The 242,563-nt window shown below is 45.8% G+C and overlaps 1 protein-coding gene across 2 annotated transcripts; it reads left to right on the top strand.

The window, feature by feature from the left end:
• The first annotated feature begins 4,629 nt into the window (after window positions 1-4,629).
• LOC8039829 lies at window positions 4,630-213,469 on the top strand. 2 transcript variants are annotated; one of them, XM_029984215.4, is made up of 10 exons: window positions 4,630-4,849; window positions 146,513-146,676; window positions 165,126-165,362; window positions 175,927-176,145; window positions 179,726-179,934; window positions 188,149-188,345; window positions 193,018-193,154; window positions 196,801-196,943; window positions 200,336-200,554; window positions 209,646-213,469. In XM_029984215.4, exons 2-10 carry the CDS (start codon window positions 146,578-146,580, stop codon window positions 209,761-209,763), a joined length of 1,578 nt encoding a protein of 525 aa, XP_029840075.3. In that variant the 5' UTR covers window positions 4,630-4,849; window positions 146,513-146,577; the 3' UTR covers window positions 209,764-213,469. The 2 variants fall into 2 exon arrangements, with proteins under 2 accessions (XP_029840075.3, XP_029840076.3); XM_029984216.4 differs by lacking the exon at window positions 4,630-4,849 and having other exon boundaries at window positions 146,520-146,676; window positions 196,804-196,943.
• The last annotated feature ends 29,094 nt before the right edge of the window (window positions 213,470-242,563 follow it).

The following is a 242,563-nucleotide window of genomic DNA, read 5'->3' as shown; positions in this document are numbered from 1 at the left end:
CACATTAATTTTTTCATTCAAAAAATTTACCTTGAGAAACGTAAAGGGGGGGGGGGGGGGGAGGCCCCTAATCCTCAACCATCCATATATTTTGGTGGTACGTGAAGGCTGACGTAGCCGCGAGGGATGTGCTATACGCAATCACGCCCTCACAAATCTCCTTTCACCTTTTTTGTCCCAATTAACTCCACCGGACACAAAAGAGCCCGGACATGTAGCCAGCAAGACGCGAAAGGCTCTCCTGGCTGCACTGCTTCCATGTTTACGACTCGCCCCCCCCCCCCCCCCCCCCCCCCCCCCCCTCTGGGTAGTCTAGATGGGAACGGGTCTGCCTTCGCCGTTTACAAACACAGTCGGCCATCACTCCTGTTTGGCTAGTTAAATTCCATAAACCCACCTTCCCAGGCGACGCTGGCCTTACACTCTAAAAACTGTCACGCTGAACCTCAACGCTAACCGTGAGTTTCAAGCGTGGAACCGACGTCAATACGACGGGAATGACGTTTTAAGCACCACGTGATCGAGAATAAGCGTTTGTTTTCTGTGTCCAAGCGTTAAAGCAGTCCGAGGAATCCCGCTCAGCCCTTTTTTTCGGACGTGATCAACAGCGTTAGCGTGACGACCGCAAAACACACACGCTTAGATTTTCGGAGAAACGCGCGCGCCTCCCATTCATCGTCACGCTAATATATATCCGAATGGGTTGACCCTCCTGAAGATCCACTTGCGCGTGGCTTTTTTTTTTTTTTTTTTTTCCTTTGGAAGCACAGAGGGCGCATGCGTCCTTTTTTTGGCGGGAAAAGCGAGAAAGCCGTTGCGCTGTTTCCGTTGCTCCCTGGCTTGCTCAGTCAGTTCCCGACACGCCTTGTTTGTGGCTGTGGCTGGTGGCTGGACCAGCTTGACTGACTGCGACTTGCGTGATTTCGCGAAAGACGGCGCGTGAGTTCGGGCACAGTGTGCCATGTTTACCGCACTTCACGGGCGTGGAGTACCGCGGGGGTCGCTGCAAACATAGCGAGTGCGAGTGCCCCGAATTCATGTGGGAGACGGACCTGAATGGCCCAGCCAAGGAAAGGGCTTCCCATTTTGGCTGGTGCCTTTACTGCGGCCATTCGCCAGCTATTCATGGAAGACAGCAATATTTGGGTAAGAACCCTGTTTTCGTTTGTCCCCCATGTGTCTTAATCCGCTGTTTTTTTTTTTTTTTTCGTTGTGAAAGCGCAAGTATCAACTAGCACAGTCTTCATCGTGTTTCTTTTCTTGAAGCGTTGTGCTTTTCAACATAACTGCCACATCTAGGAAACAGTTTTTGCTGCTTGGTGATTGAGCGCGTAATTGAAACAAATATTGTTTATTTCGGAAAGGTGAAGGAATGAACCGTGCATGTTGGGGCGTCGTTGAGGTAGTCGGGCGAGTTTGGTCTCGGCTGTAGACACTGCAGTACAGAGGTGAGCTTGTTATTCCAAGTTGTTGCATTGCTGTCGCAAAAACTTCAAAAGCATATTTTGCTTGAAGTCCCGCCTCTGTGTCGGTCTCCCGTGTTGAAAGTTTACGGTTCGGAATCGACGAACAGCCAGAATATGGGTGAAGGACAAAATGGGTACGTGGCAATGTGGCAAGGGAAAAAGGGTGGCAGCAGGAAAGAAGGAAAAGGGTACACAACGTTGCATTGTAGGAGGAAAAGGGGTCGCAGCGGTGAAGGAGACGCAAAGAATCGAAGTAACATCAGAGGCAGCCGCGTGAATCTTTGCATGTTCCGATGCTTGCCGGCATGTTTCATTTTGGTTTTGATCGGTCTCAACGCAATCGTTTTTTTTAGATAAAGCCTTGCAGAAATATCAAGTTAGTTTGAGCGGCGTCGCCGTCGGCATAACCGTACCGCGTCGGCATGACGCTTTTTTTATGACGTTCGCAAAGAAACGCATTGATTTCAGCGGCGAGTAGATCACTTTCGCAATAAAGAGAATACTTCAAGCACGCTCAAAGTGCACTTAATGTTACACAGCTTTACGAACTAAGAACAGTCTGTTATGAGCGTTTCAGTTAGTGCAATGTGAACGTTCAAGTGTTTATACTCATATTTGTAATACTAAGTTTTTTTTTAGGCCATAATATCTTAATATTATTGTCAACAGGTTGCACCGACGGATATTCTGGGACCCTGCATTGTGTGGGGCCAAACGAGACGGGCTAATCTGCGTCAACGAACCACGAAATGAAATCGACCTGCAACCAGACACGTCTCTCGAGAAAAGCGCTGCTGCTATGCCTCTGTGCAGCATTTGGGCAGCTGCTTGGTTTTTCTACAGAGAGTAGTGAAACCAGCAAGCAGGTCTGAGGTAGCGTGGGCGCAGAAAAAGGTTGCGTGATCTTCTCTCAAAGTTGCACTTTTTTGCTCGCACACAGTTTTTTTTTGTTTCTTTCGTACTTGTTTTTGAGGAATGGTTGGAGGGGAGTTATGTACATCAAAATATTAATCGCTCTAGCAAGTGAATGAAAGGGCCGCCCTTAATAATGAAAACTCTATGATATGTAGAAAAAAAATGGCAAGTGCCCACGTGGTCGAATGCTCCAAAAACTAAATCTAGTCATTACGCGCCAATTCAATTTTTGTTAGCAAATGTTGACTTTCGTAACGAAGTCAACACTTTGCTCATTTGAACTCATATAATATTTATGCCAGTTTGACCTTTGTTAGCGAAGTGATGACGTTGTTTAAACTGGTTGTGTTTCGTTACGAACCATTTTTAGAAGGAAAAACCTCCTTCTTATTCTGTGGTTAACTTCTTTTAGAAAATCACAGACTTGCCACAAAGCACAATTTTTCTAATATACCAATTGCTGTATGTTATAGAAAACGAACCGCAAAAAAGTATGACACCACACAATTATCACTGCGTAGCTGCAAAACGTATGGCAATGATTTATATATTGATATTTTTCTAACATTTACTGAAAAAATATATCCTGATTCAAACCCGCTAAAAATGCAAAATATTGACATTCATTCATATTTGTTTCATTATACTCATAGTTGAGGCAGTTCTTAGCAGTTAGTGGGCATTATACTTTTTAGTGGCTTGTTTGTACCAAAAAAAAAAAAGATTTTCAAATAAAGAGTTTAGCCCCGAAGCTGAAATTTGTTTGCCTTTTTCTATTTAGTTCCTTTTGGACTGTTCCTTCTTGTAACTAGAGCCTAACAAGATCCCTCTCTCTCTCTCTTTGTGTTTCTAGACGCCAAAAATAAATTTCCTAAAATCTTTATACAAGATGCACAGCTGTGAACAGCTTGCAGCTACTTAGCGCAATGTACCAGGCGTAACATGATTCACAACTGCCATTCGTATATGTGCGTAATTATACATAAAGCAGCACGTTTATCTTTCTTGCACTACTCAATTCGCCTAAAGGAGTACTTAGAGAGATTTAGTAGATCGTTTCTGAGCTCCTATAACGATATCCGATAACAATGCATGGGGGCCCGTGAGTTCATACGCTTATTACGGCGTGCGTTTTCTCCACTCTCAAATAATGACGCCTTCTAGGCGCGTGAAATGTGCGTCGTGGTTGAAACTTCTGGCCGCTGACATTGGGCTTTCTCGCATTTAGTATGTCGTCCCAATAATCTTAGTTATTGGGACGATATACTAAATGCGGGAAAGTTCAATGCCCACGGCCAGAGGTCTCCACCGCAACGCGCATTTCACACGCCTAGTAGGCGCCATTATCTAAGCGTGGAGAAAACGCACGCTGTAATAAGCGTGTAAACACAAGGGCCCCCTCACGCCTGCGAAGCGTTAAACCATAGCACAGTTCACGCTTAGGGAGCGTGAATTCTAAGCGTTGAAAAACAGCACGCTTAGAACAAGCGTGTAAAAAATCGCTTTGCGTCACGCCTGCAAGCGTTAAACATATGCGCAGTTCACGCTTAGGGAGCGTGAATTCTAAGCGTTGAAAAACACCACGCTTAGAACAAGCGTGCAAAAAATCGCTTTGCGTCACGCTTGCTATGCGTGACCATTTTTAGAGTGTAGTTTAAAATTCACGCAATGTCGAGTGGCAGCCACATGCACCCACTTTACAAGAGACTGCTCAAAATTCCTCCTTGTTTGAAATCTCTACCCTTGTACCACGTATGGCAGTAACACCGTCGAAGTTTCACCGAGTGCATAATCCCCTACTCCACTAAACCTCCCGACCACCGCAAGGAGATCCTGGATTCTGTTTGCTTACTTGCTAGAGGCTAATCTTACTCACTATATAGTCACCCATTCCACATCTCTATCTCTAACCCCTCCCTTTCTGCTCCCCCCATCTCCGGTCCGGATGATTTTAGTCAAGAGAACCGAATTGTATCCATTTTTCATGTAACTAAGGGAAGTTTTCATCATCATCCCCCAATATACAGAAACACTCGACTCGCGGGCACGATCGGTGAAGTGCGGGAGGCACGGTCTCGCATCTCCCTCCACCACCAAGTCTCGTTCGTCCTCCGAGAGGCGGCGCGCGCTTACTTCCTTCTTCCTCCTCTCTCTTTGTTTCTCGCTCCCTTCCCTCCACTACCCGCTGACAATCCCACACCCGCTATCCCGTGGTGCCCCGCGCCCGCGCCGCCGCTCCTCCCGGTTCAACAGAGAGCTTTGCACCGGAGACCGACGGGAGCCCGAACCCTCAGCTCCCCGGCGACGACGTCGACGGTGTTGCACCGGGCTCCGTGCGAAGGCGGTCGCGCCGGCCCGGCCAATGGCAGCTGGGCTCCTACGGACGCTTCCGCAGCGCACGAGCAGCACGTTCAAATGTGAACGAGTGCCCTACGGAGGCTCGGAAGCTGCACTGCCCCGACATGAAGGTGAGAAAACTTCATCACGTTATAACCCGCGGTTAATCGCGAAAAAAAAAAAAAAAAGGCTTTGTGATTACCGCCAACGCGAGCGGGGAAAACCGAGCTGTGTGGGGGGACGAGGGCTATATGGAGATATGTCTGCGAGGTTGTTCGATCGCGAGGCGCGTTGCTGCGTTTCGGATGCAGGAGAAACGGCAACACCTGTTTTGGCGGGTGGGGGCGTTTTGTTGCCCTCCCCTCCCCCTTCCCCTTTCTTAGGCACCTGTAGCGAAGGGGCTTCTCCCATGTGCTTTGGGGTTGTGTCTTCCGCCCCAAGGTTTGGCACCAGCGTAAACGCGTTGTGTGTGTTTTTTTTCTTTTTCTTTCACGTTTGTATGTAAATATGAATGGATGTTCACGTAATAAATTTCTAACAGTCGCGAAACAAAAATATATTAGGACAGGAGGAGAAAACAACGACCTAATCTAATTAGTAGCCATCAAACTGGAAGCAGGATTATGTTGATTTGAATGAACCCACGTGCACGGTAGGTACCTTCGAAGCGTAGCACCCTAGTGAAAGAAAAGAAAATCATTTGTTGAGTCCTCTAAACATTGATGAACGTGTAAGATGGTTCTGTTACAGATTTAGTCCAGAGAGTTGGCCTTCCATCACTGGCGGAAAGAAATCGAGTATGCAGGCTAAAAGTCCTACACCAAATCAATTATGGCCGTTATAAAATTAATCGTGATAGTTATACAGCATTTTTTCTGAGGGCTATCGCACGAGACGAAGGCATAGATTCTTCATAGTCGCACTTAAGTATCGCAAGCATTGCTCTAAATTTTCTTTTGAATTCCACGAACGGTGGTGGAGTGGAACGGGTTTCTTAGTGACACGGTTGAACAGGAGGATCTAGACATGTTTATGGCGCCCCTTGTTTAAACTGTTTGAATTTTTCCCGAATTTCGTACAGAGAGTGTTCCTCTGTCTGCTATCGTTTTTTGTGAATTGATATTATTTTTATGCTGTATAAACCCTCCTAAAATCTTCTTGTGAGATGAGCAGTTTTACTAAAAATAATGTTTGTTAAACAAATTATATACAAAATGTTACTTTTCAATAAGGAGAAATTTCTCCTTTCACTTCAGCTTCTCTCGCGCTGCGAGTGTAGTGGGGTACAACATAGCGGATTATGATGCTCTAACGAGAGATTGAGAATGATGAGCATACTCCAATGGAGAAATTGAGAAGTATGAGACACATTGGCACCTTTAAGTACAAAAATTAGTCTTTATTATTTGTAAAATAAAGACGAGAAGACAACAGTGTTCCTTAAGCACGATGTTCCACCCTACGCCGTCTATTGAAGTGCGCATTTAATCCTGGAATAAATATTTCACGGAATAAGAAATTTCGTTAAAAACCAGCTGTGCACGTGAAAGAGTTGAAAAAAGAGGTTGGGGGGGGGGGGGGGAGGTTAGCTATATATACTATAAAACTAGGTTGATATAAAATCAGAGTTGGATTAAAATGGTAGTTTTTGTTTATTATACTAGAGACAAACATCGTGCTTTTAATTTTCCCCCCGGGTCCACACCTCCGTCTCTCTATTTTTCCGATGGTATGTAATTATTCCGGAGCATAAAGAGGTATCTATGTATACATGTATATCATTACCGCAACAATTTAATATATATATTTCTCTTGCCGGATAACTAGGAAGATAACAACAACACAACAGACTTTTACAGAAGAATAAAAGTTGAAAATGTCGTAAATCGAAAGGTATTTGTCATGCTGCAATGCCTGTGCTTTTTAATATTGTTTTAATCAAGTTCTTGAATAAATTAGATGATAATTTAGGTAAACTTAAGACAGGTCCGTGAAACAACGAGTCTTGTCACGCAAAGAAGTTATCTGTCACGCCTAATATATCCTCACATATTGTTTTCAGTTCAGAGCTGTTTTGCCCCGATCATTTCGAATAAAAATGATTACATTTATTTTTTTATAAACACGAATCATGCACCAAGCGATAATATACGGCTTCAATATTTAAGATACCTAAAAGTCGTTTTACGTTCATAACCATTTCACCATAAGTTCAAACCCAATCTAAGGTCGTCGCCGCTGCTTTTCCGCAGTACACGATGATGATGCGTCGTGCCAGCTTTAAAGGGTGTTGAATTTCTATGCTGTCATAAAGACTGGATGCTCCCACAGATATGTTGCAGTATCAGCGAGGTATTAGAAACACAGAACCAGTCTTCGAGTTTACTATTAGTAAATGACCTGTTATAACAGACATAGAGCGGTTCTAATAATATTGTTTAATTTGAAATTCGGTGCGTGGAAATCTATAATAACGCATTCAGGTAGCCGAACCGTTGCCTTTTCGTTATTATTTTAAACCAACATTTCACAAAAACTACGATTACAGTTTTTTCGTAGAAATTGATTTTATGCTATTTTTTTTACCCTGTGCTTCTATGTAATAGAATATCTGTTTGTGCCTGTTTTACTCAAAATAAAAAGCCAAAAAAAAAAAAAAGAAACCAAATTATATATATATATATTTTTTACCAGATATTTGTTATTTCAGCTGAGTGTGAAAAATATTTTAAGCTCAGTTTCGAGCTATAGATATCCCTCAGTTTCTAAATCTTATTCACTTTTAGAAAATGTATTCTGTTCTTTTTTTTTTTTTTTGCGCGCACACGCACGTTCTTACACACAGTCGCCAACATGTACCCGCGCACATACAAAGACTCATAAAGTTTAAGACATCGAACCCCTTTTTACTCAACATCCAATATGTTGAAGTTAAACTGCTAGAAGTTGGAAAATAATTTTTGATTTGTTGTCTAGAACCGAAAAAGTGGAGGAGCCTCTTACTCTTCCAGTTGTTGGTTACCTGATAAGAAATTAGCTGATTAGAAACAATTACAATAGACGTATGCAAAAGACAAAACTCGTTCTGATTTGATTCGTTTTGATTTAGAAGTCAGACTAGATTAATTATATTTAAAAAATCAATTGACACATATGTATTGTTTAACCAAACTAGCGGAGTATTTTATTTTATTTATTTTTTTTAATTTTTAATACATACGGCACGGTGAACGCCGGTGCTAATAGCCTGCCGTGAAATCGTGAGGTTTTTCACAACACTAACATTCGAGGAAATCGTAAGCCAAAATACGAGGCAAACGTTTAGCCTGTTTGGGCAAACCCTCATACTTGTCTCGCCTTTAGCAGTACAGGTATGATATGTGTGTTTTCCTCCGGTTGCTTCAAAAGGCTCTTGTTGAGAGCCTCTTGAAATACGTAAACCATTCTTTGAAAGGATGGTGTATCCCTGTGTACGTCCCCCCTAAGTGTCTTTTTTTGTCTGTGTATTTGCTACAACACGTTTCATGTAGCTACCTTTAAATGTCATAGTCCTTCTTTGTGTGTGTGTTTGTGAGAGAGAGAGATAGTGGATGTGGCATGTTTTTCTAAGATATGTTTAGACAGACAGACATAGCGCTTTGCCGCATTCAATCAGTCTTAAAAAGCCAACTGCCACAAAGAAGAAAAAAAACAGGTGTACCATTAGTTAAAAAACAAAACAAAGAACGACTCATTCCTATAGGCGCATTCAGGCAGCTGTGCTAGGGCACCGCCATAACCGACCTACAGATCGGGTTCCCCTATTCCGCTAGCTTCACTTCATTATTACTCCAGCAGGACAGGTTATTGGCACTTTAGGTGCTTCTGTGTCCTTCTCCCCAGCATCGGCCTTCGTGAATACTCGTCAGCACCCGCTTCAGTGGCTTGGCATCTCGGCAAGACAAGAGAAGGTCGGCAATGGCGGCTCAATCTGGCGCGTGTTTAAGGCGTCTATTGACAATTGGCCTATTGCTGAATTACCCAAGCATCTAGGGGAATGCAGGGATTCGCGTTTCACGCGTCGAACGTGCTGGCCTCGGCAGTAGTAACTTTTCTAAAGCAAATGCCTAAAACAAATTGCATCCTGCACGCGCATTCGTAAACTCTTTATTTTGGTTATTTACTTGGAATCATTTATACGGGGAAGGCGTGCGCGTACGGCGCGTGGGACACCAATTCCTACATTCTCCTTTACGCTTGGGTAGTTTAGCAATAGATCTATTGTAAGCATGGCGCCTCACTTGTGCCCCAGACGTGCAAGCATGTCCAGCGTGCCCGTTAACGTAGCTTTGTCAAGCTTGTAATAGACCATTTACTATATTACCCAAGTATCAAGGAGAACGCAGGGATTGGTGTTCCACGCGCCACACGCACACGCCTTCCCCGTATAAAAGATTCGAAGTAAATAACCAAAATAAAGCGTTGTCGAACGCGCGTGCAAGGTGCCATTTGTTTTAGGTATTTGCTTTAGAAAAGTTACTACTGCTGGGCCAGCACGTGCGGCGCGTGGAACACCAATACTTGCATTCTCCTTGATGCTTGGGAAATATAGCAATAAGGAGTATTCACTGGACGGAATATTTGTGGGTGCTGTTTAGAGCGCATGCATGCTCAGAACGAACTCACATTAAGAGGTCGCTAAGACCGGCAATCTTGATGGTGTGGAATGCACGTTGCAAAATAACTGTGGAACCTCGCCATCAGCACGCGCTCAGCAGTCGCGCACACGGCTATGGCCGCCAGTGAATACTCCCTATAGGTTTATTGCACCCACTTCCTTGCACGAGCAGAAACATGGTGGCGGCCAAATGCCCTGCTTGCTAGAATCTATTCGCGGCGAGATCTTTTGGTGGAGCCCTCGTATGGTTTCTCCCTTGACGTCATTACCTTGCGAACAACAAATTCGATGGTGCTTGTATTGAGCATGGTGGAAGATTGAAATCATTGCGCTCTGAAACCAACACTGCCAACATCGTCTAAAATGAATTTTTTCTATTACTCTTATTTCCGTCGATGTGAAATCGTTTTCTGACGTCATGGTCAGCATTCGGTTAATTGTGACAGGCCGACCACAGCGACGCTTTCTATAGCTCAAGTCGCCAAGAGTCGGTGACGGGTTTACAATTCAGTAGATGATTCGCCTCCAGCGCGATATTTCGGCATTTAATAGCACTTCGCCGCACGCGCAGTCAAAGCCAAGCGTGAGTCATGGAGCTCTTGCTAGAGGCGAAGCTTCCAATGAACACCGATTACTAAAACAGTGTCTACGAAACTCAGAAACAAATTTTCTGCTTTTCCAACATGGCACAGCTGACAGAAATAGCGTGATGAAGATTGCATGGATGCTGTTTAAAGCGCTTGACCCTACAGCGTAGATTGCAAAGTGGAGCGACATGTTCAGTGCACGATACTGTTGGCGCGAACACGACTTCGGCGTGTTTCTGCATTCTACTCAAACAGAAAGTGACGGGATCCACAGTTTAAAGGCTGGGTTTCTCCCCTGAAGAAAGGCTTTCTACCACGCTAATTGTTTCTACGACACCTGTAAAGTTTAAAAAAAAAGCAAAAACTCGCAATTGTTTGTTCGCGATGTGTATACGCGTGGAATCCATTACGAGACATAACAAAGCGCATGACACAAGTGTGTTTGAAACAGTTACCTTATTTTACGGTCTAGAGCAGTGGTTCTCAACCATGAATGTTTCGCGGACCCCTTGTGAATCAGCAGAGATAATGGAGGACCCCGTTCGCGGTGAGGGAAAGGGAAAGGTATAGGTTAATTATGATAGCGCTTTATTAAATATCTATAACAAACGGCTAGTGTGATGTAGACATCTCTTACTGACATATATACGAAAAAACTCACCCGAAAATTGAAACGCTTCTTCTCAATCTGAGAAAAGACAACTTTTATTGCCGGGCCAGACTAACGAGGCTTGGCTTCGCGGACCCCTAGAATGCCTTCGCGGACCCCCATTTGAGAACCACTGGCCTAGAGACTTCGGACTCTACTTGTATAAGTTGTATATTCTACGCTATGCGGGCTGTCTAAAGGTGAGAACTATAAAAAGATTTGCTTTTCAAAGTTGCTAGTTAACAGTGCGGTCGTCGCCACAGAGCGTTTCTCTAGACTATGCAGTTTGACTACTTCATGCTCGGCATCCGTGAGCAAGAAAAGCTGGGACTCTGGGTTGCTTTCAACCTCATTTCCCCTGACGGTCACGTGCAAGGTAAAGGCGCGCAGGAGCACATTGTGAACCAAGCCTCATCCTGATGGCATAAACACCCTCTCATGCCGTTATAAAATTATCGCAAGTAAAAATGTGACTAGGGGTGTCTTTCCAGGTTCACGTTCGCGATGCCTCCGAAAGAAAGGCGTTTACGCTAATTTTGACTTCTTTTAAAGTAATACAAATTATAACAAAAATAAAAGAACAAGAACCGCGAAAAAAAGGACATTCGTGATTTTAATAGTAAGCACAAATTCTTTATTTGTCGGAGAACGAGCTACTTATCAGTTTTTTCAGGAATAAGAATTGGGTAAAGGAAATACCTAGTGCAAACCACGAAGTGGAAACTGAGTGTCTAAAAATTGTTTTAAAAGTTTTTACTCAAGATTTGCTTCTGCGGTCAATAGTTCAGATAATACAGTATTGCAGCTTTATATCGATATAACAGTGAAGGTAGAAAAGCGTTCTTTTAGCTAATTAACCTAAAATCCAGTTTACAGGCCTGAAAGGATACGATGCCATGTTAGACGCTAATCGGAATAGAATAATTCTGTTATTTTCTTAAATAGACTCTTTAACGGTGCCCTGACACTACTTGTATGAATAGGTAAAAAGAGGTTTTTAACCTATAAACATTATTAATAATTGTGAATAATCAAGTAACTAGAAGCTGAGGATAGTGAGATTGCGTTGAAGTAGATAAAAGCTAGTTCGAAACTAGCCCGGTAGATAAAAATGTGACCTGCTTCAAACTTTGATGACTTTTCTCAAACTAGTTTTTTCGGCTGCCCTGAACATGATTTCATTTCACTGATAGAAGAAACTTGAGCCTTTCCAGTTTGGAGGTATTATACGAAAAGGAAGTCTATATACAGATCCTTTTTTTTTAAGTTTAGAGATTTGATAAAACGGAATGAAAGAATGATTTTATTTCACTGATAGAGGAAACGTGAGCCGGTTAAGTTTGGAGGGATTATAAATACAGAATTTTTTTTTTTAAAGCTTTGCAGACTTTCCAAAAAAGAATAAAACCGTGAAAGGAATACTGCGATTTGTGCATATGAGTTATATGCTCAGAGGGGACATAATATGGGGACAAGCTTTCACGATAAGTAACATAATTAACTAAACGTTATTTTATTAACTTTTTACTTCATGAACAGAAATAAAATCGTGCGTGCGCCTATTCCGATGCGCAAACTTGCTTCTGATGTACGAATGGTAACCTTACCTCACCAATGCATTTCCCACGCGTTTCAAATGTGCCTGAAATTCTCTGATTTAGTTGTTCCATGTGACTCTCAGCAAGTTTGTAGTTGAAACCATACGCTAATTTTCACTAATTACAGTTTTATGAGCTAGTTTTAGTTAATTAGACTACTTACCGTGACAATTATTTCACTATAGTATGTCCTTCCTGGTCATTTAACTCACTTGCACGAGCTGCAATAGTGTAACTTTCACAGCTTTACAAAAAAATCTTCTAAAGCTAAAAAGAAACACCCTGTATATGCATATATTGTTTTGATAGGATTAAGTAGGAGTGTAAGAATATACCTTTCCTCCGCTTAAAGTCACGTGGCAAAAAATGCTGAGTCACGAGCTGCGGACGCCTGCGCAGCGTCTGATATGCCTCACAGCAGAGCAACAGCGCATGCTCATAACGTCCTCCACAGCCCAGCAGACATAGATGGCAGCGCGCAGAAGGCGACTTTGATAAAGGCCTATGGGAAGTAGTCTCTTCGACCCTCGGAGAGACTACTCCCCATAGTACTAATGTACTACTGAAGACTCCGAAATTTAACCTCTCGATCAGTGCTAAAAATTTTCCCTCTTTCCTTCTTTTTTTTTTGCGCGGCGCAAATTAGTTGTGCACAAAAAAAGATTAATTTATGTAGTCGTTTCAAGCGAGGAACATTCAAGAGGACAAATATAAAAAGCCTATATTAATTGGCCTCATTTTTTTTCCAGATAACCCCCATATAAGTCGAGCAAAGGAGCTTTCAGCGTTTTTAAAAAACTAAGAGAACAACAAAATTGACTTAGGCAGAATTAAGCCTTCGATCCAAAATATAGATTTCTATCAGTCTGGAAGAACGTGTCAAACAGCGTGGAATAATAGCGCTAAGATGTCTGTGTTCAGCATAATACGAAACTAAGGGCAGGATTAGTGTGAGAGCGGCGGCTAACAAGCCACTGCGTTTTCACGATAACGACGACTTGAAACGAGACGGCTTAGTTGCCGCGGCGCCGTAAACCTAACATCAAAGATACTGAATCTGAAGGTTTCCAGCGGAACGTAGAGGGAAAAACCAAGGAGTGGAGAAAAAGAGACACTGCTGGACTATCACCCATTTACTGAAACTCTTCCTTCAGAATCATGTCCTACCAACCAGCTCAGCTCCAGGCGATCAAAGATCCACGCTGTTTGAACTTCAACAGTCAAATATACAACACCTTATTAAGGTTAAAAAAATAAGCAAACCCAGAAACAACTGACGACGAATATATGAAGTATTTCAAATAAAATAAAGGAAAAGAAACAAGATGAAAATTGCGACGGAGCGACGGCCGCTTATAGGCTCACTTCCTGTTTACAATGAGTCAACCTTGCCGCGTTACTTTTCAGCGCAGTATGTTTGAACGGGCTAGCCGAACACTTCACGGATGACGGGCGGCAGGACCAGAAAAGAGAACATAGACGGAGAGAGAGAGAAAAAAAAAGAGTCATACATAAACTAGTAAATTATATACACACACAGAAGCAAGACATATGCAGAAAGTTGTCGAGGAGTCGTACAGCGGCCAAGTTGTGACTGGTGTCGGCTTGTCTTACAGGGCCCCCACTGAGTGCTCTGTGCTTAGCAGTTTGTTGTACCTGGGAGATATATTTGTTTTCGTCGCTCGAGAAGACACTCCGACTGCTTCTGAGGAGAAAACGTATTATTAAACTTTGGCTTGCTTCTAGGTTCACAATTAGCGTTCCACAGCAACTAAGTAGGGGCGGGCTGTCGCTGCCACATTCCATGAACGCGGGGTGGTCCGTCATGGCAAGGTCAATATCAGCCGTTTCTAGAACTCCAGTGATCGTTTTAGAACCGTATAGCCTACGCTTTGAGTTCTAGGTGTCGCACGCATGGGTGCTTATCTCTGTCATAAAACAACAACAAACATATTCGAGTTTTTTTTTGTCGTTGTTTTATATACGTTCTCTCTATAGTTCATTTTGTGAAGTGCCAGGCTGGCACTTCCAAAAACTGCTTTAAATTATTTTTAAACCGTCCTTTCTTTAGGTCCTTTCCAGCTTTACCTTTTTCAGACCCTTCTGGAATTCGTCACCTTTTGCTGGCAGTGCTTTCTTGTGTATGTTTTTCTGTATTAGTGTTATTGTCATTACCCCTTCGTATATTGACATTGCTCAGCGCTTGAAGATAAGATCGGTCGATGAAGTGACGAGCGACATTCTATTGTTCATACAACACTTGTTATATCGCTTCCCGCTAAGACATGAAATGAAGCCTTTTAGAGCGCAGGTCTTAGGGGCCCGTTTCCGGCTTGAGCGGCGTCGCCGTCGGCGTAATCGCGAGGTCACGTGATCCCCCCCCCCCCCCCCCCCGAAGAGATTTAAGAATGAAGGGAGGAGGAGGGGTATACCCTCCCCTCAGTACCCTTCCCTCCTCCTCCTCAGGAGTTGCGCTCTAATTCGGCATTACACGGAGTTGTAAACGGCTGACTTTTTTTTATTGAGATGAAAGAATAAATATTGAACGACCAGAAGTGAGCAACCGTTTTCGCTTACTCAATTGCAGAAAGCTTAAGAGCTAGTGTAGTACCTAAAATCAAGTGAAATAAATGTTTCCTGTACTTTATAGGTTGCACCGTTTTCATTAATTTTTACCTACAAAAATTTATTGGGTTGATTAGCCACATCAAATGGTCAGTAGAGAGCAAACCTGTCTCACTTACGGAGGGTATTTCTACGCACGTGTCACTCCCAGGCTCGACACAGGAGCGTACAACCACGCAAGGCTAGAGTCCTAATGGCAGTAACGTGGTCGGAACGAAAAGTGTTTGCTCCACAGCGATATAATGTTTAACTTCTGAGTTTCAACCAGCTCTTCGCGACCATGTTCTAGAGGTTACAGACATGAAGTAATTTAAAACGAGCAATAAAACACACGTTTGGGAGACATGGTGAACTCCAGGAAGTCACGAATCTTGCGAAGTCTGTGTCAATCGCCCGATGATTATACAGCCACAGCAACAGTAGACGTGTTACACACATGGAGCTTTTCTTGGAATATATGAAGCGTGCTTGCGAAAGGAACATTTAAGAGAAGACTTGAAAAATTATATATTTTTTTCGGAGATTGAGAGAGGAATAAAGTAACATGACAAAGGACTGAGACATTGTGATGTTCCAATACAGACAAAGTTTTTCAAATATGCAAAAAAAAAATCAGTCGCAATATTAAAAAAAGAACAGCAAGTAAACAGACTAGCAACCAAACAAAACAATACAAAAACAATCAAACAAATATAATATATCTATACCAGTGTAGCCGGAGGCATCAAGTCATTAAAATGGACGATATACATCAGCTCAGTGTACAGATGCTATACCTACAAAGTATCCATTTTATTCCATCGAATTTAATTAGTTCTTTGTCTGAGGAACGTAAGTGGTATTTCGAAAACTGCAAGTCGCACTCAAGTTGCGTCGCAAGCTCGAGGATTATCCACATTGTAAATAGAAGCTTGCGCAAAGTTCTGATTATTTTAGCAGAAGCATAACAAACTATTTATGGTTGTTTTGATACGGATGGGGCCTTAAAGCAGGGGTTAGTTTGGACCGTTGAATACGAAGACAATTCATGACGCTGGAGTCTCTAATCAATCATGATTGCGTAACTGTACGCTACTTTTATCGTCATGATTGCGTAACTGTACGCTGCTTCTATGTCAGGATTGTGTAATTGTACGATATCTCTATTGTCATGACTGTGTAAACGTACGCAACTTCTATTATCATGTTGCGTTACTGTACGATACCTTTGTTGTCATGATTGCATAAATGCACGCTACTTCTATTGTCACCATTGGTCATGATTGTGTTACTGTACGATACCTCTATTGTCATGGTTCCGTAAATGCACACTACTTTTATTTTCATGATGGCATAACTGTACGATACCTCTATTGTCATGACTGCGTAAACGTACGTTACTTCTATTGTCATGATTGCGTAACTGTACGGTACTTCTATTGTGATGATTGCGTAAATGTACACTACTTTTATTTCCAGGATCGGATAACCGTACGATAACTCTATTGTCATGATTGCATAAATATGCACTACTTTTATGGTCATTATTTCGTTACTATACGATACTCTGTTGTCATGTTTGCGAAAATGTACGGTACTTTTATTTTGATGATGATGGCATAACTGTACAATACCTCTATTTACATGCCTGCCTAAATGTATGCTACTTCTGTCATGATGGCATGACTGAATGCTACCTCTATTTTCATGATTGCGTAACAGTAAAGTACTTCTATTGTCACGATTTTTACTCTTTAAAGCACAATCCCTCAAATGATAAAGTGCGAATTCGTATTGTTTCTGTAGTGATACTACCGTGATCGGTGATTTTCAAAATTGATTTTGATTCATTTAATGGCCAGCTTACGCTAACATTGAAGTCGGGACGGGCGTGCCAATAATAAAAATCACACACCGCGAAAGGTAACCGCAAAGCACGGAGTGACTCACCGTTCAACTTGAAACAACATTCTTTGCTTCCCGTCCACTTCCTTCCTTACTGTGTCACACGCTGAGTGGGAAGAAGGATCGTGCGCCCACACGTTTCACATCCGAAGCAAAAAGGGATGATAAAGTAAACAACAAAAACAAGGCAGGTTGCTTTCTTTCAAGTGATCGATCTTTATTCTCGTTGCAACGTTGCACGTAAACCATTCTATTTCTAATGTTATTGCTTCTTCAAAACCTAGCAAATTAGGTTTTTTTGGTAGAATTGTGGTGTTAGGCGTCAAGAAAGAAAGTCACGCTAAGAAACTAACAAGGATACGTTCGCTCTTGATTGCATTTTGTTTCGGTCACTGACGACTACGAAGGTCGGTCAAAAAGCCGTCTTTGTGCATCTGGCCTAGCGCGAGACATCAGTCTTAAGACGGTTTGAAAGGGTCCAGGAATGTTCTTGTGGCGGTGCGTCCCTGTAGGACCACCAGAGCCTTCCAAGACACCATGCTCTGAAGTGTCTACATTCTTCAAAAAGGAAGAGAAGGACGACGAGGGACCCGAGCTCGAGGCAGCCCTGCGCGAGACATAGAACGACCGGCCTGACGGTGAAGAGACCGCACTGCGAGTTCCGCATGAGTGCCCATGCTCAAGCTCTGGTTCCTTGCAGAGTAAAGTATTTTAGTCAGGTTTCCCGACTCTGTTGGTCCATACCCGACGCGCTCACGAGAGCGGTCGGGAAAGCCATAGTGGTGACCCGGTTTTCGAACTTCAACGCAACCAACGGAACCAGCCTTGTCATGACGGACAACGACGCGACAACTTCCTCTGGCATCTCTACAGTCACCTTGAAGCTGCCTCCTTTCTGGCCGGCGGACCCGGTGCTGTGGTTTGTGCAGGTTGAGTCCCAGTTTGCGACTCGGCGCATCACAGCGGACATGTCGAAATTCCACCATGTCGTGTCAAGCCTATCGCCTGCCATCGCCACAGAGGTGCGGGACCTCCTGATTTCGCCGCCAGCGGAGGACGCATATAACACCCTCAAGGCTCAGCTTATTCGTCGGACAAGCGCTTCCAAGGAAAAGCGGCTCCGGCAACTATTAACAGCCGAGAAACTGGGCGACCGCACCCCCACCCTGCTGCTTCGCCGACTGGAGCAGCTACTAGGAGAAAAGGCGACGACGATTGACCAGTCGCTGCTCCGCGAGTTGTTCCTGCAGCGGTTGCCAAGCAATGTGCGAATGGTCCTCGCGTCCGCAGGGGACATTGGCCTCGCCAAGATCGCCGATCTGGCTGATAAAATCATAGAGGTCTCGGCAGCACCAACAACCATCTCAGCGGTCCAGGGCAGAAGCACTCCGGACGAGCTGGGCGAGCTGCGAGCGGAAGTCCGTCGTCTCGCCGACATGATGGCGAAGCTCCAGGTTCCCGGCAGACGCAGCACGTCACGGGAACGACCACGGCGCAGGCCTCGCTCATCGTCTCGCACCAACTCGGGGGAATGTTGGTACCACCAGCGGTTCGGTCCCGCTGCTCGCAAGTGTGAGCCGCCCTGCTCACGAGCGGAAAACGGCAGGGCAGAGCATTGACGGTGGCCAGTGCTCCCGCCAACGAAGACAGCCGCCGAACTTTGTTCTTTGTGTCTGACCGCATCACTGGTCTTCGTTTCCTGATAGACACCGGAGCAGAAATCAGCGTGATCCCAGCAACCGCGGAAGAGCGCCGGCTCCCCAGCACGTCACAGCTCCGGGCCGTCAACAACACGGCAATTGCAACGCATGGTGAGCGCTCACTGACACTGGACTTAGGATTGCGGCGCACATTTCGCTGGGTCTTCGTATGTGCGGCTGTCCCCCACGCGATTATTGGGGCTGACTTTCTGAAGCATTTTGCACTCCTGATGGACGTCAAAAGCAGACGCCTCCGCGACGAAACAACTAGTCTGACAGTGCAAGGCATTGCCTCGTCCCTAGCTTCCATCAGCCTCACGTTCGCGGTTACAGCGGATGAGACGCCGTACTCCAGTCTCCTCACTGAGTTCCCGGAGTTGACGCGTGTAAACTTGGACGAGCGCCCCGTCAAACACAATGTTACACACCACATTCAGACGACAGGGGCGCCTGTTCACGTGCGCCCACGCCGACTGCCACCGGACAAGCTACGAATCGCCCGACAAGAATTCGAGCACATGCTCGAGCTGGGCATTGTCCGCCAGTCGGAGAGCTCCTGGTCCTCGCCTCTCCACATGGTCCCCAAGTCCACCCCCGGGGACTGGCGCCCATGTGGAGATTACAGAGCCCTCAATCGCATTACATCAGACGACCGTTACCCCATCCCGCACATCCATGATTTCACCGGAGCGCTCCATGGCACTACCATGTTCTCGAAGATCGACTTGGTACGCGCGTACCACCAGATCCCCGTCGAGCCCTCGGACATACCTAAGACAGCCGTTACCACGCCCTTTGGATTGTTCGAGTTCCTCCGGATGCCCTTTGGGTTGAAGAACGCTGCGCAAACGTTCCAGCGATTCATGGACCAGGTGTTGCGGGGCCTGCCTTTTTGTTATGTTTACATTGACGATATACTCGTGGCAAGCACATCTGCCGAAGAGCACGTCGCACCTCAGACTGTTGTTCGCTCGCCTCGTCGAGTACGGGCTTGTCGTCAATGTGAGCAAGTGCGCCCTAGGCAAGACGGAACTCGACTTTTTGGGGCACACGATAAACTCTTCCGGAATCCGTCCACTCTCCATCAAGGTACAAGCCATTCAAGAGTTCCCGGAGCCGTCGACGAAGAAGCAACTCCGGGAGTTTCTTGGTTTGGTAAACTTTTACCGCCGGTTTCTCCCGGGCTGCGCCGCCAAGCTCGCGCCGCTGCACAGCATGCTCTCGGGCAGGAGTAGCTCATCCACCCAGCTCACGTGGGACGAGTGCACCACATCGGCATTTGATAGTGCCCGTCAACTCCTTGCCACTAACACAATGCTTTCACACCCAAAAGAGGGTACTCCACTCTCAGTTGTCACCGACGCATCGGATATCGCTGTTGGTGCGGTGCTGCAGCAGGAAGTGAACGGACATTGGCAGCCACTTTCCTTCTTCTCCCGGAAGTTGACACCGACGGAACAGCGCTATAGTACATTCGGTCGTGAACTTCTTGGTGTGTATCTGGCCCTACGACACTTCCAGCACATGGTGGAAGGACGACATTTTTTTATATTGACGGACCACAAGCCTCTCGTCCACGCGTTCCGGTCTTTGAAACCAGGTGGGGGGAACCATTCACCGAGAGAGCTCCGGCAAATGTCCAGCGTCTCCGAGCTCACGAATGACATCCGACACATCCACGGCGCTGAGAACATCGTAGCGGACGCGCTCTCACGCATAGGTTCCTGCACGGTTGAACCGCCACCCGCCATCGACTTCAACCGACTGGCTGCAGCGCGGGGTGAAGACGCAGAACTACGACAACTCCGTACATCCCCCGGTCGCCTCGTGTTTGATGAGGTCACACTACCCATGTGTACCACCAACGTCATATGCGACACATCAACAGGATCGCCGCGCCCGTACGTGCCGCACCAGTTTCGTCGGCAGATTTTCGACGCCCTTCATGGACTATCCCACCCCGGCATCAAAACCACACAACACCTGCTAACATCCCGGTATGTATGGCCCAATATCAACAAAGATGTACGTCAGTGGGCCCGCGCCTGCGTACAGTGCCAGCGCGCCAAAATTCAGCACCACACAGTAACACCCCTCGGAACCTTCGACCACCCGGACGCGCGGTTCGACAATATCCACATAGATATCGTCGGACCGCTGCCGCCATCACAGGGGCAGACCTACCTGTTGACTTGTGTCGACCGGTTTACACGCTGGCCGGAAGCGATACCGCTGCCCGACATCACCGCGGAGACCGTGGCGCGTGCGCTCGTGGCGCAATGGATCTTGAGGTTCGGCTCGCCGTCAACCATCACCACGGACCGAGGTAGACAGTTCGAGTCTCATCTCTTCGCAGAACTGATGAAGCTCCTGGGATCAAAAAGAATCCGAACCACAGCGTACCACCCCGCGAGTAACGGCATGGTGGAGCGGTTACATCGGCAGTTGAAGGCTGCTCTAAAGGCCCATCACCGACAGGACTGGGTGGAGGTGCTGCCCTTCGTGCTGCTAGGCATACGCACGTCACTCAAGAGGAATGTCGGCTGCAGCGCGGCCGAGTTGGTCTACGGGACCACCCTTCGCCTCCCCGGAGAATTCTTTGCATCACCACCAGCTGACGCCTGTCCCGACCCCGCGGACTACGCCACCAGACTCCGAGAGACGATGAAACAGCTCCGCGCCACAGCACCGCGACTAAGCCGTGGCCCGTCTACCTTTGTGAGGGATGAATTGGCGACGGGTACCCATGTCTTCTTGCGACATGACGCCGTACGGAAGCCACTCCAACCACCCTACGACGGCCCGTACAAGGTGCTGCGCCGAGGGACCAAAACAATGACATTGGACATCCGCGGACGGCAGGAAGTCGTTGCATTGGACCGCGTGAAGCCAGCCCATCTGGACAGTGCTCCGTCAACTACACTACCAAACCTCACTCCCCAGCCGAAAACACCGTCAGCAACAAACCCGATCCCACTAGATCACTTACGCCCTCAACATCCTGTCGATCGTGCTCACCCCTGCTCCTCGAGCACTCAACAGCCGCATACGAGAACACGCTCTGGACGCCATGTAAACTGGCCAGCGCGCCTTGGCATTCCGGATCCTCAAGCACAAGCCGCTACCGGCCGTCTCCCATCACCCACACGATTTCCCCAGGCCACTGTGTGACCCTGCTATTGAAACGTTCGCCTCCTCACTGGAGGGGGAGTAATGTGGCGGTGCGTCCCTGTAGGACCACCAGAGCCTTCCAAGACACCATGCTCTGAAGTGTCTACATTCTTCAAAAAGGAAGAGAAGGCCGACGAGGGACCCGAGCTCGAGGCAGCCCTGCGCGAGACATGGAACGACCGGCCTGACGGTGAAGAGACCGCACTGCGAGTTCCGCATGAGTGCCCATGCTCAAGCTCTGGTTCCTTGCAGAGTAAAGTATTTTTGTTAGGTTTCCCGACTCTGTTGGTCCATACCCGACGCGCTCACGAGAGCGGTCGGGAAAGCCATAGCCTCAAGAGGAACCCTTCCTGTGAGTATATAGACAGCGTAATCGTCATAAACAAGATTATGGGACTTTTTTTTAGGAATAAAAGAGTCTTATAGAAACAATAAAATTTTACATTAGACGTATCTGATCAGCCGGAAAGTATTATTATCTTTTGTCATATTTAGGCTTCTCATTATGGTGGGCTTAAAATCAAGATTTCGTAAAAGTGGTTCATATGACCTAACACGAAAATGGACGTTGGGCACAGGCATAAATATACATTTTCGCGAGGTTTGAATTAGCATTAATTAGTATTGTGGTATGATCGTTTACGTAAACACAACTTAAAAAAAAAAAAGAAAAGGTTCTCGAGGCTTTTAATATCAACCTTGTCAGTGAAACAAAACGCGTCAGTGCTTCGACCTTACACTTATATATTAAAAGGTATTCGTATACATCGCGTCATTATTGCGATAAGAGTGTATAGGCATATGTATGTGTTATATTAAAGCTCCTTTGTTTGTAGCACATAGTTTTTCTCTTTTATATTCCGTGTTTCGTTGCGCTTTTAGTATTCTTCCGATATGCATCTAACTAGCGCATCTTTCAGCCCTGCTATACATCTCCGGAAAAATATAACAACGTCGGCAGTTCGACTGAAATCTACTTCTGGCAGATTTTTTGCGAAATGGCAGAATGTACCAAAATTTCGGAAAAGAGACTGCCGCACAAAAATGAGGTGACTCGTTTCTCTGATGCAGAGAAAAAACTTAGCCAGTATAGTGCGATTTCTTACCTGGATTCTTCGAAGTGTGTCACGCAACCTCGCACTGAAAAAAACAAAAACAAAAAACTGCCTTTCGTGCGGAGAATGGCGGGGGCGAGGACAGAACCCAGGATGTCTGGGGTCACCAGCGTAAGCTTTCCTTGACTGTGTTAGATATTCGTCTCAATGAGTGGAAATGAACATATTGTTTATCATAGCGACAGACAGGGTAACAAATGCAGGGCGTCTCTTTCTGAAGGTAGGATAGTTCGTGCTGGAAGCGGAACAACTGAAAGACCTCCCTGCCGTTCTAGTCTTGTCAGCGACTATGATTGCCATCGTTCTGATCTGAACATCCTCGTGGGCCAGGGAAAGTATCTGCATGTGGTAACCGTAGGGTATACGGCTTAGCTTGTACATGCAGAAAGTCGTCCAGCTGTCGCAGGGGTGGAACATCGGGCTGCGTACCAGGGAGGTTGTGGGTTCGATTGCTGGTAGGGGATGAGTATATTAGTTAAACTCCGAGCGAGTGCTTGTTTGTGTACATCGTTTTATTTATGCACCCATGAGGCGTGCTCAAATACATGGACCGGAAGGACGGCGAACGAACGGAGGAACACATTTCTGGGAGTTTGGAGGATTTGTTATGAAGCCTTAGATTATTTAGTAACAAAACTCGTTCTTGTGGCAGACTGCTCGAGAAAAAGCTTATTCGCTTTGCTTCGTGCCTGAAGCTGGGACAGAAATAATTTTTAGTTAGTGTTTTTAAGGTTTTGATTTCATGTCGTAGTTAACAAAATATGTATTAATAGGCCACAAACTTTTCACATGTTTTACGTGCCCGCTGAGTTAATAAAAATACTCTGCTGAGTTAATAAAAATACTCGGTAATGTGTATCCACACGACGGACCGGGCCGCGGACCGATTGATCACGTGATGCGCGGTCCGCGGGCCGCCCGGCTGCAATGACCATCCACACGGCGGACCAAAAGAGTCGGTCTAACCCTCGACCTCACAGCTCCGCCAAACGCATGCAGTGAGCTGCTTTGAGGCTATTTGTAAGGAGCCAAGATGGAGGTTGACCGAAAGAGGCGTTTGGCCGCGGTGGCCCTGGCGTTGACTATTGAGGACGAGGAAGACTTAAGTGAACCGAAAAGGGCATGCATCTATTGTCCCACAGGGCGGGGAATCGCTCCACGAGCGCGATGAAGTAAAAAGTTGCATCGTCGCACCATGCCGCCATCGTCGTACAACAAAAGGTTCCTCTTCTTCGTCTTCAACAGTTGGCGCCAAAAGAACACGACTTTGGATTTGGATTCCAATCCAAACAACAAAAGTCAGCATGTTGTCAGACTTAGCACTTCAATAATACTAAAAACGCCGCGGTCCGCCGCCAAGGTCCGGGCGAGAAAAGTGCTTGGCATTTCTCACAAGCGCGGACCGCGGACCGCCGGCGGACCTCGAAAACCGGTGACGTAAGGTCACGTGATGCGCGGCCCGCGGACCAAAACAGCAATTTGGTCCGCCGTGTGGATACACCTTTACCGATCCCCCTAAAAGACCTCGCGGTTTTATAAGGGGATAGGTGGCCGAGTGGGCTAGCGCACACCAGCTCGGAGCACGTGAAGCGAAAGCTCGCTCTGCAGAATACAGGGATCCTGGGTTCAATCCCCACCCCTGCCCGTTTTGATCTGGATGAGCATCGTACCGGCGTGCGCTTGTATATCACTACTGCGCGGTGTACGTTAAAGACCCCAGGCTGGCGGTTGAACTGCACTGGCTAAATTGCTCATCTACAGCGAGTGACTCGTCGCAACTTTGATATGGCTGACCAACTACACGCTGTATAATTATCTACACAACCCCTATTATTACTCGCGGTCTTTTGATGGGGTACCACAGGATAGAAAATCCATGAGATACAATTCATTAACGTTCACAGACGACAGAAAATGAAAAAGGCCGAACTCCTTAGAGGAAAGACATAAATAATTCACACGCTCCTTGGAAAATTAAAGACAACAAACAATTCATTAATACATTTTCCCGAACATAAAATCTCTCAGAAGAGATAAATAAATGGCCTATATCGCCACCAAAAGCGTCTTTTGGTGATGACGCCGTCTGATTGGTCCTATGAGGTCGTAGCGTCGGCTGCGTCTGGACTTAAAGGGGCACTCAATTGGATTCTGAGAACGTCTATTTATGCTGGTAACTTCATCTGCATGCTCAAAGTCTCCTAACAAAACAACGAAATTACACTCATGGGCTCCAGACGTTTCTGTTAAAAATCTAATCGAAGATCGTGACACGCCCCTCTCTTAGTGCCTTGGTGCAGACCCCGCGCCGTCAGACGGCGTTTTCAAAGAATAATTGCAGTATTACGTCTTCTATGCCAAAATATTATACGTTTTTGTCAAAATGTATAATCCAAAACGCGTCTAAAAGGAGCAATAATTTTAACGTTCGGAATCTACAGGTAATTAACTATTTTTATGAGTCCAGTTCTATAAACGTGGTAAGGACTCAAAAATGCCCCCCCCCCCCCCCCCCCAAAAAAAAAAAAAAAAGAAAAGAAGTAAAAAAATAGTTTTTGAGTTGCTGTTCTTTACTAGGTCTTCTTGCCATCTAGAACTGTTTTTTTTTACTAAAGCCCAACAAACAATATGCCATCAAAAACAAGCTTCCACAAAAAGCACTTGATTGTCCCTTTAATCAAAATGAAACGAAGTAAAGACGTAGTGTGATTCTTATCACAAGCAGTCACAAGCGGTCTTAATGCCATTGGTGGTAATGAAAACGCCAACGTCTGAACCAGCCTTAATGCCATCATGAAAGGGACGCTAAACCTGAAAAGTCTGTTTTCTACCTAGATAGGAGAGGCATGCCTCAAAATTAATGTTCGTCGAAAAAAAAAAAAAAAAGATGTGTGCCCAAAACTTACGTTTTAATACGATTTTTTGTTTTTTTTTTCAATTTTGGGGCGGAACCGAAATTGTGTTCCTGTGGGATGATGATGACAGCGTTTGTACCCAACTTGTAGTGCGCGCTCCGAGTTCGATGGACCTCAGTGTCGCCTCAGGGCGCACACTAGTTAGGTAAGAGTGCTATCATCATCATCCCATAGGAGTGCAGTTTCGGCTTCGCCCGCAAATCGAGAACTTCGCACTGTAGCATAGATATTGGCCAAAATAATTTATTTTCGACAAAACATTTATTTTGAGACATGCCTCTCCTAACCAGGTTGAATGATTATTTCCCCACTAGGTTCAGTGTCCCTTCAAAGCAGCTACTTTATAACTGAGGTCCAAATGAAGAGATTTTTAGCGTTTATGGAACACCCTTTCGGTACCTTGTTGGCCTAGATTTGTAACGTCTGATAATGTACCGTCTCACACCTAGTTATTTTTTTTTTTTTTTAGAGGGGTTTGAATCGCGCGTTGATAATGAGGTAAGGCTGATAAGACCACATTTTCTCCGGGGTTTAGATGCACTAGAGATAATCTAAATTTTCATCGATCACCTCGACTGCTTACGGGGAGCCCTCGTTGGCGCGGGTCATTACTATCTGGGCTATCATGCTACGATCACAAAGGCGAGAGTGTGTGTTTGAGGATTTGATCTTTAATTGTAGATGAAGCTATTGTTGCATTTCCTACATTGATGATGAATAAAACACACACACACACACATTAGAAAGCTGAACTGAAGATAATCTTAGATACGGTTGCAAAAAACGCAAAAAAAAAAGCACGTTTTTGACACAGATTATTTTTGTGGGCTGAATTTGAAGCGAAGAGCATTGCGCTCAAGTGTAACAAAGGGCCATCACGGGGAAGGCGATGATTAGCATTTTTGGGGGGATTGAAACGATATGCTCCTGACCGATTGTGTCCGTAAGGGTCAAACCGCCAAAGGGAAAGTATACCGGGACCTCCCGACTCCGGAGGCCATCATCCACTGGAGGCCATCATCCGTCTCGGGAAGCTAAGGGAGACAGTTTGCTCCACCACAACGCGCCAGTGACGCATGTGTTTTTTTTTGGGGCCATGAAATTCCGTTTCTCTTCCCTTATTCGCCCGCCCTGGCCCCCGGTTACTTCGTCCTTTTTTTTTTTTTCACGAAGACTGCGTGGCAAATATTTCTAGGATCATGACAAAGTGACTGCAGAGGTAGAACGTTACATCAGACCCAAAATTACGAACTCTACAATCAGGGCATCCGCCAGTTCATCAATCCGTGGGAAGAAGTGCATTGCCTTGTGCGATGCGAGTGTGGAGGTGGACTAACCTTACTAGAGATGCTCGCGAGTAAAGCTCCCTTTATTTGTGTTATTAGCACGGACTTTATGAACGCTCCTTTGTAAGTAAACTGACTAGTTTTGTTAGTAAAAGCCGGGTAAGGCGACAAAGAAAACAGCAACAACACAGCAACACGTAAAGCAATGGACGACAGAAACATTTATGCGCTTGTGTCGTCCCTTGCTTTACGTGTTTATTGTATTTCTCAGTGGAAAAGAGGCTTAAGGTCGTAGCAGACGTGTTCGGTTGTCGCGTGACCTGTGAGTTTGCTATTTCAGGACGTGGCCAAACACTGCTTTTAAGATGGCGTGGAAATAAATTTTGCGAAACGGGGAAAGCGGATTGATATTTGTGTGATAAATGTTTTGTGATTAGGCTTGATTCGAGAGCACAACATTGTTGTTTAAACTATTTTTATATGTTAGAAACAAGAAAGGGGAGCCCGATGTGGATCTCTTTGTTCAGGTCGTTGACAGCAGTTGCGGAGTGCTCCAAGTGCTCGCGGAACTTCCCTAAAACAAAAATCGCTTTCTTACTGTAATCGCTTCAACCACCAATTTAAAGACAGAGAAAAAAAAAAGACTTTTTGAAGAAGGCGTTAACAATTTAAAGCCCTGTTTGCGGTTCAATAATGGCAGTTGAGGCAGAGTTGACCTGCCGCCAAGTTAATTTCGTCTATCAATCCAGCTGTGTCGTGGCGTCTCGTCAAGGCCACGCTTCGCGTCGCGTGTTGACACGCCTCTCGCTCCAGCTGCGTCGAACGCAGCGCCTGGAACGCTCCTGTAACATCTTTCTTGAAAGCCTTTTCATTCGTTCCGTCTAACCTCGACGTCGGAGAAAGGGCTATGGCCTCCATTTCCGCTTATTCCGGCACACTCCAGCCTCCCTGCTTTTCAAACAGACGAGCAGAGAGACACAGCGAACTTCCCAAAGAGGCGAACAGAAATCCGAGCCTGCCTCCTAGTGTACACACACACACACACACACACACACTCGCGTTGTGACACGCGCGAAGGAAACACGTTAACAAGGGACACGATATGCTACTATGCCATCCATCGGAGCAAAACACAGAAAAAGGCGAATCCGACAGCGAGGCAAAACAACCGAGCGGAAACCGGATGCGCTCCGTGGACTACTTACTCTCCGCTCGGATCTAAGCTGACAGTGCCGGGAAAGCTGTCTGTTCGCTAGACCAATCAGACGTCTATATTACGTCACGTGACCTCTCTATCGCCCGCACCGATGCGCGGAGAGCGGTGCCGTGTGATGAAAGGAAGGCGGCTGATCGGTCCGGCGAGAGGGGTAGTTCTCACCGCACTGGCAGCTTAGGGGTGAAACGAAGTACGGAGACGCGTTCACAGATCTCAGTATGGAATGCCCAGGCTATTCCATTATCTGCGTAACGTTATACATATAGCAAAACTGGACGCGCGGAAAACAGACGACACTACTGTCGCGGGGTAGTAGTTCCGTTACTGGAACAAACAAATAAAAAAGTGAATAACGAAGCCGGGGAAAAAATAGACTGCCATGTCAGCTTTCTATTTTGTTGAATCTTGTTATGTTCTTTAGCCCTTTGATTCGGCCATATTTGTTGGTTGCTCAGCGCCCTTTCGTCGGGCTAGTGCTCGTTATCAATCTCCGCGAGACCTTGCTCTCATTCCGTAGCCGGACAGTGAACACAATCGATCCGAGGGATGAAAATGGGGGAGTAAAAGAGAGCAGGGGGGAAGAGGAGGAGGAGAAACGGGGGAGGATGGAGATGCGAACGTGACGTTGTCGGGTAGCAGGGACGGAGAAAAATGAAGAGATGGGTGCAGCTTGGAGAGGGCGCTGGAGGAAAGCGGATGGTCCCTTTGCTGTTTCGTCGTCGTCTTCGTCGTCTCGTCGTCGCCGGTGATCTGTTTTTGTTCCGTCTTGTTTTCTGAAAGCGTTTGGGGGATAAGGATGAAAATATTTTTTTTTTCGTAACAAGAAATACAAAATGCGACGACGCCGAGACTACATGGACGGGCGCACGCTCCGACGTGCTGGCAAGGCGTGAAGTGATAATAGTAAAAGAACGATCGTACAAGCCAGACAATACAAGATTATGATACACAATTTAAGAGACTCTTACAATGGACCTTTTTGGAAACGCCAGCGCCACCAGTGAGCGTTCCGAGGAAGTATGGGAACTGTGACGGTGTTGCGCCCTTTAGCCAAGACAAGTCTAGCCTAATAGAGCTCTTGCATGCTAGGTGGTGCACGTTACCGCCCGAACTGCAGCACAATTCTTAATCAATTCATGCATTCAAGTGTACTAACGGTCTTCAAACGTTGTCGAAATGAGCTGCGGTTTTTCTTTTATTGGCGAAGGAAAATAAAACGTACCAACTATTTCAACTGATTACCGAACGAAAAAAGTTCTCAACCAGTTACATTTTTTTTAAACACAGTTGTAACAAATTCTATTGAGACACGTTGCAAAAATTCCATTGAAACTCAATTGCAATATTTTTATTGAAACTCAATAGCAAAAGTTCTATTGAAACACTATTGCCAAAATTCAATTGAAATGCACTTGCTCAAAGTTCAATTAAGACTCGGTGGCCAATACCATGGTACGGTTCAATAGGGACTCATTAGAAAAAAGTGAAACCGTTTACCACTCCCTGTAACGCCGAATTGGAGCGCAGCTCTTGAGGAGGAGGAGGGGAGGGTACTGAGGGCCACGTGTTCTCGGGGGGGGGGGGGGGGGGTCACGTGACCTCGGGGGTCACGTGCCCCCTCAGAGGTCACGTGACCTCGGGAGGGGGTCACGTGACTCCCCAGGTCACGTGACCCCCGGGTCACGTGACCAAAATTTTTCCGCTAGATTTAGCGGGGAAAGTTTTCCGCTAGATTTAGCGGGGAAATTTTTTCCGCTAGATTTAGCGGGGAAATTTTTTCCGCTAGATTTAGCGGGGAAATTTTCCCGCTAGGTTTAGCGGGGAAATTTTTTCCGCTAGATTTAGCGGGGAAAGTTTTCCGCTAGATTTAGTGGGGAAATTTTTTCCGCTACATTTAGCGGGGAAATTTTTTCCGCTAGGATTTAGCGGGGAAAGTTTTCCGCTAGATTTAGCGGGAAAATTTTTTCCGCTAGATTTGACGGGGAAATTTTTCCGCTAGATTTAGCGGGGAAATTTTTTCCGCTAGATTTAGCGGGGAAAGTTTTCCGCTAGATTTAGCGGGAAAATTTTTTCCGCTAGATATGACGGGGAAATTTTTCCGCTAGATTTAGCGGGGAAATTTTTTCCGCTAGATTTAGCGGGGAAAGTTTTTCCGCTAGATTTAGCGGGGAAATTTTTCCGCTAGATTTAGCGGGGAAATTTACCCATAATGCACCGCGCGGTTACGCCGACGGCGACGGCGACGGCGACGCCGCTCAAGCCGGGAACGGGCCCCTAAGAGCTGCGCTCTAAAAAGAAAAATGACCGCATCTCCACGTGGTGAATGATGTTGAATGGGCCGAAGCTCTGGTGATGCTTGTCTGCGTAGACGCTGAACCGCAGCATGCCGAGCCTTTCGTTCGTTTTCATCCATGTCAGAAATAGAATGTGTGGTATGATTATATACGCATTTGAGCATTTGACCGCAGCGCCCTCTCGTCTATAAACGTTGAGCCAATGCATGCAAAGTTTAACGCGATTATATACGCATATGACCGTAGCGCCCTCTCCTGTATAGACTCATCCCGCAGTCCGACTAGAAATCCATTGGGGCTCCCCGCACAGGTTCGATCTTGTCGACTGCGCAAAAATGCTTTTCCATCTTTTTTTTTTTTTTTTTGCCCTACACGAGTACGTGAGCACGTGCTCACGTGCTCGTGATGGTGCTCACGGGCACGAGCACCAGCAAGATCGATGTGAGCACGGACGCCGGACGGACAAGGCTAGACCCTAAGGAGCTTCGCCCCTAAAACACGTTGAATGCGTGAGTGACACCTCGCTCCTTTAACGCGTGGCTCACGCTCGATGGCTCAGTAAAAAAAAGAAAGGTGGCCCATCCAGGATGACAGCCCATCCAAAAACGGGCGTGGACAGACGTGCTGTGATTGAGGGTTTCTCACCTCTTGTGGGCAATGCAGCGCCGCATAGGGCGCTGCAAATATTTTCGTCTGCCGTGCACACGGACTCAACGAAATAACGTAGGCAACGTGGTTCTCGCGGGCGGTACGACGGTAGTAGCAGAAGACGGAACAGCGACCCTCGCTGTTCCCGTAATGCCTCACGGGCGCCGCTTGAGGGCGCGCGCTACTTTTGAGAAAGGTCCATTGCGACCAAATTAGGACGATCATAAAGAACAGGTTTTGTTCGCAGTGTCCAGTTGAGACAGGGTGACCTGCCATTAAGAGAAGGACTGCGTGCGTATGACATTCTTGCGAACAACAATGAAGATGCAACGAGTTTCTATATCATACCTTTTTTTTTTTTCTGAATTGCTGCAAATTTTACGCGGCGCAAGAACGCACGTACATACTGGCGGGAACTTGCCATATATACCCCAAGCTTGTTTTCCACACTGCTTGGAGTTTAAACAACACAAGGGGGACTAAATTTTCTAACCCATGAAAGGGCAAGTTATATATCAAACTTTGCCATTTTCGGCAGATCTGCTGTTTTCTGGTTCCTGGGCGCGTCACCGTCGTGCCCGCCCTCTTTGATATGGAATGGAACTGACGCAGCCATCATTGACTACTCTAGGGCCACATGGAGGATCGTCATCCGGGCAACCGGAGTTGAAGCTAAAAAAAAGACGGCTTCCGCGGCATCCCTCGGCGCAGTCGGCCAGTCTTCGGCGCGAAAATAACTTTGCCATTTTTGGCAAGATAGCTTTTGGATTCACTATCATGTTTTTATATTCTTGTTACCATTTCCGCCGTCGACTGCAACAAGTGCATTTCGAAAGTTGGTTTTCTTTATTTCTTGTGTACCTTAAAACACGTTGCGTTTTGTATAAGTCATGTCTGGTCCATGCCCCACTAATTGCATTGTGTGCTTTAGGTCTGTACCTTCTGACGGAAAATTGAACAAGTGTGGTTCTTGTAATCATATGTATATCAAGAGGCATGCTCCGGCATATCGGACAAAACATGCAAGTGAATGGGAGCAGCGAAACGCAATAAATGGATCTGCCGCACGTGTAGAACTCGTGAAAGTAGATTAAATGTGCGCGGTGTCACTGAGGCTTCGTCACCCACTGAAGGGGATGTTTCTCTGCAACAGTCTGGTATAAACACCAAGCTAGAGCTGCTTTACTCTCTGAAAGTGAACGTTGACCGGCTATGTGATCCTCTGTAAAAGTAGACGACCTCCCTTCTTTGAAACCGTCAGTAAATACCATGAAAGAGGCAATGAAGAGTCTCCAGGAATCAGTGAAGTATGAATTTGTCATGGAGCTTGCTTAGGTAAATGACAAAGAAGGAATGCTGCTCAAATCCGTGGTAAGAGCATTGCAGAGTACAGCCTCAGAGCGCTGATGATCGAATAAATGCAAACAAACCTAAATTTAACAGAACAGTACAGCCGTAGACATAACATGGAAATTCATGGCATTCCTCATGAGACTGACGAAGACCTGAAGGTCACTATCAATTACCTTGCAGTCAAACGGAAGATCGCGGACTTCGATTCGGCAGATTTGGTATCCTCACGTCACCTTCGCTCTCGGCACGAGGGGTTTCCCCCAATTTTAATCCAGTTCAGCTCAGTATCTCTCAAGAGCTCTGGATGAGCGCACGCAAGAAACTGTCCACACTCGCTAGGTAATCGAACCAACCAAAATCTATTTTAATGTCAACCTAACAAGAACCAAAAAGAACTTGTTCTTGCAGGCGCGAATCAAAGGAATAGAAAAGTCTTGCAGGTCCATGTGGGTTAAGGACGAAACTATACTCTCAAAAAAGTAAAAAAAATCAGCGCCGGTGCGCATCGCTGGAGAAAACATTAGTACTTCCGATTTGCCTTCATTTACTGATCTCCTTCCGCCTAGTGCTAGTGCAATCATGGTGTTGCGTGTTAATATAAGAAGTATGAAGAAATATTGGGATGAATTTAAAATAATCGTGCGATTGGTCGAACATTTTGTCGACCAATCGTAAATACCAGAAATGAACGTTCGGGACGTGGGTGTTTCGCAAGGACTTTTCTCTTTGCTCGGGGTTGGAAATATCTTTTTGACACGTGATACTAGAAGAGGAGGAGGCATTGCCCTATATGCAAATAAAACTTGGTATGTAGTAAACTTAGATGTCTGTATTAAATATACAGAGTGTCTATCAATAAAACTCTCCAGTAACATTTTTGCAATATCCTTTATAGCATTTTATAGGTCTCCCTTAGCAAGGGTATCTGCCTTTTTTAGTTGAGTTAGACTCAATCTCAAAAAGAAAAAAAGACAACATTTTTTTACAGATAAAATTTGCATAGTGGGTGACTTGAATAATGATTTTCTTACGGCTTCAAAATCTATTGTGGGCGATTACTTAAATATTTTTGCTATTTGTGCTATTGAAAGCGTAATTAGTGCACCTATTAGAGAAGAATACCTGTCCAATAACCTGGTTATATTGTGTATCGACCATATTAACATCAGAAACTCAGGTGTACCTGTAATTCCTGTAGTTATTCAACACAAGTTAGCGGATCACTACTTTTTGGCATGTCGAATAAGCTTTGGCATAATTTCAGAGGGTATATTAGAACAACCAAAAAAAGTGAACATCGTGAATATCGATAATATTGATAGATTAATTTCCGCTCATAATTGTGATGAATTCATTGAATATGTAGATTACCAATACGCACATTTCAAGCTAGTCGATACCTTTTCGAAGTTCAGAGTCATTAATACAAAACCACTAACGTTAAAAAAAAAAAAAAAAACGCACGAAAATTAATCTTGGCTCACCCCAGATGTCCTTTGTCTGATAGAAGAAAAGTATGCTTTATGCGCAATATGTAGTCGTTTTTCTGAAAACGAAGAATATAGATTGCAATACTAAAGCCAAAAATCGAGTCAACTTCGTAATTTGTTTCGGGAAAACACAAACACTTTCAGAAAAGTTTTTCGTTTCACGTTTCTATGTTTCGAAGGCTCGGGCTTTGGTAAACGAAGTTGAGGGAGGTTCCGCCGGATCAACTATCGATGAAGTAATACGAAAAAAATTTGGATCTAAATTCCATCAATTGCTGCCACTTTTAATTTCTTCTTTGCATCTGGTTCAGGTACGTCGCAAGATGAATTTATCGTTTCCACTAATTTAGAAAATTATTGATCGGCTTCCGCGTTCTCTAAGAATGTGACTTTAGAAGATTTACGCTTGGTTTTATTTAGCCTTTAGCCAAATAAATCACCCGGATCAGATAATATTTGCCTGAACGATCTACGGCGTAATTATGAAACAAAATACTACCGTACATATTAAATGGGATCCTCAACTCGGGAGTCATGCTACAAGGTTTAAAAATGCAGTAATCAGACCTCTTTAAAAAGGTGGTGCGTGTGATAGTGATGAAAGTTACAGGCCTATATCAATTCTTCCGTATTTAGCCTTAGTACTTGAAAAACATTAAAAACAAATAATAACGCGTTTTTTCGGAAGTTTATTCTTTTATCCCGTTCTCAGCACGGCTTTATCTGGTTCTGTGCTTGAAGAGCTTGTAGACTTCTTACATGCAACATTTGATAGCCAAAAGTATGCGTGCGCGCTGTTTTTAAACGTTTCAAAAGCTCTTGATTCAGTCAGTCGCGTAATACTACTAAGAAAGATTTTGGACTCCGGTTTTAGGAGACCCTTTACAGCGAAGCTGTACATGACTCGTTGGTCGTTTTTTTTTTCGTGTCCGTGGACAGAACGCTAATCTACAAAATAGTCGACCGAAAACCATCGCGTGCGCCTTATACCTTATCATGTGGTTTTGACATTTGTTTCGTTAAGAAAACGACAAAACAAGTGCTAAAAAACGTGGTAAATGATAGGCACGTAGCGCTCCCCGCATACATTTCTCGGTGAGGATTGCGGTTGCTTAAGTTGCCGCGGCAACGGCAGAGCGCGAAGTGTGGAGTAGCGTCACTAGCCCCGCTAACAATGCGAAACGCGTAGCGCTCCCCGCGCATACAGTTCACGGTGAGATTGCGGTTGCTTAAGCAGCGTCGTACGCTGCTAAAGCGGTTGCCTAAGCAGCGTATGAAGTCGAACATATATAAACAAGTTTCGGCATAGTGCTCTTACTTTTTTTCCGTCAATCATTTGGGATAGACCCTTTTGGTACTCACAAACATGAACTGCCGCTTGTGTCCCAAGCGACTTCCGGTCGTACCGTCTCTGCAAGCCTGTTGAGCTTACTTATTTCACCAGTGATTGAAAGGATAAATGCTACAGGGACAACTAAGTTGAAGATTTAACCAGGACCTTAGGCTGTACAATATTACATCTTGGACGTGGCAAGTTCGTTTTCAAGAATACTCGAGACATTTTAACAGATCTCGCATTCCTTCGTTATTTTGGCGTTGACCTATAAAATTGGGGGTTAAACGGTTCATCTACATTTCAAGCAGTGGTGTTAAGGTGGCCTTTTCCGTTTTTTCTATAGACCGGAAGCTTTCTGGGACGTCAAAGACTGGAGCGCTACCTGGTCACGTTTGCCATAAAAAGGGTCTAAAGGGAAATCGTTGAAAGTGATACCACAGCTTCGCTGTCCAACCATTTTCCTTAATGGTTTTCAACATGCTTCAGGATTTCTTAATGAACCGGACTCAGCACGTTTCAGTCTGCGATACCAAGAGTGGCAATCTGTTAACGAAAACTGGCATACATCAGGGTTTTGTACTGTTTCCATATTTATTCAACTTGTATGTGAATGACCTGGCAAAAACTATTTCCGGATGTGAAATATTTAAATATGCCGACGATACTTTGCTGATACCACGACAACTTAATCTGTGCGGTGGACTTGTCTTCTACAAGATAATGCGATATAATGCGATGCATCTGATGGACTGGTTTGATGTTAATCTGAATAAAAATAACATTAATAAAACAATAAAGGATGTGTTTCAGCAGTCCTTTGAAGCACAAAAACCGTGATTTTCCTTTAGTGCTGCATTCACGAAGATGTGCACACTGTAACTGCAATCCCTCGAATGTGATAATGCAACAAAATATTCAGATTTTTTCTTATAGTGATATCTCTTGTGGAATTTTTACTTTAGTCAGGTCGTTAAAGCATTTGGAAGCGTATTATTTTTGTTACATACCGCAAAGACCTTTCTTCCTTGTACAGTTCGAAAAATTATAGTGAATGCTCTCTTTCCGACGGCTTGCTACGCTATGGTACACCTTTGTATGATAATTGTTCTGCGCTTGGCACTATAAGATTGACATTTCAAAAGGAGTAGCATACACATCTAGAAAAATCACCAGTGATGAATTATTTGAATATTTGTGCTTTCCGCGTTGTTTTCTGCACGTTCTCAATGATGCATAATCAGCAGGCATTATTGGCAGAGTACTTTCAAGATCCCTCGCGTCCTTTCCCGCTTCTTGCGAAAAAGTGAGCGTTTGTTCTACCAAGTCTTTATACAAAATATGAAAAACGACTCCGCTCGTTTTATATCCCAGAAATATTTAATGGTTTGCGTTATGCGTCTATCAATATAAATTCGAAAATATAGCTGAAAAGTCTCCTCATGACAATTTGCTGATGTAAGATTACTTAGTGTTATTTCAGTGTATTTTTTGTGTTGTTATCTTCTCCAGTTCTGAACTGGACGCGTATCTTGCTTTCTTGTTTAGGGACCAGCTACCTGCAGCGTTGAGTTATAATTCTGGTGTTTATTCTGTAACATTTGTATCGTAACTTTTACTGCAACACGCGGCTTTTCTTTTTCTTTTTTTTTTCTTCCAGATTTTGTGGTATATTTTTCTCGGAATGGCATGTGATGCTTATGTTTCAATAACCGCTTCTATTTTTGCTTTATGTAGAAATGCTTCTAGCGAAAGTATCTTTCATCGCAAATGTTAATTTTTTTTTCATTCTGTGTATATAGCTTTTTGAATATTTCAATGTCGCCGTCGGGCCCAGTGCCACAATCCATCTTTGACTTTCGACGGGCCCGCGTTTTTATCTACTGATACGAAATATGTGCAGTAAAATGCTTCTTCTTCTTATTATTATGAATAATGTAAAAATTCATAACATTAACTTATAAATGCCCATTTTATTTCACATACGGGGATTTTGTCGAACAACTGGCACAAACTACATGAGCCGAGAAATTGAGGGAGATCAAAGGACGAGAGGACGCGCGGACGTCAGAATGCCGGTCCCTGGTTGGAAGGATTAGTGGATAGACTCAAAGCTGGCTGCCCTTGTCTCCACCGCACTCGTCGAACGCGGAACGCCGGCGCTTGGCTTTCGCGTTCGAATACGTTCGACGGGTGCGGTGCACTGTGCAAACAAAGCTTGAGGTCTACCCACTAATCGTTCCAACCAGAGCTCGGCATTCTGACGTCTCCCTTGCGCTCTTCTGATCCTCTCCCCCAGTTCTCGGCGCATTGCTTCTCGTTCGCGTTTCGCACGCTAAACGATAATCTTAGATATAATATCGTTCGCCTTCGAGAGCTGCAAAAGCAATCCTCTCGGTGTTTGAGCTGACATGTTTCGGTGGCGGCCTCTTATGGCTTCCATCCGTGGCGTCACAACCAGGGGTTGCCCAACGTTTTTAGATTACCTCAATTCTGTAACTCCCGCGCATTAGGTATTTCCTTCACTCCCTTCAGTTCGTCTCCCCTCGTTTGAAGCGCCATCTAGATTTTTGTTTCAAAACTGCGTGCTCCACGGAATATGGCGAAAGGTCTTCTAGACGTTGTGCTTAGAAACATACGTATTCCATAGAGTACGTTGCAGTTACCATAGCAGCCGCCACCCAGAAATGGTGGCGCGTCAAACGACGGGGGGGGGGGGGGGGGGGGGTAAATTCCCTAGATAAGAGCTTCTTACAAGTAGCTACATTCTTTAAAGCGCCGACTGCGTGACGCTGCAGGTTTCAGGGAGCGAATGGCGACGCACAGGAGAGGTTTGAACTCAATTCCGTAATCCTGTTTTAGCCGAATGTGCTTTGGCATTAGTATTGGTTGTTGTTACTTGTAAAAGAACTATAAAGGGACTTTACGGGGAGGGGGGGGGGGGGGGGGTGGCGGGGGGGTGTAGAGAGGGGAGTACTGCTCGTGCAAGCAGCGTCGATAAGCAGTTCCATAATGAGCTAATCTTTTCCCGTTGGCTTTGCTTCGTCGTGACGTCACGTGTTTTGATCATGGCTACTTATCATCAGTTTTGACGGCAAGTTCGACGGCGCGTGTAACTCGCGGTGAAAGTTGGGAGTCGTCACGTTCTTGCGCCAACACCATCAGATTTGACGGTCTGAAGATGCTCTTATACCCGTCGTTTGGTCAATCGTGGAAGGAGGGTGCCTCCGCGTCCGTCTATTGTGAAGACATCCTTTATTGCACTGGGAGGCCCAGCGCGTGACGCGCTTGAGCATTAGCCAAGGCTATGCGCTCGAGCTGAGTCACACCGGATAGCGCGGACGTAAAAAAAAAAAAAAAAAAAAATGATAGGGCGGAAAAATGGCTGAGATGTCACCACTCAAGCAAAAGCACCTGTGTGTAGAAAGCACTCTAGTGGAAATTCGACCAGAGGGATTTTTTTGCTCCGGGAGATCGGGAGATTCCAGAGTTTCGTATACAGAGAGCGTCACCAATAGCATGTGTACCCAATATCTGGAACTCTCTATCGCGAGCAGCTTATATTCTGTTGTATTGGGGATGAGATCTAACCGCCACGGCCCTAGCGACTAAGTTGAGAACTCAACCTCGTGGACACGGCCAGACAGGATCCGCGCGCGCTGTTTTATGGCCTCTCCAGTGAGGCATGACAACACCCATGGTTGCAATAAGGCACTGGCACATGGTACGCGAGCGCGTGCTTGGGAGCCGCTCGGTTCGTCTTGCTCGGTATGTTCACAATCCTCGTGGGGAGGTAACACGTCTACCTTTCGCTTCCCGCTTTTTGGCGCAGACGCCGACTGCTTTGAAACGGGTTCTCTTCGGGCTTCCCTGGGTGAAGGCATTTGGTCCTTCGAAGACCAATGAGAAACCGTGAGTGCGGCTGAAGAGATTAGCTTCTTTATGCGATATCCCGGTACATAATCCCTCGGTTTAAAGTAGCTGCTGCACGCAACCGTAGATGAAGACTTATTGTCCACGACAGGGTGGGACCACGAGAACGGTTAAAATAGGTGGGTCGTAGCGCCCCCCGCCCCCCTCTCCCCTCCCGCAAAAAGATGCGCATGCTTTTTCATACGAAGGATCAGGCCGTATGAAAAAGAAGCTCGCGAATCCTGTCTAGTCCGTTATGGGGACAACGAAAACATCAAATATTTATTTGTGTTTTGACGCATCGCTCAGCTGGCGTTTCTGCTTGATCAGTGAACAACTGACTGAACACGAGTCCGAGACAAATTGTGACACAGTACCCGTGTGCAACCTCTGTCCAGCGCAAAATTGGGAGAAATGACGTAACTGTTACTAAACAATGTAGTCTATAGCTTCTGTATTGTGTGAACACGGAGTTCTGTACACAACAAGTCGTACAAAGTGCCCCCGTAATTTGAACGCGTCTCCACTAGCCGCTTTGACAGCGCAGAACACGTGACTTGTTTGCCCTGTTGGTGTTGATGCGGAGGCACCGCGAGAACACTTGGGAATCCGTAGAAAAGAAGGTGACGGAGAAATATGTACAAATTAGGATTCCGAGAAAATAATTGGACGCACAATCCAGTGCCTGCGAAACACCTAGGCGCCATGGCGCAGCTTCATCACCTGAATGTCGCGGCGTGCGATCACGTGCGTACGGAGCCCAGGCTTTATCTCATCGAGGCGGTGCTGTCCCTGTCGCCCTCTACCCCATTCTCTCATCTATGCGCCCCTACCCACTGAATTATTTCTTTCGTTATACATATTTGTCAGCTTAGCGTTCACACGAGCATGAACCCTTTTATGTTTGTTTGGTCAGTTTTCTTGGAACTTCCCTGAATACGATTTCCGAATCGGTTCTGAACAAAAACCGGCACACACATAAAGCCTTATTAAGTTAACGCTAGCCCTGGGCACCTCCCTTTTATTACCAGAGGTCAAAAGAGGATCAAATCGACTTGGTTCGAAGGATGAAGAGGGAGAGGGAAAGAGAGGGGGTATGAGGAGTGTGAAGTCGATCGAAAGGTGTTGCGCGACAGAACATTGATTGGGGGTTCATCAATAAGCGGCTACGCAAGATACGAAGCGGCTGTATATGGTGCAAGCAAAATGCTGACATTGGTGCGCCCTTGAATTGCAGTGGAAGAATTAGAGTAAATTGAGCGTCTGCCGTAATTTCGGTGGTATAGTCACGGACAAGATGGACAGTCACTGATAGAATAGTCACTGACAAGATAGGGATTGACAGGATGGATAGTCATTGACAAGACAGTCATTGACAGGATAGTCACTGGCAGGATGGATAGCCACTGACGTGATAGCCACTCATAGGATAATGACTAATAGCATGGATAGTCACTGACAAGATAGCAACTGACGGGGTAGCCACTGACAGGATAGACACTGACAAGATAGCAACTGACAGGGTAGCCACTGACAAGATAGTCACTGACAGGATGGATTGTCACTGTCAAGATAGTCACTGATAGGATGGATGATCACTGATATAGTCACTGGCAGGATGGATAGTCACTGTCAAGATAGTCACTGACAGGATGGATAGTCACTGATAGGATGGATAGTCGCTGACATGATACTTACTGACTAAATGGATAGTCAGTGACAATACAGTAATTGACAGGATATATAGTCACTGACAGAATAGTCTCTGACAAGAAGGAAAGTCACTGAAATGAAGTTATTGGCAGGATTGTCACTGATAGGATGGATTGTCACTGTCGAGATAGTCGCTGACAGTATTTATTATTATTGTCAAAATAGTCACTGATAGGATTGTCTGCGACAGGATACATTGTCACTGACATGATATTCACTGACAGAATAGTCACTGACGGGAAGGGTAGTGCCTGACAAGATAGTCACCGACAGGATAATCACAGTCAGTATAATCAATGACAGGATAGTCAGTGAACAAATAGTCACTGACAAGATAGTCACTGACAGGATAGTCACTGAGAGGATAGTCAGTGACACGATCGATAGTCATTGACAAGATAGTCGCTGACAGGATTTCGGCGGGGTATCTCTTTCGCCTGGCCTGCATAAGACGCGTGTTCCCTTCCGGAATACTTTGTCTGCGCCTGCGCGCTTGAGGTTCACGAAAAGCCGAAGCATTACCGAAAGTACGAAGCTCGCGCCGGAGGCGTGACAACTACTGTATACTCCGTACGTTAAAAGAATTTTCATCTTCTACTTTTGACATTGTTTATCTTGTCACAAAGGACAGGAAGGACACCTCCTTCCTTCAAAATGTTGCGATTCCGCCGCGTAATCGCGAGGCCAAAATTATAATATTTCCCGACCTGCTGCCGCGAGCGGTGGCCATGAGAACCACTCGGCGTGACGTCAGTGGGGGACTTGTAAAAAGATTGGAAGTTGTGCAAATACTTGCTCGATAATAGGTAATTTTTCTATAAATCTTGTCGCTCCAACATCAATATAATTGCGTCAAAAACCTGGCATCATCGACAAGACTTTTATTATACAGAGTTTTAGTGGCGCCATCTATCCGAGGTCAACAAAACCGTCAGCTCTATCTGCTACCGCGAAGAGCCGCCAGGAGTCGAAAGGGGACGGGGGCAGAGCCGGATGGGGATGGCCGGACCTGAACGAGACTTTCCTCCTTCGCCATGTTGATCGCGCTGCACAAGCACGTGGTTACGTGGTCGCGAGCGGGTGAGTTCTCGCTGCTCGTTGATGGCTCTAGAGAGAGAGCTCCACAAGAAACCCGCGCGTCCCTCATTGACGTCACAGCGCACGTGACTCGAAAATTGGTGAAGGATTTGAGAGGTGCCGAAATCGTCAATCTTTGTCCAGTTCTAAAATAAAGACTAGGACATGAGGCAAAAGTGATTTTTTGTTCTTTACTTAAAAAAGGTCGAGACACCAACTCCCAAATTATTTAAGCAAAGCACTGAACTTGTTGCACAGCTCATTTAAGGTGAGACTAGAAGTTCCGCCTTCAGCGCGATCTTTCTGCCCTTGCTAACACAAGTGTGAACGCTCAGACAGGCGCAACCAAAACACTGCGGAAGCCAGCGAGCTCGCGCTGAAGGCGGAGTTTTTAGTCTCAGCTTAAGGATGAACGGAGTACAAAGTACTTCTCGGCTGTTCTATTCATGTATTAGCGTCACGTGCTCTTCTCTAACTACGGAGCGCTTATTGCGATGGCGATTATGAGAGCTTTTGCTCCATTGTGGTGTGCCACATCTTCGTGGGGTCCACCGCTTATGCTTATGGTATGTTTGTTCTGCAGTTTTAAAGATTAATCTTTTTTCCACATCTGACGTAACGGCTGCAACTGGAAAACGTCTCGACGTAGTGGCAACGTTCCCATTGTCCATATGTTTTGGAGCACAGCCGCTGGTTCAGTGTGAGAAAATCCAGTTCGATTGCTGATAAAGCCCTGTAGACCGACGATACTAGAGAAGTTTCAGTTGTCTATATGTTGGAGCTTTAGTTGTGGTAGGTGGGGCTCCCTATTGTGGTTACTATCGCGTGAAAACCCAGGCGAGGCATTTTTGAGGGGCTGATAGATTTTTGAACATAGAGGTACTATACCTATATGCTGGGGTGATGCAGAATACATTTTGCAATATGTCCGGTAAAGAAGCCACTGGACACGATAAGCTTGTACGAAGAACTGGGTTTAAATTGGGCTGAACTTGGGGGCCAACTCCTTTGTATTAGGAGATCCCAGAATTCTGTATATAGAAAGCGAGAGAAAAGTGACTAGTTACCAACTTTCGCTCTCAGGTTGTGTCAAGGGTAGCGGCAGCAGTATTTCGTGTGTGAAAAGTGATGCTGGTGTTTTATGTGCGTCCGTTTCACAGAAGACGGAGACGATATTGCCCTTAAAAAAGCGATGCAAAATATGTTTGTACTTTCAGTGTATACGGCTTTGAATTATTCTTTGACATTCGTAACATATAAAACACGCGTTAGTTTGTTCCTCTACTATACGCCATGGCAGTCGCTGAAATATTTCGATAAAAACGAGCAGAGTTCCCCCCCTCAACTCGCAGTCAGAACTAAGCTTGGCCAGAACAAGCGCTCACGGGATCTGGAGCCCATTTACGACGCCAGTCATAGCCACTTGCTGGGATCGGCAAAACACAGGGCATGGGAGGAGTTCCACACGTTATAAATGTTCAGCTGTCGCCGTCATTTCAGCGATTGGGCACGGGCCACTATCCGAACTCATGTCGAGGCATTGATTGCCACGTGACCAAATTGAGTGATCACGAAGTGCTCGCGTCCATTGTATAAGCCTCATTTAAACATCCTAACCATGTGGATCGCAAAGCTTGCTGACGAAATCCTGGGGATCGCATTCTCGACAACTTGAACAATGTGGTCCCCACAATTTTCATTATCAAGTTTTGGGAAGGAAAGACTGAAAAATAACGTCAGTATTTATCCTTGAAATAACGTAGCAACAAAAAAAGCTTCTTAGTCAGTGGTGTTGCGCGAGAGTATACTTGGATCCCACCAGTGCCAGTAATGTTGTGGGAAGTGAGAAACAGTATTATTCAGTATCGTTAAACGGCCCCTTTAAAGTTGAATTAAGAATGCGGCGTAAACCGGAAGTAATCTGCAATAACGCCCCAAGGCCGAAATGTGCTCCTCTGGGGTATAACTTGAAAAACAGCGAAACGTTCTTGACTCTGTGAGCAAACCAAAGTATTGAAGCAGCGCACGTGACAATTTTTTGTCGGTGTGAAGTTCACCAGTGAAGAACTTTCACGTGCTTGGGCAATTGCTTTCGCGTTTGGCCAAATTATTCCGCAACGTAGTGCTTCCAACGTTACCACCAAAAGCGTTGCAGAGGACGGCCTTTCATGATTGCCCAGACACTCACCGTGAGGTCTTGGGTTCAATTAATCTCGCTTCTATCAACGGAAAGAAGAGCAGTATCAGACTCCTCTAAACAGTGTGTTTGTAAGAATGCGGTGACTCCAAGCTTCCACTATTCATTGTACATATTCGCAACTGATCCTATATGGCCGGGATTATAAATCGTGGGGAAGGTCAAGTGAACGTCAGCGCCCCACACCTCACACTCTATATAAACTCCCCCCCCCCCTCCCCCTTTCCGCTCACCGCCAGGCGTTGCCGGCCAAAGGGCGGTTCAATAAAGACGAGCTAAATCAAATCGTGACGTCACGTGGGCAATATTTGTCGAGACGTCACGAATAGAAACCCTGGGGAGGGGGGGGGGGGGGGGGGGGCGACACCGAAGCATTTCGGCGCTCAAAGATGGTGGATATCCTTCACTGAATTGAGAATAAAGGATTTATTTTTTAACAATATAGGGCCGGCTATAATTCCTTCTAAACATTCTTGCGCGCAACAAGCTGACCGCCTGACGAAGCCCAGCTTCTCAGCAAGGACATTCGTGTAGGGGTAAGCCTTTCCGTTGTTTAGCAGGCTACCACTCGCGTTCTCCCCTCTCCAAGGTCGCTCCTTAGGCTGCCTTGTTTATAAACACGATGTTGCTTCTTTAAATAGTACGATGAGGTGGGCCGAAATGTGTTGTTTCGTTTTTTAAAGGCGGGAAATTCCCGACATTACCCCGTTCAACGAAAAACACCTCGAGGCTTTACCCTTAGTTCCTTGGGAGAGGAATTTCTGCATACGAAGTCCTGACCTCTAGACTCGTCAAACGCTCGTTATGTCATCAAAAAGTAACGAAAGCATGTTACTTGTTCCCTCTCCAAAAAATGTTGGTGGCTACTTTGTTACAGATAGAAGTAACCAGTAACGCGTTACTTACGAGTCTAAACCGAAGTTTACGGAGCTTGCCTGTTGGTCACTCGCGACGATGACACCTCGCTTTTTAAACCCAAGTCTAATCTGCGTTTTTTGAAAACTTTCGGCTAATATTTCGTGTTTGAAGAGTCTCGAGTTCCAGCCCTCAGAGACTTTAATTAGTGACATAAATAATAAAAAAATTGAAATCGAATTAAAACCGTGCTGATACATTGTGACTTCTTTTTCGTTCCAAGGGTCCTCAGTTGGGATGTGTTCACAAAGCCGTTCATTACCTAAACAACTCTGCAGAACCTTTTAAATAATAATAATAATAATAAAAAAAAAAAAAACTTCGAGCGCGCCACTCTCCCATGTGCATGGCACGCCAACATGTGCAACAGAAGAACCGTGAATAAAAAAAAAAAAAAGAACTTGCGTGTGTAGTTTTTGATAAAAAGGTGATGGTGAGGAACAAACTTGAGCTTTTCCCAAAAACTTTATAAATCACTTGCTTCAAACATTTTATAGAAGCGACGATGCCGCTTCTTCGAGAGATAATATTAATTAAAAGAAACAAGCAATAGAAGATACAATAATACAAGTAGGCAGAAGCGGATTTGTTTTTCTGTACGTCATGAAGGTAAACTAATGACGTTGCTTTTTTCCATTTTTTATCCTTAAACTGCTTACACCATGGGTAAATGTGATCTAATGACACTATTGCCTTACATTGGTACACCACTCTTCGGTCTGGCCCGTGCACGTTTTACGTGCGAAGTGGCCCATTGAGGACAGCATTTGGGGCATAAAGATTTCGCAATCCTTTCATATTTGATCTAAAAAAACTAGCTTCCTGGTAATCAAAATAAAATAGTCAAAACTTACTAAAAGGGAAGTTAAGAGTGCTTTAAAAAAGAAAATTAAATGCAAATTTAAACGAAAAGTACCTAAACTACTAAATGCGCATAAAAAAACAACGGAGTTAAGAGTAAGGGTTCCACTACGGAATTTCGGGGACGCGGAGTGCGGCAGAAATACGGACCCCCCGGACTCTTTTTTTACCACTTCTCCCAATTTTCTCGCTCCAGTTGATCTTCCGCATTTATCCGAGGAGTTTGCGAAGTCGTGATGCGGGAGTGATTATGTCTCGCTCGCCTCCTGCGCACTTCAAAGCCGAGAAGGCCACTCCGGCCCGGGCCCCGTTGGTGCTGCTCCTGTTCCTCCAGATCTCTGGTCCGGTAATGAGCGAACGAGTGTCAAATTTCGCGTAACGGTGCGATTAAAAAGTAAGAAGAGAGTGTGAACGAGAGAGGTGGATTTTTGACTTTGAAATGTATCAAATGTGTCTGCAGTAAAGCGCGAAACACATGTACGACGAAACCGTCCGATCCGACGTCCGACCGCGCAATACGACGGTCGGAGGCGAGGGTTTTCAACGCTCTCCGATGCTATGAAAACCCTCGCCTCCGACCGTCGTATTGCGCGGTCGGACGTCGGATCGGACGGTTTCGTCGTACATGTGTTTCCCGCTTAAGTGACCGTCAGGTCACGTGAAATTCATTTGTCCTTCAAATGGAGTGGGGGAAACCGACTTGGTGCATAGGTCCCGTGACGTCATTTCACGTCACACCAATTTTTGCGCAACATTATGAGGCCAATTCGCGTTGGTGTAGATCTCATGACGTTCGTTTTTCCACTAAATTTAGCGTGAAGAAGGGGTAGGTGTATAGGTCACGTGATATCAGCCCACGTGACGTCAACGTGAGCATGGAGAAAGAGCCTGCAAAACGTCACGCACACAATCTCTGCGCACATCGCCTTTATTGGTCTAATCGTAATCTGAGATTGGTCATTTGCAGAAATCGTGATTGGGTTCGCCGTGGTTGGTCGTCTAAGTTGCGTAGAAGGGCGAACACACATAGTGTTTTTATAGAATGTGGTGCAGGACGAGCGTATTGGCACCTAAAACCCATCCCCGCTATATGGTTTGACTGCGTCAATCAACTATTGCGATGCTTACCTGCTGTAGTAACTCGCAGTCGTAATTGACCGTAAGCCATAAAAAAAAATATAATTCGGTTGCGTGTATGTTTATACAGCCTAGAATTTGTTCTGCCTCAACGGGCGGCGAGTCTCCCAGCTGTACATGAGAAATTTAGCGAGTGCCGTACAACCGCTAGCTTGGGGTCTTTAACGTGCTTCACGCAGTAGTCATACAGGACCGCACGCCGGTAGGATAGTCATCCAGATCGAATCGGGCAGGGGTGGGGATTGAACCCACGATCCTGGGTTCTGCAGCGCAAGCTGTCGCACCACGTGCTCCGAGCTGGTGTGCGCTATCCCACTCGCCACCGCGTGGACCAGCTTATACATGGTGGATAAAGCCACTATAATTATTATTATTATTAGTCGCAACAAGGTCACCATGGAGCATCATGGTAGTGAAGACGTTATTTGCCAACATAAACGTGTTCTGCACTGTGTATACAATACACTTCTCAATCATGCCTACCTCCACAGACCTCTTATTGTGGTAGTGCTCTTCTTGCGTATTTCAAGACAGGGAAATTAGTTTTCAATGCCTCCAAGCACCGATGCCGCGTGTGGTGGCGGTACGAAGATTAAGGCTTGGTTTGCCGGTGTGTGGATAGCAACATCGCAGTATACTAGAAACGTCCGTATAAATGCTACCCAATGCTACCCGTCACCAGTGAATTTAGATAGGTTCATCAAGAACGAAGAAGTCAAGGAGAAATTCCATACTTTACAAACCAAAATGATGACCATACTTGGAGCTTGGTGTTACTTTGCCAGGATCCAGTCACTTTAACGTGTACTATAAAGTTGTGATACACGTCTACACGCCGGGACGACACTCATAAAAGCGTCGGCACCACTGCGTGTGTATCGAGCCCAAACCGCGTTTTAGGTTCATAGCTGTTGACGACGCTATTTCTTTGCAAAAACAAAACCCTTTGACTGACCACAGAAATAATAAAACAAACTCAGGACGAAGGACGAAGAACATAAAATAAATATTCGTCGTCCTTCGTTCTAAGTTTATTTTATTCTTTCTGTGGTCCGTGAAGATTACCAGCACGCCCTTCAGTTGATTTGAAAGCCTTTTGCGTACGTTGCTCTAAGACTCACTAATAGCGAAGTTTAGTATTGCGCATAGAAGCAAGCGCAAGCGCTGCGCGTTTTCGCTTTGTTAAAAGCTCCACGCATGCGCACGAGCGGTTCGCCCTGCGCCCATCCAAGACGCATTTCGTGCTCCGCGCACGCGCAGTGTGGAACACGCAAGGCCAACGCAAGCGCACAGTGCTTGCATTTTCTCGTATACGGAATTCTAAATCACACTAATATTTCTGGATCAGTGAAAAATTAAGAAACGCAGGGAGGGGCTCATAATGTTCGCGCTTCTTTGATCATAATTCCTAAAGTGTCAGTGACTATAGACGAGGGGGCTAGGTAGCCCAAGGTAGCCTCCTTCCTCGTCTATAGTCACTGACTTACTCACTTCTCGTCTATAGTCAGTGGCTGGATATATGAACATACATCCAGCCACGAGCTGAGATTCGAGCACTTTGTGATAATATAGAAATGAAAGAATATGACAGCTTTGGAAACGTAAATAAATTAAATAAATTGGGCTGGAAAAACCAAACCAACAACCGCAGAGTTGAAGGTCACAGAGGAAAAGGGGAAAGCTGAGAAACTCCTAAGAGATAGAAAAAACGAAGATAAAAAAAAAAGAATTAAGAAAGAGAGAAAAGAGTGGTCAATGGAATCGATGAGATAAATTGGAGTGGAAATAGATTAAAATACTTTCGTTCTATCGGCGAAGTCGGTTTACTTGTCAAAGTCACGCAGCTAGTTCAAAAGGGACCGGGCACGGCAGATTGAGTCAATCGGGGCAGATGATAGACAGTTCTGAGAATTTCCAATTCCACTCGTGGAGAGCCCAGTCAGGGGAGTATGACGAGCATTTGAGTACTTCGTCAGGCAGTGTAGCAGGATTTGGGTAGAAGAATTATTGCTGGATTACGTACGGCAGCAAGGGTTATTGACGACGCATTTCTTTGACAGTGGCGCTCGAGTAAACGCTCTTAGCGAAGGGGTGGGACGGAGCAGAGTTTTTTTTTTGAATCAGGTGTTTTGTCAAAAGTGACTGGTGTGCAGCACGGGTGGTCTATGCCAAATGTCCTACGTTCAGTCTGGTCGCTCGCCGTGGTCTATTCAAATCTACGGAAATCGGGATTGAGCCTGCTAAAATATGTTGTGTGCCCATCCAGTCGATCCGCATCGGTTCTGCAAGAATAACTCCATGGGCAAGAGTACTTACTGAAAGATCGCCTGAAACCCGAGGCTCAATAATTTGTTTATATATATATATATATATATATATATATATATATATATATATATATATATATACCAGCCAACGTTACTATATATATATATATATATATATATATATATATATATATATATATATATATATCTTTAGAAAAAAAAAGTTCGCCTCTAGCAATGAAAAGGGAAGAGAAAAAAAAAAGGGGGGCGGGGGGCCAAATATGCTTGAAATATGCTTGAGGCGAAATATGCTTGAACGCGAGAAACAATTCCTGGACCGAATGCGGAGGGCAAGTTCGTCTGCTTCTTGCGCAGGGGGTAGTGGTGACGTCAGAACGCCGAGCCCTGATTGGCTGATCGCGACCCCCTATCTGAGCGTCGTCTGCTCCTCTGCAACGTCGCCTGCTCGCAACGTCGTCTGCGTCTCTCTTACCTTTCCTGTGACTTTCGGAAGCGCAGAGGCCAGATTCACAAAACGATCTTACGTCAAAAATGTGCGTAAGACAAACGTAAGAACAAAGTCGTATTCACGAAAAGAAATTTTCGTAAGTTTTGCGCAGGTTACGACGAAATCCTACGACAGCTCCGAAGCTGTCTTACGCACTTGTTACGATCAAATCAGCATGGCCGACAGCGTCGCGGTCGCGACGACCCACGGACGTTTATTTTTCTACGTGCGCTTCTCACGCATCCCGACTTCAAGCAGCCAGAAAAAAGTAAAAGTACTTGAAACAGACCACGACGAACAAGAACGCTGGATCCACAAGCACCCGGAAAAAGCTCCAACGGCGACGATTCCACCGAACGCGACCAAGCGAGCTGGGCAGTTAGGCCTAGGAGGCACTCCGCGACTCGGCGACCGTCTGCCCACGACCGGCTAGCGTGCTGAATGGAATCTGCCCGTGCGACCCTTGTGAACCCTTCCCGTATTATACTTTGATCGCTGACCTCAGTTTTAGATTAAGATGGTCAATTTCTTCCTCTTGTTATCTCCTTGTTTCCCGAGGCAGCGGTGACTCTCGCCGGTGAAAAAGCGGTGAATCTCCGAACACGTAGTAAAGGTAAAGCAGCCATCGCTTTGACTAGCAGACGTAAAGCAGACGACGTTAACTGCGCCAACCCGCCTACGCCGTCAAAGAGTGAGGGGTCTCGCCGCACACGAAAGGAGGGAAAAAGTATTTGGGAGGGAACTTGCGGACACTGACACGCTCACTCTCGGTTGTTACCAAACAAACCTCGGCAAACAAACATCGGGACACCTCGCCAGTGCGTCCTTTGACTTCCCTCCTTGATGTGCGTCTGCTAGTTGTTAAAGAAAAACAACGTACCGCTCTAGTTATTTCGTCTGCCCTCTCTGAAAGGCGAAGTCGAGCTCGCTCGTAAAGACCTGCACTTCCGAAAGTCGAGGAAAGGCAAGACAGACGCAGATGATGTTGCGAGCAGACGACGTTTCAAAGGAGCAGACGACGCTGAGATAGGGGGTCGACACCAGCCAACGTTACTAAAACACTCAGTTGGGAGACTCCCTTAGAGACAGCTTTGAAAAAGTGGCCCCAATCTGTCTCCGAACACCGAGCTAATGACGAACACAACACCACCATTTCTCCCGCAGCGGCCACTCGAGGAACTGCACGTGCCTTCTATTTTGGCTTTAAGAACAGATACAGCGGTAGGGGTTACAGGGGTGCCATCCCCGTCTCCCCGGCGGACGCGCCGCGTTCAGCTACCGAAGTTAAAATGCACCTAGGGCGGGACGAGCTACCTGAAAGGCCCGCTGAGGCATGGTTGTATAAAAGCAATATTAATTGTGCCGCAAAATCCTGCAACCTAAAGATTTTAAAAACATCACGCGCCCATCATTTGGTACTAAACTCCAATAAATTTCATACAAAAAGAGTCTTTTCCATTTGTTTTTACCCAAAAAACATGCTTTCTAAAAGCTCAAGGTGACCACACTACAGACAAATGATAAAGAGTGGCGCTGTTGTCGCATTTAGCTCGGTCTCGGTGGACGAAAGCGGCCCAGGTTTCGACGGCGAGTTTCCCAACTGAGTGTTTTAGTAACGTTGACACCAGCCAATCAGGGCTCGGCGTTCTGACGTCACCGCTTCCTTTCTCATGCGCAGAAGACGAAAATGAGCTCACTTGCGAGGCGTATTGATCCCAATTTGATCGTGGCATACAGTCTGAGAAGCTTACGCCTTTGGCAGTCTCGTAATTAGACTCGGGTATGAAAAGTAGGTGCCACTTAAGTGCCGCTCATGGATCGGACGCAATAGACAGTTTCTGGCGCGATTGAGTCGAAATGTGGTTGGGGGCACATGGCAGCTGTAAGTTTAGCGGTGGTTCTACAAACAAACCGACCGTCCAGCTTAAGTCTTTTGCTCGATTCGCGAAAGCTACTTTCCACCTCAGGGTGCCACTCTAGTATACTCACCTATATGTGTGCCTGATAAGGAGTGTACGTGAACTTGGATAAAATGATATCTTCAGCGTCGATACGCAACATCGCGCAGAGCTTTGTTCCAGTGTACACGAAGAAGCAGGACTTTCCATGGAGCGTGGTGCTTCCAAAGTGCACTTTAATTTCGGAGAGAACGCATGTCTGTGAAACAAACCGCATTTCGTTAGTAAATATGGAAGAAACGAATATTTGACCTCAATAAAATTGTATGACAGTTCTGGCCAACCAGGTGCGGGAAAGACTCTTCGAATTGCTTGCGATCGTATTTCTTTGATCTATGTCACCCGACTCTTATTATTAAATTTCAGCGTCCATTTGAATGAACCTATCTGTTAACATGTAAGTGCTGAAAAGTTATTCATAGCAATTGTTAGGAAACGAAAAGAAACACAGTGACAGCCAGAGTTAAGAAGAGTAATACGAATTTTCAATACTTTTAAGGCTGGATGAACTCCATGGTACAAACATGCAGCGACAAAAAAAAAAGGTGACTAATTTCCGGCGGTTTTAGACCTGAGTATTAAGTCAGAACAGTAGCTGCTGATGATCGTAATAAGAGAACAGGTCACCGGACGAACCTCGTCGGTTGTTCGCCACATATTCGCTTCACGAATATGGCCTTTGTATTTGATCACGCCGTTTTCCCTCTGCGAAGCTTCCGAGTTCGACCAAGAAAGGCTTAAAATACCGCTTCGCCTAAAATACTTGCATTATTTTTAGTTAAAAAGTTTTAACACAAAGGGAGCGCGTTTTTGGCTCAGAGTCTACCGCAGTGCAACCATTGTGTGCCCTAATGTGCTTTTAAATTCGTCGGGTCAATAGGGGACTCCACCAAAGGGAGCACTTTGGGGGAATTCGGTTTTACGTTCACCGGCGAGTTTAACATGTTTGAACACGCGGCAGTGCCGTGGAACAAGCTCTGTATAGGTGCAGTGCTGGAATTTGAATGTCCTTTCCAAATGCACTCATGGAAACGGCGTCTTTTTTTGCCTGAGCCTTTATGAAGTTGCGGGATAGGCACATAAAGTGCAACGCACGGGCTCCGGTCTTTGCTTCGACATCGGAAAAATGAGCGATCTGCTCGAAGTGTGTTGCCATGTAAGAGTTTCGGCTTGGCATGTTGCCATGCATACCCAGCTAAAACCAAAAAAATATGAAGAACAAAAACAATTAAAAACGTTTACAAATCTCCAATGCGAAATTAGAGCGCAGTACTTGAGGTATTTTGCTTTTGCGATATACCAATATGAGAAATAAATATATACATATGTACCAATATAGATAACTTTCCTCACATACTGGTTCTGCACCCTCCACCTCTTCCGCGTCCTCTTCCTCCTCCATGCCCTTCTTCCTTTTCTCTACGCTCTCCTTCTCCTCCTGCGTACCTTCTCCACCTCCTCGTTTATACCCTCCCTCCTCCCACAGCTTCCCCGCTAAATTTTTCTGAAAAATTGACGTCACGTGACCTCAACGCCAATTCAGTTTCTCCGCTAAATTTAGCGAGAAAGTGAATTGGTGTGTACGTCTTCGACACTCCATAATGCAACACTACGCATTCAGTTTTCCCGCTAAATTTAGCGGTAAAACTGTCATCACCTGACCCCAACACCAATTCAGTTGCCCGCTAAATTTATCCGAGAAACTGTGAGTTCCCATAGTGCAACGCTCGCGGTTACGCCGATGGCGACGGCGACGCCGCTCAACGCGGAAACGTGCGCCTAAGAGCTGCGCTTTAAGATATATAGCGATTCTAGATGTCAAGTTTATTCCGAAGCAACGATAGCTTATATAAACAGTGAGAAAAGAAGGAGCATAGTAAATATATTTAGTGAAAGAAAGCTTAAGACATGCGGGGCCTGCGAAAGTCCCATGCACCTTGTTATCTCTCCGCGGTTTATGAGACTTCTTAGCAGCCGATAAGAACGCTAAATAATGAATTACGAAGAAACAAGCGCGACCATAAGGGCCAGTTTTAGAAAAGCCTAGGCAAACGTTTTGCGTATGCAAAGAAATAGCGTCAGCACCACTGCGCGTGCGCCGAGCCCAAACTGCGTTTTTGATTGGCCCGCGGCGAAAACGCTATTTTTTTGCCTACGCTATTCTGAAGCTGGCTAGTAAGATACGCCGTGCGATCCTTTAGCGGTCAATGACCCCAGGCCTTTTGCGTTGCCCAGGGGGCGATGCGAAAAGGAACTTGTTAGGACTTGTTTTGGGTAGGACAAACTAGAGCGTGTCAAACTGTCACATGCGTAGAAGCGTGCCTGCTCTGGTGCGGAACGCGATCGCGAGAAAAATGCAAAGAAACACCAAATATTCATGAAAATAATCCCTGGAGAAGGGGAAAAAGAGGGACAAGGGACAAACATAAACCTTCAAACACAGCTAGGTGACTGGTGAGCGACCGAAAAAATCCGCCTGGTCCGGGTATCGAACCCGGGACCTCTCCATTACAAGTGGAAGAAAGCTTAAGACATGTAATGGAGAGGTCCCGGGTTCGATACCCGGACCAAGCGGATTTTTTCGGTCGCTCACCAGTCACCTAGCTGTGTTTGGAGATTTATGTTTGTCCCTTGTCCCTCTTGTTCCCCTTCTCCAGGGATTATTTTCATCATTATTGTCCAGCTCGCTTGCCCCTTTGCATTTAATTGCATTATAACCAAATATTCGAACGCCGTCGAATCAGAGGTGAAAGCTGAGACTGCTGAGCTAAAAAAAGAAAACGGTGCTTCAAGCTATAAGAAAAAAAAAAAAATAGGGAGCGTCGGGACGTTAGGTATAGTGACGTCACCACCTAGAGTTAAGAGACGAGTACCCTAGTGGTAGAGTGGTGATGGCATGACTCTTGCACTTTCGATGGTCTAGAGGCGTTGAATCTAGTCTATTTCGGACGTCGAAAGATGTTTTTTTTCAATTCTTCAACAGTACACAGAAGAAAAAAAAAAATCTAAGCGAAGGTGCCATAACTAGTGCGAAATCCAATCAGGCGAGTTTGTACTACCCAAAAGGAGGGCGCCACAGTTTCTTCAAAGCTTAAGGGCAGGAGGAGCGCAAGTTTATCTGCTTCTTCTGCAGGGGCTGTGGTGACGTCAAAACGTCGAGCTTTGATTGATTCTGAGTGGAAGATAGTCGGTAGACCTCAAAGCAAGCTGCCTTGAGGTCTACCCACTACCCCTCCATTCAGAGCCAATAAGAGCTTGGCGTTCTGACGTCACCCCAACCCCCACAGAAGAAGCAGCCGAACTCGAGTTCCGCATAGAGTTGTTCGCAAACTCGGTGACACCGCTACCCGCAGGACTCATACCAGCCGAAGCAAAATGGCAGTCTGTCTGCCTTGTCGAACGACGTTATAACTTATAAGCCTGCGAAGACAATATAAGGGGAATACTATTGCTTTTCAGCTTTCTTTTAGTGTCCCCATACCCTTCGCCCAATTCAGGGTAGCCGAATGGGCGGGCTGACTCGGCTACCCTCCGTGTTTTTCTGCCGCTCTTGTTATCTTCTTCCGAATGTTCGCTGAGTTGCGTTGTTGTCCCAACATTTCTTTTCGGCTGACATCCCCCCCTTTCGACAGGAGTGTCCCGGTGCCCCGCTGCTCGAAGGTCGACCGGCAGCCCTGGGTCCGCACGCATCGGCGATCAATAGCGTTCCGTTTTCGATCGCGAGAACAATAGCCCTGCCGCCCAACAACGCGGTTCCTCCCCTTCCCCTCCCCATTCCTGCAATTCGCTCCCCCCCTCCCCACGCCCCGCCCATCTGTGGAAACGAGGTAAGCGACATGACAGCAGTGCGGCTGCCTTCTGCAGTAGTGGGCCAACTTTTCTCCCCTTAGGTTATTTGGGACAACACTGGCGACTTTTATCGTAGGTTTTTTTTTTTTTTTTGCGCTGCATCGTCCTTTGTACAGAAATGCCATATATGGCGATATCAAGAACTGGGAAAATGAGGCCATACGTGGCTATGACCTGACTGGCCCAATTTATGATACGGCCTTAGACATTTCTGTATGGACGTTTTTGGAGCTACGCCAGGCCCCCGCGTACATTTCCTGTCTGGAACAGTGTCCCGATGGCCAGAGCATGCGGGCGGTAAAGAGGGGTCATCATGACGAGTGCCGTTCCCGCAGTTCCGAAGTCGCTTTACCCACGCGCCGCTTTTGGCGGACAAAGCCAAGTCGACGGCTCATGCAGCGTTCCTATACTGCATAAACAGGAGACCACAACGCGGCGATCATTGCCGTCTGACACCAGCCCACCGGCTCCATAGCCTTATCAGCCCTACCGTTGATGCTGAAGATGAGGGTCCTCCCTCCTTGCGGCACTAAATGAGCGTTCTATATTGCATCAGGAGTTCTGTACCTGCGTCGTATGTCTCGCGCAGTGTGATACCGTTTAGCGTCCTGGCTGATCTTCTGCATGATGTTTCGCGGGAAAAGCGGTAAGTGCTTCTCTGGCCGTGCCGATGATCAGATTTCGCAAGAATGCAACGTCTGGGAGTGGGATATACTTTCAAAATTTCCAAACCGTTATGTTATTATCTAATGATAAGTAAGATAATCAAAAATGTAACTAAAACAATTGCGCCCGTTATCTACAGCCGATGTTATTCGACACCAGTTCTGTAACTTACCCAGTCGAGGCTTTAAAGGAATATTGAAATAAAAATTGAAATATACCTCACGTTCAGAAATTAGTTAGGACATGATAATCAAAATCTGCCAACGACAATAGCACGTTTGACTTTCCAAACAAAGGGTTATATTTTTTGTTCTAAACGGCCGAATATAGCGAGCGCTTGAAGAAACAGCCATCGGAGAGCGCGATGCGTCTCAGGAGATCTGCCTCCAGCGCCTGCGTGATGGGATGTTTTCCTTCACGGGCAAGGTTATGAGCCTCTCGGAAAAGCTGGCGTGGTTGTGAAGGTTGCAGCTTGGAGGCGTCAACGCGTTACGACTTGGACCTTCGAGATTCCCGCTCTCCGCAGGAGTTGAATTGGCGCCGGGCGGAAGGGTAATCTGGTTCGGGGAAGTTCGACCGTACTTCCGCGGAGCGGCGCTGCTTTTACGGGGAGTGTGTAACGTAATGGTATTCGGTTCATTCGTTTCATAAATGCTTTGGTGTCTTTCGAAGCAAAACAATTGACGTCTCTTTTGGTGCGGCCAAAACGTGACAATAAAAGACGCTCTAGAATTTCGTTGCAGTGCCCCATCAAACGATGCGTTGTTTTGCGTGTGTCTGCGCGCGTATTCGCGCCTGTGGGTGTGCGTGCGTGCGTGCGTGTGTGTGTGTATATGTGTGCGCGTGAACGCGCGTTGTGTGTATGTGTGAGCTTCGGTGTGTGTCCATGTGCTCCCGCCTATGCGTACATCTATGTGTGTATCTCTCCGTGCGTGCGAGGGCTTGGGCGCGCGTGTGTGCTCCTTTGCGTGTGTGTATGCTTGTTTGTGTGTGTGTGTGGGCGTGCATACATCTGTACATGCGTATATGCACGCGTGTTTATCTGCCCGCGTTGCGGGAGGCTGCGAGGTGTTGTTTAGGGTTGTATGCATCTCATTATCAAAAGGGCAGTCAATGAAATCACGGCATTAGTCGATAAGAGCGTCCCGTAATGAATCGTGAAGCATTAACGTTATCAGCCATGTTCTGCGTTTTTTAAACTCTCAGAAACTAAAGAAATTGTCTGTGGCACGTTGACGCTCGGCGTGGTAACTAATATTGATCATCATGGAACATGTTTATTTAGCTGACACGCATTATTATGCAAACGTGCTAGAGGTATGACAGAATAAGTACGCGCTATAAAGAGCATAGTGTACGAGGTGCGACAATTACCAAATTTCCGCCGGAGCGAGAAAATTAACAACAGGAAACCAGGATCCACACGTTTTGACGGAAGCTCGGAATAAGTAATCGCCCGCATTATAAATGCACCGATCGATATATTCCTCGTGCCCCTTCGGCAAGGGTTGCGCAAGGCACGACAGAAGCGATCAAACGTTAGCCGGAAACTGACGGGGAAACAACAACCTTAATGAAGCCGAACGTCAACATGAGAGCACCGCTTACAGCGTCATTGCGTTATTTAACGAGGCGTAAGTTGCGAAGAGTTTCGTTTTTCGAAACCCGCGTGGCTAATGACCGATAACTTTTTTCCTACAATCACAGAGCTTGCAAGGAGCGAAAGCATGCGGGCGACCTGGTAGGGAAACATCGGGATGTAAGCCCTGAAACAAGGAGAAACAAAATAACGGACAAGACGACACAAAATCTCAATTCTTCTTGACCTTTATTGACTCAAAATTTCAAGATGTCTTGTTTGTTATTTTACTTCTCCTCGTGTCAGGGTTCATATTAGGACAGAACTTGAACCGTTACAAAATCAGTTAAGCCAACTTATCCCATGAAAAGAAATAACAAAACACTATACAGACTTCTGCTAAACTTTCAACATGCGACTTCTGTGTCAATTTGTCTCGCCCGACATCGGGTTTCCACGATTTCGCAAGCTCACGCAGTTTTAGAGGATCAAGGCGGCGACCTTTCGCCGAATGAAGGAAAAAGCAAACGGATATTCCGCGAGAGGAAAATTCTGTAATATAAAATATGAAATGAGAAGCACCATATATTTGCAGTACGTGTACGACAGGTGACGATGAAAAGAGCCGCATACTGTTTCAGGCATGAGCTGTCAGCACATATAACTTGGGTTAGACTTCGTTTCACCTTACCCCCAGACGCAACCGACGTTACGATCGGATGGCATTCATCAGGTGGCGTCAAAAGCGCACCCTCATGATGTACGTCATGCTTCTGTACGTGTTATATATCATCGCTGATCCAATTATAAACAGAAAATACCCAGTTACTAGCTCTTTTTATGCTGCTTGAATGGATTTATTAGCTCATAGCCTTAGGCAGCGTCTGGAGTTAACCCAAAACGAAGCATAGACTTGGAGAATAAAATTTAAGTCGTAAATATTTCTTTGGAATGCTTGGAATCAACTATTGTTAAACCCTGGTTATTGGTATTTGTGATATGTGTGAATATATATATATATATATATATATATATATATCAGTGTGTCGAACCGAAAAAAATACGGGTTCGGTTACGGTTCAGGTTCAAGTAAACTTATTTTGTTCCGGTTCAGTTCCGGTTCGATTAATTCGATCCGCGAACCGGTTCGGAAATTATAAATGACAAATTGCAACATCAAAATAAATTACAAATAAAACATCTGAAATCAGCACATACGAAACGAGATACATCGTAGTGTAAGGCTCAGGGATTTCTACCAGGAATGGTTTCTTTATGTGCACTCAAAGGTTACCTCACCGACGTTTACGCATTGGGACTTCATCTAATTGGGTTCGACGCAGTAGCTGTAAAATCCGCGACCTCCTTACAAACCCACTTACAAGTAGAACTCGCTAACTATCCCGCCACCTCGGCGTGTAAGCAATTGAAGGAACAGTGGGGAGAAAATACAGCTTTCTTTATTTGAACTAGCCTTCGGTAACTCAAATTAGACCCTTAAAGAAGTTTTCATTAAACAAGATACGGAATATGAAAAACACTTCACCGAACGCAACGCCAGAAGGACGTAATAGGATAAATATTAAAATAGAAGAGTTCGCTCTCTCACAAATATGTTAGCTCCTAAGTGCCTATACGAAACCGGATGCATTATTATCAAACTCCACAGCATTTTCTTTTCTCATTTCGATGGAAGCAAGCTTCAAGAACTCGCGCGTTCTAGAAACGTGTTATGAAATGAGCATATAGCAGCATTTAGGATTTACGAGATTGTAGGAAAATGAAATCCCGTGACGCGATTTTTTTTTTTGCACAGCCTTCCAATTTTTTTTTTCTTCCGTGCAAGCCGCGACCAGCGCAATACTGGTTCCTATGTCAAGATTCATGGATGCAGCGTTTATATTCCTAAGACTGAGTGGAGAAGAAAAATATGTAAGCGAGGTGTGTGTCAGCTGACGGCACTTAAAAAACAAATGGCATTGATAGCACATTCATTGTCAACAGCGCGTGGCCGAACCGTTTTGACATGAGCCGGTAACCGTTATTTTTTTCCGGTTCGGGTTCATCGCGATAACAATATAACGGTTCGGGTTCGGGTTCAGTTCCGGAAAAAATACCGGTTCCGTTCCGGTTTTCGGTTCGGTTCGGTTCCGGTTCGACACCCTGATATATATGTATATATATATATATATATATATATATATATATTGTAAAAAGGAGGCAAATGCTTTAAAACGTATTTATTATACGACGTTCCGAGTGGGGACCGCTCTTCATTAAGTCCTAATCTTGCAGTAGAATCTCGAAGCTCGCTACCTTGACACAAACTTGGTAAAAGGATAATTTTCTCGGAACCGCATTACTCCTGGTGGCGGACGTCAGAAAATGTGCGATACTTTTACTAATTAGTTCACTACTTATTTAAAATACTCATTAACTTTGTTATTGGTGAAAATTGGCATTTGACTTCAACTAGAAACTTGCTGAGCGTCATCTCCAGGAACGACAAAATCAGTAACATTCAGAAATGCTTTGAGCGCGTAAAAAGCGCAGAAGTGCGTTTAAGTTACCACTCGTGGAGCAGGTACAAGGCTGGGGCTCTCATAAGAGAGAGAAAAATCGCGCGGGCGCCTTACCGAAACCGCTAGTCTGGAGTCCTTAACGTGCACCACGCAGTAGTGGTACACGACCGCACGCCGGAACGATGCTCATCCAGATCGAAACGGGCAGGGGTAGGGATTGAGAACCCAGGATCCCTGGGTTTCTGCAGCGCGAGCTTTCGTTCCACCTGCTTCGAGCTGATGTGCGCTAGCCCACTGATCTCCCAGGCACGTAGTACGTAAAAGTAAACGAGACACGTGAGCTTGCGCGCCGCACACGCGCGACTATACGGTGCCATGAAGGCGTCCCCGACCGGTGTCTTCATTTAAAGTACTATTCCACCCATGCACCGAAAGTGGTGCCAATGTGCACAACAAATGACGTCAGAAATACCCGGAGTGCTATGCTGTCGGATCTCGCGATCCTGGCGCTTGGTGGTATAGAAAGTTTGGCGAAAAGCACGAAAAGCAACTCCTGGGTGCCGAAGCTTCCGTGGGTTGTCCAGCTGGAGAGCTTCCCGCGGCGGCAGACCGGGCGCTTTGCCACATGCACCCCCGCCGCTCTGAGGCCACCGGGATTGGGGCCGGCGACCGCACGACAGCTCTGCGACGTCATGGGGCGGAAATTGAGGAAAAATATCATTTTGTGAGCATTAGACGACGTGTTAGGAGGCTCAAGCGACATCGACTTGCTGTGTCGCGGTCTGTTTTCACGTTGCACGAGGACGGGAAAGCCTTTTCTGCGTTTTCGGGTACAGCTTCATATAACTGGCAACTTTAAGCAACAAGCTGGCTGAAGTGACGCCGTTCTTCTGTGCTGTAGCTTATATCGAGTCACTGAGAGCTTAAGAAAGACAGAACGTCCCTTGCATCTCACTATACGAAGCGCAGGTTTATCTGCTTCTTTTCCAGGCTCTGTGGTGACGTCATATCGCCGAGCTCTGATTGGAGGATAGTGGGTAGACCTCGAGGCAGTTTGGTTTGAGGTCTACCCACTACCCTTCAATCAGAGCCAATCGGAGCTCGACGTCGTTATGACGTCACCGCAACTCCTGCAAAAGAAGCAGACGAACTTTCGCTCCGCGTAGGTCTGTAGCCAATCAGGTTGCGGCAACATCTGATAACAATGCCCAAGAACGAATGACGAAGCAAGAAACGTGATCATATTACTCCAAAGAAAGCGTTCCTCAAGCTGTCAGTGGAAATAGTGGTTCTAGATTAGGATGTATTTAAAACATGAAGCTTGAAGGGAGCTTAAAGTGATGTTGAACCGAAACTTGGATTTCAAAAAACAATGCAGAAGCTGTAGGCGGGACGCTAGAATGCCTAGAACACTACTCGTAAGGCGATATCTCGAATCGACGACCGTATTCTTGGAAAAAAAAAAAAAAAAAGGTCGAGATTGAACCAGGCCGACGGGGCGCGTTACGTCAAGATATCTCGTTTCCTCCTCTCTTCGTTTCGCCCCCTCAAGGCGGCGAGGCGAAAAAGACGCGAGGTCGTTCCCTCTCCTTCTCGGTGAAACAGGACGTAAACATATCTTTCGAATGCGCGTCTTTTAAAAAAAAAAAAAGAAAAAAATACGTTCATCGGTTTGATATATGTGTATGAGTGATGTTTTGATGTTTGTAGCATCCCGTTGCACGCTTTTGCCGCCGTGCTTTGTGGAATTAAGATTTCAGTTCAGCATCCCTTTAAGTAGCATTGGTTCAATTGCTCGTACAAACAGGTATCTCAGCAGTTAAAGCAGAATAAAGAAAGCTGAGTGCACTTTTTGTCAGATCGATGGGGACAAACAAACATTCCCACACGCTCTTCGTTTTTTGGCCCGTCTTCTTTCGCTGGTTGAGCGGAACCTCTAACCGCCAAACACGAGTGCCCTCCAGTGAGCGTTCAAGGGACACTCGAAGATCGACGGAGCGCAATATCGGCGAGGCCGTCGTAAACAGAGGATGAAAGGCCGAAGCATTGGGCTCCATTAGACCCCGCCGTCGTTCGCTGGGAGTGCTACGGTCGCGAACAATGTCCCTCAAGAACAGCTCTCTCCAGTGAATTGAAAGGGGGGGCTCTTTACGGGCGGTCTTTTTCACACAAATGGTTCGGTAACCCTTTCTCTCCTCTATGCTAAGACGATACTCGATCCAGCGTACTGAAATTACATCGCCGGTACGCACTCCATCGACCCATACGCCGTTCACAAGCAATTCCGCGTCTGCCCACGCCGGACGCTGGCGCTGCGCGCGTGCGCAAAAACCAGCATCGCCCGAGGCGAACCATCTCCGCATGCGCAGTGCCGACAGCAGCGCTATCGCGGCGGAGTGACGTCTGAGAATTGAGATCATCTAGCCGACGGTATACGATCCGATTGAGCCAACGAAGAAGCTCTAAAAATGCATCGTCATGACGCTCGTCGTCTGCGTGCGTTCGCCATCGCAGGCTAAGCCAATCACACACGGCGAATGCGGCGTATCCCTGCGTTTGTTCCTGCGCGTGACTGGTTCAGTCGGGGATAACAAACGCAGAGACAGCGGCCGCCATGACGATGCGATTTGATTGGGTCCACGGTATTGTAGCGTCGGCTGACGTCGGACTTGGTGAAATATTTCAGCTCTACTTGTTTTCGCCTCAAGAAAAAAGGGCGTTTTGCCAATTGTTCATGCGCGGCGCCAAGTAGTTCTTACACGATTGGTTTGTCGGAGGAACAAGCGATGCATTTGGCGCTTGAAACGTGTATGTTATGATAAGATAACACATATCTAGTCTAAAATGCACCCGCATATATCTTAATTCTTCACATAAAGGCAACATTAGTAATGCTCCGCGAGAACTAGGACCTTTTTTACTACGGTTCTTGAAGTGAAGACGAGTATAGAGCGTGTACTTTCCCGCCAAGCACTTGAGAAAGCCAATCGCGGCAATTTCCGTAAAAATTTAGCCGAATGATGAGGGCGAAAATAAAAAACAAAGACTGTCTGCGCAGTGGCACTGAGCATTACGTGGGCACGTTAAGCGTTACTCTCGGTTCCGCAGCGCTAACGGTACTAAAAAAAATAATAGATTACAATTAAACTTAGTATTGGTTAAAAAGTATTCAATTAGATTACTCGAATACTTGACGAGAAAAGTAACTGATCGTCATTTGATGATGAAGTAATCGTTAGTTTTCCGATTGCTTGCGATTTTTGAGACGATACATTTTCTGTCCCTTTTGGAAACGGGCCACTTCGTTTTGTTCGTTATTTCATTAGAATCACTCGATTTCCAACTACTCACCTTGCCAAAACACCGATTTCGATAGACCGTCCGACTGTCAAAGACCTTATTTTGAGGACTCCTTCGTAATAAACTTGTGGAAACAAATTGGCGCCCTTAGGAAGGGAAAGCAAAAAATAGTCACAGTTAGAAATACTATGATACATAAAAAAAGAAATCAGATTACTATCATGATAGCTTCCTAATCAAAATAATCATATGATTATGATTACAAATTTATATAAAACAAAGGTATAATCGATTGCCAGTAATTTGACTGCTTGTGATGAGTGCCGTTCAAGTAATCACAGCGCAGACTTGAGCTCCCTTCTTCTCTGGATGGTAACGCTTTTCTTTCCCGAATGTTTTCCCGAAAACTAGACAATCCAGATTTTTCACCAGTCTGGCGCAAGCTCATGTTATAAAGTCGAAGTAAAACATCGATGGAGGAGAGTCGCATTCCTTGACATATTCTTATAGCAGGCGAATGCCAATTGATGTTGGTGGTAAGTTCCACGGAGAATATATTTACCCCCGATACTTTTTCTTAAAAATAAACAAATATTGGGAACATATGCATAGCTTAAATGGTGTAAAGTCGGGATAGTTGGTTCTTCGTAGTTATCAATAAGTAACAGATCCTCATGAAAAAGAAAAAAAATGAAAGACGTTTACAAATTTCTGTATTGCGAAATTAGGGCGCTGCTCCTGAGAAGGAGGGGAAGGTACGGAGGGGAGGGTATGCCCCGCCGTACCCTCCCCTCCTCCTCCTTAACCCGCTAAACTTAGCGGGAAAAATTTCTGCACTCAGTTTAGCAGGGAGATTTCGCCGCTAACTTTTGCGGGGAAATTTTCCCGTTAAACGTAGCCAGAAAACTTTGCCCGCTAAATTGAACGGGGAAATATTCCCGCTAAATTTATCGGGGAAAAAAATTCAATAAAGTTAGCGAGAAAATTTTCTCGATAAATCTAGCAGGGAGATTGTTCTGCTAAATTTAGCGGGTTAAGTTTCCCCGCTAAATTTAGTGGAGATCTTGGCGTCACGTGACCTCAACACAAATTCAGTTTCCCCGCTAAATTTAGCGAAGAAAATAACGTCATATGACTTCGTCTCACGTCACCGATGAACAAATACAGTTTCTCCGCTACATTTAGCGAGAAATCTTACGTCATGTGACCTCAACACTAAATTAATTTCACACTAAATTTAGCAGGGCGTTCACGCCGACGGCGACGCCGACGCCGACGCCGGAGCCGACGCAGACGCCTTTGGCGACGCCGCGAAACGCGAAAACGGGCCCCTAAGAGCTGTACTCTAAAACGAGGGACAAGTAACGAGGTCACGGCCAGGGCGTTCATATGCAGCTAATTTCGCGGGTTTTGTGCAGCGCCACTGTAGACACGAGCGAGCAGGAGTCAAAGTTCACAAAGTTTGGACGACCACTATTTCTTAAGCAACGGGTCCCCACTCGCGCTTCTCTCAGCTCTTGACAAAAATCTTGTTGCCATGGAGTACAGATAAACGTTTGAGTGGAATTTAAGAGGACAGAATTCGTGGCCTGATGTAGAAAAGGCATATCCCCGTTTCGATGAAAGCTTTTTACTGCCGGTAAACGCGACGATATATACTCTAACGGTCAGCGTTTTGAGGGTGGTTAGTGGATACGTCGTTATTAGAAGTGGGCAAGGCTGCTTCGCTTGAAAGTTCCAGTTATCTTGCCCGAAGCGCCGACCCACGGAATGTGCATGTGGCGGAGATGAGAAAAAAGGTAATTAATCTAAGTAAGAGAAAATATAAAGAAGAAAAAATGTGGCGAAGTTGTGTAAGGAAAATTAAGGAGGAGGGATATCACGGGTCATAAATTCAATTAGTTTCCAGGGAATCATTCTAAAGCGCATCTGGTCTATTATTTTTGAGCGTATGTTCCACTGAGAAATGCCGGGACCTCCATGATGCTAAATCACGCCTATCGTAGAGGTGCTACACGAGAGCTCTCCCACTTAGGCAGAACTCTGGCGGCTTGTGTTTTTATGGCGAGTCATCTTGTGTGGCTTGAATCGCCTTTTCTCGCTGATGAGGGTTTCTGCGGTTAGTCAAATTCGAAAGAGAATGGCAATGGTTTTATGCATTTTAAAAGCGCGGCCACTCGCGGATCCAGCTTTGGAGAGACAAAATAACCCGCGAACTCGTCGCAGCAGATACATATCTCGATTCGTTTTTCGCCGCAACAAATCTAATAAAATAAAAAAAAAAGTGTTCGAGCTATTTTTATTGTCGCAGAACGCTGACCGGACCTCGCTCGGTATTTACCCTTACGCTGTAGCTATGCAACATTTTGGTTTTAACAAATGGTTTTCCGCGTCAGCAACGTACGCTTGTCCGCATACGTGATTTCTGTTTCCTTCCTCTTGCTTTCGACCTTCTGCACCAAGGGGTTTTTAAACAGAGGTATTCAGATTGATGAATTTCGTTACGGAATAGCCCGTTCCGGTTCACAATACTCTGTTCACCGCTAAGCTAGCAGGGTGGTAAGTGCTACAGGTTAGCCAGACCATTCAACTGTCTTCCTTTCAACACTTTACTCCGCTCTCTTTGCGTGGACAGGAGCGTGAGCGAAATCACATGGCGAAATATAATTACATTTCACTGGCCCAGAGAGCGCAAAGCTTCCATCGTCGTGGCTACTGAGGGGTGAACGCAGTATAATGCGCGATTGTGTCGTTGGAGAGGCCCACTTGCGCAACTTGCTAGCTTCGAGCCCGACATCAGTGAAACGACGCAACAAAAAGGATACGAACGTATTCATCCGTTAGAACTCGCCTTGCATTCCGAAACAGATTGTGTGACGAGGCTCTGCTGACTCTTTCTATTAGAAGCGACACGCGAAACGAACTCCGCGGTCCGGTTCTTTCGTTGCGAAATTAAGTATACACGGCGAAACACCGGACACATCGCCCGCCGCAGACGGTGCGTGGGCCGGGCTTCGTTGACGGGACGCTCCTGTCATCGCGCAACATCGAGCGAGTCGGGAACCCATCGTGACGACTACAGCACTAGAAACACGATTTGGAGAGGGGAACGTTGGCTGCGCTCATCAAGTAGCGCCCACAACAATGGCGCAACAGCTCTGGGGATTTCGTATCGTCTCATTATGTTACGTAAACGCGAGTCGACGCTCGGAGCACCACCATTACGGGCTAGCCCGACTCGAATCATTCTGACTTGCCGCAACCTAATCTGCTTGGGGCCCACTCGGGTCCGCAGTGCGCTTGTTACTTTCGGGCTTCAAAATGTATATTCACAACTGATTGATTTACGTCGCATTCTTGCAAAGTGCACGAGATTCAGAGCCGTTCAGCTTTGGTTCCGAGGTACAGTAGATGGAGGATTGTGGAAACGAGTGCCCCATGAAACCTCAACAAGTTTTTCTGGGTGCGTCATCAGTTAATAGGAAATGGAACAAAACCTGGGATCTTTGTTCTTACGAGTCATTTTATATTGTTTCTTATCATGGGGATAAGCGGTTTAAAGCAGAAGGACGAAGACATGACACAACCGCGTGTAGTACTCGCCCAGATTTGAACCAATACCGAGAACGTTAAAAGTTGGCGCCAATAATCAATTCGAATGCGTGCACGCTCTCTGACAACATAAAAACTGCAGAAAGCACGCCGAAAAAAAAAAAGAAGCTTATTGTTTATTGTGCACGAATTTGCGCCTAATGTACGTCGGGCTTTGGGCGCAAATTTGTGCATACAGGTACTAATATTGAAGAATATCGTGCTGATGGATGGTCTTCCCTTTCCGTGACGTCAGCAAAAACTTGCGTTCACACTAGGCGGCATACCGCATAGTAATTATACTTTCCCAAGGAATTCGGGCAAGAAGTTTTTTTCTCAGTTCTTACGTTGCAACACACTAAAATCACTGATAGCGTAAAAAGAAATAGTGCAGTGCCGATTTTTTATTAAATTTATACATATATTTTTTATTTATTTGACTTAATCAATTTATTGTTAAAACAGTCGTTCTTTTCTTCTTTTTTATGGCGTAGTTGATGCACGTATTTGTATTTTCTTCCTGGTATGTAAGATTTTTTTTTCTAGAAACGGTGTGCCTTTCGCTGAGACTGTAAATGGGGCAGGCACCTCGTCAGGCATCACGCTTTTATAGTAAAAGTAAAATATATAAATAAACAAAACTAAATATTCACGCTTCTGGCTTCGAGAACCGCTGTTCGGCGTCCTAAGGGCTACTGCGGTTAAGCGATAGTTAAAAGGGCATGGACAGGTCACAACCACTTTTTTTAAAAAATTATAATCAGAAACGATCGAAAACGATGCTTAGTCATTACCCTCAAAATTCGAAACTTGGAAACTGAGTATTTTCGAAGTAAAATAACAATTTCAAAAAGCCGAATTTGACGTTCCCGCGCGATCCGCGCTAGTGCAGTGACGTCAAACATTGAGTTTGTCCTGCACCTCGAGTTTCTCTCGAGGGTCGCCCGCGTCCGGTGATCAACCTCTCCGTGCGTGCCGCCTATCTCTGGGAGCAGACGACGCTTCACTTTGGAGTTTGAAATTCTTTTAGCCCTCTTTCAGCGATCTCACATTTTTTGAACCGGTGTGAGAATGACCAGAACGAGCAGTGGATTTTTGCGAGCGACCTGAGGGACCACGTCGCACCGGTTCTGTGGGAAAGGCTGCCCCAGCGGAGTCATAACCGAAACTACGGTACACAGACACCAAACCCAGTTGTTTTGACCACTTGACGATTTCCTTTTCGAAGTCTGAGAGGTCGTCGGGCTCCTAAAAAAGAGAACTTCGTCCGATTCCCCGATTCACCGATCATCCTCAGTGCTAAATGCGTCGAGTGCTGCCACGTTTTTCGAGGGAGGACAAAAAGCCAGGAAGCGACGTCACTCCGGACTCCCATTTTCGGTATTTGAAAAAGAAGGGCCGCAGTGCGTTAGAAATTCCGTTAAAAAAAAAAAAATATTTCACGAATGCCGTCATAAAATATTATGAAAATGTTGCTTACAAAGTTTCTAAATTTTATAGTCGATTACGTCCCAAATAAAAAGAAGCAAAGAGGTGAGAAGCGGAAGAGAAAAACGCCATAATAAAAAGGCGCGCGTGAGTGCAAAATTTTTTCATCGCGTTTTTTTTTTTTTTTTTTTTTTTGCGTGGTTATGAGCACAATTTGCATCGTTTTAGACAACAAAAACAAATACGACCTTTGGGGTGTCAGTGCCCCTTTAAGGCTTCGGTCCCATGGCGTTCATCTTGAAGGGTCACAAACCGGCTGTTAGTTTAGTACAAGAAGTTTAAACGCTACAATATTCACAGGTAGTTTTGCTAGCATATTATGCCCGTGGTCTTGGGGATTCTCGGGCAAGCTACGAAAGTTATAGGTTAGTTCGTTACTTCGATAGTTAACGAGCAAACGCCGCCTCCCGCTTCTCATTTTTCTACTGAAATATTAGAGATAAGAGGGTAATGCTGTTACACCGCGTGCTTTATAATACTTGTGCATTGAAGAAATTCCCGAGAGAGTTTTAAAAATCTTTGTTTCAAAATTGTTTTTAAAAAAACAACACAAAAAACAACAACAAATTATTTGGTTTGGAAATTATAATGTTTTAAAATCACAATTTAAATAAATTTTTTTAATAAAGCTCTTTTGCATTATTGTGATACTGTGTCCGCCGGTGTAATATTTTCACCCTCTTAAAATTAATATTGGGGGAGACAATTGAGAGGCACCTGGCAATATTTACTCAACTAAATTGGCGAAGCGAGCGAGTTGGTGTATGATGTAGAAAACTAACAGCGCAAACAATCGAGAAGGACAGTAGGGGAGGCGAACAGGACGAGCGCTTGTCGTGTTCGCCTTCCTTGTTGTCCTTCTGTATTCTTAGTGCTTTCGATTTTATGCAATATTTACTCGTTCATTATCTGAATACATAATTTACCTATGAATATAATAGCTCGCGTAGTCAAGACCACGAGGAATATGTTGGCAAAGTTACAATTAAATTTGTATTTTGAGATTTTTTTTAATGAATCAAAAACCGTTTTGTGCTTATTCAAGATGGCCGTCGTGGAACTGGAGTCTTAGATGTTTCAAGTCGCCACGCAGGAATTTTCTTGGGCTGTCGGTGATTATATACGCTTGACATAAGTGGGTACATAACAAGACGGGAGGAGTAGTGGGTAGAAGCTCCACATTCAAGGTAGAATGGTTGAAAGGATCGTATGAGTTGACGATGCACAAATGAGTATGATGCTGTAGAAAAAATAAATTCATTTTGAAAAAAAAACAAAAAAAAAAGTGAAAGTCGTTTACCACTCCCTGTAACGCCGAATTGGAGCGCAGCTCTTGAGGAGGAGGAGGGGAGGGTACTGAGGGCCACGTGTTCTCGGGGGGGGGGTCACGTGACCCCCCCCGAGGGCACGTGACCTTGGTGGGGTCACGTGGGGGCAAACACGTGCCCCCTCAGAGGTCACGTGACCTCGGGAGGGGGGCACGTGACTCCCCAGGTCACGTGACCCCCAGGGTCACGTGACCAAAATTTTTCCGCTAGATTTAGCGGGGAAATTTTTTCCGCTAGATTTAGCGGGGAAATTTTTCCGCTAGATTTAGCGGGGAAATTTTTTCCGCTAGATTTAGCGGGGAAATTTTTTTCCGCTAGATTTAGCGGGGAAATTTTTCCGCTAGATTTAGCGGGGAAATTTTTTCCGCTAGATTTAGCGGGGAAATTTTTTCCGCTAGATTTAGCGGGGAAATTTACCCATAATGCACCGCGCGGTTACGCCGACGGCGACGGCGACGGCGACGGCGACGGCGACGCCGCTCAAGCCGGGAACGGGCCCCTAAGAGCTGCGCTCTAAAACTAGGTTTAGGCACTGCTACTGCAAGGTTGTCTTGGCCGCGAATTATTATATATTTTTTTCTAAACAAACAACCAATTTATTCTTGAATTTTAATTTTTTTTTTGTTCTCACTTAGTCTAGTTCTTCGGCTTCTATTGTTCTGCCTCGTGCTCACACGCACCCTCCTTCCTATTCGTTTTCTCCCTCTTTGAGACAAAGTTGGAACGGTGCCAGCCAGAATCCAAGTATTGGCCCCTGCCTGCCGCCCTTTCAGAAATTGAGAAAAAGAAGAAAAAAACACGTTACAACGACAACGACTGAAATGGCAGATTAGAAAGACAGCTCTCTACCATTCGAGTGTCTCCCAAACGCGTTTCTGTATTTCCTCCTCTTCTGTTGCTCGGCGCATCCAGCTGTATTTCTCAGGAAAAAAAGGAGCTCGAGAAAACGTCCGCCCCCCCTTCCCCCCTCCCCTCACCCGCAACCCTCCCCCACGTTTCCTCACCCCCGGAATAGGAAAAACGGTAAACTGGACGATATAAGACTCATGTACAGAAAACACAAATTACGGAGGTTTCGGGGGAGCGAGCCCGTCGCTGGCAGCTCTCCAAAACTCGTCGTCTCTCGAGTCTGGAAAGGCGGGGGTCCCTGGCGGAATGTAGCTGACACTGAGGGCGCTCGGCTGTAGCCCTAATATGTTAAGGGAGGCCTTTTGTAGAGTCGTGTGCGCCGCTACCGCGGAGAGCGCCTGTCTGGATAGGTCTCGTCGGCCAGCGAAGAACTGGGAAAAGCGCCATGCACCACTCACGATAACAGACTTAGATTCGCGAGAAAAGAATATTACGTTTCATTTGGAGACAAAAATAGAAAAAAGAAAACACGGTGTGTAGTTTTGCTAGCAGACCGAGGAAAAAAAATTGTGCGTCTGCTACAAACCGATTGTCACGGCGAAGTGAGATAGGATCGCAGGCTGGAATTGTGGCCGTCTGCTATTTCACGTTGAAAGTGATTGGCAATCCGTGCATCTCTTGCAACAACGAAAAGGAAACACCATGCGTCGTCTGCTAACAAAAAAAAAAAAAAAAAAGAAGAAGAAGAAATTAAGTGGATTGTTTGCCACGAATTGGGTGCAGCGATACATTGAGATCGGACGCAGGCTCAAAATGTGATCGCCTGCTACTTCATCGTTAGAAGCGATTGGCAATCCTTGCAACCCTCTGCAAGTCTCAAGTTGCTCTGCGGTCGTATACGCCAGCTGACGATGACTGGAGGATGAAGGAGCTTTCGGAACAAGCACATGAGAGGCTGGGAGAGTTTTATCGCTATTTTGTGTGTTGGTGAGTGCCGTGTAACACGAGAGCGCCGCGACACCAGGGCACACGACAGGAGAGTGCCGCGACACGACAGCGCGTGTCATTAGAGCGCGCGTCACGAGAGCGCATGTGCGCTGCATTGGGAACGATCGATATTGCGGTCTTCCAACATGTTTTCACGGAGCTGAAATTTCGAAACGAGAGGGAGTCGCATATTGAACGCTTGGTGTCGTTTAATCGGCTGAGTATGCCGACCTCTGGGAAGTCATCACCGCACAGTTGTGATCGCTGCCGTTTATAAAGTGCTCCTGTTGAAATTGGTTACTACTTTCGCTCTCGAGAAAATTCTACTTGTCATTTTCGTCCCCCAGAAACAAAAATTTGGTTCACATACCAAGAAGAGTGAAAAAAAAAAAAAGGGTTTGGCGATAAGTTTCTTTGGGGGGGATTAAACCTTTTAGTTCTTTACTGAGAGTGAGGCTACAGGTATCTACCGTGCGCGCCGGTGGTACATCACAATCATGTTTAATTCTGGCAAACGTCGGGAAAACGTCGAATTTAGAATGCTCCAAAAATCAATCCGTTCGTTCCTATGTTTAGTTACCAAATATGAAGCTGCACACAGATATTGTGCAGTGCTGGCTGTCGTGTAAGTGTTAATTAAATGTACAACAAGCTCGTTACTAGAGAAGGGACTTGGAGACTTGAGCGTTCTGCCACGGGCGGGGAAAAGCACCTTAGTGACTGCAGCTGTTCTTCAGCGCTCTCGTGGCGCCCTCCCATTGGAGAGGTACTGTCACTAACATGGTGTCGAATAATGAACTCACAAACGGGTTAAAATAGTCCAGTGGTCGATTTCGCGCCCCCAGCAGGAAGTTATGACAACACTTCCATTCAGAAGCCGCCAGCGTTCTCGCACTCGAAATGACCTAAAGGATCCAACCCCAGGCATACTTCATATCACTGTAAGTTAAATAGCTGTCAAGGGATAGAAAGCATACAAAGAAAAACGCATGAACGAAACGTACCAGGACACAATGCATTCGGCGTGCTTGACTTGTTTTGACGGTATTAACATGCTCAAAGAAAGATTACGAAAGCCAAGATGTTGCGCACCTGGGACTACTTTACTGAACTCATTGGCTCAAAGTATCGGCAACGCCCAAACTTACAAAAAAACAAACAAAAAAAAAAAACGAAGTACATGACGAATAGTTTCAAACGCTCCTGCTAACATCAGCGGCAACGACGAAAAGTTGAGAGAAAAGAGGTGTAGAGTGCGCTTTAAATAGGGCGAATGTGGAAAGTAAAAAAAAAAAAAACAACATAAAAAGAACAAAAAAAATATAGAATGAAAATTGTAAATTACTTATGTATACCAAAGGGAATGTCGCGTGTAGAATAGAACATAGTTCCTCTCCAACTTTCATGGACATCAACGCCTTGTGGGATGTCCAACAATAACTGAACAACAACAAACTTTGCTATGTTCCACGGGAACATTTTAGATTGCAGTCAAATATCAACAGCAAGTAAATAAACCTTTGGGCGCATATAGTTTTATTCCTCTGTCCTATAGTTTTTTTTACACTGAATCGTATAGGCCACATTCACGAAATTATAAATTTCTGCTTTTCATGATAAATAATCGTAATGTTTTCAAAGAATGTAATAGCCTGAGTATCGTAGAACGCCATTCAATTAGAATTTTGATGTTTCATTAAAAAACTTTTATTCCACGGAATGACCTAAAATGTTAGTCATATATCGTAGTGAAATATTAGATACGAATTGTGCTGGCCTACGAAAGTAGATCATTTTTGTTTGTATGGCTAGACAAGAAGCAGAAATTCACATAAACACAAGAATATTGTCACGAATGACAACTGATGAGGCGATAATAGCTGAAGAAACTAAACGTTTAATGGGGGCGAACTTGTGCCCAAAAACAAGAAAGGGAACAGAAGAAAGCCGAGCGTCACGGGCGTTGAAGTCGGCGTGACGCAGAGTCGAACGCTGGGGCGAAACTGACTCCGCTGGCCATGCGGAGTCACTTATGTACCCTCGTGGGTTTCGGGATCATTCAGCGTAGAACATTCGGAACTCGAATAGACGAGAATGTTCTCGAACTTACGAAAAGGCCAAATTGGAAGAATAAATGAAAGGGCAGTCCCCTGACTGGAATCGAACCTACACCTTCCGCGCGGCAGTCAAGCGCTGTAACCACTCGGCCACGCACGCGCTTGCTCACCGACGCGCGTGGCAGTACTCCCTCTTTTAAAAGCGCATCGTCTCGATGAGACGTGTCGGAAACAGTATAGCAAAGCAAACAAAAATAATGGCAAACTACGTCGGCTTCTTCAACACAATCCCATCGAGCGTATTACAAAACACAATTCACTGTCCTATCGATCGTAGTACGGCTTGAGGCGCACGACGTGGACGAGAACGGCGTGACGAAGTCCGTGTTCCGTTGGGCATCACCTCCTAGTTCAGATCCCCGAGTCGACGAGGCACTTTCGAGGGTCCAAAGCAGCGCTTCAGGAGTTTCTCGCTGAGACCACGTCGGCGAACCGGTGTCCACACCCACACCCTGTCTCCGGGCTGGAGGTGGACGTCCAGACGACTAAGGTTGTAGCGGCCAGTGTCGACACGTTGTTCGGTTTTAATTCGAAGTCTGGCGAGCTGACGGACTTCTTCTGCCCGTTGGGCGACTGCCTGGGCGTCGTCGCTTCCGTCGACAGCCGGTTCGTGGGGTAACATAGCGTCCAGCATTGTCGTTACCTTGCGCCCATCCACCAGTTGAAAGGGTGTCACCCCGGTGATTTCTTGTACGGCCGTGTTGCAGGCAAATGTGACGTACGGCAACACCTCGTCCCATGTCTTACGCTTTACGACGACGTACATGGAGATCATGCCGGCGATGGTCTTGTTTAGGCGTTCCGTCAACCCATTAGTCTGAGGATTGTACGCTGTGGTTCGCCGGTGGTTGGTGTGGCTGAGGCGGAGCATCTCCTGCATCAGCTGGGCCATGAACGATGAACCACGATCTGTAATGAGGACGTCGGGGGCGCTGTGCCGGAGGACAATGGACTCAATGAAAAACTTGGCGACTTCAACAACGGTGCCTGATGGAAGCGCTTTAGTCTCGGTGTACCGTGTGAGATAATCGGTTGCGACGATTACCCATCGGTTTCCTCGCGTCGATGGGGGGAATGGTCCAAGTAAATCCATTCCGATTTGCTGGAATGGGGCAGATGGCGGCGCAATAGGCTGAAGAAGTCCTGCCGGTCTCGCCGATGGTTTCTTCCGCGGTTGACACTCGTGGCAAGATCGGCTGTAGTGGTGGACTGTTTTCGCAAGCTTGGGCCAGTAGTACTTTTAGCGTATGCTGGCAAGAGTTCTGCTGTAGCCAAGGTGTCCCGCCGTTGGGTCATCGTGGCAGGCTTGAAATATTTCCTCTCGAAGACTGGAAGGGATCACCGAGAGCCACGCCGTGTTGTTGTCACTGAAGTTCTCCTTGTAGAGCACACCTTCTCGAAGGGAAAAGGTTGGCAGTGTTCGTACGAAAACGCGGGGAACGGCGCTTCTTTGTCCCTCTAAGTGCATGTTGAGTGCTCGCAGCTCAGTTTCGTCTCGGTGGAGTGCTGCCATGTCGTTGACATTCAGGACGCCGAGGAAACACTCATCGTCGTCGTCTTTGGTGCAGGCAGGACCGGCCTCGACTGGGGCCCTTGACAGGCGATCGGCGTCATTGTGCTTCCGGCCGGACTTGTGCACCACGGTCATGTCGAACTCCTGCAGCCGTAGGGTCCACCGGGCGAGGCGTCCGGAGGGGTCCTTCAGATTCGCGAGCCAGCAGAGCGAATGGCGGTCTGTGACCACGCGAAAATGACTTCTATATAAATATGGGCGAAACTTTGTTATTGCCCAGACGACAACGATGGCACTCCTTTTCAGCCGGATAGTAGTTAATCTCCGCGTTAGACAGCGTCCGACTTGCGTATGCGATGACTCGCTCTGCCCCGTCCTGCATTATGACTAGTACCGCACCCAGTCCGGTGTTACTGGCGTCGGTGTGGACCTCTGTTTCAGCAAACTGGTCGAAATGTCCAAGAATCGGGGGCGTCGAGAGTCTTCGCTTGAGCTCGTCGAACGACTGCTGGTGTTCTTCTGTCCACTCGAACTTCATGGCGTCCTTCGTAAGGTGCGTCAGCGGTGCGGACAGCTTGGCGAAGTCTCGAACAAAGCGTCTGTAGTAGGCAGAGTCCGAGAAATTTTGTCACGGCCTTTTTGTCAGACGGCGGAGTAAATGCAGCTATGGCGCGGGTCTTCTTGGGGTCATGGAGGAGTCCTTTGTTGTTTACGATGTGGCCAAGGAACTTTAGTTCCCCTTAGGCAAACCGACACTTTGTTGGCTTGAGTGACAGGCCGGCGGTCTTGATGACTTGAAGCACGGCTTGAAGTCGTTTCAGGTGCTCGTCGAAATCTCGTGAGAATACCACGACATCGTCCAGGTAGACGAGGCAGCTCTGCCATTTCAGACCTGCAAGCACGGTGTCCATGACACGCTGGAAGGTGGCTGGTGCGGTACAAAGTTCCAACGGCGTCATTTTGAACTGGTACAGTCCGTCGGGAGTGACGAAGGAAGTTTTCTCGCGGTCGCGTTCGTCGACTTCAATCTGCGAGTAGCCACTCTTCAGGTCCATCGACGAAAAATACCGGGAGTGGCGCAGTCGGTCTAGCGTATCGTAGATGCGAGGCAGCGGATAGACGCCCTTCTTAGTCACTGCGTTCAGTCGACGATAGTCTACGCAGAACTTCAGGGTTCCGGCCTTCTCTGCAAGGACGACTGGAGACGCCCACGGACTCTTTGAGGGCTGAATGATGTCGTCGTTGAGCATTTCCTGGACTTGATCTTGAATCACCTTGCTTTCTTTTAAGGACACTCTGTACGGCGACTGGTGAACAGGGAGCGCGTCGTCGTGGGTAACAATGCAATGCTTCGCCATTGGTGTTTGGCGAACTTTTGACGACGTGACAAAACATTAACTGTATTCGGTGAGGAGATCAACCAGTTGTCGGCGCTTAGGAGCCTTGAGCTCGGGGTCGATGTCGAGCTGCGGCGGCGACGTGCTCTTCTGCCGGGACGACGAGGTTTCGTCAGCGATTGCGGTAACCACGGCTGGCGCCTGAAGCTCCTCGGTGTGGCCCATGGTGGTACCCTTCGTTAGGTGCTGCGGCTCCTCTTGAAAGTTTGTCACGAGAACAGTTGCACGTCCTTCTTGAAGATCCGTTACACCTCGTGCGACGCCAATTCCTTTTTCAAGGAGCTGTTGGACGCTGCCTTCCATAAGAGCTTCAACGTGCATGGCTGCGTCGGTTATGACGGTTACGAAAACACTTGACCGCGGCGGCAGGTTCACATGCTTGGCAATATCTCGGATCGCGGTTGACGTCGTGTTGGTCTCTACCGCCGGCAGAACAGGCTTTCGCAGCGTCAACTGGTTTGCCCTGAGGTCGATGACGGCACCATACTTGCAAAGAAAGTTCATTCCGAGGATAACGTCCCTCGAATAATCTTTCAGAACCACGAACTTGACAGGACACGTTTCACCGTGGATCTCGACGCGAGCAGTGCATCTCCCGACTGGTGTGATGACGTGCCCACCGGCGGTTTGTATCTGAGGCTCTTCCCTCGGCGTTGCCACTTTTGGCAGGCGGCGAGAGAGCCTCGCACCCAAGACTGAGTAGTCTGCTGTGGTTTATACGAGTGCTGATGTGTCGTGGCCGTCGATAATAACGTTTAGGTTGTTGGACACCAAAGCAGGAGCGTCGTTGAGATGCACAGCGTCGGAAGAGTGGAAGCGCTCCGTCGTTCTTGGAGGCTCTTTACTTCGGGCGTCTTCGGCAACGCCACCTCCAGTCGCTGCCGCACTTAGTTCTCCGGCGACGCAGGGGAAACAGGCTCTCTCGGCGGGGTCGTGGCTGTGAAGACGCTGAACGTCTGGGCGACGGTGAGCGGGATTCACGGCGGAGACGCGATGCTGTGGTTGGCGGACGTCGAAGGTATACCTCCTCGATGTCGTGAGGGCGTTCGCCGTCACGTGCCTCAGGCGTACCTCAGGCATGGGTCGTTCGGGTGGAAGCCACGCAGCCCAAGTCGGCGGTAGGTAGGGGCATCCACGATAGATGTGGTTGGCTTCTCGCAGTGGTAGCAGAGCGGGCGTCGGTCGGCCGTTCGCCACCCGTCGGTCTTCCTGGTCGAGGGTCACTCCGGGTGGACGTACCGGGCTTGTTCCTCCTGAAGCTGAGGATACCGCGACATTTGGGCGTCCCTTCGGGGGTGCGCCGGGGCCTGGTGGGGAGCTTGCGGCGGTCGTTTGGCCACGGTGGCGTTGCTCACAGCGGACTCCTCCTGTGCTGCTACGGTGATGGGAGTCTCGAGCTGGAAGGCCCGGTGAGCCTCCTCTCGGACGACCTAGGCGAGTGAGAGTGAGGATGGCGATCTGCAGCAGGTAGGAGCTTGCGGAGCTCTTCCCGGACGATATCCCGGACAATCTCCCGAAGGCTGTCGACATCACTGGTATTCAGGTCCAGTAGGGAAGCTGCGACGGTCGGAGCAGTAGGCGCGCCGCCGTGTCGGTGGTAGTTTCTTGCTCGGGCCGTCAGTGTGCGTTCGATGTTGGTGGCTTCACTGACAAAAGCATCGACGGTCGTCGGTGGATTGCGAACCGGGCCTCCGAAAATTTGTGCCTTGACACCACGCATGAGGACTCGAAGTTTATTTTCCTCGGCGGCCTCCGGATCCGCTGGGGCACTTAGGCGCAGGATATCCTCAACAAAGCTGGTCACGCTTTCGCTGGGGCCCTGCACCCTTGTCTGAAGAAGGTCCTCTACTCGCTGGCGACGGTGGCGGTGAATGAACGTCCGCTTCAGTTCGGCGACGCAGCTTGAAAACCACGAAGGAGGGTTCGTGGTTTTCAAACCAGCGCCTCGCAGTGCCTTCAAGCGAAAAGTAGAGGTTGTGGAGGCACTGCTCAGTCGTCCATCCGTTGTGGCGGGCTACACGTTCGGAGTATCGCAGCCAGTCTTCAATGTCCTCATGAACCTCCCCGTGGAAAGGCGTAGGGGACGGGGGTGCGACGGGCAGGACGACGACGGGCGGGGTTGTCATGGTCGTGATCTTCTTCTTCCGGTTCTCGGGCAAGAGACCCGATTCGGGAGACTGACATCTGGTACGGCTGTTTCTTCGGGCTTCGGCATTTTCAGCGACTTCCATGACTGAGCACGTGGCTTTGCCGGGATGTCTTCGGAGGGGCACGCTGCAAGGACCCATGCGTTACCCCACACCTCTACCGAAATGTCCCGGGTGGTGACCAAAAAAACAATAAATAAACAGGAAGAAATAAACGTTTAATGTGGCGAACTTGTGCCCAAAACAAAAAGGAAATGCAAGGTAACAATAGAGCGTCACGGGCGTCGATGACGGCGTAACAGCAGGATCGTACGCTGGGGCGAGAATGTCCCTTAAGTACACTCGTGGGTTTCTGAATCATTCGGCGTAAAACTTTCGGTGCGTAGAACATTCGGAACTCGATCAGACGAGAATGCTCTCAAACTTACGAGAAGGCCAAGTTGGAAGATTAAATAAAAGGACAGTCCCCCGACTGGAATCGAACCTACACCTTCCGAGCGACAGTCAAGCGTGGTAACCACTCGGCCACGCACGCGCTTGCTCACCGACGCGCTTGCTCACCGACGCGCTTGCTCACCGACGCGCTTGCTCACCGACGCGCATGGCAATATAAAGATGCACGGTTGTCAGCAAGTCGTAAGTAAAAAAAGAAGATAAAAAATACACTGCAATGAACAAAACAAAAGAATTTTGAGTATATATGAAGACATAATTACTCAAGGTGACTATCATTTCTAAAATATAAAATATAATTCGGTGCTATACCACAAAAAACAAAAAACAACAAAAAACAAAGCGAACAAGACAACAATCATAGAAAACAATACCGGGTAAGTATAGTACTGAACACAAACCAGAGCTACAACACTACACGATATAAAGATTAGTGCCAATCTGTGTTGGCGGAAATTGTGTTGCTCAGTCCTCATAGTGCGTTTGTCCTTTTTCAGTTTAGCATTTATTATTAAACATAGCGTTTACAAGTAACTTTGAATTGAATTAGAAACATTTTACATTGGCGCTACATTTTATGTTTTTGTGCACTCCGTACATTCTTCGCGGATCTTAATGACAAATCACGCAAAATTAGGGTCAACCTATCAAGACGGCTCCTCCTTCGAATTTCAAGAGATGCATCGTTAAGCTCGGCTGCGCGAGTACAAAATCGTAGATTTGGAAATGAGATTAATTATTGCAATAAGGGATCGGTTGAATCTCGAGTCCAGAAATAATAATAAAAGTAATAATTGAAACAAACATTTAGAAACGAGCAACGTTGTCCCTGAAGCTTCCTGACGAGGGTAACTCCGTTGGCTTCATGTGGCGAGCTTACCCTCGTTAAGTAATGGAGACGAGAATCGGTGGTTTACGAGGCAAACTGGCGGAAGACATTAGCCAAAACCCAGTAAGGAGTTGATATTTATATTTTGACTACCTGGCATCGTTAAAGGTTCACTACCGGGGTATCTTCTTATGTCAATAACTTTCTATTTGCGCGTTGCAGAAACGTTTTTTTATACTCCTACCCAGGATTGTGTAAAGCTATCACAAACCAACCTTTCATGCTTTGCTTTTGGACGCAAACACCGAGATCAGTGCGTCATTCCTTTGGCATCAATATTTGAGCTCACGATATAAAGAGCCTTCTTCGCTTACCATTTTTTTTTTTTTTGAGGAGTCTCTTTTTGTAGGAAACGTGATACAAATCAGCTCGTTTGAGGAAGCTTTTGACCTAGATCGCGGGGAACCCAACATTTCCGCTTCTTTTTGCGAACCTCCACCGATTCGTTATACTCTTTATCGAGCTCTCGATTTCTTCCCAATCACCACGTCCTCACCTCGTTAATTTGTGTGTTTGTTTTTGTTTCAATCGTCACTCTTCGTCATTCTTTTTTGTTTCTCTTCAAATCTTTGTCTTTCTATTTCATGCGTTACCATTCATTGCCCGTCTTCTTTGCTTTTTCCTGTTTTCTCCTCTTTCCCCTGGGCCTTTTCCCCTGCCTTCGGAAATAATTGCGCCTCCATTGTTCGGTCATCCGCGACGCGATGCAATGGCGCTGAAAGGATCGAAACCGCTCCTGTTTGTTTTTCCTTACATTTTTTTTTCTTTTTTCGTTTTTGTTGATTCTCATTTTCATACTTAAATGGGTCGTTGCTTTTAGCTTAGTTTTGAGCGAAGCGTTTCGTGTTTTTTAAGCAACTCCTCAGGCATATCTTGGAGCCATTCAACGCGAGTGAATACCTTATAAAACAAAAGTATAAAGAAAAAAGTCGCGTAGTTGAAAGGACAGCGTTCTCGTCAGCTGCGGGGATCGAATAAGCGAGTTCAATTGAAGCCCTCGATTAATTCGGAACTCAGAAAATTGGAATTTATAAAGGATCAACGACAATATATGCTTTATTCATTAATTTAATATAAAAAAAATGAAACATAACACAACCAACTATGAATGACTTCTAGCGAAGGTCACGCGTAGTTTTTTTCGATGCAATGAATTAATTATTTTTTACAATATAAATATTCATTAGAATTTTATTGTATTTTTTTACCAAAAAGTAAGAAAAAATTAGCAAAGCAGTCAGGAGCAACAGAAATGGTAACGTGATATATATTCGAATTTCCTGCAAAAAATGAGTATTTAGAAAAAAAATAGGTATGTCAGAGTAATCGTGACTGCAACCTATCTAGGAAAGTGTTCGATCTGCTGTGAGATAAAAATGCCAAAGGACATCAATCATTTGTTTTTATTTAAATAAGTTGCTCATCTATATATGTCAGTGTACAGTGTGGCAGGAGCGGGTGCACCGCATGAGGCTGACCCAGAGGCAGTGCTGCCAAATTTACAGAAATATTTATATTTACCCGTCATATGGGAATATGTACATTTACGGTGGCCTCAATATTTGTTTCGGGAGTGTCATTTGCAACGTTTTATTGACCCATATTGAGTGCTCCCTCCTGCCAGTGGGTGTTGAATTCTCTAATTTCACAGGATCGCCAACGGTAACCAAAGCTGTCACTATCTGACAAAGTATTGTATTTATTTACTAACAGGCAGCAGACATGTGCGTATTACCGGGGAACCGTAGTAATAAATTATGTGTTTTTTTCAATAACTTAAGGTACGACAAGGAAACATTTTTTAAGGAATGTATGGTGTCGTTGAAAAAAGGACATTGAGTTCCCTGAGCATAAAAAGGCATTACTCTAAAACGCCAATGGTCTTCATAAGGCACACCTAACATTTTAATCTTCAAAGGTATTATATGATGAGAAGCGTCTGTTAAAACTAGGTGTACCTGTGCATAAAACTTTTCAGGTTTTCTCTCAAAATTAAAAATAGGTGCACCAAATTATTTTCAGCGGCTTCCATCAGCAGCAGTCGTGTCAACGTTAAAGCAAGGCTTTAGAGCCTGCTCTCTTTGTGGAAATGATAGGCAGTGCTGTTAAGACAAGCGGATGCGATTACCATCAGTGTTCATGACTGCCTCGCGGTTATTTAATTTTGTGTTCAGCAGACCGCGTGATCATTTTGCATAATGTAAACGGACTTCTCCAAACGGGATATCTATGTAATCGAAGCTACCAGTCGAAATATATCTGTTGGCTGTTTCCTGCAACTTGTGGTGTTTGATCAAGATATATAAATTTGTTTCATCTGTACTAGTAACTCAAAATACACATCAACACATCTGCACTAGTAACTCTAAATACAAGTTACAATTTCTTTTTCGCGAATGTATGATTGAACTTTCAATTTGGTGCGGCAGGCGTGGCTGAGAGGCTTTAGTGGCGATTCCAAAAACGTGACGTCAAATGCTGTAATATAGGGGAAATACAGCTTGATCCGAACGGGGTACAGGAAGGTTGATGGCGTGAAATAAATGCTAAACAAATTACACAAGCAAAAAAAAAAAACAATTGTATAATCGTGAAATACTGTTTTTAATTTTTTGACACCGTGTTAAACTTGCAAGTTGTACAACATGTGACGTCACCCTATTGGAGAGCGCGAGAAATGGGATAGCTTTCCTTCGACGTTCGTTAATAGCGAACTTAAATTTAGAGAAAAAAATAGTGTAACGGGAAGACTAAAGCCTGCGTATTCGGCAGATGTGTTCAGCGCGGGTAGCTCACAAATCCGCTGGATCTCGTTCCCGTTAATGTAAGGTTTCGTATGGTCAGCTATAGGCTATAACATATGTTTCGACGGTATACTAACGTTTAGTCAAGACGGCGCTGATACATAACCCCTTTGTTTGGGCAGTCTATTTTATAAGGTTGCAAATGAATATTTAATTACAACTCCAAAAACGCAATGTTGCTATAAAGGACGAACTACGGAGAAAATGAGTAATCCAAACAGACACACGGTAGCAGTGGCATAGGCATCGATTACTACAAGAAAGCAAAACTAATGGAATGGCAGCCAAGCATAAACACGGCAATGACAGTTTCAGGTGAGACAAACTGCATACGATTTCGATATACGAAGCGGGCTAATAAAACGTATAATATTAGCCTAATACACCTTTAATAGCAAACGATTATCCACTAAACAAATACGAGTATTGGTTAGATTAATAATCATTTTATTTTTCTAAACGTTTTCCTAATGTTTACAGCGGGATACTTCACTTCCAGTGTGTCTAAAGTTCTTCCCGCACTATTACATTACGCAACTTATATTTTGTAAAAATACAACTCTATGTATCCCGCGCCTTAAGAGCCTTACACCAATAAAGCTCAGTCAATAAAAGGAAGGCACAAGCTGCACACCGTATGATTCCAAAGAGCCTTACACAAATAAAGCTCAGGCAATAAAAAGAAGGCACAAGCTGCACACCGCATGATTCTAGAAGACGAAGCTAAGGAATCAAGTAATCTACGCTAGGCCGCGGTGAATTAACATTACGAAGAGTCTTTGTTGTACACGTTCCTCAAAATAAGGAACGACACACTGTTCCTCGTTCCTTCTAGTTTTTGGAACGCGCTCTCGTTACGCGCTTTATATGTGGAAAAGGAACTCGTTCCCATTACAGTTAGACTACGGAACGTATTGTTACATATGCGTTACATTTGTATTTTGCTGATTACCATATCTAGTTAAATTAAGCAAAGTGTTTTTCTTTTTTTTTTATCCATCAAAATACGAATTTGAATGCCGTGATGGAAGGGTTTTAGAAAAAGAAAACAAGCGGAAGCAGAGTTTCTCCATTTCTTGATATATTCTCCTTCAAAACTCGCAGCTTTTACAGTTTTTAACAATATTCATGTGTGTGGCAGGCGATTCAGACGAGCCAGATGTACTGTTGGAAGGTCAGTCTTAAAAACTACAAGTCCTTCTTCGTGGAGGTTAGATTCGTTGTTTAGTTTGAAGGTGGGGGACAAGAGGAGAAGGAATAAAGGTTAGTTTTTGTGTACGTTTTAGCTGACCAATGTTCGGCATACAAGGGTGCGTTCGGTGTCTGGTAACCTGTTCTTTTGTTGTAACTATAGGTCTTTTTGTTGAAGTTCAGTGATGTCTGTAGTCAGCCGTAGCTTTCTGGGTGTGTGAGGATTCGTTTAAACAAATACTGAGTCTGAAACGTCCCCTTTTCTGCGCTTTTTCCTTCGACAAAAGTTTTCCGTTTTGTACCGCAGTCTCGGCAGCTGAAGAAAGAATCGATGTTCACTAGCTCTTCTGCACCCGACTGTTACCAAGCCGGGACCACACACAATAAACCCTAAGATAATTAGCCAGCAACTTAATGAGAACCTGCTCTTCGTAAAGAGATTGTTGTTATAGTTTTAGAATTTCCCTTTTAGAAATAACATAAATATTACCCCACTGGACAAAAAAAAAAAAAGAAAAAAAAAGGAACGCCGTTCTTTTTTTTTTAAATCGGAGCGAGTTCCCGTTCCAGATCCACTGATGCAAAAGGGAACGGTGACGTTCCTTCGTTCCTACTAAAAGGAACGCGTTCCAGGAACTCCGTTCCTTGGAATGCCGTTTTGCACAACACTGCCAACAGTAGGTGAAGCCTGTGGGGAAGGGTATCTGATACAGAAGCATGGAAACACTTTGCCATGAACAGTTGCGAGTCCCCCTGTCGATAGCTTTACTCGGTGCGGAACGCATTCGTAGATCAACACCTCTATGAAAACAGGGCGGTAGTGCTGGATCTACTTCGTCACCTTCCAGAGCCTAGTTAGGGTCACCGTTTGGACAGGTTAGCGTACTTAAGCATTCGGCTGAATTCGGTGTTCTCATTGATTAAATACGCATCCCTCATATACTACTCGCAGAAAAAATGTAAATTCACGCTGCTGAGTAAAAAATAAACAGGCACGAGATTTTATGATGCTTTCGGTGGTGCTGGTCCGAGCGCTGAACCTCCAGCCATTACGTCACAGAGCTAGCGCGCAGGCTTTTTATCTTTCAACAATGGCTTGCCCATTTGCCGTTATCTTGGCCGAGTGGGGCGTGCGTGTAAAACAATCTGCGAGCATTAGTTCTGCATTCGTGATAAAGAAACTGACAACGAGACAGATAGTTCCGTCTTACTGTTCTCGTACAAACGAAATATGAATATTCCTGATTAGCACCCGAACAATACGCGATTTCTCAAATTATTAACGGTGACCTGCTTTTTTTTAAGAGAGTGCGTGAATATTTGTGCTCTAAAAAAATCAAACCAGCTGTTCTGTTGCATGATTAAGCACCCTGAGTATTGTTTTGTTTTGAAAAAACAGTTGGTAGTCCAGCGGTCGGTTCGCCACTCTTTTCTCCTGTCACCTTCCTTCCTTTGTTCAGCTGGTTTTACCTAAGATGTTTCAGAACCAACTAGCTCAGCTTTTCCCTTAGTAAGTCACCCTGAGTACTCCTTGCGGACTTTTTTTCTTTGTAATCCAGAAATTTCCAAATATCGGAAAGATTATGCTCCGCTGAGAATGCAGAGGTCGGCTAGAGCGTTTCAGAGGTTGTATAGAGATGTCCCTCGCGTTGAATGGTTAAAAAGGTATTGCATTTTCATTTACTACACTAAGTTCATTGTTTGTTAGCCCATCTCGTCAGAGATTTTGCGGCGCTGTTTAGATTCGCTCAAGGTTGTTATATTGCAAAATTCGTAAAACAACCAAGTCAAGTAAACAAGGTCAAGAATAGTCAGCGTTCGTGCCTGGGTTTGTAAACCGATCACGGCCTCTCCCGTACAGACGCTTGCACCGCAGAAACGGCGTGGTCGTTTACGCACTTGTAAACGCGAAAAAGAAACAAGAACGCAGGTGCACTTGTCGGCAAACGCGGGCGCACAGAAAAAAAAAAAACGCACGCGCACGTTTTCTACCGCACGAGTAGGCAGAAGGAAACGCGTCCTCTAAACGCGTCCATAACTGCATACAGACAATACCACTAAGAAGACGAGGCCTGCGCTTGACATCATCGTTGGATGGATGAATGGATGGATGAAGCCGAGCCCTTCGAATTCGGCGGTGACATGCGCCACCTAGCCCAGTGTTTTTTTTAGGGCACTGACTAGGTACTGGCTGGCTAGTGTATATCGACGCGCCCCCAAGCGGCAAACAGTGCATACTCGACAAGAGACGCCGCAGAGAAGCAGATGCGTCCGTATTGGCGTCGCCGTCTGCTTGTGTCGTGTAGGTTGTAAGACGCCGCAAGATGTGCTGGCGGTGATACTGACATAAGCTATGTAACACTGCGTAGATCCTCTAGTGATAACGCTTGGGGGAGGTGGGGGGGGGGGGGGGGTGGAAAGGTGGAGAAACGTACCTTGCCTTCTAAGTGGTATTGATACAAAACGCGCAGCTCCAGCGCAGAAGAAAGCACGTCAATATAACGTAACACAAAAATTTCAACAAAAAAAAAATACGCGACAAGGAATATTTTGAATCGTGGCAACGTTTTCTTTTCCAAGCACTCAGCTGACTGTTGGATGCTGTCGTTCCTAAAAGCGGGCGCCTTTTACCACCTCCGCCGCTGCCTGCCCTTGAATGTCTTCTGCTCTGCTTGGGTTTCCTTTGAATGGATCTAGAGTTACCGTCTTTACCCGCCTCGCATGCCATATCTTTCGTCTCTATTTACGTGTGGCTGCCTGGGGGATGACTTTGGAAAATGCCTTCGTGCTACATCTACGCAAAGAAAAGTCTTTACCAGCCTGTCGAATCACTGCGCGAGCTGCTGTGTTTCTTTCGTTACATAAAAAAAAAAAAAATTCGTGGGGAGAGTGATATGTTGCGCAGGAATGTCCGCCTTCCAAAGACTTTTTCATGCTGTTAAAATAAAGCAAATTATTACACAAAATATTGGGAGCGCGAGAAAATAGATCGCACCAAGAACGAATGGAAAGTAACTGTAAAAATGACAACGAGAGTTTCAAAAATAATAAATCAAGTTAAAATATATATTAAAAAATCGACGCTTGATAAATTGTGGCGCAACAGACGTCAACACTAGGTGGGGTCGGTCAACCGAAGAAGCGGAAACCCCCTATTTTTATTTGTTGCCATTGGTCCTTATCCCCGCAAAGAAATGCGTAAAAGAAAGAGGTTCGTGGATCCACACGCATCGTCTAAACAACAAAAAAATGTAAGGAAAGTAGCGGCGACGTTGGCTTTAAACTGAAAATAAGCGCACTCCCCCGCAAACGCGCCCAGAAATAAGTATCCTCCCCAAGCTGCGCTCCTTCCACCTTGCGTTTTTTCCCCTCCCCAGCAAACTCTCCTTCTTTTCCTCTCGGTCTTGCACTCGGGTATGAAAATAAACAAATATCTGACGGTTTACGAACTTTGCAAAAAAGGAAAAAAACAACAGCAACGAAACGGAGTTGTTGCTGTTTAGGTTTCTCGCTTCTCCAAGTTACCTTGCTTTTCTGTACCCTTGCCTTTTTGCATCCGTCGGGAGACTACGCCGACCGAAAAAGGCCGGTAAACTTGGCGAAGCGGAACGGACGTCTAGGCAAATAAGAATCGCAAATCGGGCCGGCCAACCGGCGAGACGACCCAAGTCGCAGCACCAGCAGGCCCAGCAGCAGCAGCAGCAGCACAAACCCATTTCCCAGCGGTCCGCAGAGCTGGCTGGCTTTACCGCACACGTCAGGCTAGCGAGGGAAAGCATCGTATTATTTGGCGAGGGAGACTTGGCTTTCTGCCGACCGTGTTGTCTGCGAAGGAGAAAGTACCAACAAAATCAACAAAACAGGTCCCGTATTTACGGAGAAACGCTATATAACTGGCGTCCTTAGTTTTCGTTAAATATGTATAGGTCAAAAATGCACATGCCTGGGAAAACATAAAAATAAAGCAGCCTTGAATTTCTACGAAAAAGCGGAGTCTTCTATGTTTTATAGAATTGAGCTGTAAATACTATTCAGCGGTTACTTTAATCAATTAAGAGATGTTTGCATTACAGGATGCCTACGTTAACAAAATTTATTTTGTGGTATTCTATAAGAAAGCAATACAAACGTCGTCTGCTTCCTTTAGCAAGTGGTCGTATTGCAACATTGAGCCTTTTTTTGGGATAAAAGTTAACGAAATTTTGTGTGCCAAGGAAAAAATTAATAAAAAATCTTACGTGAACAGGAGTAGAAAATCAAATGCACAAAGTGAAGTTCAAACTATGTACTATCATGATCAATACAACGTCAAGATACCCGATCCCGGCGTTCTCTGCGTCGGCGGTCCCTGCAAGCATTCTTATCTCTCCACTTGTCAAATAATCCAAAGTATGGGACATTGACTCCGCCTTTCATTCCTATTTCTTACCACAGCTCTCTTAAAATCAGGCAGTTACAGTCTTCATCAATATCAAAGACCCATTCGACGAGACAGCTTCCCGCGACTGTGCTGAATTTGCTTTGGCAAGGCCCACATTTATTGAGAAGGAAATGAACGAACCTTAGTTCTAATTTCACTCTAAAAATAAAGTGCATCCGACCAAAGTCTGCTCAACACAGACGCGTCAGATGTCAATGTGAATAGATCTGTAGCGTGCGGACTACATAAACATTTTCTATATACATATATACATCTAAAAAGCGTTAAGCGGCCAAGTGGCGAAGCTTTGGAGACGACGTTCATCGTTTCCAAAGCTGGTTTAACCGTTGTAATAAGTTCGTCCCAGCTTCGCCACTTGGCCGCTTAACGCTTTTTAGATGTATATATGTATATATTAAATATTTATTTAGTCCGCACGCTACAGATCTTCCTAATTGTAAAGACTGTACGAAAAAACACAAAAAAAAAACACAAAGAATTGTTTTAGTTAATATTGTCCGCTATAGTATAAAGATACAACTGGAACGCAAAAAAAAAAAAAAAGAAGAAACATGTTTTAAACGCGGTGAAGATTAGGCTTCTTGCTTTCGGTGGTGTGTGCTGTTATCAATGACTGAAAAACTTGGGTTTCCTTGTGTTTCCTTTCATCGTGGGCACGGGAGGCTCACCGAATAGCACAGTGAAAAGAGTAAATGAAGGGCAGCACGTATCCACCAAAACTCATAGATTCACCGCAACGCCCTCTGTATGCGGCAAGTGACGAAGCTTCGAATGGTGGAACATGTTGTTCAGTCGTCTTAAAACTAATCAAGAGCCGTTGAGAGTAAAAACAAAACAAATTTCGACCGTATATATATTTATATATTTTTGCAATGCGATCAGTCCATTTGAGGAACCACAGTAGAGGTGAGCAGCCAAAACACACGCAACACAGACACGCACAAGCACGCGCCCGCGCAAATACACAAACAGACACACACACACACACACGCGCACGCATACGTACACAAACACATACACGCACAATAAAGCACACAAGAAAATTTGTCAAAGCGCCAAGAAGGACAGTTGCTTTATGAAAAGTCTAACAGCCTGTTCTCAAGAACTTCAAGAAGGTGAGTCCGGCACCCCTGACCAAACCTAAGACACTCGCTAAGGAACTTCGTTGTGAAATGAACCTTTCAGGTCTATGAAAGTGTATACAGTCTTGCAAGAAACCCAATTTAGACATTTTCTTTTCTGCCAAGACGCATAAGACAGGTGTTTTTTTAGGACGATTGCAAGGGACAGGGGATCTGGGCAATTCCTCCAGATGTCTGGCTTCCTTGCCAAACATCTCTCAACTTTGGAATTCCAAGACTCTTTTTAAGTTAGAAACTCTGTAACGTTTATTGAATATTTCAAGGGAGACACTCATGAAATGGGTAGTGCTTCTTCTTTAGATGTGGAAGATCCGTTTTACTCTGTTCCGCGCGACAATCTTCTTTCGGCGGTTAGAAAATGCATAAAGCTAAACGGCATAAAGTGTCGTTCGTTAGCTGCAGTGGGATCAGTGCGGAAAGTTTCCTTGAGCTTTTCTCTTTTTATGTATCGCACACCTATGTTTCCTTTCAAGGGGACATGTTCGTCCAAGATAAGGTCATTCACATTGAGTCCTGTGTCGCCTCGTTGCTATGCGATATTCTTTTACGCAAGTGTGACAACGCATTGCTAACAGGTTGGGAAACGGCATCAGAATAAAGATTTTTAAGAATGTTGACGGCTACCTTATGCTTAGCGATATGGCAAACCGATTACTGGACGACGTTGTGCCTGAGATGCTCGATGTGTTTTGCTCATGCTCTGACGGTTTGAGTTTTAATCATGAGAAGCCTGTAGAAGGGACCTCTGCAGTTCCTAGACCTAAAACTAAGCTTTCTAGAGGGCCATATGTGTTGGGCTTACGACCCAAAATCAAAAAGAGGCATCTGCCATTTGAGTCTGCTGACTCAAAAATAGTCAAAAGGGGCATTGATACAACGTGCCTGGAGGCATCTTAAAAAGATCTTGACAACATTTTGTGCAAGACAGTTTTCATTAACAAATTTCACGCCTACAAATGACACGTTCCTCACAAACCTGCCTGGCTGAGGTTGCGGACGGATTGGTGAGGAAATTGAAAGGGGCAAACCAACAAGTGAGAGACAACTCTAGAATGAGACCGACTATTATTCCTTACCTGCATGCAATGTCCTATAATTTAAAGAAGGTTGCACAGTGTTTTAAAGTTCCTGGGGTATTCTCAGCAACCGATAAAATGGCACGTCTGTGCCGCAAAATCAACAGTCTCCTATTAAAGAGCAGTACACCAAAAAGACCGGACCAAATATGCTGAATGTGTTATGGGAGTGGTGTACGGGATACCGATGACTTATGATTCTGTGTGCATTGGTAAGGCGGGTTGCGTGCGTCAATGACAGTGCACACGAACCTGCGGCAGCCATGACAGCATACCCTTCTGGTAATCTCGCCATCCATTGCATTCGTTACCCATGCTCACTCACCAGTTTTGCATGATGTTAGGATTCTAACGAAATATAAAGAAAACATATGCCGATAAGAACATGAGGTGTTTGAGATTAGGGCAAAAAGAAATGAGTGCGACAACGAACCCTCCTCTGCCCTCTCAGGGAAAGAGTTTTATTTTATCAAGGGGTTTCATGGATTGTTGTGACGAATAAGCGCTCTAGTACGGCTTATATCGTGTGTTTGTCTTAAATAAACTTTAGTTGCGAGTGAACCTTGTGTTGTTTTGACCCTTTTTTGTCCCTGTCGTTTTTGGGCGCTTGAATATATCTAAATATGAACCACCTTGCCCAGCTTCGCACTTTGAAGCAAGACGTAAGAAAATGGTCGCTTCTTTAAGATTCCCACAGTCCGGTAGCGGGAAAACTAAATGTCTCTTCGACCACTTCATGCTTCTGATGCATTAGCAGTCAGGATGTCTCTAAAAAATAATCAAAACGGCGACGCCTCTTTTTGGTATCGCGAAGTCGGCTTGTTTTAGCGGACCACAAATCCCGATCATCAGCTAAACTTTCCCCAAGACAAACGGCCTTTCCCGATGCCGTCGTCGTTTATGCTGAGAGTTGAGAGAACGTGATTCAAATTTCCCGCACGACAACAATGAAATGCCATTGACCAACATGGGGTGTGACATTGGTTGCGTTCAAATATGGCGGCCAACCAGGTAAACTGTTTCGCTGCAAAATCTTCACAATAAAAGCAATTGGAACTGCGCTCAAATCGGTAGCGCACACCAGTACGCCGAAGAATAAGTGAACAATGCCGCGTTACAAGTGTTTTAAAACGGTGCATCGGCCACGCTTCATGCTTCGAGCGCCTGTATTAATGCCCCTCATGAATATAATTCGCAAGAAAATTAAATGCTTGCTTCCACTCACTGCCCTGACTTCGGATCATATGACCTCCGCTCTACTCATGATTTATACAACTTGCCGAATTGTCGGGCTAGGAAGATAACAATCGAAATAGAACGGAATACCACGACTGCCGCTAAAACATCTGTGATTACCCTCTTAAATAAAAAAAAAAAAGAAATAAACGGAATGCGGGCAGGTGGAAGTCACAGTCACAAACTACACACCAAAAAAAGCCTGTGCGTTTACTTTCCCGCACAACACTCGTGGAGCCAGTCACCGCAACCTACGGAGGCAGCTCAGCGGATGACGATGCCAAAACATAAGTTTAGAACAAAAAACGCAGCATCAGTTGTAACTTTAAGCAATGCAAGCGTGACGCTCTGCATTGCTTAATGTCACAACTCAGACTGCGTTCTTTTGTCTTAACATATGTTCGGCATCGTCATTCGCTGAGCTGCCTCCGAAAGTTGTGGTGATTGGCTCTCCGAGTGCTTTGCGGGAAATTAGACGGACGGGGTTTTTTTAGAGTCTAACCTAACTTACCCAGCATAAGAAAAATGCGTATGATTTTATTCGAAAATATTTAAACGACAAAAAAAAAATAAACCGCGTCTGACAGTACTCATTTCTGTAACGTCGATAGATGTCCCGCGGCCTTCAAACTATGGGTTCTTTAGAAACGGAAATTCACGGAGCCTCACCACTCCCTTTATTTATTGACCCGTTTGATCGATACTGACCGTATTTCTGGCTCGTATAATGAGGGCGTTATAGTTCACCGCTATGTGCTGCATGCACCCCGTGTGAAGTAGGCAATGCAGAGTAGACAGCCGCCCAAACTGACGAGAATGAGCACCCACAACTGTATCGCAGGTTTGCAGAATACGACATTCAGGCAAAGTACTGTACTATATATAACAACAAAAAATGTTCGTGATTTCATCCCTTTGCGGAATATGGAAGCAGCCAATCAGGTGGAGAAATAGGACCCCAGCGAATGACAAAAGTCGTAATAGGATATCACACACCAAAAAGAAAAGAAAAAGAAGGCGATGTGCGTATAGACAGTGCGCATGATGTTTGACTTGGTCATTGTCGCTGCGTTTATCGCATATTTTTTTTTAAGTCTAATCATATTATAAGTTTTGTCATTCACTGGGATCCTTCAATTCTTCCCCGTGATTGGCTGACCCCGTGTTCTGCAATAAAGTGATCTCGCAGACTTTGTGTCAGGGTGTGTCGTCTTGTGTTTTTCTTTTCTTTTTACCTGGTATTGCGAGAAATGGGAGGCATAAGTAGTTGGGGGGGTGGGGGGGGGGGGGGGGGGGGAGTCTAAAAAATGCACCCAATGTGCAAGAAGAGGGTATTGTTCGCTGCGTCCTATTATTACAAGCACACCTCTCCAGTTTTTATCGCCTGGGTGAAAGTTGCTGTATCATGGGGCAGTCCACTCTTAACATCATCCTATTTAGGTTCCGGTTAGTAACTGGAACTTCTTTACAAAAAACGTTGCGCATAAACGGGCAGGACTGCGTCTTACGCCTCTACCTCTTATACCTCTAAGTTAATAAGGAACAGGGTTCGAGATAAAATGTGAGGGTGGTATATAAAACAGCGCTCCACGTACTGATTTTGATGTTGCTATTTATTGCGTGCCCGAAATTACCCTAATGACTTTGACACTGGTGCATATAGTTCAGATTCCTAAGAATTTCCAACATGCAGGCATATAAGACTACAATAGTTATAATAAAACATTCATCACAGTAAGACAGTCGTAACGCAATATATCATAGACACATCAGGTACTTAGGGTAAAATAAGGCAGGAAAAAAAAATCCTGCTGGACAACGATGTTGCATGATGTAATAATGCGAAAACTTGGCGATTCCTCTATTCCACTGTCTGGATAAAACATCCCGCAGTGTCGCGTGAATTTAGCTGACACACGGAACTTTATGTTGCCCCAAAGATCAGGTACCCTCATTACACCCCGGATAAGCTATTGTAGGAACTCCGCATCTCGACAATGCCTTCGGTCACCCAAAGCGCTAAGTTTCAAAATCTAAAACAGTGAAAGCCGGAACCTCAAAAACACGTGGAAAGCTGGAACTACGTTTTTTTTATTAATTCTTACCTTGAACAGCGTTTCAGATAAAGCATGTCCTGCATGTCTGAAATTCCGCAGACCAGAGTTGCTGCGCGTATTTAGAAGAAATGCATTGTACCGCCCGCAGACGGAGATGCTAGCTGTGCAGAAAGAGATTATTCAAATGGTTTATTCACTAAGAAAGAAAAAAAAAAACTACGACTCCCGAGAGTGTGGCAGCCACAAAACGGCCTCGGGTACTCCATTATTGATGTACATATTCTCATTACTTGAGTAGCTTTGGTTCTCAAGTGTGCGCGTCTTCCATGCTGAAGTATAGGCAATCCAGCATCTATTTACTTAAAACAAGAACTTGCTGCTCTTAAGTTTAGTATCCATGTCCTGTTCTTAAGTACTAGAAACGCAGGGTGTGCTTTGTTATGTTCCCGCTTTTTGCATCGTAATGAATTTTTCGTTTTTTTTTGTTTTTTTTTATTGGTTAACGTCGCAGTCTCATTAGAAAGTTTTCGGGAACCATTTTTGCGCATCCGATGCGGTTCGATGGGCCCTCCGGTACGGACTGCGTGTGTGCGAGTCTTGTGCGGTAGCGCATGCGCAGTTAGTACCGGAGGGCCCATCGTATACCGTATCGGATGCGCAAAAACGGTTCCCGAAAACTCTCTATGACCGCAGTGCAATAGAGAGGTTTAGCACCAGATCGTTTCTCTAACTCCGATAACGATACCCTGTACTCCGCCGATGCTCTTGTGCGTACATCGTATCGATATCGGGTATCGTTCTTTTTAATAGGATTTGTTTACTTATTTATATCTTAGCAGTGCCCACAGGCAGCCAGAGGCCTAGAACGGTGGCGCGCAAGGTCAGTTGACAAACCACATGTCAGAACGATGCCGTTTAAGAACACACACACAAAAAAAGAAGGAAATGCTACTTTTGAAATACATCAGGCCATCGCTAAAAAGGTGGACGAAAAATAAGTTGAAGTTATTAAAACTAATTCGTATGCGAACTAGCGGAGATGAAGACCGATGAGGTTGTAAGTTCCAGATGAATGGAGCTCGCTACCCCAGGTGAATATTGTTAATAACTGAGCTCACTGAGATAATAATAAAAGAAAACATATGTAGGACGAAAAGGTCTTCCATCAAAAAGTATTTAAAATGGTCAGCGGAAAGCCTTAACCCGCAGTTTATCCGGAGAAAAAATACACGTAAAAACAAAAAGAAAATAAATGACTCTCGTCAGATTCGTAAGACTACAAGCTGCCTATTTGACCATTAAACCTATAAAACAAACGACCAAGTTTTGTATCTGAGTACTTCCAAATTCTCATAAAATTATAACAACGTCATTTAAATCGATCGATTAGCAGTTTTTTTTCCCCGCTCCAAGCAATAGCCGTAAAACGACGACGAGAAGCCAGCACGGACCGCCTGTCGAGGTCACTGCAAGTTTTATTTAGGTCCTCGTCACCGACATAAGGTATGGGCGTATACCTCTTTTTACCGGTTAACGCTAATCCCATTTGCATGAGCCGCTCCGCAATTACCATATCGACGGCGAACACGGCGGCGGCCCGTCCCTTCGCCCTCGCTTCTCTTTCCCAGGCTTCTTGGCTCGTCCTCGGAGAGCACTGCCTAGAGATTGCGAGAAGACGAATGGCGGCCATAATTTCTTCGCGCCATCAGACCACGAACTTGCGTTGCCGTTCCGCTGCACACTCGAGTACTCAAGACCTGGATTGGTTTTTTTCCCTCTATCGACCTTTTCATTTATCATATGCGGCCATCAGCCAGCGTCGAACGTCATAAGCTAAAAAAAGAAGGTAAACGAACTTCTCTGACGTGCAGAGCTCGTGTGCTTTGACGCGTTCCATCGTGAAAGTCAAATCGATTTGTAGCAATATGATACTGACGTAAGACAAGTTTTTGTCCCCGTCCGCACACACACACACGCGCACAATAAAGACCAAAAAAAAAAAGAAAAAGACGTAGGCTGGAGCATGCAGGCGAAAATATATTGTTTGATGTATTGCTTCTCAAGTATTTTACTCGCAAGTGACGTTCATCAAATGGGTCAGCCTTTGCCCATACCCTCAGGTGTGAATACATTTTTGTTACGGCTCCCGTTTTAATAAACATAAAAGTTTCGAAACATTTTCTTTTTAATTTTGTTAGAATTATAAACAAGGACGTGCTCGGGGCCTCTGCTACACTGTTTTTTTTTTTGTTTTTTTTGTATTCCAGATTGCTCCGAATTAAGAACGAATTTTTCCCTCGTTAATAGCCGTTCTTTCTACGCTATCTCGCCGCCCATTCCTGCGGGTTTACGAGCTCTGCATTTTAGCGCGACCAAACACGAAAGCGACACGTGTCAGCTGAGAGACACGACTGAAAGCTGTCTGCACTCTAGTGGTTGCGCATCGGTTGACCTGAGAGCGGCCTTCATTTCATTCAGAAAATGGGGTTCGCTCCCGGTAAAAGGCGCTATCGGCCCCCATGACCTCGCGGGCTCCGTTCGCCGCCATTTTCTCATTGAACATTTTCAAAATATCGCTTATAACTAGAATTTTGTGTTTTCGGATAAATCCGAAAAACTCCAAAAAGACACCCGCCGGTAAAAATTTGGTCATTTCGAATTTATCTGATAAACTCTAAATTTTGATGTGCCCATGCCCCCCCCCCCCCCCCTCCCCTTGAAAAGAAATTAAATAAAAACCATGTTTTACAATTAAGTTTGATGAGCGCCCAGGGTCATTTTTCCCGAGAAAATGCCACCACCGTTATCTTTCCAATCTCGGATCATTGACAAAAGGGTTCTAACGCTTGTCTAGTCAAGGTTCAGGACGAGATGTCTTTGCACTTTTGGGTCACGACAAAAGCCTCTGTATTTGTTTCCAGTTTGGGCAACACTATTTGTGTTTTAGGAAGAAGGAGAGGTTGTGTTTTTTTTTCGGAACAAAGAAAGCTATGAACCAAAGTGATTGCATAAAATTATTACATCCTTGACCACTCCACGTCGCGCGGCCGCGGGCTAGCATGGAATAGGTTGGGGTGAACGCATGCCTCCCAGCGACTACCTCCAGGAGTTTATCTTTAAGGTATTGACGTTTATCGAAGTCATACATGTATGCAGCTTTTGCCGAGGGACAAATTAATATTGCCAATGGCAATGGCACCAACACCAAACCCAGCTGAAGAAATATTGATACACACGCTTTTTATTTTTCTTTATAGAGCGTACGTTTAGACCCGGATAATATTTATTCCTTTTTCGTAGGAAACACTATGAATATTTGCTCTGAAGTTCGGAAATTTTGGAATAAAAAAAAAAAAAAAAAAAAAGCTCCTATAAACTCCGAATTTCTAGAAAAAAATAAAATCCGAAAAACACGGAATCCTACTTATAACTTTTCGAATCGAAGGAAAATCGGTCGTTGAAATTCGGCATCCCATCGCAACTACTAATGTTGCATTCGTGTGGAAAGTGAAGCATTCGGGTCGCGTACTTCTTTCCACTGAGAAAAACCCGATATTTATTTTCTAAAGCGATCTGTACAGTGGCTTTGTATGTCCGTAATGTGTCCAAATACATTTGTACTCGTGAGTGCGGCTCTTGTGTGGGAGCTTCGACAGGGCACATTCTGGCGCGCGTTTCTGAGTGCACAATGTCTGCTCGCTTAATCTGCAATACGCGCGTATGAGTCTACTCCGAAATCATTTTGAAGAGAGGCGTCTGCACCTCCCTTGTGTGGTGGTATAATTTGAACTTTTAGTTTTTGCGTAACTGACATGATGAGAAGAAAGCGAGAGTTTAAACGCACAAAGAGCGGGAATATATTGAGACCATTAAATAAAAAAATAACGGCCTGTGAGTTGTATACTGAAATTTAAAATAAACTTCGGTTCAGAAAAACTAGGCAAAGGGTCAAAGTCACAAACCCAGTGAGCCAACCCTTTTGACTGCAGGAGGTTTTGATTTCCCATTAAAGCGCTAAACCTTGATACAGACATAGTTAGGTCACACAAGCACATCGGGAAAACCACCTCAGTCGGTCATACCTATAAGTCGAACTTTCCAGCCGAATCGAGATGATTGAGCCAAACCGTTTTTTGCTGTCAAAATTCCGTCATTTAACGGAATTGAAGTGTTCTGGCGCATTGGGAGATTCTAGCCAAACTGAACCTTTAGCCAAATTAGAGTGTTCACTCGAATTGGTCTGCTCAGCCAAATTGCACCAATTGGCAATATGAACCCCTCTCCCGGAACGGTAGGACACCGAGCCAACTATATTGATGGGGCGAAGCACGCGTGGCAGCTCTCCACAGGACGAGTGCACAATGAGCTCACTCCGAGGGCACGCTGTCACGTGCCAGGTTGTCCATGTTCATGCTGTCCTTGTCCATCTGCGCATGTTCACACGGCAGGCTGTCACATGCCATATGAAACGAAGCGTAAAGCGCTTCTCCACTCGAAGTCAACTTCTTTGTGCTACGCTCTCAGGGCTGGCGTAATTTCCATAGCGCCGCATCCTGGCTCTGGTGCGAGAGTATGTGGCTTTGGGTTGCGTCTCAATCGCACGAAGTCTGATGAGGAGGAGACGACAAACGTAGTTGCGCGCTCGAGCGTGTAGATGTCGACAACTTTGAGCACTCGAGAAACGGTGGAAACTACTCTTAACTTCGAAAACATTGAACAAAAAAATTTGATGCCAAATATGGATAATTTTAACATCTCCTTCTGCTCGACCAGTCTGTGGAACGGGCTCTAAGCATGAACATTAGTTCTTTTCTGCCGAATATCAGACTACACACATGCGTCACCAACCTCGTGACTCAGCATTTTGTCTAGGAATAAGCATCGGAAAAGTGCGTATCTGTGTATATCTTTTGTATTTCTGCAGTAGGCATCTGCCTGCACGAATCCTTCCCACCGAGAATATCTTCGACTTGTTGACAGTTATAACTTATAACCTATACCCCAGCTTTCGCGGGCAGCCTTGGCCGCAGTTAAGCCTTACCTCAGTCACACTTAACTGCGGTTAAGGCTACCCGTGTAGCTAGGGTTTTAAATGCCACGCAGTGAAGCGCGTGTTTTGAGCGAGGTACGACACGTTTTGTTTTTCCCGTCAAGGCCATAGCAGCGTACATATGTTAGGAGGGGGAGAATAAGAGGTCTGAAAAATAATAGTCCTCTGTGGTCCGTAGCAGTGCACAATGGAATTAGGACTGAGACCGTGTATCGGGGCGGGGTCTTCGCAGCTGCGTCGAATGAGGCGCGGTGATATCACACTTCCTGGCCGGGTCATTCCGGAGGGGTGGAGCTGTTGAATATCGACTTTGGCGGCCTCAGCAAAGCCGTTGCGACAATTAAAAGCTCGTTGTCGCCGGGCTAACGAGGGCAAACCACGCGATACCTTGCACCACGGAACAGCGCCAACGCCTGGGGCTGTTGCACGCACAACACACACAAAAAGAGAGTGTATAGGAGCCCCGCTAAAACTTCGAACGATGTATGGGAGCAGATTGACCTCCACGGACGCAATAGGGTGTTTTCACGCGACATCAGTTGGCTTTTTTTTGTTTTTGTGTTAGGTGTCTCACTTTGTTTCAATAAACGATAAGTTTTTGATGGTCTGATGAGAGCACAGGGGAAGCTTGCTCCTGACACACGTGTGTTACAGCCCTTCAGACTGAAACACGTGTGTCAAAACTCAACAGAATAAGGCACGCAAATTCTTGACAAAATAGCTCCGCACTAATTTTAAAGAAACGAACCACTAAAACCTATTCGTGGCGGGAAAGCCATGAATATTCTTTTAACGAGATCCTGTTTGCGGTTATCACGCGCTAAATAGCCCGACTCTCCAAAATAGCCTAAAACAATTTTGACTTCATTCAATTTTCGCCCGATTTTGAAATTATCTTTTCTTTTTCGCAGAGACTTTAGGTTTACCTGACATAGCGCCACTCTGCACTTTTACATCTGCTTCCATGAGCGCCACTCTTTCCACTACTCTTGTTACGTCGGACAAGCAACGTTGATACTAAAAAAATCGCAAGAAAGATCGCACCATGTGTAAATCAGGCGAGCAATGTTAACAACTCTCGCGAGTAAAAAAAAATATCGTGGACAGCAACTAAATCGCGTCATTTGTCCAAGGTTCCTTTACCTCACGAGAGGTGTTGTGTCTTTCGGCGAGAAGACATATGCAAAAAACGACGCAGAAATCGCACAAATTTTGGAAGGTTTTATAAACCGTTTCCAGCTTTTTTCTTTTTTTAGAGAAATCGAACTACGGGCCGGTTATTATCCCATATAAATAGTTATAGGCTTTTAACAAAACCACATCTTCTACAGGGTCTCTCAAATAGCGGCCAGGCTCATTAAACCGACCGAAAAAACTTGGTTTCTTAACCTATCGCGCTACGATTTTGTGCAGCGTTGCCCAAAGGTGGTGCATTTTTTCTATCAAATTTGCAAAAATAAAACTGACCTGAAGCAAATGTTTAAAAAAAATAGGCTTAATTCCTATGGAAACGCACCGAAGCCATCGGTCTTCAAACAAAAGGGCACCGTTTGGCACGGGGAGACAAGAGATGGCGCAAGCGGTCGCGACACCAACTGCCGCCAACGAACGAGCGTACGGCGCCGAGAGCCGGCACCTTTAGCAGACGACCTTTTCGACTCAAAAGCGGCTCGAGCTTTTTCGATGTCAGGTGCCAATGCATGATTTTATCATCCTTACAAATAAAACACATTGAATGAACAGATAGTCGATTAAAAAATTGGTTTGTTGGGTTATTTTGACCGTTTCTTTCGGGGTACTTATGTAATCTGCTTTGGAGTTCCTTGTTCTTTCGCGCCTGTTTTTGGTTCTGCGAGTCGAAAAGATCATCTGCTGATGTCGCCGGCTCTTGGCGCCGCATGCTCGTTCGTTGGCGGCAGTTGGCGTTGCGACCGCTTGCGCCATCTCTTGTCTCCCGTGCCAAACGGAGCCCCTTTGTTTGAAGACCGGTGGCTTCGCTGTGTTTCCATAGAAGTTAAGACTTTTTTTTTTTTTTACATTTTCCTTAGGTAAGTTTGCTCTTTGCAAATTTCATAGAAAAAAATTCACCATCTATGGGCAACGCTGCACGAAATCGTAACGCGATAGGTAAAGAAACCAATTTTTACGGTCAATTTAAAGAGCCTGGACGATATTTGAGACACCATGTATTTTCTCGCAATAAATATCCTGGTTTCTCTAAATTAGCATAAAACCATTTTCATATGTTCCAAATTACGTGCGAGTTTTTGTCGATTATTGGCACACGTGTTTCGGCAATGAAACGGTCATTGCTCGTTGTGTTAGAAAGTAATTGCACATTACCTCACCTAGATCGATATCTCTCAATAAATAATTGCGCACAGAGTTTATGTTTTGTAAGATGTGTATTATAACATTTTCAATTTTCGACATTTACAATGTTATTGTCGTTGTAAAAGGAGCAGTATGTGCAAGCTCCAGAAAAATATATGTGATCTTTAAAATAGAGAACGTAGGAACAAACTAATAATATATGAGTTACAGAAACACACACGTACACAAGCACACACACACAAACGCACACACACACACACACCCCAACACACACACAGATACACACACACGCACACACAGAAATCTAGGTGGCCTAATGTTGCTGAAAAAAAGTATTTGAAAAAAAAACAGGCACCTATTACAGCCCGTATGGGCCGTGTTAATTGGCTGCGGAAAACAAACAATCACTCTCAGCGTGTTTGTAATTTAATATAACTTTCCTTTCATGTACATTGTCCCAGTAAACTGCTTTGAAATAGTTCGGCTTGACGAAAAAAAAAGACAGTTATTGTGTGTCGTGCGATGTGTTAAAATAAAAGGTAATTATATAATCGACGAAAATATAAAAACAAATTCATGTTTAACCCAGCTAACCAGCAGCACAGAACTTCCGCAGTCTGGCATAGTCCCCTGTTGAAAGAAGAAAAAAGCTGACGCTTGTGAACCTAGACGCAAAATATGTTTCTAATAAAAAACAAAACAAGTGATGAACGAGAATCAGTATTATTATATATGTTCCATTACACGATGAAATGTAAAACAAAGAAGTGTACCCCCCCCCCCCCCCCCCCCCCCCACCTGTAACTACAAGTTACTACGAGAAGACTGAGCTGTCGAGGAAACGGAGTTTCTGTTGCAAATAAAGAAAACCTGGCTAACGATTTTATGAATCTAAGAAAACGACAGAATGTTTGGCTTACCATTCTATGAATTTAAGGAAAACACAAAGAGTGTTTCGTGCAAGTTTACCTTTTATGGTAAATTTATACATGGTAAACCTTTATCAGCCATAGGTGATAAAGGTAGCAAGATCGGGGGTGATTTCAATGTCCGTAACGTGAACTAGGGCAAATATGGTGTGACCTTTCAGGAAACAAAATTTTCTAAAACAATTATTGATATAACCTTTTGCCTTTGCCCTAGTTCGTAAAATATAACCAAGAAGTAACCCGCGCTATTTACTGAAACATTCCGTCATTGTTTGACCCGTGTTTTCTCATTAAACAACTTGGTGACTGAAACGTTACTGTTCACGAGGGAATATCGGATTATAAGTTGTTCCTTTTGATGTGCGATGCCAGTATTTTTGAGAGGTTATTCTGAAGTCAATTGATATGTATTTGTTGAGCACATAAGGAGTCAACTATTGGGTGCCTGGAGGAGCACCTAGATGGGTTTGACGATGAAACAGATGTGAATAAATTGTTTGTGTATTGGATTTGGATATATTATTTACCACAAGCACTCAATTTTTCTGCATAGTAAAAACACAACTGACAAAACACCAAAATTTATGGATTGCAAATGGAATATTGCAAGCAAAACGTAAACACAAAAAAATGAAAGACGTTTACAACTCCCTGTAATTCCGAATTAGAGCGCAGCATTTGAGGAGGAGGGGAGGGTACCGAGAGGAGGGTATACCCCTCCTCCTCCTCCGTGCCTTCTCCTCCTCCTCTCCTCCGCTCCACGTCGTCTCCTCCTCCTTCCCCTCTCTTCAACCTCCTATATCCTCCGCTTTTTCTCCTCCTCTCTCTCCCCCTCCTTCACCCTCATCCTCCCTACTCCTCTCATTCTCCTCCCCTCCTCCTGCTCATCTTCCTCCTCCTCCCTGCCTCTCTCTCATGACGTCACTCGTGAAGTGAAGGTCACGTGAAGGTTGTGACCTCAACGCGGCCTTCCCTGTGAAGGTCGTGACCTTCGTTGTGACCTTCACGAGTGGCTGTGACGTCACGTGTGACGTCAATATGAAAAACGTCCCATGATGCAACACGCGGGTCACTCGTGACCCCCGTGCTGCATCACGGGATGTTGTCCCTAATGCAACGCGCGAGGCCCTAGTGACGCCACTCGTGACGTCACGTGTGACGTCATTATGAGAGACGTCTCATAATGCAAGGCGCAGGTCACGAGTGAGATCCGCGCGTTGCATCATGGGATGTTTCCTATAACGAAACGCGCGTTACCCTCGTGACATCACGTGCGACGTCATTATGGGAAACGTCCCATAATGCAACGCGCGGATCACGAGTGAGACCCGCGCGTTGTATCATAGGACGTTTCCCATAATGCAACGCGCAAAACTCTCGTGGCGTCACATGCGACGTCATTATGGGAAACGTCCCATAATGCAACGTGCGGGTTACAAGTGAAACGGACGCGTTGCATTATGGGACGTTTCCTATCATGCAACGGGCGGTTACGCGGACGACGTTGGCGACGCTGACGCCGACGTCGACGCCGCTCAAGCCGGATACGGGAACATGAGAGCTGCGCTCTAGAAACTTTATATCCGTCGGTCATCCGATAATTCCGAAGAGAGCCGTAGGCTGAAGATAATAATAAACCAAGCCAATTAAAGAAACTTACTTCACCCGGTCATTGATTGAATTCAAACCATCGTCTCCTGAGAGGCTCTGGTGATACGTATCCCACTCAGGCACTAGCATTAGTCAGCTACCCATTGATTAGAACATAGTAAGTTACGGTGTGGAAATGTCATCTGAATTTAATCACAATTTGTAGTTGGCACTTTAAGTTGAATCCAACGCGTTGATAAGTACTTCCCGTGACGAGCGAACGTGCGGTAAAATTCATGTGAACTTCTATCTCAACAGGGTATCGTGTTGGAGTTTAACTCACACGATAAAAGTCGACTGGACTAGATTGTGCCAAATGTACTCCTTAAAATATATGTTAAATGGGCTGCAAAATATTCAACGCGCATATTTTCCGAATCACTCCGAGAATTTGTTGTACAGAACGACTGAAGAACTGCAAGAGGTGTGCCCTTGAAAAAAAGCGAGAAAAGTGAATCGATTCACAATTTTGGAATATTTTGTTGACATGTACATCGTGTAAATCATTAGAGCATATTGTGAGTAGGCTTGCTGTCGCTTACAAGAACATGATGTGCTAAGCTCTAATCAACATTGCTTTTGTAAAGGGCTGTCAAGAATAACTCAACTAATTCAAGACAGTCAAGAAATACCTCGGTGCGGCAATGACATACTTGAAGTCAATGCAGTTTTTCTGGGTTTACTAAAAGCGGTTTTTCGGGTACCTTATTGTGAACTAATGAATGTACTACTTAATATCAGGGTTTCTATATTTATAGGTTGGATTAGGGCTTGATTCACAAATCGGCTGCAGTTTGTAGATATTAGCGAAAAAAGTGTCAACGTGCAGGCGAGCTTGTGCGTATTAATCATGAGATTAAACCTCAAGACTGGGAGGGAAACTTGAAGAATAATCTAGACGGGATAGAAGAAAGGTGACAGACAAGCCTCTGTCACCTTTTTTCGGCTCTACCAATTCATTGTTAAATTTTTTTCGCCAGTCTTAGGGTTTAAGCATCATGATCTGTAGATACTAGGAAGTTTAAGAATAACGTGCGCAATTTTAGCGCACGCTAGCGCTAAATTTAGAGCTTGCTTTAGAGCACGCTAAGCAAGTGAGTTTTAGAATAGCGTTTTTCCGCTGCGACGCAAAAGCACAAGCATCTCGCGCTTGCAACGCCACCAAAAAAGTCACAATTTTGATTTCACACACAAAATGCTGTCCCGCGAAAAAACAAAGAACAAACAAGGTTTTTGGTCAGAGTAACATTTGAGATCTGTATAAACATGAGAACGCGTCGCGAGCGGTCGTTTGGTCGTGTCCGCTTGCGTCGCCTCGGCATGAGGAGTCTCGTGTACTGACCTTCGCACACTGCACCTTCGCCGAGAAATATTCGCGCGTGTCAAGCATCAAGTTGCAAGTGATCGTTGCCCACCTTACTGGGGTTTCCGAATCGACCGCAATGTCATCCCGTATTGAAAATCGCTGTCACGAGGATTCTGCCGACGTCACCTTCACGACGTTGCTAACGCCGCTAAAGCGGCCGCAGCCATGGTCCTGCGAGCCGCCATTTTGTAACTGTGCTCGTTTTGGCTTGAGCCAACTTCTCATTAGTGAATCCTCATTGGAGGAGCGCAAAGACTCTTTGCGTACGCACGCAATTTCCGAAAAATAGCGTGCGCCAAAATAGCGCACGCAAGGCGCAAAACGTGGTTAGCGTTCGGCGCATGCCCCATGGCGACGACACTATTTTGCCTACACAAAGCTTTAGCGTGCACCATTCTAAACTCCCTATTAATGGAAGATTTTTACACTTGCTACGCGAGCATATTGGAGTTCCCCAGGGCTCTGTAATGCGACCTCTGCTTTTTTTAATATATGTCAACAGTTTATTTTTTATTGACAGCCACGAGTTTGCCAAAATGAAGATGTTAGCAGATGATTGTACAATTCATGCTCCTGCTTTTTAAGTAGAGGACCAGATCAATTCATACAATATCCTTTCCCGCGTAGCCTCATGGTGCTATATAAACAACATGATAATTAACACAGGAGAACATAATACATGCAATTTGCAACACAGAAAAACACATAAGGCTTTGACTACGAGCTTCAGTTTGTTAAACATACTAAGGTTGATAGTTATAAGCACGTGGATGTGATTATCACGAACGATCTGAAGGGAAATAAACAGATAGACATCATAACAAATGCAACAGAAAGCTTCGGTATCTACGAAAGAATTGCTTAAAACGTCACTGGCGTGAAACTTTTTGCATGTAAAACTCTTGTAAGGTAGATTGTGGAATATTTTATTTATTTAGGTATTTTTTTATTTATTTATTTCAGATACCTGCAGCGCCAGAGGCGTTATACCCGGGGGAGCAAAAAACAACATCATCACAGTAAATGTAAAGCAGTAAAAATATGCTTCCGAGGGTTAAAGCCCGTCACAGACCTCTCTTTTGAAAGGCCTCGAAGGCGTTCAGTCGCTGGCGGCACGCACAATGTTTTTAGGTTTTAATACATCCAATACAGTGACTGAAAAAATAAAAAATAAGACGGCCGGTATTGTTGTTTTCAAAGGACAGAAGAATCTGCTAGCGGCTGAAATCGTATTTTCCCCTTTTAAATCAAACTGCCCGCCGCCATTTATACCCGCACAAACATTTTTAAAGAATCGCTTTTCTTTTTTTTTTTCAGTGGCGATACATTTGTGGAGAAAGCTTTCAAGTCCTGCTGTCGTTTTGCACTCCATCTCCGAGTTTGAGAACGTTTTATGTACTTTGTTCGAAGGGTGAGAATGTCTCTAACAGAGCTAGTAGTTTCGTGGAAAAAAAATGTAAGAAAAATGAACGAAGGTGACATACTTGCTCACCTTAATTGTGTACTGCGCAAAAAAAAAAAAAAAAAAAAGCAAGGGGAAGAACGCGCAGGTTTGAGTGGAACATTGGTGGCGCAGGTTTTCGCGAACATCAAAGTTATCTTGAATTCCCTACTCTCGTAACCATGTCCGTCTCCAAAGTGCACACTCTGTCCCAGGCAATAACGCGAATCAGAGGGTCGGTCTGCGTTTAATCTCTCCATTTGTCCGTTTCGATCGGGATGATCATCATAGGGACGTGCGGTCGTGTTTCGCTGCTCTGTGATGCACGTTAAAGAGCCCAGGCTATCCGCAGCACTGCACTAGCCAAATTTCTCATCAGCAGCGGAGACTCCAAACAAATGCTGGTGTATACTAAACATTTTTTTTTACTTCAGGTGAATTCTAGCGTACTGAACGGCTGCCACCTACCTTTGGGTTTCTGTCGTTCCACATGCAACTTCAATTGCGCAAAAGATCACAATATCGAGTTACCTAAATTTCGCCACCATACCTGTTCCTCACCTGTTGCGTAATTTTTGAATAAAAAAGGCAGCCTCGTCGAAACCCAAGACCCAAGGTCTTGAGAAACGATCGAGGTCTCGTCACACCGTATTTAAGAATTCCTTTTAAAAAGACCTCATGGCTCCCGCGGCGACTCGACGATGGTTGCATCACTTCTCCTAAGGAAACGGTAGCGCAGATTGTCAAAGGAATTCGTCCTGTCTTTTGCTTTTTGAGTCGCGGGATACAAGAAAAAGAGAAAAAGGCTCCATTCTCACTTTGAGCTCGGCCATGGCGGGCGATTAGATTTTTGTTTGCTTTCTTTAGTGATTTTTGGTTTAAGGTTTCGTATGCACGCTCCCTCGAAGAGCTGACCGTCACGCGACGTCGGCAAGGTATAGGGTGGAGCCGGGGCTTCTCGGCACTTGGGGCCAAACCGTTTTAGAAAAATAAAATAAAAAAGGTCCGTCTCACGGCCCAGGTGAGGCGGAATTGTCGAACGCCTCCTGAATATTTTAGGGAACCCTCGCGGCGCTTACGACTTGCTTTCCTTTTATGTTTTTCTTTTTCCCCTGAAAGCCGAGAAGAGCAACAGTGGGTTATCACAACACACACGGTCGGCGCTAGAGGAAAAACAGACAGAAAGGAAAGCGAAACAAAAACCTCATAAAATTAAGCTTGAAGGGTCAAAGGAGGAAAAAGGGAGAAGATACAAGATTAGAGAGTTTTAGCATAGCGTTTCCGTGGGCTACCGCAGGCCCGTCAAGGCTACTGGACCGCGCGGAGAGAGCATGCTTCGAAGTGGCAGCGCGAGCTCCCCGTATTGCAATTAATGCGGCTCTACCGTTGGTGACACAATAAGAACCAAGGAGAGCCATTCAATGAGCTACGCTTCAGGGTAACTACACTTCAGCCATTTTGGTGCTTGTAGTCATGGTCGGCAGTTATCTGGAGCTGTATCTGAAATCGCAGGAAGCGCACGCTTTTCCGTCCTCCAGAAATGTTAAAGAGTTCGCGGCGGGGCCAAACTATATCATCTGAGCTTTCTAAGCACGGTACCTAAAGCTGAGGACGTCACATTTTTTAATTAAGACGATCGACAGTTGCGTTTGCTCTGCACTAAGCACCATGATGGCGGCGCCCACCAGCAGATCGGGGAAGGGAGTGCCGATACTCTAAGCGTAGCTCATTTAGTGGCCCTAGAACCGAGCACATGCTCCGCTTCCAGCACGCGCCCGTTGCGTTGCACTCGGCTTCGGCTACGCGTGCCAAGACATTTTATCAAAGGCCGAAAGCTCGCGCTTGAGGTGGAGCATAAAATGGGTCATAGCCTTCTCTATACTCACGAAGCCTGGCAGTTCGACGACGGAGCCATAGAGTGCCCAATGTTAGATTTAGAGCTTGAGGATCTGGTAGCACAGAGCATCAAAGAGCCATTTCTCGAGGAACCTGGACGCCAGCGCACAGCTTTTACAGCGGCGAGGACCCGAAACACACTTGTTCGCTCTGGAGAAGTGTTTTTCGGCGTCTCACCGCAGCGGGGCGCCAGTCACGTGGCTCTCCTCTGATTGGTTGTGTAGCCCTTGGGAGGGGGGGGGGGGGGGGGGCAAAGCAAATATCACTACGGAGGCGGTTGTCGACGCAGGGATGACCCCGACCGTACCACTGGTGTTGCCCTTGAGTGCCCCTTTGTGGGGTTGGGCTGCTGTCGGGCTCTGCGGGGTCCTTTCTCCATGTCGGTCTTTCCTGGGCTGTTTTTTCGTGTGGCCCAGTTTTTTCTAAGTACAGTCCTCAATTGGCATTTTGGTGAAATTTTCACTTGATTCAAGGATCCAATTAGTTTATATAAAATAGGCTTTAAATCGGGAGTGCTCATTGAGGCGGTACCGATCGAGGCAATTTTAGTTTCAATCTTTTTACGAGCCTCACCCTATCAATCTGATCGGTTGTGTGCCGTTTCACCATTTCCATCTCTGCGGCCGCTTCTCGTTGCGATATACCTGGCTTTGTCAGTATATATGAGGCTAGGACTGGGTTAATCCTGTCAACGACTGTAGGCGTGTAGCCTGGGGTAACGCTATGCTAAAACTCCAAAGACTGAACTTCATGAAGGGAATAGATATGCGGCGAAAAACCGAAGTACATCGGAACGCGGTGAAGCAGCCACTGTATCGAGGTACACGCTCAGCGCGAACGCAACCGTGAAGATTTCGTCGAATGCTTCATTCGATGAAGTGTCGGATTAACGGTTGATACGACGTTTTAGAAACCAAGCCTTACACACAAATACGCACCAGCATAACTCTAGTACCGGTGTCACGTTGGACTTATTATTCGCCACTTCTGTTATATTACTTTCAGTTCACTGTTTTTTTCCTGCGTATAATTGGGAAGACTGCTGTACATCCCGTGAGCGCCTTTTCCCACTTCCCGTGCATGCGCGCTACATTGAAAGGAACGGAGTCGGCGGCGTAGCTTTTTCGCGGTGTGGTGGTGTGGTGGTGGCGTGCGGCCAGTGGCTGGCCTTGTGTTTTGCTTTGGTGCTGTGTCGATCACACGTGCCACCATCGTGCACGAAGGTGAGCCTTCACCCGAAGAAGAAGAAGGAGGAAGATAACACAGATTTACGGACTCTGGCGGCTTGTTGGCGGCGTGGCGGCGGGGATGTACAACAATAAGCGGTGTGCGAGGAAATGCGGGACCACCGCCGGGAGAAACAACCGGAGCCGTCGGTTTCGGTGGAACCCGACACTTGGGCGCCATTTATCCCCGTGCGAGTGAAGTGCTCTGTGCGCCGAACATAATGTGGTCGCCGCGTCGGACAGAGAGTCATCACCTAGATATGTCTTCTACCATAGTCCCAGCTAACGCCTTGAAGCAAACCCTTATTATACCCAAGTGAGGCCCTTAGGATTGCCAAGCTTGGGCCAAGTTAGGCCTCATTCACACAGCCGGCGTTTCTCCCATCCCGCCCGGCGGACCAGCCCGGACCCTAGGATCCAGCAAGACCTGGTGACAAGGGCCCGGATAGCCAGCCGCAGCCAGGGTATCCCGGACTAAGGATGCCCTCCACCGGGCGGGTGTCCTAACATCTTCACCTGATGCTCGATAAATCAAGATTTATTCATCATCATCATCACATCCCGTCACCGTCGCGAGGGGCGCTGCCGGCAAGGGAGAGGATTTTCGGCCCGGTTTTCGCCGGAAAGATGTGTCGCGCCGGGTTCCGGGCGACATCGGCCTCATTCACACAGCCGGCGTTTCGCCCTGTCCCGGCGAAAGCGCCGTGGGCGCCGTGGGCGCCGGAGGAGCGTTCGAACCAGCGGCGGCGGAGCTGCCCGCGCTGGCTATAGCAATAGATGGATGTTGGCGGCTGTGTCCCCTTATCTTGGGCGCTAGCTTGCGCCACCTAGCTTAGAAATCTTTCTGCACCTTTTAAATTCCGCGTCGAACGTTTGTATTCCGTAAAGCTGTATAGCCGGTATAACCTATTATTTTGTGCGTAATTTCACACTTCCCTCGATCTCTACTACCAATCTTGTAATCCCGTATTTGTGGCTGCTTTGCGGCGGCGTCGACCACCAAATGTAGCGGACTATCGGCGTCGATGGGCGCAGCCACAACTGTTTTGTTCCTTGGAGCATGCGTTTGGGTCGCCGATAACGATCTTGAATGTTTCAAGACATTTTATTTGTCTCCACGTTTCGAAACAGAAGCGACAAGACCCACCGCGGGCACGTTTCACATCAGTCACTCCTTACGCCGCATTTCGTCCCCGATGATCGACGACAGTATTTTCTTTCTTCGGCTGTTCCTTAAATTCGCATTTACGCCTATCGCAAAGGAACCGATGTGGTCTCACCATTTCGAGCAACAGCTCAGCGGTAAATCCAAATCTCTGTATGCCTGTTGTTCAAGAGCCGTAAGCATCACACAATGCGCCCGTCGTCTCGCTGGCCTCCCTCCTTCCCGAAACGAGCTTTGTTGGGTTCGTCGTTAGGGCGGTTAGGGCACAGTACGGTCAATTCCCCCTGCCGCGGCCGTGCCCATGGTCACCCAACGTTTGAGAATCCTCCAGACTCAGCAAAAGTTTCCGATTTTGTGATTGGCCGTCCCTCGATGGGGCGGGGCGCCGGCGTTCCCGGTCTCCCGCCGGTGCCGGGAACGTTGAACATCCTCGTTCGGCCCATTTCGGGTCCGGCGGCCCGGTTTCGGGAGAAAACCAGTCCCAACACCCTCTCCCCCGGCGGAATGGACGGCCGGCGCTTTCGCCGGGCCGGGGGAAAAAACGGCTGTGTGAATGAGGCCATAGGGAGCTGCTCTACTGCGCCGGCGTCCCGGCGTCCCGGTGGATGACGGAGTCCCGCCACATCGAAAACCGACCAATCGCAAAATAGAAAAGTTTCGCTAAGCTTGGAAGATTTTTCATCGTACGGTTGCCAACAGTCAGCCAACGCTTGTTGTGTTGTTTTTCTCGTTCCTTTCGGCGGGAATTGCTAATAGCAGACGCATATCCTTAATTTACAAAAAAAAGAAACGTGCGCACTAGTGTTCAGGCACAATTATCTCTTTATTTGGTAATTTAGGCTGAATAAATAAGCAATTCGATCCAATCCAATCCTGCCGTCGCGGCCGCCGTCGCTTTCTTGCGCGGCCTGTTCGGACACCCTGCCGTCGCGTCCCCGCCCCGGTGCCGGGATGGGAGAGGCGCCGACTGTGTGAATGAGGCCTTAGGCTTTTCTGTGACGTGTTGACCGCGGAAGATGACGCGGTGGGCACATGTCTGTGTTCCGCTCTCTTTTAAATAAACAACAAAAAAAAAGAAACACCCAGAGGCGCACACACTCAACATTTTATTTTTTAGCACATGCCCACTTCCTAACTTTTTAAGATGCTTCACGAAGGAGCTATTTTTAGGGAGGAAAGCCGCCAATTCGGTATATGTAACGCCCGGATGGTTGCATTGAGCGCATAAACGCGAAGGGACCGTATATAAGCCTAGAGAGTGAGCCCCCCTTCCCACGGTCAATTTTTTCAACCCATCGTGCCCGTCTTGCATCGTTTAAAAGATACGTGGGAGCAATTTGTCTTCTTCCAGCACGTGTACTTTGCTCCGCCGCTTGTTCACACGCCAGGCACGTTTCTACGCTTTACCATCCAGCCTCTCACTGACTCCGCCATCGTAAAAACAACAACAACAACAACAACAACAACAACAACAACAACAACAACAACTACAGAAAAGTACGCCGAAGGCACGCCTGGCCTGCCTTCAACGCCGCTACAGACCAATGCTCTTCAGCGAATTCCTTCCCCCGTAGTCCGTTTTGAGGTAATGTCATCGTTAACTGCGGAAAAGAAAAACAGTCAAGTTTGGCGGAGTGCTTCTTTGTTGCCGGTCACGTTTCTCCGATTCTTTTGAAGGAATAGCAGCGCACTTTTTGCGGGCCGTGTTGACTGCCGTCCTAAGGAGTTTCCTAGGAGATCGGCTCTGACGTGCTCCGCTTGCTTCACCATTCGTTCTCAGGCTCAAGGGGTGTTACGGGAATACCCACCCACGTGCTCCGGACGAAGACAACAAAATGCGTTAAAGATTTTTTTTTTGTTTTTTTAATATGTTTTATTTCGACGTTGGCGCGTGTAATGCAGTTGTAGACATGTGAAATTGCGCCGCCTTTCAGTAGTAATTGAGGCGCCCTGAAAGTTATTGCTCTCCGGCTCGGCAAAACAATACAATTTTACCGGGTAGTTATGTGGTTCATTAGGCTGTCCGTCTTAATGGAAGATCAATTTCGTTTCTTGAATTTTTATAATCTAATACTCTCTGTAATCTGAGTTTCTGGGTCAGCCATTTTTAAGGGGTTGTGCATAAAATGGTGGACATATGAAATTCGCAGATATTTTCGTCTACTCTACAATATAAAGATAATTGCTCGGCATACAACCAAACCCTTAAGCTTTTTTACACGAAAAATGTATATTTATAAATTCAACCAGAAAAAAAAAAAGGATTTTATAGTCGACCAATTAGGGGCTTAACACAAAAAAGGAAAACGTTTAGAAAAATTGTAATAACTACAGATACTTTACTAACACAGACATTTCGGCAGGAGGATTCCTTTCTTGAAACTTTAACACACTACAGTTGCAGAGCGTTTTTGTGACACCTTGATACAAAAACGTTCTGCAACTGCGTTCATGTTCGAAAACGGGAAGTCTCTTGCAGAAACATCTGTGCCTAAGAAAGTCGGTATTATTATTAAACTTTTCCTCAACCTTCATAATTTCTCAATACAAAATATACATTTTAAGTACTCTCGCTACGAAACAATAACACAAAACCTCCCCGCCCCTACCCGCTCTTCAAATTGTGGAGAACAATTCTATATATATATATATATATATATATATATATATATATATATATACAGGGTGTTATTTTTTATTCGAAACAGATTTTTAAAAAAGGCGCCTTTACTGCTACGTGAATGCCGTCTTCACTATGTGTTTCTTGAGCTCGGCGGACATTCGAGAGGCGAACAACCGTCACAGCCTGGTGAGTCATTAACTAAAATCTGTTAATTAACTTTTTAATTATTGGTTTTATGGACCATGTTGCAATTGTAATTATGAAGCCAGCCGTCCTGGTAGGCTATACCAACTTACACATTTAAAAAAAAATGCGACAGGTTTGGAGATATCCGTCGACAATTTCTCCCCTTTCTATCATCCGATTCCGAAACTGAAAGTTCCAAGTGCGCCGGAAGCGCTGATCACGTGACGTTTGTAGAAGTGACGGTTTCGTGACGTACAAATCGTCATGATCTCATATCTGCACTGCGGCTGTCACGGTGCGGCTCGAGGTATGCAAACTCGCAGGGGCGGTCTTTAGCGCTCTCGCTTTTAATGCGTCATTGCCCTCGGAGCTCCACTCGCGATTGTTTGTCGGCGGGGAAGGCGCTTCGCCAAATAGCGTAGGCGCACGAACGCTGACTCTGCCAGTCGACTTAACGAAAGAAAATGAAACGCTACAAGAAAGAAGTCTTTGCTATTTATTATCTTCAGCGAAATAACTTCAGAGATCAGAATTGCTGATAATTTAAGTTTCTGGTGGCTTAGACCCTAAGGTAATGTCTTACTACAAGTAATGTTCGAAATGGCGACCCTCCACTGCTACGCATGCCATGAATCGTTTCTTCATAGATTGAACCACCCGCTTCAAGACGTGTGGTTCAATGTTGGCGCATGCTGAGACAATTCGGTTCTTCAGGTCGTTGACATCTTGGGGCTCAGTTGAATAGACTTCGTTGTTGATGTGACCCCAAAGGAAAAAGTCTAGCGGGGTCAGGTCAGGCGATCTTGGCGGCCAGAACATAGGTCCACCGCGCCCAATCCACTGCTGGGAAAAACAGGCGTTGAGGTAGCTCCGCGCACGCGACGAGAAGTGAGCTGACGCTCCGTCATGCTGGAACCACGTGCTCCTAAGCTCGCTTAACGGGAGATCGCAGATGAAGTCACTGACAGCACCATCAAGTATGTTGGTTGTGTATGACTGAGCTGTCAGTGTGCCTTCGAAAAAAAATGGTCCCACTATTCTGTCACGAAACATGCCGCACCACACATTCACTGACCACCGAACCTGATGGTTATGCTTGCGGAGCCAGTGAGGGTTGGAATCAGACCAGTAGTGCGCGTTGTGAACGTTCACGTTGCCATTTCGGCAAAACTGTGCTTCGTCAGTTCAGAGTAAATTAGTGAGAAAATCGGGGTCTTCATCCGTTTTAATAAGGGCCCAATTGCTAAACTCCAAGCGCTTCTCAAAGTCACACTCGCTGAGGTCATGATGCAAAGATATGTGATACGGATGGTGCTTGTGCTTTCTCAGGACAGAAACTTCTTGGCAACCTGGAAGACGGTGGATGGGGCAGGAACAGTGCGACCAGGGTGTTGGGCGGCATATACAGCCTCGTGGCAAGACGAACGTTGCCATTCATTTTAGCATACGCCATAACCATTTGAACCTTCTCGGCGACTGAATACCTCGACTGAATTTGCGCAGCCATTTTAACGCTACAACTGGCAGAGCCGGCGTTCGTGCGCCCACGCTATCTGGCGAAGCGAATCTCCCGCCGACAAACAATCGCGAATGAAGCTCCGAGGGCAATGACGCATTAAAAGCGAGAGCGCTAAAGACCGCCCCTGCGAGTTTGCATACCTCGAGCCGCACCGTGACAGCCGCAGTGCAGATATGAGATCATGACGATTTGTACGTCACGAAACCGTCACTTCTACAAGCGTCACGTGATCAGCGCTTCCGGCGCACTTGGAACTTTCAGTTTCGGAATCGGATGATAGAAAGGAATTGTCGACGGATATCTCCAAACCAGTTGCATTTTTTTTTAATGTGTAAGTTGGTATAGCCTTCCAGGACGGCTGGCTTCAAAAGTACAATTGCAACATGGTCCATAAAACCAATAATTAAAAAGTTAATTAACAGATTTTAGTTAATGACTCACCAGACTGTGACGGTTGTTCGCCTCTCGAATGTCCGCCGAGCTCAAGAAACACATAGTGAAGACGGCATTCACGTAGCAGTAAAGACGCCTTTTTTTAAAAATCTGTTTCGAATAAAAAATAACACCCTGAATATATATATATATATATATATATATATATATATATAAGTTTTATCGTTTTATAACCACAGGGCAGTGAACAGGAGGCGCCTCGGTCGGCTATCTGTCAACGCGGCTGGTGTCCAAAACGCGCAACTTTGGGCAGGCCATGCCACCGAAAATTGTGACAAGAGCTCCGCGTCACAGCTCGGCAGGGCCCTTGGACGCTCGAGCTCGAGTTCGGGTTCCACGATTGCGGCTTTCGACCTGCTCAGCGTTGCGAGTAATCCACAAACAATGGCGTCATCTGTCGAACCGAGCCGTGTTGCCCGCGTACGTTATTTTCACTCCGCAGCCAACGAGCTTGTAGCAATAGACCATCAAAACGTCAAAGAATGTAATTAGGGAGCAATTAAGCGTGCTCATTATAAGCCGAGTCATGTGCTTCTCAAGTTTCTTTCAGTGACTACGGGTGATGGCTATTTGCCGCCTCCCAATTGGCTGGAAGAACGATAGGTGTCAGAGAGACAGACCTCGAGAAACTCTAAAACCGCGGTGTTAGCGCTGATCCATCGCGCAAAAAGACGGTATTGCAGACACTGTCCGATGCACGATTCTCCTTGGTCTGTCCCATCGCTCGAACGGAAACTGTCGTTATACATCCCCGAAGCACACGCAGTACGTATAACCATAGCCTCCTTTATACTCACAAAGCATGGCAGTTCGACGACGGAGCCATAGAGTGCCCGGTCGCAGATTTGGAGCGCGAGAATGTGGTAGCACAGTGCATCAAAGAGCCATTTCTAGGGATCCTGGACGTCAGCGTACAGCGTTTGCAGTGGCGAGGACACGAAACACACTTGTTCGCTCGGAAGAAGTATGTTTCGGCGTCTCGTCACAGCGGGGCACCAGTCACGTGGCTCTCCTCTCATCTGTTGTTTGCCGCTCCACCTTTTCCATTTCGGCGGCCGCTTCTCGTGGCGATTTGCTAGGTTTTGGCAGTATATAGGAAGGTATAACGCAAAAGTATACTTGAAGCGTACCCGAGGCCAGTCCGCAGAGATTTCTGTTATCATGTCAACACCGAACACCTTACTTTTGGTACGATGTATATGGCATTGGTGCTGCGGCTCTAGTGTTCGGTCATTGAAAGATTAAAAAAATGCCGGCCGTGGCTTGATATATGCCCACGATTCTTGATCTGTGATCCCTCCTTCGGCGCTCTCACAGGCCAATGGTGAAATCTCATTGGATGTGAATCAATAATGACTTTCATTTCTCGGATTTTTTTCAGAAAACGGAATTTCTTTTCCGTAATAATAATTGTTAAAACAAATAATCGCTTGATTCGGCACGCCTTGTCTTTTTTAAGCTGCAAGCGGCTATACAGAGGGCGTCTATGTTTCTCTTTCGTCAGTCATTTCTGTAACTAATATGAGCTAGCAAGGCCGACAAAGGGCCATTCTCAGTGTTAGTACCTCTTTAAGAACAGCAGTTCCCTTTTAGTTATTTTTCTCGCTAACTTTGTCACAAATTTCGTGCGTTTTAGATGTGCAGTGAAGTAGATATTCTTCGTCCGAAAAATTGAAGGATGGATTTCGATATAAATGATTCGTTTAAATCTGCCAAAGAACACGAAATAGAAACAGGACGCAACTGCTGTCAATAAAGCTATACTCCGTTTCACTTTGAAGGGGTACGGAAATGAAATGACGTGTGAGCTCGAGCTCTCTACCCCTCGCTTCAATATCGGCCAACGAGAAGCGCAACGCATATAGCACTCGTGACGTCAATAGTTCATGCGCGGCCAAGGAAACTGTAGCTGTTAGGCTTGCCGCTTGGTGGCGTCAACGCGTGACAATCTGGCCTAGCAGTAATATCCGAGGACTGTACGCCTTGCGGCATATACCTATAGTTTTCCCGTAACGTCATTCGCGGCCATGCCGGTATTTTATGCGCCAGGAGCGTTCGGTTCACCGTGTTAGTTTCAAACCGTACAAGTAGTAGCTCGAGGGAACCAGCAAGTAGAAATAACCGTGAGTACCCAGCAATGGCGACATCTGCAAGCTATGTATAGACGCTTTGCAGTAGCTGTACATGGGCGTCGCTATAACCGACCTTCAGTTTTTGTTTCCTTTTATTCCGTTTACTTCCCCTCGTAATTACCGTTGCAGGCAGGCCATTTCCATTTTAGATTTTATTGCGTCCTTTTCCTCAGCATTGGCCTTTGTGGAGGCTCGTCAACGCCCATTCACTGGCTCGGTATCTCGTTAAGACGAGAGAAGGTCGGCAATGGCGGCTGCAATCTGGCGCGCGTGTAAAGCGTCTATATGAGGTATTCACTATGAGGTATTCATACTTAAGCGCGCTATTCACGCTATTCAGAGCGCATCCCGAGGGAAAGGGGGGGGGGGGTGGCAGAGGTCCCTGCATTTTCAGATCCAGCTCCTACCTAACGTCTGCGAAAAATGGCGACCTTGATGGTGTGGAATGCGCGTTGAAGAAGCACTGCGGACGTTTTAACATAAATAACGTAGTAAACGCGTCAGTGTATTCCGCCGAGTCGCATTCAGTACTAAGTAACTCCACGAGCGAGCCCCATACTTCCGCGAACGGGCGCCGCTTCTTAGGAGCTCATGACGTGGCGGCATTCCAACGGAACTTTACAGAGCGCCACCAGATGCAATTTGAAAACGCGAAATATCAATTTTTTTTTTTTTTATTTCTTCGCTGGCAGCTTATAAACACTAGTCTGGGCTAGTGTTTCTGGGCTCCCGGCACAACATAGACCACATCTAAGCAACGAAATATGTGCGAACATTTTGTTTCCGTGCACCTTTAAGTCCAACACCGCTGCCGAAGCTTGGGTCCGATGAAGCCAATCAAGTAATGCCAAAAGTGCATCATAACGGCGCACAACGCTTTTGCACGTCTACTATTAACGACTGAATCAATCAGGCAGATTGAACGTGTCACAATCCTGCGCTCTTTACTGCGAAGCTGTTTATGGCTAGTCTTCCGTGTACTTTTAATTTGAATCATCGAAAACTCGCGCGCCCCCCTTTTGTCGTCGTTCCAAGCGCTTCCGCGCCTACACTCTTAGAAAAAGGGTACTGATAGTCCTCCCTAAGAGGAGGAACGGTCTTGTTACCTATGTGCCTTTAGAAAGGGAGAAACTTTCGTCCCTGAAGCAAGGGAGCAAATAGTTCCTCCGTCGCCTGCATCTCGTTGTGGCGGCCCTGGATCGAGCAAATCCAGCTCAAAAAGGCTTAACGAGGACGCTACGTCTCTTGTACGGGACGAGAGCGGCAGCAAATAAAAGCGTAACACGAGCTTCCCGCGAACTGTGTTTATTTCCGAAGCCAGATTCCCCCCACAGGTACAGAAACTTGCGTTTCGAAAGCAGTTACTCAGTCTTCTCGTCGTCAGCACTGCGATGTTAAACGGAGACAACCGATAGCAAGTTACTTCGCGCAGTATACGTGTTACCTTTGCTGTCCCTCGAGTCACTGGCAGAATAGGTCTGTGTTGTAACATTGAGCAGGACGCAAGCACGCGAAAGGCCATGCTGCCAAAGCCCAGATTTCTTTTCTTACATCAAAATATATTTTGTATTCATTCCCCAAGCTCGCTTTGTAAATTGCCGCGCTTGGCTAACCCAAGTATATTGCTAAAAAGTACAAGGAGGTCCCGAGAAAAGAGAACCGTGTTTTACAGCGAAGCTGTTATGTGCTAGGATCTGGAAAAGAAAATTGCGTCTGTGGATGTTACCAAAAACACTCCCGTTGAAACGGCGCTCCTTCGTTCCGATTGGTCATGGCAAGTATAAATAAAAAGAGGGGGCAACCCGCGCGAGTCAGCTTTCCTTGGCATTATTAGATAGTGAAGTCCTAATCCCTTGTTATCATCGACGGTCCCCGACTTATCTCAGCTAAAAGTGCGCTCTGACGAGGCTGAGGGCAGAACGCGCCGATCTAACCTCCTTTTGTTTCGCTTCCGCGAGGCTGATAAAGAAACTGTAGCTCAATCAGAAAAAAAAAAAACTGTCCTCGATGTGTGCCTCGAAAAAGTATGTTCAAGTGAAGTGGATGGGGTCTACAATTTTTAGACCTGGGTAAATAAACTGGGCACCCCATGACGTTACCTGGACCAAAGGATGATTGAGAAAACGAAATACCTGCATGAGCCGACGTCCACCTAAGTCTAATATCGTCAAAACGGGAAATGGCATGTGGGTGCCTGTAGCATCAATTTCAATGAAATAAAAAAAAAAAAACTAGACAGCAAGAAAGAGGACATTGTTTACTTTCTTGCTGACAAGTTTCTTTTTTTTTTTTCACGAAATAGAGGCTACAGCGCATATTTTTTTTTTCTTTGATGGTATTAGGTTTAGGGGTATGTCGGCTCATAGAAATATTTCGTTTTCTAAATTTTCTTTTGATCCAGGTAAGGTCATAACGTCAAACTTTCGCGTTCTATCGCAACCGCCTGCGTGACAGTCTCACGGAGCTTAATCCTTCTGCGGTGCATAGTTTCTTCACCCGGCCTGAAAAAGACGGTTCTCTTATGTCGGGAGCTCCCTGTAGACGAATGTGGCCGACTCATTTGGATGTACGAAGATATATTGTCCACTCCCTTTATATTAGCAAACTGATTTTTTTTTTCCCCTATTAAGCAGTGCGCAGCCTAAATTACGCGCTAACTGGGTCAACGCATTACGCATAAGAGGCAAAACCCATCCCGTCGCAATAACCGCAATCTCCGCATCCGAACCCTTACCAAGCCCACTGCATTACGCGCTCATCTCAACGAAAATATGCATATCTAAAAAAAAGAGACATCCAGGCCAATACCTCAACGCACGACGGCGTCGGGCACTAAAAGGACGTGGACATCGTAACACGCGACACACACACGCCGTCCACTATAGACTGGTCGGTGCCTGGGCGCAGTGACCCTCTTCGATGCTATCTCAGCTTCTACGAGTTGCTCCGTTTTTGTTTTTAGTTTTAGTTTTACGACAATAGCTTATAAAACACGCCTCGCGGGAGGGTGAATTGTGCCGCCTCCCTCGTTCCCCCCCTCCTTTACGAATCTCCGCACGGCCACCAACACGCGAGAAAGGAAGAGAGAAAGAGCGAAAAACAGGACGATAGAACGCCGGTAAAATCAAGCGTAGCAAACGTCAATATATAACTAAATAAATGAAAATAAAAGAAAACTCCGCGGAACCACAAAAATAGACATAGTGATACTTCTTTTCAAAGTCTACGTTTTTCTACTGTTTTTTTTTATGAACTTTGTCTCAGCGTAGGACGGACCGCATCGGACGCTACGAGCCACTGTAAACTTGTTACGTGACAACGCGGTCTGCGCTTCGCTACCGCCCTCCTCCCGAATGTCACGTGACGGCACTCACACGGCACACGACTAGTGTGCCGAGATTTGAGAGCGCATCCAGCCGCTCAGTGGGGGGGTCACGTGGTGAGGAGGATGGGGGAGGACTCGAAGCGCGACAACGCGACGCATGCGTACTAGCGACAGATCCGCCCAGGATGGAAGCGTCCTCCATTAGGTTGCAGGCACTCTTCGTGGTTTGAGTGGGTCAACATCGGATTGGCTTGGCTATATAGCTCGTAGGGTTCTACGCGGTCCACCATACTGAAATGAAAGGGGAGACATATATGTACGGATAGAATGAGTCCCCAGGGAAGCACGACAAACGCGGACGACTTTCGCAAGCCGCACGTGTGGAAGAAGGGAAAAAGTGGTGTGTTCGTTCCTCATTCGAGGAAATTCGGCGGAAGCTAGGTTCTCGTATCGGGCCAGTCGTGTACGTCAATCTTTCGACACGTGACCATGCTTCCGTTCACGTACTCGCGCACCGAGTGCGGGATCAGGTGACGTAGGGAACGCGGTCGAATAGGTCAGAGATGCACGTATAGCTTACACTACGTTGTTAGCTTAGGGCCGGACGGCGTGCAGCAGGGGACGGGATCTCACGTCGTGGCCACGAATACGGGCTTTTTTTCCTTCTCAGGACGGGCTGTTCCTGCGCTGCTTACCAAATATAATCCTGGCGCAAAAGGGGAAGAAAAAAAAGAAGGAAAAGAGGAAACAGTCGTAGAGAGTGCGGGAATATGCGCGTAAAAACGCCAGAAATAGGTGGAAGCGTGATAAAGAAGAAAAAGAAAAAAAGATACGGAAAAAAGAAAGAAATTTAAATATAAAGTGGGGAAGAAAGATTGCTTTGCTGTCAGGGAAAGGAGTGCGTCGCCGCGATGCACGGGCCACTGCGCGTCCGGATGTAGTTCGGTAATAGCGAAGTGGAAAGTGACGTCACGGACGGTCGTGTTGTTCTAGTTTGATGATATTGTTATGCACAAAGAAAACAAATATTCTTTATCCAAACTATTCGGGATAACTTCAAGCGTTCTTCGTCATTCCAAAGAAGACAAAAAAAAAAAAAAACAATTTGGTGAATGGAAATTGAAATTGGCCTCCGCTTCGGGAAAGATCTATAAATTAAAAACTTACTGATCTGTAAAATATAAATAAGGAAATAATATAAAAGACGAGGACGGAGAAAGCGTTTGCCCGTCCTAGTCTCTTTTATGTTCTTTCCTTATTTATGATTTACCCCCTACCAGCACGCTGTTCATTCCAAGTTTGCTGATCTGGAAATAGAGTTTCACGTGCTAAGAGGGATCAATCGTTAGTCGGTTGCAAAATGAGCAGAAAAAATTTGCGCCTGCGCTTATTGAACTCAAAGCTTCGTCAAAGATGCACGCTATTTCTTCATCGTACCGTAGAAAATTTAGGAAAGCTAACTTATTTCAGTAAAAAAAGAAGAAAAAGAAAAATACATCGTTGAAATTTTCAAGGATGGACGCCGGCGCAGGCAACTGATTCGCGTCGATAGTCGTGTTTAGCGTTTAGATGTCTTATCTTTCATTTGTCGAAGTTTATCACTCCTTCTTGTCCTGTTTTTATTGCACCCCACTATCCCGCTGCAACCTTAACCCCGGTACCCACATTCTATCGTTCCGTAGTTGGGACGGGCAGGTACCAAAAGTCAAACAAGACCGACTCTACTCCACACTCTGCTCCTTACGAAAGACCTCCGCCATCACCACCCCCGCCACTACATCTACCACTAAATTAAATTTATTCTTCTTATTAGAGTAACTTCTAACAATGCGAGTAAGCAGAAATAGTGAAATGGGCTCACGCCTCTGTCCACTGTAGAAAAAGCGGAACTTTGTTTCTACTCTACTTTGCTGCAGCATAGCTCAAACTTCCAAGGAGGCAAACACATCTAGGAAGGCTCGCATATTTTTCTTCTAACACAACGTCATTCTTTGTCCTCCGGCAATTCTTTGGCGCGTCGAGCATTGTCACACTCAGCACGTCGCAGCTTCTGTTCAGCTAAAGCTTCTCTTGCGTGCTCCTCTTCCTCTTACGGCGCATTGCGAAGATTGGTTTCATTCGTTAAGCGCCTCGTCCAGCGACCAGGGCATGCACGGAATGAGAAGAGAAGGACGGATAGCACTTTTTAGTCAAGAAAGCCGGAGGGTGGAATGTTCGACGTCACCTAAAGAGGCAAACGTGGGCCAGTCCATAGCCTCCTATATACTGACAAAGCCTGGCAGATGGCCACGAGAAGCGGCCGCCCAAATGGAAAAGGTAGAGCGGCAGAAAACGGATGAGAGGAGAGCCACGTGAGTGGCGGCCCGCTGCGCCGATACGCCGTAACACACTTCTCCCGAGTGACCAAGCGTGCTTCGGGTCCTCGCCGCTGCAAAAGCTGTGCGCTGACGTCAAGATTCCCCGAGAAATGGCTCTTTGATGCTCTGTGCTAGCAGATCCTCGCGCTCCAAATCTTTCTGGCTCCGTTGTTGAACTGCCAGGCTTTGTGAATGATGTGGGGATTCTTGTTGTCTTTCATCCCCGATGGTGCGATAACGGCCGCAGGTCGGAACACTCGGTTTCCTTCGCCGTGAGCTCCGACCTGTTCGTGAGGCGGAGGGCCGCCTGGTTTGGGGGGCCCTCCTCTCACTTTCTCTTGGGGGACATAGGCTTAGACTACGGGAGGGGGGGGGGGCATTGGGGCTCGAGCCCGCCCTGGTGAGACCCGGCGGTGCGGGGCAGAGCCCCCCCCCCCCCCCCCCCCCCCCCCCCGGCCATGACCCTTACCGAGACGCTGTTTACGTGCCATGTAACGAGCTTTTAGTAGTGGCGTGTAAACAAAATAACTTCCACGTTGCCTTTATTGACAAAATACATGGTAAAAGGAATCCCAGTGTGCTTTCGTTAGCTTCAATCTCCAGTTCTGGCGAGAAGGTAACGCGGCATCGATCACATTTACGTCCGCTTGGCCTGCTTCGACAGCAGCCTGCCATTTTGCGATGTCCCGCCAAAAAAAGAAAGGTAAATAAAACAACCGGAAGTTTATATAGAGGGCGCCTACTCCATCCGGAGCTATTCCAAAAGTTCGTTTAGTAGCGACTCCGACGGAGTTAGCCGAACCGGAGTCGTGGAATCACAACTTAACGCGCCCAATGAAGCGATAGATGATGCAGTCATCCGCGAAGAGCCGCATGCCTGAGAATATATTAGTTGGCAAGTCGTTCATAAAAATTCGAAAAAGTAATGGACATAGAGCACTGCTGTTACAATGATAGCAGAAGATATACATACGCTGTATAATGTACGCTATAAAATAACCTACTGCTAATTGCCCGTGTAAAAAAAAGACATTGCGCGGAAAAAAAAACCCTTCCTTCCCCCCCCCCCCCGGGGAAAATGGAAAGTCCACGCCGCTGCTCGGGGGGGGACCGATTTCCGTTCCACCGCTCGGATGCGGATCACTGCTGACAGCCGCGGAGGTTTCGCCTCTTGTTTTCCCGCTTTCGGGAAAGGGACTCGTCCGGTGACAGTGAAAGAAATAGGATTTGTGTCGGCGACTTCTCCGATACTTCCTCCATATTGGCTCTCCGGAACCCCGCGTCTGGCAGGGTTCTGGAGGAACCCTGCCAGTCGCGGGGTTCTTACCTTGCGTCTTCTTACCTTGCCGGCGGGGGGGGGGGGGGGGGGGGGGGGGGACATTTTAGATTGGGACATTGTAGCTCATTTTAAGAGTGTTTTAATAAATGCTCTTGGACTCTGTCCTTGCTCTGGTACGTGTGTCTTCTCTTCCACTATATTCGAGAGAGTGAGACAAGGTAGACGATCATTAGCACCGACGGAGGTAATTAATCGAACCGACCCGCGGTAATCTATGAAAAATACCTGTTGCTGCGAATGCGAAGATCGCCGAAGAAACTATACTTTGTCTCAGCTTAGCATGGACTCTCTGCGAAGGCTTTGGAAGCCTGAGCGGCTAGCTTTAACTGCCTTGATTGAAGCACGCCCTGCACGAGCGCTCGTGCAGCCTCCAAGGCTTTATCTAAAACAAGTGACTAGCGCTTTTAGCATGCGCGGCTAACAATAGTCCATGCTAAGGTGAGACGAAGTATAGCCTCATAGTTGCATGGGGTACACACAAAACAACGCTGCTCGCCTGCATAATGAACAAACAAAAAAAATGCTTTCTCGCGCTCGAGAAACCGTCTGCTACGTACCGCATCTTCGCAAAGACGCCATTTAGTGGGCTGTTTGGAGACGCTTCTACGAAAGACGGTTGCTAACGAGGCGTATTTGACATCGCTGCTGTGCTACAATTGCTCGCCTTGTGAAGTGAGGTTGACCGCTAGCAAACCATTCCGTACACGGCTGTGTTTTTACCAGTGCCAGCGCATCAGGCTGAAGAGCTTATCGAAGTTATGTTAGCGTACATTTCATTCTTGCTTGCGTACAACGGTCGCTAGAAAGGTGACTTATGTGCACCACATTTCTTAGATCACTGCAATTTTTCAAGTTCAAGCACGTAGCAGGTTTTTCGTTTGCTCTCCAAGGCCGTCAATTTCCACGTTCATGATGGCGAAAATTTTAAATCATATAGTGATCCACGTACTATTCCACTTTTTACTGAAGTGTGTTGGCGGTGCACTTCAGTGGTCCTATTTTTGAGTATTCTTCTGTATACCAGCATACAACCAGCTCGTTGGACTTTAAACTGGTGTTCCTATTTCGGCAAGAAACGGAAGCTACACACTATAAAATCCAAAAAAAGAAAAAAACGCACATTGACAAAAAAAAGAAACAAGACCCCACTTTTATTTTTATGCAGTCGAAATATGAATTCTGTCATATTGGAAAGTTGTTGCAATTAAAGCGTACACGGAATTCTTTTTTTATTGCTAGATTATTTGATTTCTCCTTGGTAAAACGTACGTAATTTTATTTGAGAAAACTTTATCAATCACTTGCTCAAGCACTACTTAATGAAACTATTTGATGTAGAGTACAAACGAATGCATCTACGGTTTTAAAACAAGCTTGAGTTCGGCGAAACTCCCGTTCAATGCTAGCGTTTTCAAAGCTCCCAGTTCATCTTTGCCGGGTACGTCGTATTCAAGCATTTCGTGAAGTGTGCACGCAAAGTGCGAGGTGTGTACAGGCACGCCATAACTCAACACCTTAAAAATGCTTCCATTTATTTCATTTAAAAAAATAGTAAATTATACTCTCGGTAATATAAATATGACGCGAAACTTTTACTTAGTTTCGTCTCGTGTTGAACCGCAGTGGAAGGCGGTGACACAGTCCTAGCAAGGTATTCTTAGGCATCGCAAAACAGTGCGTCAAAGACTTTGATAGAACAAGGCGAGTAGCCTTTGCCCTTAGCGTAATGTTCATGTTTTCTACCAGTGACACATACCTAATCTATTTTCTAATGAAACGCACAACTCTTATATTCAATGTATAGATATGTACCGTGTTTTGAGGTATTAGACTTCTGGTTGGCAACGCTTTCGTTGTAGTCGCATTCGTTTATTCAACATTCATGGCACCGTGGACGATATGACGCATTGCAAGAAAAGATTTGTTCAAAATGAAATTTTATATTTTGAAGTTACTGTGTACAACCTAAACCTGAGTTAGAAATTTATTGGAAGTAATAATTTTAACGTTAAAATGACCCTGCTGCTTGTTTAAAATATCACCTTGTTTGCACGAATGGATGGATAAATGCTAATGGCTTTACAGCTTTTAACGGGCGGTAGCTTGCGCCGCCCAGCTCAGAAGCTTAAAACCAAAAGTACGATTCCTGCTCTCGCTTTCCTGAGCCGATGTGCTTTACTTCTGAAAGTTTGTAACTACCACCGGTCAAAGACAACTGCGCTGTCACTGTCGTTCGCCCCGAAATGGCCGCGGAATCAGCAGGTGCGTCGCTGCCAGGGTTTCCTGTGCTTCCTTCAAGAACTTGCTTCCACACAGTTTTTGCAGAAAACCCGCATTTCGAAGACAAGCGCGGTAAATTCTGTTCAACTTGTACTACAAATTTCGATCTGAGTCTAAGGGCGACTCGTATAGGGCGATCGTTCAAAGAACGTCTGAGCTGTGGTGAATGCGGAAGAATAGTGCCACTGGCACCATGTCTTGTCGCCGGCAAAAATACGCTTAGTTGTCAGCGGCGCATACCTTTATTGGCGTTGCAGAAAAGACAAAAATAGTCTCGTTCCAACACGCGTGCTTCGTCAATCACTTCCCAACATAATATTAATAATTGGGGTTGTGCGGATATTTATACAGCGTGTATAGTTGGTCAGCCATTTCAAAGTTGCGACGAGTCACTCGCTGTAGATGAGCAATTTAGCCAGTGCAGTGCAACCGCTAGCCTTGGGTCTTTAACGTGCACCACGCAGTAGTGATACACGACCGCACGCCGGTACGATGCTCATCCAGATCGAAACGGGCAGGGGTGGGGATTGAGCCCAGGATCCCTGGGTTCTGCAGCGCGAGCTTTTGCTCCACGTGCTCCGAGCTGGTGTGCGCTAGCCCACTCGGCCACCGATTCCCCGTACTTCCCAAAATCCCTCTGTAGTGAAGTGTTATTAGTCAGCATTGGCATTTTCAAATACGAATCACGGGCCCTGGCCTGCGAGTCATGCAGGCGAGACATCTGGCGAAGACGTTAAGGTTGGAGTCGACGTCCCATTTTTCAGGCCTACCTGATCCGTCGCGTGACGGGAAAAGCCTCCAATTTTCCGCGTGTCACAAGAAGTAGAGCGAAGAGTTCTGCGGAGCTTTCTTGCGCTCGACCTGCAAGTCCTCTGTGATAGGACATATGCCGTGCTATCCCACCGATGCCACTGACACAGTTGAGACTGCACAGCTGCGCGTCTACCTTGACACGTCAAGAGTCGAGATCACCGGAGGTCCTTGAACTTGCCCACTAAATCGCACAAAGTGTAGACAATATCTGAACTCTCTCGAACACAGCGGACAAAAAAAACCTTTCATTCGCCCCGTCCACGCCGGACTTGCGACCAGCTCCATCTTACCTCATGCACTGGTACACGCAAAAGAGCCAGATGACGTCGCATCCAAACTGGCGCCAGATTGGCTGTGGATGCCCCTAACCCGACCGGAGCCGACGCTACGAACGGATGGAGCCAATAACGCAGCTGCAAAATGATATCGTGATCGGCGCCAGGCGCCCTTGTGCGTTTGCTCTCACCGACACAACCAATCACGCACAGTGAATGCGGCGCAATCCTGCACTTCTTTTTCCTGCGCGCGATTTGTTTAGCCGGTGATGGAAAACCCGCAAAGACGACGAGCGCCCTGACGATGCACTTTCGCTGCCGCGTGATTGGCTGCCTCGGATCGTGGCAGGCATACTTCGCTTCGGCTTAAGTCCAGTCACAGCCGACGCTGCGAGGTAATCGGACCAATCAAGCAGCGTGAGCAGTGCAAGTCACTAGTCCTTTTCTGTTTATGATTGGTTAAGACATTGTTAAACACGTACAGAAACATGACGAACACCATGAGGATGTGCTTTTGACGCAGTTTGATTGGTACCATCAGCTCGTAGCGTCGGCTACGTCTTGAGTTAAAGTGAAACCAAGTCTAACGAACACGTTCAATACTGATGGTTATCTAACGATAATTTGCTCCTACTTGTTCTACAATGAAAGTTAACTTTGAAGAAAAAGAAAATAACGAGCCAAAGACAGACAAAATCAAGACTGGTAAACAAACAAAAAAAAAAAATGGTTGGGGACTTTTGAGGCGCTCTTAAAATTAAGTGTCCGAGTGGATTCCAACTTCTACAATTACACTTATAGACGCTTTACACACGCGCCAAATTACAGCCGCCATTGCTGACCTTCTCTTGTCTTTTCCAAATGTCGAGCCACTAAAGTGGGCGTTGACGAGCCTCCAGAAGGGCCATTGCTGTGGAAAAGGACACAATAGAATCAAATGTGGCAATAACCTGGCCTGCTATAGTAATGATGAAGTGAAGTAAAAGGAATAAGAGGAAACAAAAACTGAAGGTCGGTTATGGTGGCTCCCATGCACAGCTGCTGCAAAGCGTCTAGAAGCTTTTGGGAAGTGGCACGCCTTAATGACCATCTCAGAAAAAACAACCGCACGTCCACGTGGTGAATGATGTTGCTTGGGGCGAAGCTCTGGTGGTGCTTGTCTGGGTAGACGGTGAGCCGCAGCATGCCGAGCCTTTCTTTCGTTTTCATCCATGTCACGCTGCGGTCAAATGCTCAAATGCGTATATAACCACGTTCCATACCACACATTCTTTTTCTGACATGGATGAAAACGAACGAAAGCCTCGGCATGCTGCGGCTCACCGTATACCCAGACAAGCACCACCAGAGCTTCGCCCCAATCAACATCATTCACCACGTGGAGATGCGTTTTTTTTTTGCCCCACACGAGCACGGAAGCACGTGCTCACGTGCTCGTGAGCACAAGCACTCGACGCCGGACATCGGACGGACATACGGACATGGCTAGCCCCTAAGGAGCTTCGCCCCTAAGATTGTTTACCTATAAAAAATGTTCACATCCTCATAGGAACGAGTCGGCAAAATAATATCTCCTAACAGAACCACACAGCTCTAATTTGTTTCACCATAAAGGGGCCATTCAACAACATTGGACAGCTGTGTGCCTTACTGGTACTATACTCCGTTTACCCTTAACCTGAGATTGCAGTCAAAGCTACAAGCGCGACGTAGCCCGCACTCTTGGCCTTGAGACAGGAATTTCTAGCGCGAGCGCTCGTTCTGCAGAAAGGCGCTTGAAAGCAGCGACCTTGAGCTCTTGTACTTGTGGCATTGGCTACCGTCTCAGGTTAAAGGGGTCATGAAACGATATCGGGATGGAATGTTCATGGCTTTACAGTCTTAGTCTGGCCCAAGTATACTCACACAGACCGCCAACTATTTAGAAGCTTCTTGATCGTTGTGAAATGGCGAGGATAAAAGGGGACTATTTCTTTTAGTCTTGCCTTCGCAAGGCTTGATGACGTGATTGTCGTATCAATACCACCCACCTGACGACAATCGAGTGTGGCTCATGGATTGGACAGGAGAACTGCGTGATCACTCGACTTCCGCTTGTAAGAATCAGTGCCTAGGCGGACGATCGGACAGTGGCTCGTCCCCAACCACTGCAGTGATGAGCATGGCTTAACTCTAACATTGCCTGGAGCTCAGCACGCGTTTTCTACTTTGCCAACCCCAGCGCGTGGCTGGGTCTAGCGCTTTATGTGTCCTGTCATAGCCTCCTCTCTACTCACAAAGCCCGACAGTTCAATGACGGAGGTACTACTGCGCGGTCGCAGATTTGGAGCGCGGCCATCTGGTAGAACAGAGCATTTCTCGGGAAGTCTGGTATTCAGCGCACAGCTTTTGTAGCGGCGAGGACCCGAAACATGATTTTCAAACCCGACCCGACGAGAAAAGAAGCGCTAGCCAGAGGAACGCGAGAAGCACGAGCGGACATTTCATCGCTAGGGACAAGTGTGTTTCGGCGTCTTTCACCGCAGCGGGTCGCCCGTTAAAGGACTCTTTTCTGCTGCTCTACCTTTCACTTTCAGCGGTTGCGTCACGTGACGATCTGCCAGGCTTTGTCAGTATAGAGGAGGTTATGGTCCTTTTTCAACGATAAGAATGCTTTCGTTCTAACTTTTTTCTTTCAGCGGCGCCCGTTACACGACTCTTTTCTGCTGCTCTACCTTTCACTTTCGGCGGTTGCGTCACGTGACGATCTGCCAGGCTTTGTCAGTATAGACGCTTTACACACGCGCCAAATTACAGCCGCCATTGCTGACCTTCTCTTGTCTTACCAAGATGCCGAGCAACTGAAACGGTAGTTGACGATCCTCTACAAAGGCCGATGCTTTAGAAAGGACACAGCTGAGTCCAATATGGCAATAACCTGGCCTGCTATGCTAATGATGAAGTGAAATAAACGAAATAAGAGGAAACAAAAATTGAAGGGCAGTTATGGCGGCGTCCATGCACAGCTGCTGCAAAGCGTCTATAGAGGAGATTATGGTCCTTTCTCAACAATAAGAATGCTTTCGTTCTAACTTTTTTTTTCAGCAAATGTTTATGCGTTAATGAAATTACTACAGTCTAGGGTCCACGTGCAACGTAGAAAAACATAATGCCGCACAACTGGTACGCGACCGTGAAATATTCAATTTTGCTCGCCAGAGGCGCCGCCCTTACTTGACAGCTACGGTTCTGTAGCCGAACTCTAACAATGTGTGGAACTCAAGGCGTTCCCTGTGCGACTGCGAATGCATTAAGAAAGAAGAAAAGAACACTCGTTTCTTATAGGCTATAGACGTTTCCTGTTTTCTATCGTTCTCAGTCACAGGCTTCCGTTTCTGGTATCTGGGACGAAAAATAATAAAACATTTAAACCTGGAATATCGAAAAAAAATATACGTGAGGCGAAACTAGGCTTCAATCACGCATTTTTGCCAACACCTTCTAGCGGCGTTGCGAGATGAAAACCATGTTTTACCGTATGCGAGAACTGACAACACTCAAGATGGCTTCGCCCTTGTGGAAAAGGTGTATAAATGTCCAGGAAAGAAGTCGGAAGACACCTAAGCACATCTTATGAGTTGTGAATGCGGAAGCATGAATGTCCGACGATGTGGATGCTACAGGGGGTGTCATGTTCGTCGGTAACGATACGAGCAGAAGCACCGCCGACGATGTGCCATGGATGATGGAGGCGACGGCATGGCTACGTCTACGTGTCCGTTTTAACCGACGCGGGGCCCGTAGTGGCATGGGGTTGCGGCGGTTAGTCTTATCAGCGCGCTGGCGACGCGGACACGCAGAGCCATCTGTCGGCGGTCGTTGAAACTGACGCGCGTAGCGGCCAATGGGAACCTCGTCGCCGCGCGCCAGCCAATGAAGATCTTTGGGATCAGGAAACTAGGTGCCGTTTTTTCGCTTCAAACTGATGACGTCGGCTCGCTCCATGGGACAGTGAATGCTTTCGCATTAACATTATAAGCGGCATCTACTGTAAGCGCACAAATCGTTCCATCGCCGCTTTAAGATCGGACGCAGCCAAAAACTTCGAGCCAATGAGACAAATCAAACAGCGTTACAAGCGCAACGACATGATGTTTGTAATTTTTTGTACGTGTCCTATTATGGCTAGTCCAATAACGTTAGCGAAGGCCCAGTGACTTGTGCTTGCAGTGAGTGTGTTCGAGGTTGCATGTGTTCGTGCCTTCGACGGCGTTTGGACAGCTTATAAAACAAAGGATATCTGCTATACTAATTTCATGCTGACGTGTGCTTGCATACGCAAAGCATGATTGCATTTTTATTGTGTATTCAAAGGCATGTTTTTTGTGAGATGCTCTTGTTCTGCTCTATGCGAAAGCCCAAAGACAGGGAAGCGTTCAACATTTGAATTCTATTGTCTACATAAGCAAATAAGGCGTATTATTTTATTCTATAATGGTGAACATGAACAAAAAAGACAAGGGAACAATTTTAACTAGAAACAGCAATGATGAAGAAAAAAGTACTGCTTCGCTCCATGACTTGTGAGAGCTTAAATTCTATGCGGTACTGGATGACGGCTACACTGCAAGAACCGCGATCAACTGTTTGTGCACGTTTTAAAAATATTTTTTCCTCTGGGTATAAAATACAAACACAAACACAATACATGAAAGCACACAGGCGAAAAGTGTAGCATGTGCACCTATTTGTATATATCTACATACAGGAATATATTACAAAAAAAGGGAGTTCAACTTATTGCGATTTATACGAAAAACGGTGCGCTCAAGCATGAAATGAAAAGCTACTTTATGCTGCGCTCGAATAGCGAGAAAGTGAAATAAATACTAAAGGCATCTTCGAGATGAGGCGAAATCAAACAAAGAAATAAAACAAAATCTTTGACTTCTAAAAGGATAGAATAGGGGATGTGATGGAGCGACCCATTTAGTCGAGGTCACTTGTGGACGATACATTCATGCGAGAGTGAGTCATTTCTCGGCGAGTATATTAGCGATTTTACGCGCGCACACACACACACACACACACACACACACACACACACACACATATATATATATATATATATATATATATATATATATATATATATATATATATATATATATATATATATATATATAGATATATATTACAGTCCACCGTTCGAAATCATAAAATATTTTCCAACAAGATTTAGATGGGTGTGATGAATGCACAAACATTAACATGCATCCGCAAAATATTAATAATAAAATAAAGAACAGCAAGGATCAGACGGGACGAAATAGCTTTGTTTAAAAAAATCTAGAAAATCAGTTATGCAGGCTCCGAAACTGGATTTCCACACGAAAGTGAGGCTGGGTGGTGCGATTTTTCTTAAATATAAAAGAGTACGGTTGTTTTCGCTTGCCTTCGAGTGACGAATATGTCATAGCCTCCTCTATATTCACAAAGCCTGGCAGTCCGACGACGGAGTCATAGAGTGTCCAGTCGCAGATTTGAAGCGCGAGGATCCGGTAGCACAGAGCATCAAAGAGCCATTTCTAGGGAAACCTGGACGTCAGCGCACAGCTTTTGGAGCGGCGAGGGCCCGAAACACACTTGATCGCTTTGGAGAAGTGTGTTTCGGCGTCTCGCCGCAGCGGGGCGCCAGTCACGTGGCTCTCCTCTCATCCGTTGTCTGCCGCTTCACCTTTTCTATTTCGGCGGCCGCTTCTCGTAGCAATATGCCATGTTTTGTCAGTATATAGGGGGCTATGCTTCTGTGCATCGCTCTGCATTCAATGAGATTGAGGCACCAGCCGATAGCAACGTTGAAGTATGAATTACAAAATGGGAAGCTTAAACTTAGTAAACAATTCCCTGCATTTTGTAAGCTCTCGGTGACCATTAAAACAACAATTTTATTGTAGACATCAGTGTTCTAAGCGTGTTGTGAACACTTTGGGACGTCTCATTTAACGGAAACAACAAAGATGCCGAAGAAAATAATTCTGACTAATCTCGTGTCTTGTTTTTCCCAATAAAGCCCAATGTCGCCGACAGGAACGCTTTTTTCATCACCTAAATACCGCCATATTAGAGGCCTTCATAACGAACTCCTTTAAAGGGTCAGGGAACCCGCGCACGCCGATAAGCGCAATGTCGCGAGCTAATTCGACGAATTCTTTAAAGGAGTTCATTCTGAATGCCTTTAATGGGCCCGTCTGACTGCGCTATTAGTCTAAAAGGGCTTAGGTGCCTGCTAAAACATAGATTTCTTCCTCTCTTTTAGATTTAGCTTTTGATTAAAGCAAGGTATCTTTTTGATAAAAAAAAACGAACAAAAAAAAAAACGGCACCTAGAAACATTTTTTTTTGTTGCTAATTTAGTGTCGAAGCTTGCGAAACTAGTTTCTGATGTTTTTCAGAAGTGGCTTCTATCCGCTGCAGGGACGGGTTGAAGTAGGGTCACCACGCTGTCAAGGGGCCCCGTGCTAAAATACTAGCGAGCTTCGTTCAAAACAGCACCAATCAAATGGATGTAGGAAGCTCAGAGGAGCCTCAGGGGTTTTATGGCGTCGTTGCCTTTTTTCTTTTTTTCAACGGGGAAGCATGGATTTTATCAAATTCCCCTTCTCCAGACAAGCCGATATTTGCGAGCTCATCGTTGTGCAAGCGTGTGCTAGAGAAACAAAATATAAGCATGGCCTCATCTTCCTTGTCGGAGGGAGCAAAGCTGGCGGTCCCGTTGAAGTGTCATTTATTTGAATCCAGACGAAAGGACGGCCACGGCGTTCTCTTTGGTCTGGCGCCCCGTCGACGCGTTTTAAGGACAATGATGGGTCGGAAGGGGCAAGCAAGTGTCGCCAAAGGCTTCACGAGCAACACACAGGCTACACGTCATGTTTGTTTATTTTTGATCCTTTAGTGAGGTTCCACGGGAAAAGTTTTCTTAAGAACCACATAACAGATATACCGATGGACCTCCCAAAACGAGCCTTCCAAACCAGAAACAGGCGTTTCAAGGAGCCGGTTCTTGAGATGTCTTCTAAAAGTTGTCAATAGGCGCTGATTTTAAACTACGCTTGAGTCAGTGTCTGATCTGCTGACGCCAGAGAACATCCCGCCTTCCATTTATTGGTATAAGCGCTGCAACGGTTTCACTTACCTCTTAGGTATGACCTAATATTTTTCGAGTAATACGCCCAAATGGTTGCAAAGTTCTAAATTACAACAATTAAAAAAAAAAGCGTAAATATTATTTAAAAAAAAAATACACAGCTTGTAAAAATATAGTTTGATTCTACCTTTTTTACCTTCATGATAAATGCCTTTTGAATCTGCTCGAATGGCAGTGATTGCCATATTGTAGTCTCATTCCGACTGAACGGTTTCTGTTATTATATGAATGCAGAACTCTTTTCAGTTTGTGACACGATAGTTCAGTTATCAGAAGCGGCTAGACGAAGCGGCTTGAGCCCATAAGTACCTCTCTAACCACCGAATTTGTTTTTGTTGCTTGCGTTGTTTTACTTTCACGTCAGGTGTAATTAACAAAGTGCTACTTAGACTAGTTCTAATAAGTCGAAAGAATTACTAGAATAAAACTTGATTCTCGGGACAGTTGTCTAGTTGCGAGGCATGTCTTTAGTGGCAGCAAAATTGTTTTATTCTTCTTTTAATGGGAATTTTTCAGGGTTATCTTCGGTCAGTGCCTAAGGCAATTTGGGCTTGAGTAATTACGTCACTCGACAGCAAGGGTAATTTTATAACTCAACGTCATGATGAGCTTATGTAAGTCGGTAGAAACACCTACCGTATACATAAGGTTGTAGACCTGGTGAAACAAGCTCATAGAAGAGCGGAGTCACCATTCTCAACAGAAGTTTAGGAGGCCCTATGTAGCTGCTCAATTTGCGTGACACTTAAGATTTTCCCCAGTCGTTAATTGCTTTGCGTTTTGTACCTCAAAATTTCTCTATCGAAGTGTTAGAGCATTCGCCCTCCTTTTCATTTCCATCCAGTAAAATTTGTATTTCTTAACACACGAAACTAGCGATACAGAATCCACCCAAAATGTAACTTGAAATAAATTATATGTTTATTTTTTAAAGCGGTGCAATATAGATATTACCGTCATTGCCGTTACCAGCATCGTCATTGTCGTACTGAATGTTCTTATCATTCGGGGCCTCATTTATCAGTCTTAGCCCAATGCCCTAAAGTTCCTCAACCTGGCCCTGATCTGCGGGCTCAAACTAGTGGTGTCCTCGAAACAACACGCACACATACATCAAAAGTGATCGCACTAAAAGTGCCAAGCAGTGTATAATGAAAGGCAGGACAAAATTTCCTCTCACAGCTTCGCTGAATAACGCATTACCGTTACGAAACAACACGACACACAGTAGCGTGGTTGCGAAGACTTCTGCTAAATGGCACAATATATTTGAGATCGTTCGTTCTTGGGTTGGGAAAGGGGCAGAGTTTACTTTTCAGAGTACACACGAGACGACACGAAGCTTGTGTTTGAAGAGGAAGATTGGACATGGTGAAAACGCAGAGAGGTTAGTTCAGATGTATGTTGTAACTAAAATGTAACACATTGCGCAGTTCAATATTTCGCAATTTATACTTTGTTTCGTCACAAGTCAGAGCGCAGTCATAGCTTAGAAAACATGCAAAGGTAGACACGGAAACTAAAAGCGGAAGGTCGTGGCTTATGCGCTAGCTTGATTGGTTTAGCTCAAGATTGCACAGGCACAAAAAGGCGACGAAAACTGTGACGTTACGCTTTCTCGCACTGCCTGTAGGCGTCACGGCCTCGCAGCTTAGACCGCGCTTCGACAAAGGCTTAAACTAAGTATATTCACTTGCGATTGCTTTACGCTTTTAACTATATTAGCGAAGGGTAAACAGTTGGTTACTGTAAAATGACGGCCTCTTAAACGGCATGCAAACGACAATGGCCATTCCTTTTTGTGTGATTGAGATGTGTTGGACTGCTGATAATAAATTTTCTGACAAGCTTGGTGTAAGCGACATGAGTTCGTCAAAATGCTACTGATTGAAGCAAGCTTAATGGTGTTTATTTTTATACAGCATTTTTCGCTAATAATAAGTTGAGGGCTCGTGACCAGGTTCTGTTACGAAGTTACAGTTTGAAACGATAATGAAACTATCAAGCAAGCTTTAAGCAGAGTGAGTTCGAAAAAAGCCAGGTAAAGGGAGAGAGAAAGAGAGAGAGAGAGTACGTATTACTCTAAAAGAGATACAATTTAAGCACTAGTGGATATTTGTTTAAAAAAGTGATAATTGCCTTAAATCATACAAGTCTGCGTCAATTTGTTCGCTTTGTAAAAGCAGCATGTTTTGTAGAGACAACAAAAAAATCATTAGGTGACTGTAAATGTATTTTTGAAATTAGATATTTACGATAACATCAGGGCACTATTAGTGTTTTAGACAAGAAAAACCGTCGAACAAGGTGTACCGCACATAAGTGATTTATATTATATAATACATATATATCTCGTTCATTCAGAATGATTCGCATCACGGCTCTTTTATAGTTTTTCATAGGTACTTCACTCTGCGTTGCGTGGGTCGAGGTCTAATATTGTTTGATAAATAAGCTGAATCGCCGTTTCTTAAAAGCTATACCCGAGATATTTTAAACGAGCAATTTCTGTGTATTGCGGGTGTGGAGGTTTATTGTAATAAATATTAGTATCACGAATGAAGGTGACGAGAGGATGGAGAGTGAGCTGAAAATAAAGGCTTAATCGGCGAACTTGTGCCAAACGAAAGAAAATGAAATGAGCGTCGAGGCAGCGGAAAAGTGTGCGGCGATTTGGCGGACAGCAAGCGAGAGCGGGACTGACTCGACAAGGTGGGGGCTACTCCTTATTTAATATGCGTCGGCATCTGGAATATTGGGCCCAGAAAATTCGAGCGTCGCGCGAACGCGGCGAGAGTGAAAAGGCATTTTCGAGAACAAGAAACAAAGACAAAATAATAAAAATTACGCAAGAACAAACGCGAATCTTCCCTGAGAAAGAACAAACGCGAATCTTCTAGAATACCATGACCTGGAGCTGCTTGCTCGGCATTTCGCGCCGGCACTATCCCCCTCCCTCCTTTAAAAGCACATCATACTGATGCAACGCGAAAAAAAAATGGCTAATAAACATTAAAAAAAGATAAAAATTCGACGAGGCCAGATAAACATGCAAAGTCACAGTTCTAACGCGTGTAGAACGACTTGAGTCAAACTACGTGAACCACGTCAGGTGTCCTAATCAGGAAACGGCGAAAACGTCGGTGAGAAATCTGGCGGCCGTGATTGGCCAACGCCACACTTGACCTTGGCGCCGGTTAATCATAGCCGCCAGATTTCTCGCGGACATTTTCGCCCAGTGTCCAGATTAGGGACCCAGGTCGTGGCTGGCGGCGTCCTGAAGGTCAGGTTCGGTCGGGGAGAGTCTCGTAGTTCAAGTCCCCAAGGTAGCAATGACCTTGTAGGGTTCGAAGTAGCGTTTTAACAGTTTCGCGCTGAGGCCGCGGCGGCGAATGGGCGTCCACACCCATTCCCTGTCACCAGGCGGAAACTCCACGTCGCGACGACGAAGGTGGTACGGGCCAGCGTCGACACGTTGTTGGACCTTTTGGCGAAGGCAGGCTAGTTTGCGTACCTCTTCTGCCTCTTGGGGAACCAGCTGGGCGTCGTCGGTGCCGTCGTCCGTCGGGTCATGGGGCAGCATGGCGTCGAGCATCGTCGTCACCTTTGTCCCGTGCAAAAGCTGAGAGGGAGTAATACCAGTGGTTTCTTGAACCGCCGTGTTGTATGCAAACGTGACGTAGGGCAACACCTCATCCCACCTCTCGTGTTTCATGTCCACGTACATTGAGATCATGTCGGTGATGGTCTTGTTTAGTCACTCCGTCAGCCCGTTGGTCTGCGGGTGGTATGCCGTGGTTCGGTGGTCGTTGTGTGGCTCAGGCGGAGTATTTCTTGTGTCAGTTGCGCCATGAATGATAAGCCTCGGTCAATAATAAAGACTTGGGGAGCGCCGTGCCGGAGGACGATAGACTCAACAAAGAACTTGGGTACTTTCAAAGAAATACCCGAGGGGAGTGCTTTTGTCTCGGCGTAACGGGTGAGACAATTAGTAGCCACGATTATGTAACGGTTGCCCTGCGCCGACGGCGGGAAAAGTCTAAGTAGATCCATTTTAATCTGCTCGAACGGTGCAGTGGGGGCTCGATCGGCTGCAGGAGGACTGCCGGCTGCGTCGGCGGTTTCTTCCGTCGCTGACTCTCGCAGCACGGTCGTGTGCAGAGGTGGACAGTGTTCACGAGCCTGGGCCAATAGTAATTCTCTCGGATGCTTGCGAGAGTTCTATGTAGCCAAGGTGACCAGATGTCGTGTCGTCGTGGCATGCTTGGAAAATCTCCTCACGAAAACTTGCAGGAATTACCGGGAGCCACGTTGAGTGGCTGTCCTCGAAATACCTCACCGGAAGGCGGATGTTGGTAGGGCACAGGAAAGGGCTCGGGGAATCGTTCCCCTTTGTCCCTCTAAGTGGTCGATCAGTGCGCGAAGTTCAGGATTGTCCCGTTGGAGCGCTGCCATGCCGATAATGATAAAGTTAATGATAAATGCGCAACTCTGCTACCTACGGTAGCAGAGTTGCGCATTCAGCCTCGGACGGTGACCGTAGTGCCGGCTTTCCTGCACGGTCCTGGACGCTTTGCTCGTCAGGTGACTGAATTTGGCGAATAGCGGCGTCACGCGCGCTGCCGCGCATGGAAAACGGAAAGGGAGTAGAAGGAGGCAAAAGCAGGGTAACATTCTCCGGTGCGCGTGAAACGTTGGCGGAGCGACCGTAGCGGTGGCTTTCTTACACGGAGCTGGATGCTTTGCTCCCCACGTGATCTATCACGGCGAATAGCGGCGTGGCGGCGTGGGGAAAACAAATGCACAACTCTGCTCCCCCTTCGGGAGAGTAAATCGAGGAACTCTAGTTAACGATCAGTGCACCAAGAAAGCGATCGTCGTTGTCGTCGTCTTTTCCGCAGCAGGTAGCTGACTCGATGGGGGCTCTGGACAAGCAGTCGGCGTCGCCATGTTTTAGGCCTGACATGGTAGACCACTGTCACGTCGTACCCTTGTAATCGTAGGCTTCATCGAGCGAGGCGTCCCTGTGGGTCCTCGAAGTTCGCTAACCAGCATACTGAATGGCGGTCGGTGACAACTCATAGAGGGCTCCTGTATAAGAACGGTCGGAATTTTGTGATGGCACAGACGACGGCCAGACATTCTTCTCTGTCGTCGAGTGATTTCGTTCCGCGTCCCACAACGTCTGACTAGCGTAGGTGTTCACGCGCTCTGCACCTTCTTGGCATTGGACCAGTACCGCTGCGAGTCCTGTATTGCTGGCATCCGTGTTAAGTTTCCTTTCGGTGGATTGATCAAAGTAGCCGAGAATCGGTGGCGACTGGAGTCGTTGCTTTAGCTGTTCGAATGCCTGTTGTTCTCCACCCTATTTGAAGTGAACGGCTTCCTTCGTGAGGCGCTTGAGCGGCGCAAAAACTTGGTGAAATCCTGAACCAATTGCCGGTAGTACGCGCAAAGTCCCAGGAATTTTCGGACGGCCTTCCTGTCGGTGGGCGGTGGAAATGTCGCTACAGTGCGAGTCTTTTCAGGGTCAGGACGAACACCTTCGTTGTTCACAATGTCATCTACGAACTTCAGTTCGCCGTAGGCGAACCGCACTTTGTCGGTTTGAGAGCGAGTCTGGAGGTCCTGATTGCTTGAAGAACAGCCTGAAGGCGCCGCAAGTGCTCGTCGAAGTTGGCTGAGAATACCACGATGTCGTAGAGGTAAACGAGACAGCTCTGCCATTTGAGGCCTGCTAGTACGGTGTCCATTGCACGCTGGAAAGTTGCCGGCGCCTTGCACAATCCGAAGGGCATCACCTTAAACTCGAACAGTCCATCGGGCATGACGAAGGCAGTCTTCTCTTGGCCCCTTTCCTCGATTTCGCTCTGCCAGTAGTCACTCTTCAGGTCCATCGACGAGAGGTATCGGGAGTGGCGGAGCCGGCCCAGTGTGTCGTCGATGCGGGGTGCGGATACACGTCTTTCTTCGTCATCAGGCTTAGTCGCCGGTAGCCTACGCAGAATTGAAGCGTTCCGTCCTTCTTTTTCAACAGCACGACTGGAGAGGCCCACAGGCTGCTTAAAGCCTGAAGGATGACGTCGTTGAGCATCTCTTGGACTAGTTCATAAATCGCTTCTCTTTCTTTTGGGGAGACTCCGTACGGTGGTCAATGCACGTGGAGCGCATCGTCGTTGGTAAACGATGCTATGTTTCGCAACTGTTTGGTGCACTTTTGTCGTCGTTGCAAAGCAGTCGCTGTATTAGGCGAGGAGGTGTCTGAGCTTGGGGTTAACGTCGATCTGCGGCGGCGGTGTACTGTACGGCTGAGATGGCGAGGGCTCATCGGAGATTGCGGCGCTTTCGGCAGCGTTCCAGAATTCTTCGACGTGGCCTACAGCGGCACATTTCGTGAAGTCCTGCGGCTCCTGTCGAAAGTTCGGCACGAGGACCACAGGACGTCCATCCTGCAGTTCCGTTACGATTCTCACGATGCCGATTCCTCTTCCGAGGAGCTGTTGGACGTTCCCTTCCAGAAGGACTTCCCCGCAGGCGACTGCATCGGTCACGACGGGCACAAGAACACTCGACCGCGGCGGCAGGTTCACGTGGTCTGCAATGACTCGTACAGCGGCTTGCGTCGTTTTTGATCCGTCCGGGGGTGAGACGGGCTTTCGTAGCGTCAACCTATTTGGTCCAAGGTTTATCATGGCACCGTGTTCACACAGGAAGTTTAAGCCAAGTATGACGTCTCTCGCACTGTCCTGAAGGACGACGAACTTGACTGGACAGGTGTTTCCGTGAATTCCGACGCGAGAAGTGCACGTCTCAACATGCGTGATGGTCCTCCAGTGGTGCGTATTTCTGGGCCGACTTATGGCATGGTGACTTTCCGAAGTTGGCGAGAGAGCTTCCCATTGAAAACGGAGTAATCTGCTCCGGTGTCCACGGGTGCCGACGCATCGTGACCGTCGATGACAACGTTGAGGCTGTTGAGCACCGTTGCGGAATTGCTGTTCCGATGCTTGCCGTCGCTAGAGTGGGGGCCTTCCGACGTTCTTGGAGGATGTTTCCGGCGGTCGTCTTCGGCAACTCCCCCTCCAGGGGTTTCTGCGCTTAGTTTCCCCGACGAGGTAGGGGGAAACAGTCTCTCTCGGCGAGACCTACGAAGTGGCGGCGCCGGACGTCGTAGTGACGGCGAACGGGATCCCCTGTGGGAAGGGGGTGCTGATGACGGCGGGCGATGCAGGTACTCCTCGTTCTCCAATCCTCGGCCGGGCGGCGTTTGGTGTGAACACATGAAGCCCAAGCTGCCAGTTGGGGCATCGCCGATACACGTGGTCGGCTTCCCCGCAGTGGTGAGGAACCGGGCGTCGGTCATCCGCGTGCCACACGTCCGTCTTCCTTGGCGCCGGGGGTCGGCTCGGAGGTACGGAGCTTGTTTCTGAGTGCGCCGAGCGAAATGCGGTGTAGGGGCTTCCCGTCGAGGGGGACGCCGGTTGCTGGTACTGGAGGGTTGCTGGCGGCGGTCGCCGAGCCATGGCGGCGTAGCTCAGGGTCGGTTGCTCGAGCGGAGCAGGGTTGACAAATGCCCAGGTTTCGATAGCTCTCTTCCCGCACAACTTTGACGATGTACAGTGATGCCAGAGGGTCGGCAGCAGGGGCAGCTTCTTGAATTCTTCGCGAGCAACGTCGCGGATGATCCGGTGAAGTTCGTCGGCTCTGGTGCTGAGCTCGGAGCGGAACGATGCCAGACTTGAGACGTCGTTGAGCCGATGATATTGGTGAGCTCGGGCGGCTAGCGCCCGCTCGATGTCTGTTGCTTCCGCAACGAATTCTTCAACGGTCGTTGGGGGGGGGGGGGGGGGGGGAGGGGGGGGGGGGAAGGGGGGTTGCGAATTAGTCCGCCGAAGATTTCGCACTTCACACCTGTCATGAGGAAGCGCAACTTTTTCTCGTCGATGGCTGGCGGGTCGGCGCGTGGACTTAAGCGTAGCAAAGTTTCAACGAAACCGGTTCCGCTCTCGTTGGGGGCCTGAATTCGTGTTTGAAGCAGATTCTCCGCTCACTGCCTTTGGTGTTGGCTCGTAAAGGTCCGCTTCAACTCGGCCACGCAGATGTCCCACGACGTGAGCGAAGCCTCGTGGTTATCGAATCAGTGCCTTGCAGTACCCTCCAGCGAAAAGTAGAGGTTATCCAGGTACTGCTCGGCAGTCCATCCTTTGTGTCGTGCCACGCGCTCGTAGTGTTGGATCCAGTCGTCGACGTTCTCATGGACCTCAACGTGGAAGGGTGTCGGCGTACGGGAACGAAGGGCAGGAAAACAACGGGGGAGGCAGCGGCGGGTGTCTCAGTTTGCAGACCCCGGGAGGTCATAGTTGGTTTCGTCAACTTCTTCCTCTGGGGGTCCGGTAGATGTCCAAGTTCCGGGGGTCGACCCTTAGTGCGATGGCTTCCGCAGGTCTCGGTTGCCTCCACAGACGGTCTTTTTGAGCCGGGGACTGGGCTTGCGCTGCGAGGCCTCGTACGGGTGCGTTTCATGGGCTGCGGTACCCCGCACCTCCACAGAAATGTCACGAATCAAGGTGACGAGAGGACGAACAGTGAACCTAAAAGAAAAGTTTAATCACCGAGCTTGTGCAAAAAATCAGAAAGAATGAGCGTCGAGGCAGAAGGAAAGCTTGCGGCGATTTGGCGGCGTAACAGCAAGCGAGAGCGAGACCTACTCGACCATGTCGGAGGTTGTTCCTTATCTAATGTGCGTCGGCATCAGGAATATTCAGCCCAGAAGGTTCGAGCGTCGCACGTTCGGAGAGGAAGTGAACAGGCACTTTTGAGAACAAGAAACCAAGACGAACTATATAAGTTATGCTCTGAGGAAGAACAAACGCGAATCTTCTAGAATACCGTGATCGGGCGCTGCTTGCTTGGCCGTGCGCGCACGTCAGTACGACTACTGTCCTCTCTGGCTATCTTCACCTGGGGGACAGCCGGAAAGTCCAAATGCAGAAACTGATTTGTTTGCTACTGCTGCGCAGTAAAACAAAATTATACACATTCGCCGTGTTTGACTGATTGATGTTGCTGGTACACGGAATGCTTACAGTAAGGGTTTTTAATAATTAGTTAGTACAAATAATTTAGTGGTTTCAAAATTGTCAACCTAAGAGCCTCACGGAATATTAGGATCCACTTAGCGCCCTTAAGATTTTATGGCCCAATTTTACGGGTGCCTAAGATGCCTTCAAAAAGAACATGTTTAAAAAATCGACAAAAAAGATTGCGATCTCGCACCTATCAATGTAGCATTTCGCCGACATGGCCCGAGAGACAGACGCTCCATGCTGACGAGCAACTATATTCTTCTTCGGGTCCTAGCTGACCCAGAATGCGCACCCAAGGCAGCTGCGTTGGTCCTTTACTTATCGGGGCCTTGCTATCTGGGCATGCGCTCTGCCGCGCGTCTCGCGAGCAGCTGAAGTACAGACGCGGCCGAGACTACGAGCTAATGGGAGGAATCAAACAACGCCAATAGCGCAAGTTACTAGGCCTTCCCTTTTCATAAGCGGTCAGCGATGATAGAAAACGTAGAGAATCATGACGAACACCACGATGGTGCCATGTTGACGCTGTCTGATTTGTCCCATCAGCTCGTAGCGTCGGCTGCGTCCTGACTTAAAGTGAAAGAAAGTATAGTTCTCCGGTAATAAAAGGTTTTTTCTCTGGAGGCTTGTAACGTGCCCGTCTGACAAGGGCACCTTTACAGTTTACCTTTACTTTACTTCGAAGACTTGAGCAATATTTTTCTTCGACGCGGTTACCGATCTAAGTTAAAAAAGGACCAACGTTTTTCTCAAGACCGTTATGCATTATGTTCCGGGTCTTAAATAGGGCCCCTAGCAACAATGCCGTGCACTAAGGCACGCGTTCTATTTTTTCGGTAGAAAATTCAATAAATCAATGCTGACCTTTCTGCTACGCGCGCTCACCGGCCTTTTGCTCTAAACTTAGTTGGCTCCTGCTTTTGTGAGACACTTTCGTGCTTTACGGCGGTCTCGTAAACAGGAAAAAGAAAAATAGAATGACGAAATAAACCTTGAGCCGAAGTTGGAGCTCTTATCGTGTCATATTCTAGGTGGGCGATCGGAGAAGTGACAGTCACCCACGTGGTAACAGCATCCTAGTTGGGGTTTACATATTCCTTCAGAGACGTCCGCGCGGAAAATGGCGAAGCTTTACTGCGGCATGTGCGACACATAGAACCAATGTGGTGCGCAATTTCGTCTGCTTGTTTTGCAGGGGATGCGGTGACGACAAAACGCCGAGCTCTGATTGGCTCTAATGGAAGGACAGGGGGTCGACTTCAAGGCCGCTTGCTTTGAAGTCGACTAGAGCCAGTCGGAGCTCGGCTTTCTGACGTCACCGCAACCCCTGCAAATGATGCAGACGAACTTGCACTCCGAATAAGTATCGGTGTCATACGAAAGAACCTCAATGGGCCTAAGGCGGTGTCTAGTTTTCCGAAAATAATTGCTACCGCATTTAAACACTTCGTTTATTTTCGTTCTCCTCTGTGTAGGCGCAGATGCGGTGGCGGTGGCGGCAGGCGTTGCTGCTGCCTAGCTGGCCCGCGTTGCCGGCTTGATGACGTCAGCAGTCATGGCGAACAGCAGCGCAGTAGGCGTGCAGGATGGTGTCAACGGGACCCCGTGGGCTGACCTCTGGTGGAAGGAGAGGGTTCAGGTGAGCCGTCGACCTCGTTTGTCGATGTCAGAGTCACTGGACAGACACGGAGTCACTACTATACGCGAAGGCAACGCACGTAAACACATCTCCGTTTTGTAGCACCAGATGTGGGCAATGCACATGCGGAGAAGCCGCATACGGCGCGCCCACAGCAGCGCCCCCATGGCGGTGTGACGTCCGAGTCGCAGGGCGCTGCATACTATTCGTTTTCTAACCCGATGGTTCAGGTTTTGCGCTAGCTCGCAACATGGGCGTGTACCCCGTCTAAATTATTTGAAGGTGGTATACGCGTACAAGCAATGTGAGTTTTGTTTCTTTCATTGGAGGACGGTTCAGAAAAAACGACGTCTATATTTCTTGTTTTTTATTTTCATGCAAAAAAAAAAAAAAAAGGAAAAAACTACTTACAATTTCTTTACCTACACTACGAATTTGCCGTTTTGTTTTTGTGACTTCCCGCGACTAAGTCATCAAACGCAGGCGTCAAAACACGGCTGGACCCGTGAATCGATGGGGCGTGCATACGCCTATTGAATCTAGCGTCGGGTGTCGTCAAAACACGCACTGGAAAAGTGGATTTCAATTCACAGAAACCAGTCGGGTGTGTATGAATCTTTGATGGCACCTTGATGGGAAGGCGGGGTGGGAAAAATAGTATTTCTTGTGCGTGTCCTTTATAATTTTTGCGAGCGTGCACATCAATTATGTTATCACCCTGGAAATACTGTAGACACTGACCGCCTAAAAACGCCGGACATGTCCTAATATATTCACACCGCTTGTTTCGTCATCTGTTTATGGTCGTCTTTTGCGGTTAATAGAGGAGTATCATCGATGAGGGGCGTTAATAAGGTCTGAACTCGAAGCGCCCAGCGTTTGTTGGCTGCAAATAACTGTAAGTAAAAGCCTTTTTAGTGCTCATTCAACTAATTGAGATCGTATAAATTAAATTATTTGGTTCACAAATTTACAGTTCGCACGAGTGATTCGCAACATGTGGTGCTGCGTTGTCTAGAATTCACCAAGAGCGAATGTGACCGGGCCGCTACACCTTTCTAACCTGTAGCAGGGGGCTTAAGCAAGAAATTTATGTTTGGGAATTTTCTTTTATTTGATCGATACATACTGTTGGGAATAATCGTTGCCAGTTTAGAGCCCAATGTGCGCGGTCGTGCATGACCTCCAAAACGATGAAGCAGAGATCCGCTATTTCAAATTCGCGCTTTGACGAGGATTGCTGTTTGCCGAATTTCCTGGTGCCACCCGAAGGGCAGACTTGTTCCCACTGTGTTTGCACTACTGCAGCCCCACGTGTTGCCCTTTCGTCGACTCGGTAATCGCTCGTTTGCGCTGATGTGTTTTCGCCCCGGATGTACGAATATTAAGGAACAAGTCTATCGTGACATCGGGGCGCCTAATGCTCAATATGTTTCTAACAATTCCGACATTCACCTGCCGTGGGAATGCATCTTTAATGTGCATGTCAGTGCGTGATTTCACCAATGCACGCCGATGCAACATACGGTAAAATCGACACCGGCAAAGGAAATTGAACCCAGCTTTCTTGTTTCTGCACCGCCAATCAATTTTTGCTGCGCTACGACGACCTTCCTCATTGTCTGAATCTGGGTGAGAAAGTACAGAGCAATTATTGGTTTACTTTTGGTGACCTATATTTTGTACTTGATTCAACCAGTTTGCATATCATAGCAATGCGAGAGAAAGCGTGTTTTTGCAGTGTAGTTAAAAGAAACAGACAAAAAACAAAAACAACGAACAACACTTTTTGTATTGAGACGCCTGTTTGATCATGACTTCTGTGGTACCAAAAGATGACATTTTACCTGCAGAATCCCATTAATAATCTCTTAGTAGGACCGTTCATTTAGCGGTTATGTAAAAACATTTCAGACGGATGTGGGCCATGGATTGCACTTCTCACAGACAGTGTCTTTTTTGTTCTGCGTGCGATGAGGTATGATGAATACATTGGTTCAGTTTGGGTCCATGTCTATCATCACCACTGAATCGATATTGTATATGAGGAATGAAAACTATCGTACCAATAGGCCTGGCAGAGAAATGGAAACTTGATACAAACACGATTTCGTTGCGCTTTTTCATCATAGTCCTCCTTACTTTCCCAACTCTGAGTAAATCATGTTGTAGCAAAATGTTTTTTAAATGTTGAATATTTTATCTGTTATTAACTCCAAGTAGTTCTGGATATTGAGGACATATTTTTGATGGCGCCTTCCTGTGGTTCCTCTACACTATGATTTTACGACCAAGATTACCCGTGGCAAGCGACAGGTTTCAAGGTATAAGTAAATACGGTGGAACCATGGAGTCATCGCGCTCTTAAATCAATATATTGTCAAAGTTAACCCACTAATGCTCCTGTTTTACGGGCACTTAAAAGGCATTCGAAACAAACCCCCATAACGACGGACGAGATGTAAAGATGTTTTGCCGATTCTTGAAGTAGGTAAGCTCGTTCTCAAGACATTTTAATGTGCCCGTAAAAGGGAGGAACGACATTTTTATGAAACGCCAAGACAAGAAAACCAAGAGAATGATGATCGAACAACATGACGACGTTTCAAATATTTAAGACGTCGTTGTGCTGTCCGTTCTTTTTGTTTAATTTTTGGCTAGGGATTTTATTACGACGACGCCCGTTCAAACCGCTAGCCTGCGCTATTACCCTTATTTGAGTATGGCATTACACTCTTTTTTACGTCAAGGGAAGCACAATTAATACTTCCAAGGACGTCGAAGTGACCGTTCGGTGAAGCTTGGCCGAGGACGGCGACGGGTTCGGCGGCCCACTCCACCAAGCACTCAACGTCGCCAAAAGAGCAACACACGCACACACACACACACACACACACACACACACACACACACACACACACACACACACACACACACACACACACACACACACACACACACACACCACACACACACACACACACACACACACGCACGCGCACGCACGCACACGCACGCACACACGCACGCACACGCATGCACGCATGCACACGCACGCACACGCACGCACACGCACGCACGCATGCACACGCACGCACACGCACGCACGCATGCACACGCACGCACACGCACGCACACGCACGCACACGCACGCACACGCACGCACACACACACGCACACACACACACACAAACAAAAGAACACGACGCTGTTTCGGGTGCAACTATTGGGGAGGAGGTCGGACCGTGGCGTCCCTATCGGCTAACTTTAAAACTACACGGATGGGGACAGCAAATAACAATGACACAGAGCTCGGCTGACTTAACCGAGCGGCGCGTCCGCGTTTGGCTGGAGTTCGTGTGCTCCGGTTGCCTGAGTTGGGGGATGGGCCCTTGTGTCATCACTCCAGCCTGCATGAACAATGTAGCATGCAAGGTGCATACGCCCAGCTCAGCAGAAAAGCCGAAGTGGGTGAAGATGTGACGACTGCTTTCGGGAGAGGTCCGGCCATAACAATAAACGTCACTTCGTTTATTTTTAGCATTTTTACGTTTAGACGTCAGCATGGTTACAAGGCCGGTGGGCCTGTCCACAGGCCTTGTGTTGGGTAAACACCGAGGAGTGGGGGCAACAAATACGGCCCCTTAGCAAGAAGCGGGTCAGAGCGCCCCCTGTAGCTAGATCTCCTCGCCAATAGGAAGCGCTCTGACCCGTTTGTGGTCCCTACATCTCGATGTTTACCCAACACAAGGCCTGTGGACATGCCCACAGGCCTTGTAGGCATGTTGACGTCTTAACGTAAAAATACTAACTATAAACGAAGTGACATTTAGTGCTAGACCCGGATCTCTCCCGAAAGCAGTCGTCAGAGAAGGCGGGCTTGACCGATTTCCGCTTTTGTGCTGAGCTGAGCACCGTGCATGCTGCATTGTTTATGCAGGCCTGAGTGGTAACAAAAGAGCCCGTCCTCCCCCTCACTGAAGAACACGAACTCCAGCCGAACGCTGATGCGGCGTTCGGTTGTCAGCCGAGTGCTGAGCCATTGTTCTTTGTTTTTCCCATTCGTGTAGTTCAAAAGTTAGCCTTTTGGGACCCCACGCTCTGATCTCCTCCCTAATATTCAAGGCCAGCTTAAGAAGTTCGGGGCGTGGCGAGCAGCGTACGTCTTATTATCGCTCCGAAGCCAATGGGGTTGCGGATTCAGTCGATAAGAGCACCGAAGAACCAATCACAGCTCAAATAAACGTGACCATTTTAGGCCCCGCTCAGCATTTCTTAGGCTCTCGGTGACCATAGCGGGGTGTAAGATGGGCAGGTGGAGAAACGAGAACCAGTTGGGCGGTCTGATTGTGTTTCGGCTTCAGGAAGGTTCAAGTATTCCACATAGATGGCGCCACGCATAGAAGAAGCGAAACAAATTATCCTCATTCATTTTGCGGGCAACGCGACACAGCAGAAATTTATTTCATAAACTGGGCGTGAGCCACGCAAGTTTAATCGAGCAAACAAATAATATAATTCATATGTAGGCTCTTTCTGTACCCTTGGTTTTTCTTCACGAGCTAAATTAATCGAGGGGCACGCTACGTGACAAAATCAAGGCGAACCGTGATGTCACCTGGGGCGTGTCGTGAGTTCAACTAAGGCGTCAATTTCTTCGGGCGTGTTCATGCTCAATAAAGGTGTTGGTTCCCGCAAAAGCGACCCCCTCGGCTCTGTGAAGTGTGCGACCGTCGTGATTGCGACCATGGTCTTGGTACCCAAGAAAATACCTACATAGGTCAGAATTTGCGAGCCGTTTGGCAGGAGGCAATCGAGCGTTCGGCTCATATCAAGTTAGTCGAGGTAGGTTCCCGAAATTTCGCTTCAAACGCCAAGTAGCTCTCAAGGTTTGCAGTACACCTGGCCTGCTAAAGCGAATAATTTTAGTTCACGTTTCAATTTTGCGTCACGACGCTCTCTCAACTTGCTTTCGTATGCCATGCGGAAAAAGCAACAATAACATAAAACGTGAAATGCCAGCATACTTATTTTATCGCTTTTTTTAGTTATCTAGGTCGCTTTTTACCGCACATCGACAGACGTTGACAGACTAGTGGTGCAAAACTATCGATAGTAAAATCGATAGTATCGATAGTCGCCAGAAATCTGACTATCGATAGTAAAACAAACTATCGATAGTACTATCGATAGTCAAATATAGAAAAACTATCGATAGTACTATCGATAATCGGTTATCGATAGTTCTGGAACACTATCGATAGTTTTGGAAAAACTACCGATAGTATCGATAGTCAATTTACCGATAGTTTTGCATCACTATGACAGACGCTTGTATTGGACCGTCGCTCGCGCGTGGTGGAACACTAGAACGCCGCTTTCATGGTAGAGCCTAACGAGCGTCGTAAAAGCTCTTAGACAGGGCGGAATAGCAGACGGACTAAGGCGAAAATGGACGCCAACAGGCAGCGTTCATGTCCGCTTCCCTCATGCCTGGCAGACGACGACAGACTGTGGTGAAATAGGGCAGACGGTGCCGGAGGCTGCCGCGCGTCTGCTCGCGCTCTAGCAAACGTTGTCAGACGCCAGACTGGACGCGTCGATTTTCTGGAAAGGGTGACACCAGTCTTTTAAGCGTGTTCTGTTGAGTAGCCAAGACAATCCAGTTGTAATGACCGGGGCAAATACTTTGTGGGCGGTGCTTGGAGTGGGCCGTGACCTCCACCTTAATTGCGTCTAACGGCGTCAATATTGCGCTCAATATGTTTTTCTTCTCCTGGAAAAATTACGAAAAATAAATGCGTGTCCCATCTTTGCCCCTAAAAAGATTTTCTTTAATTCCAATGTATTTTTAAGGAATGAGAGACAGGGCAATTCCCTAGCGTTGTATTAAGTTAGTACCCTACCACTCCGCACCAGATGAGATTGCGGCGTTCAACGATGAGAGAGCCGAAGATGTAATCAATAGACGAGGCGCTAGAACACATTAAGTCACAACCTGCGTTACTTCAGCAGGCAGTAAATATAGCAACATAATCCACACGGTGTTATGAGACAGTGTTTTGGTACGCGTCCTCGAGTATCTGAGAACGGGAGAAGCACGTGGTACCGTTCTTTGCTGGTATCTAATTCAGGAGCTCTTCGGGTGAAGCTCCTCCAAGCGTCTCTTTTATAATGCGCGCAGTTTGGAAACCCCTCGACGTCATTCTAGATACGAAGCCTCGGGGAACGACGCCGTGCGCGGCAAAGACCTCGGGATCGACGGACTCGGAGCGTTGGCAGGACGGAAGCTCAGACGAAGTGCAGGCCTCCTCCTGCCCAAACTGTCAGTGGGCTCCCCGCCACGAACCGCTCTTGATTGTGTCAGAGAAAAGCGGTCATCGGCTCTCTGCGTTCGTTTCGGCAGCTCCAGTTCAGCGAACTTTGTTAATGAGACGTGAGGGCCCCGGGCTCGCCAGTGGAAGTTCGGATGGCGGGCGATTAGAAATGGGATGCCAGTTGGTCTCGGTAACCGGGTAACGACGACCGGCAAATTGGATCTGTCCGCTTGCGTGGCCGGGGGACCAGTCGCAGACCTGTTGAGAGTTCGCACCTGGATGAAGAGAGCGATACGCTCGTGGGGGGGCTAGAACGGGGTCATCCTTAAACAACCAAGAGAAAAAAAAAAATTAGCCAGAAAGAAAGTGCGAAATGTTGGAGGGTTCCCAGAGAGATACCTAACGTAGACAGGATCACTTTGCTGTCAAAGCTTTTTAGTAACTTGGCTTAATGACAAAGTAACCATGCAGGTTTTCTGAAAAAAAGGAAAGCCATAGTGAAATAACATTTTATTGAGGAACTTATATCATTTTAAACAGATACCTGAATGCCGTCCGCATGTATAACATGAATGCCTATTCAGTATTTTTTTAATATTCAGTTTGATTTAATATTTTGTTGAAAATAGCAAGATAAATAGACACTCATTTCAGTTAGAACCGCACAGCTAGCATAGCAGTAATATGTTAAAAGCAATGAAACACGTCGAAAGGAAATAGAAGGAAAGAGGTGATAGGCAGTGCACTCTCATTAGTATTCTTATTGGTCGCTCAAGGTATGCGGTGTAATACTTGGCATCTGCGAGACGTCAGTGATTTCTGGAAGAGTGTGTTCAGTTGTTCCCGCCTATTCGCGTTATTGTTCATGCAAATGACTCTAAATTCAAAGCTGCTTGAAGTTATCCTCCTGTACGTTAAACACATTTTGTAGCTTTTAGAGAAATCCTTATTGAGCCTGATATTGCGAACGCCTCATAGCAGTTGACGTTTAAAAGCAGCGGCCAGTTTTATAAAAGCCTAAAACTGTTTGGCGAATACATATACTGCCCTAGACAATCGCACATTCTCTGAACGAGAAGCCTAAAGGAACCATGGTGTTATCTTTGGTTAGGGGTAAATAATTTTAGATCGAGATTTTATAACCGCATATCAGTTAGTAGGTAAACAGAACCTAGCACACAAGGGTAGAGTACAAAACGCCTGCTCTATATGTGAAATTTTGAAAATACACGCGGTCTACCTTTTTACCACACACTACTTGAAACACTCTCCAATGCGATGCATCACCAGAGCTCACATATCGAACATGAACACAGCGTTAATCGCACGCATGCGCCCGTCAACAATCGTTCCATCGACAATTGGATTCACGTTCATGGCCAATGAGTGCCGTTAAGGGAATTGCCGAATTCTAAGAATGTCCGGCACCATATCCCGACTATTATAGTTTGTTTCACTTTATGTTCATGCGAAACTGAAGCTGCAAACAGGAGCAAGCCGCTCGAACAATGCTCGCACTGAACGAGCGCAAGTGCTGGGTATAGACGGTCAAAGTCCAAAACTCGTCCTTGTAGCTTCTGCCACGCTCGCACTTAAGAGGAGATTACAGTAGAATTATACCTCCGATTCAATATATTTACGAAGCTTTGTCTTTTCAAAAGACGCTTTGAAATCAAAGCCAATCTGACGTGTCTATTTGCGCTTTCGCCGACTACTCCTCAGTGTGAAGTAATTCCCACTGCGGTGGCTAGAAGAAGGTATAAGGATCGCTCAGCTTGCTCCGTGACGATAGGTGCGCCCTCATCGACTCTGAGATGGCAATTGCAGACGCTGTGCCGGGTAAGGCTCGTTCGCGTCGCTAGAAGTGCTCGTTTATGGTGTGTTTCCCGGAATGATTGCCCCGTACGTTTGAACTGCCGCGATGGCAAAACAGCAAGCACACTGCTTTGCTCCCGAATGCACCATGGGGTACGTTTCTGCGAATAAGAAAGAAGGAAGCCCCTCTCTTGGCTGTCCCCGACGACGGCGAGCGCCGTCAGGTTTGGCAACGCTCAATCCGTCGAACGGACAACTTACTCGAAAGGTACACCATAGTTCATGAAGCCCATTTCGAGAAAAGTTTCACTGTTCGCAACTACGCGCACTTGACCAACGGTGAAACAATGAAAATTTACCAGGGTCACCCTTGCCTGACTGGTGATGCGATTCTAACTTTGTTTTCGAATGCTCCCGCGTACCTCTCGAAGAAACTGCCATCAAAGAGGAAGTCGACCATGTCGAAGGGCGGCGTGCCACGCGAGCAAAAACGGGCAGACTTCACTCATGAAGACGAGGAAAGTGTCAACCAATACAGTGACGCAGTGCGAGGCACGAAAAGTTGGAGAGTATGAGAGATCTCCCAAGCAGGTACTGCGCAAAGCACGTAATCTCAAAGCTCGCGGACGTCGTAGCGTTCTCAGTGTGAGTGCCAAATTGCGAAACGCTGTGCTTTCAGAAGTTATTTTTGTGTCCTACCAACGAGACAAACACCCATTGAGCTGAATATGTACATGGATCAGTGGGAAGACTGTAAATGGCGACACCATTCGGGCTGTTAAGGACCTGCTGTTGGAGATGGATGTCATGGTTCCTTGTAAAGGGTTTCAGGCTCTGACGGGTATTGACATAATACACACAAGAACAAAAAAAAAAAAAAAAAAAGAAGAACAAGAAAGGGATCAAGAAAGCACCCCAGTCGTAGCGGACTCGAGCGGACGACGCATCTCCTTGTCGACAGCAGCGCCACCGCTGCATCTTGACAGGCTGCTTCTTCTCTCGTGCGCCGCCTCTGACACCTCCCCTTCTAGCCACCGTACCGCTATTCAACTTCCGTTTGATATTTTCTTTTTTATAGTGTTTCAGCGCATTATTTTTTTTTTTGTGTGTGTGCAGAACTTTGAGTAACAAGACGGGAACACGGTATCTCATAGTCTTGATCGGCGCTCTAGGTGATCGTGCACTCGGCGCTAATAGCTTGCTTCACTTGTCCAGAAAAAGCTGTCCCCGAGATGATTTCGTTCAGTAAAAAGCTTCTGATCTGTGCCATTTTCAACGTTCACGTATATGGCGCGCTTTTACTTGCTTTCCAAAGAGGTGACCGCGTACATTCTGGGCTATGGGGATTGCATGGTGGGCTAAGTATATTTAAGCTTGCATTGTAACGACGTACGGTCGTGTTACTGAGGCTAGCAGTTAAACTGCACTGACTAAATTACTCACATACAACGCAAACTTGTCAGCCATACCTTAATGGCGGGCTGAGTTGAGTTGAGAAAACGCCTTTATTTTATGCCATGCGTGGCTGATCTTGCTTTAAGGCATCCGCAGCGGCAAAGAGAAAACACGTACACACAGCTACTAACTCGGCGTCCTTAATGCCCACCCTGTGGGGAGCCCTTAAACCCCACGTCAGGGTGGGTTATGTTGACCCACGCAGCCGATGCTGGTTGGTGCTACCTGGGCAGGAAGGGGGCCGCTAGCGGCGTCCGCGTAGTAAACGACGTGTCGCCGTGGGTCCAAGGCGGGAACGTGCCGCTCGTGCGCCTTGGTATTATACGCTCGTCGCTCTGGATGGCCGGCGTCTATGCGTCGGGGTAAGGGAGCGTCAGCTGTTAAGGTGACGTATTTCTCCCAGGGTAGTGGTGGCGGCGGTGGAGGTTTTGGTGCGAACGATGTGAGGAGCCCGATCTCTTGGAGAATGGCCTGGCATGCCTTAGTACCTAATAACGGAGTGAGCTGGGCAGACATGAGTTGTTCAGCTACATCCTCGAGCTTATTGAGATTTTAATGAGCGGATAGGTACGACAGTCAGGTGTGCTTGGGAAGGCCTGTGATAAGCCGTATCGCTCCCTTGTTAAGGTTCTTGACGGTGTCGCGTTGGTGCTGTGTTGGATAGTAATAGTCGTACCCTTAGAGTACCTTTGAGGAGAAGAGGGCCTGGGCGAGCTGTCTGGTCTCTTTTTCGCCTGTGCCCCGCTTGCGGGTGGTGACTCGTCGTATCAAGTGAATGATTTGGGTGCCTTCTTTCTTGGCCTTACGTAGGCATGTCCCGGCTCTGCCATCCTCGTCTATGAAGAGTCCGAGAATGGGCCCAGTCCGCGCTCGCCTGATAGTGGTGTTGTTTCGAGCCAAGTTGTAAAAAGAGCTTTTGTTATTGAATCGAAACGATTGGTTAATTTAGTGGGTACTACATTTCGCGAGGTAAAGGTTATTGAAAATATTTAAGACCTTCTGTAGGCTGGCAAGCTAATATAGAGTTTTAGTAAATCATTCCGATACCTCCGGTACCCCCGATAACGGTACCCGATAACGATACGATGTATGCACTAAAGCGGCGGCGGAGTATCGGGTGTCGTCATCAGATTCATAGAATCGATCTACAATAACTTTCTAGTGTAAAGCAGCTACGTACCGTCGTTTGAAACCTCATCAAAATGTGGAGAAGGGTTCGCGCCCTATTGAAAATAACTTTTCAGCCGAAATATGTATGGCACCGTCTCAGCTATTCAAACCCCTTCAGTCGATCAGACCCCTCAGCCCTTCAAACATTTTCAGCCCGTTCCAGCTTCTTCAGTCCTTCAGCATTTTACATAGCCTCAGCCTTTTAACCCTTTAGACGCCAAAATGACTCCGACCGCAATCTAAATAAGCAGTTCTTTAAAACGTGATTAAAATTTATTTTATATTGAGTTTTACATGGACGTTAAAGCGTAGAAAGACGATAAGAATCAACGTGTACTGAAGCCCGAGTGCCATCAGATGTAGACAGAAGTAATCATTCCAAATGGGGGCAACCGAGTGCTTTGTCGCAAAAAATATATTTCGATGTACTGACAATACCGCCGGGTAACTTCCTGAGATGTACGGTAGTTTAACTTCCGAAACCGAGCTGGTACACCACACCCACAGATACAGGCACACACACACACTGTGAGCAACACATTCAGCAAAAACCTCGAACGCGAAACTAACATCCGCCGCAATTGACGAAATCTCATGCATGGTCACGTTGTCGTCCCTGGTGCCGTCGTATTGCGGTGGTGTCTCCTGCGTTGTTTTCGCTTGAGGGACGATCTTCTGAAACCGGGCGTACAAAGAGACACAAGAAACACTCCTCTGAGATACCTTCCGTCTTTCGAAAAGGGCCATCAAAAAAGTTCTGATGGTCCATCAGGTCTGTCGTATTTTGGGACATTGATGGTGTGATGAGAGGATGGCCTGTATAGTATTTTGGGACGTTGATGGTTTGATGCTGTGTTGACTTGATGGTTTAATGCTATGATGACCTGATGGTCTGTTGTATTTTGGAATATCTGATGGTCTAATAGTTTGGTGGTCTGTTGGTCTAATGGTCGGTATGACTTCCTAATCGCAGATATGTACCGGCAGAATACAAAGATTTGTATTACCGTCTAATGTGAACTATATTTTGCCGGCATTATTATTTAAAATAAAGGAACATTCGAAGCGTTAGGATATCTTCCGAAATCTCCGTGGAAACCTGAATCTAAAGTTTGCATTTTGATAATGGCATGCTATTATTTTTATTTAGAAATTATTAAATCCTAAATCATTACACCACAAAAAAAAAGCGGATGAGGATATTCGTTTATTCCACTCGCCACTTTCGAGGCTGCACAACGCGCCACAGTACCGGTGTCCGTTACGTGGCTTTCTACACTATGTCCCCATCGCCCATGCTGGGCAGGACGGCGCTGTGCAACAGCGTGCAATACACTGTCTAGTGAGCCCGAGAATGCGAAAAGCCTAGTATTACCGGATTCGCGGATTTGTAAACGTATTTTCCTCGCAAACATTTAGTTCATAGAATACGTCGCCCTAGTAAAAAAGGTACTATCAAGCAAACAGCGTTTTTAGGCGTATTCTCTGCCACTTAGAACGTAAACACGACATTCTTGGAATACAAAGCGGATCAACAAATTTTAACAAAGACAAGATATAACACAATTTTAAAAAAAGGAACTCAAGGGACGCTTAAGCTTCGCATTTAAGAGTGGAACACTATAGCGTTATCGGGCCCCGTTCGCAAAGCCTTCTCAGACAAACCCTCGCTCTTTCCCAAGCCGTAGAACTATGGTGCTTGGAACGCGTCTCCGACTGGTGTGTTTACCGCGTCCAAACGAGTGATCTGTCGATTTGCGCCTGATGTCATCATATAAATGTTATGCTGTTGCCGGTAGCGATCCTAGCGGTGTCCCAACAGCTGTAGTGTAGGTAGCAGACTCCTGTACTGCTGCAGGTCGCTCCCCGTCGTGGCAGTCCATGGAAGCTTCGGTTGTCAGGAATTGAGACGCCGTGACGACAGCGACACTGGCGTTCGCTTGTGCTACTCGCAGTGTTTTGTTAGCATTTCTATGAGTAACCGCCAGGATGGCGACCTTCGACAGCACAACACCCCGGCTTCTGTCACGCCATTTTTTTGCCACTCCGGGACCACTTTTGATGTACCGGCAGCATAGGACGCTATAAACACACCAATCGAAGACGCGATCTAGGCACCATAGAAAAAGCATGTTTGCGCTATCTAGGCGGTAGCGTCACGTGTCACGTGACGTCACTTGGGACGTCATGCAACGTGACGTGTGACACCACAGGTGGCTGTGATGTCCTGAACTTATCGACCCGCTAAGTTTAGCGGAAAACCTTCGTCTAAATTTGGTGGGAAAATATTCTACTAAACGTTTCCGGAAAATGTTTCACTAAATATGGCTGGAAAAGTTTTCGTTGAAATTGACGAAAAAATTATCCCACACAATTTGACGGAAAAGTTTTTCGGTAAATTTGGCTGGAACATTTTCTGATAAAATAGGCGGGGGGATTTCCGATAAATTTAGCGGGTCGATAGGGTCATGGCGTCACAGCCACGTGTGACGTCACACATGGCTGCGCGCGTTGCATTATGGGACTTGTTTGGTCCCACCGACGCAGACGCGGACGCCGACACCGACGCCGGATTTTCTGCGACACGAGCTCCTAAACGCTGTCGCGTTAAAACCCTTTGGGTCTGAAACATACCTGATCCTACAAAAAGGTGTATTCGGGACGTTTGGAGTATCCTAAGACAATTGTTGAGGTGGGTTATTGCGGACTTCACATACCGTTATGCAACCACGCCGCTGACAGATTTCCACACCAAATGTAATTCTCACATGCGTGACGACGTGAAATTCTTGGCGCCTTCTCTCGGTCACTGCTGGGACCTCCCAAATATAGTTTAATTCTCCCCCTTCCCCCCAAAATATGTCATTAGCATCAGCAGCCTTTTAGACGTTGTGATGGTCTATCGAGATATTCTGATGGTTTTGCCCAGCCAACGTTAAAACATTTCGATGGTTCGTAAATCACCACAAGAGACGTTTTGACGGTCTGTGAGCTACAAACAGAAACCTTTACTGGTCCATCGGCCACCATCAAAAAATGTTTGATGGTCCATCAGACACCATCAAGTAAGCCTGTCGGAGGCCAGCAGAGAAGTCTGACGAACCATCAAGAGGATCTGTTGGCCATCAAGAAGGTATGTTGGACCATCAAGGAGGTGTGTTGGTCTGCAAGGAGGTGTGAATGCCCGTGAAGAACGTTTGATGGGCCATCAGGAAGGTCTGATGGGCCATCAAGAAGGTTTCATGGACCATAAAAAATGTTTGATGTTTTTGTTCGAGCGGGTTTTTTCCTATCCGCACCCTGAGATGCTTAGAAATTATATCCCACACGTGGGACAAGAAGCCGACACTGAGTGACCGTTCGTCGCGGCCGCAAATTACAAATAGGCCAAACGGATTTCTCGATGCATATATCCTGAAGGGCCGCGTGATTTCTTCCACAGACCCCTTAAAACTAATTTGAAGGTTTACGCGCTTTCCCGATCAGATTGCAACAGACACCACAGGCCTTTCAAGAAACCATGAGAGACTTCTCACACTCCGTAAAATTTCTGAAGGGCATGCCTGCCTCTTTGAGAACTTTGACGGACATCCTTTAAACAATTGTTGAACGGTACCTGAGAACTTTAAAAAATCCTGGTGTGCCCCACATACGGGTTTGAATTCACTTTGTCCGATGTGCTTGGACGTAGCCCTCGGGTTGACGTTTGTAGAAAATAATGAACAAAGTGTGGCAATACGCTCGTAAGCTTTTGCATTCAATTTCAGGTTATTTTAGTGCACAAACTACTTGCGACCGCCGTCACCGGTGCGCTTCCTCCGTGACAAGCAACACCCCCGGCCTCACCAAGAAGGAGTTAAATCACTTTTATATCTTAACGTTTCCTCCGTGATAAAGAAGGCGTTGCGACCGGTCACAATGAGGTCGCAATGTCCTTGTTCTACCGGATCCGTAGGATTAGAAATCTATTTGAAAGGCTTATGTTCTTTTTTTTTGTTTTTTGATAGCAAATTAATGCGTGACTATATCATTGGTATGGAGCATGCCCAGGAGCATGAAAGCAAAACACGACCCGGATATATTTCGATAAGGAATGTCGATGAAGTCGTAGAATAGAGTTGTTATGGCAGGCGTGCCCTAATTATATTTCAGAATATTTAATTGATTCTCAAAGTGCCGAGAATCACCCTCAATACTGTAAAACAGGAATGCCTGTTTGTGCGAATTTAAAATGACGCTGAACGAAGTAGAGATTGATTATTATTTTTTTCAATTTTCACTTTTGCCTTATGGCATAAAGATTGATTTTTTAGACCAATTTGTTGCTCATGCTCAGAAATCAGGTTATTGTGTCAATTAGTATCCGGAAGGCAGAAGGATGGGATTGCACATCCATCTGCACGTCATCGTGACCATATCTGGCAACCTGTACTATGACATCCGAATTGTCTGATGGTTGAAATGGATAGGTGCCTGAGTTACTTTCCCGACTATTGAATATAACACATACAGTTTCTAAGCAATCAATTACGTTTTTTTTCCTTAGAGAGAGGGAAAAATAGGGGGGGTGGGTTGTAAGGCGCATTTTGCGGTGATTTCTATTTTTAAATTTACTTCAGTGGGTGGGCCTCACTACGAGTTTAGAATGATATAACTTATGTTTGCGAGATATTGTTTTTTTTATCTTGCGGATGAAGGGTATTAAGTTCTCTTAAGATATTTTAACGTCCTTGTTGATACCTTATCTTGTTATTGCACAGCTGAACTATGATTATTTAGGTGATCTTAATAAGCAAGTGCGTGAAGCTATGCTGTCGACGAGGACCTAGCAGCGAAACGACCTTCTTTTGGAGCTTCTTGACGCTGCGGTTGCGCAGCGTTGATTTTACTGGAGCCGCAAATACTCGGCGACTAGAGCCTAACAAAAACAACAAAGTGTATCCCCTTTTATGTAAATCTGTAAACACCGTTTCCAGAGAATACTCGGTGAAAACTTTGTGAGCTATGCACGCATGTAAGAAACGAAAAGAGAAAACCATAGGCGTTCGTGCTCTGTCATTGTTGATTAAAACGATGCACGCCCAGGCTTTTCTTCAGCGTGGGAATAAAAAGAGAGATATATAAATCTTGATCTAAAGCGCCGTATATATTGTACCAGTTTTACTAAATATTTTAATCAATCGGTTATAAAAGCAAAATTTTTTAATATATATTTGTTTAAAGCTTGCCTATCACTCCAGTCTTTCTATCAGCATATAATTTTGTAAAAAGAAAAAAAAAAACAAAAAAAAAAAAACGTCATCGAGCGAGAGAGATTTGAATCAGGCTGAGGATGAGCAGAAAGTAGTGCACTTCCAAGCGAATCGGAGCGTTCAGCTGTCTTCACATACTTTCCGCTTCGTTCTTCAGCCACTTGATTAATATTTGCAAGCAATACCGAACACGAAAAAAAAAATAAAGAAAAACAAGAAAATTATGAGTTCGTGCAAGCAAATCCAGACCGAAACGGACAGAGATAAAACTTTGACGAAGACAGACCGAGTCATATATGTCAGCCTGATCTTACTTCATCTAGTATAGCACTTTTGTCTTTCGTAATCGGTCCACTCTCTTTATGAGACCATACTGCCTTGCGAACTTTAAACCAAACATAAAAACAATCATTGTTGAGGAGCGAATTGCGAACTGTGCCCGAGTTCAAAGGCCACGCTTCTTAATGTTCGCAGACATATTTCGATGCTGTACACTTCTGTTGCGGGTGAGGGTTTGTTCAGATCTTATCTGAGCAGACAGTTGCGTAATTTTGCAAAAACCGACGGAAAATATTTTGGTATGGAGTTTTCGAGAGAAGCCAGAGACGAACGGCTTGGAGCTCTTGGCGTGAAGCTTTTAAGAAAAGAGAACAACGTGTTTTATACCCCTGGTTGAAACTTGGAACCAGTCGGTCTAGAACCATTTTGACCAGGACTATTTTGTTCGGGGCCAATTTTTCGGAACCCTCTTTTGTCAGAGACCAATTGGTCTTCCACCCTTTGGCCAAATAATCCAAGAGGAGAGGGCGACAAAAGCGCCTTCCTTTTTACCGCTTGTCCCCTTGTTTTCGCTTAGATTGGCATTAAGGGCCAGAGGCAGTACTGTGTGCGCATAATCTCGCTTATTCCGCACATCCTATGAGGCATCGGGCCTTTTATTTGTCTTTGCACAAGCATATTTAGGTAGTCAATTATTTTATGTTGTTGATACTCCCGTGGCAATTTCAATCCCGGAAAGCAACGAGCTTGTGCTCTTTAAATCTGCTTCCGTTGTGTGTCCTTGCACGCAGCATGCACATCTTGTTTGGGTATTGACATCGCGCCAGTAGACTTGGTTCTGCACTGCAGTAAAAAGGTTCGGCAAGAAATAATACAAAAAAAGGAAGTAAAACAAGAGTGCAAGCAAGTCCAAGCGAGCTGGTTCAATACTTACATGGTAAACCAGGAGCGGGAAAAAAAAACGGTACGAACAAGACAAAGCTCCAAAGCCCAGTGACTGACGAGAGTAGCAAAAACTATATACCAGTGTCCGAAACCCCAGTGATACAAATTAGAAATACTAATCTCAAACGGAGGCTCTTGTGAAGAGAGGGGCTGCTCATAAAACCAGATTTTTGCTTCTTGTAGCGCTCTTTGCAACGGTGCTGTTCTTGAAGCTTCGTGACTATGCTTTTCTGACGTTCTTGCACTATAATATGTGCATAGGTTTCTACAAAAAAAAAAAGTCTTGCAAAAACCGCAGTCTCTCCCCACCCCACCGGCCCTACTGTGTTATGGCGTCAGCATAAACACACGTGGTGGCGCCCACGGAACAGATCAGACACTGGTCTGTACTCCGTTCACCCTTAAGGCTGGTTCACCCAGGGGCGTTTTTCTACGTTACATTACGTTACGACAGCTTATGACCGCGTACGTCGCGAGTAACCGCGACACCTATGCTTCGTATGAAGCGTGGCGGCCGGTTGAAGGAGTGGCTTTGCACGCTATATACGAAACACTAATGTCCGGGTGACTCCTCACGTTACATAAGAAATCGTAAGCAAGTGCACCTGTGTGAACCGACCTTTAAGCTAAAAGTGTAGCCAATGCCAAAGAAATTGAATTGGTGTCTATATATTTATACAACAGGAAGTTATTCTGCCTTAACGTTCAACTTGTCTCTCAACTTATATACATATATATATATAAATATATATATATTTTTTTTTGTTGTTGCCGCGGACAGACGTTCCTTATTTGCTGCTTCTTCCTGTATCTTGCCTATTTTGGGATTGATTTTGTTATGTTTTTCCACATGGGGCGTTGTCTCCTTCTTTCCCCTACTTTACTCCTGTGCCGCCACTGATGTCTTAGCGAGTGAAATTTTACTGCATGCCGAACCGCTGACGAAGCCGGGTCTTCCCGGCGAAACTGTTGGAAATAAAGTTCTAAATTTTAAAGTTTTAAGTTTTCAAATATTTTTCTGGCAAGCACGGCACAATACATGAAGCGCGTTCTAGAAGTCGGGTATTGGAAAGACACGTCCTGCTGCTCTTATTCTGTCAGCGACCGTAGCCTGGTTTGATGAGTAATAAACCGTTTTCCACGATATCCGCTGCTTTTCACGACGGCTTTCTGAGAGATGTAGGGTCCTTTAGAGCGCATGTTTCATCCTCATCAGGTAGCGTCCCCGGACTGGGCGGAGCTTCGGCAGCGCGTCCGTTGGCTGTGGCCCGTGCACGCGTACGGGCTGGCCTGCCTCTTCCTGGGCCTGGCCGTGACGGCATTTCTCACGGCACTGGGCCTGCGGGCGCGGCTCTCGACCCGGCCGCACCTGTCCACGCTCAATGTCTTCCTGCTGCTTCTGGGCCTCACCAGGTGCCTCTGCCTCTTCCTAGACCCCTACGGCTCCAGGCAGGCAAGTGGCATTCGGCTTCAAATTACTTATTTGCCGCTATTTGGATGTCTTTCAGATATTAGGTTTTCTCTCGAAAATTCGAGACTGAAATTATTCAAAAAATAATATTAGCATTCTGGCGTTTTTGGTATTTTTAAAGATACCATGGAGTTGCACTTTAGGTGGTCTTAACTATTGGTTTCTCTCTACATTATTTTCTAAAACCTTTCTAGCCTCTCCAAAAGTAGCTCGTTGAGTCCAAATGGTCGTATTCTCAAATACACTAAAGGAACATTCACTGGAGACACAAGATTTCGGGCTGAATGCGCGAAGCGAATAATTGGGTTGGTGGTCATTGGTGAAAAGCACACACTTACAAATCTAAATCTTCTTAGGTGTACACCTAAGGAAAGTTAGAAGATTTTTTACTATGATTTTCACTAATGCCCTTTGACAACCAGTCATATCAGTGTTGCAAGCATACCCAGAAAATGGCTAGACATCGTTTGTGATTTTGTTATGTTTTGTTATGATGACACGCAACCAAGCGTTATGGGAGTATAATAGAAGGTGTAAAACATGCAATGGCGTGTCGGGGGGAAGGAGTGTTTTACATATTTCATCAGTCGTATTCTGGTGGGAAAAGAACTTCTTTATCTGGGTCGTCCAGCTATTTCCGGTTACGCGTATGAAGTGAAATGATGGAGCTCGTATGCGTTAAATGGTTTTGTTTTCGTCTGACTGCATGCATGTTCACAAAAGCTAGTGCATTTCGCACCACCGCCATTTTTTGCTCTCGATTGAAGAGTCACAGACTGTCTGGATAAATATTGGTGAGCGGATATTGCTGCGCGCGCAGCTGGTCAAGTAGACAGCGCGGCCGTTGCCTAACGCTTATCGCGCTATTCCTCCACGGAGAAAGCCAGGGTTCGATTCCTGGCCGCGGGTACGAATTTTTGTTGACTCTAATGTGATGTTCTGGTAATTTCGAGAATTGTGTTGCTAATTCAAGGTTAGAATCCTCTACACGCCGAAGCTTCTACGCTGATTATTCCAGAAGAACACGCGTGTGCAAAAGAGGCTGTGCAAAAGTGGCTCCGCGTGGCAAGCCGGAGCCAGTCTCGCCCTGCGCACGATCCTGCTGTTACGCCGTCATCGACGCCTGCGACGCTTTGCTGATTTCTTCCGTTCCCTTTTTGTTTTAGGCGCAAGTTCGCCCCCATTAAACGTTTAGTTTCTTCAGTTATCATCGCCTCATCAATCGTCATCCGTGACAATATGTTGTGAATAAGACACTGTCAAACTAACGAAACGTCTGTGGGTCATCTTTCACTAAGAGGCATAATGCAATTCTGTGGTTTGACAGCGGTGTGTCTAAGGAGAGGGCTCAGGCCACAAAATTTTACGTGTATTGCACTGCTGAGGGGTCAGGCATAAGAACAATGGAGAAGTGTTGGAAACCTTCCAGAAGTTGTCACGCGACAAAAATGAACCAGTAGAAAGTCAATAAAAATATCCTGACCTTTTATCTCCACCCACGTTGAACGTGCCGGCACTTGCATGGTAATTGAATAATGTACTCTGTGCTCTGACTAAGGTTTTATCGAGCGCTGCTCTAGTACCATATATGTTTTTCCCACTGAAGCTGGTGCCCAGAGAAAGCTTTTGGGTAATTGCATCGGCATCCCGAGTAGATTAAGTTATTTTAGTGGCAATTTTCTGATGCATAAGAAATGCAGCTTGTGCTTGCTAAAAAAAGGGCTAATTATCGAAAGAGATAGAAAGACGGGTAGCCTCTCAGCGTTGCTGATCACGTCCGCATGTACGCAGAAGCAAAATGCGGTGGCCCTTTTCTTTTGAGCGCTAGCCACGACCGAGAAGGAACCATGACGTTTTTCTCGCAAAATGTTTCGTATTAACACTCATGAGAAAAAAAGAAAAGAAAAGAAAAGCGTCTTTACTGTAGTTGCAATTATATCGACGTTCACGTTAGAGACACAATAGATCATAGCCTAGTTTAATGAGCTTATAGCTCGAGGCTCTGTTTCGCTGAAAGTAGTGCTATGTTTTGCTGCCCGCTTACGAACAGCACTGAGTACGGCGCAGTTCTAACGAACAAGCAATGTCAGATTTGTTTTACGGGAGCAGCCGTTATTAACGAGTTCTTTTTTTTTTTTTTTTGCAGGAAAACGCCAAGTATGTTTCGTGTAGGGTCGTCGTGCTACCTGACGTCAGAGCGTCCCGTGACATTACGAAGTCAATTTCTGTCTTTGTGTCACGTGACATCGTCACGTTGAGCGGAGATATCGTCCAGTCAAATATAGCGAAATAATTTCGCTGCTAAATATAGCGGCACACGGTTTGGGCATTTTTGTCGCCATGGTGCAAAGTGTTTTTCTCCGTTAAGTTTAATGTAAACATGACTCTGTTTCGTGTAGTAACGATGTGATCTGAGATCAAAAGAGTGCAGCAGCTCGGCTAACGCCGCAATTAATTTGCAGGGTACGACCAGAACCTGGAATTTTTGTTTTTTGCTTTCTCCCTTTCAAAATTCCAGCGCTGTCATCTACACGTGTACTAAATTGCGCCCATTCAGGCCGCCTGCTTGGGCGCTAAAAGGTTTACATCCGTGTCTCAATAACGTCTTCCAAATATAGCAGTGAGGTTCCCGCGACTACGTCGAACGGTATACATACGCTCCTGACGACTGAAAGGTAAACCTGCAGGCATAAACAAGTTTACAGTTCAGTCCTGCAAAACCTATTAGTTCGCCTTTCAGGAATTCATGCCCTGTCAACCGAATGGAAGGACTTCTTTTAGCGCAGTAATTGGCGACGACTCTAGTGGAAGGCCCGTGTTGGCTGTTAGAACGGGTAATTTTACGACCATTTTCAAAGGGTTTTTTCAGCTCTTAACTATTTTTAAGGCGAGGCTGCGCATATAGAGCTCGCTTTTTGAAAAGGACACGGAAATTTGCATGTCGAAACTTAGTTAGAAAACGAGTGTTGGTCGCACACGGTTATTTGAAAGCTGGGATCCGAAACTATAATTAGTAATGAATAAAAATGTGCTCGCACGATACTAGTGTAGCGCTTTATACAAGGCTTGAAATAAGGATTGTCTAAGCTTTATTAAGTCATATGTGAAAATATGTAGTTACAACATTCAGAAGAAAGTTGAAAAGAATCGCGATACAATTAAAACAAGATTGCGTGTTCAAAAGCGCGAGAAAACGATGAAGGTTAAGACTAATTGCGAGCCAAGCAGCATAAAGTACGCAAGTATTAATGAGAATGTAAGCAATGAATAAAATCGATGAGGTGTACGTATTAAGAAGCGTAGAAAAGGGGATTGAATCAAAGAAATATGATCACGATAGCCAACTTGAGGAAACGAAAATAAAACGTTTTGGGAGGTTTTACGTAATGCAAATGTTTATGTTTCCCAAGTTTCAAAGGCAATGCCGGATCTTTGAGTATCGGAAATGAATTGTAGATAGAGCCGAATTTAACGCCATTCTACAGATTTCTGATTTTAATACTACACTTTCGATGAATCCTCCCATTGATTGGGGCCTTACAACTAAATCAAGGCTGCTTTTATTCCAACGTTTCTCGAAAGATTAACGATATAAAGCCGTTAGTTAAGTTTATATGTCCGGACGCTTGTGGTTCCTGTGGCATTTTACACAGTCACCGTAGCTATCAGAGATCCGTCATATTTGACACCCTCAGTAAAACATTGTGGATGATGTTAAAGTAATGTGAGACCTAGGTATCTCTCTATTTCGAATGAAACCGGTTTGGCTGCTCTGACAAATTGTTAAGATGTTTTGGGGAAACTCAAGAAACACTACTCCGAAATAAGAAATTCCTCAATAGCAATTTACCGATCAATCAGTTCTCAAACGTTTCGAGCAGGGCAACAGACGTCGGCGCGTATTTTTGCAGTACGCAAGCAGACGTAATGTTAGAAATGCAGATATTGAAGAAATTGGGGAGCCAAGGATTATCTTTTGACTGCGGTGCATTACTGCGGATTTGCACCGAAAATGCCGTTATTCTAAAAATGCGGACGCCATATTTGTGGCTAGATATTTACCGAGGCCTCATCATTTTATTGTGTCTTCTACCTTATATCGGTTATTATTTGCTTTGTGTATAAACTGCTCAAAGTTGACGGATCCGCTTTTCTTTACTGTGAATTCTAGACGTTGAAAGTTGTTAGTGGGTCTGTTGTGACTCAGTCCAGATTTATCTGACTTCTGTGCCTGGTTGCGCAAGAGAAACAAAGTGGCGTAGCTCTTCTTTAGTTGTACGTTATGTTCAGACTGATTATTCTTGTGATGGTCTGTCTTTCTTGCGCTCCAACGTACTGATAAGGGGATCTCATAACAGGATTCGAATATTTATCTGGCACATGCTCGTTGAGCGTGGAAAATTAGGGCTCGCTTGGGCGCGGCTGTTCATTGATTTCTCCGATATAGTTAAGCATACGCGAACCTGACTGCGGCCGTGGATAGAGGCGGCACTGTTGATTTGCATGTGGTACGCCCCCGTTAAAAGCCTCAGTCAACTGGCTGTTCTTAGGTCTGCCCTGTTTTGGCGCATTGAAAGGAAATTATTTATGGTTCTTAATATGTCTTATGTGATACTTAGTTTTCTGGTCAAGGTGCGCCAATAGTGCTTGTACAGATATTACAAAAAAAGATTTGTGCATTATTTGCCTGCTTATATTATATCATAATTTTATGCTTGGATGCCAACTGCAGATTAATATGAATGGAAGCTTTGTCCAGGCTGTGCCCTGTATTCCTTGTGCTGTCTGCAAATGCATTCTTTGTTCACCTTGTTTAGGTCGTCACAATACGTTGATGCTTATCTAATGTTGTCCCTCCTAAAAAAAGCTATATATTAGCGTAGGTATCTAGCGAAGTGTAATAAAGCTGCAGATATATCATAATGTTATACGGTAGTTTAACATTATGATATATGTCATACGGTAGTTTTTAAAGTTAACATTGTTTAAAGAAAGTAATAAACTTCACTATAAAGGAATAATTCGTTAAAGCAAAAAAATTGTCTGGTGAACTAACGTTATTCATAAATTACGTCTCCTGTACGGAGAGTGCGGAAAAACTTGAAATTGCTTCGGATACCCGTTTTTATGAAGAGAAATATATTTTTCGCTCAGCATGTGAACTTATGTTTACATGGTAGTGTTTGGCCCGAGCTTCAGAAATAGAAACCACACGGAGGAAAACATCTAGTTGACATGTTACTAGAATACTCGATGGACTACGAGAGCACTGTTTGTGAAAGTTGCATTTGGTTCACTCTGCAAGTCTCGGTAGCACACAGACGGACGAAATACTTTATTTAAAAAGCGTTTGAACATAGCGCTGGCTTTGTGTTCACACACATGGTGCGCATAAAAGGGTACACCGTCAACTATAATATATTTAAGCAATTTGTCTTTTCCTCCTACTTAAAATGCACCAAAGCCTGGAGATGCACACAGGACAAACTAAGATGTTGCTAAAAACCGGATGCAAAAAAAAAAAAAAACTATATGAACAAGATTTTTTGAGTAGAAAGATCCATTTCACAGATTATATTAAACTATTCACGCGCAATGTTTTCTCACAAGCTCTTATACAAAATGGGTGCAAAACAGTCAAACGATAGCATTCTGTGTAAGATGAAACTTGCGAATAGGTTTTTATTTCTTTGTTTTAGAAGGCCTTAACTGATTTAAATAGCACATAAACTTTTTTGATTCCGGCTTAGCTAACTCTTGGCTTTCTCAGATTTACGTGATATTCGAGGCTGATTTCGTGGCTCATAACAGTCCCGCTATTCAAAGTACCAAAATAGACGTTGCGCATGACGGTTGGCATTCGAAATAACGGGAGGACAGAAAGTGAAGCGAGAGTCCAAGCCGCGTGGAAGAGGCTATTGTCCGAGGTGAGCGATCCCAACTATATGTTTTAGAGCGCAGCTCTTAGGGGCCCGTTTCCGGCTTGAGCGGCGTCGCCGTCGGCGTCGGCGTCGCCGTCGGCGTAACCGCGAGGTCACGTGACCCCCCCGAGGTCACGTGACCCCAGAAGTCACGTGACTTCAGGGGTCACGTGACCTTAAGGGGGTCACGTGACCCACCCAGGTCACGTGACCTCAGAAGTCACGTGACCCCTTGAGGTCACGTGACCCCCTGAAGTCACGTGACTCACGTGACCCCCTGAAGTCACGTGACTTCTCGGGGTCACGTGAACCACCCAGGTCACGTGACCCCCTGAGGTCACGTGACCCCCTGAAGTGACGTGACCCCCTTGAGGTCACGTGACCCCCTAAGGTCATGTGACCCCTTCAGGTCACGTGACCCCCTGAGGTCACGTGACACCCCTAGGTCACGTGACCCCCCTGAAGTCACGTGACCCCCTGAAGGTCATGTGACCCCTTCAGGTCACGTGACCCCTGAGGTCACGTGACACCCCTAGGTCACGTCACCCCCTGAAGTCACGTGACCCCCTTGAAATCCCGTGACCCCCTGAAGTCACGCGACCCCTTGAGGTCACGTGACCCCCTAAGGTCATGTGACCCCTTCAGGTCATGTGACCCCCGAGGTCACGTGACCCCAAAGGTCACGTGACCCCCTGAGGTCACATGACCTCAAGAAGTCACCTATCCCTCAGTACGCCTCCATCTTCCTCCTCAAGAGCTGCGCTCTAACCGGCGTTACAGGGAATTGTAAACGGCTTTCATTTTTTCAGCTCCTTACCTCCAGACTGTTTATTACCCAAACATTTGCCCTTTAAGTAATGTAAAAATGCTTGCAAAAAAAAAAAGAAAGAAACAGCCGCTTATCATATATAATACCAATATCCGTGATTCAATGGCCACTGCCTTTATTAAATTTAACTTGAGAATAAGAAAAAGTACTACGTAGACTAACCAATTTCTTCAATGTGCCCGACGTTTCGAAGCCAGCTTGGCTCATTGTTCACGGGTGACTGTATATGGGCCCAAAGGTAGCAACCTGTCGTCGTTTTCTTCTTTTCTCTCTTAGCTTTGTTTTCTTCTTCTGTTTCTGTGTGTGGCGCACTTTAGCCCGAGTATTTAGCTGCTTGGAACCGTTCCGGTGGATCAGTTCAGATTGTTGCTTGTATTTTGTATGTGCCAAGATTCTATTAAGAGCCGCTTTCTCCAGTTTCTTTCTGTGTCCAGGATGGAACTGCTGTCAAAGCCAATGACGTGGCCTGTCTTCTGAGCACGGAAAGAAGTTTAACTTCACTACTGTTCATACTCCTCTCGCACTCATGGCAGCTTCCGTTGAGGAGCGTTTACACAAACTAGACCCTTGCATCCGCGAAGAAGCTCGCTTGAAAGCCATTGGCGTACTTTCAGAGGTAAACCAAAGGAGGCATTTGAACTATGGCACAGAAGAAAGGTCCGCCCTCAGAAAGCTAAAGGAAAACAACAGCATCGTAATTCTTCATGCTGACAAAGGGAATGTCACAGTGGTGATGGACCGCACAGACTATGAGGAGAAGGTGCACGCACTTCTCAACACCAAAGCGTACATGATGCTACCGAAAGACCCGACATCAAAAATTCAAGGAATCTTAAGCAAAGCACTTCACGCAGTCTTCAACAAATATCCAGAGTTTAGGGCTCTCTACCTTAGTCTTATCTGCCGAAACAGATTGACACCTGCGTTCTACGGCTTACCGAAGATACACAAGTGTGGAATTCCGCTTCGTCCCATAGTTGACTTTACAACGTCGCCATTACGAGCGCTGTCAAACTATTTCCATCGTCTGTTTCTTCCACTCAAGGGGAAGACCAACACACATGTCGAGAACACAGCCTACTTCATCGAACTCGCTTCGGACCTGCAATTGAACGACGACGAGTGCCTTGTTTCATTTGTTGTGGTATCTCTCTTCACGAGTATTCCCATTCGACTCGCGGTGTCTGTTGTCAGAACGGCACTCAAGGCCGACACGACTCTACCTGAAAGAACACACCTCTCGGTAAATGAGATATGTCGGCTACTGGAGCTGTGCCTGACAAATACCTACTTTTCTTTCGCTGGTCGCTACTACAAGCAAAGTAGTGGCACAGCCATGGGTACCGCTGTGTCCGTCACTGTAGGCAACCTCACAATGGAAGCCATCGAGCAAAAAGCCTTAAGCACATTTTGTCCCACACCGACTCTGTTTCTACGTTACGTGGATGATTGCTTCTTTGTTGCCAAGACCAGCGAAGTCGATTGCCTTCACAAATATCTCAATTCTATCCATCCAGACATTCAATTCATGGTTGAACATTAGTCTAAAGGGTGCCTTCCATTTCTGGATGTGTCAGTGGAAAAAACAGGGAACCATTTATCCTTCCAAGTATACAGGAAAGCAACGCACACCGGTCGCTACCTAAACTTCTCGTCAGACCACCCTGCGACTCACAAATCCTCTGTAGTGTCGGCGCTCTTTCGACGCGCCCTCACGGTCTGCTCAACAAAGAAGTCACTTAAGATGGAAGTCGATGTTATAAAGCTGTACCTTCGGAAAAACAACTATTTCACGAGATTTGTCAACAAAATATACAAACAACTTCTTCACCCTCCTACATCCAAGAACAAAAACACCTCCAGCCGCATGTGCGTCCCGTACCTCCATGGCACGAGCGAGGTCCTAGCCCGCGTTTTGAGACCGTACGGCATTGCAGTTACGCATAAACCTGTCTCAACTCTAGGCCATTTTCTTCCTCTTCAAAAGGATCGTCCACCAAAAGAAAAAGCTCAAGGCCTGATTTACCAAATTCCTTGTGCCGAATGCGACGCCTCTTATGTGGGGGAAACGAAGAACTTTCCCCGAACGTCTGCGTAGACATAAGTATGACGTAAAGAAGAAAGACATCCAAGGCAGCGCGCTGGCGGAACATGCTCAGAAGACCGGCCACGTCATTGGCTTTGACAGCAGTTCCATCCTCGACACAGAAAGAAACTGGAGAAAGCGGCTCTTAATAGAATCTTGGCACATACAAAATACAAGCAACAATCTGAACCGATCCACCGGAACGCTTCCAAGCAGCTATATACACGGGCTAAAGTGCGCCACACACAGAAACTGAAGAAGAAAACAAAGCTAAGAGAGAAGAGAAGAAAACGACGACAGGTTGCTACCTTTGGGCCCATATACAGTCACCCGTGAACAATGAGCCGAGCTAGCTGGCTTCGGAACGTCGGGCACATTGAAGAAATCGGTTAGAGTCTACGTAGTACTTTTTCTTATTGCTTACCTAACCAGAGGGAGTTCTGCCGAAATGTTTACATTTAACTTGAGAATAACAGTCTCGGTCTCAAAGGTGGCGGTCTGCGTCCTTATAATTTGGTTCAAGCCTTGACGCGAAGCGTTCCTTTTTTGTTTCTTCTTCTGAACAACGCAAATTGAGCGATAGCCCTATGACAAACAAAAAGTATGAATCCGTTTAATAAATATGCGAATACAGATGAACAATTATAAAAACTTCAATAACCTTATTACGATCTTTTAATAGGTTTAAGTGCGTTTATTGAACAATTCATATAAAACAATTCCTGTTTCTTGTAGGCTGACTGATTAATCGAAAGTGTCTCTATTTTACAGGTTGACCGTTCTTGGATAAGTCATTTTGGGACAGAGAGGGAAACCTTAAGGAAGTCATTTTTTAAGGCGTGCCTAAAACAGTTAGGGTCTTGTAACGTACCTTTTCTCGACAAAGTGACAAGATTCTTAATAGTGTTTCACGGACGCCACCGAGTTATTTGAGAACCTGACCGATTTTATAGGCATGAATTTTTTTGTTGTTTATTATCCGACGCCACTCTAAATCGCTGAAGACAAGAAAATGTTTTTATGTGCCTGGATATGACACGCATGTCACGAAACAAGCTTTTTCCTAAAACAAGACTTTCCCGTAAAAAATAAATCTTCTGATTTGAGTCGACGCGACGAAAGAAAAACCATGTTCGAAATCGCTTCTTTCTCAGAATGAGTCTCACGACTTAAGTACTGCGCTAACTACTTTGTTTATTCGGGAATATTCATTTTTGTGATATAGGCGCACTGTGCAGGCACTTAAATGGAAGTTAAGTATCCTTTGGAGCGATTCCGAAATATGCTTTCATTTCGGGTCGACGTACCGAAAAAAAAAAAAAGCGTGTTTTGGGGATCGCGCCTAACTCAAAGTATATTTCGCGAAGGAAATATAGTGCTAAAGGTTTCTTTTTTTTTCCCGGAAAACTACGTTTCGTGACATATCCGTCCTAATCTGTCACTTACAAGACAAACAAAAAGCGTTTTTCTGGAGGGTTTGGTGTTTTTGTGAGCGGGCCTGAGACATGCTTTCGTTTAGAGTCAACAATCCGAAAAGTAATCGTGTTTTATAATTTCTACTAAATGGGTCTCGAGACTCACGTATTATGCGAAAATTCTTTTTCTGGAAAAAAAAAAATAATTTGGCGGCATACATACCTTGTCCAGTCACTTAAAAAAAAGTAGCGGAGGAGTTGAGCGTTTGACTAGAGAATTTTGTTTCCCCTGCAGTTAATGCCCGGAGTGCTGCTGGCCATGCTCTGGGACCTGGGCTTCCCGTGCCTGCTGTCCGCCTTCTCGCTCCTCCAGCTCGCCTTTCTGCAGATCACCCAGATGCAGGCGAGCCCGTCCCGCATCGGCGACGAGACCTGCATCTCGCTCGTGGTGGTGCTACACTTCTGCCTCGCCATCCTCTCAGACATCCTCTGGGCCATGCAAAACTCTACCAGGGTTCGTTAAACACAACAACTACAACATATTCGCGAAAACTGTTCTTTAGAGTCTGCTTTTGTAAAGCGCACCCCCCAAAAAACACGAAGAGCACGTAGAGTGTCGTTGGAAATGTTCGGGAGAGGAGAGCGGCGAGACGGGGAAGGGGTATTTCAATCCGCTTTTCCCTGTTCTGACGCAAGTGAGCACATAACGTTGCTTAATTCGAAATGTCGCCTGAACAGCACCGGTGAAACCAGGACACTAGTTACGACTCTCCACATAGTTGCATATTAAAAGAATGACACTGCGTCAAAAGAGAATGTCGCGTATGTGAATTATGCGGCGTTATAACAATGCGTTCGACAGACATTGTAAATTACGCCATGAAAGGTTTTATTTTGGAATGAATAAGCACTAGCAATCGATATGTGCATTATTCGACCAATAACTACGAATGTTTCGTATTTCGTTTGTATAAGAAAACTCGAGTTAATGGCGTATAAGAAGCAACATGTTTTCTCACTCTGTCGTTTTTATTTAATGGTGCGACAGCTTTCAGCCATTCAAAGAGTTTGTATTTCTTAGCTTCAGCAATTTATTAGCGCTACATATTTACGAGGCGGTTGATAGGAATGACGCCTGCACATTACGAGGACACTTGCACAAAAAATAACATTGGCAACCCACATTTCATTTGCGTTTTATATGAATCACCTAATCGACCTTAGCAGGCATCCTTCTGAAGCCACCTGATTTATATTTTTACAGGAAATATTATTTTAACTAAAACAAATTTTGGTTAAAAAAAATACGACGTAGGTAGATCATTGCGGTCTTTCCAGGGAGTTATTCATCCAGGCGAAATAACTATAGGGGGTTAATTGTCACGAGAATTCGAACAATTCCCTAAAATTTGCTCATTATGTTTTAATTTGTGAACATGTGGCTCTAATTATGGTCACACTCGTACAGCAGGTGCCACGTATTATATGGTTTCAATTCGGACATGCTGAGCATTATCTAAAGCCACTGCATCAGTCAATTAAAAAAAGCTCGAGGTGCACCTAAGCACTTCTTATGAGTTGTGAGTGGGAAAGCATGCAAGCCGCTCGTCCGCTCCCTTTTTCGTGTGGATGCCTGAGGTGGCGCCATTTCGTCGGTGTCCAGACGAGTAGAAGCACCGCCGACGATGTGGATGCTGGAGGCGGCGCCATGTTTGTCGGCGACGAGACGAGCAGAGGCCGCCGAGCGAGCGCCAACGTGTCGGCAGTCGGTGAAGCTGACGCCCAGCGTCAGTTTCAGCGCCCGGCCACCCCATGGCGCTGCGTGTCCGGCCTCGTCGACGCGCGTCGTTCAATGGGACCGAAGTGTGAAAAGTGCCGTTGGCTAGCTTTGCGCATGGTTTCATAGCTGGGAGTTGGCGAGAAGGATTCAAGAGCCGTTTGGCGCGGCTTCAAAGCTGATAACTTCGGCTCGCTCCGTAAGACAATTAATGCTTTCGCATTAAAAAAAAAAAGTATTTGGAGCACGTGGTAAGAGCGGCAACGTGCTAAAGCTTCCATTCGTGCAGCAGGCGCAACATAGACGGTTCGAAAACGCGGATAAAAAGGTTCTCATCCACCTTTTTGGTCCGCCAGTGTTGTGCCTGATGCACGAGTGCAAACTTCAGCGCACCCCGGCGCTTTCCACGTGTTTTAAATACCTCTAAAAGCTGACTGGTTTGGAGATAGTGGGAGGAATCTCAGCAAGTTTTATTTAAAACCATGTGTTTATAGTGAATAACTGAAAATTGAGCACATTTTAGGTGATATCATGTCCTCCTGGCTGTATAACTCACCTACTCAGACCGAATTGTTCTGCGATTTCTGGCTTTTTTATAATATAAATTTGTTCGAATTAAAACCTAACACCTCGTGTATATGTGTATGTAGAGGTTTCGCTCTGTACTATTGTAGCGTAGCGCTCTTTTTGCACTGCATCATTTTATCGATGCGTTTTTTTTTTTTCTCGGGTCGTGTTTGTACGCGCAGTATTTAAACTCTCCCGTCTTTTTTCTCGGGTCCCGTCATGTGATGTTGTCTCTGTGTCCGGGCTTTTTGTTCTAAAAAAAAAAAAAAAAACAGTAATAAACGAAATCTTTTGAAGCATGTGGACATGTAGTTATTTCCAGGCTACGTTCTCCCAATTTTCTGCTGCAGTAAAGAGTCAAGGTACCCAGAAAAATCCACTCACTCGAAGCTACCACTACCATGTTTTTATGTGCCTTTTAAGATCGCTTTTTAACTTGAATTCCAGTTGCGACATTTTGTGCTTACAGTACATCTTTCAGAAGAACGGGATCAAAAGAGCACGAAAAGGAAATTAGGGTAATGAGGACATGTGAGTGCTTTTCACTTAGCTTGCACTTGACGCCACCGCAGCACGTATAGTTAAAAAAAAAAGCCTGGATGAACAGTTTCATGACAAATACGGTACCTATGTGCATCGCGGTTGTAGAAATTTTATGGTTTTGTTCGAAATATCCATGATAAAAGTTTTCTAGATAACGAAATATTTAACAGTGCATCTAACAGCTTTATATAAGTAATAAAAACGCGGATGTGCCACATCACTGAAGTATACTCTAAAAATAACTTGGGGTCAATAGTATTTATTTCACCATGTGCAGGCTTCAAATAATTATATTTATCCTTCTCAATACATTAGTAACTATAACAACCAAAGCAGCAGTACTTAACTATAAACTTCTGAACCATGCCAATTGAATTAGTGCGCTGACAGACGAGTATAAACTTCCAGGCACATTCTGTTCTGATGTGAGCTCACGGCCGGAAGCTATATTGTAAACGCCACAACAGCTTTTCCCAAATATGTGATGTGGTTGCCAGATGCCGTAGCTTTATCGTTTTTACTCTGAATCTCAATATGTGTAAAACTCTTCTTAAAAAAACAAAAAACAAAAAAAAACATTTGATTTATTATAATTATGGTTTATGCCACAACTGCGAAATGCAACTTAAATATGACTACATTGGCGAAAATTACGTTATGTCGAGTATTTTTTGGGTATATATACCCTACTTAATTTTATAAATATAAACAAAAAACAGTCGCACCGAAAGCATGTAGCTTAACGTTTATCATATTCGTTTTTTTTTTTTTTTTTATCTTCGGCATTTCTTCGTCTTTTGTAGCGCGTGTTGACTACAGCTATGAGAAAACAATAAATACTCGCGGTTTATTGAAATAGAGAGTCTTTCGGCTTTGAGCAAACAGATCATAGTTCCTTCATTATAATGTGTAGTTAGTTTAAATTAATAGCTCCTGATTCTGAAGTCTAGAAATATTATTACGACTTGTATACTGAAACCAATATGCGTGGACATTTAATATTGAATATTTTAATTGTTATATTTTTATTGTATTGTTATAATTTCGAAATACATAACATGTTTACGCCATGAAAAAACGTTTCCATATGAAAAAAATAAATATAAATATAGCCAGAACACGATTTTTCCACGAGAAAGCTTTTTGCTTGCCTAAATGCTGCACACAAGTGATTCAATTCACGTGCTGTGTCTCTTTTCCCTCGCAGGTCGTGTGGTTGTTCACGCAGCTCTCGTTCACGGCCTGGGGTTTGTTTGTGTGCTCTGCCTGCGTGTGCTCCTGCCTGCGGCTTCAGCGGTCCATTGCGCAGCTGCCCATGCTCCTGTTCCTGCCTCCCCAGCCGAGTGCACAGGACGCCATTGTGGTGGCAGCCTGCTACGACAACAAGGGCGTTCTACCTCTGGGCACCCTTGACCGGTGAGGCCAGAATTGTGACGTGAGTCTGGCGGTGGAACGTGAAAGAGCGCGCTATAAACACATTAGCGACGGGTTTAATTAAGAAGGAAAATAATGTAGGACGCATGCCATTTACGTGTACAGGTTGTATTCACCGGACGCCACATTTCAGTGTGCTTTGCACTAAGCATGCTCAGAACGAAATCCCATTTATAGGGTGCTCAGACCCTTTACAGATAATCAAAATACGCATTCCAAAAAAAGAAAAAAAGTGGAAGTGTGTTGTTTGCACGCAGGAGATAAAGTTTCACTGATCTAAATGTCTTATCTGTTGACGCTCGCTCCTCCTGGCGTTTCTTGCCAATCGCGATGATGGTCCTGACATCCTTGGCTCTATGAGGAGAGCACCAACCTAGGTGGTGTCGTTCCGTGGTCGTCCCTCTTGCTACCGTTTCTTCTTTCTTTATTTTTTTATTCCAGTCTTTTTCTTTTATCGAACAATACAATCTAAGTTACCGCAGTAGGTAAATTGCTATTCTCAGATCTCTCAAAGGAACATTCCGGAACCCTCAGAGTGGACACCCGTCTGAGTCTTTAGGAATTTTCAAGTGGCAGCCTGATCTACCTTTATGTTTTGTTAGGTCCTTTCACCTAGCGGGATTAAAAGTAGGAGCATAATTTTGTTATATGCCTATACCTTTTAAGCGATTACATTAACTTGAGACAGTGTTGGAGCGCAATAATGTTTTATTTCTGATAATGTTCAAGTTACGCTGAAGAATAGAAAAAAAGTAAATACCGAGGAGTATTTGCTTTGCTTCAGTTCAACAAAATAGCCGATTATCGCTGTTTCCTCCTCATATGTACCTCGACAGGTCTCAAAGCTTTAACATAGTATGCCAACATTAAAACGCATAAATAATGATAAAAAAGCGGATCGTATAAACTAGAACCTTGTTTATTATTTGGCGCACACATTTTATTTTGCATGACTTAGCTTACATCAAAGTCACTTGGGATCGACATACTTGTGGAGGGCAGCACTCGAGATCTGTATAAGGAATAGGAAATCATACAAAATATGCAAGGCCCATTCTCAACGAGCTCGTGTCTTGAACATACTAGAACATAATTCCACTTAAAGCCTAAAACGGAAAGCCGCTCTGCGATTGAGGGGATATTCCATGGCAGTGCTTATCAATTCTTCGGTACTTTCTTGGTATACTACTATTTTGATTGGCAACTTCTTTCATTCCTTTATTGTCGACTGGAACGGGGATATATATATACATATATATATATATACATATATATATATATATATATATATATATATATATATATATATATTGTTACAGATCGCTTTTTTCGTTGCTGCCACTTCGTCCTTCTCCCCCTACCAACCACTTCTTCCTCTTCTTTTCCTCGTTTTTGTCCCGCTCGTTGCACCTCAATGTCCTACTGTCACATTTTGCCCCCTCCTGGTTGACTGTCGGTCCTCTGCAGTCTGTGTCCCATGCTGGTCTTGACTGAATGTATGTCTTGACACGTACAGCTTCAGTTGTCTGAGGTGAGCCGGGAAAGTTCGGGATGCTTCACGAGGTGCATTGAGGTATCCTAGCCGGTAGCTCACGGGTCCTGTTTGTCGAAGCACTTCACAGGGTCCTTTGTATTTTGGAAGTAGCTTGGTTGCTTTTCCTTTCCTTCTAACGGGACGGCGTACAAGAACAAGGTCCCCTGGCACGATGGGGGACATTCGGTCATCCTGTCGGTGATAGGTTAGCATACGCTGCTGGGCTTTGGTTATTGCGACGCGAGCCCGGCGGCGAGCCTCGTTGAGTCTGTCCTCAAAATGATCGCTCATTTCTTGCCTTCTATGGTTCCACGTGGTGGATAACGTTGGTTCCTGCGGCAGAACCGGAGTTCTACCGTACACCAGTTTAAAAGGGGTCGTCGTGGTACTTGCTTGTTGCGACGTGTTCAAAGCAAACGATGCGTATGGTACGTACACATCCCAATCGTCATGCGAAGCATTAACATAAGCGTACAATATATCGGCGATAGTTCGATTAGTACGCTCAACGAGTCCGTTGGTTTGGGGATGGTAGGGTGCTGACTGGGCGTGGTGTATTCCATGAGTTACCATCTCGTGTTTAAAAATACGAGAGCTGAATAAAGTTCCCCGGTCAGTGAGTACGGTGCGGGGCACGCCGTGGCGAAGTACTATTTGCTAACCTAGAAACTCCACAATGTGATTCGCTGACGTTGTAGGCACGGCACGTAGCTCAATCCACTTTGTAAGGTGGTCAACAGCAACAATAATGAAACGGTTACCCTTTTGTGATTTCGGAAATGGTCCTAAATGATCAAGTCCAATAATTTCGAAAGCAGCTTGCGGTGGTTGAGTTGGATGAATCTCGGTGAAAGGTGAAATACTGGGCAATTTCCTCCTTTGACAGGATTCACAGGAAACGACATACCTGGAAACATCTTTCCGGAATCCGTGCCACCAATAGCGTTCGGAAAGTTTGGCCAGAGTCTTATCTCGACCGAGGTGACCCGCTGTGGGGTCATCATGGCAGAGATTCAACATGGTAGCCCTCAGAGAAGCTGGAATCACTGGTAGCCATTGTTGTTGACCGGGATTTCTGTGACAGAGTAGGCCATTTTCCACTCGGTATGCTCGACGCAGTCGCCGTAAAATGTCTGTCGAACCGGATAATGCGAGGCGCTGTACAATATCATGTACTTCGTTATCTTGACATTAACTGTGACGTAGGTCGAAAGTCGCACCGCAAAAACAAGTGTGACACTCCGGAACCTCAGGGATCTTGTCTAGTGGGTTGCGGGATAGAAAGTCAGCGTCCTGATGACTACGTCCGTTACGATGTATGACTTCAAAATCATACTCTTGCAGTAGAATCGCCCAGCGTGCCAGTTTGGCCGTCAAGTCTCGTTTGCTCTGAAGCCAGCTCAATGCTGAATTATCCGTCAGAACAGTAAAATGGCGGGCATAAAGGTAAGGGCGAAATTTTTGCACCGACCAGACAAGGGCCAGACATTCTAATTCAGATGAATGATTCCTCTCTTCTTGTTGTGTAAGTCTGCGACTTGCGTATGAAATTACTCTTTAAGTACCGTCTGGAAATTCTTGAAGTAGTACAGCTCCAAGTCCTTGTCCGCTAGTATCCGTGTGGAGAATTGTCTTTGACAAGGACGGGTCGAAGTGAGCAAGCACTGGGGCGTTTAGAAGGGCCATTTTTAGTTCTTGAAACGAGGACTGCTCTTTGTTGCCCCATCGCCATGGTACGTTCTTCCGGAGTAAGTAATTCAAGGGGGCAGCGTGGGTAGCAAAGTTAACAATAAAACGGCGGAAATATGACGCAAATCCCAAAAAACTTCTTTATTCTTTATTCTTTATTCAGGGAACTCCTGCAGCGCCTAGAAGGCATTATTGCAGGGGGCGAATAATAACGAAAAGAACATATCAACATTTGCAGCACAAACTATACATTCCTGTAAAGCGTTCCAGTCCTTGACCGTCCTCACAAAAAACGAATTTTTGCAGAGCTCCGTCCTAGTACAGTATTCGCGTATCTTGTGCACATGATCATTACGTTTGGAAAAATAATTTGGTAGTTGTTGGCGTCGGATATTCAAACAAAGCCTCAAGCTTCGAGGGATCAGGTTTAACACCGTTTTTGTTTACCACATGTCCCAAGTATGTGATATCTTTGAAGCCGAAAAAACAGTTTTGGGGCTTCAGACGAAGGTTGGCCTCACCTATGGCGTCAAGTACGAGTGAGAGTCTTCGAAGATGTTCTTCAAAAGTGTTTGCGTAGATTACAACGTCGTCCAAATACACCAGCGCCATTGTCCACTTCAGATTGCCCAAAACTCGGTCCATGAGTCTTTGAAATGTCGCTGGGGCATTGCAAAGGCCAAAGGGAACACGGTTGAATTGGTAGAGACCATCTGGTGTGATGAAGGCTGACTTTTCAGCGTCCCTTTTATCGAGTGGCACCTGCTAGTATCCCGACATCAAATCCAATGTTGTAAAGTATTCCGCTCCCTGCAGTCGGTCAAGGGTATCATCAAGACGTGGAAGAGGGTACACATCGAGCTTGGTTGTACTCACTGATCTCTATGTCTATTTGCTGGATCGCGTTTGACCAGCTCCTCCTATGGACCGGAATGCGGTCACTGGCGGCCATCTTTAGGTAGAGTTATATCATCTCTAGCCATCATAGTAATATGGCGGACAGCGCAATGGCGGCAGGCTGCCATGAAAATAGCCGTAGATCTAGTACACTGTACCGTGGGTGACATTTCGTGCTTGATTGAAGTTGTTCGATGAAGCAGATTCTTGAAACCCGGCGTGAACGGTAGCCTCATTTTTGAGGACCCGGCAAAAGTTCTACGAAAGCGCAGCACCGGGGGAAAGCAGCGCAGCTCGCATCAAAAGCAGACTCCGTACCGTCGTCTGCTTTCGATGCTTCTTTCGATGCGACTTTCGATACGTGCTGTGCTGCTTTTCTCCCGGTGCTGCGATTTCGTGAAACTTTTACCAGGTCCTCAAAAACCGGACTACTGTTCACGCCGGGTTTTAAAAACATGTTTCGTCAAATAATTTTAATCAAGCACGCAATATCACCCATGCTATTTTGACCGCAGCCTGCCAAGCCACCTGCCAAAACGCTCTCTGCCATGGATGGATGATAGCGGCTGCAGCAGCTTACATTGCCTAGAGGTGATATAACTCTACCTAAAGATGGCCGCCAGTGACCGCATTCGCGGAGCGGGCAAACGCGATCCAGCAATTGTCATAGAGATCAGTGGTTGTACTATTAAGCTTCCTGTAATCTACACAAAACCACAGAGTGCCATCTTTCTTTCTCACTAACACCACTGGTGATGACCATGGGCTCGTTGACGGACTCACCACACCGTGGTCGAGCATCTCAGTCACTTGTTGTTTGATGGTTTCACGCTCTCTTGGGACTAGGCGGCGTAGTGGCTGATGTATTGGTCGGCTGTCACCGGTGTCAATGGTATGTGTTGCATACGGTGTGCATCCAAGTTCGTCCGGACTTAGGGCGATGCAGTTTCGATGTGACAACAATACCCTCTTGATTTTTGTTTTCTGCTCGCAACTCAATCCTGGTCCAAACTTAAATTGTTCCCACGGTAAAGAATTATCCTGACTGTAAAAACGGCACTCGTTATCTGACTCTAGAGAAATACTGGCAAGTATTGAGATCTTGTCCTTCGCCAATGGTTGGAGTACACCAATCTGTTTCCCTGGATTGAGAGTGATGTTGTTGGCACCTAGATTAACGACTAGAGCGACGAATTCTCCATTGGTACAAGCCACGAGCGTCCGCGGTGCAGCTAGTTCTTTCCCTGGTTTCGCACAGGGCCACGAGTCGAAAACAGCTTCACCGTAAACCTTTTTGTTGTTTACAGTCAGGCGTATCATTGAAGCAGTCTCGGCAGGTATTGTAGCAGAGTCTTTAACGGATACGTTTAATTCATCCGATAGCTGTACTCGAGCACATATGATGTTGGTATATTGGGAGGAAAACTTTAGAAATAGGTGCCACTTTTCCACGGCGACGAGGGAAAATGAGTGAACGAGGTACACAAGCCACACAAACATACTTTCGCATCGTGGAATGCTGGTGTGTAATGTTTTCATGGGTGGATGCGGGGTTTTGGTGGCCTTGTTCTGTTCGGGGTTCAACTTAAAAAATCCGTTTTTCTGGCACCACTCATAACCCAGAATGATCGGAGAGACGGAATTCGACAAAATTACGAAGTCCACTAACGACGTCTCACCGAGCGCAGTGACCAATAACTTCACTTGTCCACCGGTGTGAACTTTGATGCCGTTTGCTGTGAAAAGTTGTGGAGCAATCGGGGAGACATTACAATCAGCCGGTACAAGCGTCGCGTCGATTATGTTAACCGCTGCTCCAGTATCGAGGAGACTTTTTTTGATTCCAATTCCTTGAATCTCCACTTTGGTAGTTGGAAGACCAGTAAAACTCCTTGAAAGAGAGACGAGGGGGACTTGGTCCTCTATACCCGATCCCGCCCCTGTGGATCGGGATATCCGTTTCCCGACGCGCTGTAACACTCTGCAGCCAAGTGTCCTTGTCGCCCGCATTGAAAACAGCGCCTCTTGGTGTTAACTCGTTGGTGACCTTCAGGTTGCTGGCGTGCTCCAGGCGTCTCCAGATGAGTAGTTGGCTGTAACTGTGCCGGGCAAGAAGCCTGGGCGTTTGCTGTTGCCTTTTGAATGGCTGAGATCTCCAACGACTTAGCCAAAGGCTCTTGAACTGTCTTTGGCCCTCCAAGTCGAACAAATTTTTGAACTTCAGTGTCCGCAATGGCGTCGACGAAGGCAGTAGTGCTGAGAAGGTGAAAAGTGGCGGCGGAAACTCCCAGAAATGATTTTCGCGCCAGGCACTCAACTTCCGTTGCCAGGACTTGGAGTGTTTCCTCCGGCTGTTGTCGACGGCAACGTAACTCGCCATAGCGGACGTGTTGTAGATGTTTGTCGCCAAAGCGGTCTTCAAGTGCCGCTACCAACGTTTGGTAGGTTAGAGCTCTTCCTTGAAGTTGGGCCAGTATCGCGATGGCTGGTCCCTGTAGTTGTGCCGCAAGAGCGTGAGTTGTTTCATCTTCGGACCATTGGTTTACTTGAGCCACAATGTTAGCTTGCTCGAGGTAAAGGTCAAGTGGCCCGCTACCATCGAAAGGCTTCAGTTTCAAACGAAAAAAAATCCAAGTTGCCGAAAATGTGCGTACCGATGCTGAGTCGGTCCGATTCTCCGAGTCTCTCCTTTCCTCTAGCGCTATGATTCTTTGTCGAAGGTCTTCTTGTGCAGACGTAACGGGTTGCAGCTGCGCCTGGACCATAGCCGCCATTATTGACTCGAAGCCCTGTCTCTGCTCCACGAACAGATCCCTCGGTTGGGCGTAGGTAACTGGACCTTCAGTGTTGCTGGTGTCCTCGGGAGAAGGGGAAGGTTCGCCAGAACGAGCTTGTTGTCGTGTGAAGGGCATTTTCTTTTCGCAGATCCCACTTCTGACACCAAAATGTTACAGATCGCTTTTTTCGTTGCTGCCACTTCGTCCTTCTCCCCCCTAACAACCACTTCTTCCTCTTCTTTTCCTCCTTTTTTTCCCGCTCGTTGGACCTCAGTGTCCTACTGTCACAATATATATATATATATATATATATATATATATATAAGATAAGTACTGCCGGGCCTTGAAACAAACATTTTGGTGCTGATCCTATCGTAAAAAGGTTGAGTGAAATTGTGGTATTGAAAAGCCGGAGAGTGTTTTTTTTTTTTTCGTAAATTAAAAGGCGAGGGTATTCCAGCAGTTCCGCAATGCTGAACTGGTTCTACACGCTATTAAGCGAGCGGAATAAAGATGAAATATAGGAGACAAAACAGGCCTAAGTGAGAAAATGTGAAAAGCTATAATTGCTATCAAAGATTAGTTGTAGGCCTTTAGAACTTGGATTGAAACTCAACGCACTTTGTTGCGCTTTTTTGCGCAAATTTGTTTCCTCCGGTACGGTAAACTTTATTTGAATGCGTGGTGGGATGAGACAAATGTTTTCGCGGTTTTCTTTGAATATTCGCCGTAGGCTTAGGTTAGTTGTGGTGAGGAAACGGTCTTAAACAAAAGAACTTGAAAGGCGAAATAATTATACGTTTATTAACATATTACGGGTATATACTTATGCTAAAATTGGGGAAAACACTTTCCAAGTCCCAAGCCCCCTAGCTGGCACACAGCGGAGTGAAATAGCAACAGTTTTCAGGTAAATAACAGTTTTCAGGTAAATGTCCTTGACAAAAGAAGCAAAAACATTGACAAACGTTGAAGTAAAAAAATAAAAAAAAATAATTGAAGGGGCTTTGCAATTTCTCAAATGGTACAACAGTGACAGAAACAAGTTGGAAAATAGTTACGATGTAAAGTAATTTTGGGTCGAGGAATTCTGCTTCAATGCAAGGAAAGAACGATAAATTCTTTGAGCAAATCCGCTTAAATGCACGCCCTACGTTCAAGCGACAGTTGAATATAACTAGGCCAGCTTTCAAAGCTGTCGGCATATACGTTTCGGGCTCAAATTTCTCTCAGCCCCAACATCAAAATGTCAGATTGTCGCACCATTTTCCCTAATTGAAAATACATTTCCGAACATAGGCCCGTTCCCAGCCGCCCTCCTGTCTCTCTGACGAGACCCCGAGAGACCTTCGAGTCCCACCACATCACCAGAGGCCCTTCGCGTGGGGCTTGGGACCCGATGGCGCCGAGGATCCGCATCACGGACGAGCACCAGCGCACCCTGAGCCTCAGCGGACCCGAGGGATCATCACCGCCATCCAACGACCACGGAGCACGTTGGTCACATATTGCTCCTTCTGGGATTTCATTGACTGAGGCATCCAAGCCGTTGAACCTTGTTTAAGCTATCGAAAGCACGAAGAGTAAGGGCCCATGCACACATCTGCATTTGAGCGCTTTGAGTTCCCTTGGGGCAAACGGCTGCGGAACGTTGCCGGGAGCTTTTGCGCCAAGCTTGTGCACGCAGGTGCGTCGACAAGCAGTCGACCACTGTCAATATACATTAAAAACGCGCTATCGTCGCTCGCGGATCATCAATAGTAAGCGAAATCTCCGAAAACATGGCGGCGCCTGGCAACAAAATCGAGGTTGATCGAAATGGCCGATCTTGGGACGATTCCGCTGTCTTGCGTTACTTCTGTTCAGCCTGGACGCGCATCGCTGACATTGACGGGCGCGGCCGAGCACGTGAACCTCCCTTTATTTTTTTTCGCTTGTGATTGGTGTACCGCAACGCAACGCTTTGGAAAGTTGAGCCAAGCTTTACTCTCTGGCGTTGCGCTGCGGAGCTGTGCGCGACCGCGTGCTTCGTAACGCAAGCAGTCGGTTACGATAGAAAAGACGCCGTTCCGCATTCAGACGCGTTCAAACACGAATGCGTGTATGGGCATCAAGTTTTGCATAGCCGTTCATGGGCACAGTTGGATCGCTAGAATAAAGTTTTTGTTAACGGGCGCAGGAAACCTGGGTGATGTTAAGCCTGGTGAAAGGTACCTTAGACTGCGGTTCATTAAAACCGCGGTGCACGCACTCATAGCAACGCTAAGTCAGCCCTAAAAACAGCGCTGATGCAACATTGACATAAACGTAACTTAGTAGTGACGCAGGGCTGTATGAGCTCTGTATCACTTGTATACAGCGCGAACGTATTGCCGCATCAGTAAGGTTAGCGATATTTCCATCGCTGCCTAATAGCGCTGAGGTAGTGTTATGGCATATGTGTGAACATGACTTTGGAGGGCAATATTCTTGTTTTGTCCTCAAGGAAACCCAAATTTTGGGTACTTCTGAGAACCTTCATTAAATGATGTTGGTAACCTTGTTGTATAGGAGTGTTAAGAGAAGTGCAACTCTCTCACAGTAATGCTTGATAAGAAATGGTTAGGAAGAAATAGCCTAAAATACATTGGTGATAAATATACTGAAATACATAAAAACAGACATCTAAATAGGCGTCACGATGCGCAAAAAAAAAAAAAAGTCTAAAATGAGTGACTGAAAGTACGAATACAGAAATACATTTTGTTGGGGGCAGAAATATTGATACTGAAATATATCTTTCCCAAAAATATAAAAGAAGCTTTTATACATCGCCACACTAGTTAAATGTAGCTTCTAGAATATGAAAAAGAACACAATCACGGTCTATACTATTAAACAAAGACACGAAGTTTTTCTTTATACATACAAACGAGCACTCGCTCTAAGGTGCAGCTTGGATTTTGACATTGACTTTCTCGAGTCCGAAGTAATTAACTTTTCCACAGAATTAACAACTTTTTAGCGTGGTGCTAAGAGAAACACGCGGGACTTCTGTAGATTAAAAAGCTTTTCATCCGGAATAGAGAGCGGTTCCTTCTTCGGTACCTTTTACAATTCTGAGAAAAAGTCGTATGGACCTTTTTGTCGGTTTCATGTCTTCTCAAAGCACATCGAGAGGTCGCCATCCACTAATCTAGTCCGGGCACCTTTTCCAGCAGATATTTCATGTAGCCACGATGTAGGAAACGGTTACACTGTGTTCCCAGTTTCGGGTTTATTATTTTGGACACATGCGTGTTTTGTCTGAACGCAATCTTACAGTTTTGACGCTCATACCGGCAGCGTACTCTGCCCTTCCGTATCTACAACAATAGTAAACCACCTAAAATATTCCGAAAAATAATTTGGAATAGAAACAGCAATCATGCTAAGTGAAATGTCAACATACAGTACTGAATCTCGTCGGCAGGTTAACAAAGCCTCCGCTTCCCCTTTACTGGACCCTTCACCCCTATCTAGAAAAATAGAAAATTAAATAATGTTTATCTTAGAGCAGAGGTCTACAAACCCTGGCCCGTGGGCCGATTCCGGCCGGCGGAAGTTCTCCGACAGGCCCGTTGCAAGCCGCAGTTTTTCCACTGAGGCCCGGCCTGTAACCCGCATCCAGCAGACCCCCGGCTAGCGGCGTAAAAAGAAGTGCGCTTAAAGACACGACAACGCGACGCGCTCTAAATGCGCAAACTATTCTACCAGAAAGAATAAGAGAAACTCGTTGATTGAAAAGTATTTCAATGCAGGAACACGCGAGGAAAGGTGTTTCGACGCAGAAATACGAATAACGTTGAGAAATTTGTACTGTCATACAGGAACACAAGTGTGAAATACATTTCTGAAATACTATCGCTTGAACATGATAGCCGGAAGTGTAACTGAATTGCTTGATTGGCTGATATTTACATTCTCCATAGTATAGGATTGCCTAGGTCCCACAAATTGTCCACCTATTTGTGATTGACATGACACATCTGCAAACAATTTCACATAGTTTCTGAAGGAAAATAATTTACCTAAAGTTTATAAAAAAGTTTAGATATAATTGCCTATAAAACATATTGAACTAACTAATAAAGTATGATTTTCGCTTGAAGTTAGCACGTCTACTACTGTGTAACATGACCATGCTTACTCCGCATTGTTAAAAAGATGATGAAAAACGTCGCGCTAAAAACAGGGTTTGAACATCTTGTACTTGCAAAAAAAGCTGACGAAGCGTAATGTATTGGTAATAGACAATTTTTATCCCAACTATATATTACTTCATGTGCAATGAAAGGAAAAAACAAACAAAAATTGTAATATTTTCAGGATAATGATTAACTAGGAATGATGCTAGGGAAATAACACATGCTTCCCTTAACTTCGGGAAACAAACAAACACAATACCGGGCGGAATTTGAAGGCCCTAGTCTAACTTTCTATGGAGGACTTCGTGAAAGAGGCTACAGTGGGGGACATTTGTTGGCATTTTCGAGGACAGGAGAAGAAAGCGCGCACTGCTTTAATCAGTACTCAAAATTGGAGAGGGCAGGCGTGTCCGCTCCTTGGACCGCAATGCTAAGATACGTTGTCCCCAAATATAGTAGTGTTCAAAACTGGACCTGTTGGTTGTGAATAATTATAAAACAAAGCGCGGAAGAAAAAAAATAAGAAGAAAACATGGACAAAATAAGTCACCTACGATGTTGTGAGTAAGCACTCGCCTGTATTTTTTTTCTTTTAGCCCTGTTTTTTTGCGGTGTTTTATAACGATAAAGAAATGAAAGACGTTTATAATCCCCCGTAACGCCGAATTAGAGCACAGCTCTTGAGGAGGAGGAGGGAAGGGTACTGAGGGGAGAGGGTGGAAATCCCCCACTACTAACATGGGTGTGGATCGACGTGTGCTTAACGGAAGTCGCAGAAAATCCACATCTTTGGTGAGAGCATGGTGTTTAAATTTGGCAGGAATTTAGCGGGGCAATCTTTTCCCCTAAGCGTAGCGGAGATTTGTTTTCCACTACATTTAGCGGGGAAATATTTCCCGCTAAATTTAGCGGTGAAATGTTTTCAGCTAAATTTAGGGGGAAATATTTCTGCTATATTTAGTGGGGAAATGTTTCCGCTAAATTTAGTGGAGACAGTTTTTCCGCTAGATTTAGCAGGGAATATTTTCCTGCTAAATTTAGCGAGGAAATTGTTTCCACTAGATTTAGTGGGGAAATTTTTTTCGTTAAGTTTCAGCAGATAATTTTTTCGCTAGATTTAGCGGGGAAAATTTTCCGCTAAATTAAGCGGGGAAATTAACGTCATCGTCATCGTCACTGATGGCGTGACACGTGACGTCATCATAGTGACGTCACTGGTGACGATGACGATGACGTCATCGTGATGACGGCCAAAAATGAAAGACCTTTACAATCCCCTGTAACGCCAAATCAGAGCACGGCTCTTGAGGAAGAGGAGGGAAGGTTACTGAAGGCAGGAGGTGGAAAGTCCCCTACTACTAACACGGGTGTGGATCGACGTGTGTTTAACGCAAGTGGCAGAAAATCCACACCTTTGTTGAGAGCATCGCGTGTAAATTTGGCGGACATTTAGTGGGTAAATGTTTTCCCCTTACTTTAGCGGGGATTTGTTTTCCACTACATTTAGCGGGGAAATATTTTCCGCTAAATTTTGCGGGGATTTTTCTGCTAGATTTAGCGGGAAAATTTTCTGTTAAATTTAGTGGAGAAAGTTTTCCCGCTAGAATTAGCAGGGAAATTTTTTTCGCTAGCGAGGAAATTGTTTTTGCTAGATTGAGTGGGGAAATTTTTTCCGCTAAATTAAGCGGGGACTTTAACGTCATCGTCATCGCCATCGTCACTGATAACGTGACACGTGACGTCATCATAGTGATGTCACTGGTGACGGTGACGATGACGTCATCGTTATGAGCATCCTCATTGTCATCGTCATCGCGCGGTTACGCCGATGGCGACGCCGACGCCGCTCAAGCCGGAAACGGGCGCCTAAGAGCTGCGCTCTAAAACTAATTTGAAGGAACAATTGCAAGTTCGAATTTACCGCGTTCTGAGCTACCCAGATTTTTTTTTGTTATGTAAATAGTAATTGTTCCGTGTTAGACGACGGTTCCTTACGACACAGGCTCCTCCTCGTCAAATGGCGACCAGGACCACGAACCTGTCTCCGCGGGCGCAACGAGTCCTCGGGGTCTACGATCAAGAGCCTCGATGCCCCTCTGCCCATCTCAGCTTACGCAGGAGCAGCAGCAGCCCCTTATGGTAAGTAGCCGTGCAAGCTTGAGCCTAATTGGGGAGCCTTATGCATGTAAGAACCAGGTGCATACGTTTACCTCAAAACCATCGTGCTGCGTTTTAATTCGCCATAACGCCATTCAGATTGATAACACGTGTTTTTATTGGCTTTGCACACTGACATATAATTCTGAGAGAAGATTGTGCTATAAGGGTCATTTGGTAAGTATGGTAAAAAAGCAAAGGGAACACAGTTTTCTTTTCTTAGATTTTACGTTATATCTTAACATAGTCTCCATTGAGGGCTACACACTTGGTCCAGCGAGCTTCGATCTTCTTACTTTGGTCAGAAAAATGGGATTTCTTAAACCCTGCAGAATATGCATTTACGGCGGCGATGACGTCCTCATACAATGAATATTTCGTCCCATCGTGCCACCTTTTTAAGTTTGGGAAGAAGTGAAATTTCCACAGGGCCATGTCCGGTGATTAGGGTGAATAGGGCCGTGTTGTGAAATAAATAAAAAAAAAGAGGAATGGGTTCCAAGCATATTTCGTGGAGTTTGGCCATTTCGATATGCGGGCTGGCACATTTTTCTGGTTAAAAATCACTTTTTGGTGCGCCATTTCGGACCGCTTTAGTTTTAATTATTGTTCCAGACGGTAGGATAATGTTGCATTATAGGCCCCTCTTATCTTTTTTAACACTTCTTCAAGAAGTGGACCAAAATGATTCCTTGGGTATCTCAAAACATAGTGGCCATCACCTCATCAGCCGACAAGACGGTCTTAGCCTTCCTAGATTCACTTTCACCAGTCGTTGTCCACTGTTTTCACCGCTACTTCGACTCAGGTGTGGAGTGGTGGATCCAAACTTTGTCCACGATCACGAATCAACGCAGAAAATCTCTTTCTCATTGCGATTCAACATCACCAAATACTGCACTGAAGTGCCCCCATGGGCACGTTTTTGGTCTACATGGTGCAGTTTCGGCACCCATCTCGCACACAAATTTTTCATGTGCAATATTTTGTGAAGGATATTCCACACTAGCTCAGTTGAGATGCCTAGTCTCAGCAATATCGCGCACTTTAAATTGACGGTCTTCCATGAAACTACCGTGAATTTGTTGATTGATTTCCGTCGTGGTAATCTCAACTCGGGGTCCAGAGCTCGATTCACCTTCAGGGAATGTTCGGCCACGTTGAAAGTCATTGATTCAGATATAAATCGGTCTTCAATCTTGGTTCAGAGCCACCAATAACTTCATTCAGTTCGGCTCTGATCTGCGCGGCCTTCCACTTTTTGAAGTAAAAATGTTTGATCACCGCTCGAAACTCGTATTTCTTTTTCCAGTTTTGTGGTAACTGACAAAGTGCTTGCTTGAAACATTAATTTAGTGGGAACCACGTATTGCGTTTTGTTGAAATTATGCCTCAACTAGTTTTGAAGAGCCACAGTCGCCAGCCGTATTATTATGGCAAGAATAGTGGCGCCATCTTATAGACATTGACCGAACTTATGAAACGAACCTACACCTCGGGCCCTAAACTCGTCAAACACAAAGTTGGTGCCAAAAGTTCGCGGAGTGCGCCGTTTGGACGCCGGCGACAACAGCGCAAAGTCATCATCGTGACAGTCCTAACTTTGTGTTTGACGAGTTTAGAGCCCCAGATCTTTGCATGCGACCACTCACTTGGTCGGGTGTAGTGAATTGATATTCATGCCTTCTTTTTTTTTTGCGGCTTCATTGTGGGAGATGCGTGAAGAACGGGCTTGTGATATCTGGATGGCTGGGTCCAGCAAAATCACGTAGCTCGATGCAAGCTCATAATCACACCAAAAGTGCTCCGAAACTCACAGCGCTCTCCTCAAACTCCCATAGTTCTGGTACTTTTTTTTTCGCGTTGTGGGCTTATTAACAAAACGGTGTGACCCAAGCTATTGGCTTTCTACTGCGGAGAGGCCGAGTAAGCTTGCTCACCGCGGATCAGAGCGCGTGAAGCAAGATCAATAGAGCTGCAGAGCTCAGGAATCCAGAGTTCCATCCTCGATCCTGTTAATTCTAAATGCCAAGGGTGTGCCATATTTATTTGCACTTTGTTTGTTTGCTGCGAATATCGGCCACTTAGAAGTTGGTAGATGTCCCACATTTTTATGTACTCACCCTGGAGCCGAATGTTCTTGCACCACCTGTGTGGCAGCTTATCTATGCTAGACTGGAAATTCACATGAAAATTAATTTTAGTTCAGCAACACAGTTCGCGCCACATGACGTCACGTGAGCTTTTTGCGTGAGGTGAAGTTCATTCGTGACCTGACGCCCATTACGTCAAGCCATATGACGCGATGGCATCAGGTGAAACCATTTCTTCACATCGCGACGTCATGTCACATTGTGTCAAATACTGAACGTGTTTTTTACTCCCTAAAAAACTCCTCAATATCGTCTAAAAAATTTGAACGATCGATCCTTCAATATGCCGGTCAGCGCCTGATAGAGCTGTGAAGATAAGGGTCCCTGCCACTTGTTTATTTCTTTAAGTAAGGAACCGGAAGACAACTGCTTCCTATTAAAGAAATGATAAAGAATGAATTCATGCGTAAAAATAACGTAACGAACCGGAAGACAGCTGCTTCCTATTAAAGAAATAATAAATAATGAATTCATGCGTCAAAATAACGTAACGAACCGGAAGACAACTGCTTCCTATTAAAGAAATAATAAAGAATGAATTCATGCGTCAAAATAACGTTTACTCAGAAAGCAAATTTTAATGATTCTCCAGAACATATTAGAAACAAAAATATATTTTATTTTATTCTTGTAGTAAGAAAAAAAGCTTAGAACACAATCAAGATTTCTGCGGACTACGGGAAGTAAAAAATATCTCATATATAATGCACTGGAAACTGCCACCTGATGACTGTCTTAAGTGAGCATTATAAGGTTGACTTGAGGGCTGTGCAGCGTGAACAGGTTGAGTCTTTAAAGGGAACCCTGCCGCACAAAAGTCTAAAGCACCTGAAGCGTCGACTTTCCAACTAAGCGATTATGAGAGCCAGTCACTGCGATCTGTGGAAAAGGCTCGTTGAATGGCGAGTCTAAAAAATGTCTCGACTGAAAAACAAAAAAACAATATTGGATCTGACACTGATAGTAATGGAGCCTCATGGCCAGCGTCACAGTGCAAACCGCTTCTTAGGTCTCAACCAAAATCAAAGAAGAGAGAGGTGTCTGAACGGTGCCGCCTCCCTCACCGCTCGCACTTCAGACAAATGCCGTGAGATGGTGTAACACCTCTGGGGTAGTAGGAAGCCGAGGAGTGCCACTCGGGGAATCGTCCCTATTCGCGCACAGGTTTACAAGACCCATACGTCTCGGGCGGCGCACGTGGCCTTGCTATGAAGGTTCCCAAGACTGCAGTGCTCCTGCCGGGAGATGCGCGAAGCCCGAGCAAATTTTTGCGGCCTTGGCTCTGCTTGTTTAGGCAACTCTCTCGCCTTTCCCCCGGGTCTATACGTACTTTCAGCCTGATCATTCGCCGAGCTCCCTCTGTGGATCGCTGCTGATTGCCTTCCCCAGGGGTGTGCAGAAACGCCAAAGTTTCGGAGTCCTGGGAGCGAATAAATGAACAATGACGACCGCTGCTGCCTCTTTCCGTTCGTCAGCAGTCTCCCGTGAAGCTGGAGGCAGAGTACGGCATCGCAGAGGTTCCCGTCCGGCTTGACCAGCGTCGGTCCACTCTGCCGAGGAGCCACAGACCCACCCGCTCCTGGAACCCCCCCACTCAAGGAATCGCCAGCTCCTTGCTGTAAGCGGCGCTTTATAATATATTCACTGACGTCTTTCAAAGCGCAAGGAGTGACTTTGGATTGGCACGCTTCGTGCCTTGTGGTTCTCTCTTCGCTGTTCTTATCAGCTGATACTGTAATCTAATTGACTGCGGATGCCTGGGGCTTGCCCGGGACTAGCCACGTCCCACGTCTCTAAAGCTGTCAGTGTCCATAGTAAACTTCACAATGATTGGTCGCATTTTATATTCTTTATGCCTGACAGAAAGCGAGCAGCGTTTATAAATCTCTAAAAGGATGTTACACTAGTTCCGAAATAGCCCGTACGAATCATTCTTCTGTCAACAAAACACATTCTAGATAGTAACACCCTAAGCATTTTGCAGCGCCTACTTTCAACGCAAAGCACTTGGCAGAGCCAATCACTGCCATCTGCCCTGGGGTATCGGCGATTGATCAAAGCTGATAAAATATTTACACCTAAAAAGAAAAAAAAAAAGTCTCCGCTGTAGCACTCGGCATGCTGAAACGTCATGCTCACTGGCTCGGCGTGTTCTGTTTCTTAAAGTCTAAACATACCGCAGAGCGCTCGCGGGAAAGTGGGCGCTCCAGATTTTTAGTGTCAGGGACGTAGAGCGATGAACTTTCTGCGTAACATACAAAAGGGAAACGTGAGGGCCAAGTCTGGAGACAAGTGCTGCATTAATAGTTCGGCTGCGACTCATGCAATCGTCGACCGCAGCACTCGCTGTCAAAAAACACCCGTGAATAAGAGTGAAAATCGTAGCTACCCATATAAACCCCGTTCGTTCTCAAGCCGTGCAAGCGCCCCAGCGTGGCTTAGTCTTTAGGGTATCTGGCTCGCATTCGAGGGGCCGTGGATTTGAATGCCGCCTCCGTGTAACATTCTTAAAATTTAGTTTTAAGTAAAATTAATTACTTTATAAAGTTAAATCATTTGAGACAGGTGGCAACCTTTAATTTAATTCGCATTGCATGTAATGATTTGATCACTTTTTTATCAGGCTTGACGTCGCTCTTCACGCAAGCCTTGTGGGTTGTTTGAAATCCTTGCGTGAGGACATGTGCCTGCGACGTCATGAACCGATCGACCAATCAGCATTTTCGTGGCTTTTCTGGGGTACGCCACCGGCTTTTCTGGCACGCCGCATTTTCTGGCACGCTGGATTTTCTGGCATCCCACCTAAGCCGGCGCGATATGAGCGCCCTAAAGGTGAAGTAGAAAATTCAGCACTAGCAGTTATGATCTTTTTATCCAGGAAAGGAGAAGGTTAAGCGCAACTGCATAAAGCAAGGGCGTAACTCAAACACAGATATGGCTTAAACCAAATCCGCCTATTCATTCAGTGGGACAATCACAGAGGCATTGCAAGGTAAAATCAAACTCGCACGCCATGAAAAGTTATACAGCCTGAGGGTGGCCTGTTTGAGTGTGCTGATACTGGTTCAACGCTGAAGAAAAGCAGCGTGGTCAGCGCAGTATATTTCTTACCTGGAACATTCACTACATACCTTGTTAATTGCTGCAGCGGTTTTCACGTTGCCTATTTATAATAAAAACTGAAAGTGTTCGACGGCAAAGGCAATAAAAAAATAAATAAATAAGGCTTCAATCTACGCTGTAAAGATGGTTGGGGAGGGAAGCTGTGGTATCACCTCCAACGATTGCCCGCGGAACTATAGACAAACTTTATGGCACACAGCACCATGCAGTGCTCCATTCTTTGACGTCCCAGAGAACTTTCGGTTCATGAAAAGAATGAAGAAAGGCCACCTTAGCACCGCTGCCTGAAATGTAAATAAAACGTTTAGCCACCAATTCTGCAGGTGAACGCCAAAATGACGAAGGAGTGCGAGATCTGTTAATATGTTTCGAGTATCCTTGTAAACCAACTTGCCTGCTCCAAGATGTTATATTGTTGAGCCGAAAACCCTCGTTAAAACTCCAACTTTGTTTTCCGTGGAGGATCTATGCTTTCTAGCACTGGTGACATAGGCAAGGTCAACAGGCTTGCAAAGACAGTGCAACCGGAAGTCGCTTGGGGCACAAGCGGCAGTATACTGCAAAAGGGTCTATAGCAGGGGTGGCCAAGCTGCGGCTCGCGAGCTGCATGCGGCTCTTCGCTTGTTAAAGTGCGGCTCGCGGCTCCCTCCCAAAACCACCCCCTTCCCCTGCCTTCCTCCCGGTCACACGAGCACTTCCCCCAAGGGAGAAATAGAACGCGTTTTAAATCGAAAGACAGGACAGGTTGCGGTTTGGTAGTCTTGTGCTACTGCTACCTTGCGTACAATTTAACTGCTTTAGAATTGGATAGACTGGAAGTGGTTCGAGTTTCGTTTATTGCTCTGGACATAAGTTTGCCCCCCCCCCCCCCCCCATCGTTCTTCGCGGCTCTTGGGAGTTTCGTGCTTTGGTTTGCGGCTCTTGGGCCGGGTCAACCTGGCCACCCCTGGTCTATACCATATGATTGAAAAAAAAGTAAATGCACTGTACCAGAAGTTTTTTTTTTATATATGAAAGTCTTCGTACGCTGCCTTTGCCGCGGCGGCTTATGCAACCGTAATCATTACTGAGAAATGCGTGCGAGAAGCGCTACGTGCCTCGCGTTCTTTGGAGGGCTAGTAACGTCAGTCCACACTTCGTATTCTGCCGTTTGCCGCTGCAGCCTATGCAACCGCAATTGTTACCGAGAAACGCACGCGCTGAGCGGTGCGTTTCTCGGACACTAGTTTTTGTTTTTATTGAAACAAGTGTCAAAACCACATAAGAGATAAGGCGAGCGCGAGCGGTGATAAGGCGGACGCTATAGCTTTCTGTCAACGGGCACCAAAACAAAAAGTCTTAAGATTCATGTATAGCTTCGCTGTCAAAACGCCGATTTCGTGTTCGGGCTGTGTTTCTCAGTATACATATATTATATTCTAGTTATGTCAACTAATGTATTACATGTTCACGTAACGCTCCAAAGGGTCGAAATGTTTAAACTGAAAAATCCGCCACTACATGTAAAACAAGCGAGTTAAGATCTATGAAAGAAACATATTCAGATCGACATATTTGAGATTTCCGAAGATTTGGACTCGCACTTCTGGCGAAACAAAGTCTAGCGCTCTACATTTTACATTCACTGATATGATGGAAACGGCAGGTTTTTTTTACCAAATGCCCGACCTCTACCACGCGCTCGTCGCCTTATACCGAGCAGTAGCTGCACGGGCACGCCCCAAGTTAACGAAACGTCCAAGTGTTATCGAAGAGGGAAAGCTCGCGCTAGAGGCGGGACAGCTGAGCGACCTCCCCTCCGAACTCGTCTTGTCACTGACAGATACAGCCCATCATTGTTCAAAGAATGCGGCCGACGATCCTCAAACGTGGCTGACCACAATTCAGGTTTTCGTCGTCCAAGTCCGGTGCCGGCCAGGCTCCTCAGCCGCAGAAGAAACGCAGCAGGGTCGAACGACTTCTCCGGAAGACGCTGCTCGCCGCCGTACTGGGCATCGTCCTGTGCTGCCTTCAGGGCTACGGCGTCGCAGGTCCGCACGGGATGTTCGCCGCTGCCCCCAGGGCCGCTGCCGTCCTGCCATGGTTCGCCTACCAGACTCTCCACAGGTATACAGAGCGGGTAGGCTCACTCCATTCAGGAGCGAGAGCACTACAGTCAATGTCAGCTTTGACAAGTACACGCTGATTACAAGCATGAACTTAGTAATCAGCGTGTACGTAGAGAAGGCCGTTTTACGTGGAGTTAATATTTTTACTGCCAGCATTAAATTTGAGGGCGAATTGCAAACACGCTTTTCAGAATGTTGGTTACTGTTTTAAAACTCGGTCCCTGTAGCTAACTCAAGCCGGCTTTGTATCCCGATTGCCTGTCCAACCGGAATTTTCAAAGAAATATGTGCATTTCACTGTTTCGTTTTGTACACCTCATATGCCCAATTTTTGAAGGTCTTGCTCAAGACGTTTAATTCATCTGTCAAACAATGCACATTGATGCAAGTGTGAATATTTATTTATTTATTTTATTTATTTAAATACCTTAAGAACCCTGGAGTTAGGGTATTACATAAGGGAGTGGGGTTATAGGAGATGTGATGATAACAATTCGCGGAATGAGCCGATGTCTTGGGTGGAGACGATGATTTCAGGCAGGCCGTTCCAGTCCACAGATGTCGCCGGGAAAAAAGATTTAAAGAATGCTGTGTTTCGGGTAAAGAGAAGGCCAACTTTTGCAGGGTGATCAACACGAGGAGATATGCGATGAGGTGGCAAGATGAATGAGCTATGTAGCTGGTCATCGTAATAAAACCTGTGAAAAAGACATAGTTTAGCAATACGCCTGCGTGAACATAAAGGAGTCAAAGATAAGTTTTGTTTAAGTTCAGTTACGCTGACAAACCTGGAGTACTGAGACGTTATAAAGCGAGCTGCACGGTTCTGAAGTGATTCTATGTCCGATGTAAGGAATTTAAGATGAGGGTCCCAGACTGATGATGCATATTCTAACTTTGGGCGTACTAATGTGACGTATGCGAGGCGTTTGACAGATGAGGACGCGAGACGAAGATTGCGGCGTAAAAAACCAAGAGTGCGGTTTGAATCGGAAATGATGTTGTTAATATGAGTCTTCCAGGAGAGGTCGTGAGTGAACGCCAAGATATTTGTAAGTTGAGACGGCATCAACATTGAGGTTACCAATAGAGTAAAAAGCTTGAAGGTGTTGACGGGTTCGAAAAAAAGAGAGGGATTTAGATTTGGAAGCATTTAAGAGCATTTGCCACTTTGAACACCATTCATTAATTCGGTCAAGATCAGTCTGCAGATTAAGTGAATCATTTGTGTTAGCTATGGGCCTGTAGATTACGCAGTCATCGGCAAACAGGCGGACCGTAGAGGACAGCGAAAGGGGGAGATCATTAATATATACAAGAAAAAGCAGGGGTCCAAGAACAGATCCTTGCGGTATGCCAGAGGTTACAGGAGCGCTTCGGGAACGGCAGTTGTTGATGTGCACATGCTGGGTTCGGTAAGAGAGAAAATTTTCAATCCATGCTAGAACGGAAGAATCAAGGGAAAGTGCGGACAGTTTTGTTAGTAGGAGTTTATGGGAAACACGATCAAAAGCTTTGGAAAAATCGAGAAAGATAGCATCAACCTGAGGAGAGGTTTCTAGGGAAATATGAATGTCATGGCTGAAAGCGGCAAGCTGTGTTTCACAAGAACGATGTTTTCTAAAGCCATGTTGATTAGGAAAAAAGAAATTGTTTTGTTCTAGAAAATGTATAACTTGGGAACGAATGACATGTTCCATGAGTTTACAACAAACAGAAGTTAATGATATGGGTCGATAATTTAGAGGGGAGTGCGCATCGCCGCCTTTGTGGACCGGAACGACCTTACCTTCCCTCCAGTCGTCAGGAATAGCACCAGTATCTATGGACTGTTGAAACAGAAAGGTTAGAAAAACAGTTGACAGTGGTTTAGTAATCTTTAGTATTTTACTGTTTATGTCGTCAGCCCCTGGTGACGATGAGATCTTAAGTGCATCTATCAACTTGCTAATGCCGTTTTCCGTGAAAGTAATTGGATGCATTCGTGGGAACGACATGGTTACATTATCTGGCAAAGATGTGATGACGCTACTGTTAAACACAGCGGAGAATGCATCGCAAAACTTTTCAACAGCATCATCATCAGAGAGATTAGTTCCGTTGTCATTTACCAATGAAACCGGTTTACGATAGTGGGGGTTTATTATCTTCCAAAATTTCTGAGGGTTACTTTTGAGAATAGCGGCAAGATCGCTCTGATAAAATTGTGTTTTAGCTTTCGCGACAGTCGACTTGTACAGTGCGAAAGCATCTGAGAAACAAGACCAAGCCTGATCTGTGTCTAGACGTCGGGCACGTCGGTACAATCTCTTTTTCCGGTTACAGAGCGTTTTAAGCTCTCGGGTGTACCAAGGGGCTGACTCGTTCTCTCGAAACTGTATTAGTGGTATATGACGGTCAATTAAACAAAGTAACGTTTCTTTAAAAAGCATCCAATTATCTTGTACAGAACGATCAAAAAAGTTGGGCATACATGACTCCATAAAAGTTGGGCATACATGACTCCATATGCTGATACGTTTATTAGTTAGCACATGGGAAAAGTGAGGCATGCCCAATAGACCATTTGCTAAATCCCCCAGGTGCCCCGGCCAGCATTTGAGGAACCATAAGACCGGTGTTCCTTCAGTTCCTTACTGATCGGTAATTTTGACAGATTCGATGCTTACACGTTTGAGTGTAATGCGTAGTCATCCTTAATAAGCGTGGTGTAGATTGCAGAGACCTGTCATATCACTTTAGGAATTTCTCTTCAATGTTAGCGTTTTTCACTCTGTGCATGCAATCCAAACTTCAGCCTGGCTGAGCCGGAGAAATATCTTACAACATTATCATTCTCGTGGTTGTTGTTTTAGCAGGAATTCTTTAGAAAGCCGAGAATTCACAACCAAAACCAATTTTCGCTCGGAGTCAGGGGGGGCTTCTTATAGCATTTGTAGCGTTGCTAAGTTAATATCAGATTATTTTATGCTCTACGAAAATGGTAATATTGTGAGAGATTTCTGCAGTCCAGAGAGGTTGAAGGGTGAATTGCATGCCGTACCAAAAACGCTGACATTGAAGAAAAATATTGAAAGTGATGTGACAGGTCCCTGCAATCTATAGGAAGTATTCACTGGACGCCATATTTGGGGGTGCTGTTTAGAGCGCATGCTCAGAGCGAGCTCCCATTACTAGGCTGCTAAGACCGGCACTCTCGATGGTGCGGAATGCACGTCGCAAAATAGCTGTGGACTCTCGCCATCAGCACGCGCTCAGAATTTGCGCACACAGCTATGGCCGCCAGTGAATACTCCCTGTACGACACTTACTCAGGGTGGTTTCAAGTTACACTAAGAAGTGGGTAAGCATCTGATAGACCCCTCTCCCTAAGCGTTCACGCATGCGCAAGGCCGCCATAATTGCACATTAAAAGAGGTGGGCGCCCGTGCACGAGACAGCTCGTGTCGTCTCGTGCTTTGCTCGCGGAGACCTCCAGCGGGGTTGCCGCGCGCGCAGAAAAACCACAGATCTTAGAACGCATGGTGACAGTGGTCGTGTACTCGAACTAGCTGTTCAGATCGATCTATTGCTTGAAATTACCAATCACTAGGGAACTGAAGGAACACCGTATACATGGTTCCTTGAGTGCGGGCCGGGGTTCTTGGGGAATTTAACAAGTGGTCTATTTTGAATGCACTGCAATGCCCCACACGGTAGGGGATTCATAATATATCCCACAGTTTCAGGTGAGTAAAGAAATGATTTAAGATTCCACATCGTTCGGGGCATGATGGAATAAATCCCGAACGGGATAACGTTCCCTGCGGTGCCTCAACTGGGCTGCCTACGTGAGTCCACTGGGGTTCCCATGAAGGAAGCCTTTGTGAACTGCCCACCTAGCTTCCTTGTCGGCCCCACGAGACGGGTCCATGAGGGCTGCTCATCTAGGCCTCCCGTGGGCCCCGCGATGAGGGCCCTCGTGGGCTGCCCAAGTAACACCATTGTGGGTCCCACGGAGGGAGCACCTATGTGCTGCCCAAGTTTGCCCCCTGTGGGTCCCTCGGGGCAGCCCAGGTGGGCTGTAAAAATGGGCTCCACTTGGGTCCGACTTGCAAAACCGACGTGGGACTCACGTGGGCTTACAAGTGAGTGTGGCCCACATCGGCTTCCCTATATATAGCAATATCTTTTCTGCTAGGCTGTCAATATGTTTCATTCAAAACATATTTTCAGACTTATCATTCTCTTTCGTAGGTTCTGCGATTAGCTCTTCAAAGTGCTAGATAAGTAGACGTACTGGATTTCTTATAGTGTTGTTACCATACCGCGAATAAGTGTTCCTAAGTGCGTTTTTGTCACATCGGAGCGCAATGAGCGACACACTAATCAAGGAGCTACATAAAGTACGCTCTGGGAACGGGCGATATCGACGCAGTCTCGGTATATCGCTGGAGGAGACAAATACACGTCGGCATAATTGGCGGGTAAACATGTAGAATAGACGCGCAAGAAGCGGCCTTATTTCGCAGGCCATATAGAAAAGAAAACCAGCTATGGATATTCGGAATCGAGGGCCGTATACGATACTAGTACCCGAAGTGGGCAAGACGAAATTAATGGGGATTGGCATGAGCTGTGCAGTGAAGCGTAAAGACTTTTTCGTGTCAAAATTATGCCAAGTTCTCGTTATACTGTGATCAGGTGCTCATTACACTATAATGTTTTTATTGTATATTTATGCTAAGAATTCCTGAACGGGCCTGAATTTATTACGAATGACCGTGTGTGAACACTTGCACATAAACAAACGTATAGAATACCAGCAAATTAATAATTATTCAACAGGCGCAAACGTGCGCACAAAGACAAATTTATTTCCTCTAATGCGCCGCGCATCTGCTACAGACATTTACGATGTTGGGAGCTGCCTCGGAACGACGCAATTCAACTGAGATCGTTGAACTTTCTTTGTCGAGGATGGATGATCTAAGGACTTTCTAAACGTCATCAAGTAGCATTAAGAGTGCTCTTTGAAATGTTAGTCTGAGCAGTTCATTGTACTGGCATGCTTGAATGTCAGCGGTTTAACAACGAAATATAAAGGTTCAACATGAGGGTCTGTTGGAAGAATTACCTGTGAGCAGAACTCTTTCTAACACTGATTACTAACGTTAACTAAGAAGCATTGATACCATGTACCGTAAAATCGACAAAATAGAGAATAGCCCCAAAATAATTTATGCCGTTGTGTGACTTCCCTGAAATCTTATGGACACGGTAATGGTATTTCCAAGGCTTTATGTAAAAAAAAAGAGAAGCTTAGCCCTACACTTAAGCATCTCTAAAATGACTAATTTGAACGGCATCTTTAAGAACACGACCTTCGCCAGAATAATTCTTTCGAACTTGCAGCTAAAGAAACAGTAAGTAAATGGGGGGGGGGGGGGGGGAACTGAATAATGTTACACATATCCATAAGAAAAAAACGAAAAACAGGAGACGACAGACGAAGGGAACAAACACATTAAGTGTTGTTGAGACGTCACGTGTTCGTCCCCTTTTTGGTTCGTCGTTTCCGGTTTGTTCAAAATTGTAGCTATACACCGTTTTACCTGAAGTCCGACCGCGCTCTTGGATCTGAGGAAGCAAATAAAGCGGCGTCAGATGTGCAAGGTAATTACGCTCATCGCCCCTGTGCGTTTGTCATTCCCGGCTAAACCAATTCGTGATTGGTTTAACTGGTGATAAACAACTCACGAAGACAACTAGCGCCGTGACGATGCACTCATTGGGCTGCAGGACTGGCCCCGACGGATTGCGGCGTCGGATGGCTGTCAGGCCTAAGGTGGAAGGAAGTAAACTCTGCTAAAAGGGTGTATAAACTCTTACACCGTTCTGTTTCATATAATACACTCCATAACTTCAGCTTGAAGTGCAGCGCGCTGACGTCGAACAGACGGCCCCAACGTTTACGGGGGGCTTGATAACGGTACGATATAACTTATTAAACAACTAAAGCACGGATAAAAAAATACAGAAAATAAAAATACTAAAGTTTTGCAGTAAAGCCGAGACAAACCCGTTTTTTTTTTTCTTGTATTCAGTAACACGGATTTTTGGCTCTTTTAGTAAGTCTTATACAATCTTGTGCGCCACAAAGACGAGGACAAAAGCAGAGAAGAGGACACAACAAGGCACAACTTTCAACTGAATTTTATTGAAAACGTGTTCCCGTGTATATAGTCCCAACCATCGTTACAATGACAACAAAAAGACAAAAGTAAAGGAAAAACACCATGACAGAGCATAACTGGGAAACAACACTATCTCGTTTTCAGGAAAAACAATTCCTTCTCCGATAATGCAATCGACGGCATAGCAACACACGTGTCTCCTAAATAATCAATGCGCTCTGCTTCTATGATTTCGCGTGTTACCGCAGACTTGCATTTCCCAATTTTTACGCATTCATCCAACAGTGGGGTACAACCCCATGTCCTGCAATGCAAGTCAAGAAAGCCACCGTTCTTTTTTTGCACGTTGTTATTGTGCTAGCGAAGCCGATCATTTAGGCAGCGCCCCGTCTGCCCGATGTAGTGCCTGCCACAGGACAACGGAATGCGATAAACCACGCCATCTGTACAGTCGACAAATTTCGTTCTGTGCTTCTTTTCCCATCCGTGTTTGGCACGCACGTCAGGCTTTGATAGTTTGCACAGGTCCATGAGCTTATTGGGCGCAGAAAACACTACCTTTACATTTGATCGCATTGCTACTTTCTTTAAATTGTGCGACACTCGGTGTATATACGGAATCACAACAACTTTTTCTTTTTGTCTTACCGGCTGGCTCCCATTGTTTTCCACGAGAAAGCGCTTTCTTAGAAGGCCTTCCGCGACCGCAACAAGAATGTGTTTAGGATACCCAGCTGCGAGCAAGCGCAAAACTTGCTGATTAAAACCCTTGGGGATCAAATGCTCACAGGACTTTTTTTAGTGCACTGGTGAAACACAGGTTAACAATACTCCTTTTGACTAGCTTGGAGTGGGCTGAATGAAAGGGAAGTAACGGCTTATTCGCACGTGGCTCATAGCACCAACAGATGTGGTCGTTGAGAAATAAAAATCTGATGTCAAGGAAGCGAATAGTGTTGTCCACAGGTATCTCATGCGTGACCTCGAGTGGCCAGAACATTCCTTAAAAGTGGTCAGGGTTTTGACAGCCTCTGCTTCAAAAGCGTTTGTATCAGATACGATGGAAATTAAAAAATTATCTACGTACCTACATCGGTTCGACGCATTATCGGAGAAGGAATTGTTTTTCCTGAGAACGAGATAGTGTTGTTTCCCAGTTATGCTCCGTCAGGGTGTTTTTCCTTTACTTTTCTGTTTTTTGTTGTCATTGTAACGATGGTTGAGACTATATATACGGGAACACGTTTTCAATAAAATTCAGTTGAAAGTTGCGCCTCGTTGTGTCCTCTTCTCTGCTTTTGTGCTCGTCTTTGTTGCGCACAAGATTGCATAAGTTGACAAACCAACTCGCCCAAACAACCACTCTTCTGTAGTAAGTCGTTCCGCTCGGCCATGAATCCGCTCGTGAAAGTTGCTACCATCGGTTCGACGTCTGCGCTCCGTACGCATAACTGAAGTTTTGAGATGTCTCATGTGGGACAAGGGGTGTAAAGGCATACCTTTTTTTTCTGAGTGTGTAGAGAAAGCTGTCGTCTTAAAGCGACGGAGTTAATTAAATAAATACGTCTCAAAATGAATTTAACCAGTCTCATAATATCTGGTTGCGGTTAAACGCTCTACGCGATGTGAAAAAGTCGGTATAGTTTAGTACACTTAAAATCCGATGCAATAAATCTGTCAATCAATCAATCAGTCAAACAATACCAATGAATACTGTTTTATTTGCACATATGGGGGAAGGAGTACACGCCTAACTCCTCTTTTTTTCTAATGTCGACCTTTTTCTCGCAATTTATTTGTGATTATATTTCATAATCTAGTATTTACTCTTACGACTTCTTCACACTGGTAAACGCTAAAGTGGTGATTGTTTTGTAACCATTTATCAACTTTTACAGTGCGTTCTCCAGGATTAGGCAGGCTCTTGTTATTCTTGTGTAATCACTAACACCCCTATCAAGCAGTCTATGAGAACAGAACTGCAGTATCAGTAGCTTGTAAGTTGACTTAAGGCTGAACTCCATGGGACGAATACGCTGCGAAAAATCGACGAATATGCCCGGCGGCTTTCGCTCTGCGCGTGGAATCAGCAGAGTGGCTGCTACGTCGCGCGCAAAGCGAGCGTGCCGTCGGGCGTAGTTCGTCAGTCATTCGTCGCATAATTCGCTCCATGGAGTTCGGCCTTTATAATGTAAACAAAAACAAGCAGATACAATGATTCAGCTTTGGAGCACTATTTACGGCACACACCGTTTCTGGTGTTTATTGATATCTGACTTGTGGTATTTCGGAGAAGGCGCCGTGTAATAGAGATTTCGGTTGCACGTCAAAAGATTCCCAGGTGGTAGAAAGTAATCCTCAGTCCTCCGCTAGGGCGTGCCAGCTGCCCGTCGTTGGTTTGGCACGTAAAATCCCCAAATTTTATGTTTTCTGACTTGTGGTATTTTCTGTGACGTTAATACCAGCTTCCGAACAGGTTTGTATAAAATCCGCCGAAGTGTATACGATGTACGTTATTTAAAATAAGAAAATCACTGGCGGCCGCGATATTTACAGCATCGCTTCCTGCGTAAATTCAAGTTTCTTCCGAGCAATGACGTACCGCTCGTCTCCAATGCGTGTTCAAAGGGCATGCCAAAAACTATGGTAGCTTCGAAGCCGCTACTTGAGGACGCGCACTTTGTTAAAGGGCAAGATATAATCTTCAAGATGTAAACTTCAAAAATAATTAGAAATATAATCTAAAAGCAAGATGTTTGAAGAAATGCTTAGTTTAACCAAGCTATTAAAACGAAATGCAAAGCGTAAACAAAAACTGCGGCTGATGAATTTGAAACTCACTTAACAGAATGTCATAATTACTCGAAAAGTTTTATGCACAGACAAGCGTCATATCTTAAGTTTATCTCGTAGGTGGCTGGAATTCACCATGGCCTGTATCATGGCCAGCATCACCAGGAAGTCTCTATACGGCAACTGCTACCGGCAACACAGCTGCAACGAAAAGTACAGGGGATCCCTTTTCTCCTGAGCCAACGTCTCATACGGACTATTGCGTCCACCGACACGCCTCGTCGTAGAGTCGGGTGCCTCCAAAGAGCAGTACAAGGCAGCTTCAGACACTGCTGCGTTTGCGGCATGCTCTGTTCTCAACCGATGTGGTTGACGTAAGGTCGCACAAGGCAGAGAGGGGACACTGCGCACACAGAACGTTCTTGCGTAAGACTGACACTAGATGAACGTCTAGGGCTGTCAGATGGAAAGACAGCATCTCGGATCATTGCTATTTTTGTGCGTGTTACCCAGACGTGTGATGCGTGTCATATTGTACAAAAAACGCAATATGACAAACAATTTAGGGCATTCGTGTCAACGCTGAGCCGACGCACTCATCCTTTTATATCGGGCAATCAAACTTCAGTCATTTCATTTATAGTGTTCTTATTAAATTTGTGTGGTGCAAGCACTCGTACCAAAAAAAGAAGATTGTAAATACTAATACTCGTTGTAAGGACGTTTGCTGTCCTGGAAAGCAGGCAAACCAGAGACCATTCTGAGAGTGTGGTAGAGTGGTCCAAGTGTGGCATGCGTTAAATTCGTCCGAACGCTTAGTGTTTTTTTTATATGCTGACTCGCATTTAAGGTTCTTCGTGTGTACACGAGTCTGTCGCCAAGTAATGTTTCAGTTCGCAACAGATGTCGCCGAAGAAACCACGGTCAGCACACACATCTCTGAGAAACTTTGCCAAAGTACATGTGTCTGCCTGTGTGTGTTGTCAAGGAAAAGCTCTGAAACAAAGAGCGTTGCATATTGCTGCGCGACTTTCTTAGTGCGTTTATAATGCCCTCTCACGGCTGTTAATGCTACTGCTTTATTTATCTTACATACCCCGGCCTGAGAAAGGGACAATGTGACTGAATATTGATGACTCTATTAATGGTTAATGATTTGATTTTATAACATTAAGCAGTGGAAGTATTGACTATGTCAAACAGCTAACGCTTGAGCAGTTTGCACCTACCTGACTATCATATTTTACAAGCAGTGTGGCCTAAAATAACTTAAAAATAAAACAAAAGTGCCGATTTTAGACTATTGTATATTAAAAAGGGTAACCAGCAATGGTGGACAGCAAATTGTGAACCAATGTTTCCATTTGCATATCGACAGCTGGAGTCATAATTGTCGACCTTGTCCTCTTCTTGGGCGGTAGGGTTTAGTATTGGCGTCGTTCAGACGTCCATTAGTTTTTAACTTGGTCTACATTGTCGTGTTTCGACTAGCATATTCTTATGGGCGTTATCTATACGATCCTTAAGTCTCCGCCCCTGATATCGGAATGCTGAGTCCAATATTAATAGCGACGCGCGCAGCATTACTAAATAGTATACATAGACGTCTGTGAAAGTTTATATTATTTATTTGTGATAATAAGAATGATTGGTGTACTAAGAATTCAAAACATTTTATATGTCTAGGAACAACACGGCTACGAATTTGAGTGAATAAGCACTCACGTGCTTTTTGCTAATAGAGGTGAACTGCCGAAGACCTTGGGTTATATGTTAACATTAAAACCGGATGAAAATTCTGGAAAATCGTTGAGTCAACCTTTGACGAACTAAGCTTAATAATGTAAGATGTTGCGGGAATATTTTCTATAATTTTGTAACACATGGCAACCTGTTTGTAAATATTGAAAAAAAAACTGCCAATTATTTTGATTAGTCTGTAAAAACAATCTTACAGGTTGCTTACTATTTAGGTATATTACGGAAATAGTGAAGTTGTGCCTCGTCTTATGTGAAAACAATATATATGATAATGGTTATATGGGGGAAAGTCTATGGCGGCCCACGAGAACAAATATCGACACATTTTAGTCCTGTTCTTCTCTATACAAAAATACTTGCATTATAAATAGTATGCATGCGAATTTAGAAAGTGCAATCTATAAGTTTTGCTGCTTTGATATATTCTGTGCTCATTATTGCATAGCACCATAGATGTGTTTCAAGGAATAATGTTGAATCCGTTGTGAAATGTTAGTGCATCTCCTTGCACCGTTGTATCTCACGTGACCACTTTCCACCAGCCGTGAATTTCATGCTTGCACGTCCACACATCGCGCTTGAAGTTGAAGTGTCTTGCTCCTTGTTCTTTTCCTGCGAGAGGTCATAGTACACACACTCACACACACACACAAAACGTTTTTTGTTGTCGTGTAGCCTCCCCTCCAAAGTGTTCGAATGCTCGAAAACGACATTCCAAAAGAAAAATCAAAGAACTGTGATATGCCTCGCATTTTCTCCGATCCTCATAACACACTTCCCACGCACCTCAATCGCAAACAAAGTGTCACTAATACTGCAGCACCAGCAAGCCTGACTCCAGGTAAAAAGAAGATGTCTTGTTGGTTGTACGAAGGACTTGCGATATTTGCAACCCAGCTTCAAACAGTGTTGTGCTCGAGGTGTTGAGTTGTCTTCAAAATTTAAATATAAACTTGTCAGCCACAGATAACTCGGAATTTTTTAGTACCCTCATGAATTTTGTTTCTACTTTTACGATATGAGTGAACAAAAAATTTTGGGCTACGCTTTAGAAATGGTTCCTTATAAACATTATACATGATGCTCTAATGTCTAATGCCTATCGCGTGCCATTATTACCTCAAGTGAAATTAGGAATATACAGTTGTAATTTTTTTTTAAAATGAGGCACAATTCATCACCAACATTGATGAACGTATCTGTTAAAATAAAAATGCTTGCATCTATCCAAGGTCCCGTAGTCCCGTTGGCATTTTGAAGCGTGTAAAATGTTATGGCTGAAGTCACATCTCTAGGTTACACTCATATTTAATTGTTTAACACGACGCATTTGTCAAGGTCGCATGGTCTTACATTGAGTGATGTTCCGCCACAATATCTGCTTGTTTGTAAAAGTGGCGGTTAGAAAAACACATTTCCACACACATACATTAAGAATCCAGAATGTGGCCAGCACTGAAAGACCAAACTTTAGTCGGAAGGCTAACAAACGGGCATGTATACGCCATACTATGTTGTTCTTGAGCTGGTGGCAAGAGTACGTTGTTACATCGTCGTGAGATGCAATACATTGTATGTTATTGCAGCTCGTGACTTTTCAAAACGCAGGTAACAAGCGAATGATGGCAGTGCACGTGGTTCCGACTTCTAATATTCATAGCACCGTGCCTTTCCTTCTATGAGTTTCTCTGGTATGAGATCCTGTCATACCGCTTTTGTTTGAAAGTATCGAACTAGGATCTATTTGGGTACTTGTGCACACAAGCAGTTACAGCCTACCAAGAAACCCAGACGCTAGTGGGCGTACAATCTGAAAAAACAGTCTGTTGCCCGGAATTTACTGGCGGATAAGTTATAGTAAAGTTAGCGTGCATTTTGAGTTTAAAAACATCACGGCCCGACCTCAAACAGTGGGGGAATAGAATTGAGTTCAGCCAATCTATTCATGACATTCCATCTACAGCGTTAGCAACTATGAATAGAAAACAGGTGCAATCTGTAGGATGTTTACTTCTTTCGTGTCCACAGAAGAATCAGAGAACCACTAACCTGCCATTTGCAACCGTTGCAGAGATTTGTCTCGCATGCAAGATATCTTTTGAGTGCCAAACATTGTTGTAAGTTCGTTTGTTGATGTGTCATTGACAGATATAGTAAATAAATATAATATATTGAGGTTATAAGTGAATCTTGTTGTATTCTTCCTCCTGACATGGTAACTGCATATATTGCCTGAAAGGGTTTATAAATGCCCGAAATGACTGGGAAGTGTTTATTTTTTCCTCAGTACCGAAGATATGTCAAATCCTAGCAACCTTTAGGGAACATGAGCCCAATATTACACAGGCATCCTGGCCAGATGACGGTCGATTTAAACAACAAAAATGAGATTGTCAGAATGTCACCAGAGTGCCAATTTCCTCTTCCTTCTTGATGCCTGAAGTGAACTTCAGAAAACTGAATGGTTCCATGCATCTCGAAGAAACTCTATACATCGACAGCTTGATTTTAGATAGAACTGACACGAGTGCAGCAAACGGCGTCTATATGCGGGGCGCAGTTAAGCAGAAGATAAAAAGGTAAATGATTGGATAAAATATATGCGTCAACTGTACAGTTTCGAAAAGGTAATGCACAAATAGAAAATTAATAATTTAGTATTTTTCAGCTAACTTGAGGCTTAGTTGGGTGAGAATATGTATTTTGTTGCAAAAATATTTGAATGCATAACGAATTAGAATAAACACACACAATTGCAATCTGACGTTTGTATTTCTAAAATGTATATGATACTCGCATAGTTTTAAATCATAATTTTCAGTTGCAGGACGTCCTGGCACTATAGTAAGGTCCTGATACTCACCAGAAACCACTTGTCTCGGTGACTGTTTAAGTAAGTTATTTGGTCAATCGTATAACTATGGCATACAACCTGACTTCGGTAATTTGCGAAGCCATTTAATCATACAATTATTTTACCTTTAAGGGCCCCATCAGGGGCATTACATAAGAGGGGCTACAGGAAAAAACACAAAGCAGTGACCACACAAGGGAACATGATATTGATTACGCATTTATTATAGATAACAGCGCATTTAAAAAAAAAAAAATTGGGGTTACGTGTGTGTACTTTGTGGTCCGGCGGGTTATTCTGTGCTGTTATCAGGAGAAGAAACGAGGCGCTATAAGTGTCAGTGGAACGACCGCAGGGAACGTATACAAACGAAATTAAAATATTGTTGGGATGAAGGGAAAGGCTATAGCAGCACAGACTGTCTCAGTTGAGGGTGGTGGTAAAATATTTTACGGAAGTGTCAAAGGGGAAATATTCTGCGGCGACTACTGAGGCGGGACACTACCTGGGAATGTCAGCTTTTGAACCGCTCACTGGATCGGCGAGATATGTGCAGGTGGTGTTAATAGCCACGTAGAAGGAGCGCATGCAAAGTTTCAGCACCGTGAACCAAATTTATTAGTACTATACCCCCAGATCGACGTAAAGCACAGCTCTGCATGGAATCTGCTCAATGAACTATCGTTGAGAAATTGTGTGGAATTTTTCAAAATTGACTTTTTTGGCAGTTTTCTTTTTCTGGGCAATGTCCCCCCTCAAGAGGAGGACTGCATAAAGATGTTCTAATAGCTGATACACTAGCAGTACGCTCATATGTAATTTGAATCTGACAGTTCTTATTTGAATGGTTTTTAAGGTGGTATAGAGCCCCATTAACGTCACAGCTTCCCAACTTCTGCAATCATGCTTTTGAGGTTTTGTAGTTAGTACTTTAATTGGCGTAATCTCCTTAATAATACAAAAGTTTTCGTTATGTCGTCAGTTCGACTCTGCTCACTTTTCTTTCCACATGAAGGTATTCCTGAAAAACTTCAACGACCCCCTAGTGACAAAAAGTTGTACCGACGTGTGTGCTAATGACGTCACTGTCGTTCAAAAAATGCCTTGGTGTAAAGAATGATTTATCGTGTCGTAGGGTATTCATGTAATACTGACAGCAAAAACAAAATCATACGCACAAGCGACTATATAAGAAAACTAGGCTCTGTAGATGCGGCTACAGCAATCTGTTATTAACATCTTGGCTATAAATATCTTTTTAGAAACATATCGGAACGTGCAATATTATCTTTAAGCTCTCGCACATTCTGCAACTTCCTTTCAGGTTAACGCACCAAAAATAACACACCTACAAAGTAATAAGTATACCTGTATACTCCGGAAGTTGAAACATCACTCCATTATTCCGTTGACGGTGCTCAGGAGACACAGGGGGTCGTACGTTATATCAGTTTAAAATACCTGACGCTTAATGAGCAAGTGTCACGCGTTTTTAAGGCACCGTCTGAAGTAGTCCTTATACCGGTGGGATACTATAAGCTCGTTTGAAAATCAAGTCTATGTTTTTTGCTCATGACTTTAACTTAAGCGTAAATGTGTGCACATAGAGGGGGATCGCGCAGCGCTATTGCCTGACTGGTGATATAGAAAGAATGCCCGTCTTTGGACCCAGAATGGTTTGTAGATGCTTGCGGCCCGTTACGAGGATAAAGCGTCTATAGACGTAGTAGTGAAACTCTTCACTTCAGAAACCCAGGCCAGGGCATCGTTTTCTACTTGGCTGTAGCTTTATTTTGTTCAAGTCAAAGGTTTTGAAGCTTAAGCAATTGCGAGACACGGATCATTTGAGGCAACGTTGGAGAGCACTGCGCCGATTCCATACGCCGAAGAATCGGCGGACAGCTGCGACGATGCACTCGGATCCTAATTGCTCTAAAAGGAGTCTGTCCACTTCCTGGAAGGCAGCTTCACACTGGTCGCTTTATGTCCAGCGGACGTCTTTGCGAAGGAGCCTCCTTAGGGACGACACCAAACTGGAGAGATCAGGAATGAACTTTCCGTAATAATTCACTCAACAGCCACCAGAGCTCTAGCCTTTCAGCTGGCCTTGGTGCTTTTAAGATAGCTTCTAACTTGTGAGTGGCTGGTTGAACGCCCTTGGCACTTACTATGCGACCCAGATAAATTTCCTCAATAAAGTCCCCCAAAATGTCACTGAAAGCGATGCCCGCAGAAGAAATATTCCCGGAAAAATAAAAGCCTCGGTAAAAAATGGACCCGGACAAAATGGTCCAAGTTGCAAGTAGGAAAAACAATTGTCGCCAAGGGAAATAAAAATAAGACATGCATAACCCATCTGAAATGGAATATATAAACCTTTCAAACTTTCACCAATGCAGCTATCACATTCCGGTTTTAATTGCCGTAATATTTTTTTTTCTGCCGTAAAAAAGGAAATTTACGTTGGCTGGAAGCCTGGAATTTAAGGTCTTGAAGCATTGCCGGTCTCAGCATTGAGCCATCCATCATCGTCGAATGCCATCTACGCTTTACGCTCAGAGAAGTCGACCGGAAATATAAAGATGGTCCAGGACTAACTCGGCGCTCCTCAGAAGAAAATGAGCAATTCGACGCTCGTTGAAATGCAATGCTGACTTAAGAACCTCTGTGAGGACTATTCCGCTGGGACATATTGAATGGGTTAAAACAGCGCAGAAAGACGAAGGACCAGTAAAAGAAACCACACAGACACAGCGCTGACTTACAACTGAAATATTTACTGCTGAACCATTCAGCAAGTAAACTTGAAGGAATACAAACATAAAAGCAATCGCCCCGAAAACACGTCATCCTCCACTCAAGCCGACACGTGGCTACACGTTTTCCCCGCCCTTCTGATAAAATTCATTTCATCACTAACTAGAGCAAGTGATGGAACACTAATACACTTGCCTGCGTCATGGTTGGCAATAAAAAAAGCTTCGTCAATCTCCCGAGCATACTTATTTTTATGTCGGGCTAAAATCTTAATTTCATTAAACACTAGAGAGCACGCACATCTGTCACAGTGGACCGCTAGGTTGCCCGACAGCCCGACATAAAAATAAGTATGCTCGGGAGATTGACGAAGCTTTTTTTATTGCCAACCATGACGCAGGCAAGTGTATTAGTGTTCCATCACTTGCTCTAGTTAGTGATGAAATGAATTTTATCAGAAGGGCGGGGAAATACGTGTAGCCACGTGTCGGCTTGAGTGGAGGATGACGTGTTTTCGGGGCGATTGCTTTTATGTTTGTATTCCTTCAAGTTTACTTGCTGAATGGTTCAGCAGTAAATATTTCAGTTGTAAGTCAGCGCTGTGTCTGTGTGGTTTCTTTTACTGGTCCTTCGTCTTTCTGCGCTGTTTTAACCCATTCAATATGACCATCAACCAACTCGCCCAACTTTCCACCTTGTTGCTTGTTCCGCTGGGACTACAAGTGGGGGCTTCCTGCGTGCTGTCACCCATACCTTTCGATTTAATTGTTTCTGCATGTATTTAGAATGTTCATGTCAGCGTGGTAAAAGGCATCTCCCTGTTTGATTCATTGCAAAACAAAGAAAACTAAACAGTACTCAAAACCAGCCTGCGACTACTGTGATGAGGAAATTTACGAGGTAACTATATTAAAGTATTAAAATCGGTTTCACTGGGAATATATTTTTAAAGCGCTAGCATTAGTGCCCTGGTACCTGCCCTGACCTTGGACTAGTTTGGAGCACACGTATATGAAGTTTGCAGCGTCGCCACGGCATGGCGACACTGCTTCACTAACTGTAGAAGCTGGTAAGGAAACACGTTCTGCAATGGCAGATAGATGGTGGCGGTGTGTATATTTCGAGAGGCTTGGCTATAGGCCTCGCAAGTGGGCTCATTTTCGTCTTCTGCGCATGAGAAAGGAAGTAGCGGTGACGTCAGAACGCCGAGCCCTGATTGGCTGATCGCGACCCCCTATCTGAGCGTCGTCTGCTCCTTTGCAACGTCGTCTGCTCGCAACGTCGTCTGCGTCTGTCTTACCTTTCCTGCGACTTTCGGAAGTGCAGGTCTTTACGAGCGAGCTCGACTTCGCCTTTCAGAGAGGGCAGACGAAATAACTCGAGCAGTACGTTGTTTATGTCTAACAACTAGCAGACGCGCATCAAGGAGGGAAGTCAAAGGACTCACTGGCGAGGTGTCCCGAGGCGCCGAGGTTTGTTTGCTAAAAACCGAGAGGGGGTAAGCGTGTTAGCGCCCGCAAGTTCCCTCCCAAATACTTTTTCCCTCCTTTCGTGTGCGGCGAGACCCCCATTGTTTAACGGCGTCGGCGGGTTGGCGCAGTTAACATCGTCGGCTTTACGTCTGCTAGTCAAAGCGATGGCTGCTTTACCTTTCCTGCGTCTGTCGGAGATTCACCGCTTTTTCAACGGCGAGAGTCACCGTTGCCTCGGGAAACAAGGAGATAACAAGAGGAAGAAAGTGACCTCTTAATCTAAAATTGAGGTCAGCGATCAAAGTATAATACGGGAAGGGTTCACAAGGGTCGCGCGGGCATATTCCATTCAGCACGCCAGCCGGTCGTGGGCAGACGGTCGCCGAGTCGCTAAGTGCCTGCTAGGCCTAACCGCCGTACTCGCTTGGTCGTGTTCGGTGTAATTGTGGCCGTTGGAGCTTTTCCCGGGTGTTTGTGGATCCTGCGTTCTTGTTCGTCGTAATCTGTTTCAAGTACTTTTTACTTTTTTCTTGCTGCTTGAAGTCGGGACGCGTGAGAAGCGCACGTAGAAAAATAAACGTCAGGGGGTCGTCGCGACCGCGACGCTGTCGGCCATGCTGATTGGATCGTAAGAAGTGCGTAAGACAGCTTCGGAGCTGTCGCAGGATTTCGTTTCGTGAATACGAATTTGTTCTTAAGTTTTGTCTTACGCACATTTTTGGCGTCAGATCGTTTCGTAAATCTTGCCTCTGCACTTCCGAAAGTCGCAGAAAAGGTAAGACAGACGCAGACGACGTTGCGAGCGACGACGTTGCAAAGGAGCAGACGACGCTCAGATAGGGGGTCGCGATCAGCCAATCAGGGCTCGGCGTTCTGACGTCACCGCTACCCCCTGCGCAAGAAGCAGACGAACTTGCCCTCCGCATAGGACGCATAGCAACGGAGGCCGCGCTGGATTGGCTGGTGATAGGGAGCGACGCCGTGACGCAACGCCTAGCAACCAAATATCGCCGGCAACGCCCCCCCCCCCCCCCCCCTCCGTAAATTTCGACATCGTGCAGCGGGAAACGGCGGCTGTATTATTGAGACCAACAGCACCTAGAAGAAAAGGTCGTAGTGTGGAGATTTTTGCGTGACCGAAAAAGGCCACCTCTGCACACAGATTATAAACAAGTGCTGCGTCAGCGCTCGGCTTCAAGTCAAGTTTGAGCCGAACATTCATGCAATCGTCGTGTCGAATCTGTGACCAGCGTTGTTGACCTCCACTGTTGATACATTCTCATTCAGCACGACGGCTTTGTTATGTAAGAGGTGATGCTGAGCTGCGTGTTGACCTCCCCCCCCCCTTTATTGAAAATAATTCTAAAGGGCCCATCAGCCTTGAAGGATTATGGGACCTCACAGGCCTTCAAAACCCTTCGAAAAAGCCCTACAAAAAAAAAGCCCTTCAAGTATACCCCGCAGAGAAACCCTCCAGCCCCACAGCCCCTCAAACCGTCAGACCCTTCAGCCTAAACCCCTTAGCCCATCAACCCTTTAGACCATCAAATGACTGTGAACCATAGACAAAAATGCAGTTCAAAACGTTATTGGAAATTTATTGCGGACATTGAGTTTTACATGCATATTAAAACTAAAAAATTACGGTGAAAACCAACGCTTGTTCAAACCCGGGCGCAAGCAGCTGTAGACGAAAGAGAGCATATCAAACAGGGACAACTGATTTCTTTATCCCAACGAAAAATATTTTTCAAAGTGCTCACAATGCCGCTGGGTAAATTCCTGATGTACGGTAGTTCAGCTAATAAAACCAAGCAGGTGCACTTCACGGACACATGCACAGTCTCAGTAAGCACCCGTCACCGTTGAGAAATCCCGAGCACAGTCACGGTTTCGTCCATGATACCGTTCGGGCGGCGTCTTCGGCGTATTTTTCACTCGCTAAATGCTTCTGTAGCCTGACGGACGAAGAGGCGCAATGAACAAGGTGGGACAGCGGCCGTCATCCACCGTCTCAGGACCCACAGTGCCATGATCCCGGTGCGCAGGCATTACCTGCGGTGGGACGCTGATCCCATCTGTCAGGCTTGCGACGAGCAGGCCAACACCGGCCACCATATCCTTGAATGCGCTGAACGCGATGGCGCTCGAGCGGTGCTGAAGGCGGCCAACGCCGAACTGGGGTTCACCTGCGGAACCAAGGAAGAAACTGCACGGATCAAAACAGACCAAGGGGCGAGCCCTCAAAGCCATGCTCACCTTTCTGGAGGACACCGGTCCGCTCCAGATATTCACGGCGGTAAGAAGCAAACCGCCGACGAGTGGAAAGAAAATGACTCCTGGCGGCCTCCTGGCTTCCTCACACCACTCTCTCCCGTCGACTGCTGGAGAAAAGTGTTGCCCGACCCTGGCGGTTGTACACCCTCTCCCCATTGCCAGGTGGGAAGAACAGTGTGTGTGTGGGCGTTGTAAAAGAGGGGGCGGGGTACAATCTCAGTTGCCTGTTCGGGTTTTCAACAACGACGAAAAAGAGAGTACGTCCGACTCTAGTGAAAAGCAAAATGGTTCTGTTTATTTTCTCCTTTTTGGGGACCGTCCCTCGCGGATGAAAAGGCTGCCGGGACGATTCGCTGCCTCTTCGCCCTTGCAATATCCCCCGCGTCCCTGTTCTTGGGCAACGCGCTGCTCTCGGCTTGCCCTTTTTAGAGCGCAGCTCTTAGGAGCCCGTTTCCGGCTTGAGCGGCGTCGGCGTCACCGTCGCCGTCGCCGTCGGCGTAACCGCGCGGTGCATTCTGAGTAAATTTCCTCGCTAAATCTAGCGGAAAAATTTCCCCGCTAGATTTAGCGGAAAAATTTCTCCTCTAAATCTAGCGGAAAATTTTTCCCCGCTAGATTTAGCGGAAAAAATTCCCCGCTAAATCTAGCGAAAAAATTTCCCCGCTAAATCCAGCGGGGAAAATTCCCCGCTAAATCTAGCGGGAAAAATTCCCCGCTAAATGTAGCGGGAAAATTTCTCCGCTAAATATAGCGCAAAAATTTCTCCAATAAATCTAGCGGAAAAATCTAGCGGGAAAAATTACCCGCTCAATCTAGCAGAAACATTTCCCCGCTAAATCTAGCGGAAAATATTCCCCGCTAAATCTAGTGGAAAAATTTCCCCGCTAAATCTAGCGGAAAATTTTTCCCACTATACTTAGCGGAATAATTTCCCCGCTAAATCTAGCAGAAAACTTTTCCCCGCTAGATTTAGCGGAAAAAATTACCCGCTAAATCTAGCGGGAAAAATTCCTCGCTAAATGTAGCGGAAAAATTTCCCCGCTAAATCTAGCGGAGAAACCTAGCGGGAAAAATTCCCCGCTAAATCTAGCGGAAATATTTCCCCGCTAAATCTAGCGGAAAATATTCCCCGCTAAATCTAGCAGAAAAATTTCCTTGCTAAATATAGCGTAAAAATTTCCCCGCTAAATCTAGCGGAAATATTTTCCCCGCTAGATTTAGCAGAAAAAATTCCCCGCTAAATCTAGCGGAAAAATTTTCCCGCTAAATCTAGCGGGAAAAATTCCCCGCTAAATGTAGCGGAAAAATTTCCCCGCTAAATCTAGCGGAAAATTTCTTCGCTAAATCTAGCGGAAAAATCTAGCGGGAAAAATTCCCCGCTAAATCTAGCGGAAAAATTTCCCCGTTAAATCTAGCGGAAAATTTTCCCCGCTAAATCTAGCGAAAAAATTTCCCCGCTAAATCTAGCGGAAAAATTTCCCCGCTAAATCTAGCGGAAAAATTTTCCCCAATAGATTTCGCGGAAACAATTCCCCGCTAAATCTAGTGGAAAAATTTTCCCGCTAAATCTAGCGGAAAGATTTCTCCGCTAAATCTAGCGGAAAAATTTCTCCGATAAATTTAGCGGAAAAATTTCTCCGCTAAATCTAGCGGAAAAATTTCTCCGCTAAATCTAGCGGAAAAAATTCCGCGCTAAATCTACCGGAAAAGTTTCCCCGCTAGATTTAGCGGAAAAAATTCCCCGCTGTCTAGCGGAAAAATTTTCCCGTTAAACCTAGCGGAAAAATTTCCCCACTAAATCTAGCGGAAAAAATTCCCATCTAGCGGAAAATTTTTTCTGGGGGGTCACGTGACCCCCCAAGGTCACATGACCCCCCCCCCCCCGCCCCGAGAACACGTAACCCTCAGTACCCTTCCCTCCTCCTCCTGAAGAGCTGCGCTCCAATTCGGTGTTACAGGGAGTTGCATTTATTATTATTCAATCAACAAGCAAAGCTTGTTCGCCTCAAAACGTCGCTTGGTCAACAACACTCGGCCCGCGCCTCGTCATTTCTCCACATGGGGCGATCGCCTCCAGTGGCCCCCTTGGGGACCGAGCACCCGGCCAGTGACAGACGGGTCCAGGAGCCCAGTCGTGTTTGATAGAAGAGTAGTAATAAAAATCTGACCTTACACACATACAGTCAACATTCTGCAAATACATATTTTTTCCCTTCGTGAACAATACGTAGCTTTGTTCTAATTTTGTGAAATGTGTGTTCTCCAACTAAGCCGTGGCCCATAGACATCTCAAGAAGCCTGAAGAGTTTCCCGACCCCATTAGAATTGTTCGTGGCAGGCATTCAGACATTTCAAAACATTGTAAACAGCACTTCAGACATTTCAGGAGAGCCTCTGACGGGGCCAACAAACCCACCACCAGGAAATATCGGTGCCCCCTTCAAACATCTCAGGAATTCCTGAAGTCCCCTTCACACCCTTTAAAAATGTTGAAGTTGTTGTGACCGTGGGCGTCCGGGCGCGACCACATGGTCGCCAGGCAGAAGGAACACAACCACCCCGTGTGACAGCTCGCCAAAAAGTGTCTTTAATCTTAAATCAACAACCGGAAGGAGCTCCGCTTCCGGTAATCCCGCAGCACAACACATGTGGTGCCATCTATTGCCAGGTGTCCTCACCACATCTCCCCTTCCAGCTCGAGGGAACTTTACCTCGTGCTTTCACAAGTTCAGTCTTTGAGGAGGCTTGACTTGCCGCCCCGAACATGTGACGCGTATACCCGGTGGGGGAGACTGCCGCGTAGAACTGGGCACCACCGCTGAATCGCCTGTTGGTCTTTCGGCAACAGGAACTGGCCCGTCTGAAGTTCAGGCTGGGTGCAAACAAAGTCGCTTGGCTGGCAGGGAGTACTGGGCGTAAACGGCACCAAGTGGCGACGGTTGCGCTGGACAACACCCCCTGGTGTCTCGACCACGTAGGAGCGCGGCCGCTTGCCGGGCTCAACACCCTAGCAGCACATGGTATATCTTGTACCCACACATCTTCCCTTGCTTCCAGAGGGCGCAGTGACTGGGCGGCGTGACGCCTGTTGAATTCCTTGCGTTGATGGCTCTTCACGCTCTGGTCCCTGCTCATGACAAGCTTTGGCGACGGCCACTTCGGCATCAGCGATGCAGGTAACCCTGGCAGCCTGGTCTGGAGACGACGACCTATCAGCAGCTCCGAAGGGCTGTAGCCGGTCACTCCGGGTGTGTCCCGGTACACCAATAACGCCATGTGCGGATCCTCTGCCTTCACGAAGAGCTCCTTCAGTGTTCGAACCATGTGCTCTGCCTCGCCATTTGCTTGCTGGTACCTCGGGCTGCTCGCACGGTGGGCGAACCCATACAAGGCTGCGAAAGAGGCGAATTCCGTTGACGAAAACTGCGGACCGTTATCCGAGACTACAGTCTCCGGAATCCCAAAGCGGGTAAAGGAACTCTTCATAGCCGCGATGACGGAGCTTGATGTTGTGGTCGCAAAGACTGACCTCCTCGGGGAAGCGGGAATAGTAATCAACCATGACCACATAGTTGCGTCCTTGCAGCTCAAAGAGGTCAACCCCGATACGTTGCCAGGGGCGATCGGGTTTAGGAGTCCCGAGAAATGGCTCGCAGCGCTGAATTCTTGTTTGGGCACAACGCTCGCACGTCCCCACCAGTTGCTCCAGCTCGCTGTTCTTTGTTGGCCACCACACTGAGTCGCGAGCCCTTGCTTTGCATCGTCCCACGCCTTGGTGGCCCTCGTGGAGTAATGTTAGCATCTCCTTCTGAAGAGTCTGAGGAACCACGATGCGACAGTCCTTCAGCAACAGGCCCTCGAAGGCTGTGATGTTGCCTCGCTCCTTCCGGAAAGCCCTAAGATGAACTGGAACGTTAAACACCTTCTTGGGCCACCCATCCTTGCAGAATCGGAGTAGGTCGGCACAGACTCCATCCTCTGCTTGGTGCTGGCGAAGGCGATCGAGGCGAGTGGATGCAAGACTTTCGATGTCCTTAAGCAGTGACCTAACAAAGAGCTCAACGGTGTCTACTTTGTTGTCGGCAGCCTGTACAGGAGCTTGGGAAAGGGTGTCTGCTATCGCCAGGAGCTTCCCCGGTACATAGAGAACGTTGCACTGGTAGGCCATAAGCCGCATCCTCAGGCGCTGAATGCGAGGAGGCATAGTGTCCAGTTCCGCAGATCCCAACAGAGTGACGAGGGGTCGATGATCAGTTTCGACATCAAAACTGATGCCACGGACGAACTGGTCGAACGTTTCAACGGCCCATGTGACGGCCAGAGCCTCTTTCTCCGTCTGGCTATACCGGGTTTCTGTCGGTGTAAGAGATCGCGAAGCGTAGGCAACGGCACGACGCTCTCCCGATAGTTGGTCCTGTAGCGGAACGGCTCTCAGTCCATGCGAACTTGCATCAGCCGACACTGTGGTATAGTAAGAAGGGTCGTACTTGGTCATGCAGACTTTGGAGCTCAACATGCCCTTAAGACGATCAAAGGCAGACTGCTGACTGGGCCCCCAACACCATGCACTGTTCTTTTGGAGAAGAGCACAAATTGACGTAGTCACGTCGGACAGGTGAGGAAGAAAACGGCCTACGTGATTAGCCATGCCGACAAGTCTCCTGACACCACTGACGTCCGCTGGGGCCTGCAAGTTGACCAGAGCCTGGACCTTGTCTGGATCGGGGCTGATACCGTCTGCGCTATGACTCCCAAGAACCTAACAGCGGACGCTGAAAAGACGCACTAGGCCTTGTTCAGTTTCACTCCGGCACTGCTGAGGCGACCCAATACTGTTGCAAGACGCCGGTCATGTTCCTCTTGGGTGCGTCCGAAAACCAAAATGTCGATCATGTGGACGACTCCGTCGAGACCCTCCACGATCCTCCCCATTTGACGTTGGAAATACTCCGGAGGAGAGCAAATTCCAAAAGGAAGGCGACAGAAGCAGTATCTTCCGAACGGGGTAATGAAGTTCGTGAGGAGCTGGCTTTCGGCAGATAGCTTGATCTGGTGAAAACTGGCTGTAGCGTCGAGCTTGGAAAAGATCCGTGCAGGACCCAGACGTCCCAGGATGTGCTCCACCGATGGTAGGACGTGACGCTCCCCGCTGGACCACCTGGTTAAGGCGTGTGAGATCTACACAGATCCCGTAACCTCCAGAGGACTTGGGGACGACAACGATACCAGAATACCAGTCCGTCGGATCGTCGACTTTGCGGATTACACCGTCAGCTTCTAGCTTATCCAGTTCTTCGCGGACAATGTTATGATGGGGAATCGGAATGCGGCGAGGAACGCTGAGGGAGAACGGCTGTGCTCCTGGCTGAAGTCGAATCACATACTCGTCCTTCAGCTCACACAACCCTTCGAAGATGTCGCTGTGAAGGGGACTCTGCTGGTTGAGACTGGAGAGGGCGTCAACGAACTTCGCCACACCCAGCTTCTGGATGGCAGGAAACCCCAAAAGAGGCGGGTCTTGCCACGGCAGGAAGTGAACCCGCTCTAGTACCGACTTGTTTTTCCAAGTCAACGTGGCTTGGAAGGTACCGAGAACTGTCAATGGGTGATTGCCCGGTCCAGTGAGTTGCCCTTCAGGCTCTTGGAGACTGCGAGGTGCTCCGGGAAACGCGCTTGGCACCACTGTGACTTCGACTCCGGAGTCCACCTTGAAGTCGACGTCGTACCCGTTGACGGCGACCTTGACGAACTTCGCTCGGCCCGCGGTCGAAACGGCATGTAGATGAATAGTGCTGAAACTTCGTTTCCGCTTCTCGCAGACATCTTCGAAGTGACCCAGGCGTCGACAGTAGTGACACTTGGCTTATCTAGCCGGGCACTCGTTACGGGGGTGCGCTTGACGGCTGCGGAATCTGCAGTTCTTGCTGCCTTATCTCGGCGACGACGCCGAGTCTCGCTTGGGAGACGTCTTGGGGGCCGGTTTCCGTCTTTTCTTCAGACGTACTTCATCCAGCTTGAGCTGCTCAGGTGCGACGGCAGCTGTCTCGTCACGAAAAACGGTCGCCCGCGCCTCGACGGCGTCTTCGTGGATGCGTGCTTGTAGCCGGGCCTCGGCCATGGTGAGGGTCGGACAGCGGCAGAGCTTGTCAGAGAATCTCGAGTCGAGAAGTCCTACGACGAAGCGGTCTCTAACGAGCCTGTCCTCGACCTCTGTGGACAGATAGTTGCACTTGTGGACGAGTGCTCGAAGGGCCGTGTAAAAACTGTCTACGGTTTCCCCTCGTTCCTGGACCCGCTGGTGAAAAAGCACGCTCTCGTACACTTCGTTCGGTAGATGCACGAAGTGCGCCTTGAACTTTTCTGTTACCGCAGCGAAAAACCGCCATTCCTCTGCGGTGAGGCCTAACGTCTCAAGAACACGCCGCGCCTCTTCGGATCCCATAGTGTACAGTAACGTCCGCACCGCAACTTCGTCTGACGCTTGGTAGAGGCCTGACGGGAAGCTGAAGTCTTCGAATTGTAGAAACCATTGCGGCCACTTGTCGGGGTTTGCGATGTCAAATTGGGGCGGTGGAACCAAGCTCGGGAGTGAGACGATGGGAACGGTGGCGGCGGCAGCTTCCGTTGTTCTCTCCTGCGACACGACGAGGAACGCAGCGACGGTGACGAGACGACGGAAAGCGTAGCAGCGTGCGACGCGAAGACGACAAGAAGAAGGGCTAGCTGTGAGCATAGCAGCAGCGAGGAGGATATCAGACCGGGAGGCCGGCCACTTCTGACACCATGTTGTGACCGTGGGCGTCCGAGTGCGACCACATGGTCGCCAGGCAGAAGGAACACAACCACCCCGTGAGGCAGCTCGCCAAAAAGTGTTTTTAATCTTAAATCAACAACCGGAAGAAGCTCCGCTTCCGGTAATCCCGCAGCACAACACATGTGGTGCCATCTATCGCCAGGTGTCCTCACTACAGAAGTCCCCCTCAATGCGATTTTCAATAGGGCCTCCCGTTTACACCACTTGGCATCGACAGTCTGCGGATGGATCATTACAAAATATTAACCCACCCTGGTCAACCCGTACACGGCGTGTCGCGGCGCGCCGCCGGTGGCCTAAGTACGCCCTAGCCCCAGTCTCCCCCACTGCACCTCGGTTGCCAGGTGTTACGCCCCGACGTCGCTCAACAAGCCAATCCTGTGCGGACGCGGTCCTTCCTGCAGACGCTAAAGGATCTGTTATACTCTGACGTCGAGCGAAGCAAAAGCGGCGTAGCGCAGCACACACAGGTGTTGATTGGTCTCATATATCGAGTTCCTGCTCGCCGGTCAATCAAAGGCCCGCGTTCTGCGCTACGCTACGTTCGCTGCGCTCAATGCAGGATTATAACAGAACCTTAAAGGAGCTGATCCAGGCCCTGTGCGCGCAGACAATTGACTCCCACTTCACCCCCCTCCCCTCTCTACCCTCTTCTTACAACGCCTATACACACACACCTGATCCAGGGAGCAGAGAGGTTTCGGGAAGGCTTAACCCGCAGAAACCTTCCGAGAGTCTGCACTCACCATGCTTCCTTAAAATATATAACCGCGGCGAAAATTATAACGCATTTCTCCGAGAATCTCCGTGGCGGAAGCAGCGATTTTGGCTCATTCTTTTCTGCCCCCTGGTATAATTTGTTTCCTACTTGCAACTTGCGACCATATTTTCCTTGAACATTTTTTTTGGGACCTCTTCTCTTTCTTTAGTGGCAGCCTATTCCAAGGCCATTTTTACGGGAGCATTACGTTTTTCTACAGCCGGGCCAGATACTGTAGTTCATACTTGAAGAAGTAGCACTGTAATGATTCGACCTTGAGTCCTCTCTACAACAAACTTTGCAAAATGGCTTCCAAGTTCCGCAAGTACTCTTCGTCGGTATTTTCTTTTTTCATAATAGCATAAGATATTACCATAAGGGCGTAAGAGGTGACAGCTTCGAGACGCTTCGAGATTGTGTCCATTGCTCTAAAAACCTGCCGGTGCGAATACGATGCTGAGTGCCAGACGATTTACAACGTAGAGCCCTTTGTGAGTGTTCAGGGCTGAATAGTTCTTAGATCACTCATTCGTTTCAACTTGCTGGCACGCAAGGCTAAGATACAGCTTCGAAAACTTCTTTGCACGAGCAAGGAAGTCAAGGAGCACGTCGGCTCTGGGAAGCAGATAACGCTTATGTTTAGTATACGGTTTAGAAAAACTTTCCAGACTCCGCATAGCCCAATCGAGCCGTCACCGCTTAATAAATGGCACAATAGGCGTTGAATTTTTTTTTTACAACAGAGAAGATGATATTTTGTTATTTTTGTTTTACATGTTAGCTTTCTACTGCCCTTAATTCAAACGGTACCGTTGTCGTTTTCAGGAATCTGGGCTCTTGACTATCACTGAAATGAAGAGAGGATTGCTCACCCTTTATTTTGCAGAGCTCGTGACTGAAGGGACGCCCGCCCTTTCGCGGAAGTTTGTCGGGTTTCCCTGGCGGCGTATTTGAACTTGGGGTGCGGCACAGGATAACGTGCAATGTTTTTAATGTGGGCGCAGTCGAGATGCTGGATATGTTGAAGCTACACTTGTCCTCTAGAGTGCTTGTCCATCCTGTGCACAATGTGCAGTTAGCAGCTTCCGATTGCCATTGTGCACGAAAGTGACGTGAAGATGCTCGGTCAATTGCAACCTTCCCCCGTGTACGCGCGTAACTGAAGGGTCGTGTGCTTCAGGTGCAAGTCAATAAACACGCACTTTTGTAGATGATTTTCGAAATCATTGACACGGCAGCTCCAGCGTCTAGCTCCAACGGTAATGGCACTCCATAATTTTGAAGTGTTACCATGATGGGTGCTGTCCGTGCAGACGTCATGACGCCATTTAGTGGAAGGTCGTCCTGAGTTTCCAAGCGCCTGACACTGCACCTTTGCCTGCAGAATCTTGTCCTTACCCTGCGCAACCTCTGAACATTGCCCTTGCTTTGGCACTTGTTGCAGGTTGCCTGTTTGTGCGGACGCGTCGTACCTGCGTGTTTCGGCGAGCCGCAGCGATAGCAGGGTGTTCGCGTGGCCTGTGCTGCTTTCGGTTTCGGACGAGTGCTGCGAAACTTGGGCCGTTGAGAGTCACATTCGGACGTAGAATCAGTTGCCGTAGCGTTCCTCAATGTGGCTTTCATTAACAAGGCGCTTTTGAGGACCTGATGGAAAATGAGACCCTTATCTTTCGTGAACAAGTGTCGCTGGATATTGACAGGTTAAACGCCACACACAGCCGTCGCAAAGCAATTCATCTAGAAAGTTCCGAATTCTCGCGTCTGCGGAAGTCGTCTTATTTCTTCTATGAATTCCAATATTGTGTCGGAATTTTCTTGTGACCGGGAGTGAAATTTAGCAGGTTCACTAGTGTACGATGATTTGGGCGGCAAGTGGTATAGAAGCACTTGCCGTTACGTTTGAAAGGGCTTCGACGACGGCGTTTCCAGAGCAGTCAGCGACTTCAGGAGTGGGTCGGCCATTGTCCACAAGAAACGCGAGACGTATGCTTTTATTTCTTCAGCAACTTTGTTAGCACGTAGAAAGGCCACAGCCCTTCATAAGAAAACCAGTCTCTGGTACACTCATCAAAATATTCTACCTGCCCCGGGTGAAAACAGTGACGCCGGTGTCGGTGTCGACGACGTAGTCAGCGCTGCCCATGCCACGTTGCTGCTGAACTCCGGAGTCCTGTTCTGCAGCAGATTTAATGTTCTCGTCGCCATTACGTTGTGATAGTATCAAGGAACGAACTGGATGGACGAGACGGCTCGGTGAACAACGGGAATAACTTCATTCCGTGGTGCTTGCGTAGCGAAGAACTAATAGCATGCTATCAATGTTTTTCTTATATATATCCTATCAGGAAGAAAATAAAAAAAAGAAAAGGCGAAGGAAGAGTGTATATTATGTATGACTTAGCCCGAAGAATACTGTTAAATATTTAATGCCGAATAGCGCCCTCAGGGGTTTGTGTTCTGTGCTCTAGAAAGAAAGACACCAAATGGGGCGGGGCGTGTGCGGGCGAGAGCGAAAGTGCCATTCCGAGAAAACGGTTTTCGTTGAAGCCGATCGTCCTGCATTCCTTTAAACGACCTCGGCGTCACCAAGAAAGTCATACAATTAGAGAAGCTCCTCAAAGGCGTAAAAAATGCAACTAAGACCTTGGTGTTCAATTTGTTTATTCCAAATACCCTCATGGTATTATTACCTTGAGGGTATTCGAAATAATAAATAAATGGCCCCCTCCTTGATTTTTAGTAGGCCAACGCATTCGGACACAAGTCCCAACCCACATTCTCGTCCCCGTATCGATGACTAGCAACTCTAAATTAACTGAGTAATTCTACACTTAGCTCAAAGAAGATAATTAAAAATACACATTTTCTATCAAATTCTAGCTGGCGTTGTATCACTGTAGCTCTCAGTGCTACGACGTTTGTTTTCGTTTAGGTATCCTCAATAGCCAGCGCCTACGCGTTTTCAAGTTTCTCAAGCCTTTCCTTGGATTCTCAGTTTTTTTACTACAGCTCATGTAACTTTCTTTAACTTCCGCTGGAAATATAAAATTTGCGCACTCTCCAATCACTAAAAATGCTAGCCCAGGTAAGACTGATCTCTGGGCCGAAATTCGGCAAATGTCTGGGAGATTTGGGCCATGAAAAGCCCGAAGAAGCCAAAGTTTATTCAAAGCTGACCTTTTTTTTTTTTGGCAAGAATCAGGGTATTTTGGCCCTAATTCATCAAATAAGTGCCAGACTTAGGCTTCACTCCTTGGTTGTTCGGCTGTTATTTGTGCACTGTAGGCCAAAATCGTCAAACGAGTGCCAGAGTTAGGGTTACTGCCTGGTAGTTCGGCTGTCATCTGGCACCTTAGAGCCAAAATATTCAAACAAGAGCCAATGTTAGGCTTCGCTTCCTAATAGTTCGGCTCTCATCCGGCACCTACGGGCCAAAGTCACCAAACAAGTTCCAGAGTTAGGCTTACAGCCTGGGAGTTCGGCTGATGTGGTATTGGTGGTGCGCGGGGGGTCTACAACTTAATTAAATATAAATCAAGTATAATTCTGCTTGCAACTTTTGATTTTCTCTTGGGTGTCTTTTGATTTCTCCGGGACAAAGGTGGGCTCAATGTTGTGCCGCGGCTGGACCAGGGAACTGTGATTTTGCAAAAGCAGATTGCGCCGGATACTCGCGCGTAGCTACACACGCCAATATCAGGACGTGACGTGAGACTGGTTCGACGTTACCGCAACTGCTGTCATGCAGCAAGTGCTGCGCGAGACTGATGTGGGCACGCCTCATCAACAGATACCATTATAAGATGGCGCACTGCGAAAGCAAGCATAGCGCTGTGCGTGTCTTGCATTGTAATTGAGCACTCTCAGAGGCTAGCGATAACAAAAAGCGGAAGTGACCGTGACACTGTGGTACCGCGCCCGCTTCACTCAGGTGAAGTAAAATTAAATCCTGGTGGCGACAAATTTATTCAACGATCATTTGAAGAATTTGACAGTACCAACCCAGGCACACCTTTATCTCTCCCCCCCCCCCCCCCCCCCCCCTTAACGAAAGGTGACTTTCCAAGCCTCAGATACGAAACACTACCTTTGTCTTTCTTTCCGTTACAATATTTTGCATTTTTTGTTTTTCTTAAAAAGCGCGCTGTTATTGCATAATTTGTTTTACGAAAGAGTTATACATAGAGGACAGAACACGAACAGCGCCATCATCCGACTTTCAGAACACGGGTGTTTATTTTCCTGAAGCAGGGGACCTTAGAATTTGCCTCCGGGAAAAAGGGGTAAGAGATACAAATATTCAAAACTACCTTTTTGTAAAAAAAAAAAAAAGGAGAGGGGGTTGGTGACGAATTTTAAGGCGACACCTTGCAAAGGCGGAACGGAACGCGGGAAGTGCCGCGAAGCGGAAAAGGTCTTCCTTTTTTTTTTTTATGGGGGGGGGGGGGGGGGGGGTTATTCTCTCATAAACGAAGGGGGGGAGGGGTTACGCTCCCATAAACGAACAGTCTTTCCTGTTGCCAAAGCCGTCAGCTTTGGACTCAGGAAGGCCCTTCCTCTTCGATAAGGAGAGAGATGGCGACGATATGTTCTAAGTCGCCTGTTTTTTGGCGCAGTCCTCTAGAACCCTCCCACCCTTACCATCCTCTCTTGGCTCTCAAAAGACTGGCTGACGAAAAGGCGGGGGCGCGGAGCGAACATGCTCTGAAAGGTGCAGTCATCGGATGCTGCGATTCTGCGTCTCCCTTTGCGACCTTCCTCTTGCGATCGCGTAAACGGTCGTTGATTCAGCGCTCCGCTTGACCGATATGCTCTGCTCCACACGTGATGGAGTTTAGCTGCATTGTTCAACGACCTTCGACTCCATCTGCTTTTATGTCCTCCGCTGGTTGTAAACGAGCGCGGCCGCCGCGTTAAAATCAGCGGGATGGAGCGAAACGCGTGACCTCTCTCCGTAGGACGCGTATTACAAAAACGCCTGCAGAAAAATTTGTCATGTGATTCTCTGTCACGCTGATGTCATGTGATTCTCTGTCGCACAGGGGCTGTAGCCTTCGCCGTTTGCCAATTTATAAAAAAAGGTGGGCCACGTACGACCGTTTTCTGAAATGTGCTCTTCAGTGTTCTGCTGATTTCGAGCATTGCAGACGCGGCGATGGTTTTTCGCCGTAAACGGTCGAAATAAGTCAATTCTAATTTTTCGGTACTGGCCGTTTTTTTTTGTCATAGTCCCTGGAATTCTTGTGCTGTGCTTGTTGGGCGTGCTTCCACGAAAGACTGCTCTTCGCCGACAAAGATACTTCAGTTGAATGTGGACAACCTTCTTTATGGACTTTCTGTTTGTGTTTCTCTGTGCTGCCCAAGTCAGATTATGCATCTATGAAGGATTACATGCTATCGGTCTTTTATTAATAAGTCCACTGCAAGCATGCTTCTGGTAGAAGTCATACGTCCCTCTCAATCCTGACGTTTTTTTGTGTTTCAATTTATTAGTTTTGTTTAGCATTAAAACAGTGCATAGTCAATTAATTAATTTGTTTTTCGGTTTACAAAGCAGAATAACTTTTGTAAATGTGTCGACAATAAGCTGAGTGTAATTACAGTGGTTTAATAAACTTCTAGAAGCGAGCGAAAGAAATTTTTCTTTCCCGAGTAGGTTATTCATATGCAACAATTGATATGCAACTACGTATACAACGCAGAATTAAACGACGTCCGACCAATACAGTGCAGACGCATCGTAGAGTATTTCCACGGTATTGCACCAAGCCTAGGCAGGGTAAAAACGACCGTACGCCAAAACCTGTGAATATCAAGCGGTGGTAAGAAACTCGACAGTTGGGCTACATTGGAAGCAATTTTTGGCCGGTACTGCCACGATACTGCCAAGTATTGCCGTGCTGCTTGGGAACGAAGATTATGACACCTGACCATCAAGTTCCAAACGCTTATTTAATTAATTTTATTCTGGAACGCTTGATAAAGCCCTTTTGTGGCACATCAGAGATGTAGGAAACTTCGGCAGGCCTCTGGGGTTTCTTCGGCACTTTTGACACACACTTGTCACTAAACTGGCGAGCCAGTGAAACGGCAATCTTTGGCATGCCCCGAATCCCCAAATTAGGATTTTACTTTGGCAGTTATGGTTCAATTCTGGCACTTACTTTGGCACTCCTGTGGCGGATCAGGAAAAAGCAAATTTGGGGCATGTCATGAACCCTAAATTAGTATTTTCTTTGGCAATTATGGCTGAAGTGTGTCAATTATTGAGGCGCATATGCGGCGGACCAGAGAAAAGCCAAACTTTGACATATCCGAAATTGCCAAATTAGGCGTTAGTTTGGCAATTGTGGCTCAAGTCTGACACTTACTTCGGCACTCCTGTCGCGGCCCAAAGGAAAACCACACTTTGGAATGTCCGGAACCCAAAATTAGTATTTACCTTGGAAGTTGTGACTTAAGTATGGCAATTACTTTGGCACTCATGTGGCGGACTAGAGAAAAGCCAAACATTGTCATGTTCGAAATCCCCAAACTAGACCTTACTTTAGCAGTTATGACTCAAGTATGCACCTACTTTGGCACTTCTGTGGCTGACCAGAGAAAAGCCAAACTTTGGCATGCCCAAGTATCGCCCTTCTATGGCTATAGTTAGCCACCGTAGTTTGGCACTGACAAGCGCCATGGAGCAAAACATAACTGGGACCAAGTTAAGCCCTTACGTAAGCCATACTTTCGCCCAAACTGGCGTTTCTATGGCCTGCTACCTGGGAGGTTCTCTTAAGATCTCTTGGTGGTCACCGCTGCAATCTCCCCGAGAAGTGCCTTCTGTCGCACGGACCAAATCTTATAATTAAGCTATCCAGTTAGAAGGTAAGACGGCAACGCAAAATGTTACCGTCGTGGTAAATCTCTTATCTTCGTAGGTAATTAGAAAAAAAAAACTTATGAATACGCTAAATACCGTCAACATAATTAATAGATTTGTTTAAAGCAGTGAAGCGGCTCGAATCTCCAGCTTGTTAAAACCCAAAAGTCGCCTTTTCTTGTGTGTTCTGATCTCTTGTGGCCTCTTTAGATTGTCGCTCCCTGAAAGATCAATTCATTGAACATGACATCTCCTTTTGGCACCGCAGATTTTAAAGGACAGGAATCCGCCGTAGCTAACTCTACTCAGATCCAGTCGCCAAAGTGGAACACACCAGTTGAAAGTTCGCAGAAAATTTTTATAAAAGAAAACAACTAGAGTTTATGTGCCTCCTTCTGCAGTACCTTGCGCGTCCTTGACCGCAACGTAACATGGACGTGCTGGGCGACCACAACAGTCTCGTTACGCGAGGAAATGTTTTCTTTCATTGCACTGTAAAACGCTGCCCACCATTTTCATATATTGAGCACTCACCTTTAACTTTACGTGAACAGGCTGAATTATATGATTTTCGCAGGTTAGGAGTGCAATTTTTTAAATACGAAATTAAAAATGAACCGTTTTAATATAAATCACACCACGTTTCAATGCCTTCCCCCCTCTTTCACACGGAAGTGAGCCTATCGGTAAAGTAACGTCTTGAATCGGCACAAATACCTCTGGCTCTGGCTTCAACCACTTTCTAACACTCTTACCAACATTTGACCTATTCTCCCAAGGAAAATATTTTCAAAAGTCAAAAAAGACAAAAATCTCTGTGAGGCAGAAACCGGATGAATTTCGTCTCCTTCACCTTCCGCATTGTCTCCATTGTGCGAGCAGCAGTACGCGGCCGAACATCGACAAGAAGGAAGCGGACTCATCTTGGGCGGTGCAATTCCTGTTTGTTCTCGACGAGTTTTCGCCTTTTTTCGAAATGCCTCTTATTTCTATAAATGACCACAATGGCCTCTTGTAAACATTCCGATGCTTTAATTGATATTGCTTTTGCATATAATCTAACACCAATAGTGTCAAGTCCTACTCACATCACAGATTCTACTAGTGCGATTCTTGATCTTGTTTTTGTTTCTCAGTATTCGAATGTTGCCGATGATCACTGTGTGGTCTCAGAGGGTTTATCCAACCACCATAAGGTTGTTTTTGATTGTCCGGGACTTGTCCCATAACGTTGTCTTGATAAGAAATCGAAGTTTGAGGACTATAATAGTGCACAAGACGAAAGCACAATAGGTCACCTCGAGCTATCGTTCGACAGATTTGCTGATAGAGCTTCAGTTCCGGGATGCGATGTAGACGAACTATGGTGCACTTTTGAAAATGCGGTGCACACGTGTATAGAAAGATTGGTGCAATCTCGTAGGAAGCGAACTAAAAAGAATAACCCATGGATCACGAGGGAGATTCTACAAATCAAAAGGAAAGCCAAAATGCTAAGCAAAAAACGCGGAAACAAAATAGAATTGACTGCCTTACATCATAAATTGAGAACATTCATTAAGAATTCCAAGTATGAGTATTTCAACGTTAAAATGTCGGACTTCCTTCGTAACAATCCCCAGAAGTTCTGGAGGCTTATATCGGGTTCAAGACACTCAGTTAACAAGATCATTCAACATGGGAGAGAATTTGTTGACAATAGTTCAATCGCGATGATATTTAACGACTACTTTGCCTCTGTGTTCACCACAAGTGACAACTTCGTTCCTGCGTTCTCGATTAAACTCGCTCACGTACCAGACATACAACTATCAGAGGAGGGAGTCTTCTCTGGGTTACTAAATTTTAATGCAAAAAAGTTTTGCGGCCCAGACAAAATTCTTAGTGTTTTTTTTAAAGGTACGCTGAGTGGTGCTTTAAATGTCTTTTTCTAATTTATAACAGATCGCTAAATAGAGGAATGGTACCTAAACAGTGGAAAGTGGCAAAAGTTATACCCATTTATAAGAAAGGAGATAAACATGACGCATCAAATTATAGGCCCTTTTCCTTGCTCTGCTCGTGCAGCAAGGTTATATAGCATTTTTTATTTAGTCATCTCACGTCACATTTTGAATCGAATAACTTTTTTATCAGACAGCCAGCATGGTTTCCGGCGTGGCTACTCTACGGTAACTCAGCTCCTTTGTATAGTAAATGAACTTGCAAAAGTCGATGACAAGGGGGGGCAAATAAATGTAGTATTCCTAGATTTCGCCAAGGCTTTCGATCGCGTGTCACACAGCAAACTACTTATGAAGCTAAGAGTGATTCTAGGAAACGATAAGCTCTTGCGATGGTTGGATTCATACTTGAGCAACCGTCATCAGTTCGTCGAAGTAGGTGGGGCTCGTTCCCCAACTGTATCGGTTATCTCGGGCATTCCACAAGGATCGGTGCTGGGCCCACTGCTCTTTCTTGTTTTTCTAAACGATTTGACGGTTGATGAGCGTATACACTGCCGGTTGTTTGCAGATGACTGTGTGATTTTTACTGAAATAGCTTCAAAAGCAATGACCAACTTAATTTAAACAAGTGCCCGTGTTCAATTTCTCAATGGTGCAACGAATGGCAAATGTTGCTAAACAACTCGAAAAGTGTACAAATGAGAGTAACGCGCAAAAGGTCACCCTTGGAATTAAACTACTGTATAGAACATTTCCCTTTACAAGTTGTGCACGAATTCCAATACTTAGGTGTCATTATCTCCTCGAACCTCAGTAGGAACAGCCACATGCCCTGAACTGCTCAGAAGGCATCAGCGAAGCTATGGTCATTAAAGAGGCGGCTGAAGCACTGGACCTCTGCAACCAAGCTTGCAATCTACACGACAGTAACACGACCTGTTTTAGAATACGCGGATGTTGTTTGGGACCCTGCGATTAAACTTAATATTGATCGACTCGAGGGGGTACAGAAGAAAGCACTGCGCTTCATTTACAACGAATACAGAAAAATGAGCTCTATCACTAATTTGTACAATAGGTTGAAAATTGAGCTTCTTTCAACCCACTGCAAAATTAATCGTCTAAAGCTTTTGTATACCATAGTGCATGACTCATCTTGCCTTTCATTCGACAGATTTATGCAATTTAACACATCTCGTCACACACGACACAAGCACTCCAACACAATTGTGGTACCTTACAGCAGAGCCCGATGTTTAAAAAACTACTTTTTCGCACGAACCATTAACGAATAGAATAGTCTCCCTGCCAACATTACCAATGTCTGGTCCGTTCAGGAATTCGCCTCATCATTACAGAATTATTTCTTAGATGTGCAGTCCTAGATGATTTTTCTTTCACTAGCGTGTAATGTGGTTTTCTTCTTGTGTGTTGCCCTGTGTGCCCTCTCCTGCCTTGGCTGCCAAATGCCAGCCGGCAGTATGTATAAATAAATAAAAATAAATATATATCCTTACAGTGTACGGTTACTATACTGTGCTTTTTAGCATTGTGTCTATTTAAGGTGGCGTTGGTACTGCCACGAGAAAAAATACTTATTTAGCGGTTATTGGCAATAATCTCATTCTGCAATTCAACCTACATACTTCAGCATGTTCTTAATATAAAATTATGAAACATTTGCCGGACTATGGGAAGGTTGACTCGACAAATAGTGAGTTAAATGGTTTCCCTGATTAGCTTCCGCTTGCGCTTTTGGAACATTCAGTGGTAGCTAATTGGAGTCTGCCTAAAAGGAGATAAAGTCCCTAATTTTTACGTTCTTGTCGTGCAGGCGTATTATTTCTAACCATGTTTTTTCCACCTTTAATGTAACGCCTAAACGCTTTTCTAACAAGGAAAAACGTTTTTTGTGCGCTGTGAGGTCGTCTGATCTCACTGCGTCATGGGAAGCTTATAAATCGGCGGCAGATGCTTATAACATAGCCATCAAAGTGGCCAATTTAACTCTTTTAATACGCACACCTACTTCATGTGGTATCAAAAAGTATTAAGCAATTTTGTAATGTTGTCGATGGACACAAAACAATTGTTATCTTGCTCACAGGGGTTGATATACTGTCGACGTTCCAAGAGAGCACTGCGGATCTGCTTTAAAGGATATTATTGCACAAACGTTCGTTAATGATACTAACTCTGATTATCCAATGTATCCAGATTAAGGTTTTGTTTTTACGAGTCATCTTGATTTTGAATACGACTGGAGTCTAAAACCGATCGATAGTTTGACAATACCTTCTTCGTGTGCTGTTAATATTACCATTCTATTTTAGAAGTATACGAAAATTACATCTCAATGTCTTCCCAAAATTTCCGAACAGGTAAGACGCTTGGGTGTCTTACCAGAAGTTTGTAAGATAAAAAAGGTGGTTCCTCTTTACAATCAGCAAACATACTCCTCTAGTCGCCGACCCATTTCTTTAGCTAGCACGCCCTGCAAAATTTGAGAGTTTATCATTTACTTTCGTTTTAATTTTTGAGGATCTAATTTTTTTTTTATATTTCGAAAGATGGTTTTCGCAAATATCTCTCCTGCGAAACTCAACTTCTCACTTTTACCTATTATCTACTTTTATTCTTGACCGTGGATCCCTGGTTGAGTGTCTTTCTCAATTTTTGCAATGCTTCCAGTAAAGTTTCTCCCAAACTTTTACTTTTTACACTTTACGTACTTAATATAAAAAGTAACATTTGGTACCGAATGAAATGTTCTCTAGCTAATCGATGTTTCTTGTTATTGCTAATAAATTAAACGTTTTCTCAGTCTTGTTACATGCTGTGTTCTCCAAAGGTCATTTTAAAAACCCATTTCTCTCGAAATGATTAAAAAGCGCGACAGGACAACGGACACAGAAGGAGACACAGACAGAGTGTACAGAGGAGGTTGTGTACTCCGTGCCATTATCGTGCGGGCGTCATTATGTGAGGCAGACTGGTCGCTGCCTAAATGAAAGATTGAGGGAACACCGTTTCAACGTTGATGCCGTCACATCAGGACAGCTCGGCGTGCATTGCCGGGATTGTGGGTGTACTCTCATTTTCACAGGTTGTACAGTACTAAACAAAAACAGAACAAAACCACAAGGGAAGTACTGGAGGCTCGAGAAATTGCTAGATTAGGGCTGCAATATGTCAGCGCAGCCTCTTTATCGTTATCCGAGAAAGAATTGCAGTTTCTTGACCAAGCATGACTATAGTTTCAGGTGGGTGCCGATGAGTGGTGCAGGAAGTTTAGCCTTTTTATGTTTTTTAAAGATTTTTACAATGTATATTTTATATCTTCCTAAGTTCTTTAAATTATTATGAATCACTCACTCGCCCAACGTTCTATACCTCGCCATTTATTTCCTCATTTACATAAATTACTTAACAATGTGAGTATAATCATCAATTGGTTTATTCGCTGATGATAGTGTAATTTATCGTGAAGTACTAACCAATGAGATGCTTCACATCTTTAAGGCGATCTGCTTGCGGTTTTGGATTGGTGTGATTTATGGCAATTGTCCTAATATGAACAGATGTAAAGCTATCAGTGTTTCTCGTCGAAACACGTCTCCATCGTCATATTCATTATGTATCAACCAACTCCAATGTGTAGGTTTTACAAATATCTTTGTGTTTACGGAGCTTGTAATGTGCCATGGTAAATTTTTACCGATCACACTATCGCTAACGCCAATTTTATGCTCTGGGTATCTCAAACGAAAATTTACCTCAGCCCGTTGCCATTAAAATTACTTTAGTACAGACCTATAGTTCGATCAAAGCTTCAATATGCAGAGCAGCGTCAACCTGGGACTTCGGCCACATGACACTGGCGACTAATCTCGAAGCTCTGCAAAATTGCGGAGCACATTCTTTTTTGTTGTTTTAACAATCAGCGCGCTGCTAGTGCCCCAACTATGAAAGCTTCATTATCGTTTCCTTCCTTTATTTAACTCCTAAAGTATTTCTTTCTTGATTTTTTTTAAAATGAATCATCCGAACGCTTCACTAAAACTAAATAATTTCTTTGCCCCTCTACATTTCTGCACGAGCTGATCATAATTTTAGTCAACATAGCTTATTGTGAAACGTTAGCGACTATCGACTACATTATATCAAGATTGTTATCGGAGTGAAACTGCCTTTCAGCACCTCTGGCAAACATACCACCCATTGAACTATTTGAAGTGACACTAAGTAATTTTCTTTGATAACATACCAAAATATATATTTAAACATAAATGCTTACTTTACTTGTATTTTTGATGTGTGAAGTTTTTCTATGTGAATTTGTGTGCCCTCCCTCTCTGTAATGACGTATGGGCCCTGAGCGTATTAAAAATAGATAAATATATTAATAAATAACTACGTTTTTCCACGCTTAATAAACTACATCTAAGTTTCTGCGTGTCGCTTCTACCATACGTAATGCTATCATGTCAACGACCACTGAAATTGTAAAAATTTCAATGCATCGCGTGATAAATGCCAATCCCACTCATACATCTTTGTTTTGGTGCACCATTTTGATTATTTCCTAATGTTTCAATTCTAAAGTTGAGGCTTGGGCGAGTTTGTACATACTTCGGAATTAAGAACAGCTTTTAAAAAGACAAGGACCAGACGAAGAAGTAACACAAAACTGAAGATGTTTGTGGTGTCTCGGGATGGAGACTTGAGCGTGGTGATCTTGTGAGTCAAGTCCTGAAGCCGGGGGCCGGCCGGGGAGCTACCGGGTCCTGGAGGAAGTGGAAGGGCGACTGCCCGAGCTCCATGCAGCCGCCTGGTGGTGGAAGGTACCGGACAGGCCCACGCGTGAAGCGAGCTGGGCTAGGTGCCTCGTTCAAGTCTGCCGAAGGTTCGGTTCAGAGTACCGCTGGCATACCCAAAGCAGGAACTAAAGGTTCGCCCTGACATAGCACAGCCCGCATTAGTTGCAGCTAAGGCCTGGTGCCCCTCAAGTTTAACGAGCTGAAAGTTGATCAATTTGGAATGTAGGTTTTGTTCGAAATGTGAGGGATGCTTACTGGACGCTCCTAATGCTTCTTATAAGATCATCTTTAAACATTAAATTATAAATTTGCAGACAATGTTGGAGCCAACGCCTGCGTAAAGGATGACATTTCGAATCCTCTTGAAAGCAAGCACGTCACGCACAAGAGCAGACTTTCAACATTTCCGGGGAGAAGCGCTGAAAGAGCAATATACTCTTGTATTGTTTTGCATTAATATCATTCCGACTTCGGCTATTCCCGTTATTTGAGTTTGTTGGTGCAAAGTCCGGCTTGGATTTTCCCAGGTAAGATTTAATTTGCTTGCATAAATACTCTTTTAAAATGCGATGATTGAACTAAGGGTGGTGGCGGTGTCATTTCAAAATATACTGTATGAGCACATCTCTATATATCGCAGCAAGCTGTTCCAAGTATGGCCTTAGCTTTCGAGAAGATATAATTTGAGTGTCGAGCGTTTATGGTTTGC

The sequence above is a fragment of the Ixodes scapularis genome, unplaced genomic scaffold (assembly GCF_016920785.2).
Source record: "Ixodes scapularis isolate PalLabHiFi unplaced genomic scaffold, ASM1692078v2 PGA_scaffold1__304_contigs__length_218370807, whole genome shotgun sequence".
NCBI lineage: Eukaryota > Metazoa > Arthropoda > Arachnida > Ixodida > Ixodidae > Ixodes > Ixodes scapularis.
This window is presented reverse-complemented; position numbering and strand designations above follow the sequence as displayed.

Excerpts from the sequence above, each read along its gene's own strand:
- LOC8039829 (XM_029984215.4), top strand. The coding sequence starts at position 146,578 with ATGACGTCAGCAGTCATGGCGAACAGCAGCGCAGTAGGCGTGCAGGAT. Across the intron at positions 176,146-179,725 it reads CCATGCAAAACTCTACCAGG|GTCGTGTGGTTGTTCACGCA; the intron begins GTTCGTTAAACA and ends TTTCCCTCGCAG. Across the intron at positions 179,935-188,148 it reads CCTCTGGGCACCCTTGACCG|GCCCGTTCCCAGCCGCCCTC; the intron begins GTGAGGCCAGAA and ends TTCCGAACATAG.